Source organism: Pristis pectinata, chromosome 5 (assembly GCF_009764475.1).
Source record: "Pristis pectinata isolate sPriPec2 chromosome 5, sPriPec2.1.pri, whole genome shotgun sequence".
Classification (NCBI taxonomy): Eukaryota; Metazoa; Chordata; class Chondrichthyes; order Rhinopristiformes; family Pristidae; genus Pristis; species Pristis pectinata.
In genome coordinates this window covers 75,048,572-75,336,929 of record NC_067409.1, presented here as the reverse complement: position 1 = coordinate 75,336,929, position 288,358 = coordinate 75,048,572, and the positions used below count along the sequence as shown (strand labels likewise).

The 288,358-nt window shown below is 41.6% G+C and overlaps 2 protein-coding genes across 8 annotated transcripts; one reads left to right on the top strand and one right to left on the bottom strand.

The window, feature by feature from the left end:
• Positions 1–60,069: 60,069 nt before the first annotated feature.
• Positions 60,070–108,605, bottom strand: LOC127570828 (androgen-dependent TFPI-regulating protein-like). Its single transcript, XM_052016690.1, has 6 exons — positions 108,463–108,605; positions 83,523–83,639; positions 81,912–82,013; positions 64,021–64,136; positions 62,927–63,078; positions 60,070–60,702 (listed from the first exon to the last, which is right to left on the bottom strand). The coding sequence occupies exons 1-6, from the start codon at positions 108,601–108,603 to the stop codon at positions 60,674–60,676; spliced, it is 657 nt and encodes a 218-aa protein (XP_051872650.1). The 5' UTR covers positions 108,604–108,605; the 3' UTR covers positions 60,070–60,673.
• A 16,845-nt stretch (positions 108,606–125,450) lies between these two features.
• Positions 125,451–284,920, top strand: hivep1 (HIVEP zinc finger 1). Of its 7 annotated transcripts, XM_052016325.1 has the most exons (10): positions 125,451–125,934; positions 132,948–133,071; positions 179,904–179,996; positions 202,609–202,692; positions 233,656–239,717; positions 245,869–245,996; positions 254,335–254,510; positions 257,654–257,755; positions 278,351–278,850; positions 283,256–284,920. In XM_052016325.1, exons 3-10 carry the CDS (start codon positions 179,954–179,956, stop codon positions 284,402–284,404), a joined length of 8,244 nt encoding a protein of 2,747 aa, XP_051872285.1. In that variant the 5' UTR covers positions 125,451–125,934; positions 132,948–133,071; positions 179,904–179,953; the 3' UTR covers positions 284,405–284,920. The 7 variants fall into 7 exon arrangements, with proteins under 7 accessions (XP_051872285.1, XP_051872282.1, XP_051872284.1 ...); XM_052016322.1 differs by lacking the exon at positions 179,904–179,996 and having other exon boundaries at positions 125,451–125,779; XM_052016324.1 differs by lacking the exon at positions 179,904–179,996 and having other exon boundaries at positions 233,659–239,717.
• Positions 284,921–288,358: the final 3,438 nt, after the last annotated feature.

Below are 288,358 nucleotides of genomic sequence, written 5' to 3'. Positions count from 1 at the left end.
ATTGATAATACGTAAAATAAAAGTAAAAATGTTAGTATGTTAGAATTCAAGAATGTTAAACCTCGAACGTTAACCCCAAAACTAAATTCGTCGTGTGTGTGTGTGACAAAGTCCAAAACTCCCAGTTCCTGAATGGTTCTTAAAGTTCAGTTCCGCAAGCCATAAGGTGAAAACATGAGCAAGGGCTTCTTCAACAACCACCGTTGTCTGAAGATAAGATGTAGATGTAGAAAAACATAGAGAGAGTACATACGAAATCCAAATGTTCCACGATGGAACCCAAACGACACTTCAGTGTTTACTCGGTAGTGACTTCCTCACCCCGAAAAGCATCCGAACCGTGGTCGTCCACACACAAATACCTGTTTCCTTCTACAGGTCAGCAACAAAGTGAACTCCACCGGATTACTTCCAACTTCCATACATGGATTTCAGTGGCAAACACAGTTATTGTTTCTCATCCATCGATAGAGAAAACAAGCAGGCTGGTGTCTCTCTCCCTTCTCTCTCTCTCTTTCTTCTATCTTCTTCAACAACGTCATTACGTCCTTTATCTTCTATTGACGTAAGCACGCCCCACACACACATACACACACACTCTCTATCTTAAAGGGACTTTCACTGAGTCCGTAACAGTTTTAAGATAAAATAAATTCACATTGATTTTTAAAGTGCTGGAAATACTTAGCAGGCCAAGCTGCATCTGTGGAAGAGAAACAGAGTTAATGTTTCAAATTGAAGAGTTCTGACAAAGGTTCTTCAACCTGAAACATTAACTCTGTTTCTCTTCCTACAGATACTGCCTGACCTGCTGAGTGTTTCAGGCACCTTCTGTTTTTATTTAAAATTTTTAGCATCTGCAGGTTTTTTTTGATTTTCACTCATGTAGGTTTTTCTTTAAAGGCATCAGGATCCAACTATTGAAGCCGTGAATAAACTGAACAAATTAGTTCATAGCAAATAAAATTGAAAAAACACAGACGCTGAAAATCTGAAATTAAAACACGAAATATTAGAAACCCCCAGCAAACCAGGCAGCATCTGTGGAGAGAGAAACAGTTAATGTTTCAGGTCTGGAATCATAATTGGGAAAGAGAGAAAACAAGTTAATTTTAAGTTGCAGAAAAGATGGAGGAGGAAAATGGGTGGAACCCAGGAAATATCTTTGATAGGGTGAGACTCGATGACCTTATGTGGCAGCCAAGATACTTTATCTGTGTAATGTGTTGCTAATGGTAAGGGTGTAGAATATGTCCACCAGATCAGACTATACAAAAAAAAAGGGGGAGAAAAAAGAAAAATCTGGCCCAAATGATGACGACAAAGATGGCCAGTTCTGATACAGACAGACAGAGAGAGTGAATTAGCTAAAGTTGGAAAATTCAATATTGAGTCCAGAAGCTGTAATGTGCCCAAAAAGGGGATGAGGTGTTGTTCCACTAATTTTTGTTGGGCCTCTTTGAAAGGTCAGAGTGGGAGTGGGATGGGGAATTAAGGTGATAAGCAACAGAAAGCTCAGCATCATTCCTGTGGACTGAACACAGGTTCTTCGCAAAGCAATCACCCAATCTTCATTTGGTTTCTCTAGTGTAGAGGAGAGCACATTGTGAGCACCAACTGCAGTAAACTAGTTTGGAAGAAGTGCAGGTGAATCGCTGTTTCACCTGGAAGGACCGTTTGAGTGTCTGGAAGGGAAGGGGTGAGAGAACAGACTACTTCCCTACACCTTTTTGGGCACCTTATTATTTCTGTCCTGATGAAGGGTTTCGGCCCAAAACGTCAACTGTTTATTTCTCTCCATAGATGCTGCCTGACCTGCTGAGTTCCTCCAGCAATTTTTGTGTGTGTTGCTCCAGATTCCAGCATCTGCAGACTCTCTTGTGTCACCTTATTATCTCTATTCCTTTATTTTTTTCTTTATTCTTCCTAACAAATTGAATGTGATCACATCTTCTCATGTTATATCTCATCTTCCATCTCCATGCCCACTCACTTATCCTGCGAGCATGCCGCTGCAGAGTCTTTACATCTGCCTTACATTTCCTTCCCAGCATTTTATTATCAGCAAGTTTGTATACGTTCTACTCAACTCATCCATCTAACGGGAGATGCATTTTTTCCATTAAAAGATGATGGAATGCCTGTTTGGATGAATGCAGCTTCGATAACACCCATGATGCTCGATATTACTTGGGTCAGAGTGGCTTACTTTTTTGGTAGTCTATTCTATACCTTGGACGTTCCCCCTCTCTCCACCACTGGTGTATTAGGACTGCAACAAGTACTATCCACAAAATGCAACGCAGCAGTTCAATAAGGCTTCTTCACCCACAGCAGCTTTATAGGAAAACCATTAACTGCAAGTTCACCTTCAAGTCATACAGCATCTTGGAGAAGAAGCATATCTGCTCTCCTTCTTTGCCACTTAGTCAACATTACAAAACTCCTTCATAGTGGGCCTCTGCACTAGCACTGCAAAGGGCCAGGAGGTCAGCTCATCACCATTTCCTCAAGAGCAATTAGTGGCACTGACCTACCAGTAATGCCCACATTCCAGCAGTGAATAAAAATAAAGCCACAAATATTTCACATTCCGCCACCGTTTCCATTTTAACTCCCATCTTAACTCGTTCTCCAAAACCAACATTTAATAATGTTCAGGTCATACACAGGGAGGACCCTGAACAGAAATCCAGAAGCATTCGATCACAGCACTAAATGCCTGGTGCTGTCTAATATATTCCATCATGCAATGGAATTTCTAGCCCAAAAATTTTAAATGGGGAGAAATTACATAACGGCTTTGAGAGGGTCTTTTCAGCCCACTTTACAGTTTGCCCACAATGAACTAAAGCGTACGTTGTATATAAAACGACTAATATGTGATTTATTTCCATATTCATTTTCTAGCATTTGAGCATTTCTGGAAAGGCCAGCATTTATTGCCCATCCCTAATAGCCCTTGAGAAGATGGAGGTGAACCACCTTCCTGAGCTGTTGCTGTCCTTCTGGTGAAGGTGTTCCTGTGCTGCTGTTGGAGAGGAAGTTCCAGGATTTAGATCCATCCACTGACAGCAGCTAGGTGTCTTTCTGCCACAGGGTTTTACCCTTTCTCTTGCTTCCCTCTCCCTCCATCTCACCCCAGCTCAGGATGGTCTCTATCACTCCCTCTCTTGGTCTTTCTCATCTCAAAACTATACCGCTACTGCAGAGACATTGACAATTAACCAGTGCTGAGGAGAAAATAACAAAACAGGTTACAGCATAAGCAAAGGCAAGTAGACGTGCCAAAATCACCTGCAATCTGAGGGAAGAGAAGTGCACTAAAGCATGAAAACCTAACACAAAAGGAATACGTACCTGCTGCCCAAAGTGGTTCCAGGATGCCCAGCTAGGTTGCTCATTAGGAACACTAGATCGTGACTAATATGGAAAGCCAGTGCACATGTGCAGAGGAATGGAGACCCAAGAGACTGCAGATGCTGGAATCTGAAGTAAAAAACAGTACTGGAGGAACTCAGTGGGTCAGGCGCCATCTGTCAGGCAGCTTCTGAACAGGTACTGAACTTATCTCCTCATCCCTCGACTCTATCTTGTCCCCCTTGTCCATTCCCTTCCCACCTACATCCGGGACACCTTGCATGCTCTCCACCATTTTAACAACTTTCAATTCCTTGGCCCCCCACTGCTTCAGCTTCACCATGGACATCCAATCCCTATACACTTTCATCAGTCCAGATGAAGGGTCTCGACCCAAAACGTCGACTGTTCATTTCCCTCCACAGATGCTGCCTGACCCACTGAGTTCATCCAGCAGTTTGTTTTATGAGCAGAGGAATATTAGTCCTTGACTTTCCTTCTGAAGTAAATCACAATCTCAAATGTCCCTGATTTATCAATTTTTCTTCATATGCAAAATCATTTCCCTCCCTTGAAAACATTGTAAGCATTTTGTTGGAATATGATTTACAGAGCCCTCTGAGTGTATTTCAACATTTCTGATACAAGTTTTGATAAAGTGTTTCTCTGTTAGTTCTGGGAAGTTCTGCAGTAGTGAACTTTATGTGGATAGAAATATGTTTACCAAGTAAGCTTTGAATGATATCCCAGAGGAACTGATATGTATGCGGCCCTAACTTGGCCAACCACACACACTTGTTCAGATGCCAACAGCCCGTTGAACTCTGGGCTCTGAGAGTTAGTGCGAGTTTCAATGGCAAGCTTGCTGCTCAAGAATGTTTCAGTTGGTACCTGTCACATTATGTTTTAGGAAGTTCATAGCCATGGTCAAACACTTCTGAAGATTATAAATTCTACAAAGATATCAAATGGGATGGCCATGAAGCAGGTGACGTCAGCTGAGTTGTAGGAAGGGGGGTCTGGTTAGGTTGAGTTCACTTCATGCACAGAAGGCTGAACGTGATGAGAAGTATAGATGCAGGAACTCAGAAATAAGGAACAGAAAAAGCTGGAAACACCCAGCAGGTCAGGCAGCTTTTGTGGTGAGGTTTTGTGGGCCAACTGGAACCAGTAATGTGTTTATTATTGTCACGTGTACCAAGGAACAGTGAAAAACTTTATTTTGCATACCATCCATACAGATCATTCCAAGACATAAGTACATTGAGGTAGTACAAAGGGAAAAGCAATAACAGAATGCAGAATATAGTGTTACAGTTGCAGAGAAAGTGCAATGCAGGTAGACAAATAAGGTGCAAGGGCCATGACGAGATATATTGGGGAATCAAGAGTTCACCTTTATCATACAAGAGGTCTGTTCAATAGTCTTATAACAGCAGGACAGGAGCTGTTCTTGAGCCTGGGGGTGTGTGTTTTCAAGCTTTTGTATGTTCTGCCTGACAGGAGAGGGGAGAAGAGAGAATGTCCAGGATGGGTGGGGTCTTTGATTATGCTGTCTGCTTTCCCGAGGCAGTGGGAAGTGTAGATAGAGTCAATGGGTGGGTGGGGGGCGGGGGGGTGTGGGGTTGTGGGGAGCATTGAGGGGAGGCTGGTTTTCGTGATGGACTGAGCTGTGTCGACAACTCTCTGCAATTTCTTGTGGTCCTGGGCAGAGAGGTTGCTGTACGAAGCTGTGATCTATCCAGCTAGGATGCTTTCTATGGTGCATCTGTAAAAATTGGCGAGGGTCATTGGGGACATGCTGAACTTCCTTTGCTGTATTTCCTGACTGACAGGTAAGTACAGGGATTCCAGTCACCTGTCAGACATGGAAACCACAAACTTACTGACAGATCAGGAATACCCAATACTTCAGCTTTGCTCCACCACTGGTCTCCACGTTGAGTCCAGTGATCAGCACTGCCATGATGGATCGCCACTTCAAACAAGATGAATTGCAGCGGAGGGCAGGGGACTGCAAGTCTTCCAATCAGGAGGCAAAGGGGTGGGGGTATGTTACTTCCTATAAAATGATTTTGCTTTGGTTTATTGTTCTTAATTGTTTATATATTTTAAGAATTAATAAACTTTTAAAAATATATTTTAAAAAATTCTTTGTTTCAGTTTTAGTAATTGATAAACGTCCTAGAATGCTAAGTATATTAATAATGATTTAATATCACTCACAGCTTTAATGAGTGGCAAAGCAGGGGTATTGGTACTGGGATTGGTTTATTATTGTCACTTGTACTGAGGTACAGTGAAAAACTTGTCTTGCGTACCGTTCATACAGATCAATTCATTACACAGTGCATTTATATTGAGATAGTACAGAGTCCATTGAGGTAGTACAGTTAAAAAACAATAAAAGTACAGAGTAAAGTGTCACAGCTACAGAGAAAGTACAGTGTAAAAAGGTGCAAGTTCACAACAAGGTAGATCATGAGGTCAGAGAGCTTCCTCACTGCTGCCGTGGTGATCATGCTGCTGGAGACTGGGATGTTGCCAGTGAGACTGGCTCTCCACATCTGGGATGTGTAAGTACAGGCATGGGAAGACTATGGATGACAATTCCAGATGTGGAGATTGGGTCATTAGATCTTGGCTCAGTGTTTCAGCTGAGGGATCTTTCATCAGGAGGTAACAAGGCTTCAGTCAGTGAAGCTGCAAAAGTTTCAATGGCCCAATATTACTTTCCTTTACTTTGAGTCTGTGCCAATGACCCCAACAGGAGTTGCTGCAAGCCCATTATCTTGGTCAACTCCATGCATCCCTAGGTGATGTCCTACCAAAAGCAATACCAAACTCAGTGAAAAACGCAGCACGCACCAGTACAAAAGGAAGTTACCGCTGGTACAAGGTGAAGGATCAGCCATTGACGTGACGAACCCCTGGAAGAAATGTGACTTTGATTGAAAGGGCAAAATTCAAATAGGACAGAATCAATTGTTCATCATTAAGAAAGGAAAAAAAGAGAGAAAACAGTCATGATTGTTTTAAAATATTTTGTTCATTTGTATATTGAGAAATGAATTTTAGCTGCTTTACTAAATGCCTTCATCTCAGTTTGTCTGCTTCTTAATAGCTCAAGCTTTTTGTGGCATTAGTAATAGAAATTCCTGACACCAGCTACTAAACAGAAATAGGATAACAATTTAACCCTACCTGCTGTGTAAACATCAGATAGTGGACACTTCACAGGGTCTGGAACCAGGAACCAGGAACCTATCACCGTGCGCTCCTAATATTGGTGGGGAGATAGTTGCCTGTGATCTGAGATGTTCACAGTGTCATAGAGTCATGCAGCACCACAGCACAGAAGAAGGCCCATCAGCTCACATTGAACCTTTTTCATAACTCCAACTGTTTTTACTGCAAGCTTTTTTCAGGCGACTTATTCCAATGTAAATCACATCCCCCCAGTATCAGCTGTATTGGCAGCAGGAACCTTTGATTCATTTAATGTTACTCCTACATTACAATGGGAGCATCACTCATAGAACTGAGGGATTCACAGTGTTAAAATTCATAATTGCAAGGTTCCAGCACATTCACTGCCTTCCTTTCATCATGAGGTGAAATGATAATGGAAGCTTTGCACCAGAGTGCACTCTGGAGAGAACTTGTCTTGTATTGCCTTTTTGTTTAACTACGTTTGCAGATTGCACATTTTCTGGTTTAACACTTCCTCCACTCATCTATTGGTGTTTAAATTACATAAGACAAGAATGAAGTTACAATTCCATTCACATCCTCCACCAGTCTTCTCAGTGTAGTCTACAGAGAAATAGAAGAAGGTCATTAGAAGCTGGAGCCTATCACTCTGTTAGATCGTGGCTAATCCATTCACTTACCTACCCGTGCACTTGATTCACCCAACAATAAAATCTAACTCAGTCTCAAAAATACCAGTTGAAACCACTTCCACTGCTTTTAGGAGAGACAGTTCACTGTGTTTAGGAATATCTCATCATTTTACTTCTAATGGTTCCAGTTCAAGTTTTAATGTCGTGACCCAGGTATATTCGATCACAAGAGACTGCAGATGCTGGAACCCGAAGCAACAAACAATCTGCTGGAGGAGCTCAGAAGGTCGAGCAACATCTGTTGGGGGGGGGGGGGGGGGCGCGAAGGAATTGTCGATGTTTCGGTTCGAAACCCTGCATCTGGACCTGTCCCACTGAGTTCCTCCACTAGTTTGTTTCTTGCTTTGAAACACGAATTAGATCAGCATTTGGTGGCAGCTCCATGCCAGCTCAATTGAGGATGGTGGTTAATGATTTGCTTATTCACAATGGAAATAAAACTGCAGATGCAATTCTGCATGGTGTGTCATGTCTCATGGCGGTTATCCGGGGCTGCAATGCCTTTGAGAGGCAGGTGTCTGAAGGGAGCAGACATTTCTGAGGGGACATCATGCCATTGCAGGTGGGCTCTTGGGGCAATGGCTGGCATGATCACTTCTCCCACAGGGAAAGCATGAAGCCTCTACAAGGTGGAGACTGGGAAGGTTTACAGGGCTGGCCTCAATAGCAGCTCTGGTAGTGACAGGACCTTTAACCTATGTTGGAGCAAGCCTTCTTAGTCAGGGAAAGCCTGCTCCTGCATTTAAGGCCCAGCCCCTCTGAAGCACGTATGTACACTGCGATATTGCAGCAGTAACGGCAATAGTGCGTGCACACTGACTGTGACCACTACAGCACCCTCCCAGCAACTTCCATGCATGTGTGCATTGTACACATGGAGATGGTGGCAGCAATCTTCCAATAACACGCCATGCACTTGTTAAAGTGCCAGTTACATTCTGTGATCTATTTCCTTTCATAAAGCTAACCCATAGCTCACAAAAGCTTTGTGTCCTGAATTAGAATTCCTCATTCCAATCATTTTTTCTTCAGATTTTGCTTACCAGAGGAAATAGTTTCACTGTGACTACCTTATCAAAGCCCTTTATTTTAAGCATTTATATCATCCCACAATTTTTCAAACTGAGAGAACACATGCCAAGTTTAGACTTTTTAATTTACTCTCCTAGTGCTTTTACCTTTTCACCAGAAGGAAAATATTATCACTTGTCTCCCTCAGATCCTGAAATGAAACTTGCTAGATCAGTTGTTCCACAACCATGTTAGTAGATGGAGCATTGGCACAGCAGGTAGTACCGCTGCCACACAGCTCCAGAAACCCAGGTTCAGTCCTGACCTCAGATGCTGATTGTGTGGGCATCTGGGTTTCCTCCAGGTACTCTGGTTTCCTCCCACATTCCTACGTGCTGGTAGGTTAATTGGCAGCTGTAAATTGACCCTGGTGTACGTGGGTGGCAGGAGAACCGGGTGAAGTTGCCTGTAGATGACATGGAGAGAGAGAATAGGTGGCAGGAAAATAAGTTGGTGAATGGGATGGATGGAATGGCACTAAGAACAAATGTCAACTTGATGGGCTGAATGGCCAACAATCTATGTTGTCAAGATAATGAGAAATAAACATATAAACTTGGAAACTGATACACATTCTAAAAGGTGTTTTATTGAGCCATTACTGAACTGTGCTTGGAAACCTCCCCTCATGCACTCTGCCTGTGGCCTGGGAAAGGGGTCTATGTGATGGTGGCACACCAGGGGCATGAAAGGGATTCCCAACTGGTTGTATTTTGTCAAATTTCCCGATCGACACTATTCAACTCGGAGATGATTTCATCACATCTGGGTTTTCAGGTGCGTAACATTGAGAAAACCCGCTGTGCATCTGAATTTCTGGACACTGTAGACAATGGAAGTGGTATCTATCACCTAAAGTCACCATCTGTAGACAACAGAAGTTAAGTCCATAGCCAATGCCAGTACTGCCTTTGAACCACAGTTGTGTAGTTAATGATGGTTCATTTCTTCACCATTGTAAGAGATAACTAAGTCCCTGCAAGATGTCTTCAAGCACCTTGTGAACCCTGAGACCGTCATGAATTGTGACGCTGGTCATTTCCTGAATGTTCAACACATGGTCAAGACCATGTTTCTGAGGAGCTTGTGGTGTTCAAATATGCCAAGGAAGCTTCCCATCTGATTGTGCACCCTGGTTGGACACATATTGGCTGCACCTCACTACTGATCCCCTTTCTCTTGGCAGTATATGAGGAGTGACCTTTCTCACCCTATAGTTCAATGAGGCCACACTGTGAGTCCCACCTCATCAAGGCACAAAAATACAAGTGATCATTTCCAAACTCTGGATTTAGTTCAAATGTGAAATTAGTTCAAATTCTAATAAAGTTTTCACCAAGGATTTCTAAACAACCTCTCAATGCAACATGTATGAAGTAAACCTTTCACGGTCTTCCAAGAAAGCATCATTGATAGATTTGCTGGTCAGCTCTTCAGCCCAATTCAGCACTCTCACCTTGCTTTCACTGCCCACTTCCAAGAAACTCAGAAAACCCTTGCAGAGATTTCAAGTCTCAAATTCCTAATAAAGCTTCTGTTTATGAGTAATTACCACATTAAAATTTACAAACAAACCACTCCCTCAGGGATAACCCACACGTGACCTGTGGCACTCAGGTTAAATACAAAAAATTGACAGGTTAGCTTTGGACTTGCTACATGTCATCATTTTTACAGCGTCTACCATCTCTGCTCCTTCCAACCCCACCCATTCACAAAAGGCAAATCAACTCCCCACCAACCCCTCCCCCCCCCCCCCCACATTCTCATCTATTCTTTTAAGAAGCCATGCAAAGTTATGTTGTATTTATGTTGAAAATAAATAATTTTCAGGGATGGGAGGATGTAGCAAGCTCTTCTTTAGGGCACATGTACGGAAAAGACATCTTCTCATGGTCCATTCCATGATTTACATCAGAATCAATTGAGAAGGGCAGGTTTTCTTTCGGATGCTGTTCCATTGTCAGAACTGGCCTTTATCCCTGTTGTAATTTTCACCCTGTTCTTCACAGTTACTAACCAATGAATTATGTGTTTTTGGTATTTACCATTTCTGTTTTTGATTTCTTTATACTCTGCATTGCAGTTTTGTTTTGGTTGCTCTCCGCATCTTCTTTATGTTTTGTTGTTCTGCAAACATTGCCAAGCTTCAAACTAATCCAAAGTGATGCCAAATCAATGTAACATTTTAAGAATGTTAAGGACAAAAGAACCACTCTGTTGTATATGGTGCTTGAAACCGTGATCTGATTTTCATCAAAGGAACAAAGAATTCAAGATGTCACAGTAAGACTGCATTCTGCACCATCGGTCAGTAAAGTTGAGTGATGATCCCTGGCCAGTTAAAAGGCATGACGGCTCTTTAGCATCTCATTCTAAATGACGTGAGGTGCAAGAGTTGCAAGTTATTGGATTATATTGTTCCGTCCATGGTATTTTCTTCCAATTTTAACAATGACTTCTAAATTGCATTAATTTCCATTTTCCTAAGACTCCTTTAGCTGTAACCTACTAGGTGATCTGGAGGCAGATCTGTCCATGTACAAGAAAGTGTAGGCAATATACATCCAAACTTCCAATCTGTACTTCTTGTAAGTGGGGTTACCCTGGGCTGTGAGAAATGGACAATCAATAAATGTTGATGAGTTAACTTGTATTGATTCCTATTGTGTTCTTCCACATCAGTAACTTCAGTCAATGTAATAGGCTGTTTAAGATTCCAGTCAAATTGCCTATTTTGTGAATTGAAGAAGGGGACCTAGCTCACATATGGTAACAGCACAGTTAAGGATCTATATCATACAGTTGTTGCTTACTTGTAAGTGCACCATGTGTAGGTCCATCTGTTTCTAAGATTATCTATTTTTCATGCACTTTTTGTAACAGAGCAGGGGATGAAGAAAATTCCTCTGCAGTTCGTCATTGAGAATTGTGAGGAGGCATAAAGGGTTAAACATGTAAGCCTTTCACATACCTTTTATGTATTGCTTTAGACAAATGCTGCTACATATTCTTTACATGTGCTTGCAAAGGAAGTCAGATTCCCATGCCATGGAGATGTCCTTCCTGGAGTACAGCCATTAACTGGAGAATGACAGATGTCCACATGAAAGCTGCTACCCCTGGCAGCTCTCAGGCATCTCAATAGCAGACTGGGACAATCCAATGACCTCAGCTAGTGCAGTGCATTCTCACTCACCCAGAGAGATTGACATCAGCTTACTCATTCAACAAACAGCGCAGTGCTTTGCAACTGTGTCTGACACGAATCGAGTAAGTGTTATGGATTTGAATGCCCAGTGTCCTGTTCCATCTGCTAGGAACACGTAGCAGGATCTGAGCACACAAGGCAATGATCCGTCCAACAATTTAATGCACTGAAATAAATGGCCAGAGATCTGTGTAAGGCGTGTTAACTTCATCGACTGAATATGTAAAGAAGAGAATGGAGGAGGAGTGGAGGAGGAAGGTGGTGGCCAGAACTCCTTCTTGGCTGTGCAGCTAGAGAGAGGAATGGAAAGTGTTGTGCTATTGATGAAGAGTGGATTGAATCAAATTACTAAATGTCAGAGAAAGAAGCAGCCTTAATCAAAATTTAGGCATGGGCCGACATGGCAAGTAATATTTCAAGTCAAGTCGAGTTTATTGTCATGTGCACAAGTACAGTGAGGTACTTGTACAATGAAAAACCTGCTTGCAGCAGCAGCACAGGTATGTAGATTCAGACAACACACAGAACATAAATTATACAAGGCAGTGAAGAAAAAGACTGTGCAAAATAAGACATCAGTGCAAAAAAACACAATCAGGCACAAGTTCACAGCAGTGCAAGAGGTGGTCTGTGGTGTTCCGTTGCTGAGGTAGGATTAGGGTTGTGCAGGTCGGTTCAAGAACCCGATGGTTGTAAGAAAGTTGTTGTTCCTGAACTCGGTGGTGTGGGACTCCAGGCTTCATTTGTGCCATAAAAGTGCCAGGTAATGGAAGTCCAAACACCTGCCTTTGACATTCCTCTGCTTTATCCTTGTTGTTCCTCACTATCGACATCCAGGAGTCACCATTGCTTATGGGGATGGTAGAGGTGCAGTGGTTAAGTTACTGGATTAGTAATTAGAGTTCTGGACCAACAACCTGGTGACCTGAGTTGAAATTTCCATTATGGCAGCTGTGGATTTTAAAAGCAATTAATAACCTAGAATTTAGCCCCAATAGACATACCTGCCCCTTGTACATCCAGTTTGGTCCATGCTGTGAAATCAAATGGCAGGCTGTGAATCTGCCTAGGCCCAAGAGACATTCAGAGAGCTCTGAAGAAAAGCTGCTCTGTTCTATGCAGACAATTGGGGAAGTCTTGCCAAGTTTGAGTAGAACAAAAAGTCTTAGTGCAGAGAAAGGGTCCTGGTGTGTGACTTTGGAAGAAGAACAGCATTAGGAATCAAGACAGTCCCAGAGGAGTTTTGGTGAAGACTGGGTGGTCTCATTGGTCACAGCAAGTGATATGTTCGTCTTTGGAGACGGGGAAACAGGGGAAAAGGCAATTTAGATCATAGTTGTGTAGGGACAGGGGACTCTACATCCTGATCCTCTGTGTCTTCCTGTGACTGTGCAGGTTTGCTCTGGGTGCTCCAGTTTCCTCCCACCTCCCAAGGACATGCAGGTTGGTTAATTAATTGGCTGCTGTATATTACTCCTGGTGTAAATGGGCAGTAGGAATTCATGGGCATGTGTGAGAGAGTAGTTTTATAGGGGAATAAGCGGAGGAATGGGACTAATGGGATTGCTCTGAGAGTCAGCAAAGACATGTAGGGCCAAATAGCCTCCTATGTTGTAAGGAACTATATGAGGAATGTGACTGGAAGCTGAGAACTCTGAACAAGCGACTGAAGTTGAACAGGCAACAATTGAAACTCAAAGTGAAGAAAGGCTCCTTCATGGTCACTGATCCTACAGGTGGTCGGAAGCCAGATCCAGCAAAAGCCAAGGCAGTAAAGGAGATACTGACAGATGTTGCAAGAGCACAACATTTCCTGGTCCTTGTCAACTCTGATCAAGTTGCTGCCTCATCTTGATGAGAAGTGTGAACCACTCAGAGAGCTGAACAAGGAGGATGTGGTTGGACATCCATGAGCAATTAGATCGAGGAGGATGGTCACAGTGGAGCAAAGGGCTTGTTCCTGTGCTGTACTGTTTTCTGTTCTATGTTCTATGACACTGCAGTTACAGTTTTCTCCCTGCTGGGGGCAACAAATGACCAAATCGCCCATTTAGTCCCAAGCCAGGTGATGTTGTGTCGATAAGCGTCTGCATTCTGAGACAAGACAGGGTACCTGGACACTAAGCAGAAAATAGGGAATTCAACCTGGGTCCTATATCCCACTGTCAAATATGTCATCGACTTTGAATCACAAACTTTTAGGCAACAGGTTGAAGGTTTTGAACAATCCTGGACCCAATGTGAATCAAAAGCCTAGAAATTGGGTCATTGCACAGATGACGTGTAGTAGTCCCTCACCCTGCTGGACCTCCTGTGCTGATCAGAATACAATGAATAATTCTCTGATGTGATGACTGAAGTAGTTCACAACAGCTGTTGTCAGGTGGGTGGCTCACCCTGACACATCTTGGGAGGACATTTATTTATGTAGAGCTCGAATGAGTGGCGAAGGTCACAGCTGGAGAAAACAGCTGGAACCACCTCCTGATAGGATCTTCCTAAGGTAGCCTGGTAAGGCTGCTGCCCCTGGCACATATCTCATTGGCCAGACCTCTTATGTCCCCTTGAGTGAATGTGGCAGCTCTCTCCATCTCCCCTGTCTCCTCCATGGCATCCATCATTGCCCCCATAGTGGCCACCATAGTGACTGTACCTTTAAGGGCTGATGCTCTCCTTAAAATGATACACAGCCAAGGGTCAGGAGCTGTGTTAAACTCCAGTCAGGAACCATGCAAGCGTCCAGATGATCCAAGACATCGACCGTCCGTTTACCTCCACAGGTACTGCCTGACCTGCTGAGTTCCTCCAGCAGCTTGCTTTTTGCTCCAGATTCCAGCATCTGCAGTCTCTTGTGTCACCACGCAGATCCTGTTTTAGCGCACGATTCTCTGTCTAAACAACTTCTTTTTAACATCTCTGACTAACTTCACAATAACACTGAACAGAGTGCAAGTTTTACTGAAAAGGATTAAATCCAATTTCCAGGCAAGTGTTTACAGAAGTATTTGAAGCAGCCCACATGGAGAGGAGTGAACATGGATTGGTTTGGCACTTTGCCATGCTTACTGCTGAACTCATCTAGGGGTCCTGAATCACATGGCAAAATCCCTACTTCTCCTTTGCATAGGATGCAGTTTCTGCTTCATCACCATTGAACCCATCACCACCACAGCTCCACATCACGAACTTCTCTTCAAATTGTGGAATTGCCACTGTGCACAGGTAGTAGAACTGGAAGGGCCACTGACACACACCCTCTTTCCATTCCAATCGAAGGAATGATCCACCACAACTACCAGTGCTCAGCTGAAAGAAAGCCCCTTTTCTATTAAATCTGTGGTATCTTGCAGAGTCCGACAGCTCTCTCCAGTAATTGGTTTATTATTGTCACGTACTGAAATACAGGGAAAAGCTTGTTTTCAAGCCATCTAGGCAGATCATGACATACATAAGTAACATTGCGGTATTACAACAGGAAAATAAGAATAGAATGCAGTTTACAATTACAATTACAGAGAAAGTGCAGTGCAGGTGGACAAATAAGGTGCCAGGGCTATGACAAGGTAGATTGAGAGATCAAGATTTCATCTTTATTGTATAAGAGGTCCATTCAAGCATCAGATAACAGTAGGATAGAAGCTGTCCTTGAGCCTGGCGGTTCTGTGCCAGTTGTTGTTACGGCACACCTGCAGGGATCAAGCAGCAGTAGCCAGGTCTCTGGCACTGGGACCGGTCCTGCTGCTCAGAAAGGAAGGGAGGAGAAGAGGAAGGCAGTAATGATAGGGGACCCGATAGTCAGGGAAACAAATAGGAGGTTCTGTGGCAGTGAGCATGAATCCTGGATGGTATGTTGCCTCCCAGGTGCCAGGGTCCGGGATGTCTCTGATCGGGTCCACAGAATTCTTGAGTGGGAGGGAGAACAGCCAGAAGTCATGGTTCATGTTGGTACCAATGACATAGATAGGAAGAGGGATGAGTCCTAAAAATGAGTTTAGGGAGCTAGGCAGAAGGCTGAAGAACAGGACCTCAAGGCTAGCAATCTCAGGATTGCTGCCAGTGCCATGTGATAGTGAAGGTAGGAACAGGAGGAGATGGCAAATAAATGTGTGGCTGAGAAGTTGGTGCAGGAGGGAAGGTTTTAGATTTTTGGATAATTGGGATCTCTTCTGGGGAAGGTGGGACCTGTACAGAGGGGATGGGTTACACCCAAACCCGAGGGGGACCAATATCCTTGCAGCCAGGTTTGCTAGGGTGGTTCAGGAGGGTTTAAATTAGTTTGCGAGGGGGATGGGAACCAGAGGGGTAGGTCAGAGGAAGAAGGGGATGGGGAAAAGTCAGATCGAACATGTAGAGAGGCTTTGAGGAAGGAGAAGCAAAGTACAGGGTATAAAAGTAGAAAGATGGATGGGTTAAAGTGCATTTACTTAAATGCAAGAAGTATCAGGAATAAGGGAGATGAACTGAGAGCTTGGATAAGTACATGGGACTACGATATTGTGGCTATTACAGAAACATGGCTGACACCAGAGCAGGAATGGATATTGAATATTCCTGGTTTCCAGTGTTTTAAAAGGGATGGTGGGGGGGGGGAGAAGAGGAGGAGGGGGGGGGTGGCAATACTGGTCAGGGACACTTACAGCTGCAGAAAGGGTGGATAATATAGAAGGATCCTCTCTAGAGTCAGTATGGGTGGAAGTTAGGAATGAGAAAGGAGTGGTTACTCTACTGGGAGTATTCTATAGGCCCCACAGTAGCAGCAGGGATGCTGAGGAGCAGATTGGGAGGCAGGTTTTGGAAAGATGCAAAAATAACAGGGTTATTATCATGGGAGACTTCAACTTCCCAAATATTGATTGGCACCTGCTTAGTGCCAAAGGTTTAGACAGGGCAGAGTTTGTTAAGTGTGTCCAGGACGGATTCCTGTCACAGTATGTTGACAGGCTGACTAGAGGAAATGCCATATTAGATCTAGTTTTAGGTAATGAACCGGGTCAGGTGACAGATCTCTCGGTGGGTGAGCATTTGGGGGACAGTGACCACTGCTCCATAAACTTTAGCATTGTCATGTACAGGGATAGGAGCAAAGAGGACGGGAAGATATTTAATTGGGGAAAGGCGAATTATGAGGCTGTAAGGCAAGAACTTGAGAGTGTAAATTGGGATGACATTTTTGAAGGGAAATGTACTAAGGAGATGTGGTCGATGTTCAGGGATCTCTTGCAGGATGTTAGGGTAAATTTGTCCTGGTGAGGCAGAGAAGGAATGGCAGGGTGAAGGAACCGTGGGTGACAAGAGAGGTGGAACAACTAGTTAGGAAGAAGAAGGCAGCATACATGAGGTGTAAACAGTAAGGTTCAGGTAGGGCTCGTGAGGGATATAGAGTATCAAGGAAGGAAGTTAAGAAGGGGCTGAGGAGAGCAAGAAGGGGACATGAAAGGGATTTGGTGAGTAGGGTTAAGGAGAATCCCAAGGCTTTTTTCTCATATGTGAAGAGCAGAAAGATGACGGGAGTAAAGGTAGGACCGATTAGGGACAAAGGTGGGAAGATGTGCCTGGAAGCTGTGGAAGTGGGTGAGGTTCTCAATGAATACTTCTCTTCAGTATTCACCAAGGAGAGGAGTCTTGATGACGCTGAGGACAGTGTTGGTAAGGTTAATTTTCTAGAGCATATAGATATCAAGAGAGAGGATGTGTTGGAGCTGTTAGAAAATATTAGGACAGATAAGTCCCCAGGCCCTGACGGAATATTCCCCAGGCTGCTGTGTGAGGCAAGGGAGGAGATTGCTGAACCGTTGGCTAGGATCTTTGAGTCCTCGTTGTCCACGGGAATGGTACCAGAGGATTGGAGGGTGGCAAATGTTGTCTCCTTATTCAAAAAAGGTAGTAGGGATAGTGCAGGGAATTACAGGCCGGTGAGCTTTACGTCTGTGGTGGGCAAGCTGCTAGAAAGGATTCTAAGAGATAGGATCTATGAGCATTTAGAGAAACATGGATTAATTAGGGACAGCCAGCATGGCTTTGCGAAGGGAAGATCTTGCCTCACAAGCCTGATAGGGTTCTTTGAGGAGGTGACCAGGAAGATTGATGAGGGTAGTGTAGTAGATGTGGTCTACGTGGATTTTAGTAAGGCATTTGATAAGGTTCCACATGGTAGGCTTCTTCAGAATGTCAGAGGCCAAGGGATCCAGGGGGGCTTGGCCATGTGGATTCAGAATTGGCATGCCTGTAGAAAGCAGAGGGTTGTGGTGGAAGGAGTGCATTCGGATTGGAGGGCTGTCACTAGTGGTGTCCCACAGGGATCGGTTCTAGGACCTCTACTTTTTGTGATATTTATTAATGACTTGGATGAGGGGGTGGAAGGGTGGGTTAGCAAGTTTGCAGATGACACAAAGATCAGTGGTGTTGTGGATAGTGTGGAGGGCTGTCGAAGCCTACAGAGGGATGTTGATAGGATGCAGAGCTGGGCTGAGAAGTGGCAGATGGAGTTCAATCCGGAGAAGTGTGAGGTGGTACACTTTGGAAGGACTAACTCCAAGGTGGAGTACAAGGTTAACGGCAGGATTTTGGGCAGAGTGGAGGAGCAGAGGGATCTGGGGGTTCATATCCACATATCACTGAAAGTTGCCTCACAGGTGGATAGGGTAGTTAAGAAAGCTTATGGGATGTTAGCATTAATAAGTTGTGGGATCGAGTTTAAGAGCCGCAAAGTAATGATGCAGCTTTACAAAACTCTGGTTAGACCACACTTAGAGTACTCTGTCCAATTCTGGTCGCCTCATTATAAGAAGGATGTGGAGGCGTTGGAGAGGGTGCAGAGGAGATTTACCAGGATGCTGCCTGGATTAGAGAGTATGGATTATGAGGAGAGACTAAAGGAGCTAGGGCTTTACTCATTGAAGAGAAGGAGGATGAGAGGAGACATGATAGAGGTACACAAAATATTAAGAGGAATAGATAAAGTGGACAGCCAGCGCCTCTTTCCCAGGGCACCAATGCTCAAAACAAGAGGGCATGGCTTTAAGGTAATGGGTGGGAAGTTCAAGGGAGGTGTCAGAGGGAAGTTTTTCACCCAGAGAGAAGTTAGTGCATGGAATGCGCTGCCTGGGGTGGTGGTGGAGGCTGATATGTTGGTCAAGTTCAAGAGATTGTTAAATAAGTATATGGAGGAATTTAAAATAGAGGGATACGTGGGAGGAAGGGGTTAGATAGTCTTAGGTGTAGTTCAGAGGTCGGCACAACATGGTGGGCCGAAGGGCCTGTATTGTGCTGTATTTTTCTATGGTTCTATGGTTCACACAGCTGGACTGGATGGAGTGCAGACAGGTGTCACAAGGTAGAACAGGAGGGGATGGGCCTCATAACTCTCAAGGAGCAGTGGGTGAACCATGGAATACAATGCAGACTGCCTAAGAACAAGAGTCTTGCAACTCCCCGATATAGGGCATCCACCCATGAGAAACTTCTTATTGTTGGACATAAGTTGCACATTCGAAGAGTGATTGCTTTTCGATACGGTTTCTGAAGAGGAGCTGGAAATGCCGCAGCACCTAACAAACACTGGCCCTGCCATCAGGAAGGTCAAGGACAGCAGGGTCACCACCATTTTCTGGATCCCCTCCAAGCTGCACACCATCCTGACCCAGAAATATATCACCAGTCCTTCATCATCACTGCCCCTTAATCCTGGAGCTCCCTCCCCAACAGCTCTGTGAGAGGACTTTCACCAGAAGGACTGCAGCAGTTCAAGAAGCTGGCTCACACCTGCCTTCTCAAGGGCAAATAAGGATGGGCAATAAATGCTGGTCTTGCCAGCAATATCCAGATCCTGAAAAATAAATACATTTAAAATAAAGTAGTCAGTCCTCCTCACTATGAACCTATCAGCTGATAAGTCCATTAAGTCACTCAGCCTGATGGTCTGAATAAGTAGAAGATGAATCCTCTTCCTTGAGTAGGGAGTGTTGTGACCTCCTACTGCTGCCTTGTGCAGCTGAGTGGGGAGACATGGAGAGGCCAGAAACCACTACCTTTGAACAAAACTGAGGCTGGCAGTGACTTGGACTTCCATGAGCAGCGCAGTTTAAGCACGGGAGCCTAGCTGGAGATCTTCCACATTAAGTATCCAATCTCTATCCGATCTATTAGTAAACAGCCTCTGGGTACTTTTATTGGTCATAGGGTCATTGAGCAATATAGCATGGATACAGGCCCTTTGGCCCAATGAGTCCATGCCGACCACAGTGCCCACCCAGCTCGTCCCAATTTCCTGCATTTGGCCCATATCCCTCTAAGCCCCACCCCTCCATGAACCTATCTAAGTGCTTCTTAAATGCTACTATTGTACCTGCCTCAACCACTTCCTCTGGCAACTTGTTCCATATATTCACCACCCTCTGCGTGCAAAAGTTGCCCCTCAGGTCCATTTAAAATTTTTCCCCTCTCACCCTAAACCTATGGCCCCTAGTTTTGGACTCCCCTCCCTGAGGAAAAGACTGTTACCATCCACATTATCTATGCCTCTCATAATGTTCAACATTTCTATAAGGTTGCCCCTCATTTTGCTACATTCCAAAGAATAAAGACCTAGCCTGGCCAACCTCTCCCTGTAACTCAGGTCCTCAGTCCTGGCAACACCCTTGTAAATCTTCTCTGCACTCTGTATAGTTTAACAACATCTTTCCTATAACAGGGTGACCAAAACTGTACACAGTGCTCCAAGTGCAGCCTCGCCAGTTATACAACTACAACATAATGTCCCAACTCCTATGCTCAGTGCCCTGACTGATGAAGGTCAGGGTGCTAAACACCTTTTTCACCACCCTGTCTACCTGTGACGTCACTTTCAATAGTACTTCTAGGTCCCTCCGTTCCATTACATTCCCTAGTGCCCTGCAATTCATAGTCTAAGTCCTGTGCTGGTTTGACTTTCCAAAATGCATCACCTCACACTTATCTGTATTGAAATCTATTTGCCACTCCTCAGCCCACTTCCCTAACTGATCAAGATCACCCTGTAATCTACAGTAACCTTCTTCACTGTCAATAACACCTCCTAATTTTGTGTCATCTGCAAACTTACTGATCGAGCCTTGTGCATTCACACCCAAATAATTTATATAAGTAATAAATAACAAGGGTCCCAACACTGATCCCTGTGGCACACCATGAGTCATCGGCCTCCATTCTGAGAAACAACCTTCAACCACCACCCTTTGCTTCCTACCTCCGAGCCAATTTTGAATCCACCTAACTAGCTCTCCTGGATTCCCTGGGACCTAGCCTTCCAGACCAGCCTATTTTTTTTACCTGCATTTATTGTATGTCCTCTGTTTTATGTATGTCCTCTGTTGTGTGAGTCTGGGGGAAACGACATTTTGTTCCTCCATGTGTTTTTATAGCATATGGGTGAACGGCAATAAAGTATAACTTGACTTGACTTGATGTGGGACCTTGTCGAAGGCCTTGCTAAAGTTCAGATAGACAACATCCACTGCCCTACCCTCAGCTACCTTTTTGGCTACCTCTTCAAAAAGCTCTAAGAGGTTCATCATGCACGACTTTCCACACACAAAGCCATGCTGACTCCTCCTAATCAGACTCTGTCTATCCAAATGCTGGTAGATACTGTCTCTCAGAATTCCCTCCAGTAACTTCCCCACTGTTGATGACAGGCTGACTGGCCTGTAGTTCCTTGGCTTGTCCTTGCTTCCCTTCTTAAACAACGGAACATTATTAGCCATTTTCCTGGTGTACTATCAACCCCACCTCCTCAGCCTCTTTCTTTCGTCTCCCCCACCCACTCCATCACCCACACACTCCTCTCACTGTCCCCCCACCCACTGTTCCCATCTGCCCTCCCCACCTCCCTACATTGAGTCCATACTCCACCTTCCTTCCCTACTAGACACCATCATCTGCAGCCCTTCATCACCTCCCAGCCTCTGTCGCTATTTCCACCCTTTACTCCCCACCTGTCTCCGTCCTCCAATCAACCCCACCTCACCTATCGCTGGCTAGCTCTTGCTCCATCCCTTGCCGTCACCTCTATATACTGACTATCTCCTCTCTATCTTTCAGTCCAGATGAAGAGTCTTGACCCAAAATGTATATTGCCCATTTCCTTCCACAGATGCTGCTTGACCCACTGAGTTCCTCCAGCAGTTCGTTCGTTGCTCTCTGCATACCTTCTCTTTGGAGAGCTGGGTGGAGCAGCTTGGTTGCCTAGGGGAAGGATCAGTGGTTAGGAACCGTCTCTTCTCTGCCCTTAGGTACTGTGCCTTCTGCTTCACCACTCCAGAGACCCAGGTTCAATCCTGACCTCGGCTGCTGTCTGCGTGGAGTTTGCATGTTCTGCCTATTATCATGTGGGTTTCCTCTGTGTGCTCCGGTTTCCTCCCACATCCCAAAGGTGTGTGGGTTAGTAGGTTAATTGAGCACGGTAAATTGCCCCTGGTGTGGAGGTGACTGGGAGAACTTGAAGGGATGTGGGGAGAATAAAAAAGGATTAGTGTGAATGGGTCAGTGTGGACTCGATGGGCCAGAGGGCCTTTTTCCGTGGTGTACCTCTCCTTGACAAAGCCACAGATCACCTTTGGTAAACAGATAATGTGCAGAAATGGTGGTGCACTTCACCAAAGTATAGCAGCCTGACTGCTGAAGTGAGTTGTTGAGTGGCCCTTTACACCATGGCCGCAGTGTATGAAAGGCGATGAACATGCGGTCCTTTGTAAGTGACCACTGAGAAGCCTGAGGTGGGTTCACATGGACCAACTTCTCCAGCTAATTCTCCAAATGGTTGCTTCACAAGGAATGGTGTCACTCCGTTTTAGTCCAGCACAGGAAACATTGTGGCTATAAGTCCTTGGTCAAATTCCCTGAACTGCACAATTCCTGAGTGATGGCTGTGCTTTAATGATTTACCCCAAATAAAAGCATTAATTTTCTACCCATCACACAGTGCTGAAGGAGGAAACCCCCCCCCCACCATCCTATATCTGGACAGTTAACTTTCATCAACCCCTATTAATTTTTCAGAGGTTCAATCCAGGACCAAGTTAGAGGAATTGATTTTTTTTTGGTGTGTTTTATGAATGAAACACAAAAGTACATCCTTCTTTTTGTGAGGTACGGCTCAGATGATGAAGTGCATCTTACTTTTACCTGTATTTGACATTTACTAGAAGACTGAGGCAAGTGATAAGGCATTTCCAAACGAGTAGCCCTAAACACTATCGGCATGTTTACGAACACTGTGACTGAAACTCTGACTTAATTTCATTATCAGCATTTTAAAATGGTTAAAAAAAATCTCCCAAGTGGTTTTCAGTCCAGACAGGTCATATTGTTCATGGAAAATAACACAGTGGTGCAATTAGCTTTAGAATGGTAATTGTTTTGGCGAACACAGGACTTATCAGGAAAATATGAAAGACATTTCCTGAAAAGGTCAAAATCATTTGGATGGATCCATAGTCTCTGTTCCATAACAATAATAGGAACTAATACTGTCTCTGTTTATTCAAGTCTGAGTTATTTATCGTTGTCTCTGTGATAAGTCAGTGCACATTAAACTAAAGATTTCATGTAATGGTACACATTTGTCACTTCCAGAGGCAGTTTACTTCCAGTTACCAATTTAATCTACTTCACAGCTTCAGCGACCCGGGTTCAATCCTGACCTCTGGTGCTGTCCGTGAGGAATTTACATATGTTTTCCCTGTGACCGTGTTGGTTTCCCCTGGGTGCTCTGGTTTCCGAACACCTGCAGGTAGGTTCATTGGCTACCGTAAAGAGTCTCCCTGGGTTAATGGCAAGAAGAATCAAAGGGGAGCTGATGGGTATGTGTGAGAGGGAATAAGTTACAGGGCTACAGGGAAATATGGAGAGAGGGAATGAGACTGATGGGATTCTCCCCTGGGACCCAACATGAATATGATGGGCTGAAAGTCCTCCTTCTGTGCCATTTTAAGATACAGGGAATAACAGTTTACTTATACAGAAATTATATATTTATCTCAGAATTGTGCAACTGGGCCAGAGCAGTTCTAGTTAATGAGCATTGACCTGGGTCTTGTTGAGAAAGTCTTATGGTTCCCAATGTCTAAAGGGAATCATTTCCGGCATTTCCATGTGTGTACTGCTAAAAGCAGAATTCCCGGACTAATTGTCAGAGTTGGAATTCCTAGTCTGTCAGTTTTTTCATGTCACAGGAAAGCATGACCACTTCATCTGGCAATGGAGGAGAATGGATAAGGAGCAAAGGGAAATTTTCTTATTTCATAATTAGTTTAATGGTTTCAAATATCTTTAGATTTCTTCCTAAAAATTAGTATTTCTTATTATTTTTATCATTTACTTCAATTTTATTCATTGTTAAATGTTCCGGATGTCAGAGAAATTTTAAAACCATTAAATTATACACCAGCGTCTTTACTTTCTTAGGAGGTTAAGGAGGTTCGACATGTTACCGAACGCTCCAACAAACTTCTACAGATGTACGGTTGAAAGTATCCTGATTGGTTACGTCGTAATTCAAGTATGCAGGAACGCAGGAATGCAAGAAGCTATGAAGTCTCATGGCACCAGGTTCAAAACAGCTACTCCCCTTCAACCATTCAGTTCTTGAACCAACCTGCACAAACCCTAATCACTACCTAGGTATAGCCACACTATGACCACTTTGCACTTCAATGGACGTTTTTAGTTCGAATTGTGTTCTTTCTTTGTAAAAATTGTGTTTAATTTATGTTTTTTTTCTTGTGAATATTGTGTATCTGATGCTATGTGCCTGTGATGCTGCTGCAAGTAAGTTTTTCATTGCACCTGCATATACATGTACTTATAACAGTAAACTCGACTTTGACTTTGAGTTGGCAAATCTGGGGGTGGGGTTTTGCTGGCTGTAAAAGCTTTCAATTACTTTGAGGGTGGGCTGTCCTCACAGTGCAGCCTGGAGTCTGGGACACTGTGGGTTTCCAACCAGACAGTGTGGGGAATAACGATTGGCCCATTGTGAAGAAGGACACCAGCCCCAGACAGCTTTCCTTAAAACAGAACTTATTTGGGCTTTATTTTTTAAATAGTTTTGTTAACCTAATTTCAAAGCATCAGGAAATCCTGTGTTTTCTTTTTAAGTATGTTTGGTCAGGATGGTGAAGTTGAGGGTGGAGGAGATGAGGTGGGGAGAGAGGTAAAGATAGCTAATGCAAAGTAGTACATGCCTATCATTAGTGTCTTTGTACAGGTGTAAGTCTACCAATTGATAGGAAATGGGGACTCTTCTTCACAGCAAACATGGCAACAAGGGAAAATTATCATCAAGTGGCATTCTGACCAATAATATGCCAAATATTAGTGTCCACAGTTAACTCTGTGTCTTGCTGCTTCGGGTAAATGTGAGTAAAACAAAGTTTTATCACTTATAGGCCACATTTGGGGGTTGCTTCTTCTCAGCTGAGAATAATAACATTGAAAGTTTGTCCATAAGGAGTAATTTATGATTTTATTACACAAAGTAAAACTAATGCAATTTTAGAATATATTTATACAACAGGAGTGCACTTCCCAAAGGCAGTGTATGAACAAATGGAACAGAATTTGTAACAGCAGTGCAGACCTTAAAGAACTGTCAGTTTTTTTTAACAATAAGTGAACTAAGACCCAGCTAAAAGGAAAAGTTCCTGTTCTACACGACACTCACCCCCTTCGGCACTATTCACCGCTCAGGACTGCATTCTAAACAGAAGCGTTTTAATAAAATTTGTTTCATAGTGTCATAAGGCATGAGAACAGCCCGCTGAGTCAGTACCGACCATCAAGCACCCATTTACATCAATCCTACACTAATCCCATTTTATTCTCCCCATATTTCCATAACTTTCTACAGATTCTACACTCACCCACGCACCAGGGGCACCCAATTAACCTACCAACCCGCACTTCTTTGGGATGCAGCTGGAAACCGGAGCACCTGGGGCAAATCCACACGGTCACCGGGAGAACGTGCAAACTCCACACAGACAGCACCCAAGGTCAAGACTGAACTCAGCTCACTGGCACTATGAGGCAGTGGCTCTACTAGCTGTGCCACTGTGCATCTCTTTAGTAAGCCTATTTATAAGATATAAGATATCTTTACTAGTCACACGTACATTGAAACACACAGTGAAATACATCTTTTTGCGTAGAGTGTTCTGGGGGCAGCCCGCAAGTGTCACCACGCTTCCGGCACCAACATAGCATGCTCACAACTTCCTAAGCTGTACGTCTTTGGAATGTGGGAGGAAACGGAGCACCCAGAGGAAACCCACACAGTCACGGGGAGAACATACAAACTCCTTACAAACATACAAACTCCTTACAGACAGCAGCCAGAATCGAACCCAGGTCAATGGCGCTGTAATAGTGTTACGCTGACCGCTACACTACCATGCCTGCCTGTTTTTTTAAAATTATTTTATTTTTTGGAATCTGGGCATTACTAGCAAGGCGAGCATTTATTGCCCATCCCTTTTTGCCCTTGGGAAGGTGGCAGCAAGCCACCTTAAACTGCTGCAGTCCTGCTGGTGAAGATACTGCCACAATGTTGTTCAGAAGGAAGTTCCAGGATTTAGACCCAGTGACACTGAAGGATTGGCGACATATTTCCAAATCAGGATGGTGTGGAGAGGAACTTGCACATAGTGATGTTCCCATGTGTCTGCTGACCTTTTCTTTTTTGGTAGTAAGGGTTTCAGGTTTAGGAGAGGTTGTCAGAGTAGCCTGGGCAAGTAACTGCAGTGGATTTTGTATTTGGTATACACCGCAGCCAATGTGTGTTTGTGGTGGTGGGGAATGAATGTTTAGGGTAGTGGATGGAGCGCCAATCAAGTGGGCTGCTTCATCCTGGATGCTGCAACAAACAAGATGCTGGAGGAACTCGGTGGGTCAGGCAGTATCTGTGGAGGGAGAGGGACAGTTGACATTTCGAGTCAAGGCCCTTCATCTGGATCAGATCTCACCTGACCTGCTGAGTTCCTCCAGCATCTTGTTTATTGCTCCAGACTCCAGCATCTGCAGTCTCTTGTGTCTCAGTTGTCCTGGATGGTGTTGACCTTAAGAGGTATTGGAGCTACACTCATCCAGAACATTGGAGAGTATTCCATCATGCTCTTGACTTGTGCCTTTAACATTACAAAACACATCTCAATCATGCGTACGTCTGCAGGCTTATTCTAGGAACTTTCAAGCTGCACAAAAGAAATCATGATCCATAGAGAGTTATAGTCACAACCAATGTGAAAGTGTTCTGTAGTTAATAAAACAAAATTCTCATTCTGTATTGTAAATTCCCCCTTTACACCATTATGGTCTAGCCCTAAGGATTTAGCCCTGGCTGCATCATGGTCTGGTATGGCAATTCGAATGTGCAGGTATGTAAGAAGCTGCAGAGAGAAATGGACTCAGCTCAATACATCACGGGCACATCCCTCTCCACCATCGGCAGTTTCTACATGAGGTGCTGCCTCAAGGAGGCAATATCTATCATCAAAGATTCCCACCATTCGGGCCACGCCATCTTCTTGCAGCTACCATCGGGCAAGAGGTACAGAAGTCTGAAGTCCCACACCACAAGGTTCAAGAACGGCTACTTCCCTTCAGCCATTTGACTCTTGAACCAAACGGCACAACCCTAATTACTACCTCAGTGAAGCAACACTATGACCACTTTGCACTACAATCGACTTTTTTGTTTTAATTGTGTTCTTTCTTGTAAAAATTGTGCATAATTTATGTTTAATTTATGTTTTTCTTGTGACTGATGTGTATCTGATGTTATGTACCTGTGAAGCTGCTGCAAATAAGTTTTTCATTGCACCTGTGCATACATGTACCTGTGCATATGACAATAAGCTTGACTTTGACTTGTATTACATACAGTATGTGTGAATATGTACAAAAAAATTGCAATAACTCCTTGCAACCTGAAAAAGGAAGAACCAACAGCCAGCCCAGAATAAATCCCAGAATCATGGAATTATAGAGATTGATCAAGAGGACTAAGTGTCAGTGGGGGAGCATTCAGGGAAGAGTGATCATAGCACCAGAAGGTTTAAATAAGTGATGGAAAAGGATGAATAACATTCTAGAGTAAATATACCAAATTAAAGAAAGGCCAATTTTAATGGGCTGACAGCAGTCTTTGCCGGGGTAAATTGGAACCAAAGATTGACAGGCAAAACTCTAACTGAACAATGGAAGCTTCTGAGGAGGAGACGGTTCAGATTCAATTTATAACATTCCTAGCACAATCTGGGCCTATGACTATTTCATTTGCCTCTATCAGGTCACCTCTAAGATTACACTGTTCTACAGGTAAATAATCCAAGTTTTCTTTCAAGCTATCTGAATTATTTTCATATTGCTGCTGCAGAACAACAAATTTCACAACATACAAGTCAGTGATAACAAACCTGATTCTGATTTTGATTCTGATATCTTCTCTGAACCCTTACAAAGGGCATTTATTTACCCAGGATGTGAGTAAACTAAAAGTGGATGTAGAACTCCAGATGCCAGCGAACCTGAAGATTTGTGTTGTGGCACAGCTGTGACTTTTGATTTGTATGGAATGATCCAATTAATGCAGCCAGTACCATTTGCTTCAGCTACAGTTCTTGTGTGCATTCCACATAACCCTTCAGTGATCTGTGTATTATCATTATCTTGGTTTAATTTTCCATGTATAGCTGCATAAGAGATTGTATCCCTAGTAAATTTCTAGAGAGCACACTTTTTGCTTGAGAAATATATTTCAAAGTGTTAACAGTTCCAACACATAGACAGCAACATCTATTCACAAAAGCTGACAGACAGGCTGACAAGCTCCACTTCAGGAACCAGGTCCAAATGGATAAACAATGACTATCTCCAATGCCACATTAAAGTGCTTTAAGATAAATGAATGTCAAGTTACTTCCATAAGATTTATTACAGGAACTTTTGATATCTGTGATCTGGGAATACATTGGGCCATTTTGGGTGAACTGGATCTTAAGGGCTATGTTTTAACATAAAGAAAGCAAGAGCCAAGTAGTTCTGCATTCACATCTCTCTGACACCCACCTTCTCAGCCCATCTCACAGCAAGGATCTGAGAGAGGATCAGGACTGAGACAGTCACTCATATCCTCACTGTGCCATCTCTGATCCCAGAACAGGGCCCTGTGGGGGATTCAGGCCAGGGTCACCCACTGCGTACCCCCCTTCTCTCCCCCTATCCCAGAGCAGGGGACATTGTGCATCAGATGGCAATGAAACTGAAACTCTTTTGCATTAATGGCGAATATACCATAAAATGATTCCTGTCACACACAATAATTTTAAAAAACCTTAAAGAAATTTCCGAACAAAAAGGCTGATTCGTAGCCAGCACAAGGGGACAAACCACAAAGGAACATTCAAATTAGTTTAGCAAAACTGTGGGTGTGTTGTTATAAAGAGGAAAGCTGTGAAGATTAGATGGTTACCAATTGTTACATCAAATGGAACTTAAAATAATCCTTTGCAAGACAATCTTAAAATAGCACATCAGAATGATTTTATTCATGCTATTTCTTTACTCAGAAGCATGGGGTGGAGCTGTCTTTAACCTTTTGCATCTCAGTCAACACCCACTGTAGTCTAATGAAATGAAGATATAAGCTCTGTGCCAAGTTCTGGGAGACAAAGACAGATCTATCGCCAGGATGATTTAACAGGCATTCTGTTAAAACTGTAGATCCTGGGCATGTAAAGGAGAGCTTTGCTAACAGTAATGCAAATTAGAGATAAAAGCATGAGGGTTGATCTTCCAACACATTCCTCACAATAAGGCAATGATGGAGCACAAGAATGAATCACTGTTGCTCATTTCCTGCTAACACAAAAACATCTGAACACTGCCATAAAGTTCAACCAAGTTTAGTTTGAGTGTAAGTCAAATATGGGCTGATCACCAACCTCACACTGGCTGCAGTATGAGTCCAGGGAGTAGTCAGTTATCATTTCAAGAACTTAAAGTTTGGTATCTGAATACTTGCAGAGTCATGACCTTCAGGGCAATGGACCAAGGACTAGGAGGTAGGATAAACCCAAAATCCATTTATAGCCAGCATGAACACAATGAGCCAAATAACCTCCTTCTTTGCAATAAATTGTGATGATTCCATGTCTCTGTCCGGCCCACAGATAGGTGTCGGCATTATTGGAAGCATTATTTCATTGCCATTTGCGGTCGAACACATCCAATAAAGCTCCATCCTCTGCATTAGAAAGGGATGCATAGCAACTGATAGTTATTGACCTAAATTGTTAATTGCATCTCTCCACCTGTGCTGAGCATTCCAAGCTTCTGATTTTATTGTTGCTGATTGCATAGCCTAACTCTGCTGCATCTTTCTGGTCTCAGCATTTAAAGTGAGGACAGAAAAGCTGTTTTGTATTTCTCAGCATACGTTGAAGGGCGGAGGCTTTCTTTACCAAGCCGCCTGGTTTCATTCTGTCCGTAAAGCCATGTTCCTCCTTCTGTGACTCACCACCTCTGCAAACAGTTCTCAATGGGGCTGTTCTGCCTTCAGCCTTGAAGTTCGGTTAAATTCAGACAGACCGATAGACCGGAACAATGGTGTAGCAGGTAGAACTGTTGCCTCATGGTTCCAGGAACTCGGTTTCAATCCTGACCCCTGGTGCTCTCAGTGTGGAGTTTACACGTTCTCTCTGTGGCCGAGTGGGTTTCCTTTGGGTGCTCCGGTTTTCTCCCACGTCCCAGAGATGTGCTGGTTGGTAGCTTACTTGCCCACTGTAAATTGACCCTGCTGTAGGTGGGTGACAAGATAATCAGAGAGAAGTTAATGGCAAAGTAGATATGTGAGACACAGTAGGTTACATGGAAATCAGCTGATTGGTGAGATTGCTCTGAGACCAAGCATAGACTTGATGGACTGAGTGGTCTACTTTTATTTCATAAGGAAAAATGAGAAAGGGAGTTCAATCTTCCTCAGTACCTTGGCTGTAACCCTGTCAGTGTCTGAGAAGCTGGAGGTGTTGGGGGGGGGGGGGGGTGTCTATCAATAGGTGGGGCAGACAGACCAACATTTCCCTTTTGTGCCTATCTTCTTAAATATATTCAGCAACCCAGCCTCTGCAGCTCTGTGTGTTTGAGAATTCTGCAGACCCACTGCCCTCCGAGTGAAGGGATTTCTCCTTATTTCAGTCCTCAATTCCTTATCCTGTATCCTGGGACTGTGACCACCTCCCCCCCCATCTCCACTGTTTTCGGTTCCCAGCCAGGGGAAACATCCTCCCTGCATCCAGTTTTGTCTGAGTTTTGTAAGTTTCAATTAGATCTCTTCTCCTTCATCAAAACTCTAGTGAGTACAAACCAAGTAGACCTAATCTCTTACAGGAGTCCCTCCCTTCCAGGAATCAGTCTGGTGAACATTTGTCATGCTCCCTCTATATCAAGTTTATCCATTCTTAGGTAGGGAGATCAAAACTGCATGCGATAGTCCCAGTGTGGTCTCCCCGAGGCCCTGTATAGTTGTAGCAAGACATCCTTTTTCCTGTACTCAAATCCTCTTGCTCTGAAGGCCTCCTTAATGCTTGCTGCACTGACATGTTGGTGAACAAGGACGCCCAAGTCTCATTGTTCATTAACGCTTCCCAATCTAACACTATTTAAATAGTACACCTCCTTTCTGCTTTTCCTAAGAGTGGATAACTTCACCTTTATCCATGTTGTACCCTCTTGTCTGTTTCCTTGCAGCCTCACAGTTCCCAGTCTCATCCAGGCTTGTGTCATCAGCAAATGTAAAAATATTACATTCAGTTCCCTCAGTGATGTATGTTACTGACAGCTGAGGTCCAAGAGCTGACCCCTGCAACACCCCATTCATTACTACTGGCCACCCTGAGAAAGTACCACTTATTCCTACTCTACAGATCAGATTAGATTAGTTTATTGTCATACACACCAGGGTGCAATGAAATTCCTTGTTCGCGTGAAGCTCACAGAGTAAACAGTGTACATAGTAATAATAAATACAACAATAAATACAATGTTGAATGCAAAACAGCCGAATGCTGCAAAGATTGCAATGCAATCTGAAGTAGTGCACTGTGGAGGGATGAAGGATGATGGGCAAATATAGCCAGCTGGGGGGAGTTGGGATGGAGCTGGAAGGCAGAGGGAGGTGGGTGATAGATAGAAACGGACAAAGAGAAAAAAAATGAGGTGGGTGGAGCGAGGTGGGGAAGGAGTGTGTAAGTGTTGGAGGCAGCTGCTGGAGGGAGATTAGCAGAAATTCACAGGCTCCCAGTGCTAGAATCTGATAACATGAAATGAATAGACATGTTCATAGACATTCAGCATTTTAGTTTCCTACAAATCATTGGCACTGACATTACAAATCTCTGCTTCATTCAGATAGAAAACAATGACTGCTGACTGTTGTTGCTTTTGGTTCTTCTTACTTTTAGTACATGGATTTCATATTTATGAGCTCAATCTCAATGAAAAATTAAAACATTATTAAAATCCAACATGATTCCATCATCAATAAAAATCACTGGTACTCAGCATGAAACCAAATTCAGACAGAAGAGACTACAGATGCTGTAATCTGGAGCACAAAAACAAGCTGTTGGAGGATCGCAGTAGGTCAGGCAGCATCTGTGGAGGGAAATGGACTGTCAATGTTTTGCGTCGAGACTCTTCATCTGGTCCAGATGCTGCCTGACCTGCTGATTTCCTCCAGCTTCTTGTTTTTTTGAAACCAAATTCTGATTCCAAATCACTAGATTAAATCAGATGCCTAAATCCATATTAGCTTGGACACTTCAGGGGTTAAGATCAGAAATGTCTGCTTTTATATGAAAAATTAACTTCATGCAAATGTAAGGTACGTAGGACTGTAGAGCACCAACCTGAAAACAGCAAGTGGAGGCTAGATAGAGTCATCGAGTCATACAGCATGGAAATTGGCCCTTTGCCCAACTCGTCCATGCCAACCATGGTGCCCACTAAGCTAGTCCCATTTGCCCACATTTGTCCCATATCCCCCTAAACCCCTCCTATCCATGTACTTATCGATATGTCTTTTAAATGTTATATTACCTGCCTCAGTCACCTCCTCTGGCAGCTCATTCCATATATCCATCTCCCTCTGCATGAAGAAGTTTCCCCTCAGGCCCTTTTAAATCTTTCCCCTCTCACCTTAAACCAATGCCCTCTAGTTTTTAGTTCCCCTTCCCTGGGAAAAAGACTATGTGCATTCACCTCATCTATGTCCCTCGTGATCCATAAACAAAGAATTAGAGATCATAGAGAGGATGGAAGAAGAGATTACTGGCATAAAAGGGAGCCTTTAACCATATAATTACTTAAAGGAAGGGAAAAGGAATTTGGGGCTGATTAAGGTTTACAAAGGTCTTCAGGCACAGGATATGAGGCTATTAAAGAAAACTTTGAGTTCAATAAAGGTGAAACTGAAGAGTAAGTGAGGACACAAGGATGAAGTTGGGTAAGATAAAAATTGAAAATGAGGCTCTATGTAGAAGATTGGCAGTCCTCAAAATAGAAAAGTCAGCTGGTCTGGTTGGGATACATGCTGAGTTATCGAGAGTGCTGATATTAAAGAGGTTCCACCATTAGTCCTTGGGAAGGGGGATTATAAATCTACATCATTGCTGTACGAAGAGAAACTTCTGCGGCAATAACCTGCAACATTATTTTTTTCACTAATAAATAAAATTCAGCTTGTGCTTAACTACTTTTATTCAGTCCTAAGTGAAATACAGGAGAGCATGGAAGAGAATACCATGGTCAAAAGAATGTTTGGCAAAGTACCAGGTAACAGACCTTAGCGAAATTAAGTCCCATGGAATAAAAGGAGCATTAGCATTGCTGAAATTGGACAAGGGGCATAAAGCAGAGAGCAGTGATGATCAGTTGTTTTTCACACTGGAAGGAAGCATATAATAAGGTCTCTACAAGCTGGTATAGGGCCACTCTGGAAATAAGCCTAAATAACCAGGTGCCATCTTTGTGATGAGACAATAAACCAAGGTCCTATCTGCTCTCTCAAAGGGAACTACTTTACAGAAAAGTTGGAGCACTTTCCTCAACTGAGGTGCTCACAATGTGGCCTGCTTTACTTTGGGAAGATCACATGTAGTCTTGGCAATGTCTCTGCAGAACACTTCCAATCTGCCAGCACGGCCCCAAACTTTTTGTTCCCTGTCACTTTAGTTCAACATCACACTCCCAATTCTTCCTGTCCTTCATGTTCTACACTGTTCCAACAAAGCCCCATGTAAGCTTGTCAACTTCCAACGTTACAGTCTGCTAGATTCAGTAATGAGTTGAACAATTTCAGTTAACTAGCTTTACCATCCTCTGCATTTCACATTTCCAGTTTTCAGTCCAAATTCTCTCTGGTGGTTTCAAATAAATATTCTGATAGTTATCCGTTTACCCAGTTGCACATGCCTTTTCAACTTGCACTATCATCATGTTTGTCATTTAATCCTCTGCCTTCTACACCCTCACTCTCCTTTTCCCATTCTCTGTAATTTAAAACTGTTTATCTCCATCTTTCCCAGTTCTGAGGAAAGGTGATTGGCCTGAAATGTTAACTTTGTTTCTCTTTCCACAGATGCTGCCTGATCTGCTGAGTGTTTTCAGCATTTTCTGGTTTTATTTCAGTATCAAATCTCTGGCCAAGGTATCATTCACAAGCAGTTCCAGAGGAACAGAGTAACCTGACAAGCAACTTCAGGATTTTCTCCTTTACATGCACATGAAGCTGCCGGAAGGTGGTATCAGATTAATAATTTAATGATGTTAAACATTGTTAGCTTTGATGTGACTGCATCTATCCAGGGTAGGACATACACAGTAAATGTCAGGGTCCTAGGGAGCATTGATGAACAGAGGGGCCTTGGGCTACATGACCATAGACCCCTGAAAGTGGCAGCACAGGTAGATAAGGCGGTAAAGGAGCCATATGGGATGCTTCCTTGTATCAGCCATGCCATTGACTATAAGAGCAGAGATAGCATTTTGCAACTTTATAAAACATTGGTTAGGCCACACCTGGAGTACAGTGTGCAGTTCAGTTCACCACACTATAGGAAGGATGCGATTGTGCTGGGAAGGATGCAGAGAAGATTCACCTGGATTGGAGCATTGCAGTTATAAGGAGAGCCTAGATAGGCTGGGTTTGTTTCCCCTGGAGCAAAGGAGGCTGAGGGGTGACCTGAGGTAATCAAAATTACGGGATAAATAGGGTAGATAGTCAGAATCTTTTCATACGGTGGTAGTGTCTAACACAAGAGGGCATGGGTATAAGGTGAGAGGTAAGTGGTTTAGAAGGGATCTGAGGGGGGATTTTTTTCACTCAGAGAATGGTTGGAATCTGGAATGTGCTGCCTGAGGAGGCAGGTGTTCTCACAACATTTAAGAAGCATCTAGACAAGCACTTAAATAGCCAAGACATAGAAGGCTGCAAACAAAATGAGGATAAATGGGATGAGCAAAGATGAGGACAATGATCGGCATGTTCATGGTGAGCCAAAGGGCTTGCTTCTGTGCTCTAAAATCCAGCCTAATATACCTTTGAATACAGAAGGGACCTCTGTCCTTTTCATTATAATCCAAGGTGACTGACTTGATGACTTTCAGTAGCTAATTAGATTAATGCAGGTATGTTTGACTGCAGGATGAACACTGCCATTAACATGAGAAGGCTTTTTAGTTTGGGCTACTCTCTGTTCTCATGGTCTTCCGGCTACTGAGTATAAATTTCTTTCTGCTGAACTCCGTAACCTTGTTTTCTCTTTGCACTCCCAGCTGAAGAGATAAAATGTGTGGGAGAAATAACAACTTGAAATAAAAACAACTGGATTTAATGAAGATGCCTTTGTTCTCCAATCATTCTGCTCTGTTTTGCAAGTGGGTTATGGCAGAAGGAACAGCAATTAACCATCTGTAAACCAGACCATCAGAAAAAATAACAACCCTGCCCAGCCTACCTATTCAGGAATGTCTCCATAAATACTTCTTCATTGCAAAAACAATCAAGCAATACTCTGCAATATTCACCCCATCCTTGCACCTTAGATCTTTTGTCAGCCTCCCAGTTAATGTTACCGTACTCCCTTCTTCACGGTTTGAAGCCGGACAAGCAACGAAGCATAAATTAAAGAGATAAAGCATAAACTGCTCAAAAAAACTCAAAGGCACAAAAACCTAAAAGGCAAAGTGATTCATCCATGGCTGACAAGAGAATTAAAAGATAGTGTTGAATCAAAGGAAGAGGTTTATGAAGTTGCCAGAAATGACTGCACACCTAAGGATTGACTATATGAGGAATAGTTAGCTAACGTAGTATCGTAGACAGTGAAGTATCAAGAATTACAGCGGGATCTTGATCAGCTGGGTAGGTGGGCTGAGGAATGGCGAATCGAATTTAATTCATATTAGGGCAAAGTGTTACACTTTGGAAGGACAAATCAAGGTTGGACATTTACATTGAACATAAGGGCCCTGGGCACTGTTGTAGAACAGAGGGACCTTGGAGCACAGGTGCAGGTAAAGAGAGCAGTGAAGAAGGCTTTTGGCATGCTGGCCATCATCAGTCAGGGCATTGAATATAGAAAATGAGAGGTTACACTGCGATTGTACCAGACTCTGATGAGGCCACACTTTAGTATTGTGTTCAGTTTTGGTCATTCTGTTATAAGAAGGATATGATTAAGCTGAAAAGAGTGCAAAAAAAGATTTACAAGGATGTTGCCAGGACTCGAGGGACTGAGTTATAGGGAGAGGTTAGGCTGGGCCATTACTCCGTGGAGCATAGGAGACTGAGAGGTGATCTCATAAAATCATGAGGGGCATAGATAAGGTGAGTGGTATTTTTTCCAAGGTTGAGGAATTGGAAACTAGAAGACATAGTTTTAAGGTTAGAGGTGAAAGGTTTAATAAAACCCTGAGGGGCAACTTTTTTACACAGCAGCTAGTAGGTATATGGAACCAGCTGCCAGAGGAAGTGGTTGAGGCAGGTATACTAGATATACTTAAGAAGTATGTGGACAGGTACATGGATAACAAGAGTTTAGTGGGATATGGGCCAAGTGCTGGGAAATGGATTAGCTTCAATGTACATCTTGGTCGGCATGGAACCCTGGGCCGAAGGGCCTTTTCCTGTGCTGTCCAACTCTATGACTCTATGATTGGGAGCATTTTAGAACTCAGCAAAGAAGGACCAAGAAACTGATAGAAAAAAAGAAGAGAACTGAATATGAATATGAGTGCAGACCAGCAAGAAATATAGGAGACTTGTAGGAGATCCTGTAGGTATATAAAAAGGAAAAAAAAAACTAGCAAGGGGCAATGTGGGTTCCCTACTGACAGAGAAACAAAGGACTGCAGATGCTGGAATCGAGACGAAAAACACGATGATGCTGGAGGAACTCAGCAGGCCAGGCAGCATCCATGGAGAAAAGCAGGCGGTCAACATTTTGGGTCAGGACCCTTCTTCAGGACTGAAGATAGGAAAAGGAGAAGCCCAATATATAGGAGGGAAAAGCAGAGCAGTGACAGGTGGACAAAAGAGGGGAGGCGGGGTGGGCACAAGGTGGTGACAGGGAGATGCAGGTAAGAGATAGTGATAGGCAGGTGCGGGAGAGCAGATCCACCAGGAGGATGAATCAAAGGTAAGGAGAGAAAGGAAAAAAAAGGTGTTAGAAAAAAGAGAGATAGGCAAGGAAGGGGAAGAAGAAAAGAAACATGGTGGTGGGGGGGTTGTTGTGGGGAAGGTTACTTAAAGTGGGAGAATTCAATGTTCATGCCATTAGGCTGCAAGGTTCCAAGACAGAAAATGAGGTGCTGTTCCTCCAGTTTGCGCTTGGAATTCTCCTGGCAGTGGAGGAGGCCTTGGACTGATATATCAAAACAGACAGAGACAGTGGAATCTATAATGGCAAATAGGGAAAGGTCAAAGGAATTAAACAATTAGAGACAAATTAGAAAATGTATTAGAGAATTGAAAGTCTACAGAGAAAGAGGAATGGAAGGAATTAAAAGTTAGTCAAAAGGCAGAACAAGCTGGTGATCTTGAAAGCCAATAAATCCCAAGGACCGGATGATCTACATTCCAAAATTTATAATGAAGTGGCTTTTAGAAGCATTCAATTCTCTGGATATCATCTTTCAAAATTCTACAGGTTCTGGAATAAATACTGTGCATTGGTGGGTAGTAGGTGTGGCCCCACTATATAAGAAAGAAGGGAGAGAGAAAACAGGGAACCACTGATCTGTTAGGGTAATGTCAGCGGGAGCAACAATGCTAAAAATATAATGAAGATGTCATGATAGAAGACCGTGAGAAGAATAAGATTGAGCAGAGTCAGCATGTAGTTATGAAGGAAAATCATGTTGGACTAATTTAATGGCGTTCTTTGAGCATGCACCTAGTAGAATAGGTAGGGGAAAACCATTGTATGTAGTGTATTTGGATTTTCAGAAGGCTACGTTGGGGGTTGGTGAACAAGGTTAGAGCACTTGGAATTGGGGGTAATATACTGGCATGGATAGAAAATTGGTTATTGAACAGAAAGCAAAGAGTGGGAATAAATGGATCCTTGTTGGGTTGGCAGGTGTGACAAGTGAGATATTGCAAGGATTGGTGCTCAAGCCCCAGCTATTCACAATCTACATCACCAATCTGTCCGAGGGCACCAAATGTTGTATTTCCAAATTTGCTGATAATACTAAACTAGGTGGGATTGTGAATACAGAATGTCGGGAGGAAGATGCAAAGAGACTTCAAGGGGACACAGACAAGCGAAGGGGATGAGCGAGAACACAGCAGATGGAATATCATGTGGAAAAATGTGAAGTTATCCACTTTGACACACAAAGCAGGTTGGGTAATGTCGATGTTCAAAGGGACCCAGCTGACCTCGTGCACAAGTCACTGAATGCCAGCATGCAGGTGCAGCAAGCAATAAGGAGGGCAAATGATATGCTCACCTTTATTAGGAGAGAGGATTTGAATACAGGAGTGTGGAAGCCTTACTGCAATTATATGACCATCCTTGGAGTACTGTGTACAGTTTTGGTCCCTTGCCCAAGAAAGGATGTTCTTGCCTAAAATAAAAACAGAAAATGCTGAAAAAACTCAACAGGTCAGCTGCATTTATAAACTTTATTTATAGCACGGTAACAGGCCCTTCCGGCCTAACGAGCTCACGCCGTCCATTTAAACCCGTGTTAACCTATCTGTATGTCTTTGGAATATGGGAGAAGACCGGAGCACCCAGAGGAAACCCATGTAGACATGGGGAGGACATACAAACTCCTTACAGACAGTGACGAGAATTGAACCCCGATCGCTGGTGCTGTAATAGCGTCACACTAACCGCTATGCTACCATGCTGCACCATTTATGGGAAGAGAAACAAAGTTAACATTTCAGGTCAAAGACCCTTTGTCAAAACTGGGAAGGAGAACATCGAAGCTTGTTAAGCTGCAGGGAGGGTGGGAGACAGTATGTCTCTGATAGGGTAAAAATGGGGTAGTCATGGAGATAGTCTGTAAACAAGGTCATCTGGTCAATGAATGAATGGGAGCAGTTGGAGAGTGAGAACACAGAGAGAAGAACAATGATAAAAGACTATAGGAGTCGTGAAATGCAGAGCAGGAGGACATGCCTGGCAGGTCAGGCTGAACATGTCCTCCACTCCCAGACAGACATAAAAACAAACAAGTTGAACCAGTATCACAGATGATACAGACTGATACAGACAGAGAAATCAAGGTACCTGAAGTTGGAGTATTCAGTACTGAGTCCAGATGACTGTAATGTGCCCAGACATAAGATGAGGTGCTGTTCCTCAAGCTTGTGTTGGGTCTAATTGTAAGAGAAATTTTAAAAAATGGCATAAAAACACTGCAAGGATGTTCTTGCCATAGAGGGAGTGCAGTGTAGATTCACCAGCCTGGTTCCAATGATGGTGGGTTTGCCGTATGATGAAATATTGTGTGGGCTAAGCACATCCTCACTAGAGATAAGAAAAATGAGGTGAGATCTTAATGAATCTAATTTTTTTTACAGGATTCAACAAGCTGGTCGCAGGGAGCATGTTTTCCACAGCTGAGGAGTCTGAAACCATGGATCACTGTCTCAGAAGAAGAGGTAGGCTGTTTAGGAATGAGTTGAGGACAAATTTCTTCACTCAGAGGGTGACCAACCTTTGGACTACTCTACACAGAGGGCCATGGAGGTTCAGTTGCTGTGTTCACACAAAACCAGATGTCAATAGATCTCTGGATATTAAAGGAGTCAAAAGATGGAGGGGTAGTGCAGGAAAATGGTGCTGAAGCCATGATCTTGATGAATGATGAAGAAGGCTCAAGGGCTTGGATGACCTATTCTTGTTCCTGTTTGTTATGTTCTTACGTTTTTATGCATGTGCTCAAGAAAGCTGATATAAGATCCCTTGTGCTTGGTGCTATATTTGAATTTGCACATAGCTGGCAAAACGTTCAACATTTCCAATGCTGCTCAGTGTATCCATTACTCTGAGTGTAATGGGTTGGAGACAGAAACCTGTTAACTTTATTTTGGCCTGGGTCTTAATTGGTTGGATATGTAAAAAAACGCGTTACTTTCGAGCAATGGACTCAATAAATTAACATCATTATTCCTTTGTTAATGTGAAATCTCTACTGATTTTATCATGTTTTTCAATCATTGGTTCCAGTACTCAAATACTTCATTGGTTATAACATTTTTTGGGATATGTTGAGGTCCTGAGAGTCTCTGGATAAAGACATATTCTTGTTTTAAGTCTTGTATTGGGCCCCAATGTCAATCAAACAATCTTGCAATGTGTTAGCCGTGCAGAAGCAGAGGTTACTTTTTCTTCTGGTCTTCCCTCTGCTCGTTTTATTGGAGCTTGTAAATGAGCTGCAGTATAGGAACTTTTCACTGCTTTTTACAATGAACACACCAGCCAATGCGTTGCAACTAGCTCTGTGCAAAGCAGGGCTCCCTCTATACAGCAGATGTAGAGGGGAGCTGACTGTGTACTACAGGGATGGGTCAAACAATCACATCCTACTGCAAGGCAAAAGTGCCTCTGGCTTTGTTTTCTAAATCTATATCCTGAAACATTATTTTAAATGTTATCTTGCCCCACTGATCATTAGAACCAATGCCACTCAACGGAGTAAGAATGACTCTTAAGGACAATGCTGAGGAATTGTTAAAGGCAATTGGGTGGTACCATGGCACAGCTAGTAGAGCCGCTTGCTCACAGTGCCAGAGACCTGGGTTCAATCCTGACCTTGGCTGCTGTCTGTGTGGTGTTTGCACATTTTTCCCTGTGACCATATGGATTTCCTCTGCACCAGTTTCATCCCACAGCCCAAAGATGTGTGGGTTAGTAAGTTAATTGGCCACAGTAAGTTGTCCCTAATGTGTGGGTGAGTGGCAAAATCTGGAAGGAGTTGAAGAGTATGTGAGAAGAATAAGCAAAAAGGATCAATGTAGGATTACTGTAAATGGGTGCTTGATGGGCCAAAGGGCCTGTTTCTGTGCTGTATCTCTCTCTATGACCATTCCTTTAGTCTGTTAGCTGCTTTCAGAGTGTGCAAACAAGTAAAGAACACCCACAATTTATCACCTTTAATATGTGCTTCTGTGTGCAAAGCAATTTCATTTTGTGTCATCATCCTCATCACTGCAGGGAATTTACTAATAGCATCACTGCTACTGTTAATTTTTTTTTATTCACATTTCAGTATCTAGGCATTACTGACAGGGCCAGCATTTACCGTCCATCCCTAAGTGCTCATGAATTGAGTAGATTTTCTTTCTAGGTCATTTCAGTGGCACTTATGAGTTAATTACCTTGGGGAGACCTCAAGCCACATTTAGGCCAGATTGATAAGTATGGCAGGTTTACTGCCTGAAGCACATGTGACCCAGATGGGCTTTTACCACTGGTCACCACACTATAGGAAGGATGTGATGCATTGGAGAGAGAGCAGAAAATGATCAGGATGTAGCCTGGATTAAAGGACTTTAGTTATGGGGAGAGACTGGATAGGCTGGGCTTGTTTTCCCTTGAGCGAAGGAAGCTGAGGGACGATGTAATAGAAGGATATAAGACTATAAGAGGCATAGATAGGGTAGGGAGTCTTAATATTTTTCTCATGGCGGGGGTATCAAAAACAAGGGGACATAGGTTTAAAGTAAGAGGAAGGAGTTTTAAAAGGGATCTGAGTTTTTTTTACACAGAAAGTGGTTGACATCTGGAACACTCTGCCAGAGGAGGTGGTGGAATCAGATACAATCACGACATTTAAGAGGCATTTAAACAGATGTTTACATAGGCAAAGCATAGAAGGAAACAGTCTTAATCCAGGTAACTGGGATTAGTGTAGATGGGCAAAAAGATCGGCATATTTGTGACAGGGTGAAGCGTCTATTTTTTGTGCTGTACAATTCCACGACTCTATAACTATTTTATTGTTTCATGGTCAGTATCCCTACTGCCTGTTCTTTTTTTTAAATTCCGGTTTAACTGAAATTAGATTCTACAACTGTTTTGGTGGGATTTAAACTGAGGTCTATTGATTGTAGATCCAATGTTTCTGGTTTATTGTCCACTATATGGCCTCCTTAATTTGGGTGAAAATATTATTTCAGTCAAAGCCATACAGTGTTACCACAAAGGTCAATAACAAGCATTTCCACATTTACAAACTTGGTCTGTCTGGTGGTTTCCTTGCACCTTGTGAACAACATAGCTCAGTTTGCACTGCACCAATGCCAGTAGACCTCCTGGACTACTTCAGCAGCAGGCGAGGAAACCACTGGTAACAACAAATCCATACGTGTCCTTGACTAAGGTTTGTTAGACTAGGTTCGGGTTGAAAGCCACTGCTGCTGGACTCTTGCAATGCTCTTGGCATTGCTTATATCTGTCATAGTGTCCTCCAAATACTTGTCTATTCCAGAGCCCCCAGAAAGTAATCTAAGGGCAACTTGCCCGATTGGAGATGCAACTGAGTGTCCTTCATACAACTGCTTCAGAATAGCTGCTCTCCCTCGTGGTAGAGGAACAACTCCAGATTCCCAAACAGCCCATACCGTTGTGGCTACTGAGCTCATGCCTTTCCCTGTGATATCTTAATAGCACATAATTTTCACACAAGGTCATATCACATCGTGATAATAATCTATTGAGTTGTGACTGGAGTAGTGCCATTGTATGCCAGTGATGACACATTCTCAGCTATTACTGGTGTCTCAGGTGGAGGTGCAGATACCAGCTGCTGGTAAAGCACACTGACATTCTGAATGTATTGCCGGAGCCAGTGGGAATGTCTGTCCCTGCACTCTGGCTGAGGCCGTCTGAGGTATGCCCTTGGATTGCCCAAAAATACTCTGCAGATATGTATATTAATTTAACTTTATGTTAACTTATGCTTGTCATGCCTGTATTGTACCGTGCTGCTGCGGCAAAAAGCTCATTTTGAGGGCATTTATACCCTGGGTATATTTGCCTATGACAATAAATTTGAATCTGAACTTGAACTTGTCCCATGAAAGTCACCCACATCTTGCTATATGGGTACTTAGGAACTTGATCTCTCTATAGATGATACTTAAACATCTTTGTTTGTCTGGTTATGTGTATTCTTGATTAGCTTTGATGCAAAACCAGTTGCTCACCTCCGTTCTCCATACAGTACAACAAAACCACACCAACACTGAGGTGATGCATCGTCCATCGGGCAATAACTTCACTGAGTCATTATGAACAAGAGGATTCAGCCGCAACCATTTCAACTCTCAGAACGCAGCTTCTTGTCTCTTTGTTGAACCCCATTTCATCTTATGACTCAACAACTCACATAGTGTTTAAAGAGGGCGGGAAATGCCCTTGGTACTTGAGTCCAAGGTTAGTCTTCAACCTTGGCCGGAAAGCGTGCATGTAGTCTCTGGTGTCTTCATTTTGGGGAAGCCTGCAGTGCGGGTGAGTGTTCATGCCTGCTCTTGTGGAAATGAAGGAAAAGTGGATGAAGTCTTCTCCTTGAGTCTGAAGTTTGGGTGACATCCCCAATGTAGCAGTGAACAGCGCACTAACAGAAGTGGCAGAGGTCAGCAACAGTCCTGAGGCTTGAAAGCTGAGGGTGACCATGATCCATGGGCAAAGTGGTGAAGACACATGCCTGAGCTTGTATTCAAAATCGTGGGAAGTCATGGGTCTCAGAGCAGACAAACAGTGCAGTTTGAGTGCTAGCCTGCTAAACACCACAGCTTCACGGGAAACAGTGTTGGTAAAACCTGGCGGCTCTCTTACTAGATAAGAACTGTCATTTTTCAGAAAAGTGGGGCTAAAAATCACACTGGAAATGATATTTTTATGCTGCACCCCTATTGATAATTTGAGGGAGTTTTACACTGGAGAAAAGATGTAAGGGCACTCACTGAAAAGGAGCCCTTGGATATTCCAAGTGAATGCTTTGACATACAGAATGGGTACAATATTCCTCGATCCAGGTTAAGTACATTATCAACAGCATAGAACAGTCTGTTTGGAGTTGTGCAAAGGAATTTCTGGGCTGTCACCTCCAGAAGTGCAACACTGCTCACATTTCTGGAGTGGGACTTAAACTCATGCTATACTGAGCAACTAGGAACAGGCCCTTCATCCCATGATATCTATATCGAGCATGATGTCAAATTAAACTAATCCTTTTTGCCTGCACATGATCCATATCCCGCCATTCCCTGCATATTCATGTGCTTATCTAAAAGCCTCTTGAACACCACTTATCCATCTGCTTCCCCCACTATCTCTGGCAGTGTGATCCAGGCACCCACCACTCTGTGTAAAAAATTTGCCCCGCACATCCCCTTTAAACTTTCCCCCTCTTACCTTAGAGCTATGCCTTCAAGTATGCAACACTTTACCCTGGGAAAAAGATTCTTACTGTCTACACTATCGATGCCTCTCATAATTTTGTAAGCTTCTATCAGGTCTCCCCTCAGCCTCCACAACTCTGGGGAAAACAATCCAAGTTTGTCCAACCTCTCCTGATAGCTAGTACACTCCAATCCTGGCAGCATCTTGGTAAACTTCTTCTGCACCCTTTCTAAAGCCTCCACATCCTTCTTGTAATGGGATGACCAGAACTGCACCCAATACTCCATATACAGAAATATACAGATAATTACTTATATGAAATAGGGAACTTCTGCACAACTCAAACTCTCAGCTGATGGTGACCAAAGGAGCGGTAATGTTATTGCTGCCATCCTTCCATTTTACCAAGAGCGAGTCTCCAGGCATTGCATTTCATTCTGTACATGCATTTCATTCATACCTGTGAACACAGTAAGTCAAAACATTGTTGATATTCAAAGAATTCAGTAGCTATCTATAACTAATCAATAGAGGGCACTGTAATGCAGCAATTCCTCCTGCATGTGTAACAGTGCTGTGTGTCACATTGGCAACCAAATGGCTTACTTTCTCTTTGCCTTGATGTACACTGACTTTGCCAGTGATAAATTGTGGGACTCAGCATCAAATCAAATGCTGGACCTAGTGCACCAGAGCTCGGAAACTTTCAGTCACATTAACCAATGCCTGAGTCTATCACATTTTGGCTATTTTAAGAGTTAAATCTGACCCTTAACATATTCAAAATGTGATAAGGGTTAAGTGCTAACTTCTAGATTAATGCCTCACTCAGGCAACACTGTCCTGCTCTGTGCATTATAAAATAAGGGAAATACGTGGAGGAATGGGACTAATGGGATTGCTCATTCGGTGGGCTGAATGGCTTCCTTCTAAATTGTAAGAAAATATAAACTATGAAAAGATATGAAGCCAGGCCGAATGGAGCGTGATTAGTGGGTATGGAGGCTCACCATCATGAACACAGATCCATGAGCCAGTAAACAGGTAGATGGTAGCAGTCCTGAGTTTGGGATTATGTGTTGGGCAATTCAAGGTTGGGATTGCCAGAATAGAACATCTCTCTTTGGGATCAGTGGGCAAAGTGAAGAGGTCAGGACCTTTGGGAAGGGATCGGGAGTTGCAGGTTCTGGAACAGAAATGCGGGATGGACAGAGTAGGGTTGTGAATCGGGAGTGGCAGTGTTCAAATTGTGGATTATGGTGAATACCTTCTTTTTCGGCAATTTAATCCATGCTTGGGGCTGACATCTCCCAAGCGGAAAGAGCGTATTAACCAAATAAATTGCATATGCAAAAAGGAGACACAAGAGACTGCAGATGCTGGAATCTGGAGTAAAAATCAAACGACTGGAGGAACCCAGCAGGTCAGGCAGCATCTGTGTCCAGATGAAAGGCTTTGATCCAAAATGTCAATTGTCCATTTCCCCCACAGAGGCTGCCTGACCTGCTGAGTTCCTCCAGCAGTTTGTTTTTTTTTGCATATGCAAAGAGCCTGCTACAGATCTGGGTAAAATATTCCTCTTATTTGACCATACCAATACACCAGACCTTTAATTTCAGGTATACTGCTTGCAAAACAACCTCTTTGCAACCCAGGTTATTCATTTAGTTTATCTGATAAAATAGCCTTTTTCATTAACCCTGTACCTACCATCACAGCAGCCAAACAAGTGACATCGACTTAAAAGTTACAGTGTGAAAAATTTAATACAGTTGTACATCTTGAACTCCACAAATTGCCTGCTGTCAAAAGGAGCATCCTGACAGTGTCAATATGGCATGTCCCTTTCCTAATGATGGAGGGTAGAATTGGTGGAGGAGTTGGTGGGTGGGTGGGTGGGGGAGGCAATGTTGGCACATGTATCTTTGTGTAGTTCTGGTTTGACCACTAACTGTAACCACTAAATGTATCCTGGAACTGGATTCATTAATGTGGTTTTTGGTGGTGTAATTGAAGAGAGTGGGATATAATACAATTCCCAGTAAACTGGGGAATCAGATGGCCTGACCTGATTCAAATTACTATGGTGGAACAATAATAATTGAACTCCTACGTGAAAGCTTTGAGACAGTGGACTGGTCCATGTTCAAAGACTCAGCTGCCAGCCTTGATGAGTATGTCACCACCATCACAGACTTTATCAGCAAGTGTGTGGAGGACTGTGTACCAAAGAGGACAATACAGGTGTTCCCAAACAGGAAACCACGGATGAACCGGGAGATCCACTCCCTACTGAAGGAGAGGACTGCTGCACACAAATCTGGTGATCCTGATCTGTACAAGAAAGTGAGGTATGACCTTCAGAAAGCTATCAGGGATGCTAAGAGGAAAAACCGACTCAAAATAAGAGTCCCTGACCAGCTGTCAGTTATGGCAGGGCTTACATGCCATAACAGGCTACAAGACGAAGTCAGGCTGCATAGCTAACAACAGCACATCCCTTCTGGATGAACTTAACACATTCTATGCGCGTTTTGAACAGAAGGGAAGTGGATTGTCACCATCCACCCTGACAGCCACCAATGAAGCTGAACCTGTGACCACAGTGGAGGACGTAAGATCAGTCTTCCAGAGAGTGAACACAAGGAAAGCACCTGGTCCAGATGGTGTCCCAGGCCGTATGCTCAGATCTTGTGCTGATCAACTGGCAGAAGTATTTGCGGACATACTCAACCTCTCCCTGCTTCAAGATCAGGTTCCCACCTGTTTTAAGAAGACCACCAGCATCCCAGTACCGAAGAAAAACAAGGTAACATGCCTCAATGACTACTGACCAGTGGCTCTGACATCCACCACCATGAAATGCTTTGAGAGGTTGGTCATGGCACGCATCAACTCTAACCTACCAGACAACCTGGACCCATTGCAATTCGCCTTTCGCCGAAACAGGTCTACAGCGGATGCCATCTCTCTGGCCCTACACTCAGCTCTGGAGCATCTGGACAGTAAAGACACCTACGTTAGACTATTGTTTATTGACTACAGCTCTGCCTTCAATACAATAATTCCAAGTAAGCTTGTCACCAAACTCCGAGACCTAGGACTCAACACCTCCCTCTGTAACTGGATCCTTGACTTTCTAACAAAGAGACCGCAATCAGTGAGGATAGGCAGCAATACCTCCGGCACGATTATTCTCAACACTGGTGCCTCACAAGGCTGCGTCTTCAGCCCTCTACTCTACTCCCTATACACTCATGACTGTGTGGCCAGATTCTGCTCTGACTCCGTCTACAAGTTTGCAGATGATACCACTGTTGTAGGCCGTATCTCAAACAGGATGAGTCGGAGTACGGGAAGGAGATAGAGAGCTTAGTGGAATGGTGTCATGACAACAACCTTGCCCTCAATGTCAACAAAAGAGCTGGTCATTGACTTCAGGAAAGGGGGCGGTGTACATGCACCTGTCTACGTCAATGGTGCTGAGGTCGAGAGGGTTGAGAGCTTCAAGTTCCTGGGAGTGAACATCACCAACAGCCTGTCCTGGTCAAATCACGTAGAAGCCATGGTCAAGAAAGCTCACCAGCGCCTCTACTTCCTCAGGAGGCTAAAGAAATTTAGTTTGTCCCCTTTGACTCTCACCAACTTTTACAGATGCACCATAGGAAGCATCCTATCTGGATGTATCATGGCTTGGTACGGCAACTGCTCTGCCCAGGACCACAAGAAACTGCAGAGAGTTGTGGACACAGCCCAGCACATTATGGATACCAGCCTCCCCTCCTTGGACTCTGTCTTTACCTCTCGCTGTCTTGGTGAAGCAGCCAGCATAATCAAAGACCCCACCCACCCAGGACATTCTCTCTTCTCTCCTCTTCCATCGGGTGGAAGATACAGGAGCCTGAAGGCACGTACCACCAGACTAAGGACAGCTTCTACCCCACTGTGATAAGACTATTGAACGGTTCCCTTATTGTATGAGATGGACTATGACCTCACAAACTACCTTGTTCTGACTTTGCACCTTATCGCACTGCACTTTCTCTGTAGCTGTGACACTTTACACTGTACTGTTATTGTTTTTACCTGTACTACATCAATGCACTCTGTACTGACTCAATGTAACTGCACTGTGTAATGAATTGACCTGTACAATCAGTTTGTAAGACAAGCTTTTCACTGTACCTCAGTACAAGTGACAATAATAAACCAATAACAATACCAATAATCATACTACTAGTCTAGTTTCCCCTGTGCCAAAGGATTCAATGGCACAAAGCTGTCAGCACTCCCAGTATGTTCTTGGAATTTGGAGCTGTTCAGGAAGCAGGCCAACTACTTGGCCATGGAAGGCCCTTCAATCTAACACATTGTCAAGTACAGAGTAAGGGAACCCTGGGTGGGATGGAGACGGATCTCGTCATTCGGTCGCAATGACTTTGCTGCCTTTAAGATTGAAGATAAAGGTTTGTAGGAGTACAGCCCAAATGCACAAGAATGGCTTATACAACTCTGTAATAGTGTGTTTAACTTCGTGGCAGCTTCTATTTATACATTGCAGGCAAGTGAACACTCTGGTGGACAGCAATAGAAGGAAGGTAAAAGAAAGAAAGGTTTGTATTTCTATAGCACTTTGTGATGTCAGCTAATATGAACACAATGAGGTCTCGCAAACAAGAAAGGGATAATGATGAGATTATCTACTTTGGTGATTGGTTGAGGGATAAATTTGGCCAGGGGTAACTTCCCACCTGAAGCCAGTAATTCTGTCTGTGCATGACTCCCACGGCTTTGCATTGCAGTAGGAGAGGAGATTGTTGTGCCTATTGTCAGACAGTTCTATCAGCACTGGTGTTGTTGATGGGTGTAGAAATGGGGTTGCATCCACCAGAAGAACAGTAGGATGAATTGCTCATGGACAGCCTGTTTGGAATGTTGCTCTCTGGTTGTCTCCTCACTTCCTCTCCATCACTCATTCTGCTGGGATCCAGACATTAACAGCTAAGCTGATGGAGATCTGGTGGAACAGAGTGGTGAACACACTGAGACCTGCTCTCCCATGTTCTGTTGGACTGCTACCAAGCAGGCAAAACAGTGGACATTTTATTTGGATAACCCAATGGTTTGCCAAGTCATAGTCCAATGTGCTCAAAACTGTTGCCATGCTGCCCATATGCACATATTTGGCACAACAGCGTCCTAAGCCATATCACCAGCAAATGGTCTTTGTTGCCCTGTGCAAAACCCTTGGCATGCTGTATTTGCACACATCCAGATGGCACAGCGAACTGCAGCAGAATGCACATGTCATGACTGCTGCCTGGGTATTAGTCAGTGACCTAAGCGATCTACTGCCTGGATCACACTCTAGCTGGACTGTGAAGGAATGGAGGTGTACTGCCCCTTCCGTAGAGTCATAGAGTACTACAGCACAGAAACAGGCTCTGCAGCCCATCTGTTGTGCTGACATTTTATCCTGCTCTAATATCTATCTAACCCTTCCCTCCCACATAGCCCTCCATTTCTCTATAGTTCATGTGGTTAGCTAAGAGCCTCTTAAATGTCCCTAATGTATCTGCCCCCACAACCTCTGCCGGCTGTGCGTTCCATGCACCTAGCACCCTCTGTGCAAAAAACATACCTCTGACATCCACCTTGTATCTTCCTCCAAAAATTATGCCCCCTTGTGTTAGCCATTTTCGCTCTGGGAAAAGGTCTCTGACTGTCCACTCAATCTATGCCTCCTATCATTTTGTACACCTCTATCAAATCACCTCTCATCCTCCTTCTCTCCAAAGAGAAAAGCCCTAGCTCGCTCAACCTATCTTCATAAGACATATGCTCTCCAATCCAGGTAGCATCCAGGTAAACCTCCTCTGTACCCTCTCTAAAGCTTTCACTTCCTTCCTATAATGAGGCAACCAGACAGAACACAATACTCCAAGTGTGGTCTAACCAGAGTTCTATAAAGCTGCAATATTACCTCGTGGCTCTTGAACTCAATACCCCAACTAATGAAGGCCAACACACAATACGCCTTCTTAACAACCCTATCGACCTGTGCTACAACCTTGAGGGATCTATGAACATGAACCCCAAAATCCCTCTGCTCCTCCACACTGCTAAGAGTCCTGCCATTAACCTTGTATTCTACCTTCAAATTCGATCTTCCAAAGTGTATCACTTCACACTTTTCTGGGTTGAACTCCAACTGACACTTCTCAGCCCAGGGTCTGCATCCTATCAATGTCCTGTTGCAATCTACAGCAACCTTCTACATTATCCACAATACCACCAACCTTTGTATCATCAGCAAACTTACTAACCCACCCTTCCACATCCTCATCCAAGGCATTTATAAAAATCACAAAGAGTAGGGGTCCCAGAACAGATCCCTGTGGAACACCACTGGTCACCGACCTCCAGGCAGAATACAGTCCATCTACCACAACCCTCTGTCTTCTTTGGGCGAGCCAATTCTGAATGCACACAGCCAAGTTTCACTGGATCCCATACCTCCTGACTTTCTGAGTAAGCCCTCCATGAGGAACCTTATCAAACGCCTTACTAAAATCAATGTACACCACATCCACTGCTCTACCTTCATCAATGTGCTTTGTCACATCCTCAAAGAATTCAGTCAGACTCGTGAGGCATGACCTGCCCCTCACAAAGCCATGCTGACTGTCCCTAATCAGCCTATGCTTCTCCAAATGCCCACAAATCCAATCTCTAAGAATCTTCTCCAGTAATTTGCCCACCACTGAAGTAAGACTCACTGGTCTGTAATTCCCAGGGTTATCCCTACTCCCTTTCTTAAACAAAGGAACAACATTGGCCACTGTCCAATCATCTGGCACTACTCCTGTAGGCAGTAAGGACGCAAAGATCATTGCCAAAGGCACAGCAATTTCTTCCCTTACTTCCCTTAATAACCTTGGATATGTCCCATCCGGCCCTGGTGACGTATCTATCCTTATGTTTTTCAATAGTTCCAGCACATCCTCTTTCCTCACATCAACATGCCCTAGCATATCAGCCTGTCGTACGCCATCCTCACACACGTCAAGGTCTATCTCACTGGTGAATACTAAAGCAAAGTATTCATTAAGGACTTCCTCTACCTCTTCTGACTCCAGGCACATGTTTCCTCTTTTATTCTGATCGGTCCTACCCTCACTCTAGTCATCCTCCTATTCTTCAACATATGAGTAGAACACCTTGGGGTTCTCCTTAATCCTACTCGCCAAGGCCTTCTCATGCCCCCTTCTTGCACCCTAAGTCCATTCTTAAGCTCTGTCCTGGCTACCTTGTAACTCTCCAGAGCCCTGTCTGATCCATTCTTTCTAAACCTTAGGTAAGCTTCTTTCTTCCTCTTGACAAGATATTCTATGTCTCTTGTCAACCACAGTTCCTTCACTCCACCATCCTTACCCTGCCTCCATGGGACAAACCTATCTAGAACTCCATGCAGGTACTCCCTAAACAACCTTCACATTTCCACTGTGCACTTCCCCAAGAACATCTGTTCCCAATTTACACTCCCAAGTTCCTGCCTAATAGCATCATAACTCCCCCTCGCCCAATTAAATACTGTCCCATATCGTCTGCTCCTATCCCTTTCTAAGGCTATAGTAAAGGTCAAAGAGTTATGGTCACTATCTCCAAAATGCTCTCTCACTGAGAGATCTGAAAACTGATCAGGCTCATTGCCTAGTATCAGGTCCAGAATAGCCTCTCCTCTAGTCAGCTTGTTCACATACTGTGTCAGGAATCCTTCCTGGACACACCTAACAAACTCTGCCCCATTGATCTCCTTTACACTAAGGAGGTGCCAATCAGTATTAGGGATCTTCTGCCTAGTCCCACCTACCTGCAACCGGACCATATCCCTCCAAACCCCACCAATCCATGTACCTATCCAAACTTCTCTTAAATGTTACGCTTGAACCCACATCCACCACTTCCGCTGGCAGCTCATTCCACACCCACCCTACCCTTTGAGAGAAGAAGTTCCCCTAATTCCTCTTAAATATTTCACCTTTCACCCTAAACCTATGACCTCTAGTTCCAGTCTCACCCAACCAGAGGGGAAAAAACCTGCATGTATTCACCTTATCTATACCTATCATAATTTTGTGTACCTCTATAAGATCTCCCCTCATTCTCCTGCACTCCAAGGAATAAAGTCCTAACCTGTTCAGTCTTTCCTTATAACTCAGGTTCTCAAGTCCCGGCAACATCCTTGTAAATTTTCTCTGCACTCTTCCAAGCTTACTGATATCGTTCCTGTAGGTAAGTGACCAGAACGGCACACAGTACTCTAAATTTGGCCTCACCAATATCTTTTACAACTTCAACTTAACATCCCAACTCCTGTACTCAATGCCTTGATTTATGAGGACTAATGTGCCAAAAGCTCTCTTTACGACCCTATCTACCTGCAATGCTACTTTCATGGAATTATGGATCTGTATTCCCAGGTCCCTTTGTTCTACCACACACCTCAGTGCCCTACCATTCACTATATAAGTCTTACCCTGATTTGTCCTCCCAAAGCACAGTGCCTCACACTTGTCTGTATTAAGTTCCATCTGCTATTTTTCAGCCTATTTTCCTGTCTGGTCAAGATCACACTGCAAGCTTTGATAGCCTTCCTCACTGTCCACTACACCCCCAATCTTGGTGTCATCCGCAAATTTGCTGATCCGGTTTACCACATTATCATCTAAATCATTGATATAGATGATAAACAACAACGGACCCAGCACCGATCTCTGCGGCACACCACTAGTCACAGGCCTCCAGTCAAAGAGACAACCATCTACTACCACTCTTTGCCTTCTCCCACTAAGTCAACGTTGAATCCAATTGACTACTTCATCCTGAATGCCAAGCGACTTAAACTCCTGGACCAGCTTCCCATGTGGAACTTTGTCAAAGGCCTTGTTAAAATCTATGTAGACAACGTCCACCAGCTTTCCTTCATCAACCTTCCTGGTAACTGCCTTGAAAAACTCTATAAGATTAGTTAGACATGACCTACCACGCATAAAGTCATGTTGACTATCCCTAATCAGGCCCTGTCTATCCAAATATTTATATATCCTGTCCCTCAGAATACCTTCCAATAATTTACCCACAAGTGACATCAGGCTCACCGGCCTATAATTTCCTGGCTTATTCTTCGACCCTTTCTTAAACAATGCAACAGCATTAGCTGTTCTCCAGTCCTCCGGCACCTCACCCGTGGCTAAGGACGTTTTAAATATCTCTGTCAGGGCCCCTGCAACTTCTGCACTAGCCTCCCACAAGGTCCAAGGGGATACCTTGTCAGGTCCTGGGGATTTATCCACCTTAATTCACCTCAAGACAGCAAGCACCTCCTCTTCCGTAATCTGGATATGGTCCATGATCTCACTACTCTTTTTCCTCAGTTCTATAGACTCTGTGTTTGTCTCCCAAGAAAAAACAGATGCAAAACATCTGTTTAAAATCTCCCCCATCTCTTTCAGCTCCACACATAGACGACCATGCTGATCTTCAAGAGGACCAATTTTGTCCCTTGCTACCCTTTTGCTCTTAATATAGCTGTAGGAACCCTTGGGATTCTCTTTCACCTTATCTGCCAGTGCAACCTCATGTCCTCTTTTCGTCCTCCTGATTTCTCTCTTAAGTGTTTTCTTGCATTTCTTATACTCCTCAAGTGCCTCATTTGATACTAACAGCCTATACCTGATCTGTGCCACCTTTTTCTTTACCAGGGCCTCAGTATCCCTCAATAACCAAGGTTTCTTAAATCTTAGCTTTGACTTTTACTCTAACAGGAACATACAGATTCTGTACTCTCAATATTTCACTTTTGAAAGCCTCCCACTTACCAAGCATCTCTTTGCCGGAAAACAGCCTATCTCAATCCACGCCTGCCAGATCCCTTCTGATGCCATCAAAATTGGCCTTACTCCAGTTTAGAATCTCAACCTGAGGACCAGTCCTATCCCTTTCCATGATTATCTTGAAACTAATGGAATTATGATCACTAGATCCAAAGTGTTCCCCTACACACACTTCTGTTACCTGCCCTGTCTCGCTCCCTAAGAGCAGATCCAGTATCATGCTCTCTCTAGTTGGGATCTCGACAAAATGGTTAAGGAAACTTTCCTGAACACATTTGACAAACTCTATCCCATCCAATTCCTTTACAGTATGGGAATCCCAGTCAATATGTGGAAAGTTAAAATCACCTACAATCACAATTTTATATTTCTTGCAACTGTCTGCTATCTCTCCACAAAATTTTTCCTCTAAATCTCCCTGACTTAGGGGGTCTATAATATATTCCTATTAACGTGGTCATCCCTTTCTTATTCCTCAGTTCCACCCATATTGCCTCAGTAAACAAGCCCTCCAGTATGTCCTCTCTGAGCACTGCTGTGAAATTTTCCCTGATGAGTAATGACATCCCTCCCCATTTAGTACATCCCTCTCTATCATGTCTAAAACATTGGAACATTGAGCTGCCAGTCCTGCATCTCCTGCAACCAAGTCTCAGTAATGGCTACAACATGGTAATTCCACAAGCTGATCCATGCTCTAAGTTCATCTGCCTTACCTACAATACTCCTTGCATTGAAATAGATGCATCTCAGAACATTAGTCCCACCATGCTCATCAACCAGTCGACTTCTGTCTTTGCAGGCTTAACATCTGCTTTCCCCACAACTAATCCACTTGCTGCCCTGCCATTTTGGTTCCCATCCCCTGCAACTCTAGTTTAAACCCCCCAGTACAATACATCACCTCCATCACGGGAAAGCTTGAAAATTATATGTGTGGTTTTTCTGTTACTCTCTGTCAAGAGAGAATGAAGTGCACTTAGCTCACTTTGACTGAAGGATCACTAATCAAGTAGTTGTTGACCCATGCTGAGGTTGTTGATATTTTTAAATACCGTACCTTATTGAGATTCCTACATTTTACACACCATTACTTGCAAAACATCTAGTTCAAGAATTGCTCCCGAACATCCTTGGCCACCATACTCTTATGTTGAGAGCCCATCTCCCACTTGCCATAGGCATAGGGATGATGCATCACAGAAATCGGCCCTTCAGCTCATCGAGTACACACCAACCATCAGGCACCTTTGTACATTAATGCTACGCAAACCCCTTTTTATTTTCCCCACATTCAACTCTCCCTAGATTCTACTATTCATCTACACACTAGGGACAATTTACATGGACAATTAACCTACCAACCCACATCTTTGGGATTGGGAGGAAACCCAAGCTGTCACAGGGAGAACATGTCAACTCCACACAGACTTGAACCTAGATGTCTGGTGCCGTGTCGAAGCAGCTCTGCTCTCTGTGCCTCTGAATCACTCCTCTTCTAGTGGTTTGCTCTGCTCCATGACCCTGTGTTCATTCTCTGCTTCTTGCTGCTTCCCAAGTGGAAAGACTAGCCTAAGAGCAGTAGGTCCTGATGCACCGCTCGCTGTAGACCTTAGTAACTTTAAAAATTCTCCAACTACTTATAAAATCAGAGCAGTACTTAGTGGAAATCATTCAGCAACAAACCTGCAATTACTTAATGATCCTTGAAAATAGTGTCAGTGGCAGGTTCTTCCTACTGTTGAATACAGCTGTTTGGGGTTAGTTAAAATGCGAGAGCCCAGTTTGGTAGCAATGCAGCAAATTAACATCATGTTCATCTGATGATTTTCTACCAGGCAATAGGGTCACATGCATCCACACCCTTACTAATGTGGCAACCATCACACAACCACTTCACCATCCATCACAGTCAAATAATGATCGCTATGAAGCCAAATCCTGTGGGAGTGAAGGGAACAAAGCAAGAGAGAGCAACTATGAATAAAACTTTGCAGCAGAAAGCCAAAGAGGGGTTCTGGCCCAAAGAAGCATACTTCACATAAATACTTGAACAAGTTAAGTGGATTGCAGGTTTAAATTCAACTTGAACCTTGACGGGTACATTGGTTGTGAGATGTCAGGCCAGAGAACTAAATATTACAAGTGGGAAGGTCCATAGGAGTAATGGAGGAAATAGTAGAAAAGACAAGTGTTCTTAATGAGTAATGATGAAATTTCTTCAGTGGTGAGAGGGAATATAGTGAGAAATAAGCAGACGGTGGAGAATCTAAAAGTAGAATAAAGAAAGTGAAAAAGAAAAGATTTAAGACCATGATGTAGTTTAAAATTAATTCCCTGTGAAAGGATAGAATGCATCAATCCAAAACTTAAATGTAAATGTAGCAAGGGGGGAAGATTGGGATAACAATCTTCTGATATAAATAGCTTGTGTCAGAAAATTAGTGCATTTATTTACCGCATTCAGAATAGCTTTCTACAACACTGTGCACAAGCAAAGAGGAAGCCCATATTAGATTTATAAATGGCTACTGGGGCAGATTTGGCCAACAGCCTAATGTTTATCTAAAACAATTCTAATGTGATTGTATTCATTGCAGCATTCAGATGGAGAAATGTGAAACAGCTACTAATCCATGGGATGAGACAAAGATAGCATTCTGTGGATTAGTAGGTATTAGTAAATATCCCTATGCTAGGATTTAAACTCACATCTCTTGGTAAACCAGGACGATCTGCTAATGAGTGAAACCACAAAAGATCATTGCAAAGCATTCAAAAATAATTTAATTTGATGCAGGATCAGTTTTTATCAGCAATGGTTAAGAACGCTAGGAGGGGCTCTAAATTTAAAGGAGGTTTGCAAGGCAAGATTTTTTTACGTAGAGAGTGGTCGGTGCCTGGAACTTTCTGCCAGGGTAGGTGGTGGAAACAGGTATGACAGCAATGTTCAAGAGGCACTTAGGCAGGCAGATGAACAGGCAGGGAATGGAGGGATAGGGACCATGTACAGGCAGATGGGATTAGTTTAAATTGGCATCATGGTCAGCACAGACATTGTGGGCTGAAGGGCTTGTTCTTGTATTCTATTGTTCTATTTTCTATGTTCTACGTTCTACTTCCCAAAAAAACATGGATGACCAAAGAGATAAGGAATAAAGCTAAAAGGAAAAGCATAAAAAAAACAGAAACTAATCTGTGATAATAAAAAAAGACAACAAAAGGTGTTAGAAAGGGAGACTTTTAATTTTTTTAGGACCTGGACATCACTGGCAAGGCCAGAATTTAGTTGCTTATCCTAATTGACCTGCTAGGCTGTTTCAGAGAGTTTTTAAGAGCCATCTACAGAGGGATGGTCTGGAGTCACATGTAAACCAGATCAGTTAAGATGACAAATTTCCTTCTCTGAAGGACTTTAGTTAAGAGATTTGGACTTTACCACAACAGTTTTGTGATCAGCATTAATAAGGGCACTTTTTAAAGAATCAAATTTAAATTCCAACAATCATATGCTTGGATTTAAACTCAACTCTCTGAATTACTAACCTCGTAATCTAAGTACTGCACCAAAGATGGTAAGGAACTGGCAAGATATATCAAAATCAATACAAGAATAACTTATGAGGCTATAAGAAGAAAGAATGAACAGACCCCCTTGAATAGTGTTAACAGTGATATTATAAATGAATAAGGATATGGAGGAAATGATGAATAATCAATTAAAGATAATATTTACAATAGAGAAATTCCAGACATTTCAAGGAAGTTAATATTGATAAGGAAAAGGGACACACTAAAACTAATATAAACAGATAACGATACTAAAAACAATACAGGCTTTAGAGAGTGAGAAGTCACCAGGAGATGGTTTCAAGCTGTGGATAATTACAAAAGTAGGTGAGAACATTGTCAGGGTCCTAAATATAATGTTTCAAAATGATCTGCAAGCCATTTGCTTAGATTAGAAAACTGTAGATGCCACTTGGCCATTGATAAAGGAAGCCTGAGAATTATAACCCTAATATTACTTGTCAGAAAATTTCTGGAGTCTATGGTTAAGAATACAGTGACTGAACACCCTGAAACTTTTAAGCTGATCAGCAACAGCCAGCATGAATTTATAGAGTTAGGCCCTACCTGAAAAAAACTAATCAAATTTTAATAGATGTAATTTATAAAGAGGTGAATCTTGTGGGGAATTGGAGGCAGTAGGCCTAACATTGGGAACTTTGCCCGATGCTTACTCTCAAAACCAGTCTTGAGAATCTGTGCCAAGTCACGACTATTCCATTGATTTGATAGTGATGTGGTAGAAATTTGGAGCAAACAGCAATTGATTTTGAATAAATTGTTAATTTAAATCTGAGATTCTCAGATTTTTGTTAACCCATATATTAGAGGATATGACACAAAGGCAATTATATGAAATTAGGCAACAGAACAGCCACAATCTCATTAAATAGCAAAATGGGTTCAAAAGGCCAAATTGATTCTATGTTCCCATGAAAAATAAAAAAAATATTTAAAAAAGTGAAGAGCATTGTAGAAATCTTTTGACAGCAAAGTGAAATTAAAGTAGGGCTAGCAGTATCAAAACTGATCCAACAGTTCAGATAAAAAGCTCAAAGATAGCTTGGAAACCATGGGGTGAATTTAACAAATAGTGCTCCCAGTCCAGAGTTTCACATAAAAGGGCCTGCATCAGGAATCTGGGGCCTTAAATCAGTGAACCCAGTTCATGGCCCAAGTGATTATTTTTTGATTAAAAAGAGTGGAAGGAGATAAGAGTCAGGTGAATGACTGACTGACCGCTCAATATATTGCATAAAGCTGCTTCCTGTCTGAGTTAAATGACAAAGTTTACTTCCATATGTACAAAACTCCTTTCAAAGAATTAGGTAAACAGAGTCAAAGAGTCATTAAAGTTATACAGCATGGAAACAGGTCCCTCAGGCCAACTTGACAACGCCGACCAAGGTGTCTACCTGAGCTAGTCCCATATCCTCTAAACCTTTCCTACCCACGTACCTGTCCAAACCACCTGGAATTTTATGTTTAATTATCTGAATAGAAGAATATTGTTTGATCCTTTTATAAACTGCATTTACTTTTAAATACACTTTAATTAAATAAACACTATATTTGTTAATCAGTAGTTGTACATAATACAGATTTTCAAATGATACAAAAGTATTTAATCATAAATAAATTATTTATAATGTCCCAGAATAGTTTGCTCCAACATCTATGATTAAAAAGAGATTGTTGGTAAAGATCTCAATAATAGTCACTTTCCATTGAGTTATGACTATGATTCATCTATTCCAGGCTACTGCAGACACTTATGAGTGGCAAAATAATGCAGGACTTTTAACAAATTCATGTCATACTTCTGTCACTGTTAACCAACTCCCTTCCCATCCAAGCAACAAAAACCCACAAGATTTGCTGTGAGATCTTATGTGTAACTTTTATTCTTTCTTAATTTACATGAAATGTAGAATGACTCTAATTTCAGGTCAGCTGCAATTTACATTTCATTGCTTCAGTGGAGTTAAGTCATCAATGTCCTCTGAAGCTTTCTTGTTTGAATTGTTATTTAGCAACAGTTAATTGTAAATGTTTGATTCTTAAGAGCATGGAATAATAATGCGTATGTGATTCTATCTGATGCATTACACACAATGGAGAGCCGTGTTTCTTGTCAGTCACATTAATAGAGTTGATCTTAATGTAAAACTAGCACTTTTACCACACTATTTCCACCAGGGGAGTATACATCCAATCATAATGGGGCACAAAAACACATATTGTAAATGGCTAAACATAGCAGCAATGATTTTAAAATTCATTTATGGGATGTGGGCAGTACTAGGAAGGTCAGCATTTATTGCCCATCCTTAATTTTCCTTGTTTTTTTTACCTGAGCTTTCCATAAGATCTGCAATAGGAAATCCACACGACGTCCCCCAAAAGAGCAGACATGTATAGCAGAGATTCTCATTTTCTTTGTGTTTTACATTGTTCCAGTTCCCTATTTCCTACCTTCCACCAAACTAAGCATTTCTCACTTTCTGAATGACAATTTTAGCAGATAATTCTTAGTGTTATGCCATACTTCTTTCAGAGATTATCTATCCATAGATCATAGTTTCTGCGGGAGAATATAATAATGTATAGTGGCTTTTATGGGATGCAAGAAGGATAGTGGCAGGGTACTCCAAGGTGCATAAGACGAATGACTTCTTCATTGTGCTTGCATCTCATTTATGTTTTCTTTGCTTTTTCAGTTAAACCTGAAAATAAACAGATATAGGTGCTTGATTGTTCTGCAGGAACATAGGAATATAAGAACTGGGGTAGTCCATTCCCGCTTTAACCTCTGCTCCTCAGTCAATTAGATCATAACTGCAATTCCAGATCTATTTACTCAGTATGATTCCATCAGCCTTAAAACTATTAGAAATTGTCGAACAATCTAGATTCAACAACTTTTCAGAGGGAGAGTCGTCCATGTCTCTACTCTTAATATGAACAAGTAGATGTAGACACAAGAGACTGCAGATGTTGGAATCTGGAGCAACAAACATGAAGATATGAAGAAATAGATGCTGGGTTTGCCTCTGAAATGAGTGGTTCTAATTTTATCTCCTTTTTCTTGGACTAACCAGTCAGATGAAATAACTTCCGTGTCTTTTCCAACACGTTTTTCAAAATACGGGCATCGCTGACATCTATTGCTCTTTACTAATTGCCCTTGAGAAAGTGGTGGAAATCCACCATCTTGAATTACTGCAGTTCTTCTCATGGAAGTCCTCCATTGAGTTGTTGAGTTGGGGGGGGGGGGGGGCGTCCCTGGATTAAGATCCAGTAATAATGAAGGGTATTTCTAAGCCAGGGTGGTAAATGACCTGGAGAAGAATTTGTAGCTGGTGGCATTCCCAAGTGTCTGCTGTCTTGTCCCTCTAGGAGTTGGAGATAAAAGATTTGGGAAATGCTGTTGAAGGAGCCTTGATAACTGTTGCAATGGTTTACTTTTGATAGTAAACACTGCAACAATGGTGCACCAAAAATGGAGGAAATTAATATTCAGGGTAGTGAATGATGAGGTATCAAATGATAAGCAAATTACTTTATCCTGGATGGTGTTGAGCTCTGTGTAGTCAGAGCTGCACACACCCAGGCTAGTGGAGAGTACTCTATCCCACTCCCAGTCCCATTGTGCCTTGTTGATGGCAGAAAGGCTTGAGGTGTCAGGATGAGTCATTTGCCACAGGATACACAGCCTCTGACCTCCTCTTGCAGTGTAAGTATTTGTGTGCTGGTCCTACTAAGTTTCTGGTCAATGGCGATCCCCAGGTTGTTGGTCGTTGGGGATTCAATTATGGTAATACTACTGAAGAGGAGTATGTCATGGTGGAAATGGACTTTGCCTGGCACATTTATGGTTCAAATAATTTTTGTCACTTAACAACCTGTGCCTGAATGTTGTAGAGTTCTTGTTGCATGCTGTTAATTTAGGAAACATATACCAATTTAAGAACGTAGACTAGCAAACATCCCTATTTCTAACCTTATGATGGAAGGAAAGTCATTGATGAAGCAGTTGAATATGGTTGGGCCTAGGACACTGCCCTGAGGAACTCCTGCAGCAACATCTAGGGGTGGATATAGTTGATCTCCAACAACCCCATCTATCATCCTTTGAGCAGGATATGACTCCAACCATTGAAGTTTTTTTCCCTCAATTCCTCTTGACTTCTCACACCCGGTCAAGTGCTGCCTTGATATTAAGGGCAATCATTTTCACTTCATCCCTGGAATCCAGCTTTTTGATCTTGTTTAGAAAAGATTCTAATGAGAACTGGAGTCAAGAAGTCTTGGTGGAAACTTACTGCACATCAGAGAGCAGTTGATTAAATAGCTAATCAAGATCATAGATGGAAAATTATTTTAGATGGTAATGATCCATTTGCCAATTTACAACAAGAGAACTGAATTAAGACAGCATTTATATCCCCCAAAGTTTTGCTTAAAGACGTATTATACAGATTCAAAAAAAACATTTGGTCTTTCTGGCATCGGGTAAAAGAGAAGACTTGAAGGTTTGGCTTCATTTTGCCAGGAAGCTATCTGCTGATAAACAGGTTTACGTCTTACACACTAAATGTTAATGTTCAGCTATCCCTTTATACATACCAAAAGCATGCTTGAAAAGAAATGCAAAGTTTCAGCTCCAGATTGTTCAGCCATTAAAGTTAAAAAATGAAAAAAAAGCTAGGTTTGAATGATTTTTACTGTTAGCACATTTTTTAAAAAAAATGTCCTGTTTGTCCTTCTGCGTTATAAATATTGTGTTCACAGTCATCTTTGTGCTGTTTTGTTTATGTTAGTGGTCATCTTATGTTAGTTTTCTCGGCTAATATGCAGGTTCTCACATCATTAGTGAAGTGCAACTAGTCAAGATCTAAAGCTTGTTAATTATCTCTATTTTTGCATAGCAGATGAATATTTACTCACCCCATACTAAAAAGGTGAGCTGTTCTCCCAGGAGGTACAAAAGCATGACCAACAGTAGACTCACTGAGAAAAATAACACCAGGCCTATTTGATTAAAAAGGCCCAACAAGGGATAGACCCAGGCTCCAGCCACGTAGTAAATCCACAGAACCCTACATTAAAGAGAATACATTTTATCAGAGTAATGAATCAAATCATCAGAGGGTTGGAATTTCTCTGTAACAAAGGCTAATTAGAATAGAGCAGTATGCTTAGATTAGGATTTCATCCTATGGATTCCACTACATTATTTTGGGTATGCATTATTTTTAAGTTTATTCATGATTCTGGATCAGGGGAGGAAAGGGCACAAACTAGTAAAAAGTAAGCTTGGAACTACTACCAGATCTAAGAGTTCATGAAACCTGGAGAGGTTGCTGGTTAGGAAAATGGACTCCAAATGGAGTCACTTGAAAGCGAGTGGTAATCTGTGGGTTTATAGAAAGATGAACTGGATGGGCTGAAGAATGTTCATATATATTTATACTGATATTTAAAACAAATGGAACTGCTGGTTAGGAAAGGATTAGATGGGCCATCAGAACTGTTCCACACCAATGGTGCCTTGGTCATTTCGACTAGAAGCTTCTTACTGATTGAAAATAAAAGCAGAGCTTTGTTTTCATACAAATCTACTGTCTGATGTTTCAATTTCATGAATGTGCTCCTAGTACAATAGCCCCACTATCAACAGTCCTTATCAGCAAACTAAGTTTAGATAGCCCTTATATTTCCATTCACTACAGCGTAGAATTCAAACTTCATGGACATGTCCACCTATTATCCCATCCCAGAGGGAAAGTGATCATTCTCAATGGCAGGAAGTGTGTAATTTTATTAAATTAAAACAAGAAGGAAGCACCATATTAAACTAAGACAAGAAATCAGTGCCTTCAGTCAAAAGTGCCTTCATGCAGTGAAGATGTTGCTTTTGGTAATGAAAATGATTATATGTGTGCAGGAATGGCAGTGATTGAAGTTTATAAATCAGTCTGGAAATGAACTAGACTCTTTCTCCTTTTCTTCATTTTCACCTGCCTTCATGCAGTCCTTACCAAAGCAGGTAAGAAATGGAAACAATTCCTAGGATGAGAAGCCCAGTTCTTCGTTTTGGATATTGGTGTGGTGTGATGAAGAGCTCCAGTAGGACCAATGGCAGTACAATAGTGTGCTGTAATTAGAAGCAAGCAAAGATCACAATTATATGTTGCATTTCACATCTTCAGGAGGTTCCAAACCACATTATAAGGAATACTGTACATTTGGAGTGTAACCACTGTTAGTCATAGAAACACACAGAATGAAAACAAGCTGTTTGACCCATCGAGTCTGTGTCAACTATTAACCACCCATTTACACTAACCCTACCTTAATCCCATTTTATTCTCCCCACATGCCCATCTACTCCCGCAGTTTCTACCACTTCCCTTCAGGCGACTGCTTTGCCAAGCATCTGTGCTCCATCCACCATAGCTTTCAGGAGCTCCCAGATGCTAGCCATTTTGTCACCTCCACCTATCTCCTCCCAGTCTCTGTTGCTATTTCCACTCTCTCCTCCTCCATGTGCCTACCACCCCTCCTCAGCTGGATCCACCTATCACTTGCCAGCTCTTGCCCCACCCCTTCCGCTCACCTCTTTATACTGGCTATCTCCCATCTATCTTTTAGTCCAGATGAAGGGTCTCGACCTGAAAAGTAGACTGTCTATTGCCCTCCACAAATTGTTGCTCCAGGTTCCAGCATCTGCAGTCTCTTGTGTCTCCATTTTGCAGAAAGGAAAATGGGTGAGAATGTTGGAGGCCAGTCAAGTGACCCCCAGAATATCACCGCAGGAATTGCTCAGCACACTGCTGTAGACCTAACCGTCTTTAGTTACTTCATCATAGACCTTCCCTTCATGATATCAGGTGGAGATTTCCTCTGATAATTGCACAATGTTCAATTCCATTCCCAATTTCTCAATTTTTCAAAATTACTTTTCTTGACTTTTTTATCACTGAGTCATCCACCTTCAACTTCCTGTGGGGTACCATTGACAATTAACTTAAATGGACCAGCCACATAAATACTGTGGCTACAAGAGCAGAGACTGACTCATCCCCTGACATCCCAAGGTCAGTCTACCATCAACAAGACACAAGTCAGCAAATTGGTGGAATATTCTCCCTTTGCCTGGGTGAGTAATGTCCAACAAGACAAAAGAAGTTCAACACCAACCTCCTTGTTTGGCATCCCATTTGCCACCCTGGACATTCAATCTTTCCCCCGCAGAAGTACTGTGGCTGCAATGTGTAACATTGACAATATACGTTCTAGTAACCCATCGTGGCTTCTTAATAAACAGCTCCTGAATCCAAGCCAGAAGAACAAGGACAGCAGGCCAATGGGGAACACCGCTACCTACTAGATCCACTCCAAGTCGTGCGCCACCCTGGCTTAAAAAAATACTTTCCCTCTTGCCTCTGAGTCCAGAGAATGCTCTCCAATTGTCTCTTTGAATGTGGCGCAGTTGCCAGATTTTCATCCCTCTGTAATTGATCATCGTGGTGTCCCTTCTATGCAAACCACAAAAGCCAGAACAATCAAATAAACATGCTAAAGAGCTTTATCTGTCTGATCAAAATTGTGTGATCACTAACCAATAGTCCATTCCCTTGGTGGTTGCACTCCTTCGACCTTTGCCTTCCCTTTTCCTTCTACTGCCAAAGAGGTATTGCTGCAAACAATATGACATATTTTGCATGAATCAAAGACTACTCAAAAAGTAGTTCCCTGCTCTGCACAACTCTCATGACACCAGTATCAGAGTTGAAACTGTGGTATCAGGAGAAAATAAGTCAGGTCTGCCTCACCACCTCCTCTGTGCAATGCTGCTCCTCTCAGGCTGGAGGGGGGGTACTGATCAGTTAATAACTCCCGTGATTTTGCAATGATAATGCCAAAAAGCAGACCCTGCTATAATGGTGAGTGCTCAGTGCACGTACAGAAACAGACACCATTCATTGCTATCAGGGAAGGCAAAGGTCCAATACATATTTGCGTGATTCACATTTCAGGCACATCCTCAGGTGTAGTATAGTAACCCCAATGTCGTTACAGAGGAGAATCTATGTCTTTTATCTGAATACACTTGAGTCTAGGAGGGATCCTTCCAGTTTGATGGGACAATAAACAGTTTTGGGATTTATTCTGTGAGACAGAGCTGAAATTTTAAGAGCTGAAATGACATTGTTGCCATAGTTCAACTGTGCTTGTGGTGGGCGCTTTGAGCTGTGTGAGTTGCTGAGGAGGATAGAGATAGGGAGGAGTATGAGAGGGCAGCTGGAGAAATGGCTGCTGTGCTTTAGTTTTGTGTGTGTGTGTGCATGTGCGTGCGTGTGTGCATGTGTGTGCGTGTGAAAAAGAGAGAGTAAGCTCCAGTCTATGGACTGTGAGTGAGTGTTTGCTTGTAGACAGTGGAAGTAAAAGTACAGTTCAAAACATCCAGGTATTTATCTTGACATATCTTGTAAGGTCATGGAAGTTATTCCAACCTGCACTGAGGTGTGGGGAGATTGACTCCTGGTGGTGATCTCTGTGCTCACCTCCTATCATTTGCATTTCACCTCTGCACCAGAGGCCTTCTTGGTGCAAAGGACATTCACCAGGATGTGAAGATCTGAGTCCATAAAGTGAGTGTCCATGCTACCTCCCATGCTGAGCCTCCTCAGCAACCAGTGCAGCAGTGAGAATGCATTTGAGCACTGCAATAACTTAGTGGAGAGGACTGTGGAGTTTTGAGGTCAGGAATGGATTGGCAGGTGTAAAGTATGGGGCCACTAACCATGATGGCCCACACATAAACAACTTAAAGGCAGTGTTACTCATTCAAAACACATGTTGATTTTTTCACCAGGATCGTGAGCGAGACCTATATGAAAAGGCACAGGTTAATCCTGCAGTGCAGTAGCATTCTCCTACTTAGGAACGATCCAACTTCTATACATAAAGCCTTGCTGGTTGGGAACATGAGTGAGAAATCATAGTGACTCCACCCAATACATTCTCACATGTGATACTCTGTGCTGAGTGAACATTCTTAAAAGTAAGTTAAAATACTTTATCAAGCCTTGTTCCTCTAAGATGAACTACCTCCATTTCTTAAAACCTGTGGTAAATCTCCTAATGAATTTCTAAATAATTAGTGTAAACTGGTTGCTCCATGTACCAACTAGGAGGCAATGAGGATTAATTTTCCTGGGACCTGCATCTGGAACCCAAGTCAGCTGGAGACAAATATCTGAAAACTAGGTGGATGGATGGGAAGGGATGCTTATAAAGAAATCTGACAGATTTTTATATCATTAAACTAAGCCAAAGGAAAATGAAGCAAGTTACTTTACAGGTGTGTGCTCTGACTTGCTCAGTCCGGTCCCTGAGTGCTGACTCAGCAAAGAGCCATTTTCTCTTCCGTCCACCAGGTGCATGCCAGTGAAAAATGGATGTGAAATATAAATGGCTACAGCCTTGTGTTAAAAAAGGCAATCTGCTTAATTACCAGCCTACAAATCACTGGGTTCATCATGGAGATACAAGAAACTGCAGATGCTGGAATCTGGAGCAATGATGAGCTGCTGGAGGAATTCAGCGGGTCAGGCAGCATCTGTGCAGGGGAAATGTACAGTTGATGTTTCGGGTCAAGACCCTTCATCTGGACTCGAAACATCGACTGTCCATTTCCCTCCACAGATGCTGCATGACCCATCGAGTTCCTCCGGCAGCTCATCTTTTTTCACTGTATTCATCATGTTTGCATCCAGCTAAACTCAGCCCTCCAATCTCTTGCAACTTTCAAAGTGTTGGAAGAACTCAGTCTCTTGTGCCTCCATTCTCTTTGCGCGTTCCATCTCAGTTTTAAAAGTGTGGAGGGGTACATTGGTGAACTGCTGAAAAGAAGTGTGGGGATTATGATGTGCAGTGAACCCCTGCCATCCATGACCCTGCTTGCAGCATTTAATTGGCAGCAAGTATCAGCAGATGGCACTAGACATTGCCTGCAAGGACTGCTTAGAAAATAAAACAAAAGGTCAATGATGAAAATCTTAAAGAAAAGCAGAAAATGCTGAAAACACACAGCAAGTCAGGCAGCATCTGTGGAAAGAGAGGCAGTGTTTCAGGTCCAAAACCATTCATGAGAACTGGGAAAGAGAGGTAAAAAGGGTAATTCTAATTGGGAGAGAAGGTGGTGAAAAGGCTGGGCAGAACAAGGGGAATATTTGTTGAGGGGCGAGACCAGGTCAAATGTGTTAAGAGGGCAATTATGTGCTAATTATGCTTCTCTGAATGTGTCATGTGTGGCCAATAGCAGGGCTGTGGCAGGTGCCCTGCAGGAAACGAAAGACATGGAATAATCCTACTTGGGTCCTTTCCCTCAACTCTTTCTTCGATACATCAACGAGTGTGTTGGTGCTGCTTCTTGCACTCATACAGAACTCAAAAATTTCATTCCTTTTGTTGCCAATTTCTACCCTGCTCTCACCTTCACGTGTCCACCTCTGACTTTTCATCCTCCTTTCTGGATCTCTCCGTCTCAATTCAGTGAATAGGCTCACCAACGACATCCATTAAAACCCCACAGAGTCCCACAGCTATCTTTGGCTATACATTTTCCTGCCTCCTATATAGATTCCATTCCATTCTCCCATTTCCTCCATCTCCATTGCACTTGCTCTGATGATGAGACTTTCCATTCAAGTGCCTCTGAAATGGCTTCCTTCTTTCTGTCAAATGGCTTCCCCTCTATAATACTGGACAGAGACCATGACTGTATCTCATCTATTTCAATATCACTACTCTCACCCTTTCTTTCCTTCGATAGAGCAAGGACAGAGTTTTCCTGGTCCTCACCTTCCTCCTCACCAGCCTCTGCATTCAATGGTTCATCCTTTGCAACTCCTGCTAGCTCCAACAAGATTCCACCACCTAACATATACTCCTCTCCCCTCCCCTTTCAGCATTTTGGAAGGATTGCTCGCTTCATGACTGGTCCACTTTTCCGTTCCCTGTCAGCCACTCCCTGTCTTATAGCACTTTCCCATGCAATCACAGGAAACATAACAGTTCCTTTCACCTCTTCCCTTCTCACTATCCAGGCACCCAAACAGTCTTTCCAGTGATGCAGCAATTCACTTGCACTTCTCCCAATTTGGAGCACTGCATTCAGAGTTCACAGTGTGGTCTCTATATTGGTGAAACAATGTTCTGTTCAGTCTACAGGAGTGACCCTGAGCTTCCTGTTACCTGCCACTTTAATTCTCCATCCCACTCCCACTCTAATCTCTGTGACTGTGGCCTTCTGCATTGCGACAATGAGGCCCAATGCAATCTTGAGGAACAGCACCTCATCTTTTGTCGGGGCACACTGCAGCCTTCCAAACTCAATATCAAATTCTCCAAGATCAGATAACTTGTTCTTCTGTTGGTATCAGAACTGACTATTTCTACTATAAGTCATCCATCTGTGGTTCTGGTTTAGCTTTTCCTTCTCCAATAGTACAGACTGATTAGCTAGGCATGACTGGCAATAGGAAACACATAGGTAAAGAAGCATGATGAACCCCTTACTGCCCCATTAACCCACCTTATCTAGTCTTATCTCACCACAGACATTCACTGTGTCCTATCCATTCCTCACGCCAGTCTCTCTGTAGCATAAAATTAGCTTTCTTATCTCTCTTTCCCAGTTGTGATCAAGGATCTCAGACCTGAAATGTTCATTTTGTTTCTCTTTCCACAGAAGCTGCCTGACCTGTTGGGTGTTTCCAGCATTTTCTGCCTTAAACTAGCCTGTTCCTCTCAACAGGAGGTGGATTAGTGCAGGAGCAACTGGTGGGATTACTCTGTGAGCTATTAACAACTTGAGAATGAAAGAAGAGTGGCTGGACACAAGAGCACATGGACACTCAGCTAACTCTGTTCTGGAGAACTTGATCACAGGAAAAGAAAGTAGGAACAGGAGTAGACTACCAGGCCCCTCATATATACTCAATATGATCGTGGCTGATCTATGCTGGCCTCAACTCCTCCTCTATGCTAGTTCCCCATAACTCTCAATTCCTCAATCTTTCAAATTTTTATCAGTCTCCTCTTTAAATGCAGCTAATGTCTGACCTCCACCACTCTCTGGGGCAGAGAAGTCCTGAGATTCACTACTCTCTGAGAGAAGAAATTTCTAAGCACTTATGTTTTAAGTGACCAGCCCCTTATTATGTAGCTATGTCCCCTTGTTCATGGCTCTCCCATTAGTGAAAACATTTCAACATCTACCCTGTCAAGTCTGCTTAGGATCTTATATATTATATGAGGTCACCCCATGGTGCTGGAAAGGGCCAGGAGGTTCTGAGTCACAGTAAACAATCAGTAAGAGCAGAAAATGCAGGAGTGGTACCTTGAGCTCTTGGACCCCAAATCTCTACCAGCACAGTGGGAGAATCTTCGTCATGTCTGGTGCTTCAAGAAGGTAGCACACCATCATATTCTCAAGGAAAATAAGGGAGGGGTTATAAACATGGGTCTAACCAGTGATGCTGATGTCCTATGAATTAATTTTCTTTAATATTTAATGTTCCTGTGAGAACAGACAAGATTTGTGACCACCTCTAAAATTGCTGCATCCTTCCATCTATATCACTAGTCTCTGTCACTGGTCAATTCATCGTACTCTCATCATTCCTCTGCCAACAGTTTCTATCAATCAGGACTCATGTCCAACACTCTGTTACACTATCCCATCCTCATATACAGGCCACTGTGGCAAGCCTCAGTCCTGCATCTCACAACTTGCACATCCTGTGAGCCATTCAAACTTGGCAGCTGCATCACCTTTACATAGTGTGTCACATTTACAAATACACTACCCTCTCTCTTGTGGGGCAAAATGAGGCATTGGGGGAAGGGACAGGAATTAACGAATGGTAAGAGGGATGCCTACATATTTCAGCCCAGATGTGAATCAGCAGCAAATCTGTGAGCAGTTGATGATATATTGAACAGTACTGGTGGGAAATACCCCCTGCTCCTTAACATTTGTTTAGTCTTGTAATCTTGGACCCAGCAGGCTCATGAATTCCAAAATGGGAGTGCAGCCAACAAACCATCATCATGGCTGACACTGCATTCTAGTCAAAGAGACCCTCAAGGCTTGACAATGGATGTTGGTGATAGTAAAAGATACTTAATGTCAAGGAGAGACAGAGGAAGGTGGAGATAGTCACTGCATGGCCCTTATGCAGGCATGAATGTTACTGCTGCTTAGAAGATCAAAACTTGTTCTGTGTCACATTTCATTATGTGAGAGTTGCAAATGGGACTGAGCACGGAACAAACATGAACAAAAGTCTGGGCTTCATCTTATGATGAAGAGAAGGTCATTGATGATGAAGCAGCTGAAGATGGCTCAGCAGAGACACTGCCTTGAGGAAGTCCTGTAGAAAAGTCATGGGCTGGGATAATTGACTTTCCAGCACACCCATGAATTCTACAGCTTTCTACAATTTGCATCAGTCTTAATTCCTAAAGGGTCTGATAATACCAGCAGAGGCGAAAAATGGCACCTAAACTCTCCTACAGGCTGCTTGTTGTGGAGCTCCTTCCCCACTTCTGGATTCCTCATGGTTATATTTTCCATTGACGCCAGGCAGCATGTAAGACGATCTGCAGACTCTCTGTCGTCTGTTTTCTCAAGGGGCTAATTCATCCCTGATTTTTGACTTCTTATTAAGTTAAATATGTTTTCATGTTCTGACCAAATATTACAAGTAAAATGCATGATTAAAAGCTAATGGTCCATCAAAGAGATCACAGTTTTAGAGCTTATCTTTGTTGTGTTTCTGTGTGGAACAACATTGGAAAGAACAGGCAATTAGACAGGGTAAAGAACTCTTTGAACATATTTTATGCAAGACTGCATCTGGCATTAAGTGTGTAAGGGCACAAATGCCTGATTTCCTAAGGCTGATGTCCTGGAATTAATTCACTATAGAACAGAACAGTACAGCACAGGAACAGGCCCTTCAGCCATGATGTTGTGCCGAGCTAATTAAGCTAATGACGCCTAATTAAACTAATCCCTTCTGCCTGCACATGGCCCATACCCCTCCATTCTCGGCATATTCATGTGACTGCATAAGAGCCTCTTAAACACCTCTATCGTATCCGCCTCCACCACCACCCCTGGCAGTGCATTCCAGGCACCCACCACCCTCTGTGTAAAAAACTTACCCCACACATCTCCTTTGAACTTTCCCTCTCTCATTTTAAATACATGCCCTCTAGTATCAGACATTTCAACCCTGGGAAAAAGTTATTGGCTGGCTACTCTATCTATGTCTCTCATAATTTCCAAATCAGAACCAGGTTTATTATCACTGACATATGTCGTGAAATTTGTTGTTTTGCAGCAGCAGTACAGTGCAAGACATAAAAACTACTATAAGTTACAAAAATAAATAAATAGTGCAAAAGAAGAATAATGAGGTAGTGTTCATGGATTCATGGACCATAATTCATGGATTCATAACTTTATAAACCCCGATCAGGTCTCCCCTCAGCCTCTACCACTTCAGAGAAAATAACCCAAGTTTATCCAGCCTCTCCTTGTAGTACATGCCCTCTAATCCAGGCAGAATCCTGGCAGACCTCTTCTACACCCCCTCCAAAGCCTCCACTTCCTTCTGATAATGGGGTGACCAGAATTGAATGCAATACTTCAGATGTGACCTAACCAGAGTTTTATACAGCAAAAAGCATCATTTACACCTTTGACAAAAGGAATCTCAGGTAAAACATTTTTCAGTGCAATATCAGCCTAGATTACTTGCAGAAGCCCTTGGAAAGGGTGTTGAAGAGTTTTGCAAGAATTAAGAACAGAGAAAATATAAATGCAGGACTGGGTCACAAGAACTGTTGAGCTTACTCTGTTGTTTAATAAAATCATGACATATACAGTAAATGATAGGACACAAAGGAATACTGATGGACCTTGGGGTTCAAGTTCATAATTCCCTTAAAATGACAACACAGGTAGATAGGGTGATGAAGAAGGCACATGGCATGTTTTCCTTCATTGGTTGAGGCATAGAATGTAAATGTTGGGACAGTTTGTTGCAACTTCATAAAATATTGGTTGGACCACACATGGGGTATTGTGTGTGGTTCTGGTCACCACTATAGGAAGGACATGGTTGCACTGGAGAGATTAAAGGAGGCTGAGAGGAGACATGATAAAAGTATATAAAATATAAGAGGTATAGATAGGGTAAATTGTCATAACCTTTTTCACACGGTAGGGGTGTCAAAAACAAGAGGGCATAGGTTTAAGGTGAAAGGAAGGAGTTTTAAAGGGAATTTGAGGGTTGTGTTTTCTTACACAGAGTGTGGTTGATATCTGGAACGTTGCCAGAGGAGGTGGTGGAATCAGATCCAATCACTATGTTTAAGAGACATTTATAGAGGCACTTAAATAAGCAAGGCATAGAAAGATACAGTCCTAAAATGGGCAAATAGGATTAGTGTAGATGGGGAAAAAAGTCAGCATGGATGTGGTGGGCCGAAGGGCTCATTTCTGTGCTGTACAAACCTGTGATTCCGTGACTGATCATTTATGTTTCATCTAATTTACCTATCACTCACCATATCCCTGGCTTAACTTAGTGTCCTGATATTTATGCACCTGTCTTGGATATGCACAACATAGAATCCCAGGGTAGAGAATTACAAAGAGTTACAACTTCTGACTGAGGAAAATTCTTCTTATCTCAATCATAAATAGGCAATCCTTATCTGGAGTCTTTGCCTGTCTGGTTCTAGACTGCAGCTAGAGGAAACAACCTCTAAATCCCTCTCGAACCTTCTACGTCTAAATGAAATCACCTCCCATTTTACTAAACTCTTGTGAGTACTGGCCAATTTTCCTCGAGCTCTTCTCAAAGGACAAACTCTTCACTTCAGAAGTCAATTTAAGATTTCATTGTGCTAGGTTACTAGAAGGATTATCAAGGCACCTGTTCTAAGACACCAGAGGCAGAGCACAGTCAGTGGGGCATTTACTTTGCTTTTAAGTTTAAATGAAATGGGAATTAAATAACTGGTATTAGTAATAGTGACAATAGAATTACTGCATGCATTTAAAAACCATCCTGGTTCAATAATGTCCTTCATGGGAGAAAATCTGCTAAGTTTTCCTAGCCTGGCCTGGACATGACCACAGACCCACAGAGGAATGATTCCCAACTGTCCATTTGGAAATGACCCAATAAGCAACCCAGTTTAAAGCCAATTAGTGGTAAGATTTAAATGTTTTCTTTGCCTGCAATGCCCATATCTTATGAACAAATAAAAAAAATCTATGTTCCAGCACACCATGTAGACCAAGACGGCACAGTCTTCCAGTTGTGGACTCACTAAAAGCAACCCCAGTTTCATACTTGAACCCCTTGAAAAACAAACCACATCCCTTCCTAATTTCTTACAGTATTAACTTTCTGTGTTTAATGAGTCAGCACACCAGGATCCCTCTTTGCCGTGACATATATTCGTCTCTCACCATTTATAAAATTTTCTATTTTTTTCTGTTCTTTCTACCAAAGAGAATAGCTTCATTCATCTACTCCTCTGTTGCCTTCTTGCCCATTCATTTAACATATATATCCTTTTAAAGATTCTGTGCCCTACTTTCCCACAAAGATTTGTTGTCAACAATCTTGGATACATTCATCTGGCATTCAGATATATGGTAAATAGCTCAGGGCATAGTACTGATCCTTGTGACACCCCCATTAGGTAAAGCTTTCCAAGTTGAAAACATTCATTTACTTTTTTTCAGCTTTCTGGCCTTTGGGCAATTCTCTATCCATGCTAGTACATTACCCCAACCCCATGAGTCCCAATTTTATGCATCGACATTCCTCGTGGTATCTTATAAAATACATTATAAAATTCCAGATATACCACAGCCAACAGTTCCTTCTTATCTACCCTACTGGTTATCTTATCAAAAACTCTATTTGTCAAACATGATTCCCCTTTCATAAGATCATGGTGACTCTGCCTAATCATATTATGATTTTAGTTAAATGATGGTTACCACGTACTTTCTAGATTCCAGCTGTTCCCCAACAATTGACAGCAGATTAATTGGTCCATGATTCCCAATTTTAAATCCCCTTTATCGATCAACAGAACTATATCTGTCAACTTCTAACCTGCTGGAACTTATCCAAATCTCGAGAATTTTGTAATGTGCCCATTATCTCTGAAACCATTCCTTTAAGATGCAGGCTACCACGTCTAGGAGATTTGTTAAGTTTTTGTCACTTAATTATTACAGCACTTTCTTTTACCAATGTTAATTACTTTAATTTCCTCACTATCATCAGACCCTTAGTTCAATGTTATTTCTGAAGCATTTATTGGGCCATCTGCAGTGAGCTGTGACTTGGAATGACTGAAAGACTCCATGATGTGTCCAATATTGGATCACGGATGAAGAAATACAGATGAACACTTGTCATCAAGGTCAGGACTTCTGAGTTTACACATGCATGCATGGAATCTTGAATCAGTTGGCCCTTAACAACAGACCTGCCAGAATTTCCCCAGAAAATCATGGCCAATAAATTCATTTGATATCGGCAGGTAATTTTACAAAGTGAGTTTCAGTCCACTTGCAATAATCATTCTGTGTCCTCCCTTTGCCTTTAGCTCTGCACAAAATATAAAGTTCTAGATCTTTATTTGTGCAACCTGGGTTCATATTTGTTCTTGCACTCTCTTCTGGTACTTTTTATTTCATTTTCTCTCTCTTTCATATCGCAACAAATAAGCAATAATTCTACTGAGACAAAGACTTGAAAATTGCAGTGCCAATGGAGAGCCAGTGCAATTTGAAGTAACTTACAATATTTCTGCAGAATAATGTAACTTTTAAATAGGCTGTACAAACTTAAACTTCCATGGGAACTCTGGGAATGTGCTTGTGCCTAGAACAAAGTGTAGACAACAATGCTGGCTCTCAAGAAGTGTGTGTGGTAAAATATATCACTGGGGTTGGATTTAAATTCCCCAAATGCAATATTTCATGGTTGAAAGACAGAAAAACATTTGGACCTTGCTAATCAGCCTAAGAATAGGCACCAGAATGGAACTTCAGAATCAGAGTGTACTTGTGTGAACTCTGAATTCACCATTTTGAGGAAGTAATAATACTTCTAAAAGTTCCACATACATGCAGAGCTGGAGTAGAGATTACATTACAAATGGAAGTTCAAACTGGAACAGTTGCCATTTTTGGAAGCTGTAAAAGTGAGCCAGTTGTCAATAATATTAAAAAAAATTCTATAATGCCCACTCTCACCCCAAACTGAAAAAAATGGCATCAACTTTGCTTCCAGTTCCTCATCTTCATGTGACTGAGCTTCGAATTTTCCTTTCACATGTTTGAATACCTCCATTTTTGTGCACAGACACAGTGCCCATTGACTTGCTCAGCTACAATAATGCAACTCCCTTCCTACCTACTTCCCTTGCTGACTCTGATTCATCATCATTGTTTCTGTTTCTGTTGCAACAGCTCTGATGATGCCACCTTTCAAACCAATGACCCTTTCTTTTTCAGCTGTGCAGTTCCCCCCACACTTCCTTCCCCCAGCACTGCTGTGGCCAGGACTCTGAACCATTATCTGCTCCTTTCCCTTCCTCATTCTCATGGGGCAGTGATTGATTCTATTTTCCATACCCCGGCTTCCATATTCAAGGGATCCAGCTGCCAGACCCTTTCTCCTCCTCTTTCAACATTCTGAAGAAGCTGTTTACTCCACAACAATCGGGTTCAATCCTAATCCCAGAGCACCTTGACTAGAAATGCAGAAGGTGCAGTGCATACCTTTTTACGTCTTCTCTTCCCACCATCCAGGACCTCCAAATACTCATTCCAAATTGCCCCTATATTTCCTGAACATGAAAAGTAGAACAAATCCGATCTGGCTAATTACCACCCAATCAGTGTACCCTCAATCATCAGTATAGTGATGGAAACTGTTGTCAATAGTGCTATCAAATGACACTTACTCACCGATAATCTATTCACCTTTGCATAGCTTGGGCTTCATTAGCCTTCATTACAGCCTTGGCCCATAAACCAATGAGTGATTAGTGTATGTTAATGGTTAATCCTTGTCTCCCAGAGAGTTGCATGCAAGATGGCCAATTTGCTTGAGGTACTGCAGACAATGGGTTGGAAATGGCTCTCTGAAGTGTTTGCATTTTTATCAGTTTTAACGGAAGCACGTGCTGTTCCCAACTAAAATTTCCACCTACAGTTCAGAAAAAATTATTGGCTGTGAAGCATCCTGGGGTGACCTGGACTCATGAAAGATACAAGTCTTTTAAAGCAAAAGAAATCCGGGGATAAAAAAGTTAACTGAGCAAAGAGATAGAAAAAGATGAGTATCCTTGGATTCATGTCTTGAGTATGATGGGAAGAATGCCATTAGGTTGTAAGGTTTAGTTAATCCCATTAAACCAAATGGAGGGAAATGATAATTTAGAGTTCAAAGAATCAAGAATGATTTCGGATGTTAGAAATCTAAAATAAAAACAGAACACAAGCTGGAAGTGCTCGGCAGGGCAGGCAGTAGAAGAAAAGGTTGGAATACAGTAAACATTTGTGTCCTTTCATGATTGTTGGAGAACATTAGAGGTAGAATAAACTTTAAGCAAGTACGAAGCTCAGGAAGAAAAAATGAAGGAAGGGTAATGGTTTGAGCAAAAGGTGTTAGTAACAATACCCCATGTTAAAAAACAAAAGCTGGCTTTTGCAGATGGTGCCACTGCTGCCACTGGTGAGATGATTGAAAATCTAGAGTGGAGGAGTGGATGTCAATCATCTTCTAGATGGTGCTGAGCTTCCTGTGCGCTATTGGATATGATCTTATTCAGGCTAGCAGAGTGCATTCCATCACACTCTGGTCTGTGCTCTGTAGAAGATGAAGTTTTAGGGAGAGAGAATGTAAATCACTCACCACAGCATAGTCAGCCTCTTGGAGCAACAGTAGTTATGTGACCTGTCCAGTGAAGTATCTGTTCAATGACTTTGATGGTGAGAATTCAGCCTTTGAAATGTCAAGGGCAGGAGGTTACTCCTTCTGCTTTTGGAGATACTTATTGCTTGGCACTTGTGTGCCATAAATGTTATTGCCACTTTTCATTCCAGACCTGAATGTTCTCCAAGTATTGCTATAGATGGCCAAGAACTGCTTAATCTCTAGAGTTACAAATGGAATTGAATATTAATGATAGTCATAAATATGAAACCAGGCCCTTCGTCCCATGCACCACACTGACCATAAAGCACCCACCTACACCAATCCTACACAAATTCTGTTTTGTTTCTCTCTCACATCCCCAACCCTACTGTCAACCCTGACCCACTTCACCTGCCACTCATTTACACTTTGGTCAATTGACAATAGGAATTAATTTACCACCCAGCACAACAACCGGGGCATCTGAGGGAAATCTAGTGGTCAAAGGGAGAACATACAAACTCCACACAGACACTACCCAACAACATGATTGATGAAGAATTGGAGATTCTAAAATACTGTCCTGAGGAACAATAGTCTGAGGATGAAATGATTGATCTCTACAAATACAACTATCTTCCTGTAAGAACACAAGAAACAGAACCAAAGATAGGCCTTTTTGCCTCTCTTGCTGGTTCTGCCATTCAATAAGATCACAGCTGATATTTTATCTTAGCATCTCTTTTCTGCACCAACTCCACTTCCCTTAATTGTTGACTTTTGTCTTGAATATACTCAGCAACTAAATCTCTACAGCCATGCTGGGTAGATAATTCCTAAAATTTACTACCTTTTCATTGAAGAGATGTTTCTCATCTCTGTTCTGAATGACCAACCCCTTATTTTGAGACTCCGACCCCTGCTTCTAGGCACAGTAGCCAGAGGAAACATTCAAGTCTAGTAAGAATGTTATATGCTTCAATGAAATCATCTCTCATTTTTCTAAACTCTCAAGAGTATAGGCCTAGTTTACTTTATTTCTCATACAACATATGTGCCATCCCAGGAATCATCCCAGATCACAGTTTCTCCTTCCTTAGGTTGGGAAACCAGACCTGTAAACAATTTTCCAGACGCAGTCTCAGTGGGGTGCTAAATATTTATGGCAAGATATCTTTATTCCTATACTCAAATTCTCCTGCAATGAAGGACAACATACATTTGCATTCCTAATTGCTTGCTGTAGTACATCAATACCTGTACAAGGACTCTCAATAGAACACTAACCTCCTTCATTCTCTCACCATTTAAAATGTGCATTTTTATTTTTTGCACCAAAGTGGATGGAGTTACATTTTTCCTCATTATATTCCCTCTACCATGTCCCTATCTATTCATTTAACCTGTCTATATCCCTTGCCAATATCCTTGCCCCTTCACTTAACCTGTCTATATCCCTCTGAAGCCTCTTGGCAAGCTCTTCACAACCAACATAAGCACCCAGCTTTGTATCTGCAGCAAACTTGGATATATGGCACTTGTCCCCTCAACCAATCATTGATATAGATTGGGAACAGCTCAGGTCTCAACAGCAGTCCTTGTGCAATGTCATTAACTGCAGTGCTATTGCAAATGCTGGAAAGAAATCTAGCAATGTCTCTTAATTTCCATTGAAATCGATCTTAATGGGATTCTAGATGCCACACTCATCAAATGCTACCTTGATAATGAGGACAGCCACCTGTGGAATTCTGCTCTTGGACCAAAATTATAATGAGACCAGGAGCCAAGCATGGAACCTAAAGTGAGCATCAGTGAGCAGGTTATTAGTGAATGAATGGCAATTAATGGCAATGTCAATGAAAACTTTATTAATTTGTTGATTATTGAGAAAAGAATGCTGAAGCCTTAATAAATAGATTGTATTTATCCTGCTTTTTTGTGTACTTCCACATTTTCAGATAGATTTCAATGCTGTAACTACATTGGAACAGCTTGGCTAAAGGAAGGCTATCTCCAAAGCGCAAGTCTTTAACACTACAGGTGGGCTGTTCTAAGGCTCCTTCAACCTTGCTGTATCCTGTACTTTGCATGATACTTTGATATTACATGAAGCAATATGAATGGGCTGAAGGCCAGTTTCTATCAGGGTGGATACCCCAGAATGAAGTCAAGTTGAATCATTATTTGGCACTTTTGCATTCAGATTATTGCAAATATGCAAATACTTCTTGGATTTTGCCATCAGTGAGGATGGGCCCTTTAAACACTGAGTTTAGATGGGATCATGTTCGCCCTCTTTGGATTCACTGCTGTGCAATGTATGCCAGTCTTGACAGCAACATGTTAATGATCTGGCTGAGCCAAAAGGCTCTTGACAGGTGCATTGAATTTTCTTCTGAGCTTCCCAAGGGATGTCATAACCCTTCCCTCAACCTTCATACCACCCACATCCATCACAGTTGATGTAAGTACACTTGTCACAATTTTAACGTAGGAGAAGCAATAGTCAATTTTTGCACAATATGTCCACCAGTTACAACTATAAAATAAATGACATATCATCTATTTTAGCATTGACACATAGACTTGGGCACTTGCCAGCCATCCCTGTTCAGTACCATTTTGTGCCATGGATTATAAATGAGTTTTATGTATATACCTGAAGCATCTGGAAAGTTGTTTTTTCCGATGTTCAAGTATCTGGAATAATAACTTGCTGATTCACAATCTAGTATTCCACCATTGTGCCACATCATAGATCATAGAGTGATACAGCACGGAAACAGGCCCTTCAGCCTAACTTATCCATGCCAACCAAGATGCCTACCTGAGCTAGTCCCATTTGTCTGGATTTGGCCGTATCCCTCTAAACCTTTCCTATCCATCTACCTGTCCAAATGTCTTTTAAACATTGTAATTGTACCCACCTCTATCACTTCCTCTAGCAGCTTGTTCCATATTCCCACTATCATCTTGTGGAAAACTTGCCCCTTAGGTCCCCTTTAAATTATTCCCCTCTCAACTTAATTCTATGCCCTCTAACTTTAGACTCCCCTACCCTGGGAAAAAGACTGTGACCATATGCCTGATCTAAACCCCTCATGATTTTGTGAACCTCCATAAGGTTACCCCTCAGCCTCCTTCGCTCCAGAGAAAAAGTCCTAGCTGATCCAGTCTCTCCTTATAATGCAAGCTCTCCAGTTCAAGCAACATCCTTACAAGTTTTTTCTGCACCCTCTCTAGCTTACTGATATCCTTCCTATAGCATGTTGACGAGAACTACAGACAATACTCCAAGTACAGTCGCAACAACATCTTGTACAGCTGCAACACAACATCCCAAGCCCTGTACTCAACCCATAAAGGCAAGCATGCCATACACCTTCTTTACCACTCTGTCCGCCTGTGTCGCCACTTTTGCGAAATATATACTTGTACCCCTAGGTCTCCCTGTTCTACAACACTCCCTACGTCCCTGCCATTCATGGTGTATGTATTGCCCTGGTTTAACTTCCCAAAATGCATCACTTTGCATTTGTCTCAGTTAAATTCCATCTGCTTCTCCTTTGCCCACTTTCCCAGTTGATCCTGATGGAACCTTAGACAACCTTCTTCTGGCACTTGAGATGAAACCGTTAAAGTTGATTAGTCCATTTGACTTAAAATCAGATCAGATGGTTCATCCAAACACAATTACTAATTCTAAGATTTAAACACATTGATTACTATAAATCCATATTAATTTACTTTATGAAAACAATTGAAACAGTTTTTTTAGTCTTCCATTGACTTGGCAAATATTGTACTTAATATGTTGCTCTTTAACTAAGGCACTTACTTTCTTTTTACTGATATTTATCCCATCTTTAATTGCTCACACTTACCACAGCATGGTTTACCCATAAAGGAATGAACTTATCAAGGTCTTCAGGATACACCAATGCTCTATCAAATGTGAATAAAAGCCAAAAGGCTGTGACAACGAACTGAAAAGGATAACATCAAAAAAAATTAATAAATCAGCGTGGACGTTGTAATGACGTCTAATACCATTCAAACAGACATTGTATTGGTTTGAAATTGTAAACCATTTATTTAAACACTGCCACTCAATGTTCACTTGGACTTGTTTGGGCTGCAAATTAAAAGTTCGAAAAGTGGTGGAAAACACCATATTGAAGTGAAACTAGGCATATATTAAATTGAACTCTGCTGGGGTTTATTTGTAATAAACATTTACAGTAGGTTATTGTGTAGTATGAAGGAGTAGAGATTTTATCATTATTGCTGAAACAAAGGTGCATTAAAGTCATTAAGGGAGCAGAAGGCCGCATGCTTTCAGAGAGGGGCAAGTTCACTTCCAGGTAGTGAGGCAGAAAAATCGTCTTAATCTGTCATGCAGCATTGTAAAGGTCACAAAAGAGAGTCACGCAGAAATCTGTGGGGAGATGGACAGTGAGTCATTATTGAATCAATAAAGTGTGAATGAGACAACTCAACCATCTACAGGGCTTGGAGAACACAGGAACAAGTTCACTGTCTTACTAAGTCAACCAAGGTAACTAGAATCAACCAAACTTACAAACAACCTGTATAGAAAGCATCACTGACACTTAAAATGGCCACACTACACAATGGTAAGATGGCAAAACACTTGAGGTGGTGCATCCAGGGGCATTCCTCCATGTACATCCCCATAAAAATAACTATTTAATATGGGAAGAAAAAAACAATGGTGAAAGTGAGAGAAAAATAACATTGGTTTTGTATATGACGTCACCATTGTATTACCTTGCCTATCTGAAATATCAAGAAAACAGACCAAGGGCCAAAGTGGGCAGACTGTCGGTGAAGTGGAACATTGACCCATTTTCTGGCATACGCTTTCTAAATTAAACCATTAAAATTGACCTTTTAGGTCTGAACATTGAGGCTTGAGGCCCGCAGTTAGTAGAATAACATGGTCTTGTTTCTGGATGGTTGGTTATTTCCTGAGTGCAGCAGGAAACAAAAAACTGGGTGATACAATAGGTTAGAGATGTAAGAGCTGAAAGATTGCTTTCTTTCCTGGCTCTAACAGTCCTGCAGGATATATAAGGGAAAATCTCATTGATAATGGTAGCTGATGTGTAAGTCTTGAATATGTGCGCAGAAATGTTATTTGGAACAACAAGTTGATCTAGAAGTAAAAAAAAAGAACTTAAAGTGAATTCTAAAATGTTGATTAAATCACCAGCTCAATTCATTTGAACTCCAAATATAATATGACTTTGATTCCACATGAGCAACTAACTAGATTAGATTTGGGAACTTACATGTAGAATTATTGATTGGAGGCAAATGCATGTAGAGTTAGAGGACAGATGACAGGACAGTTAATTCAGTTACACTCTTTCCAGATTTGAAGTGTTAACTGTAAAAATAAAACCACCTTGTTCCACATGTTCTGTAGACCCATGGCCATTTCCAGAACAATATAAATAGTTTATACTTACAGTACCAACAGGGAAAACCAGGACTGAGAAGAAGAGGTCTCTTAGTGACAGGATCCATACTGCCCGTTTCTGTACATCTGCCAGGATGCACAACCCATTGAAAATCATCTGCAGAAACTATAAAAATAATTAGAGGAATATTGTGATTTCCATGTATAAGCAGAAAAGTTACATAATTTAAAAGCAGGTTGTTAGACCAACTTAGTCAAAGTTCCTAGGTGTCAAGGTGTTAAAACCTAATTTGGCTCAACCAGGGTGGAAAGAAGGGGAAGGAAAAGTGAAGAGAGGCAGAGACGGTACTTCAGAGAAAGAATTGAGGAGTAAGAAGAGGACAAGTGAAGGGAAGCAGCAACTGTAAAGTAAGGCATCAGGGAATGAGAAGGGAGGAAAGGAGGATATTGGGGAAAGGTTATAGAAGAGGAATGGAGGATCAGAATGATAGACTTAAATGATTATATTACAAAGAAAGCAAATGATGTTAAGGCTGTACTAAAAGAGAATGAAGTTAAGCAATGAATATTACTAGATAAAGAAGATGTACTTAAAAGATCAGTACCACTCAAGTCACATAAGTCAGTTGTTCCAGATGGAAGGAACACTAAATTTCTGAAAGAAGCAAAGGTAGACATTGCAGAGGCATTGGACAGAATAGTAGTGCAGAATGGCTGAAGGGTTGCTAAAGTTATAGCATGATTCAAGTAAGTGGAGAGGGATGGGCCAAGAAGCAGCAAGCTGGTCAGCTGAATGTCAGCAGTTATGGAACAGTTATCATGGAGAAAATAAAATTAACTTGGTAAGGCATGAGATAATTGAGGGTAGCATGAATTTGTTAAACACTAATTAAGTCTGACCAATTTAATTAAATGCTTTGATGAGATAACAAAGAACATTGAGTTATGTAATGTAGTAGAAAGTATTTATAAGCTTTTGGAAGAAAATTGAAATTGTGCCATGTAGTAGGCTTGTAAAGAGGATTGAATACATTCAAGGAAAAGTGTTGATGTGAATATAAAATTGGCTTAGTGAAAAAATGAAGTATGTTCATGGATGGAAGTCTTCAGACTGGGAGGTTTCCTGATAAGGTGTCCACCAAGGTTTGATTTTGGATTCATGCATCTTTTTATTTGCAAAAATGATCTAGATTCAGGTGTAGGAGGCACATTACAAACATTTACAAAAGTTGGCAAAGTAGTGGATAGTGACGAAGGAAGATGGTGAAATGAGCCAAACTTGGCAGAGGCATATAAAGCAGAGAAATTTGAAGGGAAACACTTTGCATCGCATGAGGACAAGAGGGGGAGAGGAGTGGCAAGCAGGGATGCGGGCTCTCTCCTTCCCCCATCACCCCTCTCCCACCAATAAACATCCAAGAACAATATGTATATATGAGATTATGGACATTTTTTTGTACCATAACATTAAGGACAGGTATACATACTTTCCAAAAGTTAATAAATTTAAAATCCTGGACACACACCTGACATTTCCTATACTGTACAGAAGTGAGAATGTGAATCCTTTCCCAGGTAAATTACTGAAAAATTGGCTTGTGCTTTATCACTACACACAGTGGATACATTTTTTTTACATTATATTCCAGTCTGAAATTCCTTTATATTCCTAGATGGGCAACAGCATTTCTGCTTGTGTTTTTATTTAGAATTATTAGAAAAACTAGATTTACAGTATAGTGCGATTTTATAGCGAGTCCTGCAAGTTACAGAATATATATGACAAATATTCTTGGTGGTGGATACAAGTTGTTGCTAAGTCGAATCTTCCTCCTCCATTTAGTTCTCAATGTACTATTGAGATAATTATATTTCATGGAGATTCATTTCATCAAATGGAAAATTTTGAGAGTATGAAAATGAGTATCAATCTGTTTACATTAATCCTTTCTCCTCACCCAAACAAAGGCAGCACTGAAGTATGGCAGTAAACATTTTAGCAAAAAAGTAGGACACTCCTACATTTTCAAAATTTTCCAAATGTGTGTGCAGTTTCTATTCCAGTGTGACCAAATTGTTGGTTTTCCATCACCTCTGAATGAATGGAAGCATCTGACTCACCTGGAAATCAAATGCAACAATATGAATTAACACACCTTCAATAACAAATGCAGTCTAGGGCATGGGAAAGGAAGGTGGAATCCTGGTATACAACATACAGTTCTGGCCTCTGCTTTATCAGAAAGTTCTCTGGGCATTGTAGAGAATACAGAGAAAGGTAGCAACATTGCTAACAGTTCTTTCTCTTCAATTACTGAATGACTTCCTTCAAATCTGTCATCCTTACCTACTGCTCAAAGAAAGTGTTCAAACCCTGTTAAATCAGCCAGGATCTGTCATTGTCTCCCACCTATTTCTCAGTTACACGCTGCCCCTTTTGATATCACAAAAGAAAATATGTCAGTTTCTACATATAAGGTTATAGAATTACAGAGAGGTACATCTTAGAAACATGCCCTTTGGCTCACTGAGTCTGCACCAACCATCAACCACCCATTTTACGCTAATCCTATATTAAACCAAATTTTATTCTCTCCACTTCTTCTTAACCTCCTCCTACCCACACCCCAGATTCTACCACTCACCTACACACCAGGAGCAATTTACAGCAGTCAATTGACCTACAAACCTGCATGACTTTGGGATGTGGGAGGAAACCAGAATGCCAGGAAGAAACCCACATGGTCACAGGGAGAATGTGTAAAAGCCACACAGACAGCACCTGAGGGCAGGATTGAACCCAGGTCTCCAGCGCTGCGAGGCAGCGGCTCTACTAGCTGCCTAATATAAACTGATCTCACTACTGCTTCTCTCAACTCCTCTATGCTTGGCCAATATCCAACATTGTATTGGCAGAAATTCCTCCAGTTTTATTTTGAAAAGGTTGAAATCATTATCTTGTTACACCACAGCAAACTCAGATGTATCATACTAACCAATTCCATTCCTTTCTGTGTCAACAATTTGAGGTTAAACCGGATTGTTCACAATCTTTGTGTTATATTTGACCCCAAGATGAGTTTCAGATCACATATCAATTCCACCTCTGAACATTCAGCCTTCTCCGGCCCTATCTCAGCTGCTGCTGAAACCCTCAACAATATTCTGCATCTCACAGTGGATGTGCTGTTTATTGATTTCTCTCTTTTGTTCTCATTCATTCATCTCCTTCTGTTTACACCTCCTCCAGGCAGATCATAAATCAATAACAAGCTTTTGCCACCTCTCTCAGAAGGCAATAACCCCATCTTGTGTCATTTGTATTTTCTTGGCATCCGCCCTATCGCAAACATTCCCTTTATCCTTTCCAAGCCTCTACCTCTCTGCAACTTAAAACACACTGGGTTTTTCATTTTTCCCAGTAAGCGAAGAAAGGTCATTGATCTAAAAGATGAACTGCTTCCCTCTCTACAGATGCTGCCTGACCTGCCGAATATTTCTATTACTTTCTGTGTTTATTTCAGATTTCCAACATCTGCAGTTTCTTGCTATCATTTTTTCTATTATGTAGCTGCTATCTTCATTCAGTAATCATTTTTTAATGGTAAGTCTCAGTCCATTTGGTTTCCCATAAGTAATCAGCCAGAATGTGACTTTAAGACATTAAAGTAATCCAACAGATATGGGGCTGATGTTGGAAAATGGCACTGAACTGGTGCCATTATCCTATTGAAAAGCAGACCAGGAATGAGGGTCCAAATGGCCTATTCCTGCTTCTGTAATGTCTCTGTGCCCTAGTGACTTGAAGATTCAAAATACTCTTAGTGTCACACATCTTCTTCCATCCTCTGGAAATTTAAGGTGAACTAAAATTCCTACTTCATGGGGTCCCATTCACCATCAATCTCTTTCCTTGTTAACTTGTGCTTGATTTTAAAATGTTTGTTTTCAAATCCGTCTATGACTTCATTGCTCCCTCTCGTTCTCGGCTTTTTCAGTCTTTCTGTGCACCTCCGATTCTGACCTTTTGTTCTGTTTAAAATTCTGCACAACTGCTGACTGGGCTTTAACTGCCTGGGCACTAGGGTCTGATCTCCCTCACTGCGTCTCTCCATTTCTTTCTCCTCCTTCGTGATATCCCATAATACACCATGTTGACCATGTTTTAGTTTATAGCCTTAACATTTCATCATGTGGGTCTGTCAAATTTTGCTTGATAACACACCAGTGCAGCATCTTAGAGTGTTAAAGCTGTTATATAAATGGAAGCTGTTAATGTGGAGGATAGTATTTTACTGACAGGGAAAGGCCACAAACGCTGGTACGTTTGAGTAGAGGTGATCTTAATGATGGAATAAAAACTTTCACCTGAGATTTAATCCAATCCCTTGCTGTAAGGCAGGTGGTGTTGTGAACAATGTAATATTAATTGTGAACAATATAACAATCTAATTATTGAATTTCCTAGTTGACTATGTCTGAGATTTAAAGGACGGTGATGCTAAGGTCAGCAATTCTGTGAGTACCCATATTGTTGATTCATCATAACCTCAAATAGAGCCAGTCAGTCACTGGTTTTAATCCTTTGTGACAAAAGACATCCAATGCGATGTCTTTTCATTCTCATTCCAATATTCCTCTACCATGTTTTCCTTCCACTACATACCTTCATTTTTTGGCAGTAGTGACATGGAGAAGAAGTTATCAGAGGCAATTCCCACCTTTATAGAATTACCCGATGTTCATTTCATTGCTGGCATAGCTTGACAGACTCAACATGTCATGTGAAATGTGAGAATACATGTAAAATATGAGTGTCATCTTTATTGTCCTGTGAAACTGAACTCCCAACTCTCTCTCTGTTCTCTCACTTCAACCAACATTGCCTGATTCAAAATACAAGCATTATTTTTGTACTTTTAACCTAAATATAACAATTCTGCATATACAATTAATTCCCAAAGCATTTCCATTAAAAAAATAATAATATGACAGAAATAGATAGCTTAGTGGCTTCTCACACTCAGAATGTTTAAAGAAAGACATAACTTGCATTTAGAAATGCTTTATCACATTGTGAGGAAGTACTGCACCTGCTGATTCTCATGTGGTGAGAGGTAGGAAGGTTCCACAGACAAACAACATGTGAGCATACAACCACAGGTTTGGATATTTGGTGTATGTGTTAGGTCGAGGGGCCAACGGTGCAAAGCTATTGGGATTATGACTGAATGCCCCTAAATCAGAATACTGCCTAACTGTAATTTGTTTTTGTGATTCTTAGCTGAGAAATAAATAATAGCCAGGGAACCGAAAGAATCAACATCCACTCTCCAAGATCAACAGCCATTAAGGACAGACAAATGTTTAGACCTTTATTTCACTCTCAGTTGCTCATTTGACTAAACTGTGTTGAGTTAAGGGGTGCAACATTGACTTTGGACAAGAGGACAATGTTTACATCAGATATATGGGACTGACTATCTGATTTTGTCCTTTACCCAAAATCAACATTGTCCCTAATCTGATTAGTTGGTGAGGGCAAGAAGTTATAGACTTTACCATCACTAGGGCACCAATAGTTTTGATGAAAGGAAAAGTTAAGAGATTTAAAGTCTGGGCCAAGTCAGGATTCATAACTGGGAGAATATTTAGCCTGAAGCAACATAAAAGGGACCAGCATTTATGACAATTGATGTGAGATGCAGATATATTGGAGAGAGAAGTAGAACAATTGCTAGAAATAAATTTAGAAAAGATGGTAACGCGGCATAATTTTCAATCCTTGATAAAGAAGTTGAACAAAAGTAAACAGAATATGACAGAAGTTCATGTTGAATTGCAAAATGACACAATTAACTTAGAAACTACTGAAGAGTTTTGAATTTAAATTGATAGAACACAGCCAATTACATAGATGTGAGGACAGAATCAGCTTCCAGACTGGGAAATCAGATTAAAGGTTTAACTGCTAAATGACGAACATCTAAAAAATACTTTGCCATTCTCCACAAATATACACTGTTCGCAGCAAATTCCATTTGAGGTAAAAACTCCAATGAAATTAATGCATATGTTGCTAACTAAAGGGATTTCTGTACTGCACCAAATTACAAAGGAGGTGTTATAATGGGTTTTGATCATGCTGATGGCCAGTTGGCAGCTCCATAAAGAACAACAAACTGGCCACAGGGGGCATATAGGCAGGTTCCAGATTTCTATGTGTAGAAGTATGGAATACACCATAGGTCAGATATCACATTATCCCATCTCACTCCACTGCTGGATTCACCATTGAGTCCAGGAAATTTCTGAAAGTTTCTGAGCCAAGGGCTCAGATACACTTCTTATCCTGCCTCTCAATTTTATGCCAGCTATAGCCTGCACCTATAGCATGGCTCCATGTATTGGAATGTTTTGGCCCAGTGTCATTAAGTTTAGCTAAGTTATTTTGTTTATTTTTCTTGATTTCACTCTATATTTATGTTTTCAATTAATTAACAATATTTTGATAAGTTCTTTGGTTATTTTTCTTTAATTCACTGTATACTCATGTTTTTAATTAATTAACAGCAGTTTAGCTAAGTTTTTGTTTTTTTTATTTCACTGTATATTTATGTTTTTAATTAATTAATAGTAACTTAACTAAGTTCTTAGGTTATATTTATTTCTTTCACTATATATACATATACATATGTTTTAATTCATTAACAATAGTTTAATCAACTTCCAGATAAAACTATTTTTAAACATATTTCAAAATTTTAAATACTTTCAAAGTAATTCATAAAACAATGATGAGAAAGGCCTTTGGCATGAGCTGTAAAAGAAGAAATATTTTCACCCCCAGAGGTTTTCTCCTGGGTTCTCTGGTTTCCTCCCACATTCCAAAGATGTGGCAGTAAGTTAATAGGCCACTGTAAATTACCCATTAGTGTAGATAGATGGTAAAAGAATTAAGGGAAAATTGATAAGCACATGAGAGAAAGTAAAATCGTGAGGCTACAGGGAAATAAGGAAAAGAAGTAATAGAATTGATGGGATTGCTTTGCTGGGAACTGACACGGAGCTGATAGGGCTGAAAGCATACTTTGCAGTGAGTAAATAAATATTACACAAGATGCAGGGCTTGGCACTTGTGCTTTACTTGTCTACAAATTGTGGACCTCGCACTTCCTCCCTTCTGTGTCAGCGCTGGCCTCTCTGTACCGTTGCCCCCCTGTACAAAAGATCAGAACTGAAAGAACTTAGAAATTTCTTTACAAGTCTCTCTAGAGAGCAACTGTCTCTGTTTTTAAAGAGCTGGAACTGGTCCAACGAACCTCAGCCGAAAAGTTAAATCATTCCAGACATTCTCGGATTCTCATCACATTTTAATGGGGAGTTTCAACTGAGCAACCTTGCCCAACGCTCAAGGATGGAATTCACCTCCCTGAGGTATTCCAGAGTTTTGAGCATAAAGTCTATTTTAGGCAAGGCCCCATTTTGTTGATTAACGGCTGGGATTTAGGATTGCTTCTAAATAAACAATCATCCATTAAACCAATAATTAAAATGTAACTAGTTCCCAACTAACATATCAAAACAGTGCAGAACTGCAGTCACAACTTAACTGAAGCAGTAGCATTTGCACACAGCAGGTTATAATGAGCAGACAAAGTTGAAATGCTTATTGATAAACTACTTGTTTTGGCAGCAGCAGGATTACAAAGGACGATAGCTCCACAATCAGAATGAGATAAAGCTTCTGTGACTGCATCCCTGTAACGTAACTAACAAGCAAGGAAGTCACCAAAGAAATAATTTTATAATTGATGCAGACAAGTGAATGTATAATGTACAGTAGGAAAATGGCATGTAAATGAGGAATTTAAATCCAAGTGAGCATCGAAAAGAGGAAAATACATTTTCAATTACAAGCTCAGAAGGATGTTTCTAAGGGCCCCGTCAATAAACTGTCCTTGGGATAACCTGTGGAATCAGCTCACCCCCTGTGCAGAGAATAAGTTCCATCATAAATATCCACCCTATTTATAACAAAGCTGTACATTTTAAAGTGAAGTTGCATTCCGTACTTTCATTCATCACATTGTTCTGCTTATGAAGTGCTGCAAGTGCTTGGAAGATACTCTCCAGTGGCCAGGAAGAGCAAAAATGCTGTATCATGATTCCCTAATGTTTCCCAGGCAGTTCAGGAGAGGAAGAGAGGGGGGAGGGAAGAATGCTCCGTGAGCTCCAACAGCGCCTGCAAGGCCTGGATGAAACAACTGTAAATTTTGTGGTTTAAAGTGTCAAAGCATCACCTTCCCCAAAGATCTGGCTTCGGGGAGGAGTATGTTCATGGTTTCACTTGAAAGCGAGTGTTCAAACACACCTCATAATTTTCCTGGCTCTCTCAATAGCACTGTTTTCACATCCTGTCTCATCCCTCTGTAATTCCCTCATGTTGTGTCTAGTAGGCTGTTTTGCATTGCTATTTGCATAACCAAATAAACAGAAGTGGTGCTAGAAACATTATATCCTTTACTGAAGGAAGTACCTCTCGAATGAAGCTTCAGTATCTGCTACAACAATAGGTCATGAGCAGCAGGTGATAGAAACTGATATGTACATATATGCCACTACAGGTCCTTCCCAGGTTATGAACACCCAATTTATGTCCCTCCCGTACATATGAGCGAGTGTTTGGGAGACCCGTGGGATGGATTTACTGGCTACTGTGGGGCTGCAGTCATCGTCTGCTGTGTGGAAACTTGGTTCATGGCAATATCATTGCATCTTGCAGAGAAATCTGAATGGTTGAGTTAAACGCCCTGGTTTAACTACACTTGCCTTTAGTTGGCCTATGTTGTTATTTAAGTATATTGCCAGGAGGCTGCATTTCTGACTTGCAAACTGTTCAGGTTATGAACAGTTATCAGGAACAGAACCCTGTTGGAACAGGGGCAGAACCTATACATGGAAGTTCTGCTTTCAAAAGGAAATAAACCTCTTCAATCAATTAAACTATGTACACACTAAAAAATATACAACTGGTTAAACAAATTAATATGCCATTGTAAATTCAACCAGTTTTGAATCCACTCGATCTTTTGATCTCCTTGCAAATTGAGCTCATCACAGTAGTATGCATTTGACATCTCTGATGTGTCCATTCCAGGCACTAGTGATTCCAGCAGATCATTTCCCCAGGTAGGACTCATGTGCATCTGATCTCACATCCTGTTCTGCAATTGTTGCTTCAACATTACATTAGTTTGGTAAATTGGTTTATTATTGTCACATGTACTGAGGTACAGTGAAAAACTTTGTTTTGCATGCCATCCATACAGATCATTTCATTACAACAGTGCATTGAGGTTCTACAAAGGAAAACAGTAACAGAATGCCAAATAAAGTGTTACAGTACAGAGAAAGTGCAGTGCAGGCAAACACTAAGGGTCAAGACTATTACGAGGTAGATTGTGAGCTCAAGAATCCACCTTATCATACTAGGGGACAACTCAATAATTTTAAAACAGTGGGACAGAAGTTGTCCTTGAGCCTGGTGGTACATGCTTTCAGGCTTTTGTGTCTTCTGCCCGATGGGAGGGAGGAGAAGAGAAAATGTCCAGGGTGGGTGAGGTCTTTGATTATGTTGACTGCTTTATGGAGGCAGTGAGGTGTAGACAGAATCCACGGAGGGGAGGCTGGTTTCTGTGATGTGCTGAGCTGTGTCTACAACTCTCTCTAGTTTCTTGTGGTCACGGACAGTAGAGTTGCCATACCAAACTGTGATGCATCCAGAAAGGACGCTTTCTATGGTGCATCAATAAAAAATGGTGGGGGCAAAGGGGACGTGCCAAATTTCTTTAGCCTCCTGAGGAAGTGGAGGCGCTGATAAGCTTTCTTGGCCGTGGCATCTATGTGGTTGGACCAGGACAGGCTATTGGTGATGTTCACTCCTAGGAACTTGAAGCTTGCAACCTTCTCGACTTTAGCCCCATTGATGTCAATAGAACAACAGAACTTAATTGTTAACACAATTGTCTTCCTAGCTTTTAACATCGTACAATTGTTTTCTTGTCATCTGTAAGCACTAAACTGTCCACATGAAATAATACGGAGAATAATAACTCTTAGTAGTAAATACATTGGTTATAAATACACATTGTGTTTAGCGCATACTGGATACTATGATCTCAATCACAACAATCTCTTATTGTTCCTTAAGGTTCTCCATTTTCTGTGCACATGCTTACACTCCATCCTATCTCTTGACTCCCACTCTGACCCAATGCAGACACCAGAGTCTTTCTTGTTGTCATTTTTTAAGTCACAGTCATTTCCTTTAACCTTTCCTTTCTGGATTGTCTCCAACACTTTCAACTCTGCCGTGACTGTTTTTCAGTTGTCCAATTACACTCTGACTATGCTGGTACTGGATTGATGTGAATAAGCTCATGTCTCCTGTAACATCCTTCAGCAGACCTTCAGACCTTCGGAATGGTCCCCACACTGCAATGGTCTTTCAAAGCATCCAACTCACTGAACAGCCATGTCTGACAACAGAGGGCCAATCAATCCCCAACCACGAATATTCAGCTCAGGAACTCAATTGTACCAGCCACATTCATGAATTTGCTGTTCTTATCCCTCCAGGTAACAGCAACTATAAATTTGTTAAGTTCTGCTAATTAAGCCTTTGGTAATTGCTGCATTTTTTCCTATTGATGACACAGTTTTTGTTTGTCCTGGATAGTGTTGAGCTTGAATGTCGTGGAGCTAAGTGGAGAGTATTCTATCACAAACCTGACTGGTGCCTTGTAGTTAGGAGGTGAGTTTGTTGCTATAGACTATCTGGTCTCTGAGTACCTCTCTCTGATCATCTGGACCAATGATAGTGTACAATATAATCATACCTGATAAATTCACCAATATCTCAAAGATCTTCACTTCGGGTCGTGTTGACTTTTGGCAATGTAAAATGGGAGATATAAGATTGGTTATCGAGTACTCACTTATGTGAAATCAATGTTAAGGAAAGCGAGGAGATCTGTATAAATTGGTAGGTTGGTTTATTATTGTCACATGTACCAAAGTGCAGTGAAAAGCTTTGTTTTGCATGCCATCCATACAGATCATTTCATCACGTCAGTGCATCGAGGTAGTACAAGGGAAAAGCAATAGCAGAATGCAGAATAAAGTGTTACAGTTAGAGAGAAAGTGCACTGAAGACAGACAATAAGGTGCAAGGCCATGACGAGGTAGATTGTGAGGTCAAGTGTTCATCTTATTGAACAAGAGGTCCATTCAATAGTCTTATAACAGTGAAATAGAAGCTGTCCCTGAGCCTGGTGGTACATGCTTTCAGGGTTTTGTATCTTCAATCGGCAGTTAATCCAAGGTTGGCATTTTATACATTTGCCAAATGTTAAAATTATCACCAGTGAATTGGTTTGATGTGCACTAAACTGTTGGATACTATGAAACTCTGTAGCATGTTTATTATTATAGCCATATGCTGACAAGAACTGCTTGAAAAACATTGGTTGTTATTACAACTGCATTGTAAGCCATGATCCAAACATGGACGAAAGAGTTTAATTCCAAAGGTGAGGTGAGGTGATGTGAGAGTGACTGCCCTTGACATCGAAGCAGCATTTGACTGAGTCTGGCATCAAAGTGCCTTGGTAAAACTGAAACTAAAGGGAAAATAGTCCAGTGATTATAATCATACAAAGGAAGGTGGTTGTGGTCGTCAGAGGTCAATCGTTCCAATGTCAGACGTCACTGCAGCAGGTCCCCAGGGCCGATCCAAGATCTAAACATCTTCAGCTGTTTTATCAATTACCTTCCTTCCATCGTAAGGTCAAATGTGAAGATGTTGGCTGTTGAATGCACAATATTCAGTTCCATTCACAACTTCTCAGTAAATGAAATACTGCATGCTTGCAGTGACAAGTAACATTTGTGCCAGGTAATAACCATCTCCAACACGAAAGAGTAACCATCCAAGCTTGACATTCAATATTACCATCACCAAGTCCCTCACCATCAACATCCTGGGGTCACCGCTGACCAGAAGCTCAACTGGACCAGCCACATAAATGCAGTTATTAGAGCAGGTCAAAGGCATGGTAACCTGTAGTGAGTGGCTCACTATATCCAAACTACAACTGAGTTTCCTGATGGTACAAAGCTGGTTACCAATGTGGGTTGAGCAGAGGATGCAGAAGGGATTCATGGGAAAGGCAATGTAAATGGACAAGCAGATGGAACATTATGTGGGAAAATGTAAGACCATCCATTTGTTGAAAAAAATAGAAAAGTGAAGTATTTTTTAAATGATGCCAGATTGAAACTTGTTTGTGTTCAGAGAGACCTGTGTATCCTTGTAAATGAACCATTGGAAGGTAACAGGCAGGTACAGTGGACAGTTAGGAACGTAAACAGTAATATTGTCTTTTATTGCAACAGGATTTGAATAGACGAGTAAAGATATCTTACTGTAATCTTTTTGAGACCTAGTGAGACCATACAGGAACTATTGTGTACAGGATGAGTCTCCCTACCTAAGCAAGGATATACTTGCAGTTAATTTCTGAAATGTGAGATTTGTCAGATATAGTAAGATTAAGGAGACCACACCCTATTTATAAGAATGAGAAGTAATGTCATTGAAACATTCAAAATTCTTTTAGGACTTGACAGAGTAGATGCAGAGTTAATGTTTGACCTAACTGAGGTATCTAGAACCAAGGAATATAGTCTTAAACTAAAGGGTGAGCCATTCAGGACAGTGATGAAAGCGATTTCTTCACTTGGAGCATTGCAAATCTTTGGCATTCTTGGCTGAAGAGGCTGTAGAGACTCAGTCGCAGAGTGCATTCAAGACAAAGACTGATACATTTTTTGGACACTAAGGGATATGGGGTTCGTGCAACAAAGTAACAATTTAGAGACATGAGACTGCAGGTGCTGGAATCTGGAGCAAAAAGACAAAATGCTGGAGGAACTCAGGCAGCATCTGTGGAGGGAAATGGGACAGTCGGCGTTTCAGTTTGAGATGCTTCATCTGGACTGATAAAGTGACAATTTAATAAGGTCAGCCATGAGTGGGGACAAATGGCCTACTACTGCTTCAATTTCATATATTTGTATGTTTAGAACATAAAAGCTTATTAAGTGAAAATATTTTTGCCAGCTATTTTAAATCTGATTATTGACAATCCCAGCATTAGAAACAGTTTTGCATTACTTACTCCATTAAAATACTTCAGACTTTGAACACACACATTAAATATCCATTTAATCTGCTCTGCTCCTAAGGGAATAGTCCCAGCCTCCTGACTCCCCATATCCTTGATATCATCTGCTCTGCAAACCCTCTAATGCTTAATATTTTTCCTAAAACTTGGTGCCCAAAATTGGGCAAAATATTCCAGCTGAGATCTAACCAATGATTTAAAATGATTTGTCATAATTTCAATGCTCTTCAACAGTGGATATCTATTTATGAACACTCTGATTACTCTTTATTGAACTCAAGCTTCTTAGCATGTTGTGCCTTTTTATGAGGAATACTAAAGGGAGATTCTTGGGTCTCACTGCTCTTACACCCTCTTTGAAAGTTATACCATTTAGTCTATATCGTCTCTCCTCATACTTCCTTCCAATAAGGCTTTACCTACCTGCATTAAATATCACCTACTATGCACACGCATTTCAGCAATCTACCAATGCCCTCCTAAAGTATACTGCACTCCATCTTATTATAGGCTACTTTACCAAGCTGCTTCATCTGACCTGCACATCTAGGTCATTCATATATATTAAAACCATTAAAAAAAATCAAAACAGGCAGGGGAATGGAACGAGAGGTGAATGGATGTGACTGGGCCAAAAACAATAGCCACATGATTTGATTGTATAACCTTCAGAAGGATAAGCGTAGGAAGTAAAGTGAGAAGTGCAGCTTGTAAATCAGAATAGATCATGAACTGATGTAAGATGAGGTGGAGAATTAGACAAGCACATGCCTCCGAGGTATCAGCCCCACCACCCCTTCTCCACAGTATCCATTATAATTATAACTGGTTCTGTCTCCTCCAGTAGGCAAGACATTGCAGTCACCCATGCTCCCATGCTGACTGGTCTGGTTGGTCTGGCACTAGTTTTATACAACCGACCATCCTGCCCCCAATCTCCCTTTCCTCTGTTGGAGAAAGGTAATGCACATTGAGTTGGTGTTGAATAGCTGGCAGTGTGTGCAAACTGTGGACTTGGAGAAAGCTGGTGAACAGGCATAGCTGAGTGTCTTCAGGTGACACGTAGAAGCTGACGTTCTGCTTCCTCTTTTGTGGCTCCCCGTCAAAATCATAATTCTCTCCTATCGTGAGGACATTTCAACTGTTCCAGGTCAGCCCCAGGTCTTGCATCTGGCAGGGCCGTGCCTGCTCTTGACTTGTGGACCAAGGCTGTGGAAGCAATTTAGGTCCTCCAGGTAGTTGGTCCTCCTCTGCCCATTTGCCCTGATACCTATGTTGACCTCAGTACCAAGGTCCCCCAACATCTGGCATATCACCAGTGTGGTGTTCACTGCCTCTAGGGTTGTGAGAAAAGACCCTTCCTGACATGCACTGATCCTATATGTGTGAATCAGCCAGGGAGCAGGATGTAGATGAAGAAGAGAAGAGGACTATGTATTACTCCTCAGGAACCCCAGTACAGAAACAGGAAATTAGACACCATTGATGGATAATCTTTGGCTGCAATTCAACAGGCAAGATGAAAGGACAGTCCCAAATGTTACGCTGACCAGTAGGATAAAGGTTTTATATGATTTAGTATACCATATCAAAGACTGCAAGGAGGTTGAGAAGGATGAGGAGGAAGATATGATTTGTGGTTAGAAACCTGATTGGAGAGAATAGAACATGGAGTTGTGGTAAAACTGGGCATAGATTTGGGAGACAGGAACATGTTCATACACTCTGGAAGTTTCAGAGGGACTAGTATTGTGCGAAAATAAGGGCTGTACTTTTGAAGAGAAACATACTAATAGTGATTTTCAGAATGATATAATCTGAGGAGAGGAAGCCCTTTACAATGACAACTAGGAATGATGATCAGCATGACAAGTAGATGGTCATTGGTTTAGTAAGAATGGGGTCAGCAGACTAGGACCTGGGCTTCATTGGACAAGGGCATGCACTGTGGCATGAGATATCAATAATAATCATAAAAATGTTTAAATTTATGGGGGTGCATGTACTTTGTGAGAACACATTTTCCCACACCCCACACCAAAATTAAAGGTGAATGCATAAGCCTATTCAATAGCAGTCAAATATAAATTTCTGCCCAGATCTCCGGTCATGGATAAAACAAGAAATTAGCAGTTAGATGTCAGCATTCTGTATTAAGCCTTGGGGAGGTTGGATTTGTTGGGCAAGGCAAAATGTGGATTGGCCTGAGAAAGCAGCATTAATTGTGCAGTAACAAAGCAGCTTATGTGTTCCTGTGCTTGATGAAAGTGAGGACAGAAGGAACAAGGTGTTTTAGAGATGATTGGTAGTGTATAAAGAATTATCTTTGCAGTCTAGAATGATTCTGAATTAGTGAATAATTTTGAAAGGGGAAAGAAAAACCTGATAGTACCTGAGCAGACACCAGATCAATTAGATAGTCCCACACCACCACATTCAAGAACAGTTACTTCCCTTCAATCATTCATTCTTGAACCAACCTGCACAACCTTAATCATTACCTCAGTATAGCAACACTGTGACCAACTTGACCACTTTGCACTACAACGGACTTCTTTGTTCTTGCTCGTGTTCTTTCTTGTAAAATCTGTGTGTAATTTATGTTTAATTGATGTTTTTTTGTGAATGTTGTGTATCTGATGTTATGTACCTGTGATGCTACTGCAAGTAAGTTTTTCACTGCACTTATGCATACATGTACTTGTGCATATGACAATAAACTCAAATTTGACTTTGACTTTAGTTAAAGAAATTGCTGCGTGAGATAAGACTTTCATCCCAGCAGACTAGGTTGTATCTGAACCTCTTCCCTAGCAATAAATGTAGCTCTAATCCATAGCACCACTCAGCTCCTGGGGTAATGATACTTCACACAGAGAAAGAACCACCAGATCTCACTCTGACATTACACTGTGGCTGTACAGAATTTACAAACCTAATGAAACATTTAGTATAAATTGTTGCTAAATATCAAGAGTTCTAGCTGCAATAAATGGAAGAATGTGAAGGTGATGCTATACCTCATTAGCTTCCATCATTTTCCTCTCCATAGAAACTCCTGGACTCTACCTGAAAAACTAGAAAGAAATTCCAACTTGGATCCACGCTTTCCCTGCTCCCAGCTTATGCCAGAAACTTACAGAGTTCTGTTACTTTTGCCCTGCTCAGTTACACTTCCCACTTTTCTGGAAGACTAAATTAAAATAAAACACTTATGTTAATGTAGCGCCTTTCACAACCTCAGGACAGCTCTTTACAACAAATGTGGAACCTTTGAAGTGTATAATCATTGTTGTAATGTAGGATCACAGTAACCAAACTGACCACGGCAAGGTCCCAAAAGCAGTATTGAAATAAATGTACAGACCATGAGATTTAGGTGCTGGTTGAGCCATAAGCATGGTCCAGGTCATAATGCCTTTTTGAATTCTGCCATGGAACTATCAGTATCCATTTAAAAAGGCAATGGGGCCTTAGTTTAATGTCCTATTGCTGCTTACCATCTCCAGTGATCAGGTCTCATTTAGCACCAATCTGGATTATGTGCTCAAGACTGAATTAGGACTTGATGCCCCAGCCTTATTGTGAGACAAGGCTCACAAACTCATGCTCAACCAATAAGTCTTTCTAGCTGGCTGCTGTAAATTACCCCTTGATGTAGGTGGATGGCAAAATGGAGTTGATGGGCATGTGAGAGAACAAGGTGCAGAGATACATGGAAATATGGACAATGGGGACTGGCCTGATGGGATTGTTCTTCTGGGGTCTGGCATGGACATGAGGAGCCTCCTCTGTGGTATTTCTCACTATTTTTCTCCTTGCCCTGCTTCTAAGAAGTAAGATACTTTGAGATTACCGCACTCAGAGGGTTTCTAAAATGTGTCATTGTAAGCCATGGAGATGCTGGGCCATTTTAACTCACTCTGCACAGATCTCAGTTTTAAATGCAGCAGGTTTTACCTTTGTATCATACAAGGCCATGATTAAACTTGATCCATTCCCTAACTGTTGCTAAAATTGGAAGATTTAAACAATATGTAGAATTTTCCCAGCACAGAAAGATGGAAACTGTGAGTTCCAGAACTAGGAATTCTGACCCCTTCCAATATCCTGCCAGCAATTAAATTATCAATCATTGTTCCACTACCTGATGCCTGGAATGATGCCTTCCATAACAACCACCACTCCACCCTCGCAACCCAACGATCATGCATATTCCTATTGGCATGACTTGCCTCTCAAGTTGTTCTAAATTCATTGCCCTTATGTTCACCAGATGCTTTTGAATAGTTTCCTTTGCAATAAATGCCCACTTTTCCCAATAAAAAACATTATGTTTGCAGACCTACAGGTCCTGAATGAAACTGCTAATCCATTTATATGCTTAGGAGTGCCTTAACTAAATTATAGAACTGTAATTTCTGACCTTAAGCCAATTAACTTTGAACAATTTCCACCACCTCTACCTCTAACCCAATGTCATTCTGTAACGTTAAAGCCAGTAACCAAGAAAACTCCACTTATTACAACTTATGCATATAAAGCTATCCAACAGCTTTTACATACCCCTTATCTGACATTCTATAAATATCGTGTCCCCCTAATTTTCCTTACACACCCGAGGACCAAACTGATGCCCTTTTTGTTTATTTAGATAAGTTCATAAATATGCCCTGCTTTCACATAGATCCCTCACTAAATATAGCCTGGATATTGCTATCTACACTTGGAAAACAAATAACTTGTATAATTTTACAACATGTATGACAGTGTTACCTAAAGGCATATCATGTGAGGAAATAAGCTTACTGGAGTCAGTGGAGACACATGATGGTTAGTCATTCTTTCATGAGCTGGTCGACTTGGACAACAAGTTCTAAGTTCATTATTTATATCTCCTGGGAATTCCTTGAGGAGTTTTATTTGACTGAATGCTTTTTTTTCTGCCTGTTCACCTGATATAAGCAGTTTCCTTCATCCTTCAAGTGCCCTGGAAAGTTTAATAAATCTGTATTTGTAATGTACCAACAATGCTAACTGGCTGCCATTTAGAAGTTTGTTTTGTATTCCTCAAAATAAACTTTTACAGACAAGGATCACTGTTGATGTTCATGTGAGAAGATACTCCATTCCCTTCTCAGAGCTATTAGCATTTAAAATAGATTTCAGTTACAGGAATAGGCCACTCAAGTCTCTGACATTTAATAAGATCATGACTGATCTCTCTGTATTCCTATCTACGGGAAAACTCTGATCATCTGCTATCTGATCATTCAGAGATCCCAATAATTTGTCGTCTTGCTCAGCAGGTAATGATTGCATGCTCCCTTTCCACTGAGTGGGACTCTGGTTCTTGCACTCCCTTTCCACTCATTAGGGTCCCGGTTCCTAGGTTCCCTTCCCACTTACCAGGACACCCGGCTCCCATATTCCATTCTGACTCACCAGGACATTGGTCCTGCAATCCCAGTCAATGTACAGGGGCCCAAGTTCTCACACTCTTTAAAATAACCTGAGTCTCATTTGCTGTGCTCCCTCTAAATTTACCCACTTTAATGGAAAACTTATTATAATACTGCGTAACATTTTTAAAAAAAGGTGAATTAAAAATGTATCCGGTATAATGCAAAGTCAAAGCGGGCTGGATTATTGAAGATTTCCTGTAACCACCCATAACTTTCATCCACTTCCTTTTGAAGAATTCATCTATCTCTGCTTTAAAAATATTCAAAGACTGTTTCCACTGACTTTTGGCGAAGAGAATTCCAAATACTCATGGCCCTCTGAAAGATGAAGTTTTGTCTTATCTTTGCCTTAAATGGGTGAGCCCTTATTTTAAAACACTGACACCTACTTCCAAATTCTCCCATGAGAGAAAACATCCTCTCTGCATCTAGCCTGTCAAGACCCCTTAGAATCATTTATGTTTCAATCAAGTCCCCTTTCACTCTTCTAAACTCCAGTGGATACAAGCCTAGCCTGTCCAACCTTTCCTCATAAGGCAACCTGCCCATTTCTAGTAATAATCCAATAAATCTTCCCTGAGCCACATTAATATCTTTCCTTAAATAAGGAGATGAATACTGTATGCAGTCCTCCAGAAGAGGTCTCACCCATAATATCTATTATTGAGTCACAACCTCTTTACATTTATATTCAATTCCACTCACAATAAGTAATATCATTCCGTTAACTTTCCCAATATTTTACCGTACCTTGATCTTTTGTGAATGATACCCAGATCCCTCTGTATCTCAGAGCTCTACAATTTCTAACCATTTAGATAATATGCTCATTTTTCATTTTTCCTGCCAAGATTTCTTCCATTATGCTCTATCCGCCAGATCTTTTCTCATTTACTTAGCCTATCTATATCCCAATGTAGCCTCCTATGTCCTTCTCACAGCCGACCTATCTTTATGTCATCGCCAAATTTAGCAGTCACACTTTAAGTGCCTTCATCCAGGTCAATGATATAAAATGTACTAAGTTGAGACCAGAGCACTGATCCCCAAAGACCATTCATGCATACTCTTTGCTGCTGGACAGCCAGTCTTACAATCCAATATGTTGCCTTCTGCATTATGAGCTTATATTTTACACAATAACCCTTCATGTAGCACACTATCAAATTCCTTTTGGAAATCTAAGCATAGTACATCCACTAGTTCCCCTATATCCAAAACCCAAGAAACTTCATCAAAGCTCTTCAATGAATTGGTCAAACATTATTTCCTTTCCACAATGTCTTTGCCTTTAATTGTTCTAAGTGGCCGACTGTAGCATCTTTAATAGTAGTATCTAACATTTTCTCTATGACAGTTATTAAATTAACTGACCCCTGGTTTCCTGCTTTATGTTTCCCTACCTTTTTGAATAAAAGAATTACATTTGCCACTTTCCAATCAAATGAAACCTTCCATGAACCTAGGGATTTTGAAACATCAAAGTCAATGCATCAATTATATTGTTAGCTATTTCTCTTAAGTCCCTAGGATGAAGTCCATCAGGACCTAGAGACTTGTCAGCCCACAACTCCAACAGTTTGCTCAGTGCCACTGCCCTGGTGATAGTAATTTTTTGGAGTTCCTCCTCCCTTTACAATTCTCAATTTACAGCTGTGTTATGTTACTTGTATCCCCTGTAGTGACGAAAAATGAAGTATAATGAGGGAAGATATGCAACTATCCAATATTGATACCAGATAGTGGCAATGCAGTCATTAAGTTACCAAACTACTAACCCAGAGGCCTGAATGAGTAATCCAGATACGTGAGTTCAAACCCCACCGTATCACTTGTATGTTTTGAATTTAGTTGATAATCTAGAACTTTCACGGACCTCTGAGGGAAAAAAATCAATTTCATCTCTGCTTTATTTTAAAACAGTGACCAATAATTCTAGATCCTCCCATAAAAAGAAATACCCTCTCCTATCCACCCTGTCAAGATCCCTCAGCATCATACATGTTTCAATCAAGTCTCTCTCATTCTTCTAAACTTCAACACTACAAGTCTAGCCTGCTTAACCTTTCCTTGTCAGACAAACTGTCCCTTTCATCTTGAGACTGCTTAATGTCAGAAATCTGCCAAAGTATGATCTTGATTTTGTCAAAATATGACTCTAGATCCCCCAACATGGTTAGCTCTTAACTGCACTTTGAAACAGCCTAGAAAGCCACAGGTCAAGAGATGGGCAATAAAAATGATTATTTCCAATCATAACTGTTTCTCTATTAGTATCACTTATTTGTAGCTTTATAATTTGTCAAATTAGTGCAAATGGCATTTCTATCTACCTGTTCTGCAAAATCACAACTTTCAATATATTTTCTGCTCTCGCCTACCTACACAAAATACAAAGACAAAGCACGTGCCTCAATCAACTGACTTATTTTTAATGATTAGGGAGCTTATAGTAGAGCCTATATAAATACTCACAAAAAAATTGGCACCTGCAGAAGAACAGACATAGACCCAGATTTCTTAAATAGGGTGCTTTGAAATTATGAACACTCACAAATTATTAACCAGGCACAGCCTTCAATGCACTGTTACAACATAGCCCCTTTACAACAGAAAGCACAGGACATGCAGTTTAGCACGTGGTGACCATGAGTTTAGTAAGACAGCTCTTGTGGACCATTCAATATTCATTATTCAATCTTCATAGCAGCAGTGCAGCCACATACATCTTAACTAAGGATAGGGTGGTTTCATTTCTGATTTTGTTGCTGGGTGAAGAACTCTTCGTTCAACAAAAATGCTTCCTTCACAAAAGCTGGTGCTGTCTCATGCTGTCCACGCACATTCTTCAGCAACTGCCCAAAGTAAGGAGAACATCTGGAATCAATACAACCAGCTGGACTTTCAGGCCCAGCACTCATCATTCTTGCCATTTCTGGAAACTCCTGACCCTGTGACTGTCCTAACGTCAGTAGATAGAAGTGAGGTTCAGTTAATTACTTAATTCATACTAGTTTAAAATTTAATTATTCATGGGATGCAAATGCTTTTGGCAATGCCAATATTTATTGTCCACCTCTAATTGCCCCCAGACTGGGAAGACAGTTAAGAGTCAACCACGTGAGCAGGTCTGGAGTGACATATAAACTTATCTGTGTACGGACAGCAGATTTCCTTCTCTGTAGAATATCAGTGAACCAGATTTTTTTTTGTTATAAACATAAGGTGATTTCATGGTTACTTTTACTGGCATATTGTGTTTAAATTATAGATTTATTTAAGTACTTGAATTTAAATTTCCTAGCTGCTGTGGGGGCATTCAAACTCATGTCTCTGGATCAATGGTCGCTAATCCAGTAACTCGACCACCATGCTACCACATCTCCCTCCGCTCTAAATAAGGGAGCTGTAAAAGAAACAGGAACTCAGCCAGAAATCAAAAAAAAGTTTGGTGAGCAGAGCAGTATGTGTGGGAGGAAGTTATTTGTTTGTTGATTAGGTCTGATCGTAATCCCAGCTAGTCCTTTAAGTCAATAGAAATCATATAAATAATACACAAATGTTAAGACTGAGGTTAACTGCAAAAGAAGACAGCTGATGATATTTCCTAAAGTATTCATAATTTACACATAACACTGTTGTTCCTGGCACTGCAGGTGCATTTGATAAAACATTTTGTGATAAAACATGTAGGAAAGAATGAGGAAAGGTTGCTTTCTTGAAAATTGGCCTACAATTTTCCTACCTGTCTTTTTTTACCTAAAACCTGATACATCCCACACCACAATGATTCTAACTCAGTTAGGTTATAGAACCTGAAGCATTGTCTGTGTTTCTCTTTCCACAAATGCTGCTTGATCTGCTGAGTGTTTCTAGCATTTCCAAGTTTTAATTTCCGATTTCCTGCATCTACATTTCTTTTGATTTTCATCTATCAATATTTACATGGGATTAATTTCTAGTAAAGCCTTTTTATAAAATGTTGGAAGGACTCCATCAAATGTCTCGTCTGAAAGACAGTTTCTCAGATAACACCACACTCATTACGGACTGCACTACTGTGTCAGTTTAGTTAGTGGTAGGAATGATGTTGCAACTAACAGCCCTCACTATTATTATGAACTGATCTGGACAGTAGCTTCTGGTGCCACATATGCAGTTAAACATGAAAGTCTACAAGTGATCAAATGCTTCTATGCAGCATCCTTTGCAACATTCTTTACTGATAGACTTGGCATTCAAATCAATGCAATCCTATGAAGTTACACTACATACACATTAGTTTCTCACAAAAGATGTCAGAAAAAAGTTAGGGCCAGTGCATTCAGATGTAAATGCATTCTTCATTGTGTGATATGTGGCACTCACTGTCAGACAATGTCTTTGACCTTGAAACTTTATTTTTATAAATACGGAGGTTATTTTGTTTGGGGGATTTTGAAAAAAAAGGTATCTTTTCTGTCTTTGTCATCTCTCTTACTCTTAATCTTATTGGTCTCTCACAACCTTTAATTTGCTCTCCATTCATGATTTAAATGTAGTTTATAATTCCTGCCTTATACGTCTGTTTCTGTGTAACATAGTGAGAAGTCCTTAATATAAGATAATAATAAGATAAGGTATCTTTATTAGTCACATGTATATTGAACCACACAGTGAAATACATCTTTTGCGTAGAGTGTTCTGGGGGCAGCCCGCAAGTGTCGCCATGCTTCAGCGCCAACATAGCATGCCCACAGCTCCTAACCTGTTTGTCTTTGGAATGTGGGAGGAAACCGGAGCACCTGGAGGAAACCCACGCAGACATGGGGAGAACATACAAACTCCTTACAGACAGCGGCAGGAATTGAACCCAGGTCGCTGGCGCTGTAATAGCGTTACGCTAACCGCTATACTACTGGTTGAGGAGCCTGGCTGCATCTTTTCTTACTCACAGACACCACTGATGCCTTGTAGAGAGCAGCATCTTAAAATCGGGCAGCCTTCTACTCAGAAGACCAAGAAAAAATTTCATCGGCAGCTACCAGTGTTAAAAGCGGCAAATATCGTTCTTTCTCTGGTGGCTGCAAACCCAAGTCATTATGTTCAAATCTTAAGAGCAGAGCTCATCTCCAAAACATACCAACTGACAGGCATAAGAGCTATTACTGTTAAAAAAGACCCAACAATATTACACAATTCTCAAAAGATTGCTCTATTTTTTGGAATTTTGTATTTGTCATGTTCCATTTACTCTGTACATTTTTCTGATAAATGAAATCCATCCTTCATGGAACATAGACCATAGAACAGTACAGCACAGGAACGGGCCTTTGGCCCACCATGTCTGCCCTGATCATGATACCAAATTAACCTAATTCCATCTGCCTGCACATGGTTTGTACCCCTCTATTCCCTACCTATTCATGTGCCTGTCTAAATGCTTCTACCATCTTCCCTGGCAGCACGTTCCAGGCATCTATCACTCTCTGTATAAAAACTTTGCCTCACAAATCCCCTTTAAACTTTCCCCCTCTCATCTTAAACCTATGCCCTCTTGTATTTGACATTTTCCACCCCGGGGAAAAGACTCTGACTTTCTACCCTATGTATGCCTCTCAATTTTATATTGGCCCTTAGCCTCCAATGCTTCAGAGAAAACAATTCAAATGTGTCCATCCTCTCCTTATAGTTGACACACGTGAATCCAGGCAATATCCAGGTGAACCTCTTCTGCACCCTCTCCAAAGACTCCACATCCTTCCTACAGCATGGCAACCAGAACTGCATACAATACTCTAAATGTGGCTTAACCAAAGCTTTATACAGCTGCAAAATGACTTCCTTTTAAATTCAGTGCTCCGACTAATGAAGGCATACGTTCCGTATGCCTCTTTTACCATCCTATCCATTTGTGTTGCCATTTTCAGGGAGCTGTGGACTTTCACCCCAAGTTCTCTCTGTACATGGATGCTCCCAAGAGTCCTGCCATTTACTGTATACTTCTCTTGCATTTGACCTCCCAAAATCTTAATATTAACTAGTTTAAGTACCAATTATATAAAAATGCTTAATCCCTTCTAGTATGACAAATTTAACAGATGTAAAATCCTGGGACCCTCTGCCTAAATTCTCAACAGGACTCTTTGGCAGGCAAAGATTCACATGCTAGTAATGTACTCCTGCACAATGTTTATCCATGTCACTTAGAACCTGGAAACTACCTACATTCTTCCCTTGCTTATTTCATGAGCATTTGCTTAATACAAACATGTAAAGCCAAAGAATCACTTACTAAATTTAGGAATGTGAGGTACTTCCATTGACCAGCGTATAAGAACACTCCTGCAGGTGCATGGTCGTACTGCGTGTTAAGAAGCAAGTAAATGAGAAGAAGATACCACACAAAAGAGGTGATATGATAGACTGCAGACATAATTGTTGAAGCCATGCTTGTCTCTGTGGCTGAGGTTATAGTAGGAAGCTTTACGCTAATCATATAATCTCATTGGATGGTACCACTTCCCATGAGGAATGGGGTGAATCACACATGGCAATTAAAACAAAACAAAATCAAATGGTTTATACAATTTTCAAGAACCTTATTATCTCCTTTTCAACACTTTTGATTTCCCTGTTTGTCTGAGTAGTTACTAAATAAAAGCAGAGTAGTTAACTATCTGCCAACCCACAAAGAATGAACATGATTGCATCACAAACATAAATAGACCAGTCAATAGCATTTAAATTCAGTACTTGTGCAATGTAAAGTGGATGTAATATTCAAAGAGTTCATTGTTTGCTAATAGTGGATACAATACACAAAGCACTCATTGTTTGCTAATAATCATTCAGTGCCATTTATGCAATGTTTCCAAACACAAAGTAATACTTTTTCTAACATTGTCGCTGTACTGTGGAAATTGAATAACAATTACTTAACACTTGGTATTTAACACAAAATCAAACTACACAATGTTTTCACAGTGAAACATAATTTTGTCCATTTAAAATCCCCAATGGGACCAATGACTCACTGTTCTGATTGCAACTTCTTGTATGTTAAAACAGATCACTGAAAAGCTTAGCCATGACTGTCCACAGAGAATGGGATAAATTAGAAGTCAGTGCTCTGTAAATGGGTGAGAAGACTAGAGCATTAGGAATAATTCCCGTTTGTTCTGTCATTAAAGCCAGCTAGTGATAACTCAGAAGACTGAAAACCAGGGTGTAGATCATGCTTGGTCGTACAGTAACAGTAGTTCTACAGCAGGATCATTACTAGACATTACACTCATAATTTTGCCTATCCATCTATTTATTACCTAACCATCTACCTATCTCTTTAAAACAATATAAGACACTAGAGAGGATGCAAAGAAGACTTACAACAATGATGGCAGAGAAGTGGGGGTGTATGCATCAGGGAAGCATGAATGGACGGGGTCTCTTTCCTCTTGAGGAAGGAAAGCTGAGAAGTGACCTAATAGAGATCTTTAAAACGGTCAAAGGTTTTAATAGAGAGGATGCGGAGAGAATGTTTCCTCTCGTTACGGGGAGACCATAACTAGATGCCATCGAGGTAAGGGAGTAATCTAGAAATGAGAAATCAGATGAGACTTCTTTACCCAATGACCAGTGAGAATATGGAACTCCCTACGACAGAGGGATGAAACGAGTGGTGTTGATATTTAAAGGGAGATTGGACAAGAACATGAAGAAGAGAATAGAGGCTTACACAAATAGATTTAGATGAAGAAAGACAGGAGGAGGCTTGAGTGGAGCTTAAATAGTAGTGTGGACTGGATGGGAGAAATGGCCTGTTCCTGTTCTATAATCCAATGTGATTGATCAATCTACCAAATGATCTATGTATCAGTTCCATACAGCTATCTACCAATGTATTAATATGCTTGTCTTTTGTCTTTCCATCCATTCATCAATGTATCTGAAGATACATAATAATAAAATTAACCCAAAAATATGGAGCAATTCAAAGTTCAAGGAGACATCAATATTTCGCCCCAATTTTAGTTGGAGTGGGAGAGATCAGTTGGAGAGTAAAGTTGCAAAAAGGTCTGCGTGGTGATGGCCAAGGAGGGAGATTGAAAGTAGGTGGAGATGGGGGTGGGGAAAGGCCTCAGAATTTAGGATATAATTGAACTTTGGGAGAGATAGGAATACAGGCCTCAGTGAGGGAGAAACTGAAGCCCTAATGGAGTAGCTAAAGAATTAGAAGAGGAAGACAGCAAGTCTCTGGAGGTGGAGACTGTAGGCTTTCCTTGAGGAGGGGGAGGTCTGAGAGAGGCCAGTGACCAAAGTAGAGGGGTAGTTGCTGCAACAGATAGGGAGTGGAATAGTGGCAGCCAGTGGGGTTCTTGTGAACTCAGTACGGACTGCTCCTGCACCTCCCATTTCCACATGTTAATACCTGCTGAATGAAGTGCTGGTGGATCTGAAAAGAGGTCATGCAAAACACGCAGGTCCCTCAATGAAATAAATTAACTAGAGATAAGTATCTTCCTAATATGTGCTCTTGCAGTGAGCATATATGTATGGTGCAGGCCAGCCTTCCAGTATGTGTTATATTTGATGTTCAAGAGTTTGTTTTTCACCCAAAAAACAGAAGGTGCTTGTCTCTCTTGTTATGATAGGACTAAAGCAATGAAGGCCTTTTTCAACCAATTGCCAATGCATATATGAATCATGTCATTTTCAGATGAAAGCTGTAAAGCATGCAATACATGTTACCTCATGCACTAAGAGAACATTCAACTTTAGTGGGAAATGTTATGGCCTGCTCAAAATTATTCAACCAGTTTGAGTCAGACATGACTTACCCTTCAGAAATCCACAACCTCCTCTTAATTGTCCAGTTGCTCAGTCACTGCCACTTGATATGTTACAGCTTCAGCATGTGTTATGTTAAACTAGGTAGTCTGTGTTTTCCTGGTTTTCTCTCTCTCCTCTGAAATAATGGATGGAATCATTCGATTGGTTGTTTGCCTCTGACTCTCTGATAGCTTGCAGATGCAACGGATGCCATTTAACGTTCAATGACAAGTCTATCAAACGTCCAGAGTAAAAAGAGTGCTAGAAACACTCAGCAGGTTAGGCTGCATCTAAGGAAACAGAAACAGAATTCATGTTTCAGGTCAATCACCTTTCATTAGCCATTCCTGGAAGAGATGTGGCAGTGAATTTAACAATTACTGAAAAGTACAATAATCTTCAGCGTAAGGGGAGGTTGATCACCCCTGCAAATGTTGATGAGGTTACCTCCTTCATTTCATTTCATGGGTGGTGACGGCTCTTGGTTGTGTCCTTTTGTGGGGTGGGGTGTGGCCCCGCACCCAAACCCTACCTCAAATAAGGACGTAACTGGGAATCCTGTGTTTCCATACCTGTTATTTTGGGCAAACAATTATATGGGCAATGTTCACCAATTCCACTTCAGCCCCTCTACTCCAGGAGTCTCATGCTGAATGAGAAAACCATGAAAACGAGATGATCCCATTCAATTGGATACCTTCTCACACTGAGCCACACAGTTATGCTGAAAAATCTCAGCGGAGCTGGATCATTGAATGCTGGGCAAAGTGAGCCACCGTAAGGCTGGGAACTTCCATCTGCCAGTATCACGGCATGGTGAATGGGGATCATAAGGTGGCCAGCATGATGAATGGCAGGCCACTTCTTTGATCTTGGTACTGTCTGACCAGTAACAAAGGTAAGCGCTTGCTCCATAATTGGTAGGATCAGACCACCCACTCCAATGGAGGAAAACTTGAAATTTTCAAATTTAAGAACAAAATTGCTGAATCTAGAGAATCATGAATAATATCTCTGCAATTTTTTCAACTTTTATTTAATATATATGGATAGAAATCATCAGATCCAATAGGTTGAATTTATTTAAGCTTTTCTTTCATATTAAATCCATTCAATTACTCCTCATGACTTAATCTTAGATCCCCTCAACCACCGATATTTTGTTCTCATCTTTCATTGTGAAGACTGACACTACTAACTCATCCAACAGATTGGCTCACTCCATATTATTAATTATTCTCTTCAAGCATTGAAAGAAATCAGGAATTTCCCTCAGACCTGCAATGAAATTCATGCAAAGCTGCAGTTGACCAGCTTTGAGACCGTTTCTATCAATAAAATGCCAGTCATTAGAGGGTTTTTTTGGTACAAAATTTTGTGCACATTAGCACAATTTTTCTGGCATCCAATTCACTCAAATGACATCCACATTAGTGCAATGCCCAAAATTCATTTTTAATAAGACATCAAACTACATCAGGCCTGTGCACTCATGGAAGAACCAGCCTCTAATAACACTGAAGGCTCAAACTGAATGGTCAGATGTATCTCGACGCAGTCATTAGCACAGTGCTGTACAAAGAAACCTAAGTAAACTTGCCCAAAGTGGGATCCTAGTCATTATACCTTCAGACAGTTTCAGATAACCTTGTAGCAATCAAATACAACTGATCTCAAAATCAAAACCAAAAAATCACTGATCTGAGTCAAAACCCGGGGGGCACGCTTACTCTCGAAAACCTTGCCTCAGGCTGACTCAGTTGATGGATGTCAGTTATGACATATGATAGCTCACTACTGCATTGCAGAAGTCAGCGAAAGCTTGACTGGCAAAGTGGATAACCTTTGATTTTTGATGTGAAACTTTTCCATTTCCTGGAAAGGGCATTTGGCTGCATTGTCAGAGTCCCAAAATTGCACAGTGTTCACGGTGAGGACTTGTGCCTTTATGGATACCTCCTTGGCAAAAGTGCTCTCTTGCACAAGGAGGCAGCTTCCTACACATATTGTTCAACTCTTTCTGCAGGGTCCTCTTCTCCCCTGGGAGGATTCTACCATCCCTATCCCATTCTTAGCATGCAGTCATTCATTGGCAACACATGCCCTTGGCTGAGAAAACATGCTGGTTGTATGCTAGTGAGATCCTATAAGGGCTATTTCCTGAGGTTAGGCCTGTGAGGAAAGGGATTACTAATGTGGGAAATTCAACCCCTGTTGTCCCTGAACCAGAGTAGTGTCACATGGAAGAGCCTACTGCTGCAGTTCTGGGGCTGGCACTTACAAATTTTGTGACTATTTTTTAAAAGAGGTTTTCAATGCAGCTCAATGATTCAAGGTGACCTTGTAGAATGGGCACATAATTGGAAATAAAGTTCAACACAATTAAGTGTGAGGTGGCAAAAAATAAACTGCTGGAAGAACTCAGCAGGTCAAGCAGCATCTGTGGAGGCAGAGGGATGCTCAACGTTTCAGGTTGAGACCCTACATCAGGACATATGAGGTTGTACATATTGGTTGCAAAAAGGGAGATGTCACATATTGAAACATGTGAATATAGATAGGATAGAAGAGTAAATGATCTCAGAGTACAAATATCACTAAAAGTTGCAGCAGAAATTGTCAAGGACTATTAAAAATAAAACTTCACTTGCGTTCCTTCTAGGTTAACAGGACTGAAAACAAGGAAGTCATGCAAAACTCATATCAATTTTGATTAGACTAAATAAAAGACTAAATGGGCATGCCTTAAGGCCATCATTGTATGATGGTCATCAATAGGGAATTCAGAGGAAACCTCTTTACCAAAAGAGTTTTACAGTAAAATTCTGATAATCGGCACATTTTAGTGGTGCCAGACTGGCAACACTCTCTTCATCCACTTTTTTATATATGTTACACAGTACCATAATATGTTTCCAGTTTAAAGGGAGCACTGGAACCAGTGGAATAGTCAGCTGAAAGGGAGTGCAGGAACCAGGGCCTTGGTCATTTGAAGGGATTCTGGGAATCAGGGCCCCAGTTAGTTGAAAGGGAGCAAGGGAACCGGAGTCCTGGTGAGTTTAAGGGTATGTGAGAATCAAGGCTCTGGTAAGTTCAGCGAAGTATGGGAAGTGGGGCCCTGGTAAATTGGAAAGGAGTGTGGGAACCAGAGCCCCAGTGAATGAACGGATATGTGGGAATCAGGGCACTGGTGAGTTCAAAGGAAATGCAGCAAACACTACCCAGTGCGACAGATGCTGAAACATCAGGATTTCCAAACACTCAGATAGTGGATTATAAGAATTTTACTGTAAGGTGTGCAGGAAAGAAAGCAGTAGAGAGTTACTCTGATGGATGAGGAAAGGAGAGAAAAGACTAGAGTGGAGCATAGACTGGTTTGGGCCAAATAGCCTGTCTCTGTGCCACATATCCTATGTAACCCTGTGTAAACCATTTTCTGTTCCTATTTGAGCTTACTATAAATGGTTTCAAGATGAGATTGTTGATCAGTCTCCCACAGTGATGCTTTTGCAGTTTGAAAGATCACCAGCTGATATGCCCAGCACCAACGCAGGCAAGCAAGTTTCACACAAGAAGAAGATCACTTTGTCATGACAGCTGTAATGTCTTGGCATTCAACTTGCCATGGCTCTGGTAAAAGATTATATCTTTAAAGCAGCAATTGGTAGAGACTTTCTCTTGTGTTGGTAATGGAAGGATGGATTTTCCACAACATCTTGACGTTCTGGAGTATGGAGGCACTCCGTCCAGCCACAGGGTGAAAGGTGACCCGCAATGACAGGACAGGTAGCCTCATGAAGTAGCAGTTAAGTCTGTAGACTGGTGTCAATTTTCTTTCTGGTGTTAGTGGTATTTAAATGTGTTTCTATCCATTTACTTCCTGATGTGAGCAGCATTCAAAGAGGCAGATGCAGGGCTTCAGTCAGCCTCTTTTATTTTTGTTGAGACATGTGGTGGATTCCAAACCTAAGCTCTCTGATGGAGAAATAGATTGGCTGGGTAGAGTGTGACACAATCAGAGCTGCATTGACAATCTTCAATAGGCAGCTGCAGAATCCAGAATTCTATGCTCTGTGGATGTTAATACCAATGTTTTTACACAATTCTATTCCAAAATATCTACACAGTTCAGACTGGGGTATGGCTCATACATTTGCAATTGATGTGGACACTCAGGGACAGATATTCTAGTTACCATCCTATTTTGTCACTGTACAGAACCCGTCTCATGGTAAGGTCTGGCATCATTGCCTGAGCTCATGCTCTGCCTGGGTAAGAAGCCAGCTGAGTGGTGTTTTCAAGAAAATACCTGGACCTCTGCCAGCTAGAGATGTCTTTAATGGCAGCAAAAACGTTCCTCCACCTCTTTTTCTAATGGTTTAATTTAATTTAATGGTTTAATTTAATTTAATGGTTAAATTGCTCTTCCTGTTACCGGTTATCAGTTTGCACCTTTATTATTGTGATTCATCCAACAATGACAAAATGTGTGACCCTTCCAGTATCTTGTTGACCAGAAACACACAAGTTAAAGAGCCAAGGAAGGAGGGGATAGGCTTTTTTTCGTATAGTAGTTGGGGCCACGTTGAAGGTGACAGTCATCTGAGTTTCCCCAGTGCACGGCAATAACTATTGGAAAATTCATCTCATGCTCACACAAGAGCTGGATAATCATGTGGAGGTTTGAATTGACATGGGGAGCCCAGAGTGCCACAGGCTTATCATTTCTGGAACCTGCAGGAAGTTCACAATCTTTGCAAGTCCGTGTGCCCATGGATGAAACACAATTTAATTTTGACATGGACTGGCTATTGCTGCCTAGGATGACCTTGAAGTTGAGGGTGATAATGATCTTCACCTCTACAGGCAGGACAGTGCACGGACTGGCTGTCCTTTTGGGATTGAAAGAGTACCCTCTCGTTTGCTCCAATGGGTAGTTATTGCATGGCAAAGACAAAGGGGAAAATTAATATCTATGTGCTGTGAGGTCATGATCAGCGTACTTCAAACTCTTCAATTGACTTGACTGTGCATTTTGTGAACTGAGCTGTGTGAGGTGTTGAGAAAAAAACAGAAAGACCTGTAAGAGGGAAGATGGAAAAATAGGTGGCATTACTGGCTGCCTCAAAGCTCTAGAGACCCAGGTTCAATCCTGACCTTGGGTGCTGTCTGTATATTCTCCCTAAGACCATATGGATTTCCTCTGGGTGCTCTGGTTCCTCCCACATCCCAAAGATGTCCATGTAGTAGGTTAATTGGCCACTGTAAATTGCCCCTGGTATGTAGGTGAACGGTACAATCAGGGAAGAGTTGATGGGAATGCGGGGAGAATGAAAATGATATTAGTATTGGATTAGTGTGAAATGGGTGCTTGATGGTTGGTGTGGACTCGATGGGCCAAAGGGCCTGTTTCCATGCTGTACAACTATGATTCTAATGTCTGTCCAGGCATAATAACACAAGTTCAGTTGTATACGTGTCAAGGTTGCATTTGTAAGATACAGTCTGAAGTGTCAGAGCACCAATATTGACATATCTAGAAAAAACATGGAATTTCTTTCTGCAGATCCCAGGGATGGAGTCCACACAGCATCTTCTGTGGGAAATTCCAGCATCCTGTTCGCTCTGCTACACGTAGAACAGAGGACATGTCCCTTGCCCACAACCATATGAAGCTCTGTGTATATAAATCAGAGGGCCATCTCCTGCAATGCTTCTTTTGCAATGATTTGAAATGAGACAGTAGTATAACCATTTCCAGCAATGCTGTGACTTGGTTGGGAGGTGCCCTTTAATGGTTGGAGTCTGGCATTGTTTAATGCAGGATAGGATCAGCAGATACATGTACTGAGCCAGCAGTCACTGTGAACTGCTCATCAACAGGAGAAAGGAAAAGTTGTATGTTGAAATAGCAATATAATATTTAAGGTGGTGCAGGTCCAAACATGCAGCAAAGGTTTCATGTCAATATGTAGGATTTCCAGACTGGTATACTTTTAAGAAACCCTCAAGATCTTCAGCAATGATCTGCTTACTCTTCATGAGCAAGCCACTGTCAGATATGGAGTTTGCTCAAATGATATCCACCAAAATGCCTTGTAACCTCCTAAGGAGCACAAGCAAGCAATTTAACCAGCAATCAATCCCTTAATGAATTACCATATGGCCATTTCCAGTATACATTTCAACAGAACACAAGAAAATATGAGCAGGAGCAGGAGCATTATACACAGTACTCCAGCCTCAGCAACATCCTGTGTTATTGCCACAGTGCATTTCTATTTTTAAACTCCAATCCTCCAGTAATAAAAGCTGATGTGCCATTTAATTATTTGCTGTATCTGCATGCTAAGATTTTGCATTTTGTGCACAAGACCTAAATCCCTCTGTACTGCACCCCCTCTGTACTCCACTCTGTACTCCAGTCTTCTCCAGTTGGATAATTGTCGCCTTTCTTTCTCCTATTGAAGTACATGACCTCACACTTTCCTTTATTATACTCTATTTGCCAAAGTTTTGCCCATTCACTCAACCTATTGCAGAATCTTAATATCTTTCCAATCTATTTATGGAGAGAGTTGCAAACAAAAATTAAAATTGTAAAATCTAGAGCCTTAAAATTGGTCTAAGATGGCTCTAAGAAGGTGCTGTAATGGGATCCAGACCAGTTTGACCTGCTGCTGTGGGAGAGTGATTTTTGCCAGCACACATTGTGCAAAGCATCGTAGAAGTAAGTGAAAACATTTCTGATCTTTTGCACAGTTACACACATTAACAATATACAAGTTTGGGAGAAGCATGTGAACTGCATACTAACTGGCATCATTTCTCATAATTAGTCGAAGCTAAACCCCACTTGCCCATTGGTAGCAATGTCATGGTCACAGCCATTTTGGGAAGAGCAGCTTGAAGCTGGAATGGTTGACCAGAAGCTTTGCTACCAATAGGATGGGTGTTTATTAGCAGTGGGCAAGGATAAGGCCTGAAGTGTACACACAACTTTTAGTAATGGATATCCATGGCTGTTTTCTCATTGTTATAGTTTCATCCAAATTGGGCTGACTCTGTGCCAGTGAGGCATTAAAAAAGAGTACTTGGGTGACTGTCAAACAGAATGTAGAAGCGTCTCTTTATTCCAAGTGTGTGGCACCATAAGCACACCATCAGCTGCTTGTCCTAACTTATCTTAATAGAAATGTTCAGCAGGTTTTCCTGAACCATACCCAGGGGTTTTTGGATCTGTTTCTGGCTTGTATCATTTTTATTTTGTTTACTGGATGTTAGACCTGTTCAGGACTGGCAAGGTTACCACTATCTGTTCCTAGCTGTCCTGAGAAAGTGGTGATAGATCTTTTTGGACTGCCTCTTATGGTAATGATGTTTGTATTCATGAAAGGAGTTCCAGGATTTTCTCTTGTTGACCCATTAATGTACCTGCCTCCACCACCACCCCAGGCAGCGCATTCCATGTCCCAACCACTCTTTGGGTAAAAAACCTTCCTCTGATATCTCCCTTGAACTTCCCACCCATTACTTTAAAGCCATGCCCTCTTGTATTGAGCATTGGTATCCTGGGAAAGAGGTGCTGGCTGTCTACTCTATCTATTCCTCTTAATATTTTGTATACCTCTATCATGTCCCCACTCATCCTCCTTCTCTCCAAAGAGTAAAGCCCTAGCTCCCTAGTCTCTCCTCATAATGCACACTCTCTAAACCAGGCAGCATCCTGGTAAATCTCCTCTGCACCCTTTCCAATGCTTCCACATCCTTCCTATAATGAGGCGACCAGAACTGGACACAGTACTCTAAGTGTGGTCTAACCAGAGTTTTGTAGAGCTGCATCATTACCTCATGGCTCCTAAACTCGATCCGATGACTTATGAATGCTAACATTCCATAAGCTTTCTTAACTACCCTATCCACCTGCAAGGCAACTTTCAGTGATCTATGGATATGAACCCCCAGATCCCTCTGCTCCTCCACACTCCCCAGAATCCTGTCATTAACTTTGTACTCTGCCTTTGAGTTTGTCCTTCCAAAGTGTACCACCTCACACTTCTCCGGATTGAACTCCATCTGCCACTTCTCAGCCCAGCTCTGCATCCTATCAATGTCCCTCTGCAAGCTTCGACAATCCTCCACACTATCCACAACACCACCAACCTCTGTGTCATCTGCAAACGTGCCAACCCACCCTTCTACCCTCTCATCCAAGTCATTAATAAAAATCACGAAAAGCAGAGGTCCCAGAACCAATCCTTGTGGGACACCGCTAGTCACAGCCCTCCAATCTGAATGCACTCCCTCCACCACAACCCTCTGATTTCTATAGGCGAGCCAATTCTGAATCCACACGGCCAAGCCTCCCTGGATCCCATGCCCTCTGACCTTCTGAAGAAGCCTAACATGTGGAACCTTGTCAAATACCTTACTAAAATCCATGTAGACCACATCTACTACATTACCCTCATCAATCTTCCTTGTCACCTCCTCAAAGAACCCTATCAGGCTTGTAAAACATGATCTGCCCTTCACAAAGCCATGCTGGCTGTCCCTTATCAGACCATGATTGTCTAAATGCCCATAGATCCTATCTCTAAGAATTTTTTCCATCAGCTTGCCCACCACAGACGTAAGGATCACTAGTCTATAATTGCCAGAACTATCCCTACATCCTTTTTTGAATATGGGGACGACATTTGCCACCCTCCAATCCTCTGGTACCATTCCTGTGGACAACGAGGACTCAAAGATCCTAGCCAAAGGTTCAGCAATCTCCTCCCTCACCTCACGGAGCAGCCTGGGGAATATTCTGTCAGGCCCCGGGGACTTATCTGTCCTAATATTTTCTAACAGCTCCAACACATCCTCTCTCTTGATATCAACATGCTCTAGAACATCAACCTTACCAACACTGTCCTCAGCGTCATCAAGGCCCCTCTCCTTAGTGAATGCTGAAGAGAAGTATTCATTGAGATAAGCATATGGAGGAATTTAAAATCGAAGGATATGGGGGAGGTAGAGGTTAGATAGTCTTAGGCGAGGTTTAAAGGTCGGCACAACATTGTGGGCTGAAGGGCTTGTATTGTGCTGTACTGTTCTATGATTTTAATCCAACAGCAGGGAAAAACTTATATTGAATGAGTGATTTGGATTGGAGCATGAAGATATTGATGTTCCCTTGATCTTGATTTTGTCCCTCAGTGTGAAGATTTCACAGGGGGCTGTAATTTGATCTCAAAGAGAAATTTCTTTTCTTCTTTTTTTAATCCTTACATGGGATATAGGCAAGGCTAGTGTTTACTGCCATTTTTAATTGCCCATGAGGGTGGTGGTTAACTGCTTTCTTGCATTGGCATGGCCCATGTATGAAGATCCCCCCGTTGTGGGGTTAGCTCCAATGATGATGGAGGAATGCCAATCTATTTCTATAGGTCAGGTGTGATGTAACACAGAGGGAAACGTAGCTGGGGTGTTTGCATGTATCTGTTGCCTTGTTTTTCTTGATATTAGAGGTCCAGGGTTTGGGAAGTGCTGTCAAAGAAACCTTGGTAAGTCGCTTCAGTATAGTTTGCAGATGGTACACATTGAAAGTGGGAGACAACAGGAATATTTTAGGTTCACAAAATACCAATCAAGAAGGTGTTTAATCCTGAGTGATGTCAAGCATCTCGATTGTTGCTGGAAATACACTTATACAAGCAAGTGTGAGTATCTGGTCATAGATGGTGGAAAAGCTTTGGGGTGTGAGGGAGCAAATCAGTAACAGATGAATACTCAACATCTACCCTACCTTCTAGCAACAGTTGCCCAGATGATATTGATCAGGACCTAACATCCCTGAAAGTGGTGCAGTGAATCCTGAAAGAAGATCGCACTGGAACAGACAGTTTTGAGTTGAGTGACAAGACTGAGCTGTGACAGGACTTTGAATCATGTAACATTTTAAATTATTAATTTTCAGAATATACACATTACCGGCAATACTTAGTGTTAATTGTCCATCCCTAACTGTGCTTGAGAATGCGGTGGTAAACATTCTTCTTGAATGTGCTACCGTTCATATGATGAGGGTACTCCCAATGCTGTTGGGGAGGGATTTCCAGGATTTAGACCCAGTAACGATAAAGACCAATGATATTTTTTCAAGTCAGGGTGGTGTATGACTTAGAGGGGAACCTACAGGATGACAGTGACCCATACACCTGCTGTCTTTGTTTCTGTTGGATGTAGAGGTGGTGGATTCAGACTTTGTTGGAGGATCCAACTGGAGCGCAAAAGGAGAAACTGCAATGGGTTTTGTAGGTGGTACACCCTGCAGCCGCTGTACGCTGGTGGAGTAGGGAATGAACATTTAAGGTGATGAATAGGGTGCCAATCAAACGGACAGCTCAGTGCTGAATGGTATTGAGATTTCCTTGAGAATTGTGGGAGCTGTCCTCAACCAGACAAGTGGAGGGTATTCCGCCACACTCATGACGTGTGCCTTAAAGATGGTGGAAAGGCTTTGGGGCATCAGGAAGTGGGTCACTTGCTGCAAGACATCTAGCCTCTGACCTGTTCATGTAGGATGCTATTTATGTGGTATGCCTGATTGTGTTTCTGGCCAATGATGATCTGCAAGTTGACGGTGGAAGATTCAATGATGGCAATGCTATTGAATGTCAAAGGTAGTGGTTAAGCTCTTTCCTGAGCTTCGCCATTGGACTCCATATGGAAAATGTGGGGCAGTGTATTTTGACGGAACGTGCTGGATCTTGACCCCAGTGCCAGAAGCCACTTCGAGCAGACTTCTCCCTTGATAGCGTCAAACTTCTTAACTTATTTTTGTACCTACATCTGCTTCGCTTTTCATCACCTTAGCTATTCACACATTCTTCTCTTCTTTTACTTCTGACTTTTCATTACCTCATTGAGGTAAGAGTTTATACCATTTGTATGGTTTCTCCTTTTCTAACAAGTAATTTTAAAGCCATTAACTTCCTCTGTGTGATTCGAGAATCCACAATTGATGCTTATTTCCTTCACTTTTATCCTCTACTTCTGCATCATATGAGCAATCTTAATTTTCTGACCCCCTTTTATAAATATAAGGGGAAAGGGACAAAATCTGAAAGTGGTGGAATATTTAGTTGCTAAATGGTGACTTAAGTAAAAGAGTCAAGGCCAACACCAACAGGTTCACAGCTGGTCTAGAGCAGGTGATCTGCTCCAAATAGAACTGTGCTGTGCCTCAGGGATCATCCTGGGCCAAAAAGCCTTTAATATAAATATCTAACACATACTGTACATAGTCTCCAAAATGGGTTCAGGGAGGGAGTCTGTCATTGGATCTAACTGTTCTGCAGCCTTAATCAATGGGTGGGAATCAGAAGGTTTTTCAATTAGATTGGGAGTAAGACAGGATTGCCTTATTTGCTGGCTGCATTGAATATCCATACATATGAATTAGGGGCAGGAGGAGGTTACTCAACCCCTTAAGCCCGCTCTGCCATTTAAAAAGAACACGGCTAATCTGATTGTAACAACTCCACATTTCTGCTTACCACCTGTAATCCTTCACTTCTTGCATGTCAAGGATCTATCTACTTCTGCCTTAAAGATATTCAAAGGCTCTGCTTTAACTGACTTTTGAGGAAGAGAATTCTAAAGACTCATACCCTCTGAGAAGAAAGTCTCATCCCTATCTTAAATAAGCAACACCTTATTTTTAAGCAGATTGACCCTAAAGAGGAAACATCCTCTCCTTATCCAACTCTTAAGATCTTACATGTTTCAATCAAGTCCCCTCTCACTCTTCAAAACGCGAGTGAACATCAGTCTAGCCTGTCCAACATTTCCTCAAAAGATAATCCTCCCTTTCCAGGTACGTTTAGTAAACCCTCTCTGAACTGCTTCTGATGTATTTACATCCTTCCTTAATTAAGGAGACCAATACGGTAAAAAGCACACCAGATGTAGTTTCAACCATGTCCTATACGGCTGAAGCATAACTTCCCTACTTTTATATTCAATTCCCCTCACAATAAATGATAACATTCTGTTAGCTTTCTTAATTATTTGCTGCACCTGCGTGCTATCTTTTTGTGCATCATGCGCCAGAACATCATATCCCTGGGTTTTTATTTTTGCAATAACCTTCAATGTGCCATCTTGTTGAATGCCTAATCTAAGCAGTGTATAGTACATCCATCGGTTTCCCTTTAATCATATGTTACATGATTTTGCAAAACCATGTTAACTGTGCTTGATTACACTGATGTTTTTCTAAGTGATATGTATAACATTTATCATAATAGCTTCTAATATTTTCTTATGACAGATGATAGGCTAATTGGCCTGTTGTTTCCTGCTTTATGTCTCCCTCTCTTTTCGAATAAAGGAGTTACATTTGCTATTTTCCCATCTAATGGAATTTCCCTGAACCTAGGGAATTTGGCAAAATTAAAGTGATCACATAAACTATCCCACTGGCCACTTCTTTTAAGATCTGAGGTGAAGATCATTAGGGCCCAGAGTCTTGTCAGCCTGTAGTTCCAATAATTTGCTCCATCCCACTGTCCTGGTGATAGCAATTTTCCTGAGTTACCTCCTTCCTTCCAATTCTGATTGACAGCTATTTCCAAGATATTTCTTAGATCCTTTATTGTGAGAATTGATGCAAAATACCTGTTTAATTCACATGCCTTATCCTTATTTTCCATGATTAGTTCAGCAGACTCACTTTCTGTAGGATCAATACTTTGATGGTTTTTCTTTTTCAAATATTTATAGAAACTTTCACTATCTACTTTTACATGTCTGGCTAGCTTTATCTTGTACACTAATTTTTCCTTCATTAATAATCTTTTAGTCATTCTTTTCTGTTTTAATTTTCTGTCCAATTTTTCTGACCTGCTATAAAAACAGAAACTGCTGGAAATACTCAGGTCAGGCAGCATCTGTGAAAAAAGAAACAGGTCATTTACTTCTGAGTTCTACATTGTAGAAACCAAATGCAGATTGCTTTCCAGAACACCTCTGTCCAATATGTACGATCCACAGCCACAGTTTCCACTCACCTGTCATTTTAATTCTCTACCCCACTCCCTCTCTGACCTTTCTATCTTTGGTCTCCTACATTCTTCCAACAACACCCAATGTAAGCTTGAGGAACAGATTCCAAATAAGCATATTACAGCTATTAGTACTTAGTAATAAATTTAACAATTTCAGGTAACTATTGTTTTTCTCTACATACACTAGGCAGTACTTTTCTGTTTTAGTTTGTTACTTGCAGGCATGGTAGTGTAGCGGTTAGCGTAATGCTTTACAGCGCCAGCGACCAGGGTTCAAATCCGGCCACTGTCTGTAAGGAGTTTGTATGTTCTCCCTGTGTCTGCATGGATTTCCTCCGGGTGCTCCAGTTTCCTCCCACATTCCAAAGACGTACGGGTTAGGAAGTTGTAGGCAAGCTATGTTGGCGCCAGAAGTGTGGCGACACTTGCGGCTTCCCCCCCAAATCACTACGCAAAAGATGTATTTCACTGTGTGTTTCGATGTACATGTGACTAATATAGATATTTTATCTCTTATTCTTTATGTAATTCATAATTTGATAATTTTAATCTGCAACATTTCACACATTCCGTTTACTCCACCACAAACCAACCTGCAACTAGCATGCTCGTTTTCTCACTTTTCCAGTTCTGATTAAGGGTCCTTGACCCAAAAGGTTGACTATTTCTCTCTCCACTGATACTACTTGATCTGCTGAGTGCTTCCATCATTATGTTTTTTTTTGTTTCGGGTTTCTAGCATTTGCAGTCTTTTTGTGCCAATACCTTGGAGCCTGTGTTCCCTCAACAAAGCTTTGCTGAAAGTGTGAATTTTGTTTGACATCTTGCTCTGCATGATTTTTCTCAAAACTATGCTTCATTCATAAAAAAATTGCAATTATATAATACAATATTCAAAGAAGTCATTATTCACAGTGCAATGTGGAATATTTATTTACGTAATCCGTGATCTGTTGCTTTATTCGAGTTTTCCCAATAACTCAGCTAGTAAATGGTGTGAGGCCTGGTGTAGTACTGGGGCTCGGACTAGATTAAGACGTGTTGTTTTTTTGCTGATTATTAACCGGTGGGTGGGATCCGAATAGTATCCGATTAGCCCACAGTGATTCAAGTGGGAAAGTATCCGTGCAAATTTTGGCACAAGTGGGAACTTTGAAGTGTTTGTGTACCCTACATAAGTTTAAGAAGCAGGCGAGAACTTTGATTGGTTTCACTCCTCTCGGAAGCTGACGTGTAAACTGGAAAATTCTCAAAAATTTGCAACCGTTGAGTAAACAATCCGAAGGAAACCACCCACCCAACTAAAAAAAATGCACGGCTAGACTGTGCAAAAAAACACACTCCCGCCCTGCAAAGAATTGCTCTGCAATCTTAGCGCGTTCCCACTAATTAACCCCGGGACGGTGCCCTGGGTTTGTGCCGAGGCTGGACACCAAGGGCTGGGACCCGACTGCAGTGTCTGGGTCCAGGAGCCGTGCGCTGCGGAAGGTCGCGGCGGCCACCGCCTGATTGCTTCCGGATCGAAGGCGCTGGCAGGGCAACAGCGGGCTTGACCAGGCGGCGAGCGAACGCCGCCTTTATTGGCCACTGGCCCGGAGGGTGAGGGGAGGGCTGCTGCACCTTCCCCTTCTGCTCGCAAAGATGGGAACAACCGGCGGGGCCTTCGCTCGTCGCTGAGGCGGACGGGGGTTCAAGTGCGCCGCCCGTTGATTGACGAGGAGGGTAAATGCCCGGGATTTTGAGGGCGGCGGTGGACGCTGGTTGTGAGGAGGGGGTGGTTCCCGGGAGCCATGGGAAAGCCCAGTGTGTGTGTATGTGCGCGAAGGACACGACGTGACCTGACAGCGAGGAACCTCCGGGATATCCGTCACTCCGAGGTATGCGTGCGGGCCCTCCTCCGGGGGGGACTCGGGCGCCATCCCGTCCCGCCCCGCCCGGGCTTCCCCTCTCGCGCCTGCGCTGCCTCGACTCTCGCGGCCCCCCCTCGCGCCACCCCCGCTCGGGCCGGCCGGGCGAGCGCGCGCGCGCGCGCGGGCGGGGGGAGGCGTGGCGGGAGCTCCGCTGACGTCATGGGGCAGCCTGGCAGCAGCTGCGGCTCCGAGACAAGAGGAGGTGAGAGCGGAGGGAGGGAGGAAGGAAGGAGACAGAGAGAGAGAGAGGTTGGGGGAGGACGGGCCGGGCAGACCCGGCGGCGGGAGGAGGCGGCGGCGGTGGCCGGCGGGCCTCACAGGATTCCCCACCAGATACCCGTCCGTAATCTCGCCCCTTCCTCCCCGTGCGATCCCCCCCCACCTCCTCCCCGCTGTCCCACACACTGCGATCGGCAGCTCTCCTTTGTGATCCCCCCTCCCCGCCCTGTACCCCACTCCCTCTATTACCCCGCCCTCTACCCCACTCCTATCCCTGCCCTCTATTTCCCCTTCCCCTCCCAGCCTTCTATGCCCCCTCCCTCTATCCCTTGTCCCTCTGATCCCCCCTTACTCCCCCGCCCTCTGATCCCCCCTTACTCCCCCGCCCTCTGATCCCCCTTACCCCGCCCTCTGATCCCCCTTCCCCTCCCAGCCTTCTATGCCCCCTCCCTCTATCCCTTGTCCCTCTGATCCCCCCTTACTCCCCCGCCCTCTGATCCCCCTTACCCCGCCCTCTGATCCCCCTCACCCCGCCCTCTGATCCCCCTTCCCCTCCCAGCCTTCTATGCCCCCTCCCTCTATCCCTTGTCCCTCTGATCCCCCCCTTACCCCCCACCCCTCTGATCCCCCCTTACCCCCCACCCCTCTGATCCCCCCTTACCCCCCGCCCCTCTGATCCCCCCTTACCCCCCGCCCCTCTGATCCCCCCTTACCCCCCGCCCCTCTGATCCCCCCTTACTCCCCCGCCCCTCTGATCCCCCCTTACTCCCCCGCCCCTCTGATCCCCCCTTACCCTCCGCCCCTCTGATCCCCCCTTACTCCCCCGCCCCTCTGATCCCCCCCTTACCCCCCCGCCCTCTGATCCCCCCTTACTCCCCCGCCCTCTGATCCCCCCTTACTCCCCCCGCCCTCTGATCCCCCCTTACTCCCCGCCCTCTGATCCCCCCTTACTCCCCCGCCCTCTGATCCCCCCTTACTCCCCCGCCCTCTGATCCCCCCTTACTCCCCCGCCCTCTGATCCCCCCCTTACTCCCCGCCCTCTGATCCCCCCTTATCCCCCCGCCCTTCTGATCCCCCCTTATCCCCCCGCCCCTCTTGATCCCCCCTTATCCCCCCGCCCCTCTTGATCCCCCCTTATCCCCCCGCCCCTCTTGATCCCCCCTTATCCCCCGCCCCTCTTGATCCCCCCTTATCCCCCCGCCCCTCTTGATCCCCCCTTACCCCCGCCCTCTTGATCCCCCCGTCCTCTTGATCCCCCCACCCCCGCTGCCTGATCCCCCCCACCCCCTCTACCTCCGTCCTCTGATCCCCTGCCCTCAGATTCCCACTTCCCTCCTGCCCCCTTCCTTGCCCTCCTCTCAGTCCTGTCCCTGTAATCTCCCTCTCTCTGATTCCCCCTTCCCTGTGATCCCCCTCTTTCCCCACCCTGACCTTCTCCTGCCCCCTGACCCCCTTCCCTCCCTGCCCTCTGATCCCTCTTCCTCCCCTCCAAGCTATCGCCCTGCTGCACCATGACTCCTCCCCCCAGCTGACCTCCCTGCCTTTGATTTGCCCCCAGCCCTGCCTATGACCCCCTCTTCCTATGATCTCCATACTTTAAAATCCCTGTCCATCTGTGCAATTGCTGCCCCACCTCCTTTCTGTGATCTCCACACTCTCCCTCTTCTCTCTGTGAATCCCTGACCCCCTCCTCTCACACCCTTGAAGCAGATCATTATGGGAAGGGATCACTTCCTGAATAATTCCTCTGTCTTTGATATTTTCTCTTTTGCCACCTCCCATTGTGCTAATTTTCTTTTCCCTTGTGCGATCTCCCAACTTGTAATCTGAGTTATTTTTGTCCCCTTATGTGTGGGCCACTTTCCCCAGCTGTAATTTCCCTCCCCTTGATGATTCCACCTCCCTCTCTCCGGTGTGATTTCCCGCATCCCCTCTTGGTTTCCTGGCGGTCCTTGTGATTTCCCTCAATTCATCCTGAGACCTGCTTTCACCCCAGAGTGACCTTCTCCCTTTTCCTCAGACAAATAATGTTTTTGTGATTAAAATCTCATTCTCCATGTGATATTCCCCCCTCTCTGCATTCTGTAAGATCATTCATCCTCTCCATAATGTTCACCATACCCTGTCCTGTGTGATCTTTCCTTGACTGAAACTCCAAGCATTGCTCATTGTGGGAGGTTGCTGCTTTACCCTACCCTTTCTGTGAGCTCCTCCTCGCTCTCCCATGTAATCTCTCCCATCTCTGCTTGGTCACCTCCCCTCCCTCTCTTAAATGATTTTCCTCTTCTCTTGTGATTCCCCAAGTGTCTTCCTGAGGGATCTAACTTTCTCTCTTGAGAGTTCTCCCTTCAGCTGCATGATTCAGCCTCGTGTGTTCCCTCTTCCTATCAGAGAACCGCTTGCCTCTCTCTGATCCACCCTGCAAACAACACACTTATACCTCATGTATGATCCTTGCCCAGTCTTGTGTCACTCCCCATTCACAGTGTTTTTTATCCCCCTTTTGCATGTGGTTTACACTTCTATTACCTGTGAACCCTTCTCCCCCGTCCCCTTGTATGACCCCACCCCGCAACTGAATGATTGCTTCTATCTGAGTGAATTTTTTTTCCCCCCACTTTGTGTCATTCTTCTGCTCCTTATCATACAGGATTTTCCCCCTCTCTCCTCCTGTGGGATCTCCCCCTCCTCTTCATGATTTCTCCAATCTCATCATGTGATTGCCCTCCCCTTCCCTCATTCTGTGATTCCTTCTATTTTCCTTTGATTCCCCCCTCATCCTATTGTGTGAATTTTTTGTTAATTTTTTTTCCCCCCTTTCTGCCAGATCCCATCTCCCCATCCGTCCGATCTCACCTTCCCCTCCTGGATGATTTCCTCCCTCCCCCACCGGCAATTTCTTCTTTCCCCCACCTGTGCATCCTCTCCCCTCAAGTGTGATCTCTTCCTTCTGAGCCATCTCATTCTCTCCCTTATGTGATCTCCACTTCCATTCCCTGTTATGCAATCTCTTCTATTTCCTGCATGAATCCCCTCCACTGTGACCTTCCCCCTCTCCTGTCGTCTACAGCTCCACTGTGGTCTCCCTTTGGCTTGATATCCTTTACTCCTACTTGATCTTCTCTTCCTCCTGTGTGATCTCTCTCCTTTTCTCTCTGCAATCTTGTCTGCCTCCTCCGACGTGATTCCCCTTCTGTGTGATCTGCCTCTCGTCACCCGTAATTAATACCTCCCAGCATCTTCTTTTAAAATTTATTCATTCACAGGACATTAACATGCCAAATTAATTCATTCACATGCCAAATTAAACTGAAATGTTGATAGCATTTTAGTTTAATTTGGCATCGTGTTCGGCACAGACATGTGGGCCGAAGGGCTTGTTCCTGTTCTATACTGTTCCATGTTCTACTTATCTTTTATCCCTAATTGCCCCTGAACTGAGGGACAACCACATTCCTCGTTCTGCCCACCCCACCTATTTTTGTTGTTGGCATCCTTCTCCCTTCACCTCCCAATTTGTGATCTGCAACTCCAATATCTTCCCCCCTCACCTTTTCATGTTTTTTTTTGTGTGTATTTCCCCTCATGCCCATTTTTTGTTTTGTAGTTTACTCCCTCTACATTGTCTTCAATATAGTCTGTGTCCTACCTTGCCTTGTCTTAACCACATCACCTGATTTCTGCTGGCACTTTCTCTTTCTTCTGCTTCTCCAATCCTTGTGTTGAAACTGCTAATTCTTTTGCAAGAGGTGCTCATGATGTGAAAAGGGAAATATCTGGTTCACCAGCTCATAAGTGTCTCCCCCTGTTAAAGAGGCAACAATATTAGTAGCAATTTCAGCACTATCCCTTTCAGACCCCTTTACTTTGATCTCCATTTAGTATTGGTACAGTGAAAAACTTATCTTGCATACTGTTCATGCAGATCAATTCATTACAACAATGCATTGAGGTAGTACAAAGTAAAACAATAACAGAGTGCAGAATAAAATGTTACATTTACAGAGAAAGTGCAATGCAGGTAGACAATAAGGTGTAAGGTCATAACAAAGTCAAGAGTCCATCTTATTGTCATAACGAACCATTCAATAGTGTTATAACAGCAGGATAGAAGCTGTCCTTGAGCCTGGTGGTACGTGCTTTCAGGCTTTTGTATCTCCTGCTTGAAGGGAGGGGGGAGAAGAGAGGATGTCCGGCATGGGTGGTACCTCTGATTATGTTGGCTGCTTTACCAAGGCAGCGAGAGGTATAGACAAAGTTCATGGAGGGGAGGCTGGTTTCCGTGATGTGCTGAGCTATGTCCACAACTTACTGCAGTTTCTTGCGGTCACAGGCAGAGCAGTTGCCATACCAAGCCGTGATACATCCAGATAGGATGCTTTCTATGGTGCATCGATTAAAAATTGGTGATGGTCAAACGGGACATGCCAAATTTCTTTAGCCTTTGAGGAAGTGGAGGTGCTGGTGAGCTTTCTTGGCTGTGGCATCTACGTGGTTGGACCAGGACAGGCTATTGGTGATGTTCGCTCATAGGGACTTGAAGCTCTCAACCCTCTCGACCTCAGCACTGTTGATGTAGACAGGAACATGTGCATTGCCCTGCTTCCTGAAGTTAATGACCAGATCTGTTGTTTTGCAGACATTGATGCAAAGTTATTCATAGGACATTTAACTCTGTTGTGAAGGCTCAGATTAATTATGCTAGCAAATAACATTTCTCCCCTCAGAAGGTTGTGGGTTCACATATCAGTCCTAAGACTTGAGCAGAAAAATCTATGCTGATACTCTAGTATGTTACTGAGGAAATGCAACATAGCCAGAGTTTGCTGGCTTTCTGATGAAATATTGAAGCAGAGCCCCATCTCGTCATTAGGTGGATATGAAAATCTCTTAGCATTGTTTGGGAAAGTTATCTTGGATGTCCTGATCCTCAGAGCATTAGAAGTGATTATTTGGTTGCATTATACTGCTCTTAGTGGGAGCTTGCAATGCACAAGAAAGCTGCTAAGTATTCTGCAGTATTTCGTTCTCTATTATGTTCTTTGGGAGTGTCTGTGGTTATGAAATGTGTGATCTGAATGCAATTTTTTTTCTTATTGGAAGTCAAGAAGTAGCAATGGCTAATCTTTGCATCAGGCCATTCTTTGAAACAGTTGGGGTGAGAGTTTGTGTTTGGAGACAGAAGAATGATTGAGGGTGAGGAAAAATGTGGTGAAGGAACAGTTGTCAGGCATATGAAGAGGACACAGGCCCTTGGCGTCAAAATTCATCAGTGAACCTTGAGACTTTATTGTGCCTCTGAGAAGAAAATATTACAATAAGGTTAGCTCTTTTTTTCTTTGGAACAGAGGAAGCTGAGGGTAGATTTGAATGGGGATATAAAACTCACGAGATACCAAGACAGGAATGACCTATTCCTCTTGGCAGGGATAAGTACATATCAGTTAATTAATAGAAGGATTAGAGGGGAGTTGAGCTAATAGTTTTTCCACAGAAAGGGTTCTTAGGGCCTGGAACCCACTGTCTGAATGCAGGTGGTGGATGCAGAAATCTCATCACATTTAAAGCATACCTGGATAAGGACTTGATGAATGACAACCTACAAGGCTAAGGACTGAGAACTGGTTAGCGGAAGTAATCTTAGTAGCTTAGTCTTTGGTTGGCATGGCCCAAAATGTCCTTAATCTCATAGAATCATAGTATTATAGCCATACAACACAGAAACAGGCCCTACGCCCACTATGTCCATGCCGACCATCAAGTACACCTCTGCACTAATCTACATATATACTTGTACTAAGCTTGATTGAATGTAGGCTTCTTACATGTATGGCTCCGGACTCCAAGTGGCTCTTCAGTCACAATAGGGTGTGTCAGTGCCTTGATAATTTAAGCACTATCTCGCTCTCCAAGTCACATTGATTCTGTTTTGTGCTGCTTTCAAGTAAATATGCCACATCTGAGACCTGTTCTTTATCTGTGCCGTACATTTCTGATTCTGTCATTTGATCCTATTCTTTGTAAGGCTTGGAGTCCAAGTTGAAATTCAGAAGTACAACTTTTATTTCAGTAACATCATTTTAATCTGATCCTCCTACTCTTGATTGGCAAGAGAGAAATTACTTTTGAAATGTCGTTGATTTTAACTTGTGCAAAAAAAAATATCTTCACTTAGTTGTTCAATATGGACGTTATATTGAAACAAGATTTTTTTCTGTTACATGGTAGGGTGCATAAGAATGATTGTAATGAATATTCATGAATAGATTTGGAATGGGACGAGGAAGAAAAACATTTTTTACATGTATATTTTGCACCAAAGTATGCAGGAAGGTATGAGATTCAAAGATTTTTTGTTACCTAACATATCAGAAGCCTTTTAAAGTTTTCATTTCAATTACTCCAGTATGCATTTACTTATGGTAATTGTAGAGGAAGTTGTCTTTCCCCACTTTTTTAAAAAAAAGACACAGTTTTAAACTCCATTTTTTAATTGGAGGTGAGATAAAGGAATTGCTCAATTTTTTGTATTAACAGAATGCTGGAGATACTGAAGAGTTCAGGCAGCATCTTTGTAGAGGGAACTAGAGTTGTTGTTTCAGGTTGATAATTATTTTCCAGAATGGTGTTTTTGCCTCCATAAATGCTGCCTGACCTGATTATTTCTGGCATATTCTTTGTAATTATAAATTGTCATCGTCTACAGTAATTTGCCTTTGGCTCATTTTATCTAACTTCTTGTAATTTTCTTTCTCTTCCAGTTGTTTTGATGGTGTTTGGTCGGTACCTGGCGGACTCTCCGCCATCTCTGTCTCTCTCTGACCTTCTCTTGGATGAGGCTGAACATGCCACGTCGGAAACAGGTTAATCCCAAACCTTTGAGAGGTGAGAACTTCTGAGATCTTCAAGGATTTTAAATACAGGGGCTTCCCGGGTTACGAATGACCTGACTTACAGAAATCTGTCTTTACGCAAATTCTCCCATACACTTCAAAGCACTTTCAAGCTAGTAATAACAATAATAAAGTGTTTCATGGTATTCATTAATGACAGGATATTCCATTAGTTTAATTGTGGGTAGCGTTGGGTGATTATTCAATGAAATGAAAGAATTATAGCAAGTGCATGTAGAACAATACAATATAGATCACTACAGAAAATGGATTTTTCGGACTTACGGAGAAATTGTCTTACAGACAGTTTTCAATAATGGAACCTTTGCGTAACCTGGGGATTGCTTATACAATTTTGGTTAGATTTCTAATTTTCAATACATGCTGAGCACTATTGAGGAGTCCAATGTCTTAAATCTGACCCTATTGTGTTTCTTGACTTTCAGCTATCACTTAAAAACAAAAACCTTGGGCTGCAAAATTCAGCAGAACATTACCTGTTGCTTGGGCACCATGTGTGCTGATTGGTTTCTAAAAATGCATGCACATATTTAGCAGGAGCTGCAGAATCTGCCACATAGGGATGGGCATCAACATGTGTGACACATCAGGATAAACAGGTCGTGACATGAATCAGCATTCAAGTTTGATTTGACCTAATAGTGTTAAATTGAAGCTCAATAATGCAAATTGAGGGGTAGTGGTTGGTAATAATAGGGATCTGGAGGTTGGTTTTACTTAGAATTGGGTATGATGTTGGTATGAATGGCATTCTGAATGATTGATTGCACGTAATATTGGCACTTTGATTGGTGCACTAGCTTGAGAGGTGAGGGTTAGCTGGTTTGAGGTGGCTTCTTAGGGCCAGTCAGCTAAATTTATTGGTTTATTCATTTATTATTGTCATATGTACCAAGGTACAGTGAAAAACCTGTCTTGCATGCCGTTCATAGAGATCAATTCACTACAACAGTGCATTGAGGTAGTACAAAGTAAGACAATAACTGAGTGCAGAATAAACTTACAGTTACAGAGAGAGTGCAGTGCAGGTAGAGAATAAGGTGCAAGGTCATAACGAGGTGGGTTGTGAGGTCAAGAGTCCATCTTATCCTAGGAGGGGACCGTTCAATAGTCCTATAACAGTGGAACAGAAGCTGTCCTTGAGCCTGATGGTGTGTGCTTTCATGCTTTTCTATCTTCTGCCCAATGGGAGGCTGGAGAAGAGAGAATTTCTGGGTTGGGTGGGGTCTTTGATTATGTTGGCTGCTTTATTGAGGCAGCAGGAAGTGTAGACAGAGTCTATGGAGGGAAGGCTAGTTTTCGTGATGTGCTGAGCTGTGTCCACAACTCTCTGCAGTTTCTTGCGGTCATTGGCAGAGCAGTTGCCATACCAAGCAGTGGTACATCAGGATAGGATGCTTTCTATGGTGCATCGATTAAAAATTGGTGAGAGTCAAAGGGGACATGCCAAATTTTTTTAGCCTCCTGAGGAAGTAGATGCTGCAGAGATGAGTATAGAGCCAGGGAGATGGCATCCGCTGTAGACCCATTTTGATGGTAGGCGAATTGCAGTGGATTGAGGTTGTCTGGGAGACTGGAGTTAATGCGTGCCATGACCAGTCTTTTGAAGCACTTCATGGTGGTGGATATCAGAGCCCACTGGGTGGTAGTCATTAAGGCACATTACCTTGTTTTTCTTGGGTACCAGGGTGATAGTGGTCTTCTTAAAGTGGGTGGGAACCTCAGATTGAAGCAGGGAGAGGTTAAAAATGTCTGCAAATGCTCCCACCAGCTGATCTGCATAGGATTTAAGGACTCAGCCAGGGACATCCTCCAGGCCAGATGCTTTCTGCAGGTTCACTCTCCGGAAGACTGATCTTATGTCCGAAATGGTGACCATGGGTTCGGGTGCTTTGGAGGTTGTTGGGGTGGATGGTGACATTTTAATCCCTTTCTGTTCAAAACGTGCATAGAATGCATTAAGCTCATCAGGAGGGGATGCGCTGTTGTGGGCAATGCTGTCTGACTTCGTTTTGTAGCTCATTATATGCCCTGCCATAACTGATGGCTGAGAGAGAATCAGTGGCCAGTTGGAGTTTGGATCTGTCAAATGTGGTATGTCAAACTTGGGATCAGGAATTAAGAGCCACAGAGTTTGGGGCACTGATTGGTCACAGGGTTGAGATAGGATGGTTGGTCAGTTGGACATACGATTGGGAGCACCAGAGACAACAAGAGGATGTGGGCATAAATGAAAGCTATTTAAAGGAGGATCCAACTGGAAAGTGAGGGACATGGATTCCTCAGGCATTGACCAAGCAAGTTGGGACCCTTTTAACCAGTGCCAAAGCAGACTTCAGTCCTCCACTTAAAGGTTAATGTGAGTGTGAGGGATGATCTTGTACTGATGTGAATGGCCTGTGCCATCAGCAGGCCATGAGAATTTTATGCGAATGATGTCAAAAAGTTCATTTACAATAAAGGAACTCTGGTGTCGGTAGCTTTTAGAATAAACCTATTCTTCATCTTTCTTACTGAAAGGTTTCTTATCCCATTAAAATGATGTTATCGAAATATAGCGAAATGGTATGATTGGCTAAAGGAACTATTAATCATTTGTTACCATCAGTTTTATTTAAATGCACCAATAAAGAAAGCGTGGCAATAATCAGCACAGCAGTCAAATATTTTAAATTTGTTAATCAACGGGATTTTTCTGATTTTTTTAAATTTATTTCTGGGATATGACTGTCACTATCAAGGTAAGTATTTATAACCCATAGAACATAGAACCCCCGGTGTTAGCCATTGTCGCCCTGGGAAAAAGTCTCTGACTGTCCACTTGACCTATGCCTCTTATCATCTTGTACACCTCTATCAAGTCACCTCTCATCCTCCTCTCCAAAGAGAAGAGCCCTAGCTCGCTCAACCTATCCTCATAAGACATGCTCTCCAGTCCAGGCAACATCCTGGTAAATCTCCTCTGCACCCTCTCTAAAGCTTCCACATCCTTCCTATACTGAGGTGACTAGAACTGGACACAATACTCCAAGTGTGGTCTGACCAGAGTTCTGTAGAGCTGCAACATCACCTCGTGGCTCTTGAACTCAATGAAGGCCAACACACCATACGCCTTCTTAACAACCTGTGTGGCAACCATGAGGGATCTATGGACGTGGACCCCAAGGTCCCTCTGTTCCTCCACACTGCTAAGAGTCCTGCCATTAACCTTGTATTCTACCTTCAAATTCGATCTCTCGAAGTGTATCACTGCACACTTATCTGGGTTGAACTCCATCTGCCACTTCTCAGCCCAGGTCTGCATTCTATCAATTTTCTGTTGTAATCTACAGCAACCTTCTACACTATCCACAACACCACCAACCTTTGTCTCATCAGCAAACTTACTAACCCACTCTTCCACATCCTCATCCAAGTCATTTATAAAAATCACAAAGAGCAGGGGTCCCAGAACAAATCCCTGCAGAACACCGCTGGTCACCGACCTCCAGGCAGAATACGCTCCATCTACCACCACCCTCTGTCTTCCATGGGCGAGCCAATTCTGAATCCACACTGCCAAGTTTCCCTGGATCCCATGCCTCCTGACTTTCTGAATAAGCCTTCCATGAGGAACCTTATCAAACACCTTAGTGAAATCCATGTACACCACACCCACTGCTCTATCTTCATCAATGTGCTTTGTCACATCCTCAAAGAATTCAGTCAGACTCGTGAGGCATGACCTGCCCCTCACAAAGCCATACTGACTGTCCCTAATCAGGCTGTACTTCTCCAAATGCCCACAAATCCTGTCTCTAAGAATCTTCTCCAGTAATTTGCCCACCACTGAAGTAAGACTCACTGGTCTGTAATTCCCAGGGTTATCCCTACTCATTTTCTTAAACAAAGGAACGACACTTGCCACCCTCCAATCATCTGGCACTACTCCTGTGGCTAGTGAGGACGCAAAGATCGTCGCCAAAGGTGCAGCAATCTCTTCCCTTGCTTCCCTTAATAACCTTGGATACATCCCATTCGGCTCCGGTGACTTATCTATCCTGATGTTTTTCAAAAGTTCCAGCACATCCTCTTTCCTCACATCAACATGACCTAGCATATCAGCCTGTTATACGCTATCCTCACAAATGTCAAGGTCTCTCTCTTTGGTGAATACTGAAGCAAAGTATTCATTAAGGACCTCCCCTACCTCTTCTGACTCCAGGCACATGTTTCCTCTTTTATTCTGATCGGTCCTACTCTCACTCTAGTCCTCCTCTTATTCTTCACATATGTGTAGAATGCCTTGGGGTTTTCCTTGATCCTACTCACCAAGGACTTCTCATGATCCCTTCTAGCTCTCCTAAGTCCATTCTTAAGCTCCCTCCTGGCTACCTTGTAACTCTCCAGAGTCCTGTCTGATCCATGCTTTCTGAACCTCAGGTAAGCTTCTTTCTTCCTCTTGACAAGATATTATACATCTCTTGTCAACCACAGTTCCTTCACTCTACCATCCTTACCCTGCCTCAATGGGACTAACCTATCCAGAACCCCATGCAAGTATTCCTTAAACAACCTCCACATTTCTGCTGTGCACTTCCCCAAGAACATCTGTTCCCAATTTACACTCCCAAGTTCCTGCCTAATAGCGTCATAATTCCCCCTCCCCCCAGTTAAATACTTTCCCATATCGTCTGCTCCTATCCCTCTCCAAGGCAATGGTAAAGGTCAAGGAGATATGGTCACTATCTCCAAAATGCTCTCCCACTGAGGATCTGAAACCTGATCAGACTCATTGCCTAGTACCAGGTCCAGTATGGCCTCTCCTCTAGTTGGCCTGTCCACATACTGTGTCAGGAATCCTTCCTGTACACACCTAACAAACTCTGCCCCATCTATCCCTTTTACACTAAGGAGGTGCCAATCAATATTAGGGAAGTTGAAATCACCCATGACAACAACCCTGTTACTTTTGCACCTCTCCAAAATCTGCCTCCCGATCTGCTCCTCAGCATCTCTGCTGCTATTGCGGGGGTCTGTAGAATACTTCCAATAGAGTGATCGCTCCCCTCCTATTTCTAACTTCCACCCACACTGACTCAGTGGACAATCCTTCCAGGACATCCTCCCTTTGTACAGCTGTGATACTGTCCCTGATCAGCAAAGCCACTCCCCCACCTCTTTTACCTCCATCCCTGTCCCTTTTGAAACATCTAAACCCCGGAAATATCCAGCAGCCATTCCTGCCCTTGCAATAGCCAAGTCTCTGTAATGGCCACCACGTCATAGTTCCACGTACTTCCCCATGCTCTAAGTTCATCAGCCTTGTTCCTGATACTTCTCGCATTAAAATAGACACACTTTAGCCCATCCAACTGACTGCAATTTTGCCCTTTCAACTGCCTATCCTTCATCACAGTCTTTCCACACTCTACATCTACTTGTACACTAAATGAACCAATCTGACCTATCACTCTGGTTCTGATCCCCCTGCCAAACTAGTTTAAACCCTCCCCAAACCTGTTCTAACAAATCTGCCCGCAAGGATATTGGTCCCCCTCCAGTTCAGGTGTAACCCGTCCCTTTTGTATAGGTCGCACCTTCCCCAGAAGGGATCCCAATGATCGATAAATCTGAAACCCTGCCCCCTGCACCATTTTCTCAGCCATGCATTCATCTGCCAAATCATCCTATTCTTACCCTCACTGGTGCGTGGCACAGGCAGCAATCCAGAGATTACTACCTTCGGGGTCCTCTGCTTTTCAGCTTCCCACCTAACTCCCTATATTCCCTCTTCAGGACCTCATCTCTTTTCCTACCTATGTCATTGGTACCAATATGTACCACGACCTCTGGCTGTTCATCCTCCCCCCTTCAGAATTCTTCTCGGGTGGATGTGTTGAGCTGTCTTGAACCACTGCAGTCATAGTGACCCCAACATGCTGTAAGGTTTTAGGTTAGGGACTTTCGTGATTTTTATTCAGTGACAGTGAGGGTACAATGATGTGTTTCCAAGTCAGGATAATATGGAACTTGGAGGTGTTGGTGGCTGCATATACCCACCTGTTAATTGACAAGTTTTTAGATATTTCATATATTAAATAGTGTCAATTTGAAATATGTATCCCTGGTGCATGATGTCACTCGAGTAAAATTAAGGAATGCATCATTAGTTTCCCAGAGAAAATAAATCCTGATGACTCCTTCTGAAAACACTGCCACAGCCAAGCTACAGTTTCATTCAGAAAACGGTACAATTTTAATTTCCAAAGCAACATAGCAGTGTTTATGGTGAGTCAGAAAACAGGCTGTCTTGAAACTACAAGGTCATTATCAACAGTCCAGTGATATAGAGTTACAGGAAGGATTGTGCTTACTGGAAATGGATTCTAGTTACAGGCCATAGGGATTGTTTGTGATGCTGAAATCATGGTTCTTACCTTGATGATTCGCTGATCTTATTATTCCTCCCTGTGATATGGTTGAACAAATGAGCTCATGAAGAGATGTTCAATGTGTGAGCTTAGAAGTGCTTGGCATGTCATATAGTTTGGGTGAAATCATGGCTGAGTTTGGTCACATATTCTCGACACTGCATTTCTAACAGATTTTTGACCATACAGTGATCAGCAGCTCTTTCCTTTCTGGGTTAGATATGATGAAGCCAGCTATTATTCTTAAAGAATCCTTGGTGTGATTAACTAAATATAGCACAGACCAAAGCAAATTGCTTCCCAGTCACTTGTTTCTCTGTGCTGAAGTGAGATGGGCACTTCGTATTGTCTGCATGGTTTGTTAATTAGTATGAGCTCTTACCTTCCAACAATTGTTTAAATGCAATTCCTTGACTGATTTATGCAGAATATTTTTTTTTTCTAAATCCAGAAACTTATCTCGAGTGCAGTATTGTGAAATGCAAACACGAGGTTTTAAATTTACTTCCTATCTATTGCACAGAAAAAGGGCAGATATGCTCTGGTGTGAATTGTCTATGTTTTGGCAGAAGCACTTATAGGGGTTGGGCTTGTTCTCTCGGGCTGCACCTTTCTGCGCAACATGGTTGGTTAAATCCTCTCACACAAGCGGGAAGTGGTCTCCCTGGTTTCAAAACTAGTCATTGGATTACGTTTAGGTACTTTCCAGATATTGTGTAATGTTGCTTGTGGCAGCCAATGTGAGATCTATATCCTCAGTGACAGCTGTTCCTGCTGTGAAACTCTGGGTGTAGTAGGAAGCGTGCAAGCCTGTTGAGTTCTTACGTACTTATTATTGATTGCTGGCAGAAACAATATCAACTTTACTTGCGATTTAATGTGAGGACTGTCTGTTTTTAAATGTGGTCACATTTAAGCCCTATGTATTGTGGTAAGTACATAAGAGCTTTTACTTTTCTATTTGCGATCTCATTCAGGATAGAGGAACTAAATTTGGAAAGTCTTTGGAGGCTGTTGGGGTGTTTCTTTGTTACATTGAGAAGAAATGTAACATAAAAATGGTGGGACACCATTCCGAAAAATCACTTGAATTTTCCCTTTTTTTATGTCTTATTCAATTTTTCAGTAGACTTACTGATATCCAGGTATGTAGTATCTTCTTAGAAAATATTAATATTCTGATGCATGTGATTATTGGATATTCTGCCTATTTCTAAATATACCATGTTCCTTTTTTTTTGTGTCGGCTGACTATAAGATACTTCACTGAGTATGCAGTATGTGCTTGATTTTACCAGTTAACCTCTTGCCTTTTAGGGGTGTTATCAACAAAGTGTGACAGGGAAGGTATGCCACAGGAAGTTTATGGTGCACAGAAGACTTAACTTATTATGCTTGATTTCTATGCTATCACACAGTGATGTGTTCACTCTGTTTGCCTGCTGTCTTAAGTAGCTTGCTCTCTCTCTCTTTCTCTCTTCCTTTGCTACCCCTCTCTCTCCTTTTTTTGACCACTTATCTCTCCTTCCTTCTCTCCAGTTTCTTTCAGTCCTTCTTGTGCCCAGTTTTTAGAATATGAAACAAAACCCATAATGGCTAACTTAACTAATAGTTGATCCATTGACTTTGGTGGAGGGAAATGGACAGCCCCCATTTTGCTCCTGGGACCTTCTGCTATTTTTGTCTGGCAAACTTTTTGCAATTCTGGACTTATTCTTCAAACTACTTGTTGATATTTCCTAGTTCCCAGCTTGGTTCTTCTATCGTGTACTGGATATGTAGGGAAATGGGGTTAGTGTTGGAATGTGGTGCTGAGGTAAAAGATCAGCCATGATCCTATTGAGCATCAGAACAAGTGCAAGTGGTTGAATACCTGATTCCTGTTATCTCTTATGTTCTTGAGCAAGTACACCAAGTCATACATTTTCCCATTTCCCAATCAGCCAACTCTTGCTCTGCCTCTGACTGACTTCTGAATTGAACATTTAATCCACTTTACAGAAGTAACCATTGCTCAACAATGCTTGCTTTAATTGTGCTTAATTGGTTGCAGGAGGCTAGTGCTAAGAAGCCAAAACTCAGTTTGGCCCTAAACATATGCAATGTGATTGGTGGAAGCATCAAGGAAACAGTGGAGGGTTCCGCAGAAATTAGAGCTTGATGAAGTGTTCCAGAATCAGCATGAAACACTAAGCTGAGCAGGGGAGGAAAGGTTAAAGAGCAGAGCAATAGAGAATGATATGTCAGAATCAGATGTCAATCCATATCTTCTGATGTGGGCCACTGTGGTCACACGGCCCACCTCAACTGTTCAGATAGGACAGATAGCCTGCAACTTTACAAGCTCAATCACCTAATGAAGAAAACTCTCCAATCCATTGTTGCATGCTGATTGAGTTTTTTAGTCTTAATTTTAATCATGCTTATTCATCAAAACCTATTTAGTTCATTATGTTCAGCCATCTACAGGAAATTTACAAAATTTTACCAACACCTTCAACCAGCAACATCAGTGAAGTTCTTTTAGTTTCTTTGACTAACCTTTAAACTTTGTAAAAGTTATTTGCACAGTTACCACGTTTCTATTGGTGGAAGTGGAATGTGTTCAGAGTTTATTATTTCAGCCTTTTGTTGGATAATGCTCTTGTGAAGCAACTTGGGATGCTTTTGCTACAGTGAAAACACTGTATAAATGGAGATTGTTGTTGTGAGCCCCATCGATATATCCAAAGCTGACAGATGGAGAGTGGTGTGTATGAGGGTTGGACCTGTGTTCTGAGAAATATTTATTTTACATTGCTGATACTAACAGATCATGGCTTTTGGATTTAAGTTTCATTCATCAATAAGGCAACCGGGCAAATAATTTTGATAGCACTCTTAGGACCTTGCCCAGTGCAGAAGTTCTACATTTGCTAGCCAAGCTTACACCAGCGATCTCCCAGCTAGTCTGCTGCTGGACTCTACATGGAGCCTAGTGGTGGAATAGGGCCCAGCTGACATCCCCCATCAATAAAGAACAGAACAGTACATGTTGCTATTGTGTCTATATTAGATATACATCCACAACTTCCCACATGCTGGTCACGTGTACTGCCTTGACTGGCACTGTTACTTGGCACAGGCTGGGAAACAAACCTGGGACTTGTCATGCATTTAAGCCAGAACCATAAGATCTTGCCCCAGGTTAGACCTGGCGTGGGATCTGCATGCCTATTCTTCTGATTATGAATTTTATTGCTATAAGATTAGGATAAGGTAAGTAACATCAATTACTGACATACTTAGTTTCCATTGTTCTCAGTGATTTTGTTTTGCACTTTATTAACAATTTAAAATTATTTATTACATTTGTAATAGATTTCAAATGCAACTGAATATCAGGAGCATATAGCAGCAGGAAAAGAAAAGGTTAACAGCTTTGATAGGTAGCATCACTGGGCATAGCTTTGCTGTCAGTTTTTCTGAGCTGGTTTTGGACAGGGCTTGTTCTGGCCTCCCTGCCTGTCTTAGTTATGACATGCTGGGTCCTGCTGCCATCCACTGCCTCACTGCATAGCTCAAGGATGGTCCCGGCTAGCTAGAATACCTTGTTGGGTGCTGACAAGTTAAGTGCATGATATCGATGTTGTTCAGCAGCAACTGTTTAGAACGAACCCTACTCAGTAAATTCCAGGCTATTACCATAAAATAGCTCCAGGGCTATGAATTTTCAAATGAGTTGTACCAATGAACAAGGAATGTATTTTCAAGGAAAACTGAATTGTTCCGTCTTCAATGCTTGGATTACTAAACTTTTTAAAACAGTTGGATCTCAAATTACCTGAGAACAGTGGATCTGAGTTTGGATACCCTTGCAGTGAGAAACTAAACATTACGTGATGAAGCTGGTGATTTGCATTTTGAATGTAAATTAATTTAGATGAAAAAAACAATATTTTCAACCATTCCATGAATAGATGGATGCAAGTTTAATGCAGAGCAGCTTTGAGATTATTTTCAGTCACTTTTTAACATTTTGTTTATGATAGCTGATAATATTCCAGATGCAAGTTAGCTGACATAGTTTTGTCAATCCTGGCCAGATTTCCTGGTTTACTCTCTATGCTATATAGAATTCTGCAGATGTTCAGCATAGAAACCATGCACTCAGCTCAGTTGGTCCATCTTGGTTTTTGCACTTCATTCAAGCTTCCTTCAACACTTCATTGATTTAACCTGATTAGAGTAACCTACTATTTCCTTTCCTGCAGTCAAAAAAAAACTGCTGGAGGAACTCAGTGGGTCAAGCAGCATCTGAGGAGGCAAAGGGATGGTCAATGTTTTGGGTTGGGTCCCTGCATCACCTTTGCCACCACAGATGCTGCATGACCTGCTGAGTTCTCTAGCTGTTTGTTTTTTTTTCTCCAGATTTAATGTATCTGCAGCCTCTAGTGTCTCTATTCCTCCATTTAAATATCTCAGTTCCCCTAAGATGCACCTGTCCCATTTGCCGCAACAACTGCTTCTGGTGAATTCCATAATAGGTAGTAAGGTCATCAAGAAGTCTGATGTCTTCATTCTCGGAACATAGCTTAGTTCAAATACTTCTCTATCTGTCTGTGTACGGGGATCCTCTGCATTAGGTATCATTTTAATCTAAAATTTGTATGTCTTCTACCTGATTTCCATGAAGAACAGGTGACTGCTTGCAGGAGCTCTGGGGATACTAGTTAGTTTTGCTCTTCTGAGTATTGACCAAGTGTATTGTGTTTGTTGCGCTGTGTGTATGATGTGGATGTCACCATTTTAGCCAAGAAATTTGCAAGCTACATGTTATTAACGAGGTCCTGTCAATGTAAGTGAGCAAATACTAAGTGTATTTATATTTGTTCCTTGGTGTACTTCTTACATACAGATCCTGGAGTTGAAAAAATGAAAAGGTATACTGCAGTGTCTTAGACATTTATACCTGAACCCTATCGATTTCTGAAATGTTTGTCCACATATGAATCTTATGATATCTTTGATTCACGGATTTTCTATCCTGCATTCTGGAAGGCTGAAAGAGTTAACCAAACAGATAAAATTAAAATATTTGAATTACAATATGTAAATGGAGGGCTTATAACAATTATCAATCTTTTGTAATGTAAATGATTTCCATGGTTGAGTTGGAAATCTGGTGTGGATTTATCCAAGCAGTCAGTGGAGGGTGTCCCTGGAATGTTTGGCAGCATAAGTTGTACAAAATCCTAACCTCAAAAAAATACCAAAGGAGAAGGGGTGGGCCATTTCATCCTTTGAGCTTGTTTGTCATGGCTGACTTGTGACTGAAATTCATACTTGGTGCCATGCAACCATCTCTCCCTGTTATTTAACCCTTGGAATCCTGGTATCATTCTAGTAACTTTGTATTGCTTTCCTCCCAAGGCCAGTATATCCTTCCTATGCTTTTGCGCCCACATTTGCTCAGGCTACTGTCTATGTACTCTAAAGCAACTTCACATAATTGTAACTTTGATCCATTTTTAGATCAAAAGTGCAGCATTCTGTTGGTATTTGGATTACTTTCTGTATCCATTATTTTCTGTTTCCATTACTTTGATTGCCTGTCCCACTCCCACGCTGATCTTTCAGTCTGTGCCTTTTGCACTGTTCCAGTGAGGCCCATGAGGCTCAATGCAAGGTAGAGGAAAAGCACCCCATCTTCTGTCTGGGCACATTGCATCCTTCTGACTCAGTATTTAATTTTACGCATTTTCAGGTAACTTGTTTTCTCTGTCTGTATCAGTCGTCCACCTGTGATATTGGCTCAGCTTGTTTTGAGTTTTTCCTTTATTTCTTTTCTCTCTGGGAGTAGAGGACATGTCCAGCCTGACCTGCCAATCGTGCCTTCCTGCTTTGCATTTTGTAATTCCCACATTCTTTTGTCTAAGTTCTCTCTAACTGCTCCCATTCACTCTTTGTCCATTTAACCTTGTTACAGCTTTTCTGCATGGTCACCTTGGTTTTATCCCATCAGACATATCTGCCCTCGCCCCACCCTCCCTGCAGCTTAACAAGCTTTTTTGGTCTCCTTCCCAGTTCTGATGAAGGGTCTTTGACCTGAAATTTTAACTTTGTTTCTCTTCCCACAAATAGGAAGGATGTGATTGTGCTGCAGAGGAGATTTACCAGAATCCTGCCTGGATTAGATGACGACAGATATAGGGAGAGATTGGATAGGCTGGTCTTGTTTCTCTGGAGCAAAGGAGGCTGAGGAGATGGTCTGATAGAGGTATATGATTATGAAAGGCATAGATAGGGTAGATAGTCAAAATCATTTTTCTCATAGTAAGGATATCAAAGAGGGAGGTAGGTTTAAGGTGAGAGAAAGGAGTTTTAAAGGGGATTTGTGGGGAAAGTTTTTTACACAGAGAGTGGTTGATATCTGGAATGTACTACCAGAGGAGGTGGTGGGAATCAGATACAATCACTACATTTAAAAGTCATATAGGCAGACACTTAAATAGGCAAGGCATAGAAGGGTATGGTCCTCATATGGGCGAATGGGATTAGTGTAGATGGGCAAAAAATTGTCGCTGGATGTGGTAAGCTGAAGGACCCGTTTCTGTACCATACAACTGTTTGACTCTGAGATGCAGCCTGACCTACTGATTATTTCCCAACATGTTTTGTTTTTATTTTAGATTTACAGCATCTTCAGTTCTTTTGATTTTCATGCTGTTGCTTTTGTTTAGTATGTATGAAGTTCTGTGTTGAAACTCCAATAGTTTAATACCTGATTTTAAGATAAACCTGGTGCTTCTTCTGTCATGTTCTTCTCAACCCCCAGCTGAGCCTGGATTGGTTTCTTGGGATCATGGTAATGGTAGATTGAGGGATATACTGGGTTGTGAGGTTACAGATTACAGTGGAATACCGTACTGCTGTTATAGTACCTCACCAGTTAAATTTGCATTCAATCCTTCCCTCATATACAACTGTATGAAAAATCCAGCCTCATGGAGAGATAACAGGCTGAGGGAACGTTTATATTTTTAATAACAGTAAACATTTCTAAACTTAATTTAACAGTCCTTGGAAATGTTCATTTAATAGCTTTTATCATTTAACAGATTTTTTATTAACATGTATTTCTTGTGGAATCACTGGTCTAGTGAATTTATTATTAATGATTGAAACTAATCCTCGGAGAAGCCCTTGGATCTAGGCCACAGTTGTCCAAGATAGAATTAATGCCTACCTCACCTGGAGTCTCTGCCTATTGTGAAGAAGCTGTCTGTAAGAGTACAGTTTGTAGTAGACATTTTTGGTCTTGAAATGGGAACCATAAACATCGCGTTCCCTGTGCTGATGTTCCACAACTTTGCCTAAAATATTCCCAGACCAAATTGAATTGAAAACTATTGAGGTGTCCTTGGTGATAGTTTAAAATAGAGATTTGTTCATGTAGCTTTATTTGAAAATGCATTAGCAATGATCGATTGACAACTCAGTGGTCAAATCAGCAGTCTGTCAAGAATTGCTGGAGGCCACCACTAAAAAGGTATTTTTTTTCATTTGAACTTGATATGGATAAGAAAGTATGGTGGTGTGGAAACACATTTATAGTGTTACAACAACTATTGCAGGTCCATGCTAGCCCTCTTCCATTTTCTTCAACCCCAGATCCACAGAGCCTGCATGGAGATGACTGCTGTTATGACAGCTGGGGTGAATTGATCATCACTGCTTTGAAAGTCTTACTGGCATGTTGGCACATTTTGCTGCTTTGGACATGAAAGCTTTTGGAATAATTTTGTAGTAAGCTTTGAGAAAGTTAAGCTTCAAAATAGTTAGGAAGTTGTTAAAACTACTGATGAATAAAATAAATACTTATTGCAATAAATGTAATATTTGACGAGTACAAATTACAGTAAAATGTGACTTGTTGTTTAAGATAAATAAACCAAAGGAAGAAGATGGGGTAAGGTCAACAAAATTGTACTCCTCAATCAATGCTGAGTGAGGAGTACAAAATGGAGAGTAAGCAAACTTACAAGGCAAACAAGGATTAAAAAGAGGAAAGATTAAAACCAAACTTATGCTCTACTTTTTTTGCAGTTGTAATGGATTCTAGTGTGGTGAATATGATTTGCATATTTAAGCATCCCCTGCTCCCTGCTTGAATAAGGCAAGCCTTAAACTTCCAGCATACACCCAAGTCTTCCCCCTGTTTCTCTATTTGCAAGTGAGGGACTGACCAGAAAAATTGACAGACACAAGATACCGCAGGTGCTGGAAACTTAAACAACACACAATCTGCTGTTTTGCAGTGGTTTTGGGTAATGATTTAAGCATGGATATTCCCATGAGTTTTTTTTTACCCAAAGAGGTAGTTATTTCAATATCAGATCTAATTGTCTCACAGCAACTTTGTTTAAATTCTGCATCATGCGTATATTTACCAATGAGGAGGCCCATATTTGGGAAATGGTGTTGTCTGATGATTGGGTGATGCTATGGGCTCAAGCCATCCTTTTAAGCTTAACATTGTATTTTTGGATCGGGCTTGGATAAGTGAGAATACTTTAGGGGAGGGGAAATCTTGACAGTGTCCAAAATAAGCTGGTGGAGTAGCCATGTCATTCTCCCATTTTCTGGGCTGAGTAAAATTTGAGTTTGGACTGAGTTGTGGTGCTAACTGGGCCCTGTGGTACTGAATGTGTGTGGTAGGGTGGTACATCATCCAGCTCCTATGCTAAGCTGGCTGGCAGGTCAAGCTTGAGTGGGCAGAGGGTTGGTGGTTGGTGGTAAGCATGGACAGGCATGCAGGCCACAGTTTTAAGGATCTTGATTCTCCATCTGCCAGCTGTACAGCACTGGATGGGTGGCTCAGGACCTCAAGGCTCAGGACCCTGCCGTCTTCAATGTTGAATGATGATGAATCTAATTTACATATTGAAACAATATCGTCTGAAAAGGGCAAGAATCAAGCTGCCAGCAGGCATCCAAAGAGTAACCCCTTGCCTCTTTCCACTTGCGAGTGGGGACTGAGCAGCCTTTACCTCTGGCTTTTCGACAGTTTCGGCCAGGTGCATTTGAGACCATTTACTGACGTCGCTTGGAATTTAGTACCTAGAGCCACAGAGAGTTGCAGCACGGAAACACGGCCTTTCAGCCCATGAAGCTTGCACCAACCAATAAACACCCATTTTACACAAATATTCAATGATTGATCGTTCGCAGAAACAGATTCTTCTCTGACCTCCCAGGTCATTGTGGTTCATTTCTCCCTTATCAGCACAGTCTAGTACTTTTTCTTCCACATTTCTCAGTTCCAGCCTATGCTCTGTCCACTCCTCTGTTAAGTTGTCAATTTTCTTTCTCTCTACACTCAACCTTAAACACCTCTAGCCTACGCACTGTCCCACTCGGTCCCAGTTTTTTCCGAGCTAATATGAAGTGATGGAATCTCAGCATGATGGACTGAGCCCTTTGAATATTGACGATAGGCAGGAATTTCTGCACATGTGAACAATTGGTTAAAGGATATAGAGGCCACAAAACTCTGCCACTGTCACTGGGAGTGGAAGCAAGAGGAGAGCAGGCAAGCCAGAACAGAAAAGAATGGGGAGAATGGTACAGTTGGGTGAGTGGGTGTGTGGTGTTTTTCAGGAACCCCTTAGGAAAATGGCTATTTGAACTTGGCAGCTAGCATATGCTGCAAGGGTACAATAATATAATCACTTAACTATTACTTGACTTGGATCTGGATGGTTTGTCAGCACTGGATATATTACAATAGAGTGCATTAGAGTGAACTGAGAAATGTGGAAGAAAAAGTACTAGACTCCCTTGTTAGTGTAGTTTTAATTCCAAAATGTCTTTGAATATTATGATATTAAGTAATGAACTGAGATCTCTGAATAATGTTGTGTAAAGCTTGCAGGTGTAATCATTGAATTGAATGTCCAAAGTATTGAGTTCAAAACAAATTGGAAAAAAATGAAACAGTTAAGACTTTTAGTCTTGCAGCATAAATGGGCCAATTATAATTGTTTACAAGAAAACTTTGTTTGCTTATTTTGTAGTTTATCTCACAACTGGATTAGAGCTGCCTTTTATTTAATAAGCAATTTTTTCTCCCAGGGAGCCCAGCTTTGGGACCTCCATTTGAATCCACTGGCAGTCCTCATGAATAGATTATATCAATGGCCTTGAATGGCTTCTTTATTGGAAATGATGGATTGTTTTTCAGGGCAGGAAGCTGATCCATACATACAAAAATCATGCAAATAGGAATGTCAACAGAACATCCAATACTACGAATGAATTTCACAATCAGGCCACCTCTTTCCCCACTTTCTTTCCCACTCACTTGTTCTCTCTCTCGCTTGTGCTCTTTTTTTTCTCTCATAAGTGCCAGGCAATAATTAGGGAGGGGGAATGTGAGGCAACTATCTAGAGGTCTGATGGGTATTGGGAGGGGTCAAGGTGCGGTTATTGAAGACTGTGGCGACACCACAAGGGGCCCAGACGTGACTCTTGGGAGGTGTTTCTTCTGAGTTCATTTTTTAAAATTGCTTTTTTTGTCAATTACTGTGTGGATAATACATTTAGAAATGCCACTATTAATGTTCATTAATTGACACAATGCTACTTTATTCATATTTAAATACTTTTCTTAAGACATTTTTCTTTAAAAGTTTGCTGTGAATATACCTCTTTAGTCCAGTGTTTGTGGGTTCGAGTCTGATTATTACAATCATGAACATAATTAACTAGGCTGACAATTTCTTTCAGTACCAAGCAGTGCAGCATTCCTTGAGGTTCAATAACTCAGAGGGAATGTCCACTGCTCTTTTAAGTGGAAGCAACATTATTTCAAGGAGGAGCAGGCAAGATATTCCTGGGCTTTTGACCCCTCAGTCAGTACCATGAGAAGCGATTATCTGGTCATTATATTATATATTGTTGTTTGTGGGAACTTGCTGTGTGCAACTTGTCTGCCAAATTTTTCACAGCACCCGAGTAACTAAACTTCAGAAGGACTTTATTTGCTGAAAAACCCAATAAGCAAACCAGGTCACAACTGATGTCATACATGCCTTGCTTTGCATATGATTGATTGGAAATGAGATGGGGAAATGCCACTGGGGTGGATTCTGCATCCTTAAAATTGGAAAGCCAGGAAGGAAAGAGAAATCTGTTTGCTACAGACATTTGTAGCTTGCTGCGGAAGGGGTTTTATTCTGCTTGCTTGAGCAAGACTGCTTTTAACTGTAGATACTGTTGCCATGGGAAAAATGGGTGGATTCCATGGCTCTCTAAACCTCTGACAGATTACATCTGAGAACCACAGAATGAATATAATCTGATGTGGCAGGGTAATTCAGGTGTGCTGTGGCATAGAGGCTGGTGTTGACCTGTCAACTGGCTGCTATCATGGCCAATTGAAAGATTGGTTAGAAAATGTTGCAGCTGAAATAAGGCATGCTTGTTATGTTTGCATGGAACTAATGTTGGAGCTGATCGGTTTGCACATTTTGTTTTGAATCATTTTACTATTACTGAACAAAATTCATATTTGCTTTTCATAGTTTCAATGCTGAATGATGCTGTTCAACATCATGATGGGTGGATCACAGCTATGAGATATTTTTACTCTAATATTGAACTGCTTGATCAAATGTGTTGGTGTTTAAATATATTGGGATTTCTGTTACAGCTGTGTCTACAAGTTATTGTTTGATGTGAATGATTTGCATGCTAATTAGAAAGATTTTTGTGTCTATTTCTGTGCTTCTCTGCTTTCTTATATGTGCCTTGATTTGTGTGTCCTCCCCATTTTGTGTTATTCTACTGGAATGTGTATGTTTCCACCTCCATCTCTAATATTCACTCTGTATGTCTGTCACTGTTTCTATCTCTTTGTTTCTGTGGTTCTGTGTCTACATCTGTCAATCTACTTTACATGTGTATGCATGTAGGTATCTGCACAGTCCTGGAAAACATTTACCACTTGATTTATGTTCTCTCAATCGTTGTGAATATAAGTAATGATAAAAGTATTTTAGTTGAACCCAGAGATGCAGATTGCTAATAGCAGATGACTTTATAACAAGCAGCATTCCCATGAGGTAAGTGTAAATTTTAGATCGCTGCACTTCTTTCTTAAGCCCTGCTTAAGCTCAAGATATACCCTAAATTATTCCAAGAGGCTTTTGGATCTGTATAAGGTCCTTCTTAAATGAATATTTCACGTTACTTTTTTTTGTGATAATGTATACATTTGGCAATTTTCCCCTAAGCCTTCCGTCCCCTTTATATATTTTTTAACCATTATAAATCAGCACAATATTGACTTTAACATCTGTCAACATAAACGAGTACAACACTGCCTAGAATTGGATTGGATCCCATTGAGGGTGTAGCACTGAATGTGATTGTGTGCAATGCTAGCGACAGTTTGGATCCCCCTTAATAATTGCTAAATTGGATGAAAAGTTCTTTGAAAGTGCTTTATTGTACTTCCTGCCCTAAAAGAAACGTTTGGTCCTGAGCAATGTGATTCCCCATGGCTACTACATGAAAAACTTACAACAGCCATGTTGTTGCTATGCTAATCATAGGAAAGGCTGCCAGACCTTTAAGGAACACTTTTCCCCCAGCAGCTGCAGGTCCAGGCTGCTATTGGAGGTAAATAAAACATTGGAGAAGTGGGGGTGGGGTTGGGTGGTGAAACATATACTTTGTAGCCACCCACCACATGATCCTCTACCCTGAAGTGAATGCCCCCATGACCAAAGTGAATTGGAGGATAATCAGTGACGCAAGAGTGGCAGCATCTTGCAAATGGGTGATATCAGTGATGGACCAAGTGAAACTAAGTTTGCAAATACCTTTGAGCATTACAAAAGGAGGCTTGTTGATATTGTATGCAATAAATCAACGTCAGAGAGGAGAGTCTGTTTAATTCTCATCCAGTTTTGCAAAGACCACGATTTCACTTGGAAATGACTGCTAATGAAATTGACAACTGGGAAAACCATTGTGTAGTGCTGAAAAAACAAGCGCTTGTGTAGTCCAGTTTTGTGGCATTGTGTGTAGGTATGTCAACACATTTCAGAAAAACTCTTCTTCCCCACTCCAATGACAGGAGTTCCATATATGATAACATTTAAACTCACAAGGGAATTTTAGTTCTGAATATCTGTTCTACAGGACATGAAACATTTCGTTTTAATCTTGTGGGGGAGAATACAAGCAAATTCATCATTGTGAGCAGAATGTTTTGCCATCAGATTAACGTCAGTAAACCACTGTTTTGCATTATGACTCAGATGGCTGCTCATGTTTTCATTCCTAACCTGTATTAGATATGATCTTCAGTATTATAAAGATAGATAAAGTACATTTCCAAAATGATTTTTTGTTAGAATGATCTGAAGCAGAGAATCTGGTTGTATTGACACCAGCCTAGTGATTTGGCTCAATCAATTGTAGAACTATATACGCAGGTTTTTCACAAAATAATTACTTACTTAGTGCAGTAGAATTTCTTTGCGCTTTGCTGGTAATGATTTTAATGATTTATTTAATACAAGCTTTATAGGATTATGTACAGGAAACTATCAGAATATCATCATAGATGGCATGAATTTTACTATATTGCTTCCTTATGAACTAGTACAGTAGTACAGTACAGTCATACCAGTATCCCTCTCCTTTGCTCCTCCCTTCCTTACCCGTCTTGAGTCTATAGTCACTGATTGCCAGCATGATTGCTGGCAGCGTAGACTTCCCTCTGCGTGATACTTAGTGCCAGGAAGTGCTAATGAGATCTAGGAATTAAGATATCTAGGCCTCCCCAGGCGGAACAACTGTGGCCTACTTTGAACCCACAATACCCACCAGAATGAAAATTGGAATCTATTGAGTGCCCCAGCTAAAAATGATGGTCTTGGAAGAAGGCCAGCAAAGATGCTTCAGTAAAATGACTGAGTTATAATCAGAAACTGAGTGAACTTGATCAGCATAATTTGAAAGTTAAAGAATAAGTCTTATAGGTGGTTGTGAAAATGGAGACAATCAGTCGCATTCATTTAGGAATGACTCCTCTGTCTAGTAGGATAGCTTAGAGAAAGGGTGCCATGTTCTAAAAATCTAAACCAAGAAATCTAGGGGAAAAAAATAACTGTTTTGAGAATAGAGAGTGAGGGAACATTATGTGGGGAGAGTAGTGGTAGAACAAGGCATTGGGAGTTAAAATATGAATGTATGAATGCCTGCCAAAGTGACAGAGTGGATTTAATAGGCTGCATGGCCAACTTGTTTCTCCCTGGTTCAGCAAATGAGTTGTGTGACAGAATAATTTAAATGTAATCTTTACATGAATAGTTGAAGCTTTTTTTCATTCCCTGTGACTGATTTTTGCTCTCCCTGTTGCTAATGATATAATAAAACTTGTTCTTCAGAAAGTGAAAAGTCTCTGCATAGCAGTACAGTTTAGGTTGCTAATTCAGTGAGCAGCTTGGCTAAAATCTTACAGCAAGTTGAGAGTTAGTTATTATTAGATGCACCTAAATGCATTTGTGGCTTGAGAATCATGGCATGAGAATTTGACTCCTCTGTAGTGCCTAAGCCTTACTTAAGATACATCTAGGTTTTATTGGGAAAATAAGAAAAATAAAGAAGACTACAGATGTTGGAAATCTGAAATAAAAACAGAAAATGCTGGGCAAAATCTCAGCAGGATAGGCAGCATCTGTGGAAAGAGAAACAATCAATGTTTCAGGTCAAATGCCCTTCATCAAAACTGGGAAAGAAAGCAAGTTTGTCTAGGTAGCAGAGAAGCCTGGGGGGAGGGGGCAACTGATGGAACAAAAGGAATGTCTGTAATAAGGTGAAATAATGGAGCAGTTAATCTCCTTTGTCCCTGTAATATGTTGCTCACATTGTGAACTCTGGTTGATATTATGTAGTCTGGCCCACAGGGATATGCTCAGCACATCAGAATATACAAATGAAAGAGAAAAAGAGAGGAATAGCAGGCACAAATAGCCAGTATACAAACAGAAAGAAAGAATGAGTTATCTAAAGTTGGAGAATTCAATATCGAGTCCTGCAGGCTGCAACATGTCCATACAGAAGATGAGGAGTTATTCCTTCAACTTGTATAGGTCCTCGTAACAGCACAGGAGGCCACAAACAGAAAAGTCAGAGTGGGAGTGGGATGGCGAATTAAAGTGGCAAGGTCACTCCTGTGGACTGAATGCGGGTGCTCCGTAAGTTGATCTCCCAGTTTGCATTTGGTTCCTCTAATGTTTAAGAGACTGCATTCTGTATACCTACTGCAGGACACTAGATTGGAAAAAGTGCAGAAGAATCGCTGCCTTACCTGGAAGACTGTTTGGGTCTCCAGATGGTAGGAAGGGAAAAGGTGAACGGAGAGGTATTGCATCTCTTCCAGTTGCATGGGAAAGTATTGTATGATGGGGAGTTGTAGGCAGGGGCAGAAGAGTGGACCAGGGAGTTGAGCAAGATGAGGGGAGGGGAATATGTGTTTGGTAGTGAATCTAGTTGGAGCTGGCAGATCGGTTGAATCTGGAGGCCAGTGGGTGGAAGTTGAGAACCAGGGGAACTCTATTCTGCTGTGCCTTGGAGAAGGGGTAACAGCTGAGCTGCAGGAAGTAGATGAGATCTGGTTAAGGGCTCTGTCCACTGTAGTAGAGGGGAGGCCACAGTTCTGAAAGAAGGAAGACATTTCAGAGACACCTGTGCAAAATATCTCATCATTGGAGCAAATTGCCACGGAGACAGAAGGACTGAGAGAATGTAATGAAATACTTACAAGAAGTGGAGTGGAAGGAAGCTATAGGAGTCTGTGGACTTGTACTGGATGTTGGTGACTGGCTTATTGCCTGAGATAGAGATGGAGAGATCCAGAAAGGGAAGAAAATAGTCCAAGATGGACCAAGTAAAGGCAAGAGCAGGGTGGAAATTGGCCGCAAAAGCGATAAAATTTTTGAGTTCGGCATGAGTGGAGGAAGTAGCGCCAATACAGTTGCCGATGTACTGGAGAAAGAGTTGGGGAGCTTTTATTTTTAGAAGCTACACCTGCTAACATGCAGGATCTTTAAGTTGAACTTGGCTTATTTATCTCTCAGAAAGGCAGCTGGCAAGTGTTCAGTCTCCAGATGAACTCTGTATTTAATAAGTACATTTTTCAATGGCTCATTTCTAGCAGGCTTTGTTAATGTGAAGGTATAGAAATTGGAGGATTGCAAACACACGCTTTCCCCACGTGCTTCTTATTGCTTGCTTCTGGTGCAACGTCGGTGGACAATTTGCACCAGAAGCAAACAATAAGAAGATTTAACCTTCAATTGGAAGTCTTCCTATGATTGTTGTGGTTTTTAGAAGTCATTCTTAACATAGAGGCATGGGTTCAGTTTAAGATTCATTTCAGAATTTGCATATCCTATTAGTACCTAGGGAATCATCAAATTTTGCAAGTGAGATGTTACCCTGAAGCTTTGTTTAAAAATTGCACTAAAATACAAAGTGATAATAAAATTGAGGAAGTGGATATAAACAGTTAAGGAGCTGCTGTGGAATCTTAGAAGTGTGTAAATTGAGACATTGTGATCATAATTACTCATTCTAAAAACACATCAACTTCAGAAATGTCCTCCTTCTTCGGTAAATGGGGTTTCCCTTCCACCACCATCAATGCTGCCCTCAGGGCCCAAGGCAGTGCTTCACCTGTGAATCCGAGGGTGTCATTTATTGCATCCGGTGCTCCTGGTGCAGTCTCCTCTGCATCGGTGAGATCCAACGCAGATTGGGTGACCGCTTTGTCGAGCATCTTCGTTCCGTCCGCCACAAAAGCAAGGATCTCCTGGTGGCCAGCCATTTCAATTCCACATCCCACTCCCATACTGACATGTCTATCCATGGCCTCTACTGCCATGTTGAGGCCAGACATAGGTTGGGGGAACAACACTCCCCTCTTCTCCCCCCTGTTTTTTTTCCTCCCATTGGAGGGATCCCGTTGGAGGTGGCAGAAGTTGAGGAGAATGATGTGGCTCCCTTCCCCCTCCTCTTTCCCCTCCCCCGCCCTCATGACCTGCTTATCTATTCCCTATCTCCTTCCTTTTATTCCATGGTGCACTGCCCTCTCTTACCAGATTCCCTCTTCTTCAACCCTTTGCCTCTTCTACCTATCACCTCCCAGCTTCCTGCTTCTCCCCTCCCGTCCCACCGCCCCCTTCTACCTTCCCCTTCTCAACTGGATTTGCATATCACCTGAACTCATCTATCACCTGCCCTTCTTATTCCAGCTTCTGCCCTCTTCCTTTCCAGTCCTGATGAAGGGTCTCGACTCGAAACGTCAACTGTTTATTTCTCTCATTAGATGCTGCCTGACCTGCTGAGTTCCTCCAGCATTTTGTGTGTGTTGCTCCAGATTCCAGCATCTGCAGAATCTCTTGTAACTTGTCTTTCAGCGGGTTTGTTTACATAAGTTGAATTTTAACACAGGTAACCTGTTTCATCATGTTATTTCTGCTTGGGCTTTACTTAAGGTGTGTCTTTGGGTGTTCCTTAAGGTATGTCTGTTGTGAGATGAGTGATGGGGGCACTGGGAGAGGGAGGAATGGTTATCATTGGAAAACTTACACACAGGATGTTAAATTGAACAACATTGTAATGGTTATTTTAACATTAGAAACGTTTTCAAATTTGAATTGTGACTCAGTCATTGACTGTAAACAGATATCCTGTTCAAACAGCTTTTCTGGACTACCCCAGCTACCATTTCCCCATCTCTTTTCTGAGAGAATCAGTTGAAGCATAATTGAAAGTATAAAAGTTTATTTTTACAAATTCTATTTTGTTTTTCCAACATGAGAGATTGAGCAAATGGGTCTTTATTCTCGGGAATCTGGAAGAGTTAGGGGAATTGAATTGAAATATATAAGATTTTGAGATGACTATAGAGTAAATACTGGCAGGTAATTTCATGTAGCTAGGGAATTTAGAATGGGAGATGCAGTCTTCGGATAAGGAATCTGCCATTTAGGTCTGAAATAAGGAGAAATTTCTCTTTGTAGAGGGTATAAATAATTCTGCAAAGGGATGTGAAGGCTGAATTTGATAAGACTTTTTAGATTTTAAGGGAAACAAGGAAATAGAGTTTGCGATAAAGGACTAACCGTGATGTTGTTGGAGGTTGGAGCAGTCTGGGAGAAGCTGATCCCTGCCCTTATTTTAGATGTTCTTAGGTTCTCTGATATGTTAATTTTGTTATAAGAAAGAGATTCCAGTGTTATTCTTTCCATTATCCTGGCATCTTATTTTACCAAACTCTCAAGGCTGTGAAAGGGAATGACATCTCTACTCTGAGAAACCCATTTAGGTCCAAAGAGAGAGGTTTTCATTGGGGAATGCTGCATTTTTAAAGTTCAAAGTATATTGCTTGCATACTATATAAATTCCTTATTTTGAATGTCATTGTGTTTGTCCATGGATGTGCAATTTCTGTATGGGTAAGGCTGATAGAGGGGACAGCTGCTGAATTTTGGGATTGCAACGTCTCTTATTTGAATATTGTTCTAGTTACAATGTAATAAGATGTATAATACAAGAGGAGATCCCTTAGTTTAACACAACCATGTCATTTCCTGAAGAACTTTTCACTGAGGTTCCTATGCTTGTGGCCTCTAGTATATAAATGAATCCACTTCCCTTTTATGAAGGCTGTTATGATGACTTCTGCTTTCATCACTGTATTTTTAAAGAGCATTCGGTGTTCTGGAGTCTTCTGTGTGAAATGTTTTGCTTCTCCCTAGTTCTTTTATTTATTTGATGATACATTTAATGATAATACTTCTGGTACAAGATCACAGAAAATACCTTTTTCTCTATTTACTTTATCTAAGCATGTCATTATCATTTAGTTTTTAACTTTTTCCAAGGGGCTGATAATTTATGAAAATACTGGTTTAAACAGTTTACTGTTGAACTTTAGACTTGAAAAATCACTCAAGAGCTTATTGAATGGTGGAGCAGGCTTGAGGAGATGAGCTCTACTCCAGTTTATATGTTTGTATGGGACTTAGCAGTTATGTTTTTAATATTTAATTAATATTAACTGCTTCTATTGTATGGTTTGTACACTACTAATAAATACTTTTTAGATATGTTAAGTATTTTCAAATGAAGTAAAGGACAAACTGCCAAGTTATTTGCAGTCAGTGCAAATTAAGAATGTTTTCAGAATGGACCATACTGGAAGCAGTTAAACTCTTGTGATATAATGCAGATGTAATGTACATAGAACTGTTCCTAAGGCTCTTTATTCTGGATGTACCAAATAAAGCTACAGAAGAGGAGTTATAATCTGTTGGGGCAATTACCTGAATTATACTGTATTGCAGAAAATGTGTATAGATTAGATACACATCTTTCATCTCATTTGCAATCCAGACTGATGGAGCTATAAGTGCTACAAGATGGAGAGATTTTACCATAGCATGATCTTTATGGATAAACCTTCTACTAAGGGTCACGAGTCACCTGCACCTTGAACTGGCTCTTATTTAGCATTAAATTCACAGCCTCATTCCAAAGATTCACAACCATCTGAGAGAAAACAATCCTTAACATCTCAATCTTAAGTTATCAGCCCCTTATCCTGAAATTATGACTGCTGGTTCTCGACTTCCACCAGAGGAAATGTCCTCGTAGCCCTGTCAAGAATTCTATATATTTCAGTCACTCATTCTTCGCAACTCTAGATAGTATTGACTTTTCTGTTCAATCTTTCCCCAGTATCCCAGAACCTGAACTGCATTGCCTCTTTCACAAGTATTAGGAGAGAAAACAACATGCAGTTCTCCAGATGTGGTTTCACCAAAGCCCTGTACAGTTCTAGCAGGAGTTCCTTACTTTTGCACACCATCTATTAATGATTGTACAGAAATCTTGTGGTGGAATTTGGAATGAAATCCTGGTGTGAAGATTTTTTTCAAAATCTGTGAATCATTACCTTAAATTAAAGCAGTTTACACTTTTTGGCCCAGGTTGGATATGTGGCATGGGTGTGACCTTGGCCCTAGGCAGTCACTTCTTTATAACCTTTGCCTCCAAGTTTCTTTTCTTTAACTTCAATTCAATTTCCTTTTTCCTGAAATTTGCATGTGCCATGGCAGCTTTTGAATAATTGATCCTTGGCATCTCATTTTGTACCACTCAGTCTTCTGCTTAGCTGTGGCATCCACCTGATAACCAGGATTTAAAAGCAGATGAATGAAATAACCTGATGAAAGAAGTAATACCTGTGATATATAACAGAGAGAGACTTGCAGAAAGAATCGTTCGAAGAGTCTGACAATAACGGCAGAAAAAAGCCAGAAAAGTAGGAGATAAAAAACAGGAAACCATACATGATGTTAAGTAACAGAAAAAAAATCTCTTAATATATATGTATGCGCAGTATTTGAGATGGCCAACTATTTCTATAAGGACTTCACTTCAATTTATCTAGCTAACTGTGCTCCTGAGTTCATTGCCCTTCTATCTTCATGTAATCTCTCCTACTATGTAAGCTGACAGATTTATCAAAGTTATCCCTCCTGAACATGCTATTTACTGTGGCCTCTCTACTCCTATCATTCCCAAACATAAGACCATTTCTGATCACTTCCTTGTATTGTTCTCCTTTCACACCCCCTGCCAGCCATAGTTCTTCCTCTGAATGCTCCCGAGATAAAAAGTGGCACAGCTGGTAGAGCTGTTGTCTCACCACTCCAGCGACCTGGGTTCAATCCTGACCTCTGATGCTGCCTGTGTAGAGTTTGCACGTCCTCCTTTGACCATGTGGGTTTCCTCTCGGTATTCCAGTTTCTTCCCACATCCCAAAGATGTGTGAATTGGTAGGTTAATTGGCCACTGTAAGTTGCCTCTGGTCTGTAGGTGAATGGTAGAATCTGGGAAGGAGTTGATAGGAATATGGGAGAATAAAATAGGCTAAGTATAGGATTAGTGTAAATAGGCACTTGATGGTTGGTGCAGACTTGATTGGCATCTGAATTTTCAGAATCTAAGTTACTTAATATTAGCTCTCCATTTGCCATAACACACCTCTAGCTTTCAAACTGCTCAACAAAACCCTAGCCTTATAACCTATTGACTTGGCCATTCTAGTGCATTCCTGGCTGGGCTCGCTCTTTCCATTCTTTGTAAATTTGATGCTACCCAAAACTCAGTTGTCTTTGCCTTACGGTCGAGGTTGAGTCCTGCTCATCCATTACCTTATGCTCGTTAACCTACATTGGTTCTTGGTTAAGCGATAACTTTTTTCTCATCCTTGTTTTCATATCTCCTTATGGTCACAACACTGCCTGTTTCCATGATCACCTTTGGTCCTATGAACTTCCCAAGTCTTTTGCTCCTCCAATTCTGGCCCCTCAATCCTATCCAAGTGTAACTGCTGTACTATTGAAGGCTATGCAATTTCTTATCCAGTCTATTGTGTCTCTACCTCGCCTTTCTTCTTCAATACATTTCTTAGTTCCCTTTTCAACACCTAATGTGGATCTGCATTAGCATTTGTTTCATAACACACCTGTGAATGCCTTGTGATGTTTTTGTTGAGTTAAATACTGTTATTTAAATGAAAGTCATAGTTACAGTAATACAGGAAATGTGGCATCCAATTTGCAAAGAGCAAGTTTCTGGAAACAGCAATCAAATAGTGATTTGATCACCCATTGTAGGCATTGGCTTAAGGATAAATATTGCTGTTGGCGTTGTAGAGATCTACCTTGCCCTTCTACAGATTAATGCTACAGGATCTTCTCTGGCCACCTGATTCAAGAGTTTGATTTAACTTCTCATCTAAAAGATGTCGCCCAGTGTTACAGCACTTCATTGAAAATGGACTGAAATATTATCCTAGATCTTATACTTGCCTTCAGAGTAGGACATAAATTTCCTTCATTGGCAAGAGTGTCACACTGAACCAAGCATTAGAACCAAGTAATGTGGCTTAAGTAATCTCAAGTTTCCATTTGCTTGTAAAACAACAATGTATGTTAGGTATGTCACCTATGTGTACTTTTGAATGGCAGAATCAATTATAGAGTTTGGATAAGTTGCCTACATGTCTCTGGAGTACCTGAACAGAAATGATTTTGTATTGATTCAACTTCATCCTCATTTTCTATCTTGCTGTCTTAATTCACTGAACTTCATATATGAATCAATAGATTGATTTACTGTGCTTTTGTACTTCTTTACTTTTTTTTGGGAGGATGGCTTTGTGTTGGCCTCACCAGATAAAACTGGTGTCTATGGGGGTTGGGCTAATGTGTTGAAATATGGGATTGATTAAAGGACAGAAAACAAAGAATGGAAATTAACTGGCCTTTTTCAAATTGGTGAGGTGCCATCAGGGACCATTATTAGGCCTCAGTTATTCACAATTTACAATAAATGATAGAAGGTTCATATCCATGTTTGCTGATGGTACAAGGCTCATTGGGGAAGTGAGATGTAAGAGTGAAGCAAAGGGTCTATAAACCAACATGTACCAGTTGAGCAAGTGGACAAGGAAATGCCAGGGAGTTCAGTGTGGCAAAATGAAGGGAGTTTAGTAAGCAATTATATTTAGAGAGACCTGGCCTTGCTGGGTGTTTTCCTTCAGTCATTGAGGAGGTGAGGCTGGATAACGTGGTAGAGTTCTGAAAATGCACAATGAAACGTGTTTCTGCGCCACTGGACATAGAAAGTTGATTAGTTACTGGCAGCAAGAGAATTGCGTGTTAGCCATTCGCTTGCAGCATCTGAGACCAACAACCTCTGTCCACCCACTCCCACCCCCTGCTCCCCGCCAGCCCACTCTGCTAACTGTATTGCTGCCGTCAAGATAGAGAGACAGCATCATCTATTTGTCATGTATGACATCAGTCACAGAAGGTGTAAATGTTAAGTGCAGCAGTTATTTTTCCAAAACAATTTTTGTCTGTAGGTAGAATTTCAGTGGCGTATTCATTGGCCAACTATGACAGCAGGTATTTCTGCATTACATATTAAACTGCATTTGTGGTAAATGTGACGCTTTGTTTATCTGTGATACATATCATTGTTGATTTGGAGTTTTAAAATGATGCATCATTTTGATGTTTAGCATTGTAAATATTCATCATAATACTGTAATGTACATATGATGACAGTATTTTTACTTAAGAATTTGAATGGCAAACATTTATGCAATTCTAAACCAATACTGTAAAACTGTTATAGTCTCTGATTTGTAGTTTTTGAGGCTGAGACAGTATAAACAGCAGATATATATTATTTTCAGTACCTGAGCCTAATATTGTGAATTGAATTTTGTCCCTGGTGAATACAAATGAAGCATAGAGGCTAATGCCTTGGGCATTTTGCCTTTTCATCAAGATCTATATAAATCTGAACTGAAGTTTGATGACAGTGTGGAAAATGATGATACGTTATGCTGTGGGAGCTGCTGTTTCCATTATGCTCTCTATTGATAGATATCTTGTACTGCAGTAGTATGGCACTATTGCATTTTTACTTGAAGTATGTACAGCCAAAAGTATGCTCAGAATATTTCAGACTTTTCCCAGCATTGCTTCAACTTGGATAACTTGCATGACTCCACGAGTATTACAGATTTCTTAAATGTCACCTTTAGTTCTCTGACCAGTGGTTCAGCTCTATGCTAGTTGGTGAGTGCACTTGAAGGTGATGGTGAGCTGTCATCTTGAACCTTGCAGTCCTTCTGGTGAAGGTGCTCCCACATTTCTATTGGGGAAGGTGTTCCAGGATTTAGATCCAGTGACAATGAAGGAACTGAATGACGTGTGATTTGTTGGGGGTGGGCAAGTTTGGGGGAAGGCACCTACTGGTCATGGTGCTCACATGCGAGTGAACCCTTTTTCCTTCTTGGTGTCAGAGGTCGCAGATTTGGGAAGTACAGTAGGAACAGCCTAGCTCACTAAGTCAGTGCATTTTATAGATGGTACACACTTCAACCACTGTGGAGAGAATAAATCTTACCAGTAAGGGTTCAGCATTGTCTTGGTATTGAGTTTTTTGAGATTTGCTGGAGCTATACTTGTCCAGGCAAGAGTATTCCATCATACTTCTGACTTATGCCTTGTAGATAGTGGAAAGGGTTTGGAATGTCAGGAAGTGAGTCACTCACCACAGGAGACGCAGCCTCTGACCTTCTCTTGAAGCCACAGCAGTTATGTGGTTGCTCCAGTTGAACTTTGAGTCACTCGTGACTTCCAGGATATTGATGGAGAGGATCTGGTGATGAGTATCAAGTGGTTAGACTCTGTCTGGTTGAAGATGGTCATTGCCCAGCACTTCTATGTGGCTTGCCACTTATCAGCCCATGCCTGAGTGTCATCTGGGACTTGCTACATGCAGCCATGGACTACTTCATTTGGTGAGAAGTTGCAAAAAGAATTGAACATTGTGCAATCATCAGCAAATGCCCCTCTTCTAACCTTTATGTCGGAAAGAAAGCGATTAAGGAAGCAACTGAATATGGTTTGCATCCATCTGAAGAGGTGAACAGAGCCCTGAGTTTAAAGTATCTCATGTCAAAGTTGACACTTTTGACCACCTAATGCTTGCTTAAAACAGCACTGAATTTCGATTGAATGGTTGGGCCTTAAAGAGCACCTGCAGTGATACCGTGAGGCTGGGATGATTGGTCTCCAACAACCACTTTCATCTGTTCTGTGAGGTATGACTCCTGTTGCTGGAGTGTATTTCCTTTGCTGCCCATCGACTTCAGTTTTACAAGGGCTTTGATGCCACATTCTGTCAAGCTTTGATGTTATTCTCACCTCACCTCTGAAACCAGTTCCTTGGTCCAGGTTTGGAGCTGATTGGTCCTGATGAAACCCAAGCTGGGCAACATTGAACAAGAGATTGGTGAGTGTTGTTTAATAGCACTGTCAACAACAGCTTCCGTTACTTTGCTGATGATTGAGAACAGACTGATTGGGTGGAAATTAGCTGGATTGGATTTGTCCTGTACTTTTTGTGAGCAGGGTATACCTGGGTGATTTTCCAGGGTAGATGCCAATGTTGTAACTGTCCTGGAACAGCTTGGCTAGAGGCGTGGCTAGTAGTGGAGTTCAGTACTACAGGTGAGGATGATGTCTGATCCTATAGCCATTGCTGATCCAGTGCTCTCTGCTATTTGTTGATATTACGTGGAGTGAATCGCAGTGGCTGAAGTCCAACTTCTGTGACCACAGAGATCTCAGGAGAGAGATGAGATGGATCATCCACTCAGTACTTGTGATTGAGCACTGTCTTTAGCACTCGTATACTGGGCCTGCCACCATTGACAGTGGGAATGCATTTGGAGACTCCTCCTTCCATTAGCGATTTAATTGTCTCCCACTGGTTTGAGTTTGATTGCCCCCTGGGTTTGCTTGTAATAAGGGATATGCAGGGCTACGAGGTTACAGATTTGTAGTGGTGTACATTGATGCTGCTGATGGTTCACAGAGGCTCAGCTTTCAGATGCCTGATCTGTTCTGAGTCCACTCGTATAGCATGGTTGTAGTACTACATGATGGACAGTGTCCTTGATGTGAAGATGAGACTTTCTCCACAAGAACTTTTCAGTGGTCATATAAACACAGACGAATGCATCTGCCATGGATAGATTGGTGAAGATGAGATCAAATGGGTTTATCCCTCATGTTGGTTCACTCACTACCTCTGCAGACCCAGTCTGGCAACTCTGTCCTTCAGGACTTAGCCAGCTTGGTCCCTGGTAGTGTTACCAAGCTGGTATTGATGTTGAACATTTAAATCCCCTGAAAGTAGTGCATTCTACTTTCAGTGCTTCTTCCAAGTGTCGAACATGAAGGAACATTGGTTCATCAGCTGATGGAGGACATCAGGTGGTAATCAGGAGGAGGTTTCCTTGCCCACATTTGACCTGATGTCTTGACCTCTACAGCCAATGTTGAGGTCCCCAACCCACACTGCACCCTGCTCCCCCCACCCCCCACCCCCCCCATCCCCCATCTGGTTCTGGTTCCATCTGGCATTCACCCCGCCCCTAATGATTCCCATTATCACTCCCTTACTTTATCAAATTCCAGCACTAGTAGCCTTTGTGTTCCTGCTTATCACCCTCTAGCCGATGTCTCCACCTTCGCCCTCCCCTCCTCTCACCTCACTCCATCTGCCTTTTTTTTGCTTTTTTTCTCTGCTTCCATCTATCATCCACCTGCCTCTGTCTCTCAGCTCCACACCTCGCCACCCCCTACCTGGTTCAACCTGCCCATCATCCTTAACTCCTCCTCAATCCACCAATCACCTCTGGATCCCATTCTCATCACTCGCCCTCTCCTTTTTATACTCGCTATCTCTCCTCTCCACAGGGTTTTGACCCGAAACATCCACAATCCCCCCCCCCCCACAGATGCTGCTCAACCCGTTGAGTTCCTCTAGAAAATTGTTTATTGCTCCACATTCCAGCATCTGCAGCTTCTTGTGTCTCCATTGTTTTAATCATCATCAAAATGATGTTATCCATTTTATTTTTCAAGAATCACTTTGTTAAATTGGGGAATTGATCTTTACGAAAGTTACCTTTTGCTGAAAGAAGTTTTGTTGAAAACTACTTCACTTGAAAATTTGCAGTGTTGTAGAGATGGGTTGGAGAAATTTTGTGGCTGAAGCAATAGTAGTCTGAAGTTTAAAAACCTGACAAATACATGCCTGTTTCCAGGAAAACGTAGTGGCATCACAGTCTTTATATTGGACAGAAGTAGACCTGATGATCTTGCAAGGCAGGAATGAGTTTAAGATCAGTTCCCCAATCAAAAGGAAATGGCAGTGAAATTTCTGGACTTTGCAACGAATGAAGCAATGAGTTGAGTTAAGCTGCTCCTTGTTGTTTTGCAAGAATGTTTGCAAGTACCAGATTACTAAGGACACTGTGACAAAAGCATACTGTGGCTCCCAAATTCTGAATGAACCAGGGGCTGTATTTGACCTGTTGCAATCCTTGGCCTGGCCCACATGTTGAAATGGATCGCAATAGGTAATTGAAGGAGAGGACCAGTTTAGGGGATGGGGGAGAGTGTGGTTGGAGAGACCGTCATTGTGGTGTGGTGTGACGGAGAGGATTGTGAGGTGGGATGAGGTGTTGGAGCGAGGGTGGGGAGTTGGTGAGATGAACTGGGGTTGGTTGGAGAAAGGACATGCAGATGATCTGGTAGGATCAGGCTAATCTTCTGGGGAGTCAGGCAGATGATTTGGGATGGATTCCAACTGCTGTGTAGGGGTGTGGTCGGGCAGATGTTTTGGGGTGAGTGGGTTGGTGATCAGCCATCAAATCAAATGGAACAATGGTGGCAAAGGAGGTCATGGAGATGACGTGACAATAGAAAGGGGGACTTGGAGGAAGGGAGACAGCAGGGTCGTAAAGCCAAAACAGGGCCTTAGTTCTCAGGTTTAGACCTGCATCATTGTTTGGATTTAAATGTCTCTCCAAGCACACATGTTTTGCACTCTATGTAGAACAATAAAGAAATTGGGAAATGACGTTCCATCCTTTAGAATTAGCTTCCTTTAAGCTTCAACACCTTCTCGAGATGTGTTTGATTTCATTTAACTAAAATTTTGTTTCAGCCACTGCAGTTTGTTGTATTCTTGGGGAAGATCTGCTGTGGTGTGGTCAACTTGGTTCACTTGTAGTTGGATGGTTCTTTATGAGTACAAGCACAGCTCTAGAAATGTGTTTGTGATTCCACAGAATTTGCACACAAGGAAAATCTTTCTTAATTCTGACCAATGAAGCTGTTGGTAAATGCTGTGCCTGCCAATTACAGCAAACTTTTATAGGAATTGATACAACCAGAAATTCTTATTAGACTGTTGTTAGTTGTAAAGTTACTACCCTGAATTCCTTCTTCACTATATGGCAATTAAGATTTTTGGCTGTGATTATTATATAAATTACTCTACATGTGTATTTATATTTTGTTCATTCTGCTGTGCCTTATCCTGCATCCTAATTTCCTGTGGACACTTTCTAAAACTTGTGCTTTTATTAGGGATTATTTAGCTGTAATGGGTAGAAAAAAATGATTGTTGCAGAAAAACCTGATCTTGTCTGTATCTGATACACATTTAGCAACAACGGTGGTGGTTGTTGGATGATTATCAGGAACAAGTAACGTTCTCTCTTTCTCCCTTGGCTCAATCCTCAACCAGCACGGAAAACTCAGCAGAGAACCTAGATCAAACTGTAGCGGTTGCTACCGCGGAATAAAACACGACTCTACTCGGAGGATTTCCAAACAGAACTGGTTTATTTTCCCGCCTTGTGCGGGCCCTTTAAGGGAGAATGTTCCCGCCCAAAATAACCGGCAATGACGTAAGTCCTACGTCATCAGGACTTTCCCGCGCGCGGGTTCTCCCCGTCGCTCGGAAAGACAAGGCCCGCCGCCATCTTGGGCCTCGTCGCTCCGACGCCGCGCGACCCGACTGCCGAGCCGGTTCGCCCGACTAGACGGTGAGTCGCCACACAACCCCCCCCAGAACCGGCGAGACAGTCCCCAAGATCCGTGGGCTGTGCCAGCTGCCGCTTAGGGGGGCGGCCTCTGCGTCGCGGCATGGCAACCTCGACAGGCTGTTGCAGATCCAAATGGGCCGGTTTGAGGCGGTCCGCCGTGAAAACCTGTTCCCTGCCTCCAATGTCCAAAATAAAAGTGGATCCGTTATTCCGTATGACTCGGAACGGTCCCTCATATGGTCGTTGCAATGGCGCCCGAGGTGTGCCCCTGCGAACGAAAACAAACTTACAGTCCCGTAGTTCCTTGGGCTGGCAGGATGGGGCTTGACTGTGCCGTGAGGTGGGAATCAGGGCCAAGGCGCCAAGCTTCTAGCGCAGTCTTTGTAGGACTGCTGGGGGTTGTTCCCCTTGGTCCCGAAGGGCAGGTATGAAATCCCCGGGGACAACTAGTGGCGCCCCGTATAAAAGCTCAGCTGACTAAGTGCGGAGGTCTTCTTTGGGGGCAGTGCGTATGCCGAGCAGGACCCAAGGCAGCTCGTCAACCCAGTTAGGACCCTTCAGGCGGGCCATCAAGGCCGATTTCAGATGGCGGTGAAAACGTTCCACCAACCCGTTTGATTGAGGATGGTAGGCCGTGGTGGTGTGCAGCTGCGTCCCTAGCAGGTTCGCTAATGCAGCCCAGAGACTGGAAGTGAATTGGGTGCCTCTGTCTGAAGTGATGTGGGCCGGAACGCCAAAACATGAGACCCAAGTTGTGAGCAGCGCCCGGGCGCAGGAATCAGTTGTGATGTCAGTCAGGGGGGTTGCCTCAGGCCACCTCGTGAACCGGTCCACGATGGTAAGGAGGTACCGGGCTCCTCTTGAAACCGGCAGAGGGCCCACGAGGTCGACGTGTATGTGGTCGAACCTCCTACGGGTAGGCTCGAACTGCTGTGGTGGGACCTTGGTGTGTCGCTGAATTTTTGACGTCTGGCAGTGCGGACAAGTCCTGGCCCACTCACTGACCTGTTTGCGCAGGCCATGCCAGACAAACTTGCTGGCGACCAGTCGGACAGTAGATCTGATGGACGGGTGCGCCAACCCATGTACCGAGTCAAAAACGCGTCTCCGCCAGGCTGCAGGGACTATAGGGCGGGGCTGACCAGTCGCAACGTCGCAAAGTAGGGTCCGCTGACCTGGACCAACCAAGAAATCTCGGAGCTGCAGACCCGAGACTGCGGTTCTGTAGCTGGGCAGTTCGTCGTTGGCTTGCTGTGCGTCAGCTAGGGCCGTGTAGTCGACACCCAAAGATAGGTTGTGGATGGTTGGTCTGGAAAGTGCATCAGCAACGACATTATCCTTTCCGGAGTCAGTTGTGAACTCGGAAATGTAGGATAAATGTCTCTGCTGACGAGCTGATGGCCTGCCGCCATCTTGGGCCTTGTCGCTCCGACGCCGTGCGACCCGACTGCCGAGCCGGTTCGCCCGACTAGACGGTGAGTCGCCACAAAACTAATTTTTCTGGTTGCCATGGTTAAGGAGCACAAAATGCTGCACTTAATACAGAGGACACAGAAGGAAGGGTTCACTAATGTACAATAAGGTGCAGATGAATGTGTTTTTAATCAATAGGATAACCTATTTAGAATTATTTTGGTTAAATTGATATTTTTGGCTTGTGGCTCTCCCTCCTGCATGATGTTATTTTGATGAAGTAGCTTTCTGTACAGTATCTCCACTAAGATGTTTACAAAAATACTTTTCACTCATTAACAGTAGGGTATTGTCTGTCCTAACTATTGCTCACAGTAGGAAAGAAAATTTTGTCTGATGTTGCAAATTGCTGGATATTAAGTTGTATAGTAAATTTATTGGCTGCTTGTAATGACGGCACTATTTGAATCGGGAAGATTAGCTAATTTCACTGACAACCAATGAAAGGGCACTGTTATAAATGGTTGGGATTGATCTAATGCACACTATTTGTTTTTTATGACTATGCTCCACTCACTGGATTCTTGTTGAGAAGTATTACCACACTTCTCGTGAGGCTCTGCTGCAGTTTAGGTCACGGTATTGTTTGTTATAGTTCTTGGAGTCTGTATGGATGCAGTTTGCTGAAAAATTGGATTGCAGTAAATCTTGGAAATCAGTGACTGATGAAGTGGTAAGAAAATGAATTTCTAAATGTATCCCTATATTTGACAATAAGCAGTAGACTACCTACACTGGTGTAGCTACTAGTCCGCTAGAGTTTGAGAATCAAACATCATTTTGGAAAGTGATACAATTTTGTGCTGAGTTGATCTGGTAATTTTTTGGTCTGACAGTGGAAAATCTGCCCATGAAAGTTTATGAATTGTCACAAAGCCAAGTGGTTCATTTTTACTCCTCAGGTAAGGGAACTTGCATGTCTTAAGTCCACTTGCTCCATTCCCCTTATCCTAGTCGTGCTATTTAATTGACTCTCATTTTTTCTGGGATGCCTTGGAAAACCACTTGATTCTTGTCCCTGTAACCTTCCTGAATAATCAGTGATAAGCAGTAAAAATGGACACGCTGGTGTCACACACATCTTGAGAACTGATTTTTTTTAAGTGATTTGAAATATCTTAATGCAGTGTCCTGCTGAAAGGGTGCAATCAACTACTATAGCCTCAACCACAACTATTTATGATTGCAAAACAACTTAACACAAAACATATCAAGGCTTGTCACAGAAGCATTGTTAAATTTATTTTGAAACTGAGCCATAAAACGAAACAATGGGAATTCATCACAAAATAGATTTTCATGTGCACTTTTAAGCAGGAGAGAGAGATAGTGAGACTTAGGGAGGAAATTAGGACCTTGGCAACAAAAAGTGGGGTGACTTGATTCGGAGCTGATCAAGAAGTCACCTGATAGAAATTTATAAAATTATCAGAGGCATAGAGAGGGTAGACAGTCAGAATCTTTTACCCAAAAATATCAAATACTAGAGGACATGCATTTAAAGTGAGAGGGGTAAAGTTTAAAGGAGATGTATGGGGCAAATTTCTTTTTACACAGAGTGTTAGATGTCTGGAACGGGCTGCCAGGGCTAGTGGTGGAAGCAGATACGATAGTGGCATTGAAGATGCTTGTAGATAGGCACATGAATATGCAGGTAGTGGAGGAATATGGATCATCTGCAGACAGAAGAGATTTAGTTTAATTTGGCATCATGTTCCGCACAGATGATGTGGGCTGAAGGGCCTGTTCCTGTGCTGTACTGTTCTGTGTTCTAGTTAGAGGAATAGGAGGGTTGAAGGGTGAAGACTTATCATGGGATAAGAAATGGCATGGTCATGGAGGAAATGGAAAAGCATGAATATTTCAAAATCAAGGCATCACTTACAGGCAGCCAATACAAATAAGCAAGCCTGGGTAGGACATGATTAAAATTGTGGCATCCTCAGGGAATTTTGAAGAATAAAACATGGAATCATCTTATTTAGAGATACCCAAAGTGTAGAATAGTTGTGTTGCTGCTTTTCATGAGTTGAGGCATTCAGTTGCTACCATGGTGTGAGAGCACAGCAAGAAGACTGAATATTACAGGGGCAAGAGATTGAGGATTGAGATGAGGAGAAATGACTTCACTCTGGATGGGTGGACCTGTGGAATTCTCCATCACAAAGAGCTGTGGAGGTCAGGTTGCTGAATATATTTACAAAGGGGATAGGTACATTTTTAAGGACAAAGAGCAGCAAGGGGAATGGAGCTCGAACATTATTATGGCATTGAGACCGATTATCAGCCATGATCGTGTTAAGTGGTGGAGCAGACTTGCAGGGCCGAATGGCCGACTCCTGTTCCTGTTTCTGTTATGTTTGCCATTAGAAATCCAACTGTTTCTCTGAAGTCATTCAGACAAGGGAAATTGCATCTCCCAATTCCACCAACACCAGCCCCTGTCCCCCCAACCCTCCCACTTGTCCTGGTTAAGGTTGGCAGACATTATGCCAAGAGACAATACCAGTTCAAGATAGAGCCCGAGACCAGCTGTCAGTTGTGGCAGGGCTTACTGTACATGCTATAACAGGCTACAAAGTGAAGTTGGGCAGTGTAGTCAACAACAGCGCATCACTTCCTGATGAGCTTAACGCATTCTATGCACGTTTTGAACAGTAGGAGATTGGTCTGTCACCACCCACCTTGACAGCCTCCAATGCAATGAACCCGTGGTCACCGTCAAGGACATAAGATCAGTCTGCCGGAGAGTGAACCTGAGGAAAGCATTTGGCCCAAATGGTGTCCCTGGCCATGTCCTCAGATATTGTGCTGATCAGCTGGCGGGGGTATTTGCAGACATATTTAACCTCTCCCTGCTTCAATCTGAGGTTCCCACCTGTTTGAAGAAGGCCATTATCATTCCGGTACTGAAGAAACAAGGTAACATGCCTTAATGACTTCCGACCTGTGGCTCTGACATCCACCATCATGAAGTGCTTTGAGAGGCTGGTCGTGGCACACATTAACTCCAGCCTCCTGGAAAACCTCAACCCACTGCAATTCGCCTCCCACTGAAACAGGTCTATAGTGGACGCCATCTCCCTGGCCCTACACTCAGCTCTGGAGCATCTGGACAGTAAAGACACCTATTTTAGACTATAGTTTATTGACTGCAGCTCCATCTTCAATACTATAATTCCAAGCAAACTCATCACCAAACTCCGAGACCTGGGACTCAACACCTCCCCCTGCAACTGGATCCTTGACTTTCTGACCAACAGACCGCAATCAGTGAGGATAGGCAGCAACACCTCCAGCACGATTATTCTCAGCACTGATGCCCCGCAACGCCTCGTCCTCAGCCCTCTACTCCCTATATACTCATGACTGTGTGGGCAGATTCTGCTCTAACTCCATCTACAAGTTTGCAGATGATACCACCATAGTAGGCTGTATCTCAAATAACGATGAGTCAGAATGCAGGAAGGAGATAGAGAGCTTAGTGACATAGTGTCATGACAACAATCTTCCCCTCAATGTCAGCAAAACAAAAGAGCTGGTCATTAACTTCAGCAAAGGGGGCGGTGTACGTGCACCTGTCTACGTCAATGGTGCTGAGTTTGAGAGGGTTGAAAGCTTCAAGTTCCTAGGAGTGTACATCACCAATAGCCTGTCCTGGTCCAACCACGTAGACACCACGGCCAAGAAAGCTCACCAGCACCTCTCCTTCCTCAGGAGGCTAAAGATATTTGGCATGTCCCCTTTGACCCTCACCAACTTTTATCTATGCTCGATAGAAAGCATCCTATCTGGATGCATTACAGCTTGGTATGCAACTGCTCTGCCCAGGACCGCAAGAAACTGCAGAGAGTTGTGGACACAGCCCAGCACGTCACAGAAGCCAGCCTCCCCTCCATGGACTCTGTCTATACCTCTCGCTGCCTTGGTGAAGCAGCCAGCATAATCAAAGACCCCACCCACCTGGGTCATTCTCTCTTCTCCCCTCTCCAATCAGGCATAAGATACAGGAGCCTGAGGGCACATACCACCAGGCTTAAGGACAGTTTCTATCCCACTGTGATAAGACTATTGAACGGTTCCCTTATACGATGAGATGGACTCTTGACCTCACAATCTACCTTGCTGTGACCTTGCACCTTATTGTCTGCCTGCACTGCACTTCCTCTGTAGCTGTGACACTTTACTCTGTATTCTGTTATTGTTTTTACCCTGTACTACCTCAATACACTGTGTAATGAATTGATCTGTACGAATGGTATACAAGACAAGTTTTTCACTGTACCTGGGTAAAAGTGACAATAATAAACCAATTCCTTGGCTTGTTTGGGAGTTTTCCAGGACTAAATAAAATCTCCTGGAGATTGCTAAAAGCAACCTAAGAGATAAATCCCTCTCTCAGTAAGTGAGAGGTTGTGCACATCCAGGATGTATATTGAACCACAGATTAAACCAGCCAGACCAATGAAGTTGAGGAAGTCGGACCTTCCTGTCCAGTGCATGTGATGATGCAGTGGCATGGTTGTGCCTGCAGAAAGATAACTTTCCCTGTTTCTGGATTGAGGCAGGAAAGTTGGCAGAAGTTATCTGGTGGTCCCAACAAGAGAGCTGGGATCGGGCAAGGTGCCTAGTGCAGTCGCAGAGTGCTGAGGAGAGACAGCTCTCACCCTTAGCGAGGCCTGAAATCAAGGCATGAAGCCGTGCCCGGTTCAAGTGGAAGACCAGGTCGGAATCCTCTCTTGGCTCACCCTGAACTGCATGGTTGTTAAATGAAGATCAGTCATTGGTGTAGTTTCATCACATGACATCTGATGCAATAGGTTTCGTGAAGAAACCTCCTGGAACAGACCCAAATAGAGCTGACAACCCTAATCCTTGTCTACACTATGTGATTTTCTGTGGAATGGTTCCTCTGGTATTATTTTCAAATTAATTGTAAGCTGATGTTTTTTCAGGTATGTGTTGCTAGATCTTTTAAAAAGAATTATATCCTTGAAAAACCATTTAACCTTTTATTTTCCTGAGATGGTATATTCTGAAAATCAATGTGTTGTCTTTAACTTTAGTGTTTACCAAACCTCCACCGACCACTGAAACCACTTCAGATGGAGAGAGAAGTGTGTTTGACAGGCATGTTGCAACAAGTAAAATGGCAGGATGAGGGTGTGACCTTATTCTCATAGTTTATTCTCATAGCTTCATGTAAAAGAGGGGATGGCTGCATTGTGCTGTAATGTATTACGATGCCATCTGCTGGAGCATGTACATCTGAAGTCAATGTGTTTCAGTTTTACATCTTGAGTTGATGTTTCGGGTAAATATTGTGGTTCAAAGCAGAGTAGACACCAGAAATGAATTTGCTAACTGAACTACAGGTTTTTAAACATTATATTGTTTTGTTTTTTGGCGTAAAATTTCTTGTACTTCAACTGGAAGCTGCAGTATTGATGATCCTCCAACATGAACTTTGTCTTGAATTTGAGTGAACTGTCCTCATATAATTTTGGACCTAATCTAATTCCTTATTTGGACTACTTCTTTATAATACCTTCTTTAATTTTGGACTATCTCTAATTCCTGTTCCCCTTTGCTTTTCAGTTTAGATCACCCTCCGTGAATTGCTTTATCATTATTTTGTTGTTGAGAGAAAAATTGATGGAAAGAGAATGCAGGCATTTTGTTTGATCTCCTACGTGTGGATGTAATCCCATTGTCCATATGAAGACCAACAAACTCCCAAGTTCAATTGCAACAAGGAGGCTGAATTATTAAGCAAACAACAAAGTGCTGGAGGAACTCAGAGGGTCAAGCAGAAACTGGGGGGGGGAGAGGAATTGTCAATGTTTTGGATCAAGACCCTGCATCAGGGTGCATGTCTCCACTGAATTATTAACATTGCCACGATCTATAATTGTAGATATGAGCCCCAAATAAATGGCAGAGAAGGGTAGATGTGCTTGCTTTTACCATCGGATTTCCCTATAAACAAATTATTTGATAACGAACATAGCTGGGGTATTTTCTCTTGTTCCAGTCCAGTTACTTGATATTTCTGAGAAACCTCTAAGTCTTGGCTAGCTGCCTCCTCAAGATGGCAACTGTTAGATATCTTTGGCAAAGTGGTGGCCCTCGGACAGAGGGTGATGTCAATTTGTCAACTGCTTTTATGCTGTGAGTAACCTAGAAGATATAAGAAGGATGTTAAAGGGATCCATATGGCACCAGTGCAGTCCGTTCAGAAATAGGTGATGTGGTCTATAGTTCCCAATCCTAGTCATTGCAATCATTGACAATCTGAACTAAGGCTTGTTGTGATACAGGAGGAGGCCATTGAGCACATCGGTCCATGCAAAGCAATCCCATTAATCCCATTCCCCTCTTATTTTCCTGCAGCTTATTCTCTTCCATCTGCTCGTCAACTTCCCTCTGATTCCCTTTGTCAGTTACCCAAACTAGGATTAATTTCTAGTTGCCAGTTAACCTACCAGCACATCTTTGGGATGTGGGAGGAAATTGGAACACCTGCAAGAAACCCATGCGGTCACACAGAGAAAGTCCAAATTCCAACATACAGTACCTGCCGTCAGGAAGGAGCTATCTACAAGGGGGATGGTTAAATTGAAATTGAAGGAAGTCACTGGATTGAAATAGATTCTGTTCCATTCCTAACTAATTACTAGAGTTGTTGGTGTGAATTGCATTTATTGTAAACTCCTACATAAGTATTCTCAGAAGGAAAGGAATGGTAATTAAGAGCAATACTTGGAATTATAATTTCATTGTGAAGTTGGGTGTATGATTATCCTACTGACCCATGTATGCCCTTGCTGCTCCATGGCACAAAAATAGTTTCTCTGCACAAAAGTTGAGATGCTTTGAAGCCTGAATAGTTTTTGAAGATGGTTCATAAGGTTGGCACAAAGGTTCATTAGATTTATTTTTGGATGATAACCAAATAGTTAAAAAAGAAAGGAAATATCTAGCTATAGGATGTAAGGTGTAAGGTAAGTTGACAACTTAGGGAGCCCACCTATACTTCTTTGGATCTTCACTTGGCTTTTAACTTGAAAATGAATTTCTCAGTGCAACTGAAAATTATGGGAATTGAGGTAAATTTTTGAATTTTATGTATATCCTACACAATATTTCTGATAGCTATGTGGGACAGATGGTACCCTCTCAATAACAAAGCTGAAGAGCTATTTAGAAAAAAAGGTTTGCAGAGGATTCCCTCATACTATTCAGGTTATTGGGAGAGATTCTGTGTTGCTTCATACTTAAATATGTGGTTTTATTTATTTTTTTGGGTTCTGGATATGCCAAATTTACCTTGAAAGATCCACCTTTTTGAACCATTGCAGTCGTTCTGAGAAAGAGAGTTCCAGGATTTAGACTCCGTGATGATGAAGGACCAGCATTATATTTCCAAATCACGCTGGTGTAGGACTTTGAAATAAAAGCAGAAAATGTTGGAAAAATTCAGCTAGTCAGTCAACATCTGTGAAAAGAGAAACATTTAACGTTTCAGGCCTGGGACTCGTCATCAGAACTAAGTAAGAAAGTACCAAGTTAGTCGAGATAGCAGAGAAGGTGGAGGAGGGCAGTGGGTGGAACAAAGGGAATTTCTCAGGGTGCATAAACGTGGCAGTTAGAATCCAGTTAAGCTCCTTCATCTTTGTAATGTGTTGCTAATGTTTGTATTGTTAGATAGTCTGGCCTCTGAAAGAAAAAGGAAAAAGCAAAAATGGCCAATTCTGATACAAACAGAAAGATAGTGTGAGTTCTCTAAAGTTGGAGAATTCGATTTTCAGTCATGCAGGTTGCATTGTTCCCATATGGAAGATGAAATGTTTTTCCTTGAGCTTCCTTTGTGCCTCAGTGTAACAGCACAAGAGGCCACGGACAGAGAGGTCGGAGTGGGATGGTGAATTAAAGTGACAGGCAACTAGAACTCAGTGTCACTTCTAAGGACCGAGGATCTGGATGTGAACTTGAAGATGGTGGTGTTTCCATATACCAGCTGTCATTATCTTTACCATTGCAGTCCTGCTGCAGGGTTTTGACCCAAAATACTGACTTTTCCTTTCTCCCCACAGATGTTACTCGACCTGCTGAGTTCTTCCAACAGATTGTTTGTTGCTCCAGATTCCAGTATCTGCAGTCTCTTGTGTCTCCATTATCTTTCTTGGTGGTAGAGGTCACAGGTTTGGGAGGTGCTGTCAGAGCAGTTTAGAGGAGTAATTGCTGTGCATTTTGTGATATAAATGTAACAGCAGAATAACAAACATGCACTTAATCAGTACTTTTGTGTGTTTGCAGCTAAATGAATTTCATGTTCGTAATATCCACGCTATATCATTTAATTTCCAATTATGCACATCCTATGGTTCTTTTAAGCTTCAGTATATTTCTTGTTAGAGGAACAGGCTGCTAAAAACCTTATAGCCAGATTGTACTGAATAGCAGCTGGGTGTTCATATAGAACCCCAGCTAACAACACTGAGCAGGTCAACATATTCTTGACTTCCGTGCCTACATATTGTCACACAGAGGTCTGACAGGAGTCTGTGGCTGGACTATGTAGCACTAATCAGGACTGAAAATCAGTTAAAAGTGTTTTTAAGTCAATTTTTTTTGTCCCTCTAAAATATTTTTTGTTCTTTTTAAACTATTTTAATCCTTTTAAAATGTTTATAAATAACATGGACATCAGAGGCTACTGAACTGCTTTTAAATGAAGCTGGTAATTGGAGTCTTATAAAAGCAGTTCATGGACTTTGGCAGCAGAATGGTCTAGGAGTTGGGGCCTGGAAACTAGTTGCTGCTCACAGACTACTCCACTTGTGGGATGGCCACAGCAGCAAGGCCTGCAGAGCATTTTGACAAATGAAGTTGCGGAAGATAAGTATGGCCATTGAGATTAGACGGGGTGAGTGCCAAGTGTGGACTGAATTATTGCGATCTGACCCAATAAACTTATTATCTTTAACATGTTATAGATAGAACCTAAATGGAATTTTGCACTTCTCAGGATAATGTTTGTTTCTTTTACAAAAAAAATAGTTGCAATGCCGAGATGGCGTGCGCCACTTCTCACTAGTTTCTAATCCGCACAACAAGATAGCTAGCCAGTGATAGAAAATTTTTTTAAAAATTGCCGATGCTAGAAATCAAAAACAAAAGTAGAGACTGCTGGAAACACTCAGCAGGTCAGGCAGCATCTGTGAAAAGAGAAAGAGTTAACATTTCAACTCAAAGACACTTCAAGAGCGTAATAGATTCTGTGTTATTAAAAAAAATCATTGGTTAAGTCCTGGTGCAGACTTTTGATCCGAAACATTGACAGTTCCTTTCCCCCACAGATGCTGTACGATCTGCTGAGTTCCTCCAGCAGATTGTGTGTTGCTCCAGATTCCAGCATATGCAGTGTCTCCATTGGTAAAGGCTTAATTTTTCCACAGTCTAATAGCATGTAACTGAACTAAGCAAAACTGATTGTCAATTGTGACCTATTCCTTGTGTGAGTCTAGCCTCACTTGATCTAAGATGGATTCCTGTGATGTCTCTCCTCAATGTACACCTGAGCTCGCAGAGTGTTTATTGATGAGTTTGCTGGTCCTCAGGTTGCAGGCAGTGTTATAACTTAACAAGTGGTTGATTTACACAGTGAGCATTGTTTCCCATTTCCTAGTCATTAAAGTTGAGTGATGCAGATTATAGAAGGTGCAACTGGATGAAGATGTGCGCCATCTTTGAAAAATAAATAGCCTGAAATTGTTGTTGTAATGATGCCAAAACAGTCATGTTTGCTGCCATGCCATGAAGCTGACAGCAATATCTGGCATATCCAAAGCGCAAATAAATGAGAAATCTAGAAATTGCTGAGAATGAGTCAGTGCTGCTCCTCAGCTGTGCTGTTGTAGTCTTCTCCTGGGAAGTCTGCACAGCATACAATGACGGATTTGATGTCAATTTATTGCGGTTTAAAAAACATTGAAAATTTTAGACCTTTTTGAATAATGTGTAATAAAGTATCAATGACATAGTAACAACAGGCATTTTTAATGAATAACTCCTCTGATCCTGAAAGACTAATTTTATTTATGGAGAGTCTAAGTTCCTTAGAATAAAGCTAATATTAAATTTAATAACATAGATAATTGCAATCTTTAATGGTTTTTAATTTTCTATTCTATTTCAGCTTCTGCTTTAAACCATGTCAGATGTTCATGTTTTTCTCAGTAAAAGTTACAAATATTAGACTTTTTAACTTCCTGGTTTTCTGTCTGTCAGAATTCTAGTCTGATTGGCTGTTCAGCCAAATAGATGACATTATACTTGCTGGATTCCTTACAGAAGATGCCTGGCAGTAACTGAAAGTTGGGAAAGGGGAGATCTGGAACTGCATGTCATTGATGAGACAAATCTTTGTGGAAGGATTTCTTGAAGGTCAGAAATGAGATTGCTAACAAAGTTCAGAGCCTACAATTTATATCCAATTCAAAGTACATTAATTTAACAGGGCAGATGTTAAATTTAAAGCTAATGGCTTGTCTTAATTTTTTATTTTCCCTTTTATTTGTTGCACGATCTCTCATTTAAAAAGGCATTGCACATTCAAGTGATGTAAGAAAGTATATTAACAGTGTAAGCACATAGTTGAAGCAAGCTTACTAAAACTACATCTGAATGAAAATTGAAAACTTAATAGATATTCCATGCTACCTGAATGCATATGAAATGTACAGGCTTCTCCCACGTTATGGCCATTTGGGTTTAGGAAATTCGCCCTTAGAGTTCACAAATCGCTACTGAAAGATTTGAGATATGGAATAAAATTTGCTCTCACAGAACTTATGTGGGGGAGAAAAAAAGAAAATATATCAACACAATATTCACTTTTTTTTTCAACTTGCGTTTTTTGACATATGCACAAGTGAAATGGTTTCGCATGGCGGAAAATCATGACGCAGCCTGTTTTCCCTAATTCCTCCATAAAGTCAGGGTGGTCTATACTTGGAAATATGTTTTAAACATTATAGCCTGTGTCAATGGATTTGGCACTGTGTTTAATAGGTATGCGGAGGTTATGGATGATGATACCAATCAGAAGGCAGTGCTGATTTGATGCCAGTTTGGAGCTTAATGCTCTACAAAATGCCACCTCCCAATTAAGTGTGCTTTTAGCAGCAGGTAGGATTACCCATACCCATTTAATGAAATCAGCTACTTTCAAGTTAGTTGTTATTGGCTCTTGCTATAAATCAACCTGTATTTGAACCTTTCTGGAGGATTGTTTTCTAAAAGGACCTAAAATCTATACTCACTGGTTCACTGCAGGTGCCATGTATTAACTCTGAGATATGTCACAAATATATCTGGTCACTCAATACCTTATTTATGTTTGACAATGGGCAGCAAAATATGTTGGTCAAAGTCTGATGTAGCAGTCTGCTGTGCTGTCCACATCTGTGCCAAAATGGAGTTACTACGTGACAAGGATTTTGGTATCCTCATTCTGTTTCTCACATCTCACTTGTGCCTCATGGCACAATGTCCTCTGATTTACTGTCTACAGGCTGTGTAAGTCTGCATATCTTTTCACAATGTTATCTTTCTGCTTTTCATCTGAAAGCAAGCCAAGAATTGAAATTTGACAGAGAGTGTAAGAAGATGATGAAGGCAATGATGACAAAAATATATTGCCACTAATTACTCAATTTAACACCTGCAGTCATCATCTCATAATCTGACATTGTGGTTAACTGAGAATTTTTGATAGTTGTACTTGGTGAAATGTTGGGTATAGGGCAGGGCTAAAGGCAATGAAGGTGACAGCTTCCCATTTACATTAAACCTTAGTCTAATCCCATTTTATTCTCCCCACCTTCCCATCAACTCCCCTCAATTTCTACTACTCACCTACACATCAGGGACAGTTTGCAGTGGTCAACTAATCTATCAACCTACACATCTTTGGGATGTGGGAGGAAACTGGAGCACTTGGACGAAACCCACACGGCCACGTGGAGAACATGTGAACTCCACATAGATTGCTGCTGAGGTCATGATTGAACTTGGGTCAGTGGTGCTGTGTGGCAGCAGCTCTACTAGCTCAACCACAGGAGACTGTATATCTTTTGGAGACATTGCATATCTCCTCCTCTCCACTTTTAGAGCTTGTGTTCTCGGTGAATCCTACATTAGACAGTAGCAGAATTCCTACAACATTTTCTTCAGCTGCAGTTTATCTCCCCTTTAAAAAGTGCAGGTGGGTTTAAATATGGAAGATGAGATGTAAGGTCACATTTCATTGGCCTCTGTCTGAGGGGAGCAGCCATTGAGCACTGATGATGGTACAAGATGCAAGTAGTAAACACGCAAATGAACGATGATATACTGGTTACTGCCTGTGTCAGAAGCAATAGGTGACAGTCAAGCATTTTGATCCTTTGCCTATTTTTGTAGGCGGTTGAATGTAGCCCTCTAAATTCCTAGCATTTCTCTTTTCATTTTAAAAGTCTATAAAAATGCTTTCTTAATTTAATTGATGCAGATTCTCACTGAATCATAACAAATGTTTTAATCCAAAATGTTATTTGGTTTTCTTAATTCATAATCTATGCAAAACAAAAGTCCTAAATTTCAAATTTGAAAGCTTGGACGATTTTCAAAATAAGCCTTGAAGGTGGGTGTGGGTATACTATATTGGCTTTAAACATGGAGACAATTCGACAAAGAAATCTTATTAATAATGATTTTTTTTCTGTAGTCACTAAAAGGATTTTTTAGGATTTAAAAAAAAGGCTTGATTGATGGTGACATTCAAAAGTATCCACATCATTCTGGAAAAGCTTCGTAGTACTCCATTAGCAACTGCAGGTTTTTGGCAGCTTTCATTCTCATTCTAGAAATGCATTTAGCCAGTATCATATTCATTCGCTTGAATGAGCACAACATTCATGAATAAAGATTTTCAGTGTGACTTTGTATTACTGCACAAAAAGTTTGACCCATGGTGTGGGCTGAATCACATTGCTTATACAGTAAGTGACACTTTGGGCAGACTGTTACAGTATTCAGAAATCACTTCAGCTGCTCTGCTCACAAAGAGATATTTTTCCCCACTTCGATTTCTTTTTAATCTCTGTCTGATAAGATGTTCAACATGAGTGACGTTGGGACTTACATCTTTCAACCCATGTCAGGGATTTTGTTAACAACTGTGGACTTATTTTAATTGATTGTGTTTCTATATCGTGCCTATTCTCACTTTTATTTCACTCTCCCTGCACCCTCACTTCATATTGTGCCATTCAAAAACATTGCTCTTGAGCAAGCATTACAATTTCTTCGTTTGATGAGAAACCAAGTCAGCTGATGAGATTTATTTATTGTAATATTTGCTTTCACATGTTGTAGGAAGAGTCTCATAAAATCTTGACGGTGGTTTAGCGATGTTTGTCACGATTTATTTACTTTGTGTGGCAGTGCAGACAGCCAAAGAAATGCTGCAGATTAATCTTATTTAACTTTGAGTGGCTTGCTTGCATTAAAGATCCATTTGTTTGTTTGTTCCCTGCTATTACAAATCCTGCTTGGAGTGTGAGTATTGGCAGGGACTACAATGCTGGACAATCAATGTGAATAAAATTTGTCAGTGTCATGAAGCTGGTCAATTTGTGTTATTCAAGGAGGGGAGTCTGACCCCAGACCCTAAAGCCTTCTCAAGGTCATTAGCAAGACACTGTCGTAAAATTCTATGGCCCAGAAAGACCAGTCCCAGTGCCTGGAAAGACATGTTAATCAGTTAGTCCACAGTGGGCTAGCAAATTCAGTTTCACAAGCAACCTAAAGAAATCAGTCAAGTCTGGGCCTGGGACTAGGTGTGTGAGGGGCCACAGGGGAGTGAGGCCCAGCAATGGCAGGGGGAGTAGGGAATTGGACATAAAATAGAACGATCAGCTACCAAGGATCAGTGGCAGTGCAGTAGTGGGGTGCAGTAGATAGTGGAGGGTGAGGATTGTGGAGGCAGTGAGTATGACCTTCATTCTAAAGTGGATGTAGTACTGAGAGAGGGTAGGGAGTATCAGCCTAGGAGTGCAGGTTGCTGTCAGGTGATAAGATTGAAGTCGGATGCAGGGATGTAGAATTGGGGATGAGAGTTGTTGCGATCTTTGGGGGATGGGGAAAAGAAACCTGGGCTAAGGGTCAGTCGTCAGGGTTGCAGTCATTGAGGAAGTGGATGAGGGATTGAGTGTCAGTAAGGTGGGTGGTCATTGAGAAATGCAAGCTAAGTTGAGGTGGATTTGAGGGTCACCAGTCAGGGCGGTGCAATTGTTGGGTGGATAGGGGTGAAGGTCACTAAAGTGTGTCTGTGCATTTGTTGGAGAAGTGCAGGGAAGAAGTGTTGGGGCTGAACATTGGCAGTCAGAGGGTCCGATCATTAGGGCAGTGGGGTGGATGTAGATGGTCAGTTGGGGTCGTTGGTCAGTAGTTGGCATGTGTTTGTTGGCTGATCGTGAGATGAGTGAGGCAGGTTATCATGCAGGGTGATTAGCAAGCGTTGGGTTGTTGGGCACAAGTCGGAAGATTGGGAAGTGTTGGTTGATGGTGCCGTAGGGTAAGGTGGGAATCTGAGGGAATACCAGAAAAGTAAATTATTTAAAGGACAACTACCCAAATGATGATCCCTGGGCAGGCCTTAGGACCTTTTCAGGGAGATCTTTTTAAGTCGTAAAGTATGTTATAGGACAGCATAGTGGCACAGCTAGTCAAGTCACTGCCTCAACAGCACCAGAGATCCAGGTTCAATCCTGACCTCGGGCCCTGTCTGTGTGGAATTTGCATGCTCTCCATGCGACTTTGTGGGTTTCCTCCCACATCCCAAAAACGTGCGGATTGGTAGGTTGATTACCCTCTGTTAATTGCTCCTTATGTGTAAGTGAGTAGTAGAATCTGGGGGAGTTGATGAGAATGTGGGAAGAATAAAAAAATTGGATTAAATTGGGATTAGTGTAGATGAGTGGTTGACAGTTGGCATGGACTCATTGGACCGAAGAGCCTGTTTTGGTGCTGCTTGACTCGATGACTCATATGTTCTACTGAAGCAGGCTTCATAAATGCTGTGAAAGGCTGCTTCTGCAGATGAGGCCTGTGGACAGTGCTGGCCACATGCGTTCAACTGAATGTTAATTAGTCATAGAGTTGTACAACACAGAAACAGGGTCTCCAGCCCACCAGGTCAGTGCTGACCATTAAGTGCCCGTCTATACTAATCCCGTGCACTAGCACTTGCTCCATAGCCTTCTATGCCTTGGCAATTCAAGGGTGCATCCAGATATTTTCTTAATATTGCGAGAGTACCTGCCTCCACCACCTTGTCAGGCAGTGTGTTCCAGATTGCAACTATCTCTCTAGCTCAACAATCTGCTAGAGGAACTCAGTGGGCTGAGCAGCATCTGTGGGAGGAAAATGAATTGTTAACATTTTGGATCAAAGCCCTGCAGCAGGTCCTTTCCCCCACAGATTCTGCTCGACTCACTGAGTTCTTCCAGCAGATTATTTTTTGCTCCAGATTCCAGCATCTGCAGTCTCTTGTGTCACCTACCCCTCTAAGTGATTTTTTTTTTCTCAGATCCCCTGTAACCCTCTTACTCCTCACCTTAGACCTATGCCCTCTGGTTTTAGACATCTCCATTATGGGGATAAATTTCTCACCATCAACTCTATCTATGGGCATACAGATATGCCTTGTATATTGTGAAATGGCACTGTGCATGTCTGGGGTCCTCGTTTCTGTTATGAGTTAGGTGCTCAGAAGAACCATCACAAAAAATGTAGACGTCAGTCAATTTGCATGAAGTCCCCAATTTTCTGTTACGTTTTATTTTACATGGAAATTGAATTGAGCAGTGCAATTTTGGAAGTTATGAATGCAGCCTATCACCACCTCCTCAGCAATTAGAAAGGCGCATTATATGTTATCTTACCAGGGCATCTCATTACAAGAATAATTTTACTTTAAATTCATGCATAATAGATTTAACTTCACAATTATTTATTCTGTTGTAATTTGCAGCATTGAATAAAATGGCTGTGACTGGCTTGAGATCCTGAGCTCAGTAGTCAAAATCATTCTGTGTATTCATTATAATCTGATACAAAATTCATGAATTTATATCTTACCTTTCAGGACCTCATGGTTACCAAACCCCTTTACTGCTCAGGAAGTTCTTTTTAATTATAGTCCCTTTTGGAATGTTGTAGACCTTGCAGCCAGTTTGTATATGGCAAGATGTGCTGGTCCAAATTATCTGTATTAACAAGATAAGAATCAGAAGCAGGAGTAGATCATGTGGCTCTGCAAACCTGTTTTGGCAGTCATTGAGATATGGTTAATCTTAATTGTCATCCACTTTCTTATCTAATTCTCATATCCTTTGTTTCCCCTAGTATCCTTAGCCCTCTAAGTAGGGAATTCCAAAGATCTTCAACCCTCTTATCTTAGTCTTGAATGGCTGATAGCCCTTCACCAATGAGACTTCTGTTTCTGAACTTTCCAACCATAGAAAATCTCGTGGTATCTACCCTATCAATTCCTCTCAGAATCTTGTGTGTTTCAATGAGATCACCTCTCCTCCTAAACTCCATTGAGTATAAACCAGTTCCTGAATCCTTAAATCAATCTAGTGAATCAATGCTACGTGACTTCAAGGCATATCAGAATCAGGTTTATTATCACTGTCTTACGTGATGTGAAATTTGTTGTTTTGAAGTGATTTTACAGTTCAAAGACATGAAATCACTATAAATTACAAAATAAATAAATAAATAAATAGTACAAATAAAAGGAATAACAAGGTAGTGTTCATGGTTTCGTGAAATCTGATGGTGGAGTGGAAGAAGCTGTTCATAAATTGCAGAGTGTGGGTCTTCAGGCTCCTGTACCTCCTCTTCGATGATAGTAGTGAGAAGAGGGCATGTCCCAGATAGTGAGGGTCCTTAGTAACGGATGCCGCCGACTTGAGGCACCACTGATTGAAGATGTCCTCGATGGTGGGGAGGGTTGTGCCCATGATGGAGCTGGCTGAGTCTACAACCCTCTGCAGCCTCTTGTGATCCTGTGCATTGGACCCTCCATACCAGGTGGTGATGCGACCAGTCAGAATGCTCTCCACTGTACATCTAGAGTCTTTGGTGACATATGCGTATATATCCTTCTCTAGGTAAGGAGGCCTGAACCTGCAATCATTGCTCCAAATATGATCTCAAATATGCTAAGTTCAGTCTCAGTAAGACATCACTGCTTTTGCACTCCAGCCCTTTCAATAAAAGCCAATGTGCCATTTGCCTTCCCAGTTGTTTGCTGTAGGTGCACATTTATATTCTGCATTTCATGTACCAACATCAACACTTACTAGTTTCTCACTATTTTAAAAGATTGCTGTTTTTCTCTGCTTGCTACCAAAAAGCTTAAACTCCTCTTTACACATTACACTCCTCTTGGCAGTCACTTAATCTGTTAATAATCTCTTTGCATCCTTCTCACAGTTCACTTCCCCCCCAGTTCTGCGTCCTCAGTGGAGTTGGTTATATTGCATTCTTTCTTTTCATCTTGCCTATCAACACAAGTTGTGAATATATAACATCACCAGCTACTGTCTGGGAGGAGCTGGGTTCAGAGACGTTAAGGCTCACCGTAACTTTAACCCACTGCAGTTCAAACAGTGCAGCTGTAGCTCTGAGGCATCAACTTTGTCTCAGCCCCTGGCTTATGGCACAGCACCTTAGAAAACCTCAGTCTGCTTCGGCATTGCTTCTTCCCTAGAGTACTCTGACAGGGTGAGCCCTCTTGACAAAAGCCTTTCCTTCATGCTCGTTTTTCTCTATTGGATAACTTGGTCTAGTTACCGGGTTCTCCTTTACTCCTCTCTCTCATGCTGGAGGCCAAGGGATATGGCTACATTTCCAGGAGAAATGGATTCCTTGAACTTCAACAACACCCTTCTCAGACATTGATGTGTTTTCAAAAATAACAATTACCAAAGTTCTCTCCCACAAACTGTACTCCCAAGTCAGTCCCCCAACAAGCCCATAAGGATTGAGATCCCTTTGAGGGTGATTCCTCCCATGCTTTGTGAACACTTGGTGTTAGCTGGATCATTGAGGCCCAGCTTGCCAGGGCCTGACATCAGAATCACTGTTGCACAAGGACTGAGGTCACTAGCACAATGTATACGTTATTTTACTATCCAATTTGCCAGGTGTCAAGGGTCTTGCAAAGAATATGCATTAACAATTCACAGTTGATGTTGGATGCTCATGTGGCACCAAAGTAACGTGTGTTATATGGCCCGTTTCCTGCTAGAATTTAGATTATGTTCTTCAGTGTCACAAGCCTTCTCTTAAAGCCATAAAAGAACTTCCTTATCTTTTTATAACTGGTGTTTCATCATCTCTTCTTTGCTGAAGGTGGCTCCGCAGTAGCAAGTCTCCCTCCAGTATACGATTCAAAAAAAGTGACTTGTCTTGGATGTTATTTAGTCTTTGTTGTTTTTTGTTTTTGTAGTTCAGACTAAATCTGCTGCACTCAGTGCCATGTATAATTTTTAGCAGACATTATTGCACAGGTACTAAGAGTGGAGTCCCTTGATATTTTTCTTTTATTTCCTATTTGATTATCTTGAGTATGTCTGTGAGGAACCATTGCGCAATGCTATTGACCCTGAATAGGCTTTTTTTGATTGTCTCCATAAAAATATACACTGAAGAATGGCACATCATGGGTAGTCCTATGGTGGTTTATAGCTGCCCATATGCTCCATGGCTTAGTAACATCTTTGTGATGTGCTGTTTGATAAAGACATCATTTCAGTCTAAGTAGTCCTTCCATTGGATCTTTTCATTAAATGCTGGTGGCTTGATGATATTGCCAGCATTGATTTTCTTGATTTGACTTGGTTATGATGGGTTGTTGAGAATTTGGTGGAGTTTGCATACTTTTTTTTACTGATGTGAGCTACGTGTTTGCAAATGCCACTGTTTTTAGTCTTGTTCCTGCATAGCCTTAAAAGTCAGGGATCAATTATGGTAAAGGTCATGCTTCTTTATTTTGAATGAGTGTGGACTTGGACTTCTTGTGTGCATAAGTTGATCTTCAGTTTTTCATTTGTGGCATGATTGATAAAGTGGAATGCATGACATGCATCTTGCTGGGGATTGGATAGAGCTGCTAGTGCTGGAAGTAATCTGGAAGCCTCATGAAGTTACCCATGAGTGTCGAGCAATGGCCTTGAGCAGAGAGATCAATGCTGTCAGCACATGTGTGCTTGGATGATTAGTGACAGAGAAAAGGTGGAAGTGTTCACTGTTTGTGAATAAGTAATTGATATACACTCAGATGTATTTTTCTATGGACAGTTTGGGCAGAGGTGGGCTTTCTATGTTGCCTTTTCCTCCTCCTTCTCTCTGCTCAAGCTCTTCAGCTTATCTTCATGTGATTTTTGGCAAGGGCTGCCCCTTGGATGGTAAGGTTATGCAACATGCAGCAGGCTCCCATGTACCTTGATGCTTTCTCTGCCACAACTTGCAGGTCTTCTCCGGAATAGCTAAGGCAGTAAGATCATTATTTCAGTACACACATGACCTGCTCTGTGTGTCAGCATCGCATGCATATTTTGCCTAGATAGATGGGTTGTCAACTGGAGTCCTCAGCCATATTGTTAGAAAATAGTTCCTATGTCACAGTACCTAAAGATTGGTTCATCTTGCTGGCTCAGATGCACTCAGCATGATGGACCACCACAGAATGAAGGCATCATAACTGCTTCTGGAAGCTGACATTGATCTTCAACTGTCCTGTGACCATACTTCTGGTAAATCATGATGAGGAAATCAAATCTATTTATGTTTCAGTCCATTTCAGAGTTTGCAGACAGTACCTGCAAAATGATATACAGTGAAGGACTTCCTGCAACATGGGGAAGTCCACATGAAGCCCATTTGCTTAGAACCCTTCTCCCCTTCTTTCTCTCTCTCAGCAGTGTGTCCACTTCTGCTCAGCCTCTGCTCATTCTCTCAGTCTTGGTTTATTCTAAGGGGAATACCTACTAGTGCACCCACACTTGGAATTAGCAGAATGTTCGAGGTCAGGAAAAATTCCAGCTACTTACTAGCCCTTTACTATTTAAAAAAAACAGTAAAGAAACCTAGCATGCATAGAACTATCACAACAGCCACAAAAAATCGACCAGGAATTAACCTTGTACACAGGAGAATTTGCATTCAGCAGAAGGAAAACCTCCCGCACCACCACAGCAGTGCAAGGAAAGATTATCAAACATACATCAGTCAAGAGAGATTGTTAGCTGGGATGTGAACCTGCAAGTGACAGTGTTGGCATCAAATAAGATTGTATTTCAACACTGGCCTGCAGATTTCACTGAGCATTAACTATGAGCATGCTGGCACCCTCACCAATATAATCAATGCTTCAATAATGCTGCAAATGTGCATGCATAATGTAGATACCATTTTGGAGCCCCGAGTGCAAATATTAAACCCAAAGAATAAGCAGAAGTTGTATCAGTTTTTCACTGGTATGTTCTAGATCTATCTTGTGCTGTGGGAACTTTCCCTAATCATTGCTGAAAAACTTTTCTGGTCTCATGGCATTTTGTTTGTGTAATACCATCTGAATTATTATACAGAATGTCATGCTATAATGAGAGTACTGGCCTATTTTTGCATATTTTTTTAAAGAAGTATGCTTTGTTCTGCATGTTTTTCTCCCATCCCAGTGTAACAGTAATGTGACTATTATTCAATGGAAGCTTTCTGCACCCTGTTGTTGCTTCGCACGTCAACATTGCTGTCTGTCAAACTGTTTGGAAATGTTTTTTGTACATTAAACATTATCTGCACATTCTGTGCTGGTAGAATTGCATTTTTTTTCTTAAATCTTATCCATGAAGGAAAGAAAGCCTTTGGTGTTTATCCTTCTATATTCCCTTAAGTCTCATGATGCAGTTTGGTATATCATTTACAGCAGCAAGTTCTCTGCAGGCTTAATTGTTCATTTCCATGCGTATTAAGGAAGAGCATGAGGCAGCTTGCAATGGTTTTCTCCCACGCAGCGTTTGCCACTCATCTCAATACTGGTGGAGGAGAATTCCAAATAGAGACTGATGAATCATATGCTCAGTATGTTTGTTCTACAGTACTCAAACTGCTGCTTTTTTTGTCTTAATTTGAATTAGTTTTGAAAAAGCTTTCAATTTTAAATTACAAACACAGTGGAAAGTGAACGAGCTAGTCTCATTCTACTTTGGTATGTAAAGTTTACAACAGCGAGGCTGTTTTTGTGATGTTATTACCATTCTTTCATTAATTTGCTGAAGTTAATTTCCTTCCACTGTTTCATTGTGTTGGCTTTTGATTATGATTTCTCTTTACACCATCCATCTTTCAATCTGTTTCTGATTGTTAGACCTAATATTCTCGATTGAAAATTGCTGAATTCAAATTGTAGGTTGATTCAGTTTTGAAACACTAGATTCCATTTTTAATTTATTTTTTTTATCTCCCTCAACATAAGTTAGGCCAAGGAGCACACTGAGCAATACTGAACTCTTTATAAAAACAGAAAATGCTGGAAATACTCGGCAAGTCAGGTTGCATCTGTGGGAAGAGAAACAGGTTGAAGACCTTTTGTCAGATCTGGAAAGGAGTGAAAAGAAGCTTGTTAAGCTGCAGGGACAATTGGAGGGGGGTGGGGGTGATACCCGAGTGATCATGAGGATAACCTGTGAACAAGGTTATCTGGTATATGAGTAAATGGAAGCAGCTAGAAGGTGAGGACGTAGATAAAAGAACATACACAAAAAAAAGTAGGAGTTGCGAAACGCAGGACAGTAAGATATTAGGAGACAAGATATTTGGAGATATTAGGAATTGGGATGTTATGTTGCATTTGTACAGGACATTGGTGAGACCGCACTTGGAGTATTGTGTACAGTTTTGGTCATCCTGTTATAGGAAAGACATCATTAACCTGGAAAGAATGCAGAAAAGATTTACAAAGATGCTGCCAGGACTCGAGGGCCTGAGTTATAGGGAGAGTTTGGGCAAGCTAGGACTTTATTCCTTGGACTGTAGGAGATTGAGGGGTGACTTTATAGAGGTGTGTACAACTGTGAGGGGCATGGATGGTGTAGACACACATAGTTTTTTTCCCGGGGAAGGGAAACTAAAAACTAGAGGGCATAGGTTTAAGGTGAGACGTGAAAGACTTAAAAGGACCTGAGGTGCAACTTCTTCACGCAGAGGTGGTACATATATGGAATAAGCTGCCAAAGGGCCTGTTTCTGTATTACTCGGTGACTCTATATCACAGATGGATGACTGATACAGAAAGAGAAATTAAGTTACCTGAATTTATGGAATTCAACTTGTAGAGGTAGAATTTGGACTCAGTGTTGGTCAATCGGTCATCCATCTGTGATGTTAGATCAGCTTGTTTTTTTCTTGCTCATTTTTTTCTCCCGCTGGGAGTGGAAGACATGCCCAGACAGGAAAGTTTTGCTTGATCAACCTTATTCAAAAAAATTCAATAAGTAACAGAGAGACAATGATAATGAAGTAGATATAATTCATCAAGATTTTCAAAAGGCATTAGATAATGTAGACTAATGAATAAGGACAGAGTATGTGAAGCAAAGGGGCATGTAGAAGAATGTTTTGCTAGCAGGCTTCAGTACAGAAAGCAGAAGGTGGGAATGAAGGATAGCCATTCATAGTGGAAGAAGCAGTTGGGGTGTTCTACAAGATCAGTGCTGTAACCACTGCTATTCACTGTTTACATTAACAATTTAGTCTTTGAAATCAAAAGTACAATTTCTAAATCCAAACTTGATAACAAATTGAAGAGCCAAATAGTCAACGCTGAGGGAAAACTGCTACAAGTTACAGGCCTGAACTTCTCCTCTGTGCCTGTTCCACATAGCTGTCAACTCCCCGATCTTTCAAAAATTTATCTATCTCCCCTTTAGTTTACTCCAGTAATTTACCCTTAACAAGAAGAAACTTGTACGAACTTCATTCTCCTGATCTTGTAACTATGCCCCCTCTTTTAAGACTCTTCCATTAATGGAAACACCTTCACATCTACTTTGTCAAACCCCATCAGGATCATGTGTGTTTCAATAAGGTCACCCCTCCTCATCTAAACTCCAAAGAATACAGATCCAATTTCCTTAGCTACTCATGTTAAGACAACCATCTCATCCCAGGAATTAGCCTTGTGAATCTCTTTTGGATGCCTCCAGTGTTAGAATACCCTTCCTGAAATAAGAGGCCCAAAAGTGCTCAGGTGTGACCTCCCCAAAACCCTGTACAATTGTAACAACACTTTCCTATTTCTAAACTCCAATCCCCTTACAATAATGAACAATATGCCATTTGCCTTCCTAACTACTTGCTGCATCTGCCTCCCAACCTTTTGTGATGAATTCACAAGACACTTGGATCCTTCTGTACTCCATTCATTTGTAGTCTTTCTCCATTTAGATAATCTGCCTTTTGATTCCTCTCACCAAAGTGCATCATCTCACACTTTCCCACGTTAAACACCATTTGCCAAATTTTTGCTCAATCACCCAACCTATCAATATCCTTTTGCAGGGTCCAAACATCCTCATTGTAATCTTCCACCTATTTTGATGTCACTGGAAGTTTGGACACCTTACACTTTGCCCCCTCCTCCGGTTCATTAATTGATTGAAGACTAAGAACTGATCCTTGGGTCACTCCACTAGTTATGTTCTTCCAGTCTGAAAATGATCAGTTTATCCCAAATCTGTCTTCCATGTGATAACCAGTCTTCATTTGGTGGTAATGCACTTCCCCTAATACCTTGAGCTTTTATATTTGTGCCCCAGCATTTTATGTAGTACTTTGTCAAATGCTGTCTGGAAATCTTAAATACATTAACTCTACAGATTCCCCTCTATTGAGTATGCTTGTTACATTCCCAAAGAAATCTAGCAAATTTGTCAAAAGTAATTTACCTTTTGTAAAAACTTATTGACATAGTTTGATTACATTAATTTTTTCTAAATGACCAGCTATTTCTTCCTTGATTACAGATTTCAGGATGTTGCCAACAACAGACGTTAAGCTGTTTCTTCTCGTAGAGGGTGGTGATTCTCAGATCTCTGGTTTCCCTCTTTTTGTTCCCTCTCATCTTGAACAAGAGAGTCATATTTGTGGTTTTTCAATTGGTATTTGCGCAAAGCTCAGTGCATTTTGAAAAACTTCAACTCCTGGCTCTCTCTGCAGTCACTTCCCTTAATACCCTTGCGTGCAGGCCATCGGATCCTGGTGACTTGTCTGCCTTTAATCCCATGAGGTTTTTGAATACCTTGTCCCTTGTGATAGGGCTTGTTACAAGTTATTCTGTGCTATTTGAAGCTAGCCCATCTGTGATTTTTGTTATCTCCACTTGAACACTCATACAAAGTATTGGTTTAACTTATCTGCCATTACTTTCTTTTTCATTATTAATTCCCCAGTCACACCTTCCAGGGGACCCATACTTAGCTATTCTTTACCTTTTTACATAACCTTAGAAGCTCTAGCTGTTTGTTTTGATATTACTTGCCAGTTTTTCCTGGTCATTCTCTCTTCTCCCCTCTTCCATCGGGCAGAAGATACAAAAGCTTGAGAGCACATACCACCAGCTTCAAAGACAGCTTCTATCCCACTGTTATCAGGCTCTTGAAGGGACCTCTCATACGCTAAAAGATGAACTCTTGAACTTCCAACCTACCTCGTTGTGGCCCTTGCACTTTATTTGTCTACCTGCACTGCACTTTATCTGTAACTGTAACACTATATTCTGCATTCTGTTTTCTTTTTAGCACCTCAGTGTAATTATGTATGTCATGATCTGTCTGGAGGGCATGCAAAACAAAACCTTTTCACTGTATCTCAGTACATGTGACAATAATAAACCAATACCAATAATCAATTTTCTTCGACCTTATTAGCTTTTTTGTCTATCACTGTTGGTTCCTGAAAAAATTCCCAGGCCTCTGCTCTATCACTAGCCCTTGCTATTTTGTAGTCTGATTTAATATTTTCCAAAATCTCTTTGGTTAACCACTTCATCTTTCTCTTCAAAAACAAATGTGCTAATTACTAAACATTACACCTCATCAAGGCCATTTTAAAAAAAAAGCAACAACGAGGATTTATTTCTAGAGGGATGGAATTACAAATCTGAAAACTATTTTTAATTTATATCAGGCTTGGTAGACCATATCTGGGGTATTGTCTGCTTGCTTAAGGAAGGAAGTTAATGTATTGGAAACAGCTCTCAGAAGGTTTACTAGACTAATACCTGGAATGGACAAGATACGTAATAAAGAAAGGTTGGGCAGGTTGGGCTTGGACTTCAGAAGAAAGGGAGGTGGTCTTCATTGAATATATAAATACAGAGGCCACCAGGGTTTGTGTTGAGAGGGTGTTTCATCTTATGGAAGAATCAAAAATTAGTCATCATTGTATAAAACTAAGGGGTTGCCAATTTAAGGCAGAGATGAGGATGTTTTTTTCTCAGAGGGTTGTAAGCCTTTGGAACTCTTCCTCAAAGCAGAATCTTTGAATATTTATAATACTTATTAGGCAAGAGTAGATAAGTTCTTAATAAGAATGGAGGTGGGCAGAAATGTGGAAATGAAATTACAATCAGATCAGCTAAACCTGTATTGACCCTGGGTTAGTAAACCATACTTAAATGCACTGGTCATCATGTTATAAAAAGGACACAGAGGCACTGAACAGAATGCAGAGATTTGTAAGGCTCAAATAAGAAATGCGAGGTTATTTACATCAGTAAGGAATGAACAGAACTGCATCTCTCCTGAGATAGAAAGGCTGAGAGGTGACATAATATTAAATTTTTTAAAAAAATTTTATTTACAGTGTGGTAGCAGGCCCTTCTGGCCCAACGAGTCTGTGCTGCCCATTTTAAACCCAAATTAACCTACCCGTATGTCTTTGCAATGTAGGAGGAAACCAGAGCACCCAGAGGAAACCCATGCAGACACGGGAGAACATACAAACTCCTTACAGACAGTGACGGGAATTGAACCCCGATTGCTGGCGCTGTAATACCGTCGCGCTAACCGCTACGCTACCGTGCCGCCTCTAATAATATGTCTTTAAAATTATGAAGGCCTTCGATAGAGTGCATACAGAGTGTTTCTGCTCATGGAGGAGAACAAAACTAGAGGCCATCAATATAAGGTGGTTCCTAAGAAATCCAATAAGGAATTCAGAAGAAACTTCTTTACCCAATGAGTGGCGAGAAAGTGGAACTCTCTCTCACAGGGGGTGATTGAAGCAAATAATACACGAGTTTAGGGGAAGCATGTGAGAGAGAAGGGAATAGAGAGTTACACTGAGAGATTTAGATGAGGAAGGAAGGAAGAATGTTGGAGAAGAACATAGACACTGGCATGCTGAATAGTCTGTTTTTGTGCAGTACATTCTATGTAGTCCTACAGACTCAGCCACAGAGTTGAAAATGCTACCAACTGATTCACAGCTGTGTTGAGAGGGAAGAATTCAGCACTGCTCCCATGGGGTTCTGACTAGGGTTCCTTCTTGAGTTTTCTTCATGATCTGGAATGGAAGGTATGATTTCCATGTTTGGAAATATTACCAAACTCAGGATATTAACAGTCATCAGACGGATCTCAAGATACTTGTGAAATGAACAGACACATGAAATTTAATAACTTTTATAAATAAAGTGTGAAGCAATTCACTTTGATGGGAAGAATTGAGGAAAATATTAAGTTAATTAGTATTGTTTGAAAGTGGTTCAGGAAGACAGAGACCTAGTAGGGTTTGTACCCAAATCTTGAATACAGCAGGATAAATTGGTATTTAGGAAAAAAAGCATGGCATCCTTCATTTTCTTAATTATAGGACAGAGGTCAGTCTAAGTGTTTCTAGGACAATGGTTAGTCCTGAAGTGGAGGATCTAGATCTTAGGAAGCTTGGAGAGGATGTAGCAGAGTTTTGCAAAAATGGTCTGTGGATGAGGGACTTTGCAGAGACCAAAGAAATTTTCAGCAGTGATAATTAAGAGGAAATTTGATACAGTAGGTCAAGTTCACAGGTGGCTTTGGAAAATTAATAAGAAACTTATCCCAGTGCCAGACTGTAACCAGAGAATTCAATTTAAGGTAACTGACAAAAGGATCAGAAATGACAAAACATTTTTTTTAAATGCTGAATTTTTTCTTTTGATTTGGAATGTACTGCACTGCCTGAAATGGTGGTGGAAGCAGATTCAGTGGTACCATGTAAAAGAGAATTTCATTTTAACTGGAGATACATGCAGGATCATGGGAAAAGAGAGTAGGAGAGTGGGCTTGGGTAGATACTGTAGCTCTACCAAAGATGGGATGAATGCCTTTCTATGGTGTATCATTCGATCGTAAGCACCAGCTGGGCTGGGAGTTTCAATTAAGACTTGCAATCATGACCAAGCCAAACAATAAGAAAGAAATTTCCATTTTTTGTGCCCCATTGCAGATCAAATTAATCAACACAGTGAATTTTCTCTGATTGTAATTCCCACTAAAGGCTCTTAAAAAATTAACTTTTTCTCCATGTGAAGGTGACTCTTGGAAGCTTTTTTAAAAATTTGCTAAAAATCAGAGCATGTACACCAACATATCTAGCAAATTTTTCAGTATAATTTCTTGACGTTATTTTTAGTTAATTAAAGTCAGGTTTGTCTTGGATGGTGAACCACGCATTCTGATTAAAATGAAAGGCATTTTACTGTGAAAACGTTCATTTTCAGCTGTATTAATTCAAATACACCCACTTATCACTCAGTAGAACAAATGAAATTATAATGCATTTTTTTAAGAATTATTTTCCTGTTGCATTGTACATTGAGGACTTTAGAACCATAGAACACCACAGCACAGAAAACAGGCCATTCGGCCCTTCTAGTATGTGCCAAAACTTTATTCCGCTAGTCCCATTGACCTGCACCCAGTCCCATAACCCTCCAGACCTCTCCCATCCATGTATCTATCCAATTTATTCTTAAAACTTAAGAGTGAGCCCGCATTTACCACGTCAGATGGCAGCTCGTTCCACACTCCCACCACTCTCTGAGTGAAGGAGTTCCCCTTAATGTTCCCCCTAAATCTTTCCCCTTTCACCCTAAAGTCATGTCCTCTCGTACTTATCTCTCCTAATCTAGGTGGAAAGAGCCTACTTGCATTTACTCTGTCTATACCCCTCATAATTTTGTAAACCTCTATCAAATCTCCCCTCATTCTTCTGCGCTCCAAGGAATAAAGTCCTAACCTGTTCAATCTTTCCCTGTAACTCAACTCTTGAAGACCCAGCAACATTCTAGTAAATCTTCTCTGCACTCTCTCAATCTTACTGATATCCTTACTATAGTTAGGTGACCAGAACTGCATACAATACTCCCAATTTGGCCTCACCGATGTCTTATACAACCTCACCATAACATCCCAACTCCTATACTCAGTACTTTGATTTATGAATGCCAGGATGCTGAAAGCCTTCTTTACAACCCTGTCTACCTGTGACACCACTACCAGGGAATTATGTATCTGAACTCCCAGATCCCTTTGTTCCTCCGCACTTCTCAGTGCCCTACCATTTACTGTGTATGTCCTACCTTGATTTGTCCTTCCAAAATGCAACACCTCACACTTGTCTGCATTAAATTCCATCTGCCATTTTCTGGCCCATTTTTCCATTTGGTCCAGATCCCTCTGCAAGCTTTGAAAGCCTTCCTTGCTGTCCACAATGCCTCCAATCTTAGTGTCATCAGCAAACTTGCTGATCCAATTTACCACATTATCATCCAGATCATTGATACAGACAACAAACAACAATGGACCCAGCACAGATCCCTGAGGCACACCACTAGTCACAGGCCTCCAGTCTGAGAAACAGTCATCCACTACCACTCTCTGTCTTCTCCCACAAAGCCAATTTCGAATCCAGTTTACAACCTATCCATGGATACCTAGTGTATGAACCTTCTGAATTAACCTCCCATGTGGGACCTTGTCAAAGGCCGTACTGAAGTCCATGTATACAACATCCACAGCCTTCATCTACTTTCTTGGTAACATCCTCGAAAAACTCTACAAGATTCGTTAAACATGATCTACCATGCACAAAGCCATGCTGACTATCCTTAATCAACCCTTGGCTGTCCAAATACTTGTATACCCGATCTCTCAGAACCCCTTACAGTAATTTACCTACTACTGATGTCAGGCTCACCGGCCTGTAATTACCTGGTTTACTTTTAGAGCCTTTTTTAAACAATGGAACAACATGAGCTACCCTCCAGTCCTCCGGCACTGCATCCGTGGCTAAGGACATTTTAAATGTATCTGCTAGGGCCCCTGCAATTCCTTCACTAGTTTCTCCCAAGGTCTGAGGAAATATCATGTCAGGCCCAGGGGATTTATCTACCTTTATTCGCTGTAAGGCAGCAAGCACCTCCTCCTCTTTAATCTCTATATGTTTCATGACACTACTGCTTGTTTCCCTTCCTTCCATATCCACTATGCCAGCTTCCTGAGTAAGTACTGATGCATAAAAACTGTTTAAGATCTCCCCCATCACCTGAGGCTCCACACATAGCTGACCACTCTGATCTTCTAGGGGACCAATTTTGTCCCTTACTATCTTTTTACTCTTAATATACTTGTAGAAACCCTTTGGGTTTAGTGACATCAAATGAGCTTGCAGGTAAACCTGAGCAATTAAAATGCTTCTGAAAAGTAACACATCTCACATCGGGATTTGTGATTCTGCCTGAAATAAAATCTCTTGGCCATGTTGTACAAAGCAATTTGGTGAAAGCTAAGTTGCATTTGAATGTTATTTGAGCAGAGAAAATGGTAGGTTTTCTGAGGGAACCTGCTGCAGTTAAACCCTTTGTTTTCCCCAATTTTAATAAATTGTTTCCTAACTGCCTATATTTGGTTCCCTTAAATTAGTAAATTTCCATATTTCCTTAAAATATAGGAGACCATCTTAGCCCATTAAGTCTGTGGTGGCTCACAAAGCAATAGCATTCCATGCTAATTTACCCTGTAACCTATTCTCTCCATGTACCCATCAACTGTCCCCATATTCTTTCAGTGGCCCATACACTACAGGTAATTTACAACCACTTGTCTTTGGGTTATGGGAGGAAACTGGAGCACCTAGAGGAAATCCAGGCAGTCATATGGAGAACATGCAAATTCCACACAACACCAAATGTCAGGACTGAACCCAGATCTCTGGAGCAACACTACTCACTGTACCACTGTGCCCAGTCATTGAAACCTACCAGATACTGAAAGGCTCGGATAGAGTGGACGTGGAGAGGATGTTTCCATTAGCAGGAGAGTCTAGGATCTGAGGGCACAGCCTCAGAATAAAGGGATGTCCCTTTAAAACTGAGATGAGTAAGAATTTCTTCAGTCAGAAGGTGGTGAATCTGTGGAATTTGTTGCCACAGAGGGTTGTGGAGGCTAAGTCATTGGGTGTATTTAAGGCAGAGATTGATAGGTTCTTGATTGGTAAGGGGGTTAAGGGTTACAGGGAGAATGGTGTTTAAAAAAAATCAGCCATGATTGAATGGCAGAACAGACTTGATGGGCTGAATGGCCTTTCCTACTATATCTTATGGTTTTATGGATAGAAGAGGGCATTTTAAAGGCATTTAAGCTAATTCAGCCAAATTGTCAAGAAAAAAGGAAATTATAAAGTTAGTTTTTAATCATTTGAAGCTCATCATTTCTAAAACTAAATCTAAAATGCAAGTTAACATGCTTGTTTACTAGCCAGTTTAATAAACTATTATCAATGGTTTCAGAAAGTCCTACCTATGCCATGCCTGGATTCAAGATGTTTTCTCATTATAAAAGAATATACGTGATTTTTACTATGTTCAGAAACTGCAGTGAATGACCTCAGTTAGCAAAAGATGATCTGCCTTTTTTTAAATAGATGTGCATTCTATTGAACTTACTAGTTAATGAGGAATAGATTTTATTGATGCAGCAGTTCTGTGAACATGACTGTCGACCTAAAGAAAAGGAAAGTTTTAAACTACCTTGAGTTTGCTATAATTATCCAATTTTCTGCATGGAAAATTAATTGGCCACCCAAAGGGGAATTTAGTTAATTAGACGGACACTGTATCCTAGGGAAACTTTTTTATGGGTTTTGTTGATTGTTTGAATCTGCTAAATAACAGGATACACTGAAATCCTGTGATACTTGTGCTTTGCATCCGGAACACATAGAGTGCATGTAATTGTCTTCCTAAAGAACAAATCTTGTTAATGGTATTTTTCCTGTCTGGCTGCAAAATATTATTCTTCCAACCACTAGGAGTCTGAGCATTCAACTATTATATTAAAATGGTTTCCTTTATTTCTTACCACCAGCTACACCATGTGTTACTATCAACGTTTAGTGGTAATAAGAAATCTTGGATGAGAGATTGGGCTCAGTTAGAGATTGGGCTCGATTGTTTTTTTTCTGGCACTGAGAGCTTACTTAAGATTCCCAAATAGCACCTCAGGCATGCAGACACATTTATGATATTAGTTATGCCAGATGACACCTTGAAAATGTCATTTATGTGCAGACATTTATGTCCATCAGAACTATATTGTTCAATCAACATTGCTGGGTCAAAATCTTGGAACTCCCAACTTTTACCATGTGGGTAGCAGCTCACAATGTCAATTAATCATCAACTTTGAAGTCAACTAGGAATGGACAAGAAATGGCGATCTTGTAATTGAAACTTACATTCTGTGAATAAATTTTAAACTTTGTATTTCACTTCATGGATGCAGCCTGACCCACTGGGTATTTACAGCGTTTTCAGATTTTGTTTTGTATATTCAGCGTCTGTAGTTTATGCCTTTTGCTGCCTGATAGCTCCCTGACATGGTAAATCCACAGGAACTGTTGCCAAATTATACAGACTGTTCTCTCTAAATGTAGCTCCTGGTATGCACACAATATACAAATGACATCAAATTATTAATCCAGTCAATAACCATGTCAAAAATTGTGCTCTGCAGTAGCGGTAGATATATCTAAAAATATTCACATTTTAACAATAGTACACTCTTTTTCAACCAAAACTATTTTTAGGAAGTAGTCAGACATATTAAAAATCCCTCTGTATGAGACTTTTATAAATTTTGTGCAGTTTGGAATGTTTGTGTACCTCTGTTAATAGATCTGGTGCAAAATGATGCATTATGTCAATAGTTATGACTCTATAGCTAATTTTCTGGATTTCTATGACAGTGTGCTAGACTGAGCATTGTAATGCAATGTTGCAGGTCATCTGATTTGCACAAAAAGTCCAAAAGGCTGCATTTTGTAGGCCATTACACATAAGAATGTCACATTTTGTCAGGAATGGGAAAGAATAGGGGAATTGTTTTAATTGGAATCACACTATGAGAGAACAGGCAAGGTTTGATAGACTGAGTGAACTTCTGTGCTGTTATATGAGAAGCATAAAGAAATAACTTGCATATATGCAATAAAAGTAGTAAATTCTGGAAAAACACATTCTGTTTCTCTTTCCTCAAATGCTGCCTGCTCTGCTGAGTTTTTTCAGCCATTTCCATTTTTATTTCCGATTTCCAGTGTCTGCAGTTTTTTTTTATTTTTGCATTAATGCAATGCCATTCATGGCTTTTGATATCATTAAGGTCAAATTATTGTTGAGATCCACAAGTATCTCGGCTTTTAGGATTCTGCACTCATTAACTGCCCCTGCCATTGATGCCTATACCAGGTAAAATATGGATGTTTATAGAAAAGAACATTATGCTTTGGACTCTCCAGCTATGTTTTAGACTCCCTAGATCGCTCTCTGACTTTGTATTTTTGAAACTTTTGTTGTGTTTTATTGAAAATATTTACCAGCATTCTTTTATTTTACTTTCAGACAAAATTCAAGAAGCACAAAAAGAATTGCAGGTTCCTGAAAGTGTTCAAAAAAGTTTGCAAGTCGCTGAAGGCACAAAAAAAGGTTGGTTTAAGTTCAATATGGACAAGTTAAAGAAAGAGTGGTGGGAATTCTTGCAATATTCATCTCCAAAATTTGAATGCTGTATTCTTAATTGCTATCTGCTGATTTTTTTTTTTGTTAATGAACAAGAAAGCATTTTATGACCATTCGGCAGAATAAAAGCATACTTGCTTAGTTTACAAATCTTCAGATCTTCATGGTTTGTAATGAACTCCACATGAGTCATTTATCAGGTTCATCAGCATCTGTTGCTTCAATAACCTGTGTCTTTCAGAAATTTTACATTACTTAGCCATGAAGGTATAGCATTATTAATAAGGGATGTTTCTAGTTTCCAGAGGAGCACGTTTCATGTGGATATTAAGGTGTACCTAGAGTATATTATTAAGATGCCATTGAAATTTCAACAAATTCCAAGCTATTACCTTCTGGCTAAAGAATAATATAAATAATTTTTAAAATGAATGGAAGGTTAGAAGTTATGTATTGAGTATCATATTTATTCCAGTTAAAAGGAGCAAGGAAAGATATAAAGTAATTAAATCAAAAGAGAGATAAGAAATGTCTGATAAAACATTATAGAAAGAGAGGTTGGGCAGTGTGTCACAAATAACTGTCTGTCATAAAAACACAAAGGCTGTAAGGAACAAACTGAGAGAAGTAGAGTCAGAAAATCAACTTGGAGAAGGTGACATGGTAGCAATTGCTGAGACACAGCTGCAAGATGGTCAGGATTTGGAAATTAATACACAAAGATTTATGGTGCAGAAAGAATGGGAAAATTAGCAGAGAGTGAGGAGCAACCTAAATGATTAAGCATGGAATTAAATATAAAGTCGGGATACACTATATATTCAGTAACAAGAAATGATTTCTGAATTGTGTAGAGGTGCCCTGAATGTAACTGAAGGGCAAAATGTATATATGTAGATATTGGACAAGCATGTAGGAAAGGCATTGTGGTTTTTGTGGGGAGTTTAACTAATAATTAAATATCAAATGGAATAAACAGACAAGTTCATGTTTGAAATGTAATAGATGTTTTGTGTTGAGAATAGTTTATGCAGTGCAGTTGAACTCTGATAATCTCCCGTCTGACTATCTGGAAATCCTGATGGTTTGGCATCTGGCTGAGTGCTGATTCCACCACTCCCTTTAACATACCGGGGCCCCAGTTCCCACGCACTCTTTGATTTACCGGGGCCTCGTTCTCATGCACTTTAACGTACTGGGGCCCTGGTTACCAGACTCCCTATAACTCACTGGGGTTTCGGGTCCCACACTCCCTTTATATACCAGGGCGACACTCTAGCACACTCTTTAACAAACTGGGACCCTGGTTCCTGTGCTCTTTTTCACACACTGGGGCCCCAATAAAGATGTAAGTATCTCCATCAGTGCCCTAGCAATCTCCTCCTTTGCCTGGGTTAGATCTCAGCAGGCCTTGGGGATTTATCCGCCTTAATGCCTGGTAAGACATCTAATACCTCCTCATTTTTAATCTTAACAAGCTCTGGAATTTCACAGTCCCAAATGAAATCTCCAGTTACAATGTCTTTCCCCTTAGTGAATACTAATGAAAAGTACTCATTTAAGACTTTGCACATGTCCTCTGGCTCCATTGTACGGATTGCCTCTTGGCTCCCAAAGGGATCCGCTCTTTCCCTGTTACCATCTTAGTTTTAATAAACAAAAAATGCCTTGGGATTCTCCTTAATCTTATCTGCCAGTGATATTTCATGAGCCTCCTATGTCCTCCTAATGTCTTTTTTTTAAGCTTCCCTCCTTTCAGACTCCTGAAGGGTCTTCCCTGCTTCCAGTGCTCTCTCCTTACCATATGATCCCTTTTTGCTTATTTGTCAAACCCTCAATATCCCTTGACATTCATGATCCCCTTGACCTACCATCCTTGCCCTTCACCCTTATGCGAACATGTTGGCCCTGAACTTTCATTATTTCATGAAAAATTTAAAAAAACTGTAGATGCTGGAAGTCCAAAATAAAAACAGAAAATTCTGGAAATACTCAGCAGGTCAGGCCACATCTATGGAAAGAGAAACAGAGTTAACATTTCAGTTCGAAGACCCTTTGTCAGAACAGGGAATGAGAACAAAGAAGCTTGTTAAGCTCTAGGGGAAGGAGGGATGGCTCTGATGGGGTAAAACAGGGGTGACTATGGGGATAAGCTGTAAACAGGGTTATCTGATCAATGAGTGAATGCGAGCAGTTAGAGAGTGAGAACATAGATAAAGGACTGCAGGAGTTGCAAGATGCAGAACAGGAAGCTATGCTCAGCAGGTCAGGCTGGGCATGTCCCCTACTTGCCAAGGGGGAAAAGAAGTAAAAAGGGAAGAAAAACAAACAGGCTGAGCCAATATCACAGATGGATGACTGAAACAGACAGAGAAATCAAGTTACTTGACGATATATAATTCAATATTAAGTCCAGAGGGCTACACCGTGCCCAGACAGAAGATGAGATGTTGTTTTTCAAGCTTACACTGGACCTCAATGTCACAGTGCCGAAGGCCATGAACCGACAAGTCAGAGTGGGAGTGGGATGGAGAATTAAAGTGACGGGTAACAGGAAACTCAGGGTCGCCACTGCAGATTGAACGCCAGTGTTCCGCAAAGTGGTCACCTAGTCTACATTTGGTTTCTCCAGTGTAGAGGAGACGACACTGTGAACACCGAATGCAGTACACTAGATTGGAAGAGGTGCAAGTGAATCACTGCTTCACCTGGAAAGACTGTTTGGGTCCATGGATGATGGGAAAAGCAGGGTGAAAGGACAAGTGTGGCATCACCTGCAGTTGCAAGGGAAAGTGCCGTATGAATGTGGGGGGTTGGTGAGAATGGAAAGGTGGACCTGGGAGTCACGAAGCGAATGGTCCCTGCAAAATGCTGAAAGGGGAGGAGAGGGGAAAATGTGTCTCATAGTGGAATCTCTTCTTTGCTCCCAGTTTTTCCATCTCCCTGTTATTTGCTCCAGTGATGAGATTTTCCATACAGTTGCCTCTGAAATGTCTTCTTTCTTCCTGAACCTTGGTTTCCCCTCAGCCATTATTAACAAAGCCCTCAACCTCATCTCGTTCATTTCCTGCGCCTCTGCTCTCACAACCTCTCCACCAGGACAGAATAAAGTTCCCCTGGTCCTCAGCTTCCACCCCACTAGCCTCCACGTTCAACAGGTCACTCTTTGCAATTTCTGCCACCTTCAAAGAAATTTCACTATTAGACACATCTTACCCTCTCCTTCCCTTTTTAAGCATTTTGCAGGGGCCATTCCCATCATGACTCACTGGTCCACTTTATCATTCCCATCGACCATCCCCCTTCATATGGTACTTTCCCATGCCAACCACAAGCGAAGCAACACTTGTCCTTTCACCTCTTCCCTTCCCATCATCCAGGATCCAGATAGTCTTTTCGGGTGAACTAGTGATTCACTTGCACATCTTCCAATCTAGTGTACTGCCTTCAGTGTTCACAATGTGGGCTCCTCTACATTGGAAAAACCAAACGCAGATTGGGTGACTGCGTTGTGGAGTGCCTGTGTTCAGTCCACAGGGACAACCCTGAGCTTCCCGTTACCTGCCACTTTAATCCCTCATCCCACTCCCACTCTGGCCTATCAGTCTGTGGCCTCCAGCACTGTCACAATGAGGCCCAATGCAAGCTTGAGGAACCTCATCTTCTGTCAGGGTATGGTGCAGCCTTTTGGTTTCAATATTGAATTCTGCAACTTTAGGCAACTTGATTTCTTGTCCTCCAGCTCTGCATTTCGCAACTCCCACATTCTTTCATCTTTGTTCTTTTTTCTACGTTCTCATCCTAACTGCTTCCATTCACTAATCGACTGGATAACCTTTACAATCTATTCCCATGGTCACACCAGTTTTACCCTATCCTCACCCACCCTCTCTGCAGCTTAACAAGCTTTTTTTTCTTTCCTTCACAGTTCTGGCAAAGTGTCTGAAACATTCACTCTATTTCACTTCCCACAGATGCAGCCTGACTTGCTGAGTATTTTCAACATTTTCTGCTTTCATTGTTTCATTTTTAAAAGACTCCCAGTTGTTTTCAAAATTGCATTTCAATTCCTGAACTGATCAGGAGTCGCCCTGCAGTACTCACTTGATAGGATCTCACATTATTGAGTTGTGCACGCTCCACAATCTTCCCGTGTGAGCTGCAGCAGGAGACGGAGATGAAGGAAAAAGAAGAGGAGGAGGAGCATGTCAGGTGACTGTGATGAAGAGATGCCTCTGGGCTTGCTGTCACGGTGGACCCATAGCCCAGAGGTTCCCTTGAGCATTCCAGTCCAACCTCTAACCCAAACTCTAACTCTGCATTGAGGCAGAGAGATAATAACTGGCTGAGGAAATAAATGACAGTTCATGGTTCTGGGATTTCTAAGGACAAGGTACATAGTGGACCTTCAATCTTTGGCTGTGAGCATCCCCATCAAGTGAAGTTGCCATCACCACACTTGATTGTCAATGATATGAACAAAGCTTAGATTCCATTGTATACCATTTGGAGGAATCATCTTTCCACCATCATGCTGTCCTGATCGTGAAAATAGATTAAAAAATTGATTATGTACTGGATCATTGATGCAGTGTGCTGGCAAAGGCTCGATGGGCCAACTGGCCCCTTTCCATGCTGTAATGTTCCTTTGATTGTAATAACATCCACCAGGCAGAGATTTATAGCTTCACCAACCACATAGTAATGGATAGTCCTATTGCCCTCACAGAGAGAACTCACCTCCTTGTGGACACCTTCAAGCACAGCCAGTTAATAAAATGATCCAGACAGTGACTCATTTCACACAATTATGAGCTACTCAGGGTGTACATGGCTCAGAGGAGACTGCACTAGATCGCGTGAGTAGTAACAGTGTGGACTAACTGTCTGTGGGACAAAATCAAAGGCATTGTCAGAACGCCAACAGTGAGAGTGCAAATGTCACCACACTTTATTAATACAACAGAGCAGATTCTTGCTCCACAGATCCCCTAGTACTTCTCTGAGCCTTGCAGCAGTAAATTCTAAGCATCCACAACAATATGCAGATTTTGAAGGTATTAACCAATGCTACCTTGAGCTTCTAGCATCCAGGACCACAGGACTCTTGACCTCACAATCTACCTCAATTTAAGGCTCTTGCACCTTATTGCCTGCCTGCAATGTACTTTTTCTGTAACAGTAACACTTTATTCTGCATTCTGTTATTGTTTTACCTTGTGCTACCTCAATGCACTGTTGTAGTGAAATGATCTGTGTGGAAGCATGTAAGACAAATTTTTCACTGTACCTCGGTACATGTGACAATAATAAACCAATTTACATGCCTGCATAAAGGTAACCACTGCTTCCCAACAGGCAAGGAAGGGCTCCACTCTCCGCTTGATCTGCAATGAGTGAGGCAGTCATATCCATGATCATCAACATCTCCAGCAGGCCAGACTGTGCACTAAGCATGTACCTATGCAACTACATCAATGTAGCCTGTCCTATCATGATCTTCATTTGAGGATTTCTGGAAATAGAATTAGTTGTTTCCTTATCTGCCGGTCAATTGACAATTCCTAGCACTATGACATGGTTGCTGTCCACTAGTGACAAGAGTCCAACCATATGAAATACATGCCCTTGCGATAGCCTTTATGTTGCATGGGATTTCTGGGTCAGAGCTGGTACATGGAAGTGTCAAGTATGACGGTGTAGTGCGTCCTTTTCCTCCTCGAGGGGAGTATTGAATGGGGGTGGTTGTCCACGTGTGATTCTGCAAAGATAAAGGCAAACAAACGTGTTATGGTAAGGAATGATATGGAACAAAGGGTCACTCACCACACTGTAATGTACAATAGAGGAGAGAAGACATTTGAAAGGACAGATTAGTTCAGTGCATTTCATTCACTGTGAATTTGGACCCTTCTAATTCTGATCTGTGTCATGTGAGCCCAAAATTGCCAGCAGCCTATGCTCTTGGAATGGACCCACTCCTGTTTATTGAGCTGTGAGGTATGTGTATGTTGCAGCAGGCTGTGTGTGATTGCTGGTATTGTTAAGTGGTATTTGCCCAAATGAGTGAGATCATGGAATTTTGTTTCTGAACTTGGCCCATACCTTCAATGACTCACACTTGGCATATATCTCCATCCATCTCTTCTCAATGAAGATTCATTTCTACACCACAATAGGGGTGGATACACTGGCACCAGAGTCTAAGCAGTACCTCACTGCACCTCTCAACTTCATCAGCTAGGATAAATAAAGCTGCTGCTTTCTCAGCTCAAGCTCAATAGCAGGAATGACTCCTAGCAATGTGTGCTTTAGTAGTCAGACCCCCTTTAAGGGCTGAAGCCTTGACGTCACTTAGTGCAGGACCAATTTAACGAGTCCCCAATGTTTCACATTCATTGTGCTGGTAGGTACAAACTTCACCTGAGTAATGCAGAGGCTTGACTAGATGTCGTTGTTGTTGATTCCTGACTATGAAGGTAAGTCTCTCAATGCTTGGTGATTGGAGATGGTGGTTATTTTATACTAGCAATGATATCATACTCTCTCATCAGTTTTTTTTAGGGAAACGTGCATACAGTACATATAAAAACATCTCTCCCCTTTTTTTTAAAAAAAGAGTTGAAATGTACTATTATTTACAGTGTAATTTCAAATTAAATATATGCAAGTCCTTGGACTAGTTTCTGCCATCTGTCAGATCTTCTTAAAGGTACTAATATTTGAGGAGTTCTTGGGATCTCCAGCTGCCCACTTGACATGTCTTTGTGACTCAGTGTGCTGTTACTCCTTTGTTCTGGTTCAACCTTCTACTTGCCATCAGTATTGGTTTCTGCATAACTCATGTCAGATTCAGCCTCTATATCTGGTGTCTGTAGCTGCTATAAAATGATCCCCATGCACTTTGTGATCATTATCTTTAGTACTGCCAATGATTCTAACAATATCTCTATGTTGATCTTGGCGACGAGGAAGTGTACAGGAGTGAGATAGATTGGCTGGTTGAGTGGTGTCGCAACAACAACCTCGCACTCAATGTCAGCAAGACCAAGGGATTGATTGTGCTCTTAAGGAAGGGCAAGTGGGGAGAAAACACACCCGTCTTCATTGAGGGGTCAGTGGTGGAAAGGGTGAGCAGCTTCAAGTTCTTGGGCATAAACTTCTCAGAGGATCTACCTTGGACCCAACACATTGATGCAATCACGAAGAAGGCACCCCAACGGCTCTACTTCATTAGGAGTTTGAGGAGATTTGGTATGTCACCAAAGACTTTTGCAAATTTCTAGATCTATGGTGGAGAGCATTCTGACTGATTGCATCACTGCCTGGTAAGGAGGCTCCAATGTGCAGGATCGAAAGAGGCTGTAGAGGGTTGTAGACTCAACCAGTTCCATCATGGGCACAACCCTCCCTGCCATCGAGGACATCTTCAAGAGGTAGTGCCTCAAGAAAGCGACATCCATCATTAAGGACCCTTACTGCCAGGGACATGCCCTGTTCTTGTTACTACCATTAGGGAGGAGGTACATGAGCCTGAAGATCCACACTCAACATTTCAGGAACAGCTTCTTCCCCTCCGCCATCAGATTTCTGAACTGTCCATGAACGCTACCTCGTTATTCCTCTTTGGCACTATTTATTTAGTTTTGTAACTTACAGTAATTTTTATGTCTTTATGTCTTGCAATGTAATGCTGCCGCAAAACAACAATTTTCACTACATATGTCAGTGATAATAAACCTGATTCTGATTCTGCTGCTTAATAGTGGTCTTGGTACTTTTAAAGTTGTGGCCTTATTTAAACCTTGTAACTTTCTGCCCTTCCTTTCTTGCTGTTTGCAGTGGCTCTTCCTCCTAATATGCGTGCCAACCTGGTTTCTGGATGAGTTTGTCTCAATTTGTTTTTTTTTACAGCTATCTCTTCTAAATATATGCCAACTAAGCTGAGTATAGTTTCAAATCTCCTGTGCATTGAGAACCGAGACTTCAGTCAAGTGTGGAATTGTTTTATATTTGCGCAAAAAAAAATGGCTAACTTGCAGTTCAGCATACAGCTCATTGTCATGGAACGTGGGCCTTGGCTTTTTTAATGCTCCTTTAATACTCTGTCCGCCCTTTCAGCTGCTCCAGTTGTTATAGTGGGTGATATTGTGGGTGAGAGCAATACCAAATGCTATTACATTTATGGCAGTGTTCAAATTCATATGATACCAACTGTGGGTTGTTATGAGACACCAAGTTTTCTAGAATGCCATGGATGGCAAATAGAGCTTGAAACTTATTTGACTTTTGGAATGGGAGTCTATCTTGACTAAAAATACTTCCCATGCCTTTTTGGCAATAACTGATATGTACTCATTCAAGTGGTCTGGTTGACCATTTCCAGGATTAAATTGCTGACGTATTGTGCACCTGGCTGCTAATTCTTACAACTGGCAGTCTGTGTAAGACCAGCACACAAAACCACTGGTTATGACCTTCATGTTCACAATTCTGGTGTAACTGAAAGAATTCATCCATGATTTTGTGTCTTATTTCAGCAGGGATTAGAATTTGATGGCCCTATGTCGAAATACTCTTCATGTGCTGAAAGCTGAAATTGCTTATGGAGAAATAGCTGTAATTCTGGATGACAGCAATGATCACTTGTCATCCAGCCTTGCAAGGTGTATTCATACACTTTCTTAAGTTCTGTCTTCTTGTGCTGGAAAATCTTAGTCAGTGAGGAGAATGTTGAATACTTGAGCTTTCTGAGCTTATGTCTGTCTGATCTCTCACATGGCAAGAATGATAACACATCTGCCTTGGCACTCCATTTAGAGGTCTTGTATACAATGGTGGAAGCATCCCAACACAATAAAATTGCCAACTCTGCATTCTGGAAACAGCCATTATTACTACAGATAATCTCTGCCTTGAAATAGCTTGAAGAAGCTGGTGATCCACCTCTAAAATGAACAATCTGCTTAGCAGGCATTGGTGGAATTTCTTGATCCCAAAGATTAAAGCCTGAGTCCCTTTTTCAATGTGAGCATAATTCTTTTTGTTTTCGTTCAGCATTTGTGAGTTGCAGGGCATAGATTTTTCAGCCCCTGTACATGTCTAAAAATTGGACCGATTCCATAATTTGAAGCATAGCATGGCAATTTCAGTATTCTGTTGATAAGCATTTAGCCACTACTGAGACATTTCCTGCAGATCTCAAAGACTTTCTGCTGGTTCTTGATCCACATAGAGTCAGAGAGCTACACAGCATGGAGAACAAGTCCATTAGGCAAACTCGTCCATGCCGATCTAGATGCCTACCTGACTCCAGCTAAACTGAGACAAACAGGTTTGGGTTCCTTGCATAGTACCTCCTGTCTTGCATTTAATAAATTGCAAAATCATTGGTAAAATATGGATTAAATTTTGTTTACAGGCTATCTGCTGCACTTAGTTTATTGTGAAGCAATGTGCTGTGAAGGAGCAATGGGGGGATGGAAATGAGTTCAAAATAAATAGGTTAATGCACACTGCTGAGAATATTTGCAAGAGCCTGTTGTTCATTTTCATCATCCCATAATTTATCTTTAGGGTCATAGAGTCATTGAGTAATACAGGTTGGAAACAGGTCCTTTGACCCAACTCATCCATGATGCCTACTGAACTAGTCCCATTTGCCCATGTTTGGCCTGTATCCCTCTAAACCACTCCTATCCATATACTTATCCAAATTTCTTTTGAGTGTTGTTATTGTACCTGCCTCAACCACCTTCTCGGTAACTCATTCCATGTACGCACCACCCTCTGTGTGAAGAAGTTGCCCCTCAGGTCCCTTTCACCTCTCATCTTAAATCTGTGCCCTCTAGTTTCTAGTTCCCCTTCTCTGGGAAGACTGTGTGCGTTCACCCTATCTATACCCCTCGTGATTTTATACATTTGATTTAATGTGCCTGGAAATTGAATTCCTCCAATAAAGGAGCATAAGTGGGGTCATGCACAGCAGGCCAAGGAGCTTTCTGTTTAATGGTCTGCTGTTGCAGAGTTCAGTGGGGCATTACAGAATAGGCTTCCATGTTCAAAGACACCCTGGTCTTTTGTGTGTTCTGCCAGTTCTGGGATCGGGTTTTGGATTGGTGAAGTGAAGGATTAGGTGAGGGATCGGTGGGGGAGTGGATAGGCTTCATGATCAGGGTAAGATTGAGTGTGGAGAGTCAGGGATGTTACTGGGGTGTACAGCCACAAACTCAAGGGGGATCCACCGTGATAGATTAGCATCTTAGAGGACTAACGTGATGTGGTTTCTAGGCCCAGCCTCCAGGAGTTGGGCCTGCTCAGGCGGATTAATCACTTTAAGTGATGCCAACACAGGCCTCGCAAGCTCTGTGGTATGTAGTTCACGTGTATTGTCCAAAGATATGGAAGTGCCATCCAGGCATGTGTGCTGGACATTATCAAACACATCTGTCTCCACCATGCCTTTTTGCACCTACCTCACTGAGAATCTGGAAGGCAAATCATGGGAGCTTTCATTGTGATCAATATTTTTATTGAAATTGATTTAAGTAGCATACAAAAATGTGGCACAAAATGATAGAATTTCTTCACAATGATATTTGTGAAGCAGCTTACCCTTAAATCCAAACGATTTTAATTCTTTACTTTTCACGATGCTGTCTTCCTTTCTTTTAAAATATTTTACAATGAATTATAAAAATTGCAAACAATTGATAGATCTGCACATGAAAACAAAACAACAAAGCTATCGCTGAGGTATTCCAAATTAAGATTGGAGCAAAGCTCACAACTCAAGTAATCAAAACACACGAGGCCAAATGAATGGCTGTCCACACTCAATGTCCACAGAGGTGTATACTTTGCAAGTAAAGCATAACCTAAATCAGACAAGGGTGGGTTTAGATAGTTTATCCTCTTTTAAAAAATAGTCTCTGGACATGTGAAGAATTGGAAGTGTATTGTAGCTATACAAGGCTTTTTGTGTGAGAGGAGGAGAACCAGCATTGGAAGGGAAGAGGGCCAGAAAGCACAAGAAGTAAGTTGAAAGGAAATTGCTCAAAGACCTTGTGTGCACATTCAAATCACAAACTTGATAGGGATGTGTTTTTCTCTCCCAAGGTGAAGCCCATAGAATGTGATGTTTCTAATAAGTTGCTTTTAATTAATTTTTTTAACATCCTATTTGTGCAGTACCTCAGGACGTATCAAAATACATCATCACCAGTGAACTGCACTTGAATATAATCATTGTTGTCATCTATGAAATGTGACAGCCAATTTCACATTGTGAGGCTGCCAGAAAAGCAATTGAATACATGAGCAGTTAATTTACAGTGTAAGTTAGATTACAGTGAGATCTGCATCCAAATAAATATCGTACAGCACTTTGCAACATTTTGATTAAACATGTTGGAGATTTACTCACTTGTGCACAATAAGCTCAACCTCTTTTATAATCGTCTCAAAAATGTGGAAAGTGAACTGATTGCAGAATGAATCACTCATGAGAGCATTGCAATAATCCATTGAGAGAAATCTAGCTCTAATGGTAAAGAGCAATGCCTTTAATTCCATTAAAAATTACAGTGCATGAGCTTTGTCATTAGCTTCCTTTAAACTATGCTTAATGTAGCAGCACTTAATTTTTTAAAAATCTTTTATATTAATAATGACTAGCAGTACAAAGTGAATTAAATTATTATTATGAAAACACAATTCACGTCTGCAGAAGTACATCACAGTGAAACTAAGAGATATTTGTCATTTTAGGTGATTAATGTGGACTAAATGCTACATAGTTAGAAGTACCATTAATAATTTTTGTATTATTACTTTATGGGATACAGTTGTTATGGCAAATCCAGGCATATTGGGTTTCAGAAGTTGATGATCTATCACCATCTTGAACCGCTGTAGTCCATGTATAGTGCTGTTAGGATTTTGGCTCAGCGACGATGAAAGAATGACGATAATGTTTTCAAATCAAATTGGAATCCAGCTTGAAGGGAAGTTGGGAAATGATGGTATTACATTGCACCTGCTGCCCAGAATTTTGATCACAATCTTGACTTCCAATTCATAGAAGGTGGAAAAGCTGCCATGAGTGATTCATCTTGCTATTAGTTCAGTTTCCACATTTTTCAAAAGAGGTTGAGATTCTGGTACATTACTGATTCAATCTGAATCAAGTCTAAGTGCAGTCATGATTTTGTCAAATATTGTTGGAATGTCTTTGTTGGTATCCAAGGCAGCCATGGGCCTCTTTTGCGGTCACACTATTTGTATGACTGATCCATTCCTGGTCAGTGACGACAGCCATGATATTGATTGGGGATTCAAAGATAGTAGACCTACACAGAGTGATGAATTTTATAAATGACAGACTGGAGTCACAGGGGAAAGAAATTGTGCTACAGCTATGCAATCCTTTTGTGAGACCGCGCCTAACCCTGCTGTGGACTCCCTGCTCTCCTGTCCATGGGGACTCGCTGGTCTCCTATCACTCTTGAGTTTTCTGTTCTCCTAACCAGATGGACTCACTGGTCATACAGTCATATAGCACAGAAGCAGAGCCTTTGGCCCCCAAACTCGCTGATGTCATGTCCATGTGGACTCACTGGTCTGTTTTCAGAATTTTGTTGCATATGTTGCTGGGTTTGCCACAAAATCATCATGACTGGTCTTGGATGTAATTGAATACATTTAAAGTACATCAGGTCACCCTCACATTCTGAGAGATGTGTTAAAGGTAATGTTTTGTTCAGAATATTTTTTGGAGATTAATAAATATGTCGCATAAATGGAAATCTCGCTCATTGGCCCTGCTTAATGGAGAGATTATGAAGGGCACATTTGTGCATTTACACTGTGCACAGCCAAGTCCTTTGATATTGGATTACAAGTATTTGTAAAATCGGCTGGTGTATATCATCTTCCTGCACATCCTTTTCAAGGGCGTTCAATTATACACTCAGCAGTCTAATAATGTTCATAAGGTAGTAATTTTGCTTAACAGCTGTCATATCAACTATTTTTGTGAAAATGATAAAATACTTTCTTTTTTTTCAATCTTTTTATTAGTTTTCAAATTAATACAGATTGATATATAGCATCAATATTTATACATGTAATACAAAGAGATCAGGATAACAATCATAGCATAGATAATCATAAAGAACAATAAAATATGAAAAAAAACTGTAGATCCAACGATCTCTTAGTAAATGAATATAATATAAAAGGAAAGAAAAAGATTCATTATATAAATTAAAGAAAGAAAGAAAAAAAACCCAAATCAATACGAAAAATTGTAAACAATATAAACTAAACTAAACAAAAAAATTTCAAAACAAAAACAAACAACAAAAAAAAGAAAAAAAAACTGGGCTAAAGTTTCTCAGTAGAAGCAGAGCAATATTATGTCGTCAACTCCGTTCCTCTAAGATAAAATACTTTCTATTGTGCCACCTCTGTTTTGTTGCACCGAAAGCACTCTTAGAAAGGTTTTTCAGATTGGTTCAAGAACATCCCAGCAGTTTACCACAAGGGAATTTGACAATTTGTGTCTACTAATTATATATTTGTTGTCTGCCATTTCACCGCCACCGTCTGCACTTTGAGAGCAACATTTACATGTTTGCTGCAATGTTCAAATGCAAATATATGGGACAGTAAGGACTGTCCATGGGAACTTCCTGGTCTCCTGCCCATGCTGTATACAGACTATTATGAAGATTTGCAGCATTCTTTTAAAGAGAGAGAACACATAGTTTAATTTTAAGTTATTTCAATTATGAGATACTTTCAGTACCATTTTACTCTGAGTTGAATTTTGGTCTCAGTAACTGCATATATTTACACACATAAATTTGAGCTGTTATACAACTGCTGTTATGAGCATTACATTGTCATAACAGCAGTTGTGCACTATTGTCTGTGGTCATGAGAAATTTTACTAATATTCAGAAGTGTAAAGCACATGTTTACATTTATATAGACCCATGATAATAGGAATTCCTGTCCAATGTGTCCTCCATCCACAGGTCCAATAGCATGTACAAGGATCTCATGGGCTTCTTTGTCATTAAGGTTGAGAACATCCAGCAATAACCTTAGTCTCTTCCCTACCTTGCCTTAGCCCACTGGGTCAAATTAATTCTCCCCCATCCCTAACCCCAGACTGCATTTTCTCTCCTATTTCCTCTCCCACTCAAGATTCATCCCATTCGTAATTCCCATCTACTGCGCCGTTGAGCTTCCAATAAACTGATGATTACCCATCATTTCCTAGTTCCTATATTCGCAGAAGTTGTTTGTGTTTCTCTCTCCTCAGGCATTGTTCCTGGCTCCTCATCTGCTGTCATCATCTGTCATTTCAGTAATCCAATCCTCACTCCCACTGTCCTCGCAAACTACCATCTCATATCTAAAGCCATTTTCCTATCCATAGTATACACCAGTACGTTGTTCCCTGACAATATGTATTCCAGGCTGCTAGGGGAGACAAGGGAAGAGGTGGCTGGGACCATGGGTGAGGAGCCAGATAACTGAAGGGCAGCAGGAATAAGCAAGGTAATTACAGGGCTGTAATTCTAATGTCAGTGTTAGATTTAGTTAATAGAAAAATTCTGAGGGACAGGATTACTCGACACTTGGAGAAGCAGTGATTTATCAAAGATAATATGATTTAGTTTGGGGGAATTTTGACTAATCTAATTGATTTTTTTTCAAAGACGTAACAAAATGTATTGATGAGGGCAATATGGTTGATGTAGTACATGGACTTCAGTAAGACCTTTTACAAGGCCCCACATAGGAGAGTGGTCCCAAAGGTTAGAGCCCATGTCGTCCAAGCCAAATTGGCAAATTGGAGCCAAAATTGACTTTTCAGAGGATGATGATGGAAGCTTGTTTTTGTGATTGGAAACTTGTGACCTGTGGTGTACCACAGGAATCAGTACTGGGACAATTATAATACATATATGAACAATTTGGATATGAATGTATGAGGTATGATTTGTAAATTTGCACATGACATAAAAATTAGACAATTATTAATAGAACAAAGAACATTACAGCAGTTGAACAGGCCCTTCGGCCCACGATGTTGTGGTGAACTAATTAAACTAATGACGCCTAATTAACTTAATCTCTTCTACCTACACATGGTCCATATCCCTCCATATCTTTGCATATTCCCGTGCGTATCTAAGAGCCTCTTAAACACCTCTATCATATCTTGTTTCCGCCACACCACCGCACCCCCCCACCCCACCACCCCCCCACCCCCCATCCCCAGCAGCGCATTCCAGGCACCCACCACTCTCTGTGTAAAAAAAACAAAACCTGTCCGCATATCTCCTTTGAACTCTCCCCCCCCCCCCCCCCTCACCTTAAATTCATGCCCTCTAGTATTAGGCATCTCGACTGGAAAAAGATACCGGCTATCTACTATATGCCTCTCATAATTTTTTAAACTTTTATCAGGTCTCCCCTCAGCCTCCACCACTCCAGAGAGAACAACCCTAGTTTGTCTAACCTTTTTTTATGTAGCACCTGCCCTGTAATCCAGGCAGTATCCTGGTAAACCTCTTCTGGACCCTCTCCAAAGTCTCCACATCCTTCCTATAATGGGTGACCAGAATTGAGGAGGATAGTCGTAAGCCACAGGAATTTGTTGATGGTGATATCAGTAGTACTGTTGATAGTGAGGAGGATAGTCATAGGCTACAGGATCAGTTGGTAAGATGGGCAGAGCAATGCCAGATGGAATGTAATCTTGATAAGTGTGAGGCGATGCACTTGGGGAGGACTAATAAAGGGTAAACAAGAATACATACACAATGAATGGTGGAGCCCTGGGCAGTATTGAGCAGTAGAGTGACTTCGGTGTGCAAGACCAAGCATGCTGAAGGTGGCAGCACAAGTAGAGGGGGTGGTGAAGAAGGCAGACAGGATAAAGCTTTCATTAGTGCAGCATAGACAATAAGAGAAGAGAAGTTATGATATGACTTTGTAAAACATTGGTTGAGCAACAGCTGAAGTACTGTATGCAGTTCTCATTGCCACACTAGAGAAAGGACATGGCTGCACTGCAGAGAATGCAGGGGAGATTTATGATGATGTCTTGGGGATGGAGTATTTCAGTTACGAGGAGGGACGGAATAGGCTGAGTTTGTTTCCCTTGGAGCTGAGGAGGGACCTGATAAAGGTATACACAATTTTGAGGGCAAAGATAGAGTAGATTATAGGAAACTTTTCCCTATAGCAGAAGTATCTTATACTAGAGGCCATAGGTTTAGGGTAAGGGGTAACAGGTTTAGAGGGGATTGGAGGAAGAACTTTTTCACCCAGATGGTGGTTAGAATCAGAATGCACTGAGAAGGTGGTGGAGGCAGGTATTCTCACTATTTTTAAGAAGTATCTAGACAAGCACTTGAAGCACCAGTGCATAGAAGGCTATGGGCCAAGTGCTGGTAAATGGGATTAGTATAGATGGGTACTTGAATGGTTGGCATAGACTTGGTAATCAAAGAGCCTGTTCAGTGCTGTATGACTCTGCCATTGGATCCTCACAAATCTATGCTCTAATGAAGAAAACATTGCGGTTGTCATATCCTAAAAGCACAAGCACTGAAGTGTGTATATTGGAAATCATACTCCAGTGGCACCAAGATACACTGGTACAGATTTTCAGTGTGGTACCATTTCATTCAAATGTTTCATTCAAATGCATTTTTTCCATTTAAAAATAAATCTCTAGGACCCTGTAACAAAGCCAAGTCTAACCAGAGGAATGTTAATAATTCCATCACATCTTTTCAAAGAGCAGGGGCCAGCACTCATTCCTCAACCAGTATTAAAAAAAAAGACTGATCCTTTACCATATTACGATATACAAATTGCTTTAGGATGTCCAAAGTAAAATAAATATAATTTCATCCTTATGTGCAGGATGTTTTCAGCGGGGCTGAAATTATTCTGTGATAGTGCTCAATGAGCTGCAAACGAAAGTGGTTTTCACAAGTTGTACAGCTGTGGATTTGAAACAAAACAGGCAACAACATCCTTGTTTGGATCCCTCGAAAGAGGCTTTTTCCGTGTCACAGGAGCATAAGAGCTTTCATCAGCTAAGGATGACATCCTTTGATATTCTAGCAAAGGTAACCTATCTGTCTGTCTTTCTCAAAATGGTTGACCACAACATCTTTCTCTGACTTCTCCCATCCATCAACTAGCCAGATGTAACCTCATTCATCTTGTTTCATTTTTACCAATCTCTATGTACCTGGAGAATCAACTGAAATGCCTTCTCTTCCCGGTACTGGTATTCTTCAAGGATCTATCACTTGCCCGCCACCCCCCCCCCCCCCCCTTTTCTCACTGATGCACTGACTCTTTATCCTTCATTATCATTATCCACTACATTATCCATTGGCATCCATTTTCACATGTACACTGACAGCACCTAGATTTACCTCACCAAGACGCTTCTAGATCCTTTTGCTATCTCTATCATACATCTTGTCTGACATTCTGTACTAGGTGAGCAGAACTACCTTCAGTTAAGAATTGCAAGCATCCAAGCCATTGTCTTCTGTCCCCTTCACAAGTGTGTTCCACAGCCACCAACTACATCCGTCTTTCCGTTAAGTGCATGGCTCTGAACCAAACTTTTCACAAGCTCATTGTCATACCCTATCCTAAAATGAATTTCATAACATAAACTTGTGTTCCCACCTTGGGATGTTTGGCACCATGAGAGGGGAAGCTGTAGCTATGTACTTATTGAGCCTAAGGAGCAAGAGGGTAGCTAGGGAAAAAGTGGGTCTCCTTAAGGACCAAAGGGGTAATTTATGTGTGGAGCCAGGGGATGTGAGCAAGCTCCTAAATGAATACTCCTCATCTATATTCAACAAGGAGAAGGACATGGAAGATCTATAGACCCTATCTATGCCCCATATGATTTTATACACCTCTATAACATCACCCCTCAGTCCACTACACTCCAAGGAATAATGTCCTACCCTGCCCAACCTCTCCGTATAACTCAGGCCCCTTAGTCCTGACAACACTCTCCTAAATCTTCTTTGTACTCTTTCCAGCTTGTTAGTACAGGAAATAGGGTTTGTAAATGTATAGTTTACTGAGGAAGGCCATATGATGTACATCATGATGTTTACTGAATACTCTTCCTCATTGGGCCATACAAATAAAAAGTTTGGCTCTGGGCCAATTAGCAAGAAGGCTCAAGTATGGGAAAATTTGGTGCACAATATAAGTCTATACACCAGAGGCAGCGAGGGAGGACAGTTGACCAGAGATGGAGAGGAGAGAGGGAGGACCAGAGACATTGAGGAGAGAGGGAAGAATCACCAGAGATATTGAGGACCAATGTCTGAGGAGAAAATAACCATGAGAACCAGTGAGGTCTGAGAAGAGTTTAAAAACAAGTGTGGGAGAGGGAGAGGTGTTTGAGATAAAGGGGTTAGAAAGTGATAATCAGTGTTGGAGATTCTGGTAGTCTGTGATGAGAAAATACTGCTTTATTAAAATAGAACATTTCACATAAGTGGCCCTCAGAAGTGTTCTTCTGTAAATCTGGCCTTTGCCTCAAAATTGCTGAGTAGCACTCTTCTTAGTCAACAGAATACTTAACAAAATGTAACCACACTTCTGCAACACTGCTGTGTTTATAAAATATCGTGGACTTGGCCTGACTGTTACTTTTAGCCAGTATTCCGAAACGTAGTTCATTTGTCGTCTCACGCCACCAGCAAAGAATGACTTTGGGCTGAATTGTGTGGCTATGTACGGTGCTTCCAAGGGGAGTAGCTGGCATTCAGCCACTCACTGGTGAATATATCTGGCTGTGTGTGGACCCACCAGAAGCCCGGGACAAGCTCAGTGACAGATTCCGGCACATCTGTCTCTCTGCTCCTTTGCTGCACTCAACCTGTAATCTGATGGCAGAGCCCAGGTGTGCTGGGATACCTCAGGATTATACTGGATATATGCCTCTGTGATCCAGTGCCAGCACAGAATCTGAGTGAGGACTCCTGACCTGGAGGGTGAGAAGGGAAAGGTTAGTTCAGATATTTATTTTTTTACATATTTAACTTTTTACTTTATAGTAATAATTTTAGGTATAAGTATTCATTCCCTCCATCACTGGGGCATAGAGGCTGCTGTATATACCATTTACAAACTGCACTGCAGTTACATGCCAAGATGCTCAGACAGCATCTCCAAAACCCATGAGTTCTACCAGCAAGAAGGTCTGGGGCAGCAGGTGCAGGGAATCACCACTATCTGCAGGTTCCCCTGCAAGACACACACCAATCTGATTTGGAAATATATCACTATTCTTTCTTTGTCTGTCGTACAGCACAGAACAGGCCCTTTGGGCTACGGCATCCGGACTGACCATCAAGCACCCATTTACAGTAATCTTAATTTCATTCTCTTCAGATTCTATCAGTCACCAACACACTAGGGACAATTTACAGTGGCCAGTTAACCTACCAACCTGCACATCTTTGGGATGTAGGAGGAAACCCACACAGTCACGGGGAGAACTTCCAAACCCACAATGCTGGGATTGAACCCTGGACACTGGAGCTGTGAGGCAGCTGCTCTATTAGTGGCATCTCTATGTCCTGGAACTCCCTCCCTGACAGCACTGAGGGAGTTCCTTCACTGGAAGGACTACAGTGCTTCAAGAAGGCTCCTCACCACCCACCTTCTCAAGGGCAGTAGGAATGGACAATCAGTTAAAATAATGTTTAAAAAGCTCTGTTTTAAAGTGTTTTTAATAAATGTTCTTCCTTTAATTTTTCTAAAATAATCATACATATTTTTAAAGAGTTGTAGCAATTTTAATAGTTCTAAAATATCTTTGAATATTGGATACATTTAAAAGCGGCTAGAAAGCCTCACGGACTTGGACGGGAAGTGAGGCACTCCCCTGGCCTTGCTTCACATCAGGGTGTTCTGAAGGGTGGGTGGGGCTTCAGCAGTGCACTTGTTGAGGCCTATTTACCACTGAGGCCTTGACACCCAGCTGCAGTTTTGGGTGGGCCAGCATGATTGGACTCAGACATCTGCACCAATTAGTACGTCAGTAGGGAGAGCAGTGCGAGTCCAGGCAGCTGGCTGAATCGAGCACGATTCACCCCATCAAGCTGGGGAAAATAAAAGGAAGCTGCTCACATAGAACCAAGAACTGTCTTTTGTTAAAATAGAAAATAAAAGTAGAAGCTGTTTTGAATACTCCATTATAGCAGGGTCTCTGAGGACGCAACCAGCCATTTAGGGGAAACCCTACAGAGTGAATGTCTGTACCATTTGGACTGTTGACTCCTTCTGTGGATTGCTTCCGTTTGCAGCAGCATCTTAACTGACTCTATGCTCTCTTTCTTTAAGAAATCTCTGCCCTTAGTCTGATAATATCTAGTGTGACTATCCAGCAATGCAATTTGCAAAATATTCATCCCCTCCCCCCCCCCCCCCCCGAAAAAAACTACATTGAAAAATCAGTGGTTTTCCTGCTGTGGATTTTCATCACAAATCCCACAGTATTGTGTTAGACAATCACTGACATCCCAGACTAGCTCATAGCTTTATTAAACAGATAGGAGGAAATGCTGTAATAAAGCGTGGGTTTGAGTACATTTTGGAGAGGCTGCTGAGAGAATTGTTCCAAACAAAATCAAATGCTCGGTCAAGCCATGATCTAGGCTCGCAGTGGATCAGGAGGCACTAAAAAGGTATGGAATCTAAAAATTGTTATTGAAACTAAATGACTAGCTAACAGTTCAAATTTCAATGTATTTAATAGAATAACATATACTTACTTATTATAGTTTGCCATGATTCAACTGAGGGGGTTGAGGGCGAACATATTATGTTCGCTTTAATTGTAATACAGAACATTTACTTTTGAAATGAAACGTTGCATTATTTTTTATGTATATTACAGACATATTCCTCTGAATGTTAATTTGATTAAAAGCAAAGAATGTCAAATTTAAAGGCATTTTGTTCGCTCTCAATTTATTTCTAAATGATGTGGATGCTGTGGGCGTTTGCCTTGTGCTATTTTCATAAAATCACAGCTTTAAATCCTGCTTTCGCTGCATATGCTGCTTGTGTTGGTAATATTCAATGCAGAAGAAAGATCTTTTTACACAAATATAAAACGGTCTTCCTCACTATTATTGTTAAGCAATGTTTCATTATACAGATTATGGCAGAGCAGGTGACATTACAAAAAAAAACAATTTAGCATGTTCATTGTTTGCCAACTAGCTGAAATAATTATTCATTATGAAGAATATTTTTATTATAATCAAAATTAGTTGTAGCATTAAATTGATTTCAAATTTCTGAAATAAAAAAGGAACTTAGAAATGCTGTAGCCAGCAGTAAACATTATGGTACACTGTTGTGACTTACTTTGTTTCATGTGTTAATCATTATTAGGATTTTGTTTCATGTACATCATTCCACTATCATTTCCAAATAAACAAGGGCAGGACCTTGATGTATTGAAACAATCTTTTGAATGCATGCTCCTGGTGCAGTTCTGGTCCTTCTACAATGTAGGCATGCTCCGTGAGACTTTCCATCAATGGATTTCCTTGCATGCAATCCAGTGGGTGAGGCTCCCCATTGAAAATAAAATTTCATGCAACTGGTCCTCAATAATGTTTATAATAAATGAAACCTATTTCTGTACTGGTAGATTTCAACAGCAGTACAAATATTTGCATCTTTCTGACATTCTCTGGAGGGACTGAAATGACAGTATATTTTCAGCTCTGTGCTAATCAACTGTTTCATTATCCAGAGTGAGATATTGTCTGTAGAATGGATAGGTTCACATAAAGCATTTGGAAACTTAAAAGGATTTAAAAGATAGGGGGAAGAAACTTACAAATTCAGGAATAGATTTCATTTTGTGGGTTGAGATAAATAATTTTTGTAGGAAAGAATATACTGGGCTCTAGGTTCCTGGATGCTTGAAAATGCAAGCTAAGATAGGAATGTGGCTGGCCTGTTGCAGATTTAAAGTCATAGAGTCATAAAGCAGAAAAAAAAGCCCTTCGGCCCACCACATCTATGCCGCCTGTCTTGCCATCTACATTAATTCATTTGCCTGCATTAGGTTTATACCCCCTAAGCCATGCCTATTCAAGTGCCTGTCTAATAGGAAAGGGTTAGATAGTGTGAGGGTGGTTTGATGGATGGTACAACATGGTGGGCCGAAGGGCCTGTTTTGTGCTGTATGGTTCTATGGTTAAATGGTTGAGACAGATACAATCATCATGTTTGGTGATGGTATCTGCCTCCACCACCTCCTCTGGCAACACATTCCAACTATCAATCACTCTCTGTGTTTACCCTCCTGATTTCCTTTTAAAACTCTTACCTCTCACCTTCACCCTCTGCTTTATTCGCTCCATGGAATAAAGGCCAGTTTATCCAATCTCTCCCTATAGTTAGTCTTCCAATCCAGATGATATCCTGGTGAACCACCTCTGCACCCTCTCCAGTGCAATCACATTCTTCCTACTGTGTTGCAATCAGAACGGCACGCAATGCTCCCAAGTGGGCCTAGCCAGTGTTTTGTGGAGTTGCAACATGATATCCCAACTTTTATATTCTATGCCCAACCTATGAAGGCAAGCAGGTGATATGCCTTCTTCACCAGCCTATCTACTTGTGTTGCCACTTTCAGGGTACCGTGGACTTGTATCTCAAGGTCTCTCTGTTCATCAACATTCTGCGGTATCCTACCATTTATTGTACATGCCCTACCTTTATTTGACTTCTCAAAATGCATCACCTCAGACTTGTCAGGATTAACTTCCATCTGCCAGTGCTCCACCCAACTTTCCATCTGATCTGTATGCTGCTGTAACCTTTGACAACTTTCCTCACTATTCACAGTACAATTTTTGTGTCATCCACAACCTTACTAATCATTCCTTCTACGTTCAAAGCCAAGTCGTTAATATTTGTCAAAAACAACAAGGGTCCCAGCACCGAACCCTGCAGAACACAGCTGGTAGCAGACTTCCAATCAGAAAAGCATCCCTCCATTACTACCCTCAGCCTCCTATCACCAAGCAATTTTGGGTCCAATTAGCTAGCTTGCCTTGGATCCTATATACCTTAACCTTTTGGATCAGCTTACCATGCAGGACCTTGTCAAACGTCTTACTAAAGTCCACGTAAACAACAATCTTCTTGGTTACTTCCTCAAAAAACTCAGTCAAATTAGTGAGGTGGGATTTTCCCCTCACAAAGCCATGCTGACTATCCCAGATCTGTACCTGCCTTTCCATGTACATAAATCCTATTCCTTAGAATTTTCTTCAATAATTTCCCTATCATTGATCTGAGGCTCACCAGTTTACCTGGCTTATCCTCGCTGCTCTTCTTAAATAAAGATATAACATTAGCTATATTCCAGTCTTCTGGTACCTCAGCTGTGGCTAATGAAGATGTAAAAACCTCCTCACTTGCTTCCCATAGCATTCTGGAATAGATCTCGTCTGACCCTTATGCATTCCAAGACATTTAACACTTCCACCTTCTTAACACATTAGAGTCCTTGGGTTACGTTAAGGTTCTGTTCCTGGGAACTGCCTGTAAGTTGATTTCTCCATGAGCCAGAATGTCTGTTTATAACCCCAGGAAAGTGATCTCCCCTCTCTTATTCCTAAATTCTATTCATATGACCTCATTGGATGATCCCTCTAGGATTTCTTCTGTTAACTACTGCCATGACCGCTAATCAATAGTGCGACTACCCCTAATCTTTTGCATTCCGCTCTGTCACATCTGAAACTTCTATACCTTGGAACATTAAGCTGCCAGTCCTGCCCTTCCCTCAACCATGTTTCCATGATTGCAATCATATTATAATTCCAAATGCTGATCCGTGCTCTAAGCTCATCTGTTTTACCTGTTGGGGTCCTTGCATTAAAGTAAATGCAGCTGAATCTACCAGTCCTTCCATGCTCCCCTAACCTGCCTCAGTCTGCTCTGCCCAATGAACTTGCTTGATTTATCCTCTACATTTAATTCCATCTACTCACCTGCTGCACTGCTACTATGCTTCCCAGTCCCTGCTAAATTAGTTCAAATCCCTGATTAGGGTGAGCAAACCTCCCTGCAAGGATATTGGTCTCCCTTCAGTTCAGGTGCAACCCTTTCTTCGTGTTCAAGCCCCACCTACCCCAGATGGCGATTCCGATGATCCAAGTACCTAACACCTTCCACCACCACCCCCTCCCCCCCCCAATACCAGCTCTTTAGCCATGTGTTCACCTCCTATTTCTACCCTCACTAGCACATGAAAAGGGAGTAATCCTGAGATTATAACCCTTAGGTTCTGCTTTTTAACTTCCTGCTTAAGTCCCTAAATGCACTTGGAAGAACCTCATCTTTTTTTAATCCATGTCATTGGTACCATTGTGTACTGTAACCTCTGGCTGTTCTCCCTCCTCTTTCAGAATGTTTTGTACCCACTCCAAGACACTTCTGACCCTGGCACCAGGGAGGCAACATACCATTCTGAGTCTCACTCTCGGCCACAGAAGTGCCAGTCTGTTCCCTTCAATAACGAATCCCTCAGCACTACTACTCGCATACACTTTTCCCTCCCCTGCTGTGCATCAGAGCTGATCATTGTGCTACAAACCTGGCAGCTGCCACTTTCCTCTGAGAGGCAGCCCCCTCCTACAGTATCCAAATCACTATACTGTTTGAGAGGGGAATGACCACAGGGGATTCCTGCACTACCTGCCTGCATTTACTGCACTTCCTGGTGATCACCCATCTCCTTTTTGAATGAGCAGATTTGAGGATGATTTTCTTGCACAAACAAGATGCAATTTGTTGACTGCATAACTACTGCAGCCCCCCCCCCCCCCCCGCCCCCTCTGACCAGGAGCACAACAGCCATGCTAGAAATGCAAGCTATAAAATGTGATTTCCAGACATAGTAGGAGCTCCTATGCTCCTAGGCGGCTCTCAATGGTGTGGTCAGCATCCCACTCTCTCAACTGCACCCCCATGCCCCAAGGAAAGAAATCCTTACTAATAACATCAAAGACATTGCGACCAATGGTAAGGATTCCACAGCATGCCTCAGCGGAAGTAGGCTTTCTCTTTCCTTTCAAGGGCTGCTTCTGCATCAAGGCCCTCACGGTTCCTTCGGGGAATGCAAACACTAACAGAGTTGCAGGTACAATGTCGAATGTGCCCTGCAGGTCAATTGACACCATTACTGTACACCCAGCAGCCCCTGGCAAACATGCATCACATGTGCATAGAACTGCTATTAAAATTCCCCTCTGGCAAACGCTTAAGCACCGACTTTTGCAGGGATCAATTTTTCACTCCAAAACTAATGCATGACACACAAAAACCATGAACTACGCGATAACATGTGGCCTGCTTTTTCTTCTGAGTTTTAAACGTAGATTGCTTCTACAGATTGGTATATTTCATTTCTTTAGAAACACTTAGTTGGTAAGGCAGCATCTGTGGAAAGAGAAACAGTTGACAACAGTAAACATTTCCAGCATTTCCTTTTTTTAATTTCAGATTTCCAGCATCTGCAGTTTTTTTCTTTCCTCGTTTTATGGAATTTGGCATCAATGAGGAGGTTAGCAGCTGTTGCCTTCCCAAATGTCCCTTCTTGAACTACTGCAGTCCCTCTGGTCATCGCGTAAGGAATTCCAGGATGATAAGGGACCAGCAATATATTTCCAAATTAGACATGTAACTTGAATGACCTGCAGGGGAATGGTGATCCCATATACCTGCTGCCCTCATCACTCCTTGTAGTAAAGATCAAATCCTCTTTCACGTCCCTTTCCTGGAGGTGCTGCCACATTCTTGAACCCTTGATCTTCCGTTATTGTCACTTTAGCATTCTTTTTGCACTATTGTACTTTGCACCATTCCATTGTCATTATGTTGTTACTTTGCACTTGTCACTGTATTTATTGTTGTATTCAATTCCACCTGCTGTCTGTAAGGAGTTTGTACGTTCTCCCTGTGTCTGTGTGGGTTTCCTCCCACATTCCAAAGATATACAGGTTAGGAAGTTGTGGGCATGCTATGTTGGCCCTGGAAGCATGACGACACCTGCGGGCTGCCCCCAGAACACTGCATTTCACTGTGTGTTTTGATGTACATGTGAGTAATAAAGATATCTTATTCATTATTACTGCATATTCTGTTTACTCTGTGATCTTCATGCGAGCAAGGAATTTCATTGCATCCTAGTGTATATGACAATAAACTGATCTGAATCTGAGGTTTAAGAGGTGCTGTAAGAATAGCCAAGGCTAATAACTGCAGTGCATTTTGTAGGTGGCACACACTAATAATTTCCCTCCAAGGGAAAGAAAGTTTAGGGCAATGGATAGGATACCTATCAAGTGGGCTGTTTTGCCAATGTATCATGTAGAGCTTCTTAATTGTTGTTGGAAATATACTCATCCAGGCAAGTGGAGAGTATTCCATCACATTTCTGATGTGCCTTGTTGATGGTGGATAGGCTTTAGGATACCCAGCCTCCAAACTATCGTTGTGTTTTTATGACTGGCCCAGTTGCACTTTTCGTCAATGGTGATCTTCCGGATGCTGACGGTTGGGGACTCGGCAGTGATCGACTATCAAGACTAGAATGCTAGACTCTGGCTTGTTGATGTTAGTCATTGTCTGGCACTTTTATAGCATGTATATTACCAGCCCTTGTCTGAATATTGTCTATGTCTTACAGTATACAGGGGTGAACTGTTCTTTTTTCTTTGAACTTCTCAGTCAGCTAATGTCCCCACGTTTACAGGCATTAAAGGTATAGGCGTTGAGAGCAATGACGTGCTGGTGTAGATTGCAGAGAGGAATTTGTATTTCACATTGTAATTGGTACTCTGACAAAAACTGTGGGTGAAGGATGAATCCTGTTCGAAATAAGATAAGATATTTATTTATTAGTCACATGTACATCGAAACACACAGTGAAATGCCACACAGCTCCTAACCTATATGTCTTTGGAAAGTGGGAGGAAACCAGAGCACCCAGCAGAAACCCACGCAGACATAGGGAGAACGTACAAGCTCCTTACAGACAGCAGCGGAATTGAAGCCCTTGCAAATAGGTGCCTTCAGTCTCTGGTGGAAATCATCAAGCCACCCACATGTCAAGCTCTGCAGTAAACAGATCTGAGTGTTGCTATGATTAGGAAATGATTAATATTTCTTGAATTAAACAGACTAGAAGCAGAGTACTTGATTGCTGCAGGACTGCTCCATCTGTTGGTGATAGTTGGCATTTCTTTCTCTACAGGCTTGAACATGCTGCTGTACCAGCACCTTTTTACTACCTAGGTTTATGAATCTTAAATGCATTTAACCTCATAGCTGAGGATAATGATTATGATTAAACCTCCTAAGTACTTGTTTTTGTTTGTTTGCCTTTAATCATGGCAGTGTTCATCTCCCAAACTAATTCCTTTACCTACCCCCAACCTTAATTTCTTTCCTACTAGCTTCAGGCAGGAGATTCTGATGTAAAATATTAAAATTGAGGCCACCAGTTAAATCAGCCCATCACTCTTCCAATTCTGCATCCAATAATAAAAACAGCGGATGCTTTAGATACTCAGCTAGTCAGGTAGCATCTGTGAAAAGAGAAACAGAGTTAACATTTCAGCTCAAGGCCCCTCCCTCATCAGATGTGGGGAAGGGAAAAACAAGTTAACTTCACAATTTGTAACACCTGCAGTTTTTTGATCTTCGTTTCCAACTCCAGGTTCATCAGCTGCCTTGAGACTCCCTCACTGCAACGCCAGCCTGACTTACAAGAGTCCCCAAACATGAAAATGCTTATCCAGCCGGCTACTAATAATTTTTAAATTGAATAATCCCTTTCTATTAACCAGCATATTCAATATTTGATAATCCATTCAGATAAATTCTGATTCTGATTTCCATGGAGAGTAAAAAGGTAATCTAAAATTTTAAAAAAACTTCAGATGCTGGCTATCTGAAATAAATGCTGGGGAAACTCAGCACATCAGGCAGTATCTGTGAAGAGGGAAACAAGACTTACTTTCCATAAGAGTACTTTAGGCTGACTATAAAAGCAGTTGACATAAACTTTCATGTAATTTTTTTATCCATGGAAAGCTTGCACATACACCTGGAATTTTTTAATTTGTGATCTGGTGGACTTAATTTTTATAAAATCAGTTTGTGCATTTGATTTTGGGTACACTGCGGGTTTGCATTACAAACATTATAAAGAAAATGGGGACTAAATTTGATAGACCACAAAAATGGGCATGGGAGTAGGGGTAGGCACCAACTTTGTGTTGCCTCCTCATAATAATGATTTAAGCCTTCAGCCAGTGCTAGGCATGTTGTTCACTTTCCACATCAGTGGAGGCCAATAACATGAGTGGCCAGTGGCCTGTTGAAAATAGCATGCACTGCCTAAAGCAGTCTATATCTCTTAAGGATGAGGTTCTTTTATGGATAGAGCATGTTCAGCATCCAATCTGAGAAAGTGAAAAATGGGAGAACCTCAGAAAGAGCATGCGTTTAGATTCCACTGGAGACGGAGACCAAGAGAAATGTTTTGTGCTCACAGGGCATCAGGCATAGCTTCAAAAGCTAGTGAGAGTAGATAACCAGCCCCTGAAAACTTGCATGTTTACTGACCTCACTAAAATGGCCATGATCAATGAATACATCTTCAAATGCCATATCCTACCAACCACACCATTTGTCTCAGTCACTGCTCAGTTAATAATGCCATCACTCAGCTACCAATAATCTCCATCATCTCGGACTCGTAGCTCACAGTTATATTACTCACCTCCAGTCTTTAGCACTACTTCATGCCAGACAACCACCTCTCAAGCCTGCAAAAATGGTCTTGGCGGTAACATTGTCCTAATACATTGTCTCCTACTCTGAAACATTTTCCTCCCTCCAGCAGCTCAAGGTGGTTCACTTTCTGAGATAGCAGAAACAAAACGAACATGGGGAGAGCACCTGTCTCCATAAGCCCTGTGAAGAAGCCAGTGGTGGCCATTATTGGTGTACCTATTGCCATGACTGTGGCCAACTGCATGACCAAAGCCTTCACAGATTGCATTGCCATCATAACTAGTTCTTTTCAGTTCCCACTTCCCCTCACGTCACACAATCTCTTCTCATTTATGAGATGTAGGTGCTGTAAACATGCAAGCCTTACTCTTCAGCACCATCTTTGTCCTTGTTTCTATCTCCTCCCAGATACTCAAGGACTATAACGTAGCCAACAATTTAGAAACGAAAAAAGGAGACAGTGAAAATGAAGGCATTCAACTTTACACATGCCCTCACAAGTTCAGTTTACGAGGATAAGTTGACTGAGCTGGGGCTTTTCTCTTTGGAGAGAAGGAGGATGAGAGGTGACTTGATAGATGTGTACAAGATGATAAGAGGCATAGATCAAGTGGACAGTCAGAGACGTTTTCCCAGTGTGACAGTGGCTAACATGAGGGGACATAATTTTAAGGTGATTGGAGGAAGGTATAAGTGGGATGTCAAGGGTAAGTTTTTTACACAGAGAGTGGCGGGTGCGTGGAACGCACTGCCAGCAGAGTCTGTGGGGGCAGATACATTAGGGACATTTAAGAGACTCTTAGATAGACACATGAATGATTAAAAAAAATAGGGGGCTATGTGGGTTAGAAGGGTTAGATAGATCCTAGAGCAGGATAAAATGTTGGCACAACATTGTGGACCGATAGGTCCTGTACTGTGCTGTAGTGTTCTATGTACTGATGTGGCTCATAATTTAGAGGATAGCATAGAAGCTGGGTTAGTACATGGTGAGATTTTAGGCAGAAGTGGCCTGTGGCCTGCAACCAGAGCAGGGGGTGAGGATGCCAGCTCAGCTCACCAGATGACAAAGTTATTCCTTCTGAAGAAGACGCGGGCAAGGATTTTGGTGGAGCAGGTTACAGGAGAAGACTGCTAGGATGCCCATTGAACTGGTTAGTTCACCAGCAAGCCTGGCAATGGTCTTAAATGTTAAGGAGCTGGAATAGTTCAGGATCAACTTATCTCGTGTTTGTGCAGAGACCAAAGCCCACCAATGTATTTTGCAGGCTACTTGTGCTTGGTGCAGAAGCTTTCAAGTCAGCAAGGAGTCCTTTACTGCCTGACACACTTTGCTTAGTAAGTTATTGCAACTTGAAGCAATAGTGAAAATAACAAGCACTTGTAGCATCTAGCTGATAGGTCAGAATAATTCAATATGGGACTAGCTCGGATAGACATCTTGATCAGTATGGATGAGTTAGGTTGAAGGGCCTGTTTCCATGCTGTGTAATTCTATCAACAACTAACTTGGATATAGTCGATTGTTTCCTTAAATATGACCCATGGTAGCATTTTGCATGATAGAGTTGGAAGCAAGGGAAGCAACAGTGGGATGGGGGTTCCATTTTTGCAAATAAACAAGTGTCCGACTGTGTGTTGGCTGAAGTATTGAGTTCCAAAATGGAAGCACTGGTGTTAAACCAATGTTCTGTACTGATAAATGTTGTGATTTACCTGCTCTGCATACTTTCTGTGGAAGTCCATTGTGTGCACCCTAATCCCATTAGCATCTGACATGATTTCTTGGACAGAGATGCATGCATGCTGTAGACAACATTCTAGAGCTCCGCACACATTGATGGAGCCTAAAATATGGGTGTACTGACTCGATAGGTGCCCTTTGTCTTGAAAGCATATAAATTTTGTGCACTAATAATCATGTAAATATGAGTTGCTGTATGACGTCGTTACTGTTACTGGTATTGCAGTGATAACAAAAAAAAGATTGATTTCTTTATTTTGTTTTAGTAGAATCCCAAGAGTCCAGACGAAAAGGAAAAACAAATACAGCTAAAGGTGTAAAGCGGAAGAAAGTTGTGGCCGAAAACGTGACAAAGAAAATCCCCAAATCACCTGTGAAAACTCTGTTAAAGTTAAGTAACGATGGACAAAGTGCAGAGGCAGCCATTTCTGTCGATGGTGTTCCAACTGCTGCTTCACCATTAAAAAAGGAACCCTTGCTTGACCAAAATGGAGGACTGGAGAGAGAAGGAGAAATTGGGCAAGAATATTCAGAGGACCTAAACTTCGTTGGTGAGACAACTGAAGCCAGAGCTGGCAAATCACTGCAGAAAAAGATTGTGGGATCACAGCATTCAGTTGAGTCGTGCAACAGGTCCCCAAATTGGAGTGCTCACCAACTAGAAACTGATGCAACATTGAAATTGCTAGTTGCAGAGAAGTCTCCCTCACTATCCTACGAGCACCCACAGCATCCAATTCAACGTCTGTCTTTACTGCGTAAACATTGGATCATTAAGGCCGAGAGTAAAAGTTGCAGTACAAATGGGAGCACTCCTTATGCAAGTTCTGCTTTTGATGTCTTATTGAAAGCTATGGAGCCGGAACTGAAAACTTTGTCAAAGGTAAAATTTTCTTCAGCTGACTCGGAGTCAAGAAAATCAGATGTCAGTGTTGTATCCCAGGAAGTGTCAAGTGGAATATCAACAGTTACTGCCCAAAGTCTAGGTCAACCTTCTGTATGTAAATCTGAATTTGCCACAGATCCACAGTACTATTCAAATGTTGCTCAAATTGTGCCCAAATCAGGGAATAGACAGCAAGGACAAGGTCAGCCTACATCTCATTTACACTACCAGCAAACTCAACACATTTTGCATGCTAAACAAGATGAACATCATGCCTTATCTCAGAGGTTTAATGGATCACCAACACACCAGCAGAATCAAGGAAAACACCATTTCCAACCAACATACAATTTAACCATGACTTCTTTAGGGCAGTCTCAGACCACTGTCATGCCATATAAGCTGCATCAAGGTCAGCTTCTGGTCAATTCAAACCAGTCAATGGCAGCTAATCCACCTAATTGTGATCAAATGGGATCTGGTTACAAGCAGCTCCAAATGCCGTCAGTTGTCAACTCTGGGATGGACCAAGCGTCCAATATTTCGCTTAAGGAGCAGAAGCCTAAAAAGCAGGGGAAGTATATTTGCGAGTACTGTAACCGAGCATGTGCAAAACCAAGCGTTCTCCAAAAGCATATTCGATCACATACTGGGGAACGGCCCTATCCTTGTGTTACATGTGGATTTTCATTTAAGACCAAAAGTAACTTGTATAAGCACAAAAAGTCCCACGCTCATGCTATCAAACTTGGTCTTGTTCTGAGATCAGAGAGCAGCAGTACATCAGTATCTCAGGAATCTGACCGAGGGCTAAGTATTCAGTCAGATGTAGAGGAAAGCGGTGAAAGTGAGGCTGATTCGACATCGGAGGAAAAATATTTTGATCAAAAGCACTTTGAACAGGAAGCTGCACAAGGAGCTGGCAATGTGTCCTATTCTGAAGCAGCTACAACCTTCCCCAGGAGTCTCTCGTCATCCAACAAGTCAGTAAATAAAGTCTCTGGTTATGACACTTATGAGTCTATGAGCATGCATGAGGGCGCTGAGCCAAAAGTTACAGCTGCTTTGCCAAAAGTGGTGGTTTACCCAGTGAATGTCTCTCCTGTAAGGGCTGATAGTCCACAGGTAACAGGTGCAGCTCCAGAACCAGTCAATCCACAGCAGCAGACAAATCCACAGGCTGCTAAAATGGAGTCAACTTCAACTTGGATGGCTTGGATGAAGCAAGACACCGGATGCAAGCAGCAGCTGGAAATGAGCCCACAAGAGGAAGAAAAGGCTCAGTCAGTGACTTCGCATGCACAGCTCCAAAGACAGCAAGCCACTGAACAAGGGAAGCATCATTTGAGCCCACGAAGTTTAGGGAGCACAGATTCCGGGTATTTCTCCCGTTCTGAAAGTGCGGATCAACAGATGAGTCCACTCAGTCCCTTCGTTAAGTCATTGCCCACTACTGAAGTTGATGCAAACAAGGGCAGTTTTCCTTGTCCTCACAGCAATCAAATTATGGCCACTGTTTTGCAGATGAATTCGGTTTCAGTCGAAAAGCAGTCCAAATCAATAGCTCCTGTTCGTGCCCAGATTGCAACCAAAACGCTCGAAGAACGCATTTCCAAGTTGATATCGGACAATGAAGCAGTAGTGGATGATAAGCAGCTGGATAGTGTAAAACCACGAAGAACATCCCTTTCTAGGAGAGGAAGCATAGACTCACCGAAACCATACACATTTAAAGATTCATTCCAGTTTGATCTACGGCCTCTTCATTCTGGAAGGAGAACAAGCTCCAGTTCTGATATCCCCAAGTCCCCCTTTACACCTACTGACAAGTCAAAGCAAGTGTTTCTTCTGTCAGTTCCTCCTCCATTCCCTTCTCTTGATTGTTTGCCGATTACTAGAAGTAATTCGATGCCTGCTACTCCAGCAAATTCTGCCATACCTACAAATACAACGCCAGCTGCGCACCCACTAAGAGGGAGTCAGTCATTTGATGAGAAAATTGGTGGTTCATTTAGCGATGACGTCTTTATACCTGGACCACAGACACCGATCCAACTTGCCCATCCCCGAACCCTTGTCAGACAGACTGCAGTAGAGGACTCATCAGCCAGTGAGGGGCAGAGTTTTGCTTCCACACGTTCTATGGATGAGGGTTTCCAGAGGAGCGGCATGGCTGCAGGGGTTTTGATGCCAAGAAGCAAATCATTTGAGCACAGCTTGCGTACGCAAGAAAAAGTGAAGAAGTCACAAGGTCGGGGGTCCATGTATGAATGTGAAACGTGCAGAAATAGATATAGGAAGCTGGAGAACTTTGAAAACCACAAGAAGTTCTACTGTTCAGAGCTTCATGGGCCAAAGGTCAAACCAATAGTCACAAAAGATTCTGAACACGAAGCAATATCACGCAGCATGTCACCACAGTTGTTACATTATAGGATCATAGGAGCAGCAGGTGTGCTCCAGCAACCACCTAAGATGAGGAAAAGGAGGAAAATTAAAAGTATTGGTGATGATGACGAGCTTTTACCTGGTATAAGTACTGGGACAAACACCACAAATAAAGAATCTGTATCAGATCATTTAAGTGCTACATCTCATTGGAACAATTTAGGTGGCAGCAGCCAACCCGCGAGTGTTAGTGTGAAAAGTCTACCCGGGGAGCACCTTCAATCTGGCAGCAAGGAACATTCCCTGGAGGATCCAGTGTCTTTTAGCAATGAAATCCAAACTAAACCATTACCCTCACCATCGCAAGAACGAGAGTTAAGTAGGACCAGCAGTGGCGTGTCTGTAATCCAACACACAAATTCGTTGAGCAGGCCCAGTTCATTTGAACAGTCTGAATCGGTAGATAGAAGTTCTCCTGCTCCTGTGCAAGAAAAAGAAACCCATAATGAAGCTATGCAGCTTTCTATATTTATAAGTGGTAAAGAAGATGCTTGCAGCCAATCCTCTTCCCAACAGCAACCCAATCCTGGCATATTGAGGGCAGCAACGTGTGAACTTTCGAGATCTTCATCCGCTGATTGTACTCCGCTGCAGCAGCTAAGACTGGTGCGCCAACATAACATCCAGGTTCCAGAGATTTTGGTCACAGAGGAACCAGACCAGGAGCAGGACGTGCAAGGAAATGAGCAGGCAGAGAAATTTCATTGGCCTCAGAGGAGTGAGACACTCTCAAACCTACCAACAGAGAAGCTACCACCAAAAAAGAAGCGAATCCGCTTGGCTGAGATGGAGCATTCGTCTGGTGAATCCAGCTTTGATTCAACGCTTTCAAGGAGTTTCAGTCAGGAGAGCAACCTGTCTTGTTCCAGTCTCTCAGCCTCTTTTGATAGGGAGGATGTTCCAAGGACTGAAAGTCCTTCCAAGCTGGAAGCACTTATTAAATCATCTGAATTGGCTCTGGTTAGTCGTTCAAATACACTTGGTGTTCCCAATCCACATTACAGAGAAATGAGGCGTGCTGCATCTGAACAGACTACTAGTGTGCCACCACCTACAGAGGTTGCTGCAGGAATTCGTAGCAAGTCATTTGATTGTAGTATCATATCCACATCAATATCTACACCACCAGAAGTTTCAATGGAAATGATTTCAACAGTGGCTTCTGAATTAATAGCTTCTGGCTCTGTCTCACTTATTGAAAGGAGAAGAGGTCCTCTTATACGACAGATGTCTTTGAGTATTGGCCCAGATATTCCTCAACCTCAGGTTTTGCCTTCCAGTTTATTCCAGCAAAATCTAACTCTGCAGGTAGCTGCCCTGCCACAACTCAAAAGATCCTTATCGAATAGGTTATCTCCTGTGTCCTTCTTAACTTCACAGCATCAGTTGTCATGTGTGACACAACTTCGACACATAGTTCACCGTGAGCCACAGTCTTCAATACAAGAAGTAAACTTAAACAACCAAATCCAAATTAAACAACCCTTAGTTCAAACATCTCTTGCTCAGAAATCTGAGACATGTTCAGTTACACAAGGAAACCTAAAGGTACTGCCTGCAAAAATAGCAGCAGATCAACAGAAATTATGTCCAATTATATCTCTTCCTCCTGCAACTGAAGAAAATATATATGCTCCTAAATACCAGCTTCAAATTGTTCAAAAACAATCCTGCCAGCCATGTATACTTCCTAACATTACATCCCACCTGCCAGTCATTCCCCTGTCTATTCCTTTCACTCTAGGATCAACTGGGGTAACTTCGAATATTTCAAACGAGTCACTGGAGATTATCTCAAACTTGTACTTGGTCCCTCCGGTCCCACATATCCACCCTGGCCAGGTATCCAACCAACTACAGCCTGGAGCTTCTCTGGTCATCCAGAGTGGGAAACCCACTTATAACACTGCTATCCATACAACATTGCCTCAGATTCTGGTCACACAAGATCAAACAAACCAGCAAGCTCTGGTGATTTGTAAATTTGATGATCCAATAAATTCAAACACTGCCGAGGAAATACCTTCAGGATCAAAGGATTATCTGGAAGCCCGAAAAAATAAAACTAAGATGTCTGCTGTTTCTGAAAATTCTCATGCCCATAATGAGAGCAGAACTGCCCTTGTAGCGAGTGGATCAAAAATGCCACCCGACTGTCTACTTGCACAAGAACCTACTGGTACTAGTAAACGCATGCTATCACCGGCAAATAGTTTAGATATTGCAATGGAGAAACATCAGAAACGGGTTAAGGATGAAAGTGGATCTGCAAGTTCTGGTAAAGTGACACCAGTGGTGTTACAAAGCACCAAATCTGCTGAAATGACTAAGCTAAAGAAGCCCATGTTAGTGAGACAGCACTGCACAACCGATCAGGTGGAGGGCACACTGCCTGTTGAGCAAGAAGGTACTTTGAAAAATAACTCTCAAATCTTAGACCTTAACAGCTCACCAACAAAGCCGGTTCTTTCAAGAGAAGCTCTAGAATATGAAGGTTCTTCCTCTTCTTCAGGGACTGTTATTCAAAAATCACCTATAATCATATTCTCTGGTTCCCCACAACCAAATACTACTCTGTTGAAGTCACTCACTAATGCTCAGGGTGATATATCTGCATCAAGTAATGACCAAATACAACCAGCAAGCAATCAAGCCCAAATAAAAGTGAGAGCTTCCTTTCCAATCACAAGTACACGAGATGTACAATGTGCAACACTTCCAACTCTGAAGACTTCAACAAGTTTTAGTTGGTGTTATCTGAAAAATTGCAAGCCCCTACATACCCAGCAAGTAGAGAAAAATTTCTCTGCATATTCAACTTGGCACGTCAGCCCTCACAATCCCAATCCACTGGGTTTACCAACTAAAGTCGTACTTGGTCTTCTCAATCCAAAGCAGAAGATAAAAAAAATGATGTACACACAAGCGAAAAGCACACTGCTTCATTCTGGCATATTGGTATCTTCAAGCAAGTGGAAAGCTGATAAGTCCAAGGTATTAACAATTTTTGCTTGACCAATCTCTTTTGGCTTTGCTAACAATTTGACAGAGAAAGCTGTATGACTTGGAGGCCAATATAGCACAGGCTTAGATACTCAAGCCATCAGTTCAGAGAGGATTTGATGGAGGTATTAGTGTCACTTAAAATGACTACTTACAATTTCCTCATGTTAAATATCAGGAAGGCCATTACCACTGTTTCCAGGCTCCACGTTAAAACTCCAATACTTGGCCACTGGCTGTATCCCTCTCTATGGGAACCATTTGAGACTGAATCTTGATGTCCTATTGGACACTGAAATGAGCTTCCAACCGTATTTGTGTCATCATTGAGCCTGCCTATTTCTGCCTCCATAATATTGCCCAACTGTGGTCTGATCTCAGCTCATCTGCTGCTGAAACCCTCATATGTGCTTTTATTACCACTAGACTTGCTTGTTCTATTGGCCAACCTCTCTTTTCGTGAGGTCATTCCAAACTCTGCCAATGGTTGTAACTCATACTGTCCTGTTCAGGACCTAAATTGGCTCCCCATTAAGCACATTTGAAAATTCTGATCCTTGTTTCTAACTTCCTCCATTTCATCACTCCTCTCATCTCTAAGGTACATAAGAGTTCTTGTGCATTCCGATACTAATCACTCCATCACTGGCAGCCATGCTTTCAGTTGCCAGGTTCTCGAGTTCCTCCATAAATCTACCCACTTCTTACCTCTCATCCATTCAAGATGTTTCTTAAAATTGACTTATTTAACCAAGTTCTTGCTCTCCTGCTCTTCATCTTCCTCAGTGCTGAATTCATTAATAATACTTCATTGAAATGCCCTATGACATTTTACCATGTTAAATGCATTATAAATTCAAGTTTCTTGTTACTAATTGAAGCAGCTATAACTGTTATACTACACATTTTCACTTGGCATTACAGTAATAACAGGCAGAATAAATAAGACATCTGAAAACTGTATGAATTAATTTAGTTGGTCTCCTGTGGCACAGTTCAAGGTGACAATCTGTTGTCTAATAACCCTACATTGATAAACATTTATGGGATGTAGGAATAATATCAGAGCTAAAAATCAACAGCAACTCAAGTCAAATTTAATTTTTCCTAAAATTATATTTTTATTTAAATAGTATTTAGAAGTGTATTTAGAAGGATTTTTACCATTGCTTCAGAGGTGGGAAACCACTTTTCATCTCTTATTCTGTAAAGTGTAAACAAGGGCTTTTATATTTTTATTTACCTAATTTTAATTCCTTTTTCTTTGAGAACCCAGGACAGACAGCAAAATAGCATGCAGTTGAAGCAGTTATCTGGTAAACATAAATATTTGGAAGGGGAATTAGTTTTAGCTGTACTTGCTGGGCAATCCTGGGCTCTGGCAGAAGTAACTGGATTATACTGAGATACAGTGAAAAGCTTTTGTTTGCATGCCATCCAGACAGATCATTCGATACATAAGTACATTAAGGTAGTACCAAAGGAAAACAATAACAGAATATAATGTTACAGTTACATAGAAAGTACAATGCAGATAGACAAATTAGATGCAATGGCCATGACAAGGTAGATTAGGAGAGCAAGAGTTCATCTTTATAGAGTACTACAGCATAGAAACAGGCCCTTCAGCCCATCTAGTCCATGCCAATCTGATCTTCTGCCTAGTCCCATTTACCTGCACCCGAACCATATTCCCCCAAACCCCTCCCATCCATGGACCTATCCAAACCTCTCTTAAACGTACAATTGAACCCACATCTACCACTTCTGCTGGCAGGTCATTCCACACTCACACCGCCCACTGAGTGAAGAAGATCCCCCTCAGATTCCTCTTCACCCTAAACCTAAACCTATGTCTTAAACCTAAACCTTAACCTTTCATCCTGTCTATGCCCCTCATAATTTTGTATACCTCTCTAAGATCTCCCCTCATTCTCCTGCGCTCCAGGGAATAAAGTCCTAACCTATTCAACCTTTCCCTATAACTCAGGTCCTCAAGTCCCAGCAACATTCGTGTAAATTTTCTCTGCACTCTTTCAAGCTTATCTTTCCTGTAGGTAGGTGACCAGAACTGCACACAATACTCTAAATTCAGCCTCACCAATGTCATGTACAACTTCAATATGACATCCCAACTCCTGTACTTAGTGTCCTGATTTATGAAGGCCAAAGTGCCAGAAGTTCTCTTTACCACCCTACCTACCTGTGATGCCACCTTCAAGGAACTATGGATCTCTATTCCCAGGTTCCTTTGTTCTACTGTTATTAAAGGGTTTGGGGAATGAGGAAAGAGTGGAATTAAGCAGGATGGAATATTAAAAGGGAGGTAAAAATCAACCAGTGTTCCCAATCCCTAGAGATCCATTGATGGCAGTGAGGTAGAAGCTGTCCTTGAGCCTGGTGGTACATGTTCTCAAGCTTTTGTATGCAGTGCCCGATGGAAGGGAGGAGAAGGGAGAATGACCAGGGTGGATGGGATCCTTGGTTATGTTGGAAGTGGGTTACTGCAGCTGGATTGCTGGATTTTGGGAACACTTTGGATCTTTTGATTTGGCATCATTGTGAAGGCGAAACCTGAGATTTGAAAGAAGGAAAGAAAATACATTTATGTTGTATGTTTTTGACCTTTGGATGTGTCAAAGAACTTAGCAGACAACAGATTGCTTTTGAAGCAAAAAATAAATAGCTGGAAGGTCTTAGTGGGTCAAACAGCGGACATAGGAATGGTCAAGGTTTTGGGTCAAGACCCTCCATAAGGGCTGAGAGTGTAGAGGGAAGATGGCCTGTATACAGATGTGAGAGGAAGGGAAGAGACAGAGGCTGATGGATGATAGGTGGAACCAGATGGGGAAATGGGAGGCGGGGTGGCAGATGGGGCAAGGGAGATCATTGAGACGAAGACTCGTAGGTGATAGATGGAAACATAAGGAAACGAAAAAAATAGGCAGGTGGAACCAGGTGGGGGAGAGGTTGGGAAACATGAACCAAGGGAGAAGGTGGATGGGTATGTGGGTGACAGGCAGATGGAACCAGGTGGGGGAGAGTGATGAGGCTAAATAACAAGGAGGAGGGGAATGGGAAAGGTGAACAAAGGGGGAGAGACCCTGGGTGGATTGGTGGGAGTGGGAAAGGACCACAAGGGAATGGGTTACCTGAAACTGGAAAGTTCAATGTTCACACCATTGGGCTGTAGGCTACCCAAGTGGAATATGAGGTGCTGTTCTTCTAGTTTGAGTTTGGTCTCACTGTGGTAGCAGAAAGGGCAGAGGACAGACAGGTCAGTGTGGGAATGGGAAAGGGTGTTGAAATGATTGCTTTGAAAATCTGACTATAGTTGTAATGCATGAAAATCTCATTAACAATGTGCAGCAAAATCCCACAAGCAGCAAAGAGATGCATAATCATGTGATCATAGTGAAGTTGGTTGAAGGATAAACATTGGCTGGAAGACCAGCAGAGCTCCACTATAAACAGTGCTGTGGAATCTTTGGCTCCCACCTGGATTCAGTACCTGATAGTACAGTAATCTGTCAATGCTCATTGAAGGGGCAATCCAGATTATATACTCAACAAATCAATCTCTTCAAATGCACTTTAAAAACTCCTGAGAGAGTTGTGAAAGCAGATAATATTGATTCATTCAAATGCAAATCAGGTTTGGAATACCGTGTGGGCAAATTAAGAAAGGACACAATAAATATAGCACAATTGAGAACAACAGGTAACCTTGAATCAACATTCCCAAAGGCATTTGGGTATTTCTCACCTCATTAAATGTCACTATTAGTTAACAATTCAGTGATTGTGGGATCACGTAACCAGCAGAATGGTAGCAGGCAAATTTGGTCTTTTTTGGTCTATTTTTGTTCTGACACGGAAATTAGCCTCCAGCTGCATTATCATTAATTTTACAAATTCTCGTTATAAATTCCAAAGTGAGGTTATTTGATATTCAATATTATAACTATATCACATTACAATGAAGTGCTCTTAACTGAGGCATTTTTCTACCCTAATCTTGCTTTTCCCTTTTTACAATTTTGCTTCATATTACCTCCTAACTGGAATAAGGGATTCTTATTGGCTCAGTACTATAACTGCTTGCCGGAAATTCCTAAAGGCATTTTAGATTATCCTAATGAAATTGCTGGCCACCTGATGTTTAGTTATTGGGCTTTTACCTCTCTTGAAAATTGAATAAAGCAACTAAGGTTCTGAAAAAGAGGATGTGATTATAATATTCAAATGCTGAGTTTGTTGATAAAAGAGTCACAGTACTGAGTTCACCAATCACTAAAGGGGTTGTCGGCAATTGTGGTCATTCTGGATAATGACCTGTTCTTGTAGGCAAATGTGTAAGAGATTACATAGAAGATTGGGTACACAAAAACTGTTCACTTTGAGGCTTTAAATGTAAAATCAATATCAGTGTAGATACTTGAAAGTATTGATTGTGTGGATAATATTACGCAAGAGGAAAGTATGTTAACATAAAATCTGTGAAAGTATTTCAGATTATGCAATTATTTTTTTGTCTTGGGTTGCCTCATTATAAATTACATCACTTTAGTAATCGTTAATGGTGAGAAGCCTCCCGATCCACCCATTGAATTTGACCCATTTAGCTCCACTCTGTCCATTCTCACCCTACCAGTTGCACAGTTACCTTCAATTCCCTGCATTTTTGTTTTTGCTAATAAATTATTTGTGCAGGACCTGGAGTCAGAGAGAGAGGATCCCAATACTGTGGCCTTTAAACATAGAACTAGGAATGACCAAACTAATGGTCAATTAACATGCACAACCCTAGGGATAGTAATCTCAGGATTATTAGCAACATTTGAGTATATAATCTGGACAGCCCCTTCAATGAGCATTGAGGGATTACTGTACTATCATACACTGAATCCACATCTGGCCCCTTAGGTGGGAATTAAAGATTCCACAGCACTATTAAGAGTGAAGCTCTCCTTCCAGCCAATGTTTATCCTTCAATCAACTTCATGACAATCATATGATCGTGCATCTCTTTGCTGTCTGTGGGACTTCGTTGCACGCTGTTAGCTACATTTTCTTGCATTACAACTATTGTCAGATTTCCAAAGCAATCTCTTGGCTGTATAGTTCTTTGACACATCCAAAGGTTATAAATGTATAACATCAATGTACTTTCTCTCTTTCAAATCTCAATGCACAAATTGGCATATGTTTGAATGAATTAGAGAGTCAAATACAGGAATCAAAGAGTGGTCTGGGAGAAATGATACTTGACATATGGCATATTACTTTGGGACAGTTTCACTTAAACCAGGCCAGGTCCAGTGTGCTGACAAATAGGATAATAAAAACTTTAAATTAATGATGGTGAATGAGTGTGTGTTGCAGTAGTCAGAGCTCAGGTGAGGGAAACGTTGCAGGTTAAAAGGAAGAGATCAAGGCCAAACAAACAAAATAACAATATGGACAATGATAAACCATTGAGACAGGAAGGGACTGAGAGCATAATGGTGATGGTGCCTGAGTAAACAAAAATAATTCAAGGGAAAGTGTTAAAGGTATGTGTCTGAGTACAAAAATGGCACAAATTGTGATAAATGAGTTTGACCTAATAATTGTTAGGGAGATGTGGTTACATGATGACCATGTTTGGAGATTAAGTATTCCAAAGTAATCAGATTTAGGAGAGCTGACAAAATGGTAAAGGAGCAAGTGAAGAGAGAGCCCTGGTATTAAAGGATAAACAAAAGATCAGTGGTTGAGAATGATCTCAGCCCACATGAACAAATACATTAAGTATGGGTGGAAATAAAATATAATTGCCCAGAAATTCAATTGTCTAATGCTGTTTTACTCTGTTATACAACTGAAAATCATTTTTTTCCCTCCAGGCTGAAATGTGGTAATGACCATTTACATTTTATCTCTTTGTTGTTGTAGCTTTCTGAGTCCCCTGGATTTGTACTTTTCCTTGCACTTATGTAAGCCTTTTCATTTGGTCTAATAATGTATTTTGCTTAACATAAAATTTAACCATATTATGGTCACTATTAAATATTAAGATCAATCATATTGTTGCTCAATAGAAGCTCTTATTTGTCTTCTGTAATTACTGCTGAGTACATTCCTTCTTTATTTTGGACAGACACTCACCAACCGAACACTTGCAATTAGCGAACGCAACAGCAAAGACAAGTACGAAAACCAAGTCAGTGATCCTGACAAGGAGCATGGCGCCAATGAACCCAGGCGAATTAAGATCTTCGATGGGGGGCAAGTTTACTTTTAAACACTTGTTAGTTATACCAATCCAAAACAAGGATTTGTAAAGCAGTATGGTAGGACTGTTTCTGTAGTCTGTTCCTTCCAATCTTAGTTACCCACAATATTTCCAAATTGTTGTGCCATCCTCTGGTCAGAGTACTGCATTAGCATTTGACTGGACTGCAGGATTTAGCATGGATGTATGCCAACTAAGCATTATTTCTATTTCTGACTTTTTAGGTAAGCAATTTCCTTGCCCAGTATTCAGTTATGTTAAAATAATAGGCTGCAATTGGATGGTTTGCTGATATATGAAAATCTCTTGACTGCAAAGACAAAGGAAAATAGGTTTGGGTAGTTTCATCAAATTCAATCAATTGCTAATTCCACAGTAGAAAACAGGTACCAGTGGAGGCCATGAGATTGGTTGGAGGGAGAAATGAGGTATGAAAAAAGGCATTTGTTTAATTAATTATTAAAGTAATGCTTTAATTTTTGTCTAATAATACATTAATAAGTGTTCAATTTATCTTTGAGCATTCACTGACGTTCACAACGTACATGGTTTATGTAATCTAGTTTAGTGTAATTTGGTTGCACAATGTCTCTTGTTTATACATTGCAGTTCACATTGTTAAATGGGAGTTGTGATATAGAGTGGAGACAGGTTGCCAACTGAATTTGTATAAATTCTTAAAGGTTTGATCAAGTGACATTTGATTATGTGACACTTAATCATGGAGCACATAAAAGAATGATGTAGAGTTTGGGAGAGGATATCAGCAAACATTAGACTCGGAACAGAAGTCCGAACATACTGATGTTGTAGCACTGAAAGCTAAAAGTACTTTTTGCCAGTATAAATACCACTTGCTTGTGAGAGGTAATCGGCAAATGTAAAGCTTGAGGAAATGAAGCCAATGCTGTGATTCACAACATCTTATTTTGTTGCAGACAGATAGGATAGCATAAGTACAAGCATCCCAATCCAACCAAAATGAAGACAACTTTGATGTTTATATGGATGGCTTGTTCAAACTAAAACAGTGAGATAATTTGGAGCATTTGGTGCATGTAAAAATTAATATATTTAAATAGTAGAAATGTTGGAAATACTCAGCAATCAATCAAAAAAGACACTTCCTTCCTTGCTGAGAGTTGATTTTTTAATTTTGATTTTAGATTTCCAGCATTAATTTTTGAATCAATGTAATTTAATTGTATTAGACATCAGTTTAATTATTATTCCTCTCCCTCTGCTTCCTGCTATTCTCTTACTGTCAATCTCCCAGCAGAGTCGTAAAAAGAGGAGATGGGGTGACACTTTAATAACAGAAGGGTCTCGAGGCTTAAAGGGTGATTGGTCACCTGTACATTGGATAGTTAGAGAGCAATTGGGTATTAGTCCACTGTTATCCAGTCAAAGCTACTCCACATTGAAGGATGCCATTAACAAAATAATTATTCTTCAAGTTATCCTTGATTCTCCTAATACAGAATACAGAGTAGAATATAGGAATAACATTTGAATTATTTATAAAATATATGTATTTTGGACACAATTATATTTTTAAGAGATGCATATTATGAATACAAAAGGATACTTGCATAGCCAAGAATTTCCTTTGAGAGTATAGCATTCTTTTGCCTGAACTTCATGAGAGGAGAATTAGTGCTTCAATGTTTGCAGATCCATCAATTTTAAGAAAATATTAGAACTGAGTTTCTTGCCCAAAAAGGGTGAGGAAAAATTAATTGCATTGAGGAGATCAGGTGATACTTGAGTGCAGTTTATAGATGTTTGCTTGAGAATAATCCCTGCACATTTACTTCTCAACCTTTTTCATTGAAGTCCTCTGCATCCCCAATATGAGATGATAATGTGATTAAGTTCCTTGTTCTGATTTGTGGTTATTCTGATCCCATTGCCTTCCAACTGTTACATTACTAAGTAAGAATCATTCCCCTTTCTCGGGCATCACAATCATATGTGCAAATTTGCTTTTAGAAGAATTGGAAATAGAGCCTTGGCTAGTAACACCTTACCTGGCCAAACCATGGTTTAATAAGAGTGTGCTAAACACGACTGGGTAGCATTATGACTACTTTTGATTGGACTTTGGACATGGAAATGCAGCAGCAAGCATGCAGTGGAAGAAACTACAGATGAATAACAGAGAAGCAAGAAACAGAGGGATGAAGTTTGCAAAAGACATTACCAACTAATAGACTGATCTTGGAGGAGCAGTTCTTCAGGAGAATAATAGCCATGCCAGGAGATGGAGAACATCTACAGCCTTTCTGAAGTTCACCTACATCTGCTGGTCCCTTGGGCAACACATTATCAATGGTGAAAGTCACTATTACCCTTATTTTCTTTGCCTCAGCTTTTGTCTGGTCTTTACCAAAGGAATAGCAAGGATTTGTAAATAAACTGCACATAAGTGCATAAAGATGATAAGGAATCAGAATCAGCTTTATTATCGCTGACATACACATTGTTTTGTAGCAGCAGAACAGTGCCAGACATTAAAATTACTATAAGTTACCAAAAAATAAATAAATAAAATAGTGCACAAGAGGAATAACAAGGCAGAGTTCATGAACTGTTCAGAAATCTAATGGCAGAGGGGAAGGAGCTGTTCCTGAAACGTTGAGTGTGGGTCTTCAGTTTCCTGTACCTCCTCCCCGATGGTAATACTGAGAAGAAGGCATGTCCGGGATGGTGAGGGTCCTTAATGATGGATGCTGAATTCTTGAGGCACCTCCTCTTGAAGATGTCCTCGAAGGTGGGGAAGGTTGTGCCTGTGATGGTGCTGGCTGAGTCTACAACTCTCCGCAGCCTCTTTCAGTCCTGCGCATTGGAGCCTCTGTACCAGACGGTGATGTAACCAGTCAGAATGCTCTCCACCATACATCTAGAGAAATTTGAAAGAGTCTTTGGTGACATATCAAATCTGCTCAAACTCCTAATAAAGTAGAGTCACTGGCGTGCATTCTTCATGATTGCATCAATGTGTTGGGCCTGGGATAGATCTTCTGAGATGTTGATGCCCAGGAACTTGAAGTTGCTCACACTTTCCACCACTGACCCCTCAATGAGGACTGGTGTGTGTTCTCCCGACTTCCCCCTCCTGAAGTCCACAATCAATTCCTTGGTCTTGCTGATGTCGACTGCGAGGTTGTTGTTGTGACACCACTCAACCAGCCGATCAATCTCACTCCTGTATGCCTCCTCGTCGCCATCTGAGATTCTGCCAACAACAGTGGTGTCATTAGCAAATTTATAGATGGCATTTGAGATGTGCCTAGCCACACAGTCATGAGTGTAGAGAGAGTAGAGCAGTGGGCTAAGCACGCATCCTTGGGGTGCACCTGCGTTGATTGTCAGCAAGGAGGAAATGTTATTACCAGCGGCACTGACGGTGGTCTCCTGATAAGGTAGTCAAGGATCCAGTTGCAGAGGGAGGTACAGAGGCCCAAATTTTGAAGCTTGTGATTAGTACTAAGGGGATGATGATGTCGAACGCCGAGCTGTAATCGATCAACAGCAGCCTGATGTATACATTGCTGTTGTTTAGGTGCTCCAAAGCCGAGTGAAGAACCAGTGAGATTGCATCTGCTGTAGATCTACTGTAGACTGGATTGTTTGTCAGAGTTACATGGTATGTAAACTTCCCCCATGATAACAATAGCCAGAATGAGCAGCCACTCGGATTTTCATCTTATTGAGCCATAGTGTCATACAGCTTGGAAATAGGCCCCTCAGCCCATTGAGTCCATGCCGACCATCAAGCACCCATTTGCACTAGTGCCATTTTAGTCTCCGCATTTCCATCAACTCTCCCCAGATTCTCATTTACCCACTAGGGGTGATTTACAGTGGTCAATTAACCAACCAGTCTGCAAGTCTTTGGAACGTCAAAGAAAACTGGAGCAGCTGGCAGAAAGCCACGCAGTCGCTGGAAGAACCTCTGCAAACTCCACACGGACAGCACCTGAGGTCGGGATTGAACCAGTGTTGCTGGACTGTAAAGCAGCAGCTCAACTTGCTGTTCAACTGTGCTGCCCAGCTGAAGGTTGTGATCATCGTAGCAGTTCATCCTCAAGCCTTGGTTAATTACAAGGGATTTTATTCTGTCAGTGTCAACCAATGTGCAAACATAAAGGTGGCTCATATAGAAGTGCACCAAATTTCCTGGTAGCCACCATGTTTTTATATTGTGGAAGTCCTACATCCTTGTCCTGTTGAGACCTGGATACAACCTTAGTTGGGATTAGTTTAATTTGGCAGCATGTTCGGCACAGACATCATTAGCCAAAGGGCCTGTTAGTGTGCTGTACTGTTCTATGTTTTATGGTTGTTGATAGTTTGCAAAGGATATCCCCTTCAACGTGGCTGATTGCACCTTTGAGGCACTGCAACACTTAACATCAGGAACTTTACAATGCCTTATAATCATTTGCGCCATCAGGCAAGCCATCTGCCTATTCAAGTTGTGTTCCAGGTGCATGGACTGTTCTGAATGTGCCTTTCTGTATCTACCAGTAAGGATCATTAAATGATGGCAGTGTAAGGCATTCTACATGACATGGTGTAGCTTGATGTTGTGCTGCACTCTGGATGGTGAATAAACTTGTCACTAAGACTCTCACAAATACTTGCATTCTTAGTAGTAACACATTGCCGATGAGATCGTGGATAAGATGGACAGACCTTGTTATCCAGATGACAGATAAGTAGTTGCAAAAGAAGGTAACCCACCTGTGGGTAGATAGAAGAAACATTTCAAGAACTCGCTCAAGTCATCCATGAAGCATTTTGTCATTGACCCGGGATCTTTACAAAGATCTTGCTATTATTACATCTGGTGATCCATATTGCAGCTATGTTCTGTGTGCAGAGGAGAAATGCAGATACAGAACAGAAGTGCAGACAGCAAGAATCTCTCAACAACAGTACATCTACATTAATGATGTAACCCATAGTAGCACCTTTGCTGAATGTGCCACAGACAAATTAAAGTACACATTTATCTAATCAACCATTTGTATGTTCTTAGAAACCAGCTAACCTGTATTGTCCTGGTCAACTTGAAACTCAAGGGTATCAAAAGGAAGATAGGTTTAATGTGAGAGGAAGGAGTTTTAAAGGGAATCTGAGGAATAGCTTTTTTTCACAGAGTGGTTGATTTATGGAATGTGCTGCCAGAGGAGGTGGTGGTATCAGATGCAATTAATATGTTTAAGCGGCCTTTAGACAGACACTTAAATAGGCAAGGCATAGAAAGATATGGCCCTAATGTGGGCACATGGGATTAGCGTAGATGAGCAAAAAAGTTGTCATGGATGAAATGGGCCAAAGGATCTGTTTTTGTGCTATGTGACTATGATTCTCTGAACGAATAGCAACAAGTTTCACAACAGCAGGGACCAGAGACTTGGTATTCCTCATCTGATGAGAATCATGATGGCAAGAAGAAAACAACGGGTAGAGTTGCCAGAGTAGCTTATATCATTGATGCTCAATGTGCCAGGGACAGCTTAAGGGTTATGCCAGTCACACTGAAACAAATAAACTATCACATTTCCCTCCCCACCCCTCTCCACTCCTTATTCAAGCAGCCTGTAACCATGTAGTTGCACAAGGTGAAACTTGCCTTTGGTCGATAATACTAAACGTGCACTTGTGTATTGGCCACTAGTTGTACTTAAAGGCCATGCATTCAGTTCCGTTGGACTCAAGCTCCAATGAATTTGCAAAGTCACATGTTTTTAAATGTGCAGTTTGTTGTGGGTCATGAGAACATTTTCCTGAATGTCACATTTCCAGGAAGTAGGCATGTCTCCTTAACCCTTAAGGAAAATGCACTGCCAGGTATTTTCACTGGCCCAAATTGCCTGCTGGAATGGATCCTGGGAGACCAGGGCTATCCTTTACCTCCATGGCTACTCACATCAGTGTGTTCTCCAAACACAGCAGCTGAGCATAGACACACTAGAGGCACACAAGTACCAGGATAGCAATCAAGGAGAGGTGGTTAAGCCCTATCTTATTGGAGATGGCACGTTTATGGAGTGAATGATAATTACCACTTAGAACCCCTTACCTGAATTTTGCCTAGCTGTAATTGCGTACAGGCATAGACTGCTTCATTTGCTCAGGAGTTGTAAATGGAATTGTACACTGTACCATCATCAGCGAACATCCCCATTTCTGATCTTATGATGGAAGGAAAGTCATTGATGAAGCAGCTGAAGATGGTTAGGCCTAGGACACTGCACTAATGTCCTAGGTCTCGGGTTATTGACTTAGAACAACCACAACTACCTTTTCTTTTTGGGAGGTACGATTCCAAGCACTGAAGTCTTTTCCCTTTGCTTCCATTGACTTTGGTTTTATCAGGGCACCTTGTTGCCACACTCAGTCAACTGCTACCATGAAGTTGAGGGCAATCACTACCACTTCACCTTGCCTCTAGAATTCAACTCTTTGGTCTATGTTTGGACCAAGGTTGTGATAAGGTCTGGAGCCAAGTGGTCCCAGTGTAACCCAAACTGGGCATTGGTTGGGAGTAAATTAGGAGTGAATAAGTGCTTATCAACAGAACTATATCAATGACATCTTTCATCACTTTGCTGATGATTGATAGCTGACTGATTAGTTGATGATTGGTTTGTTCAACTTTTAGTAAAGAGGATATAATAAAGCAATTTTTCATATTGTTGGATAGATGCCAGTATTGTAATTGTACTGGAACAGCTTGGGTAGAAGTGCAAAGGTAGGTGCAATCCAGTTTCTAGACAAGCATGTCTGAGTACATAAACACATGAAATAGAAGCAAGAATTGGTCATTTGGCCCCTCATATCATCCAGTATGTTCATGGCTGATCTTTTACCTCAGTGTTACTTTCCTGCACTAGCCCCATATCCCTAGATTGCCTTGAATATCCAAAAATTAACAATCTCTGTCTTGAAAATACTCAGTGACTGAATCTTCACAGCCCACTTAGGTGGGGAAATCCAAAGATTCACTACCCTCTGGGTGAAGAAATTTCTTCTCATCTCATCCTGAAACGCTGACCACTTACATTGAGACTGTGACCTCTCGTTCTAGGCAGCCCAGAAGAAGGAAACATTGTCCCTGCATAAATCCAGTCAAATGCAGTAAGAATGTTGAATAATTCAAAGAGATTACCTCTCATTCTTCTCAGGTATAGAGAATATAGGCCTAGTTTCTTTTAATCTCTCCTTAAAAGGCAGTCATCCCATCTCAGAAACTAATTGGGATACCTACTACTTTCATCCTCCCCTGAAGAGTGAGACCAAGAGTGATAACACTTTTGCAAGAGGTTGTGACTAGTGGTTAGGTTTCATATGTTGACAAATCCCTATCTCGCCTAAGTTTACCTTCAGCATCTTCTCTGAAAATATGAGTTGATGTTCTTTAAAATTATGAGAAGCATGGATGGGATAGATAGAGTCTTTTTCCCAGGGTAGAAATGTTAAATACTGGAGGGTATAGCTTTAAGGTGAGAGGGGGAGAGTTTAAAGGAGAATTGTAGTTCAAGTTTTTTTTTACACAGCATGGTGGTTGCCTGGAATGCGCTGCCAGGGGTGGTGGTGGAGGCAGACACGATAGTGGTATTTAAGAGGCATTTATACAGACAAATGAACAAGAGAATGGAGGGATGTGGATCATGTGCAGGCAGAATGGGATTATTGGTATTGGTATTGGTTTATTATTGTCACTTGTAACGAGGTACAGTGAAAAACTTGTCTTGCACACTGTTTATACAGATCAATTCATTACACAGTGCATTGAGGTAGTACAGGGTAAAAACAATAACAGAATACAGAGTAAAGTGTCACAGCTACAGGGAAGTGCATTGCAGGCAGATAATAAGGTGCAAGGTCAAACAGGGTAGATTGTGAGGTCAAGAGTCCATCTCATCGTATAAGGGAACCGTTCAATATTTTTATCACAGTGGGATAGAAGCTGTCCTTGAGCCTGGTGGTACGTGCCCTCAGGCTCCCGTATCTTCTGCCTGATAGGAGAGGGGAGAAGAGAGAATGATCCGGGTGGGTGGGGTCTTTGATTATGCTGGCTGCTTCACCAAGGCAGTCATAGGGTAAAACCAGCCATACTGTAAGTTTCATTTGGCATCATGTTCGACACAGACATCGTGGACCAAAGCGCCTGTTCCTGTGCTGTAATGTTCTATGTTTTATGTTTTCATTCCATAACAATCTTTCTTTGTTCTGAATCTTGTTATCAATGCTCTTGCATCCTCAAAGATGAAAATAATACTGAATTGTTAATGCAATTTTTATTTCAACTTGTAGATTTAAATCAAATGAAGAGTATGTGTATGTTCGGGGCCGAGGGAGGGGAAAGTACATTTGTGAGGAATGTGGGATACGTTGCAAGAAGCCCAGCATGTTGAGAAAGCACATCCGCACTCATACTGACCTTCGTCCTTATCACTGCAACTACTGCAACTTCTCCTTTAAAACTAAAGGTAAGTTGTTAATGCTGCTACAACAGCTGCAAATGATTTCCTTGTCAAACTCCTATTTGCATGCCTAACACACCCGTGTCGTTCTTAAGTGATAGTCCAACTGATGAAGAATGTTATGTGCCCAATACAGGTAATTTTCCCAAGCTTCACCTTTTTATTCTCCTTCCTAAAATGACATACCTTACATTAAAAAAAATAGCAAAAATAACTAACAATTCATGCTGGTCACTAAATGTACAATATAGCCACATCAGCATAGAGTTATAGAGCAATACAGAATGGATACAGGCCCCTTTGGCCCAATGAGCCCATGCCAACCATGGTGCCTACCTATCTAGTCCCAATCTCCTGCGTTCGGCCCATATCCCTCTAAACCCCACCCCTCCATGTACCTATCCAAGTGCTTCTTAAATGATACTATTGTACCACCCTCAACCACTTCCTCTGGCAGCATGTTCCATATACTCACCACCCTCTGTGTGAAAAAGTTTCCCAAGTCCCTTTTAAATCATTTCCCCCTCACCCTAAATCAATGCCCCCTAGTTTTGGACTCCCCTACCTGGCGAAAAGACTGCTACTATCCACCTTATCTATGCCCTTCATGATTTTATAAACTTTTATAAGATCACCCCTCAATCTGCTACGTTCCAAGGAATAAAAGCCTAGCCTGGCCAACTTCTCCCTGTAACTCAGGCCCTCTAGTCCTAGCAACATCCTCATAAATCTTTTCTGCACTCTTTCCAGTTTAACCACGTCTTTCCTAGAATAAGGTGACCAAAACTGTACACAGTTCTCCAAGTGCAGCCTCACCAATGACATACAAATGATGTCCCAACTCCTGTAGTCAGTGCCCTGACTGATGAAGGTCACTGTGTTAAATGTGTTTTTCACCACCCTGTCTACCTGTGATGCCACTTTCAACGAACTATGCACTGTACTCCTATGTCCCTGTTCCCTTACACTCCCTAATGCCCTGCCATTCATACTATAAGTCCTATGTTGATATGACTTTCCAAAATGCATCACCTCACACTTACCTGTATTGAAATCCATTTGCCACTCCTCGGCCCATTTGCCTAACTGATCAAGATTGCCCAGTAATCTACAATAACAACACCTCCCAATTTTGTGTCATCCGCAAACTTACTGATCAAGCCTTGTGCATTCACATCCAAATCATTTATATAAATAATGAATAACGAGGGTCCCAACACCGATCCCTGTGGCGCACCACAAGTTACCGGCCTCCATTCCGAGAAACAACCTTCAACTATCACCCTCTGCTTCCTACATCTGAGCCAACTTTGAATCCACCTAACTAGCTCTCCCTGGATTCCATGGGACCTAACCTTCCAGACCAGACCACCATGTGGGACCTTATTGAAGGCCTTGCTAAAGTCCAAATCGACAATATCCACTGCCCTACCCTCATCTACCTTTTTGGTTACCTCTTTTTAAAAAAAAACTCCAAAAGGTTCGTCAAGCATGACTTTCCATGCACAAAGCTGAGCTGACTCCTCCTAATCAGACTCTGTCTATTCCAAATGCTGGTAGATGCATGTTCTGCTTTGGCACTGAAATTCATTGCATTATAGTCAGTGAGTCTCAGAAGTGGAGTACAACTCACCAACACCATCCTGTTACCTGTCATGCTCCTGACTGAGGTTGAATTTCTAGGCACTAACTTTTAGGTTTTGTGATTTAACTCTTAGATGATACTGATCCTGTAGAGTAGAATATCTACAGCTGCATGTAATTGCAGGATGACATTAGCAGGATATAAAGGTGGCCCAGTGGTGCAGCTTGTAGAGCTGCTGTCTTGCAGCTCCAGAACTCGGGTTCATTCCTGACCTTGAGTGTTATCTGCATGGGGTTTGCACATTCTCCACATGCGTACGTGGGTTTCCTCTAGGTGTTCCATTTCTTCCCAAATTCTTGCAAGTTGGTAGGTTAATTGGCCACTCTAGAGTATAAGTGGGTGGTAGTATCGAGGTGGGGGGGGTGGTATTAGTGTAAAATGGGTGGCATGGCCTGTTCTGTGCTCTATGGCTCCATTTATTGGCCATCACTTGCAGCCTTGAGGACAGAGTGGAAAATGTGCCTAACGAAGATATTTACAGCTCTGGTTCGCCAGGACAGGAAGCAAAAAGAATTTTTCATGCTGTGTGGCACTGAAGGTACTTAAAAGTGATAGTGGGATATCCAGAATCAGAATCAGATTTATTAACACTGATTTGGATGATGTGAAATTTGATGTATTGCGGCAGCAGTACAGTGCAAAGACATAAAATTACTATAAATCACAAAATAAATAAATTGTCCAAGTCAAGATTTTACCAAAATCTGACAACATTCATAATCTCTTCTCTATGTGGCTAAATGTTACCAGAGCTTAATTTAATTTGCAATGTGTCATACTGAGATTTAAACCTTTCTGTCTAGAAATTCAGTTGTGTTATACTGTTACATTTTTCAGCATTGGGCAATAGAAAATCTATTTTGTTTCATGAGTAAAACATGGTAACAGCCTGGCACCCGCAGACAGACAACTTACTGCAGACAAAGAAAAGGGATTGTGAATAATCAGCATTTGTTGTTGGCTTGTTTGCTTCCTTGCAATGCTTAGTTTTAAGAAAGGGAAATATAGGGAAATATAGAACTGAAGGGAACTTCAGATGTATTAGAGGAAAGTAACTCATGTTCCAGTCACGTGAGTGAGAAGCAGCATGACAAATCTCACTCAGAGTGATTACCTTTGTCCATTTCTGGCTCGAACTCACCTTGACCCAGAATGTGAAAGATATGTCTTCTGTCTCTCCTTCCTTCAGCATCTTCCTCTCTTGGCTTGTCTCTAAGCCTTGATGCGTTTCTGCCCCATGGACAGATTTGATTTTGCACCAAAAATGAGGCCAATGTTTGAATAATAAAGGGTTCCCATCTGATTTCTATAGAGTTTATACAACATTGTCTGTTGTTGACTTCTTACAGGGATTATTGATAAATTGAATATTGAAGAGAAATAGATTAGTTGATAGATTTACAAAGATAACATAAAATTTGAACTACTCCACTTGTGACTCAACTGTGAGATTAACTCTTCAATAAAAGTGCTTCAGCTCCTGTTTTTGTTTTTTTTTTCAAAGGAAACCTGACCAAACACATGAAATCCAAGGCTCATAGCAAGAAGTGCATGGAAATAGGAGTGGCAGCTGGTCCATTTGAGGATCAAGATACCGATGAGTCAGGTATGGATGTTCTCTCAAAGTACGATCTCATAGATGCTCACCTAGCAGAATCCAGGGGAATGGGTTGTTTAATCAACTGTAGCAGCTTACATTGCCTCCAGTCCCAGTCCTTTCCTGGAGATGGCTCCTTTTGAGCAGATGATTGGGACCCCATCCAGAAGGCAGCAGGATCTTCTTTAAGTATATAAATCAACTACATTTTTAACCTGTGATGTTCTTCCAAACAGGCCAACCTGGTGCCAGGGAGAATCAGGTCTTTGAGACAGTCAGACGGTTAATTCCATTTTAATTAGCTTGTTTTATAGCTGAAATTCTGTTGACATGCATCCTCATTTTTGATCATTTCTGGTAATTCCGCACTACCTCTAAAATGCGGTGCCAAAATTACAAGCTGTACACAAGGTGAGATCTGATGAAGGTTCTGTTCAATACAAGCATAACTTTCTCCATTTTGTCTTTTGAAGTAAAAATGTCTAGCCACCAACCATTTAGTATCCACTAACTTTTAGTAATTTGTTTACTTGGACACTTAAATTCTCTTGTTTTTGCACAGTTCTTAGACTCTTACCATTTGGTAATTGGTTATAGTTGCCTTTCTTTAACCCAAAGTGAATGATCACATACTTTCTCATATTGAACTTTTTATGTACTCTTTTAATCTGTCTGTGTCGATTAGCTACTTCTTGTCTTCTTGGTCACTCTGTTGTTTCCCTTCCTTGTTTTTCTTCTTCCATCTTTCCCTCCTTCCCCCCTTTCCCTTCATCAGCTCAATTATGCCCTTGATTTTAAATGTTCCTTTAGGTGAATTCCACCTGTGGTCTTAACTCCGTCTCATTCATTTACTGCAGAGAATTGGGTATTGTTTTTAACTAGTGTCTGTCTGACCTACTCTGCTATTTTTATGAGCCCAGCGCTTCTGTGCAAATCCAGGAAGATCTTTCCAACGTATGTTTCCAGTTTCACTGGAGTTTTACTTCCAATTAGTCTAGCTCATAATGGAAGAGCAGTTCATCATAATAAGATATAACTGATTGTACATTTGATTTTGAGAAAATAAATTGGCTTGGACGTGCTGTAACTATTAGCAGTGGTAAATGCACGTTTCCATCACTGTCTTTAACAGGCAAAGAGAACTTATCGCACTGAACATTTACCAGTTTTCAATTAGGAAGGCCATTTTCAGCTAAAGATTAGACAGATAATAAGCTTGCCTTGACAAGTATTGGAGGCAGCCTTTCCATTGGTAAACCTTATCTTTTTCCTTTCCACTCATAAACCACACACACACACACACACACACACACACACACACACACACACACACACACACACACACACACACACACACACACACACACACACACCACTGAAAGTAACACTCTAATGAATAGAATGAATAGGCATGATGCTATTTTGAAGTGTAACTCCACATGACCCCCAAATGTTTTTTTTGTTCACTTTGATTTCTTAATTTGTTCTTTCCATTGTTGAAAAATACATCTGTGGATCTGAAACCAATGAACGCACTTCCGGTACAGACAATCCCCGCATTACAGGGGTGGGAGGTGTTGTGTTTCTAGAAAACGGTCTCCATCACGATTTAATATAATGTGAAACCACATCATCAGCTCAAGCATCAAGAAATGCGAGTTGATAAAAATAGAATTTGTGTTTGTTTATTTATTATTTCACATACTTTCCATGAGAGTGAATTTTATTCCATTTTTCAAATTTTTAGGTAGTGATTTGTGAATTCTGTAAGTGAAAATTTCCGTTACCCAAACAGCCATAATGTAGGGGTACACTGTATCTCGAACACAGAATTATATTTTTATGATGAAACACCTGAGCTGCCTTACATCCCTCTGGAGATCAGGTAGTTTACAATGCACTGTAGGTTACAGGGATTGTAAGAATTGCTTGCAATGTGGCTGGTGAAATCGAATCTAAGAAAGTATGTAATGTGAAAATCCTCAAAAATGAGACTGCCCACTTCAATTTATCATCAAATACATTGGGGATGGAGAAAATCTTCAGAGTAGTTTTGCAATTTGATACTACTAAGTTTTCCCATTTCATCCTTGAGGGCATTGCTATTGAACTGTTTTGCATGTTAAGAATTGGTGCCAAGGAATATTATGAAAAGTGGTTAATAATGGTCATCTAAGAAAGTTTCTAATAGCCAAACAAATGAACTCAATCAAAAGATAACGCACTATAAGGATCTTAGGTTTCCAGAAAGTTGGAATTCTCCCACCACAACACACCCTCACTGCACCTCCTGAGTCACTTCACACAGCTGTGCTGATCATTTTATGCAGTGATCTTGCTTCACATTTACTTCCCTTGTTGCTTAATTTTATGGGATACACAAATGAAATGCCTATGACACCAGAGCTTCTGCAGTCTAAAATTTCTACTACCATTGTGCCTTCATGCTATGTCATCATTCTGCAAGGAATTTTCTCGAGTTGGAAAGTCCACCTTTGCCTTGCTTTCAGAGGGAAGTTCCTCCAGTGTTCAAGGTCATTGGTGGGTAATAATCATTCAAATTTTTTTTTTGACGCACTTGCTGACGATAGCAAAATCCTGGCCACTGTGTTTTAAGAGCATTTGAGAGTTTTCAGTTCAGCCTTGCCACGTCTCAGTCTGTAGAAGAGATGTCAATCTTCTGCTGTTGGCAGGGGTCTGTGGTTTGAGTTTCGTGATTGTAAACATCCGCCTGCTCAGTCTTTTGACAAGAATCAATTCACTACAAGCATGCAGAGGGATTACCAGCAAAAGGTGGGGTCAGTCAGTTGCAGTTTCAGAACCTGTTTGGCGCTGTGTTTATAGATTGGGTGGACTTTAATAGAATTTATCACCATGGTGATCAATTTGTCTTGATGTTCATCATGCTGCTAATACTGGTTAAAGCGGGTCAGGCTTTTGGACATGACACCAATAGCAGGGATATAATTTACAAGCAAATAGTGAAGTTTGTCTGCAAATTCTCATATACTTATAAAATACAATATATGAATTGGAGGAAGTATCAAAGGGAGAACAGAACTGACAGCATCAGATACTGTGCCAAGACATCAGCGTGCTGGTGCTGACAGAGGAGAACTAAACCAAGGAAATCATTCGGATTGGGTTGGGAGATATTCCTAATCTAAGACACCCAGAATTGGGTGAAAATAACCAAAAGGCTGCAACCAAAGTATGCAGTGAGATCATTGAGGAGAATCAGATGACTTACAATTTGTTCCTACATTTAAAGCCTTTGCAAGACATTGATACCAAGGTGGTTAAGGTTGGCATACTCGTGAAATGCAAACCATGCTCTATCATCTTATGTAGGCCTTCCAAATGTCAAAGTCGAAGTCAAGTTTATTGTCATATGCACAAGTACAATGAAAAACTTACTTGCAGCAACATCACAGGCACATAGCATCATATAAGCAACATTCACAAGATAAACATAAATTATACTCAATTTTTAGAAGAGAGAACACAATTAGAGCAAAAAAAAAACAAAGTCCATTGTAGTGCAAAGTGGTCATAGTATCGTTGAACTATAATGATTAGGGTTGTGCTGGTTGGTTCAAGAACCAAATGGTTGAAGATAAATAGTTGTCCTTGAACCTTGTGGTGTGGGACTTAAGGCTTCTGTACTTCCTGCCCAATGGTAGCTGCAAGGAGATGGCATGGCCCAAATGGTGGGGATCTTTGATGATGGATGTTGCCTTCTTGAGGCAGCACCTCATGTGGATACCACCAATGGTGGGGAGGGATGTGCCCATGATGTATTGGGCTGAGTCCACTACTTTCTGCAGCTTCTTGCGTTCCTGCGTGTTTGAATTGCCATTCCAGACCATGAGGCAACACGTCAGGATACTTTCAACAGTACATCTGTAGAAGTTTGTTAGAGTGTTCAATGATAAGCAAAAGCTCCTTAACCTTCTAAGAAATTTGTTGCACACTTCTCTGAACCAAATTATTGTGGGTTCAAACCCCACAGTGACCTAATCTCTGCTTAGTATTCACTGGAGTGGATGACTGAGGGCATGCTGCATACCAGAAGTACCATCTCTCAGATTATTCAGCAAACAGAGGTACCAACCAATAATTCAAATGGATTAAAAGAAATCTAATGGCTCCCCTCAAAGGTCAGGAAAGTTATCCTAGTAATGCAGCTAACAATTATCCCACAACGAACACAACTGAAAAAATAGAATTAGTCATCCATCACCTTTTGTGTTTGTGTGAAGTAACAGCCCACAAATTGCTTCCCACCTTTATCTCCATATCATCGATGACTATATTTTAAAATTTAATCTCTGGCTACACATTTTAGAATACTGTAAGTTATTTTTTCTTTCTTGGCACTGCTTACACCAATAAAGTCAGTACTTAAATAGCATGCTATTCTTTCTGAATTTAAACTGTATTTTTTCTGTCCTGTTAGAAGATGCATTCTTTCGTGAAATACACCGTGATTCTTTAAAGACCTTGGCTGTGAAATTGGGCTCTATAGCACAGGTTTTTTTCTTCCCAATGTTCAGTTCCAATTTGTTTCCAATTTCATTCATGCATTGTGAGTGCAAATGTTTGGTGCTGCCTGCGATTTTGAACAAATTAAGTGACAGGAAGAAACACCCACATCTGAACTTTATAAAGGAATCTTCCATCATCTGCTTGCCGGTCAGTGATTCAGTTGGAGGAGTTTGTTGGAGAGAACCTGATCTGATTGCAGAGATATAATTTCCTAAGCTCCACAGTGAGTGCTGGGATTGGGATTGGGATTGAGACTGCTTTTGCTGGCAGAAGTTGATCCATCAGTGGCTGCTTCATTGGTCCTCTGGCATGATTAGATGGAGCAGAGGAAACACTGAGGAAGCCAACTTGCCAGAAGAGAGAGCAGCAGAGGGGAAGAAAGGGTTTCAGCAGGAGTGCATATCTACAATGTGTTTTCAGGGACCAGTGGTCCTATATGAAAATTAACTAGGAGCAATGCTTGCAGAGACTCTGCTTCAGGAAGGATGAGGTGACAGATCTGCCACTGGCTGCTGACACTACATCAGCCACAGGTCTGCGAAAGAGCCACTTTGTGTACAACCCTCTTTCTTTATTCAGGGTATTTCCAGGCTAGTGTTGGCAACATTTGCAAAGGGTTGCAATTTGCAATGCACCTTCACTTACGGAGTTGATAAAGTCTGTTCATTTGAGAAGAGGGAAGGTTATCTGTTGGTGGGGCAGGGAGCAGCAGGCAGCCCCCAGATGGGGATTTGCCAACATTGTGGGCTTCCTGTTGGTGTAGGCTATGATTAACTCCACCCACCTTGCCTAAAGAGCTCCATCCCAAACAATAAGAATATTCCCAAACCACAAGGGATTTCACACCCTCCACGTTTAACAGGTTTGTGCAGAAGACCTTAATGGTCAGAACCAGACACCCACTCAGATCACAGAATTGCTTACCTTGGGTTATTCTGCTGTGCTTTCTGGACTTCATATTAGACCAGCAGGTTGCCACTGTATCCCTCGTTTCTGACTCCATTGCAGACTCCATGCTCAAGACCAGAAAGCTCTTACGGTGAGAAATATGCACCAACCCGTAATATAAATAAGCAGATCATCAGTGTGCTGACACGTTGGTTACACTGCATGGACATGGGCTCTGGTAAACTGCAGAGAGGGTTTACTATTCCAGCACCTCCCACAACCTGGCAATCATGTAGCCAAGATGTAGTGAAGGAAAAAGGAAAGCATCTAAGAGGCATCTGAGTGGAAAGTCTCATCATTGAAGGAAATACGAAGGTCACAGAAGAACTGGGAGAAAGGAATGGAGTCCTTTCAGGAGGCAGGGGAAGTTTGTAGGCTGTAATGGATGTTTGCCTTCATCCATATATTGCCTTTTCATAGCCTACATCTAAAGCAGAACTTGTTTATGAATAACTACAGGGTCTTGAACCAAAACATCAACAATTGCTCTGCCTCCACAGATGCTGCCTGATCCACTGAGTTCCTCCAGCAGTTTGTTTTTTGCACCTATCTCTTAATGTTTTGCATCTATCCCTTAATATACCGGATACTGAAAGGCCTGGATAGAGTGGACGTACAGAGGTTGTTTCTCTTAGTAGGGGGGTCTGGGATCTGAGGGCACAGCCTCAGAATAAACCCTTTAAAACTGAGATTAGGGGGAGTTTCTTCAGCCAGAGGGTGGTGAATCTGTGGACTACGTTGCCACAGAGGGCAGTGGAGGCCAAGTCATTAGATGTTTTTAAGGCAGAGATTGATAGGTTCTTGATTGGTAAGGAGGTTAAAGGTTATGGGGAGAAGGCAGAAGAATGGGGTTGAAAAAAAAATCAGTCATGGTTGAATGGCAGAGCAGACTTGATGGGTCGAATGACCTAATTCTACTCCTGTATCTTATGGTCTTATGGTTTGGGTTCAATCAGAGCCATCCAGCTTTAACTGGTGCTTGGGTCGTACAATGTGTACGAAGGCAATCAACAATGTGGTTGTTGCTGGCTGAACTTTATAATTATGGTAAAAGGGATGAAAGCACAAATTGTTCTTGCATCTGGTGCTCTACCAGATGGACATGGGTTAAATGCAGGTTGTGATCCCGGTGCATGTTTTTGGGTATTATTCAATTAATCACCCCTTCTTCCTGGGAACAAAATGAATTTGGTGATAAAGAGTTAATTCTTGCTTTGGTATGAAAGTATGTTGAATCATTACAGGATCAGAAGCAGGTACTGCTATCTACCCTGGGATTTCAAATTAGTGAAGCATTAGCAAATACTTTTCAATTCTCAGTTGTTGTTAAAACATTTCTTGTCCTCTCTCTTTGATTGCTGGAATGCAGGTTGTCACACAATGTTAGACTTCAGTGCCTGGAATCTGAATATCAGTGCTTTAGATGTATGAACTCCATGAGAGGCAGGTGCAGAGTGTAATGTGACCCACTGGTAGAGCCACAAGAATTTGTATTTGTGATGGTTCTTTGCTACTGATGTAGAATTTGTGATTGATTGGTGTATACCAGGTGTGCACACAGCAGTTAAACCTTTACAATTATTGTCTTTGTTTTTGTAGGGTTATCAACCAAATGTTTTATATAAAAAAAATGGAGAAGTATATGTATAATACTGAAGGCCTTCACCCAATAGGCATGGAGATTTTCACACTTGCTATGCATTGAATATACATTTTAAAACTGATTTAAACTGGCTGTAATGATCACATTTATAGTCTTTGAATACTGCCATTAAATAATCACTACAGTACAATTACAGCTGGGCGCAGATGTTCAGGAAGCTCAGAATTATTTTTGTTTTACAGTTTGTAATGTTGACAGACAAAATGAACTGTATGTGTTTTCTCCTGGGCTGTGGTACAGACGATAGATTGAAGTCACAATTCATTAATTTTCTCTGCTTTCATCAATGGGTTCTTTGTTTACATTTGAAGTTTTCATGACACATTTGTTGTTTTTGTCATTCTGAAGAAATAGAACATTTAGTTAAAAATAGAGAATGGAAATAGATGCTTCAAGATGACAGAAATAGTTCTAATGCAGTTCAATTGCTTTGTCAAAACTCAATGTATCAATTCTTCTGATTTTTGTAACTGTTTACTTCAATTTCTATTCAACAGTTTAACAAATGACCAACATATAGCTTATAGCTTTTTCTATACAATTATCTTGACACTTATAGCCCACTCGTAATGCCTTCAAATATGCAAATTTATGTGAGGAAAATTTTGCCAAAGTAGAAATATTGTGAGTTATGAACATCAATTATTTTTATGTATCCCAGCACTATCATACCAATGGTGAAATAGGGCTGACATTTGCAATGACTTTACAGTTTGTGCTTTTACTCTTTGAATTAGTTGCCTAGAGCTGTTATGTGGGCGAATAGGGTGGTAAATGGCCCAATTACTCCTACGCTGCTACTTATAGAGAGGTTACAACTGACCTCTGAGGACTATTCCAGCAACAGAAAACAAACTCTTTCTTTGGTTTTCAGCTTGCAGGAAGCTTGTTTTTAAAGGAAAATGCACCATTCATTCATGGAATAAGTCTTTATCCTTAAAAGTATTGACTGTGTTACTTGAAGCTTTTCTTTTTCTTCATTAGTTGTATGAGTCATGCTGATCCTTCGTTGAGATATTTAAACATAAAACAAAAATGCTAAAGATAATTTTCCTTCCAGAGAGGCAGGCAATGAATATTTTATGGGGAGGGGGGCTTTTAATGTTACGAGCTAGAACTACACTTAAGCTTTGATCTGTATAATTGTTAATCTCTGGATTACTGGCAGCATGGTACTTTGAAGAAGAGCCAATGGAAATTCATTTTATTTCCTGTAAACTTGTGGGTTTCTCCTGGGTGCTCCATTTTCTTCCCACATCCCAAAGAAGTGCTGATAGGTTATTTGCCTCTGTAAATTACCCCTTTGTGTCAGTAAGTGGCAAAGGAATTAAAGGGCAGTTGATGGGCATATGAGGGACAATGAGTTCCATGGCTACAAGGAAAAAAATTAAAAAGGAGGATGGGACTGATGGAATTCTTATGATAGGAACCAACATGAACCCGAGGTGGTTTGCAAGTTCCTGAAGTATGTTCAGGAGAACTTGGAAACTGTGTACAGGGTCCCATGAGAAAGATAGCATTGTGTTGTGGGAAATGAGTCCGAACAAGTGGAGGAGGTATTGGGGGAAGTATCATTCAATAACAGCAATCACAATATTATATGGTTTAGACCTGCTATGGAAAAGGATGTAGACCACTCCAAGGTAAAATTAGTCAACTGAAGAAGAACATGTTTCAATGTAATTTGGCCCAAGTACTTGGTGGCTTGGTGAAAAGAGTCAGAGGGTGGTAGTGGAGGGTTGTTATACAGATTGGAAGCCAGTGACCAGTGGTGTGCTGCAGGGATTGGTTCAGAGCCCACTGTTGTTTGTCGTATATACTAAGGGTTTGGTTGAGAATGTAGATGGCATGGTTAGTAAGCTTGCAGGTGGTGCCAAAATTGGTGGTATAGTGGACAGTGAAGGAGGTTATCTAAGATTACAGCAGGATCTGGATCAACTGGGAAAGTGGGGCAAGGAATGACAGGTGGAATTTAACTTGGACAAGTACAAAGTGTTGCATTTTGGGAGGTTAAGTCTGGACAGAGCTTGCACGGTAGAAAACAAGAGTCCTGGAGAGTCTTGTAGAATGGGGGAGTGAGGAGTACAAGTACATAGTTCCCTGAAAGTGGCGTACAGGTAGGCAGGGTAGGGAAGAAGGTGTTTGGCAGGCTTGCCTTCATCAGTCAAGGCATTGAGTACAAGAGTTGAGATGTCATGTTACAACCATACAAGACATTGGTGAGACCACACTCTGAGTATTGTATACATTTCTGGTTGCCTAGGTATAGGAATGATGTAATTAAGCTGGAAAGGTTACTGAAAAGATTTAGAAGGGTGTTACTGGGTCTGGAGGGCTTGAGTTATAAGGAGAGACTGGATAGGCTGAGGCTTTTTTTCCTGGAGTGTAGGAGGCTGAGGGGTGACGTTATAGAGGTATATAATATTATGAGGGGCATAGATAAAGTGAATGATCACAGCCTTCTTTTCCAGGGTAGGGGAACCTAAAACTAGAGGGCATAGATTTAAGGTGAGAAGGGAGAAATTTAAAGGAAACCTGAGGGACAACTTTTTCTCACAGAGGGTGGTGGGTATCTGGAACAAGATGCCAGAGGAAGTGCTAGAGGTAGACACAATTACAAGGTTTAAAAACCATTAAACAGGTACATGGATAGGAAAGGTTTAGAGGGATAAGAGCTAAATGCAGGCAAATGGAACTAGCTCAGGTCGGCAACTTGGTTGGCACGGACGAGTTGGGCCAAAGCACCTGTTTCCATGCTGTATAACTTTTTAACTCTATGACTTTAAATTGGAATCAAAGCTTTGCAGGAAAAGCTAGTTGAACACTGGGAGGCCTTTAAGATGAAGGTGTTTCATTTGCAATGTAGATACATTCCCATGGGGGAGCGGAGTAAAGAAATTCAAACCAGAGCTCCCTGGATGACCAAAAGGATAGAGATTAGAACAGCACAGGTGCCAGGTTAATATGTAAGAGCTAGCTGATTACAGGAAGATCAGAAAGGAAGTGAAAAAGGAAATAAGAAAGAGCATGAGAAAAGACTGGCAGCACATGTAAAAGGGAATCCAAAAATATGCTATTGACATATAAACAGGAAAAGGGTTGAAAGAGGAGAGGTGGAGACCAAAAACAAATCTACTCGTGGAGGCAGAGTTGTGGTATTAAATAAGCTGCCGGGACTGGAGGGCTTGAGTTATAAGGAGAGACTGGAAAGGCTGAGGCTGGGGCTGTTTACCCTGGAGCAAAGGAGGCTGAGGGATGACCTTTATAAAATCACGAGGGGGCATAGATAAGGTGGATGGACACAGTCTTTTTCCCAGGGTAAGGATGTCTAAAACTAAGGGGAATAGACTTAAGGAGAGAGAGGAAAGATTTAAAGGGGACCTGAACTGTAGGTTTTTCACACAGAGGGTGGTGGAGATATGGAACGAGCTGCCAGAGGAACTGGTAGAGACAGGCACAATTACTATGTTTAAAAGACATTTGGACAGGTTCATGGATAGGAAAGGTTTAGAGGGATATGGGCCCAATGGAGGCAAATGGGACCAGCTCAGGATGGCACCTTGGTCGTCATAGTTGAGTCAGGCTGAAGGGCCTGTTTCTGTGATGTAACTCTGACTCCAAGCATATTAGCCTTTACCAAGGGCAAAGATACTGCTGGTGTCTCAGCAAAGGAAAATATTATTGAGATTTTGGATGGACTAAAATTGATAATGAGGAGATACTAGAAAAGCTACTTGCACATAAAGTAGAGAATTTACCTGGTGCAAAGGGAATGCATCTTAGGTTACTGAGGAGAGTAAGGAAAGAAATTACAGAGGCCCTGGTCATAATCTTCCTAGCAGTCATAGATTTAGGAGCAAAACCCCTGCAAAACTACAAATGTTACACCCTTGCTCAAAAAAGGTTATAGGGATAAACCTTCAGCTACAGACCAATCAGTTTAATCACATTGATGGGGAAAGTCCTGGAAACAATAATCAGAGACAAAGTTAGTGATCACATGGGCAAGTTTAGATTGATTAGAGAAAGCCAGCATGAATTTCTTAAAGGTAAACTATGTTATTACTAGTTTGGATTATAGTTTTGCAGAGTTTGACTACTATATTTCCTATACTACAACAGTGACTATACTTCAAAGCTACTTCAGTGACTGTGAAGCATTGGGAAGCACCTTGAAGCTGTGGAAAGCACTATATTCTTTCTTTGGAAGGCTACTAAATGAAATAACTGAATGATACTTTCAGAGTCAGGGACACTTCTCAGAGTATAAGTACTCGTATCATTCTTTATTCTTCTCATTATAATGTCCAGATTTCATTTCCAAAAATTCCATTGCATTTATGTAGTAATGGGGAATATATTGGTTGTTTTGTCTGATTTGGATTACAGGGCTTTTGGCTGCATGTTAATTTAGATGATAAAATATTATGTTGTGCCATAAACAGAAGGGCAAAAAGTTCTCCTTGCCCTACCCCTTATTTGTTCCTCAACCATATATACAACAAGATTTCTTGAACACAAATTACAGCTGTGTTTATTTTAATTGCAATGTTGCCTACACATCACAAGTAATGCATTGGTTGCGCATTACTCTAGGCGCGTCCTGACAATGTTAAATCTGTTGGTGAAAACAGTTACATTTACTACAAAAGTGTCACTTTAAGTCTGATTTTTGCAGCAATTCTTTAAATATCAGTGAATTGTATATAATAGTCTTCCAGGATGGATCTCTTGATACTGAAGTCCTTTGAGAAAAATATGAATTTAAAATAATGCAGAATTTTTTGTTAGATTCATTATGAATCTCGAGTTTGTCATTTGACTTTGAAATGAAGTCAACCAACAAAAATGCCTTGCGACATCTTTGAAGTTAAGTTAACAGAAGTAGTTAGTTAAGTACACCTGCACACACCTGTTCTCATTAGGTCTTTCAGAGGCCAGGAGGGCAACAATTAGCAGTGACCTGTGGCCATCCTCAGAGATTGAACCACCTTGTGTCAAAGAGAAGGAAGAAGGTTAAACAAGCACTGCCTAGCATAAAGCCTTGGAAAACTTTTTTTGTTTGTTCAACAACAGAGTTGATGTCTAAAGGGCAAAGGGCTGTAATGTCTTGGAAGTAAGAAAGAAAAGGGTCAGAGAAAGAATATAACACAAAATTTTATCTGCAAAGGAGATTTGACTGATTGTAAGGGATCAGGTAATGATGCCATTCTTTGTTGATGTTGGAGATTACCAGGAGTTGGTAAAAAAATCTTTTGCTTTTACCATTATTGATTTTTCTTAAGCAAAGTATATGCTCCTTATGAGTAATAGTTTACAGTGAGTTAACTATTGTAGAGTTATGCCAATTCTTGCTTTATTTTTGCTGTATATCCCAAATCTTAGCATAAAGATACCACTTCATGAAGCATAGATTTGGAGTGGGCTTCTGAATCAAATAATTATAACACTGTAGTACAGATATTCAAAGTCTGAGTTGTGAGTATCCGGCCTCCATCTACTGACAAACAAATAAAAAAATAATTTTGTAGTAATTGCTAAACTGGTTTTTAATTGTGTAAGTAAAAGCTTATAAGGACTATATAAGTGGCATACAAAATCACAAAGTTTGCATCTTTTGTGAAAAAAACGCAATTGGAAGGTTCTACAAAATAATACTGCTTAAATTTTATTATAGTAGGGTTTAGTTAATATTGATTCCAATCAATTGTTACCTATAGATCCATGCAAAATAATCTAATAGACAAACACACAATCTCAGAATTGTACTGGCTGATGTTCCTTTGAACTCCCCTTGCCTCTGTGCTGCTAAATTCAATAGTGGTATCAGATCCGGGGTTAAAATGCTGTGTGGATGCTGATAGGATTGATTTTGGCTGGGACTGCAAGAAAGGTGCTGAAATTGATTTTGCTTGAAAAGTAAGTAAAATATATGCTGATCATTATCTAATAAGCATTGTTTAAAGCCCATATGTGCAGATGACTACTCAATTGGACTCATCCATGGTGTATGCACTCCCTGCTGCAATAGAACATTCTGTCAGCATTTACAATTTAAGCTCACCAATGAAAAATGAGCATTTTGGTTTGGTAGTAGAAAAAGAATGGACCTCTTTAAAAAGCCCTTACCACTGATCGAGAAGGAAGAGAGAAAATTTTACAACAAAAGGAGAATTTCTGTCAGAATTTTCAATGAGATATAATTGTAGATATTATTTGTACAACCAGCAATCTACACGTTTTTATTAAAATTTGAATTTTTATATTGAACGTTCGACTTGGAGCAAATTTCAAGCTGCACGCTTCAAAGGATTAAGCTATAGTTTATGTGAGTATATTTATAGGGACAGGAAATAGTAACAGAAGTAACTTGCAATGCGGGCAACAAGCCTCATCTGATTTTCTGCAATATTAAGAATATTAACAAGATTTTTTCTGGGGTTCAGAGCCACTTTGCCCAGAAGAAGGATGGCTTAGTTATTGATGTAAAAATTCATAGCATCAGCTCTAAGATTATTGGAGCCTATACACTTACTGAAACATAACTTATTTAAACTTAAACTTTTGATTAGTTTAGCTCCAATAGATAAAATTAGAAGTACAATTAATTTTAATATTAACATTCTAATTATCCGTTCAGTAAAGATAAATTTGTGATTTCATCTGTCAGTTGCATGTAATCAAACTCTACTCTGCCATATGTTTATAGACTTGCTTTCAAAATGAAGTGAATTTCTTTAAAAGTCAGCATTTAGGGAAAGTGAATGCCACCTACAGACACAAACGTGAAATGAATCTGATGCAAGCGGTCATGGTCCTAAACTTAGTCACCCAGAAACCAAATGGATCTTCAGTTTCAGTCAACATACAAGATTACAGAATCTATTGTGTCTGTAGATTTTAGATAGCAGCTGTAGGGGTCCAGGGAAAGGGGAGAACAATACAAAATAGGAGACTAAAAATTATGAAAATATTGATCACCAAATCCCTTTCTTTATATATAAATTGGGGTTACTGTTTAAACTCACAAAATACACAAATTGTAAATTAAAATTAACTGTATGTATAGGATGTGCAAGATCCGAGTTACATGTATTAAATTTGGCCATGTTAATTAGCATTCCGTATTTACAAGTTTGGTATAAATGTGAGCTTAGGTGTATGTACCTTTACAGTTGGCAAAGTGACAGCAATATAAAAGGCCATAATTCAGCCAGAATTTTTGAAAGGCTAACTAGTGGTTTATTAGTTGAAGGACCAGTCTCAAGCTTTTCAGGAAGAATGTAAGGAGAGTTAGAAAATAAATCTTTTCCTACCAAGAATCATTAGAACAAAAATTTAGTGTGGGTGGTGTTACATGACAGTGGGGGATGTGTAATCCACAGTTGTGTTCTGGCCTCACTAGAAACTTTGTTGAGTCTCTTGAAGCTTGAGGCTCCTCACTTCACTTGTTCAGGTAGTATTATTTTCCAGATGAGAAACCCTCTACCTTAAACTGACAGACATAATTTAGATACCCTGATAAGAAACACCATCATAGGAACATTGAATATTGTCATCAATTAGCATTCATTATCCTGCTTCTTAGCCAGCTCCTTGGGGTTGAGGAGGGCTTGCTCCCACTCTGGTTCGGTGAATTCTGCAGTGTCTGATGAGGCCATTATGGGACCCACAGACACTGCCACAGGTGAGGCAAAAGGTGCTTGACTCAGCAGGCAGGTGGGTAATTGGGAGATAGTGCCATTACTCTGGGCTTTTGTGCATTCCCAAAATCAGTCAAAGTCAAGTTTATTGTCATATGCACAAGTACATGTATGCACAAGTGTAATGAAAAACTTACTTGCAGCAGCATCACAGGCACATAGCATCAGATACACAACATTCACAAGAAAAACATAAATTATGCACAATTTTTACAAGCAGGAACACAATTAGAACAAACAAAACAAAGTTCATTGTAGTGTGAAGTGGTTATAGTGTTGCTATACTGAGGTTGTGATTAGGGTTATGCCGGTTGGTTCAAAAACCAAATGGCTGTAGGGAAGTAGCTGTTCCCGAACCTGGTGGTGTGGGACTTCAGACTTCTGTACCTCCTATCTGATGGTAGCTGCGAGAAGGTGGCGTGGCCCGGATAATGGGGATCTTTGACGATGGATGTTAACACCTCATGTAGATACTGCCGATGGTGGGGAGGGATTTGCCCGTGATGTATTGGGCTGAGTCCACAACTCTTTGCAGCTTCTTACATTCCTGTGTTTTTGAATTCTCATTGAAGGAGTTTTCACTGCTATCCCAAAGGCACCTTCATCATCCAGGGGTTTCCACAAGCTGGTGGGGAATTTACATTTCTTATCAAGGAGGTTTTGAAAACATCCTTTCTTGAATCATTTCCTCTGTCTACCCGACAATCTTGTGCCCTGACAGAGCTCAGAGTAGAATGTCTGTTTTGGGAGTCAGGTGTACGGTATGTGAATTATGTGACCCACCCATTGGAGGGAATGGTGTAATTAGAGCCTAAGTTATGAGGATGTTGGCCTGGGAGAGGACACTAACATTGGTTTCCTTATCCTGCCATGGATATAGAGGATTTTGCAGAAACAGCAAAGGTGGTATCTCTCCTGTGCCTTGAGCTGCCTGGTGTGGGTAGTTCATGACTCAGAAGAATACAGGAGGGGAGGGACTACTGCTCTCCAGTGGACCGTGGGACTTGTGCCAGGTTTGAGCTCCTGATCTTTAAACACTATTTTTGTCAGAGAGCCAAATCCTGCCCTGTCATTATCATAGAGCTTTATATAGAGTTACAGCACAGGAAAGGTTAATACCATCTGTGATGATCTCCTTGTCTGTGTCCTTTTTAAACTGTCTAGTTGAAAAAATTAGCCCATTGTATTCCAAGCAGTCTCAGTGTCTCTAGCATTCCACAATAAATTACAATACCACTTCCTGACATAGCATTTAACAAAGAGGTTATTAAAAAAAAGGTTGTTGTTAGTGGACAAGATTACTTAATTTAGTACCTTAGATACATCAATATTCTCTTAAGTCTTGTCTGAAAGTTACTGGCAAGTTTCTAAAATATGTTTCATTGTGACTTAATTTGTGATGTTCTGAGATCTTGCAGTTTTAAAGGGTAACCATGACTAGATTTTGTAAGTGCTAGATGGTTCCTTGTTTAACTATTTTATTGTCCTAAACACTTGCAATTTTTCTGCATAATGTTGTTAAACAGTGGCTTTAGATGTGAGGATTGGACTTTCAGACCTTTCTTTACTAGCAATCTCCAGTCTTCTAATTTTGAATTCTGTTTTCTTACATTACCTTTTCTGTTTTGGGGACATACTCAGTGCAATACCATGCGACATTGTCATCTACTAAGTAGCCTTTTTCACACTACTTATATGAATAAATTGGATGCAGTCAATTGTTGACTGGTGGTGAAATTGCAAGGCCTGAGGTTTCAGAAATCCTTTCCATAGCACCACCTATTCACCAGATCCTGCAAATACAAGGATACTGACACCGTAACATAAATGTAAATTACGGAAGTATTCAACAGATCATACAGCAGCTGTGAAAAGAGAAAGTAAGTTAAGTTTTCAGACCTTTTATCAGAACTGGAAAAAAATTTAGCAATAAAGCAAGTTTTCAGATGTATGGAAAATCTGTAGTTAACTGGTAGTTAAGAGAAATGAAATGACAGAAGAGATAATGGTACAAGACAAAGCGGACTTATAATGGTACTGGTTACCTCAGTGCTGCACCAGTGATTTCCCTTGGAGTCCAATTGGACAGCACAAACTTTCATAGGCTTCCCAGCTTAAGGTGAACCCGCCCTGGGTTAGACCTGGCACAAACACAGTGAATGGAAGTGTTCAGTATACCTTGTTCCAGGTGAGGGGGTGGGGGTGGTGATAGGCAGATGGAGGAGGGGGAGAGTGGGAATAGCATCAGAAGCTGAGCGATGATGGTTGGAGGTGATAAAGGGCTGAGAGTTCAGCTGCGTGGAGAAAGGCAAGTTGAGTTGTTTTTTTATTGTTTATTTATTTTCTTTTTCAGAGCATGAGTGAGTTTTAAGTGTAAAAATTATGAATACTTTAATTTTTAACCATGTTTTGTGCTATTGAAGGACCATGAATGTCAAGGACATTCAGAAGCAGTCAATGGCCCTGATAATGACAGCTTTGACAGCCAGTGAGCCTGGGGATGGGGCCTTTCTGGCTATCAAAGCCATTCTGTGAATGCACCTGCTGGTGTGCTGAGCGTCTTAAGGCCGTAAAACAAACAGTACGACCCAGGGATGCAGCCAGCTGTGACAGGTATGGTCCATTAACTCTTTCACCTTCCACAGATCCTACCAAAACTGCCACAACTTCTATTTATATTTCAGATTTCCAATATGGATTCCATTATTTTGGCACTATATCATGTGCTTGTCTGAAATTTGCAGTTGTTGTGATATTTTGCAGTTATTGTGGGCGGCATGGTAGTGTAGCGGTTAGCGCGACGCTATTACAGCTCCAGCGATCGGGGTTCGATTCCCGTAGCTGTCTGTAAGGAGTTTGTACGTTCTCCCATGTCTGCGTGGGTTTCCTCCGGGTGCTCCGGTTTCCTCCCACATTGCAAAGACGTACGGGTAGGTTAATTTGGGTTTAAAATGGGCAGCACGGACTCGTTGGGCTGGAAGGGCCTGTTACCACGCTGTAAATAAAATTTTTTAAAAAATTGACTGTACTCTCTGGTATCTGCATGTGCAATTAAACAGGGATGATGGTGATTTCCAACTGTTGCAGTCTCCATTGTGGTGTTTGACACAGTTTCAATCATTTATCATGCAGTTCAAAATGCTTAGAGATTTTTAAAACCACTGATAATACTGTGTCCTGTTAAATGATGTGTAACTGAGTTTTTCAGATCATGCTAAGCTTATTAATTAATGCTGATCAACTTCTAACTGTAAATATATATCTATGGAGAATCTACTTTCCAGAATAACTCAAAATTCCATGAATTTTAAAAGATTATTTTGTTAATTTTATTTATAGTATTTTAGCATCTGCAGTAATTCATCATTATTTCATACTTTTTTGACCTCCCATAAGTCTTTGACTCTATCAGTTAAGAGGGACTGTGGAGTATCTTTCTCAAATTTGACTGCCAACTGGAATTCATCAACTTCATGATGGCCTGCAAAATGTCATCTTAATCCATAAATCTACAGCAGACCTAATCCCAGGGCAGACTGGTGTCCAGTAAAACTGTATCATTATCCCAACACTCTTCTCAATCTCACCCTCATTTTTAGCATGCTTCCCACTGGAGTTGAGCTAATCTATGAGACAGATGGTAATCTGTTCAACCTGCATTGCTTCCACTCCAAAATGAAGGTCACCTCAACCTCATTAGTGGAGCAAACATACAGAGATGACCCTTGCATGTGGGCGCATTCAAAAGTTGAGCCTCAAGTCATCAGTGACTAATTCAGAAACAAAAGAATGGACCTTACACTTAACACTTGCAAAACATAAGTCCTCTGTTAGAATTCTCTTGTTGCACAACACATTACTCCAACAATAAAGTTCATGGTGAGACCCTGGAAAAATATGGATTGCTTCACATATCTTGATGGTCACTTCACAGTGAAAACAGACCTTGAAGGTGAAATGTAGCATTGCCTCCTCTGCACTAGCATCACTTTTGGCCTTCTGAGGACAAGGCGAGTTTGAGGATCAAGATGTCAAACCCATCACAAAGCACGTAGTCTGCTAGAGAGCAATGATCTTTCTGAGACCTGGATCAACCATAGCAAGCACCTCAAAGCAGTAGAGTGATATCAGTCTCCATGTTTGTGTCCTTTGCTTTGAGCCCTAACTATCTCAGTCCACTCATAGGCAAGCTGTGTTATTCATATAACCCAGGCTCCTGAAACAGGCAATGGATTACCAAGTGAAAAGTAAAAAAAATCAGAAATGTTCTCAAATCCTCCTTGAGAAAGTGTATAATGTCCACTAACTTTTGGGAATCCCTGGCCCAAGACCATTCGAAATGGAGGAACATCCAGAATAGCATGGGGAACCTTGAGTCTTTTTGTCAGGAGACCACAGAAGCCCTGTGCAATTGGTGGAAGTAGTGCATCAGCTCCCGAACTAACCATTCACTCCCTCCTCCCCATCAGCCACTTTCTGTCCACCTGTCCTGCACTGGCCTCATCAGCATCTCAGAACCAGAGCGGAAGTAAATCATCCTCAGTCTAAAGGGATTCTCTGAAAGGAAGAGAAAGAGAAGCTGATTTCACTATTGAAGGTGAAATGTAATATGTGAAATGAGCACTTTTGCCGTTTGAAATCTGCCTGATTGACAGCTCAGGTTGATGACAACACTGTGGCTGGATGCCATGGATTTCCTCTAGATGGCGCCCAACAGCAAATTGATGTTGGGAAGGGGGAAATCTGCTGAAGTATTTGGAATTTTCCTTGAGGGGAGTGTCCTCCCTTTACCTCCGACCAAAGAATCTTAAGCAAATTATATTATGCATATAGATTTGAATGCAAGTATAGCAAGATTGTTTACATAGAAAAAATTATATGTTTATACTGATTTTTGCATTCCTAATATTTATGTGAACTATCAGTGATAGATAGAGGCACCCGTTTCTTTGATCAAACATTATGATGGGAAGTTGGTCAGGGAACTTTACTACAGAATACACTATAACAGTTCGACGAGGTTTCTTTGACAGTGCCTTCCAATCCCTTGATTTCATCTACCTCAAGGACAAGGACAGCGGGGTATGGGGACACCATCATCTCTAAGCTCTTCTCCAATTCACTCATAATAGCTTGGAGGTGTCTTGTTATTCCTTCATCAGCGTTGCTTCAAAGTTCTTGAATTCTCTATCCAACCACTTTGTTGGAGAGCCTTTATGTACACTCTGCAGCAGCATGTGAATATGGCTTTCTATCTCTTTCCAGTGCAACTAGGAATGGACATTATATATCGAGCTTGCGAGCAATATTCATATCCCAAGAAAGGAACACACTTTCAGAAATACCTAAGAATCTTAACAATATAACTCTAAGGGACATAAGCAATACAATTAATGTGGGTGGATATGATTTTCTTTCAGGAGTTAGGTTGGTTGTAAAGTGGGTTTTCAATGAACTGTTCTGCAGTAATTGTTTGCATAAAGATGTACAGTATCAAGGCAAGAAAATAATCCTGCTTGTCTTTTAAAGAAAGCAAACATTATGAGACAAATTCAGGTGAGTGAACATACCTGATAATCTGCAGGATATTTTTGCCCTGGCTTTATAGTTCTGTCCTATTTTAAAGCCAGGGTTGCATTCTGAAAAGTATTGCAGATATTTACAGTGAAACATTTTCACTTTGTGCAGCAGTAATTACTTAGTGCTTAGTTGTTACCTATCACTGTTTTATTTGTTTAACAGGTGATAAAGCAAGAGGTGGAAATGAGTGCCTCTACTCTGATGCTGAAGACTCTGATGGTCAGGATGAGGAAGATTATGAAATCGATGATGATGATGAAGACAGTCAAGGGGAAGCAGGGCTGTCAGCCACTCCCTCAGTAGCAGCCAGCCCTCAGCACAACGTACAGAGAAATGACCAGCTTGGCACACTGAATGCTGCCTCTGCCTCTCTAATTGCCAATGTGGTAAGGACAGCAGAGGACTGTCTTGGACAGACCAATAATGTTGAAGGACTGGCTAGTGTTTGGCTTCCACGAAATGCTAGAGACACTGAAACCAACCCAGTAAAGTCTAAGTTCTCTCCGGTCCATTGGCGTGTAACTGAAGAGGAGAAAACCACACCCTGTGCAGCTGGAGGAGCACTGTCTAAGGCTGGGCCAAGGTCTGCTGCTCACCAAGTAACAGCTGACAACCGGCATCTGCAAGAAACTCTTGGAAGGAAAACCACAGATGATTCAAAGGTACCTGCGTTCCAACGTATAATTTGTTCTGTATTCTAATCCAAAGCCAGGACATAAATATAAACTTTACAGTCAGAAGAGTGATATCCTAAATTCCTGCAGAATTGCATTGAAGCCAAACCTAATTTTATCTGATATTTTTACAATACCATCAAAGTATCATTAAATAATCAAAGCATTGATTTATATTTATGTGATCTGCTGCACATAGGCTTTAAGAGAGCTGAATCTTAGCATCACTTAAACAATTGTGGTTCTCTTTTCCTTGGCTGAATGAGGCAATAACTGTGTTCTCCAAAATTATTAGAATGCATTGCACAGCGTTCCATTAACTATTAATACAGGTGAAATACATCACTACCTACACTGCCTTATAAAATTTACTCCCTAGTGTCGCTACAGATCTGAAGAATTACAGTTGAATTTCAGAGCTGTCACCAGCCCCTCTGAATTTGTACATAATGGTACTGCTTTTGACTTAAATCTAGTTACTCAATTTGAAATTGACCCACCTTTTGTGTAGTTAAAATAATTAATGGAAGTATTTGTCTAATTAGAGGTATCAGAATGTGTACATTGTACAAGGGAAAGAGGCATCCAGTTTTTGTTCTTGAGTGTTTGGATAATGATCAGGAGTAAGGTGACGTGTTAAACAAATTTGTACTTCTATTCTTTTTGGTTTGAATTGCATTATCTGATAAACCCTGTAATGCACAGTGCATGTGTTTGGGTTGTGGCTGTTTTTGTTTTAATTATTTCTTGGTCATTGTTACTTGAGCATTAAGATTAATATCTAAAGAATTTCAGGATATTAAATCCCTTCTCTTGGCCCAATAATTGTAAGGACATTGAATGGATTGAATCTGCACTCCTAAATGAATTATGAGTAAGGTCTTTCATGGGGATACATAAATCATTGTAGCTTAATTTTAGGGAATGTGTGGGGAATGCCAAATTCTAGACAATACCTCAAATTTGTGTGTTGTGTACAGAGTGACAATCTGGCTTTTGTTCTTTATCTTCCTTCGCCACTATCATTGTTTTGGCTAAGGTCAAATAATTCAAAAGGACCCAAGAGTTTTGATCTCCACAGCCTGTGTGCCAGGCATTTCATAGACTAGTGCTGTAAGACTTTTTTCACTTGTCCAAGGAGAAAACAGAGAACATCTAATTTATTTTAGATTTCCAGCATCTCCATTTTTGTTGTGATTTTCAGAGAACATTTAATGTTCTTTATCATGGAATAGGTTATGAGGGAACAATTATTGTGGATTGTTACAGCTGGTATATATAGCCAGAAGCAAGCAGTTTGGTCCACTCACATGTACTGAGTCATTCATTTGTTTCCTTTTCCACTTAGTAAAGGTTTAAGATTTTCCCTCCTGTAGTCTGCACATTTCAAGTGGAAGATGACATATTGGCTTTTGATAGTTTTATTTTAAAGAACAATTCTCTTCCCTCTTCTGAAAAATGCAGGGTCTTTTCTGGGGAATTGGTTCCATTTGTGCCTTTTTCATTCTAGTATCTTTGCCAAACAAGCTATCTTTCAATTGTGAACTAGTGTAGTGATGCCAGTGAGCTACTCAACACATTGGACCATCACAGCTGACTATAGTTCTGCAAGCATCAGCCACCCATTCAATACCTCACCGTACATGGTTGCTACACCAACCTTGGTCTTAATGGTAAATGTCAGCAACCTATTTAATTATATTTACAAATTAGCCCAAACTCAATCCTTGAACTGGCCCAACATCTACATATATGTTATTTCCACAATAGCCTCATTCCTAACCAAGGGTCAGCAAGGAATGCTCCTGATGCTAGACTGAAAGCATGAAAAGGCCTATATGTGGAACAGAAAACCACATCATTTTCAAACTCCCCTAATCTGGTTTAGGTCAGATAAATCACTCTGGATCTGAGGTATTCATAATGCACATAGTTCAGCCACTCACTGCACCTAACTAATTATATCGAGACACTTATTCCACTGTACTGCTCATCAGATACATATCTAAAATTGTTTCTCTTTGATAATTTACTGAAGTGCTTCCTCAAATCATCTAGGTTAATTATCCTAGTAATTAGCCTAGGTGATCTGAGGAAGAACTTTTTAATGCAGAAAGTGATTGGAATCTGGAATGCAGTGCCTCAGTGGGTGGTGGAGGCAGGTACTTATCACAACATTTGGTGTATGCAGATGAGTACTTGAATCACCGAGGCATTGAAGGCAACAGACAACGTGCTGGTAAATGGGATTAATATTGATGCATACTTGGTAATCAGCATAGAGCTGGTGGGTCGAAGAGCCTGTTTCTATGTGATATGACTCTATGGTTCATTTGTTGCCTTCCCAATATATTACCCTGTTGATTTAATTGTTCACTCCAATAACTTTTAAAACATGATCCACTGTTACCTCAGTGCCTCACTCCCCCGCTCCTTTATCAGCATTTGTCTTTAACATTATCCTCCCAAGTATATTGTCTGTACTTCGCTTGCTTTGCAGAAACTCCTTTGTCTTCCATTATATGAGGATGGTCAGATCTTTCAAAGGAACTTTTCTACCCATTAGGAATAAGGAACTCACTCACATCAATATTGCCACAAAAGCCCTGCTCTGTAACACCCGATTTAACCATCAATAGTACAGATGGGGATCCCAATTCATTTTCACGATGGAACCACAAAACCATATCCCCTCCAACCACCAACAGGAAAATAGCTTTAAACAAGTTTCAGTGTTAAGCTGGCTATTCCTCATGCCATTATCGTACAATATTATTGAGAATAAGAATTACGCAACTGCAAGTTGGACCTATTTACTATTCAGTTCATTATATCGCACCCTTACGTTCAACCTCATAGAACCCACATACTCATGGTATCACAAGGATAGAATCAGCCTTGTGTTCATAATCTGGCATCCATATGTCCAGCTTGTGTCTGACACTGTAGTTGATACTTGGGACCACTTTAGACAATAAATTCTGATTTATTTGTTAATCTATCTTCTATATAATGAAAGAGCTTGGAAATTTAAATCCCTCAGTCTATTAATTTCCCCACCCTTCCCAAATGAGCACTGATGTTGTACACCGTAAAAGGTCGCAAGATTCGATACGCACACCTAAATAAGTTTGCGCTAAACAAATGTTGCTATTCAAAGGGACCTAGGTGTACTAGTACACAAGACTCTCAAGGCCAGCTGTACGTTCCAACTGTTCTGTAGCATTTCCCCCAAATGCTCACATTTGTTCAATTTGAGTGCAAGTTAGCTGCCGCACCAAAATCTAGTTACACTGTCATTCAATATCTGGAAGAACACACTGTTCATCTGGGCTCACTCTTTTTCACTTCCTTTATGTAGATCAAGGGACAACGATAGGAATATACACCCTCCACATCAAAGACTGGAGGAAAATTAGTTTCTAGATCAGTCCCACTTTCCAGCACTTTCCCTAATTATCCCTTAATATCTAGAAATCTATCAATCTCTGTTTTGAATGAACTCAGTAAATGAACTTGCACAGTCCTTTGGAATTGAAGATTCCAAAGGTTCACTATCCTCTGAGTGGAGCAGTCTTTCTCATCTGAATTCTAAATGGCCTGCCCCTTATTTTCTAATTGTGACCCGAGTTCTGGACTCAGTCAGGAGACAGATCCTCCCTGCATCTAGCCTGTTAAGCCCTTCAGCAATATTATAAGTTTTGATGAGATCTTCACTCATTGTTCTCAACTCTGGAGAATTTAGTCCCGATCTACTCAATCTCTCCTCATATGACAAACCCACCATCCTTGGAACCAGTCTGCTGAATCTACTGCATTCCCTCTATGGTAAATATGTCCTTTCTTGGGCAGGGAGACCTAAACTGTACATAGTACTCCAGATGCAGTCTCACTGGGGCCAATGAAATTGCAATAAGACTTCCTCACTTCTGTAATCAAACTCATTCATTATAAGGCTAACATACTATTTCCCCTCTTAATCACCCGCTAAACCTGCAGATTTGGCCTTCACTGACTGATGTACAATCACACCAAGGTCCCTTTGAACTTTTTTAGAAGTGACTTCTTAGGACAATTTTCAAAGTGTGCATATCAAGTCTTGAAACCTTTATGATTTGTAAAATCAGTGTCATACACTTTATATACTACAACCTTCATAAATGTTTGTCAATAATTAACATCGGATTTCTAATATCCATTATGGGCAAATTTATTTTGATGGCTATTTTTATGACACCTCGTCAAACTAGACTGGTGATTCATTTTTGTGGAAATAAATTATGGCATTGAAAAAATAGTGGTTTAGTATTGGGCATTACCAATTGCAGTTTTTTCCACTTTTTACTGACTTTTAAAAATGCTAACATGTTGCTTTGTTTATATTTGTTTGCAGATTCCTTTGTCGATCAGCCTTCCCACACAGATGTCCCAGGAAAGGCAATTTGCATCCTATTCTCCCATTAGTAGTCCATACAAGTTAGACAGTCAGCAACAGCTGGAGCATCAAGGAGTGCTGGGTGAAGAGTATCCATTACATCTATTCAGCCACTTGCCCCTTCATTCTCAGCAACAGGTTAAGACTCCATACAGCATGGTCCCTGTGGGTGGCATCCAGTTGGTTCCCGCTGGTTTGCCTGCGTACTCCACATTTGTACCAATCCAGGCAGGACCAGTGCAACTCACCATCCCAGCTGTTAGTGTTATTCACCAGACATCTGTCAGTCAAGATGGTGCTGATGCATCTGGCAATGCAAAGTCATTGAGGGTATCAGAGGCAGATAAGCTTTTGCCATCTATTCCCTTCGGACAAGTAAACTCAACTGGCATGCAGAGTACAAGCACTTCAGATTTCCAAGTGGTTAACACTTTGGGTGTAGAGACATTAAACCCTTTGGATTTGGTGAATTTGAGTACAGGTCCACAGTTACTCCCTCCAAGCCTTTCATTTAACACAGTTGACCTTCAAGTGTTAACCACAAACCCACAGACTCAGAGCACACCAGGACTAAAATCCCATGTTCCAGGGGTGCAAATAATGAACATTGCACTGCCTGCACTTGTACCATCCGTCAACATGGGGATAGAAGGTCAAACAAACATCAAGAAGCACTCTACAAGGAAGGATTTTCCAACCAGCACCAAACAAACACCAGTTAGCCTTCCGGTTGAAGTTTCTGTTCATCAGATGGCCTGCACACAATTCTCTCAGGTTTCTCCTCAAATCCAGGCTTGTAGCCTAAAGTTCTTGTCAGATCCTATGGGCTGGAAACATGGACAACCAAATAACACTGGCAAAGCACAAGAATGTGCTCATAAAACCATGCATCTCAAGGCACACAATAACAAATCAACTACTGTAGCCTTGGTAAACTCTGACTTGGGACACTCAAAGGGAAGCTCTGAAGAGGTGACCAAGTCTCCAGTTCATCAGACTGCTACTCCAGAAAAAGTAACAGGGAAGCCGGTGGGAACTGCACGAGATACTGTACAGTACAGTGACGTCAGCAGTGATGATGAAGACAGATTAGTGATAGCAACATAAACTTTTTTGCAGAACCTTTTTTGTGCAGATATCACATCCGTTTTTTTTATGGAAAAGATGAACATACTTCCTGGTTTCTTACTACGAAAGCTCTCTTCACCCAAAAGCACACTTTTTGATGTAGATATGATGTTTGTGCAATTGTAAACTAAGACCAACTTAGGAGAAAGACGTCTTTTTTTGTTCCTTGTCCAGTCCAGCCATTTTTGTATATGTTGTATAAACAATTGTGCCTTTCAGATTTCTTGTTTGGAACTGTACAGATGATAAAATATACAACAAAGTAGTTGCTTGTGCTTAATTCTTTTTTAATTTTACAATGTGTGGTGTTATAGTAAGGAAATTAACTACATGTTGCACTGATAATGTAAATTTCTATGGCTATGGGGCAGTCTTTCTGTGTACAGGCAAGAATTGTATACCAGCTCATATTTATTGTATGCATTTTTTGATCCATGATCAGTTCTTTCTTTCTTGCTGAGAGTTGTTTTATCTTCAAGCAAATTATCTCTCCAAAATAAATGAGATCACGTAAAACATTTTGCAGAAATTGCAATATTCTTTGCTGATTTTTCAGGAATTTCAGTTTTTCAGAGGAGAAATACAGGAATTTTACACTTATAGCATTAATGGACTAACAGAAGGACAGGACAGAGATCTCTCAGGGTGGTATAGTCATAGAGTTACTCAGCACGAAAACTGGCCCTTCGGCCGAGCTCATCCATGCTGACCAATTTTATCTGTCTGAGCTGGAGACACAAGGAACTGCAGATACTGGAATCTGGATCAACAATTTCCAGTTTCAGGTAAACTGCTCCCCATCTGTCCCTTTCTCTCTCCGATCTACCCAGTGCTTCCACGCCACCCCCACCACCACCTTTCCCCTCCTCCCATCACCCACACACTCCTTCCATTGGGTCCCTTGCCCCCACTGTTCCCATTTTCTCTCCCCGCCTCTGTTATTTGGTTCCAGGCTCCACCTTCCTTTCCCATCAGATTCCATCGTCTGCAGCCCTTTGTCACCTCCACCTATCACCTCCCAGCCTCTTCACTATTCCCACTCTTCAATCTTCCATCTGCCTATCACCCCTCCTCACCTGGGTCCACCTATCACTTGCCAGCTCTTGCTGCACCCCCTCCCTTCGCCTTTTTATACTGGCTGTCTCCCCACTATCTTTCAATCCTGATGAAAGGTCTCGACCCGGAAGGTCGACTGTCCATTTCCCACCACAGATGCCGCCTGACCCACTCAGTTCCTCCAGCATCTTGTTTGTTGCTCCTATCTACCTGAGCTGGTCCCATTCACCTTCACATCCCTCTAAACCTTTCTTATCTGTGTACCTGTCTAAATGTCTTCTAAACATTGTAATTGTACCCACCTCTACCACTTCCTCTGGCAGCTCGTGCTGTATACCCACCACACTCTGGGCGAAAAACTTGCCCCTCAGATCCCTTCCCTTGGTAGGTCACTTTCTGTTTGATAAACCCTTAGCTTCCCTCTGAGCATCTCACAATATATCATGAAGGCACTCACACTACCTGTTTCCAAGCAGCAACGCTGCCATCCTATTCTTCCACTGACCATTTAGTGTAACCGCTGTCACCTTATCTTGCCAGCCCTCTGTCCATCTGCTCGTTTCTGACCATGGGAACCAGGCAGTGGATGTACAATCACTGAATCTGCCTTCAGAGTAACTCTTCATTTGTAAGTATTTTTGACACTTTGGTTGATTGCATGGGGACAATGGCTTTGTCATCGAACTCCAGTGCCATCTGAGCCTTCTGTGAGCTGGTAACCAGGCTGCCCTGTCTTCCTGCCATGTCTGCAGGCCATTCATGCCCAGTGAGTGGCTACAAGCAGATCCTGCATCTAAGCTGCCCTCCCCATGCAACGCACCAGTATCTGAGCTGGCGATTGTGTCAGATTAAAGGTAGGAGGGTCTTCGTCGCCATCATGCACTTGCTCAGCCACTGCTACCTGATCTAGTGGGGGTTCTTAGCTATCTGATGTAAGCTCACCCCCCTGTATCATGACCTCTTTCTTTCTATACGGATGCTGTCTGACCTGCCAAGCAGTTTCACAATTTTTTGATTTTATTATCCGAACACTTGTGTTTGCTGCTCATTTAAGTGTTAACTTATCAAATATATTTAACAACTTGTGTAAACACACATACTATGTTTCCCTTATTGACAGTGTTATTTCTTTGAAGCGTATAATGGTCAAGCCTTTTATAGAGATGTGGGCTGGTGGCTCCATTTCCTTTGTTTTTCCAAGTTATCACTAATCATATCCCATATTACAGACCAGCAATTGAAGTTAGAATTACTGGCATTATTTCTTGCCTCATCATTAACAATTTTGCAGAGAAAATTCGTAGTTGGAAGTGTGCACAAAGAAATGTAAAAATATGCTTGGAGCACGGAGATGAAGTGATTGTTTGGCACCTCTGTCTCTAATCAAATCTGTGTTCGGGATCTGATGTAGAAGGTTTTATTTCATTCTTTGAAGTACATTCACTCACTGCCTGATAAGCTTGTGTACCTCCAGTGCTTGATGATAATATTTATATGCAATGTTTTACCTAAATCAACCCCAACGGAGCAGATAGCAGAACATCTTAGTCCCAAGGTCATTCCAATATCTGCCCAATACACCACGGGCACATCAATATTCACTTCTGAAAGCACTAATTTGAATTTTGGGTTCTCAGCATGTGAAGGAGTTCTACACTTTAGTCCAGCTGAAATATTTGCTTATTTCATTTCACTTATGTTAACGCTTGGTGAAACTTCTTGTACTTTATAGACTAGAAGGCTTTTGCTTGATGACTATCATATAAGTGGAACAATTTAGCTTTACATTTATTGGAAAATCTCCATTCCAACTCGTGCAAGGACTGCTGTCCAATCTTTATTTGGGTGGTTTAATCCTTAACACACACATATACAAGAAGGAAACAGGCCATGCTTCATTCTGTCTGTGGGACCCTCCACATTAGTATAGAGTCCTCGTTGTATTTCCTACTCAGTTTCCTTTTATGCTTCACCCACTTTGCTAATTCAGCTCTTCCAGGAAGAGTTCCACAGCATCACAATCCTTTGTTTTAAGAGTTTCCTTGGCTCCTGTTCAAAATCTCATTCCTTGGGCTCCTTTTCTTGAGCCCCTGGCACCAGTCTGCTTTGAGCAGCCCCATCCCCATCTGTTCAGAATTCTAACCACTTGTTTCATATTCCACTGACAATCTGGGATGTTCTGACAACAAAAAAACTTTTGTTCCAAAGCTTCCATTGCTTTTGTATTTCCACATACCTGCCAACATCTTAATTGTCTAACTGTTGGAGCCAATCCTCCCGGTCACTAGATAGCATTACAGGGAACCCTCATGTCCAATGCCCAACCATCTTCAGCTGTCTCATCAATGACCTTCCTGCAGTCATGAGCTTAGAATGGTTATAAACATTCAGTTTCATTAACAGTACCTCAGATAATGAAGCAGTCCGTGGCTTGAAAGAGCAAGACCCAGAAAACGTTCAACCATTCAAGACGTTCATGCATTCAATGTTCAAGACAACATTCAACAACGTAAGAGGCAAGTAACATCTACACTGTGTGAAGATTGTGGAACACACTCCTCATACAATGCATCTTCGCCACACACATTGCAGTTGTTCAGGAAGATGACTCAACTCCACCTCCTCAAGGCCAGTTAGGGAAGGGCAACTAACAGTGGTCTTGTCTGCAATAGACACCTTCCCATAAATTAAAAAATAGATTTAAAAGTTGGTCTATTCCAGCATACCCTTTTAGCATTCTTAATGATAAGAAGAAGAGAAAAGGAGCTTGGTTTTGTCTCTGTATATGAGCACTAAATCTTGGGATTTAGCCTAAGCACATGATACTATAAACAAAGAGACACTGGCTGAGGTATCACAAGCTGCAGCATCAGCGAT

Excerpts from the sequence above, each read along its gene's own strand:
- LOC127570828 (XM_052016690.1), bottom strand. The coding sequence starts at position 108,603 with ATGTCTGCAGTCTATCATATCACCTCTTTTGTGTGGTATCTTCTTCTC. Across the intron at positions 83,640-108,462 it reads ACCTCACATTCCTAAATTTA|TTTCTGCAGATGATTTTCAA; the intron begins GTAAGTGATTCT and ends TTATTTTTATAG. Across the intron at positions 63,079-64,020 it reads TCCATTTCTTACCTGCTTTG|GGTTCTGTGGATTTACTACG; the intron begins GTAAGGACTGCA and ends TCTTTAATGTAG.
- hivep1 (XM_052016322.1), top strand. The coding sequence starts at position 133,020 with ATGAGGCTGAACATGCCACGTCGGAAACAGGTTAATCCCAAACCTTTG. Across the intron at positions 133,072-202,608 it reads TAATCCCAAACCTTTGAGAG|ACAAAATTCAAGAAGCACAA; the intron begins GTGAGAACTTCT and ends TTTTACTTTCAG. Across the intron at positions 254,511-257,653 it reads CTTCTCCTTTAAAACTAAAG|GAAACCTGACCAAACACATG; the intron begins GTAAGTTGTTAA and ends TTTTTTTCAAAG.